Source organism: Hyperolius riggenbachi, chromosome 7 (assembly GCF_040937935.1).
Source record: "Hyperolius riggenbachi isolate aHypRig1 chromosome 7, aHypRig1.pri, whole genome shotgun sequence".
Lineage (NCBI taxonomy): Eukaryota > Metazoa > Chordata > Amphibia > Anura > Hyperoliidae > Hyperolius > Hyperolius riggenbachi.
In genome coordinates this window covers 298,398,195-298,685,279 of record NC_090652.1, presented here as the reverse complement: position 1 = coordinate 298,685,279, position 287,085 = coordinate 298,398,195, and the positions used below count along the sequence as shown (strand labels likewise).

The window sequence follows — 287,085 nt, the reverse complement described above, 5'->3', positions numbered from 1 at the left end:
AGGCGTGTTAACTTTGATAAGGTGTGATATCTTTGATAAGGTGTGATATTTGAATTATCACGGTTTAGTGAATCAAGCCCTATGTGTGTCTGTATGTGTGAAAACATGCACGTTTTATCACAGAAGCCAATGTAATTGATAGAGTTGTGTGCAGTGCTTCACTGCTGTCGGTGGCCAATAATAAACATTGGTTCTCAGTGTACCAGTGTACCTGTGCAGAAAGCGAGGGGGAGGGGGGCATATAAAGTTTTGCAGGGGGGCCCAGTGATCTAGTTACGTCCCTGGTCTGTAGAAGGCTTTAATTTCTTAGTCAACAAAGCTATGTGTACTTTTTATTCTCTTGCTGATCAACAGAAATCTTTAAAACCGGTTCAATAGCAGCTCCTGTATTGTAGAATAACTCGCAGAACTGAGAATTTGCAGGCATGAGGGTTATTGTGACTAAACACAACAGTGGGAGGTGGGTGACGCTCAGAGAATTCGGGGCATGCTGCCTCGCCAGCAGCAGACTGAACGCAGGTGTGGGATGAGCACCAGCAATGGATGATGAGGGAACCGGTTCTGATAAGAGATAAACGGCATTCTGTAAAAGAGGAGCTGGAAAAAAATATACTCAGAGGAACAACATGGCGGAGCTTAAAGGGAACCTGAACCGAGTAAAATTATTTAAAATAAACACATGATGTAGCCGCAAATGAATATTACATACAGTACTTACCTCGCCGTCAGTTCTTCTCTGAAGCTCACCATTTTCTTCTAACAAGGATTCCTTCCAGTTCTGACAAAATCTTGAAGTATATCAGATGCTGTCAGTTATATATCAGTTGCTCTCAGTTATAACTGAAAGGACAACTGATGAGCAAGGTAATGCCCATGTCTATCTACGGCTCAAGCGGGCGATATTACAGTTTAACAGAGTGCTGACCAGGAAGCTTTTACGAGGTCATCTCCATTTTTAAAAAGGAGGACTGAGGATTCCATTGATCACAGTCAGGGCCGGTCCTGGACTTTCTGCTGCCTGAGGCAAAGATCGTAAAGGCGCCCCCCCCCCAATATTTCTACATAACATTACATCCCCCACACAACCGACCGTGTCCGTGAAGGAAAGCCTGAGTGACGCAGCAAAGTGACTGACTGACTCACCAGGGATTGGGTCCCCCTCCGGGTCTGGCGGCGGCGAATGGCGGGCATCCGCATCCAGCATGCATCCTGCACTGGCAGGGGGCAGACGGCTGCGGTCTGCGGCGGGCATGCTCCATCTCGGATCTGAGGGATCTCGCGCTGGGCCAGTGAGCGGCGGCCGGCGGCAGCCAGCCAGCATCATCATCGTCACGTCGGCGGCGCTCGCTGTTCAGTGACTGACCATGACAATCAGCCGCAGCCAGGGCAGCAGAGCGGGCGGCAGCCGCCGCCATCAAATCAGCAGGCTTAGGCACTAGGCAGCGTCACCAGCGTGCAGCCTTGGAGGAGACAGGAGAGCCTGCAGAGCTCGGAGGCCGGCGGCAACAGTGCAGTTTCTAGGCTAAAATGCACCCATGGCGAGGGTGTAAAAATTGCGCCCCCCCGGTATAGGTAGCCAGCTATAGGTCCCCCCGAGTATAGGTGGCCAGGCATGGGTGAGCCAGTAAAGTTGCCCCCAGTATAGGTTAGCCAGGTAGTTGCCTCCAGTATAGGTAGCCAGTATAGTTGCCCCCAGTATATGTTAGATAGGCAGGCACCCCCCCCCATCCCGGTATAAGTTAGATAAGTAGGTGCCCCCAGTACAGGTTAGCTAGGTAGGTGCCTCCAATATAGGTAGCCAGTATAGTTGCCCCCAGCATAGGTTAGATAGGTAGGTACCCCCAGTATAGGTTAGTTAGGTAGGTGCCCCCAGTATAGGGAGCCAGTATAGTTGCCACCTGTATAGGCTAGCTAGGTAGGTAGGTGCCCCCAATACAGGTTAGATAAGTGCCCCCAGTATAGGTTAGATAGGTAGCTTCCCCCCAGTATAGGTTAGATTAGGTTGCTGCCCCCCAGTACAGGTTAGATTAGGTAGGTGCCCCCCAGTATAGGATAGATAGGTAGCTGCCCCCAGTACAGGTTAGATTAGGTAGGTGCCCCCCAGTATAGGATAGATAGGTAGCTGCCCCCCAGCATAGGTTAGATAGGTAGCTGCCCCCCAGTGTAGGTTAGATAGGTAGCTGCCCCCCAGTATAGGTTAGATAGGTAGCTGCCCCCCAGTATAGGTTAGATAGGTAGCTGCCCCCCAGTATAGGATAGATAGGTAGCTGGCCCCCAGTATAGGTTAGATTAGGTAGGTGCCCCCCAGTATAGGATAGATAGGTAGCTGCCCCCAGTACAGGTTAGATTAGGTAGGTGCCCCCCAGTATAGGATAGATAGGTAGCTGGCCCCCAGTATAGGTTAGATTAGGTAGGTGCCCCCCAGTATAGGATCGATAGGTAGCTGCCCCCAGTACAGGTTAGATTAGGTAGGTGCCCCCCAGTATAGGATAGATAGGTAGCTGGCCCCCAGTATAGGTTAGATTAGGTAGCTGCCCCCCAGTATAGGATAGATAGGTAGCTGGCCCCCAGTATAGATTAGATTAGGTAGGTGCCCCCCAGTATAGGATAGATAGGTAGGTGCCCCCAGTACAGGTTAGATTAGGTAGGTGCCCCCCAGTATAGGATAGATAGGTAGCTGGCCCCCAGTATAGGTTAGATTAGGTAGGTGCCCCCCAGTATAGGATAGATAGGTAGCTGGCCCCCAGTATAGGTTAGATTAGGTAGGTGCCCCCCAGTATAGGATAGATAGGTAGCTTCCCCCAGTATAGGTTAGATTAGGTAGGTGCCCCCCAGTATAGGATAGATAGGTAGCTTGCCCAGTATAGGTTAAGTAGGTAGGTGCCCCCTCATAATGGCGGAGGGGGGAGCCGGAGCCGCGGTGAGGGCAGCCCGACCTCTCCCTCCCTCTCCCCGGGCCGCCCTCCATGCTCCCCCCTCGGAGTGCAGGCAGCAGAGTTAGCGCGCAGGGAAGCGCTGCTGTACACAGCTGTTACTCACCTCCCTGGATCCGATCGCCGCTCCCGCCCTGCTGGTCTCCTCTCTGCAATGTAGCCGCTGCTGATACACACGCGGCTGCTTCCTGTTTACACAGGAAGCAGCCACGTGTGTATCAGCCGGCTAGGCAGAGAGGAGACCAGCAGGGCGGGAGCGGCGATCGGATCCAGGGAGGTGAGTAACAGCTGTGTACAGCAGCGCTTCCCTGCGCGCTAACTCTGCTGCCTGCACTCCGAGGGGGGAGCATGGAGGGCGGCCCGGGGAGAGGGAGGGAGAGGTCGGGCTGCTGCCCTCACCGCGGCTCTGGCTCCCTCGGTCCCTCCGCTATCACACTCACAGCCATGTCATCTGGTGCCGCCCCCCACTTCCTGCCGCCTGAGGAACCCGCCTCACCCCGCCTCATGGGCGGGCCGGCCCTGATCACAGTGGACAAACAGGATATGGGAGAGTAGAAAGAGATGGATGGTAAGACTACACGGGAGGTAAGTATGACTTGTGTATGTTTTTTTTTACTTTTAATTTTCAAGTTTGCTTTAGGCTTCTTGCACACAGGGACGTTACAGGCGCACGTTAGTGCAGCCTGTAACGCTCCCCCAACGCACAGCAATGTAACACAAGTGGGCTGTTCACACTGCCCACGTTGCATTACATTGTAACGCAGCAAAGTGCTGCATGCTGTGCGTTCTCCGCGGCTAAGCCGCGTTAGACTGTTTGCACATGCTCAGTCATGTTGGGGAGGAGGGGAGAGCGTCCGGGCACATGGCTAATTAATATGCACTGCACGTTGTGACGTGCAGTGTTTACTTCCTGGAGCGGCCGCTCTGTGCGGCGATTGGCCGGGCGGGTCCACGTGATGCCGCATGCGTCCAAGAGTACGCATCACGGCATCACGGACGCCAGAGTGAGCTGCACAACGCGGCTCACTCCGACGTCCACAACAGAGAGCACCAGGCGTTGCGTTATGGGCAAGTTATGTGCCCTATAACGTCCCCTAAACGCAACGTCCTGGTGTATAACTAGCCGTAATAGAGTCAGCCCAGTGTTGCCAACTCATCCCTGTAAATACTGACACACAGTGGCGTACCTACCATAGAGCTGCAGGGGCTCACAGCACCGGGTGTAGCCATTGCTAGGAGTGCTACTGTGGTGTTCAATCACTGTGTTCTTCTGCCTAGGACCTTTTTTCATAGTTTAGTCAACATTGGGGAAAATAGCAGCAGGCAGTGCATGGGGATGTATTACTACCGTCACTAGATGTAGCACCCCTCCCCCTTCCTGTCCCACGGGCAATGTGTCTCCTCGCCCTCTACACACAGCCTGTAGTGAGTGAATGTGCATAGCAGCAGGGTGAGTAGAGAGAATGATTGCTGTGCTGCAGCTGGGACATTAGCAGGGAGTGGTGGCAGGATGTGTTTAGTGCTTCAGAAGTTGCCTGTCATTAGTAGCCATGTGCACCGTCAAAATAATAATTTTATTAAGTATAAAAATTAAAACATGATAAAATAGCGTGGGTCAAAGATGACGCACAGGCGTTTCGGACTTAGTCCGAAACGCCTGTGCGTCATCTTTGACCCACGCTATTTTATCATGTTTTAATTTTTATACTTAATAAAATTATTATTTTGACGGTGCGGATCTTGAAGTTCCATTACGTGCTGCTTGTTGCTCCAGAGTGGATTCCTGCACGTCAACTTACCACATTGGCAGTGCTGGGCCGAAATTACGCATTAGCGTAATTACGCATCGTAATTCACTACAAATGCACCGTAAGCGTTACGTGTAAGGTTACGGTATTACGCGTAATTAATTACGCGTAGACCGTGGGTTACGTTTTACGCGTAACAAATTACGCGTAAGACAGTAAACTCCCATTGAAATTACACAGTCTGCCGTAATCGCGTAATATTACGCTCCCGTATAATATAAAAAAGCCGCCGAATTTAAGGGTTAATAGCAAAGCCCCCTTAAGTGCTAAGAGCCTCAAATTTGGAGAATATATTAAGGAGATCAGAAGGAATAAGAGGAAAAAATTTTTTTTCAAAAAGACTTTATAGTTTTTGAGAAAATCGATGTTAAAGTTTCAAAGGAAAAATAGATACATTTAAAAACCCGCCGACTTTAACGGTTAATAGCAAAGCCTGCTTAAAATTTAGAAACACCAAATTTACAGGGTATATTAAGGGGATCAGTGGGAATAAGAGGAAAAAATTTTTTTTCAAAAAGACCTTATAGTTTTTGAGAAAATCGATTTTTAAGTTTCAAGGGCAAAAATGTCTTTTAAATGCGGAAAATGTCAGTTTTTTTTTGCACAGGTAACAATAGTGTTTTATTTTCATAGATTCCCCCAAGTGGGAAGAGTTTTACTTCGTTCTGAGTGTGGGAAATATTTAAAAAAAAACGACGTGGGGTCCCCCCTCCCAGACCTCTTTAACCCCTTGTCCCCCATGCAGACTGGGATAACCAGAATGCGGAGCACCGGCCGCGTGGGGCTCCGCACCCTGACTATACCAGCCCGCATGGTCCATGGATTGGGGGGTCTCGGAAGGGGAGGGGCAGCCAAGCTTTCCCCTCCCCCTCCGAGCCCTTGTCCAATCCAAGGACAAGGGGCTCTTCTCCACCTCCGATGGGCGGTGGAGGTGGAGGCCGCGATTTCCTGGGGGGGAGGTTCATGGTGGCATCTGGGAGTCCCCTTTAAAAAGGGGTCCCCCAGATGCCCACCCCCCCTCCCAGGAGAAATGAGTATAGAGGTACTTGTACCCCTTACCCATTTCCTTTAAGAGTTAAAAGTAAATAAACACACAGACACTTTGAAAAAGTATTTTAATTGAACAAAAAACATAACCACGAAAAAAGTCCTTTAATATTCTTAATTAACCATTAATACTTACCTGTCCCTTTAAAAGCCAGTTCCCACGCAATATCCTCGGAAATATACTAATCAGTTACAATGTAACAAAGCTATTACAATGTAACAACTTTGTTACTTTGTAACACCACCGCACCCGACGTCACTCGCCGCCACCGCCGCGTCTGCGCTGACCCGACAGAGCTCTGAGCTATATAGCTCAGAGCTCCCTAAGCATCTTTGTATTTGGGCTCCAAGGAGCCCCATTGGTCCTTAGCAGACCAATGGGGTTCCTTTAAATCAGAAGGAACCCCATTGGTCTGCTAAGGACCAATGGGGCTCCTTGGAGCCCAAATACAAAGATGCTAAGAGAGCTCTGAGCTATATAGCTCAGAGCTCTGTCGGGTCAGTGCGGGACGCTAAGTCCCCGCCGCCTCCCGCTGTCAGCCCCGCCCACATCTGTCACCCACATGTCACCCACATGTGGGTGACATGTGGGTGACATGTGGAAGAGGCGGGGAGGACAGCGGGAGGCGGCGGGGACTTAGCGTCCCACACGGACCCGACAGAGCTCTGAGCTATATAGCTCAGAGCTCTCTTAGCATCTTTGTATTTGGGCTCCAAGGAGCCCCATTGGTCCTTAGCAGACCAATGGGGTTCCTTCTGATTTAAAGGAACCCCATTGGTCTGCTAAGGACCAATGGGGCTCCTTGGAGCCCAAATACAAAGATGCTTAGGGAGCTCTGAGCTATATAGCTCAGAGCTCTGTCGGGTCAGCGCAGACGCGGCGGTGGCGGCGAGTGACGTCGGGTGCGGTGGTGTTACAAAGTAACAAAGTTGTTACATTGTAATAGCTTTGTTACATTGTAACTGATTAGTATATTTCCGAGGATATTGCGTGGGAACTGGCTTTTAAAGGGACAGGTAAGTATTAATGGTTAATTAAGAATATTAAAGGACTTTTTTCGTGGTTATGTTTTTTGTTCAATTAAAATACTTTTTCAAAGTGTCTGTGTGTTTATTTACTTTTAACTCTTAAAGGAAATGGGTAAGGGGTACAAGTACCTCTATACTCATTTCTCCTGGGAGGGGGGGTGGGCATCTGGGGGACCCCTTTTTAAAGGGGACTCCCAGATGCCACCATGAACCTCCCCCCCAGGAAATCGCGGCCTCCACCTCCACCGCCCATCGGAGGTCTAGAAGAGCCCCTTGTCCTTGGATTGGACAAGGGCTCGGAGGGGGAGGGGAAAGCTTGGCTGCCCCTCCCCTTCCGAGACCCCCCAATCCATGGACCATGCGGGCTGGTATAGTCAGGGTGCGGAGCCCCACGCGGCCGGTGCTCCGCATTCTGGCTATCCCAGTCTGCATGGGGGACAAGGGGTTAAAGAGGTCTGGGAGGGGGGACCCCACGTCGTTTTTTTTTTAATATTTCCCACACTCAGAACGAAGTAAGTAAAACTCTTCCCACTTGGGGGAATCTATGAAAATAAAACACTATTGTTACCTGTGCAAAAAAAACTGACATTTTCCGCATTTAAAAGACATTTTTGCCCTTGAAACTTAAAAATCGATTTTCTCAAAAACTATAAGGTCTTTTTGAAAAAAAAATTTTTCCTCTTATTCCCACCGATCCCCTTAATATACCCTGTAAATTTGGTGTTTCTAAATTTTAAGCAGGCTTTGCTATTAACCGTTAAAGTCGGCGGGTTTTTAAATGTATCTATTTTTCCTTTGAAACTTTAACATCGATTTTCTCAAAAACTATAAGGTCTTTTTGAAAAAAGATTTTTCCCTCTTATTCCTTCTGATCTCCTTAATATATTCTCCAAATTTGAGGCTCTTAGCACTTAAGGGGGCTTTGCTATTAACCCTTAAAGTCGGCGGCTACCTAACATTGATCCATGCGTCAACTTTTCCGCTTGGCAGCATGACCTTACGCATTAATTGCTAGTAGGAATTTACGCGTAAGCCTATAACGTAACAACTTGAATTACGGTATTCTTACGCGTAATTGCGTAAGGGCAATGCGTAATTACAGACATGTACCGAAATTGAATGTCTATGCCGTAAGCGTAATTTCGTAATGCGTAATAGCGTAAAATTACGCGTAATGATCCGTAAGCGTAGCTTTTTCCATTACGATCAGCACTGCACATTGGTGCAAAAACAATTTTGACACTATATTAGTAGCCATGTGCACTGGCTTCTGTAATACCAGAGTGATCTGGACTATTGATTATTTATCCTGATCAAAGTAATGAATCAATAATGCAGGGCAGTCTACTGTTGCAGAAGCATACAGGTGCTGACAGCTGACTTCTGTAGTGAGCAGAGAAGCAAGTAGAGACAATTTAGATTAGCTTGATTGCAGGCAATCTTATCCCTTTTCCCAGCTCCCCCTCCCACCCTGTTGTCTTCCCCCATGACCCTTTCCTATTTTCAGACTTCACTGGCTTCTTTTAACAGCATGCCCCTGCCAAACAGCACTGGTGATGTCTGCAGTCCTGATGAGAGTCCTTCTTGCCATTTCTCCTCTCCCACCAGGCTCTCTGTCTTGTGCCTCTACCTCTTTACCCCATCCTCCTATGCATCCCCCTCTTTTGTATGTCCCCCCTTTCTGACTGTCCTCAGAGGAGCTCACAATCTAATTGTACCAAAGTCATAGTCTAATGTCCTATCATAATATTATTATTATGTATTTATATAGCACTGGCATCTTCTGCAGCACTGTATAGAGTACAGAGTTCCATAACGGTTAGCTCCGTCCACATCCTGACGACTCTCTTTCCCCAAATAAGTAAATAACACCAGGTACGCCATTCCCTAGGTACACCACTGCTGACACATATGAATTATACAGGTCTTGCGGCTAGTTGCAGTTTAGGCACTGATTATGTGCAAGTTGTCCCAGAAGCTGCATAACTTGTGTCAGTATTTAAAGGGATATTTGGCAACCTTGAGTCAGTCACATCTGATCTTTATCAAGGAGGAGCTGACAAATTTACTAAATTCTAGAGAAGCGTCTGGATGTGTCTTTTTTTTACTTGTACGCACTATTTTTTTTAATGTCATTGGGAACTAAAAAAACAAACAAACAAAAAAACAGCAAGATACTTACCTAAGGAGAGGGAAGGCCACATATAATACTGCACAAGAAAAATGAATGGAGACCACACAACACAGGCATGAAAAAAATCTGCAATATTTAGAACCACTGTTCAGACTGGAAGGGGAAGGTACAGCCCAAATCTCTCTGAGAAGACTGCAGCCTATAGCACATACTGTCTTTGGGGCAGGAAGTGATGAGGCGCATGGGAAATGGATTGCTCACCTGTAACTCATGCATGCGCAGCAGGTATCCCCTAAGGAACAGCCAGTAGAGGTTGGTCAGCTGGGATGGTCCAGGCAAATCATCAAACGTTTTCATCTTTTTCTCCCGCTCCACTACTCCGGCATCTGCTGCTCCTGTCGCTGCCCTGAGCGATGGCCCCCCAACCCTGCATGTCTGCAGCAGCGTCTGGGAGCCCCGAATCCAGGAGAATTGGCGATAGATGAACCTGACACCTAAGATCCTCATAGCTGCACCTGAGACTGATTCCTGCAGCAATTGTTGTTTTATGCGTTCCTGGAAAGTATGCGAGACCCACCTCTGTAACCGCTTCAGTGCCAGAGAGAAATCTGATCGCACGGAACAAGAAAATGCGAGTGCAATACTCAAAACATTTGTTTGGTTTTGGTATTTGCCTGCAGGGGAAGTGCTGTATAGTTCACTCATAGATTTTAAAGTGTACCTGAGATGGGGGGGATATAAAAAATTATACATACCTGAGGCTTCCTCCAGTGGCTGAGTGATAACGGGGACTTCCGTTTGGAGGGGTTGCTGGCCACAAAATACTCATCGAGCCTCCAGCAGAAATGCAGACAGCAAACCAACAAACCGGTGATACCTTTAATGACTAAATGTAAATGGATTATTGCAAGCTTTCGAAACGTTACGTTCCTTCTTCAGGCATTATCCAGAACTGGGTCAGAACCGTTCATAAGAAGGTTTGAATCTCGTACAGACTTGTATATGATTATGTAGGCTCAATCTGACATGAGGTCACAGAGCCTTAAAGAGGAACTCCAGTGAAAATAAAGTGTTAAAAAAAAGTGCTTAATTTTTACAATAATTATGTATAAATGATTTAGTCAGTATTTGCCCATTGTAACGTCTTTCCTCTCCCTGATTTACATTCTGACATTTATCACATGGTAACATTTTTACTGCTGGCAGGTGATGTCAGTGGAAGGAGATGCCGCTTGCTTTTTTGGCAGTTGTAAGCAGCTGTTATTTCCCACAATGCAACAAGGCTCCAACAGTGTGATGTCAGTACCTCAGTGCTGTGAGGCGCTGACATCACACTGTGGGAGGGGTTTCACCACAATATCAGCCATACAGACCCCCCTGATGATCCGTTTGTGAAAAGGAAAAGATTTCTCATGGGAAAGGGGGTATCAGCTACTGATTGGGATGAAGTTCAGTTCTTGGTTACGGTTTCTCATTAACAGTCTCAGACAGCAGCTGAGGTGCAGCTGTTCGTATATATGGAAAACAGGAGCGGGGATAGAATGCATCCTTGCGAGTCACCTGTGTTGGTGGTTCTGTACAGGGAGCAGCAGTTGCCAAGTTTGACTGGCTGCTACCTATTGGAGAAGAAGTCTTTGATCCAGGCGCAAAAGGTGGGGCTGAGGCTGAGTAGACCAAGTTTTTAACTTTTTTTTACTACACATACAATTCATTATCTCATAAGTCTATTTTCGCTACAGATTTGCTTTAAAGTGAACCTTAACCCTCCTGGCGGTCTAATGAATTCCGCCAGGAGGCAGCGCAGCACTATTTTTTTTTTGTTTTTTTTGTTTTTAAATCATGTAGCGAGCCCAGGGCTCGCTACATGATAGCCACTTCGGTCGCCTTCGGCGATCTCCGATCAGGAAATCCCGTTCAAAGAACGCGATTTCCTGGAGGGCTTCCCCCGTCGCCATGGCGACGGGGCGGGATGACGTCACCGACGTCATGGACGTCGTGACGTCATTGGGAGTCCCTATCCACCCCTCAGCGCTGCCTGGCACGGCTTGGCCAGGCAGCGCACGGGGTCTGGGGAGGGGGAGGGCGCACGGCGCGACGGATAGCGGCGATCGAGCGCGGGGCGGCGGTAATCAGGGTGCTGACGCAGCTAGCAAAGTGCTAGCTGCGTGCAGCAAAAAAAAAGTTAAGCAAATCAGCCCAGCAGGGCCTGAGAAAACCTCCTGCGTGGCTCTGGGTTACCGCCAGGAAGGTTAAGTCACCTAAAAAAAATGAGTTTTACTCCCCTGGGGCTTCCCTCAGCCCCCTGCAGCTGATCAGTGCCCTCGCCGTGTCTTTCTGATCCTCCCGTCCCCACTGGCGACCACTTCCGGTTTCGCCGTCAGGACCCGACAGGCATGGGAACGCGAGTGATTCTTCGCGTTCCCAGCCAAAATATCCCCCCCCCCCTTATGCTGCCATTGCGGCCAGGAGGCCGCAATAGCAGCATAGGGGGCGATATTTTCTGACCCATATTACCACTTCCATGTAAACAGATAATGAATACAATGAGCCGATTGTGAAGGTAAACCCTAATCTACATGGAAGTGATAAAATTGGTCAGTGATTGGCCAATCAATTAAAGTGTGTACCAAGGTCTGTTTAGCATTAAGGCTGCATACACACATCCAATTTGGTTTGGCCAATAATTGCCCAATTTTACCATGTAGTATGAGAGATTACTTGAATAATAGTATCCAAAGTCTGTTGACTCTCATACTACGTGGAGGTGGTAAAATTGGCCAGTTATTGGCCAATCAAAATTGGATGTATGTACGCACCCTCAGTTTTAAGATTGTGCGCAGACATTTTAACTGAGGTTGTTCTCCTTGGCCATTTAAAGAGACACTGAAGCGAAAATAAAATGATGATATAATGATTTGTATGTGTAGTACAGCTAAGAAATAAAACATTAAAATCAGATACATCAATCTAATTGTTTCCAGTACATGAAGAGTTAAAAAACTCCAGTTGTTATCTCTATGCAAAAAAGCCATTAAGCTCTACAACTTTCAAAGTCGTGGAAATGGCTGTTTTCTGACTTTTATTATCTCAACTGTTAGTGAACAAGTTTCTTTTTCTCTGCCAGAGGAGAGGTCATTACTTCACAGACTGCTGTGAAAGAATCATTTTGAATGCTGAGTGTTGTGTAATCTGCACATATTATAGAGTGATGCAATGTTAGAAAAAACACTATATAGCTGAAAATAAAAACATGAGAATATTTTCTTTGCTGCTAATCTTCTAGTAATTATTCATAGTACACAACCAATTCATTATATCATATATATTTTTTTTCGCTTTAGTGTCTCTTTAACAGTTTAAGGACGACGCTAGTTGAAATCTACGCCCTGTTTTGATGCTGCTCTGGCTGCCAGGGCTTAGATTTCAGGTCACCGACGCCACACGTTCTAGCAGCTCTCATCGCTGTCTCCCCGCCGATCTCTCCGCTGTCTCCCCACCGCAGCTCACTCGCCCTGTGAGGCGTACATTTGAATACGGCGCTGGTAGACTTGGGCGCAGGATCCAGCTGTTAAATGGCTGGTCCTGCTTCTGCACAAGTCCGGGGCGTTTTAATTACTATTCCCCCTCCAGGCCGACATGGATAGTGGGGGAATGAAATAATTCGGCTTCCAGCGATTGCTGGAGGCCGAATTATTGTGTTTTTTAAACAACTTCGGCTCCGTCTTCTGACGGAGCCGACCTTCCTCACTGAGCGCCGCTATAGACTGATTCCTATTACAGTCTATGGCGGCGCTGGCTGCGCCCAAAGCTAGCAGCGCTGAAAAGCACTGCTCCGCCCTGTGAGCCCTGTGAGCGGGTCAGGAGCCAATTTCATTGGCCCCTGGCCCTGTCTATCAATGTAAGCAACTCCCATTGGCTTACATTGAATACACGTTTAGGTTCCAATGAAAGCGGCTCCTGACCGACTCACAGGAACTCTGCCGTCATAGAGACGGCAGAGTGGGTGGCCTGAGGTTCTCAGTGTGTGGCGTGGATGCCGGTTGCGGCGGGTTTGTGCGGCGATTCGTCTGTATTCTTGTACCAGTGGTCTCTGGTCCTTAAAGGGAAGGTTCAGGGAGGGGATTAAAAAAATAAAAATAAATTTCCACTTACCTGGGGCTTCCTCCAGCCCGTGGCAGGCAGGAGGTGCCCTCGCCGCCGCTCCGCAGGCTCCCGGTGGTCTCCGGTGCCCGACCCGACCTGGCCAGGCCGGCTGCCAGGTCGGGCTCTTCTGTGCTCCATTTCCTGGGACTTCTGCGTCCCACGCCGGCGCGCTGACGTCATGCGCAGTACAGCCCGGCGGACGTCCGATGACGTCAGCGCGCCGGCGTGGGACGCAGAAGTCCCAGGAAATGGAGCGCAGAAGAGTCCGACCTGGCAGCCGGCCTGGCCGGGTCGGGCACCGGAGACCACCGGGAGCCTGCGGAGCGGCGGCGAGGGCACCTCCTGCCTGCCACGGGCTGGAGGAAGCCCCAGGTAAGTGGAAATTTATTTTTATTTTTTTAATCCCCTCCCTGAACCTTCCCTTTAAGGGGGCAAGACTGCTGGTACTTAAGTGGTTGAATTCCATTCCCCTAATGCAGGGCCCATTCACGTCACCTCCGCCCATACTGCGTCAAGCAGGCAACCATATTGTTCAGTTTGCGGATGCTCTTATACACTAGAACATCAGAAAGACAGCTAGAACCTTAATATATGGGCACCATAATAGTTTAATGCAAAATTGCCTACCCTTGGAATTACACATCTATAAAGATTAAAATATTTTTTTTTTTTAAATTGTCATTAAAGTCCTGAAAAACAGAATTATAATGAATTATTTTTAATTAGTGAACACCAGCAAATAATAACAGGTTCACATTCAGGAATCTCTCCAAACACAGTACAATATCGCCATCTGGTGCTTATAAGAATTAGTGCACACAACTAAAAAGATACATTTTCTGTCATATGTAATACAAGTGCCCCATCTTGTGGTAGAAAATGACTATTGCACAAAGTCAGCTAATGATTACAAATTACGGTTCAGTATGTCTAAAAAGTTACCAAAAAACCTGATTCCGTTTCCTAATTAATATTTGTTCCTGAGAAACTGCGAAACTGATCGGGCAAGAGTGGGGGAGAGCCATGATTATTACAAGCTATCACATTATAAGGATCCATTATACTCGGTGCAAAAATAATAAGAATGAGAATTGGCTCTTGGGTGCATGAAAAGGACAAAAAAATTTTTTAATTCATATATTACAAATAACAAACAACATCAACAATACACATATCCCAAAAATATTAAATAACCCCATAAAATAACTCCTCACAAACCCTCCAACAACCTAGGGGCTGCAGTCCCCTATGAAAAAATGGAAACCTGCATCATGCAAAACTCTGTAATGGTACCACTGAAATGAAGAGGTCAAAAGGGGGGTCAAGCCCAGCAAATAATGAACAGTTGAGAGCCAGCAGATGCAAGCAAGCTCATAAATAATGTTCCTGAAGCGTATAGTGTGCACAAGGAAGCAGATTGAATAGCAGCATCCAGGAAGGCTCACAACGGCACCTTAAAGCTTGAAGCAAATAGATAGCGTTTAGGCAAACTGGTAACATGCAGCGTAATAGCCAGTGATGCAAAATGATGACAAACAAATGGCAAATGTCAACAAGCAGTCCCCCAGTCGCATTGTGTGCATAGGTGAAGCAAAGTAGTAGAACTTTCCAGATGTAGGCACATGTACCAGATGCAATATACAGTCCCCCACTCGCAGGGCAAATGCAGCCAATCAAACATGTATGTGCTTAGAGCAGGCATGGGCAAACTTGGCCCTCCAGCTGTGAAGGAACTACAAGTCCCACAATGCATTGCAGGAGTCTGACAGCCACAGTCATGACTCATAAAGGCAAATGCATTGTGGGACCTGTAGTTCCGTAACAGCTGGAGGGCCAAGTTTGCCCATGCCTGGCTTAGAGTGAAGGTGTAACGATCTTAAACGTTACCTCTGTGGTGGAAAGCAGCGCAGCTGCTTTCACACCTGATGTCACCTTTCTGGCCAAGCCATCCCGGGTGTCGCTTCCCGACTCAGCTGGGACAGGGATCTCTGTTGCAGCAGCTTGGGTCCACACGCCTGCACATGGAGCAAAAGGACCTTTACATAGAGTTATAGGACCTTTATGGGCACAGGAGACAGATCAGCTGACTTGGTGGTCAGCTGACTTCCACCTGTCAATCTTCCTTGCAGGTTGGTTCAGCCCCTCGGGCGGGGCTGCTTGAATCTGCTGTCAGTATTTAAACCTGGACTTGTCACTCTGTCTTTGTCTGTCGTTGTGTTCACTTGTGTCAGTACCCAGACCATAGTTAGATCCCAAAGTGTGCTAGAACCGGCCGGAGCCGGGGATCCACACTTAGCCAGATTCTGTTGATAGTTTAAAGTACTTATTGCTTTGTATCTGCGAGCACCCAGATCCGTTAGTCAGATCCGTTAGTGTGCCGGGACCAGCTGGAGCTGTAATCCTACACTAAGCTAGATTCCGTTGATAGCTTAAAGTACTAGTTTGATTGTGATTATCTGTTATGACTTCTTGCCTGCCTTGACTACTCTTCTGAACTTTGATCTTGTACCTCGTTATTTCTGATACTCCGTTGCCGAATCCCGGCTCGCTCCTAGACTCTGTTTCTGCCTCCTGAATCTGTACCCCGATATATCTGATACCCCGTTGCCGTACCCTGCCTGTACTTTGACTCTGCCTTTTGTCTGCTGATCTTGTACCTTATCTGTCTGTGTGTTTACGACTTGGCTTGCCCGACCTCGAGAACCGACCTCACGATTGGAGGCGGTTCCTTGTCCCGTTAGTGACACTTGCGCCTGAGTGTCACTTTCGGACTTTCCTTCCCACTGTCAGTCTGACTCCTCCCGTTTTGGAGAGCTCAGACCTGTGGAAGGAATCTGTGCAGTACTCCTTGCTGCCCTGTACCTGCTCTTGAGGTGCAGCCCTCAAAACCTTACAGTTGCACCAGACACTCGTTACTCAGGTGACCAGAGGTTAGCTTATATATCTGATTATCGGTGAGACTGCAGATCACCAATAATCGGGTATATTCTGCATTCTCGGTGATACTGCAGTTCACCGGTAATCAGACTCTCTCTGGTGTCACTCACGTTCTGTCCTTCCCTCTCCCTGTCTGACTCCTCCCGGTGGAGAGTCCAGACTACGGAAGGAACTTGTTGCTAAGACTGCAGTAAGGTCTGAATCACCTGCTCCACAGGTGACCATTAGAGCCGTATTATTTGTATCTCTGAGACTGCAGTAAGGTCTGAATCACCTGCTCCACAGATGACCATTAGAGCCGTGTCATTTGTATCTCTGAGACTGCAGTAAGGGCTGAATCACCTGCTCCACAGATGACCATTAGAGCTGTGTCTTTTGTATCTCTGAGACTGCAGTAAGGTCTGAATCACCTGCTCCTCAGGTGACCGTTAGAACCGTATTTATCTGTCTGTGTCTTCCAGCCCCACTGGGGGCCCTGTGTCTGGTCTGTTCTGTTGGTGTCCTGAGTGTTCCTTGCCAACTCCTGTGGTAAGGTCCTGTAAAACTATTATTCCGCAGATCACCAACGCTCAGTCATCTGAGTAGTGGCATTAATCGTCACAGAAGGCCTCTCATAGTTACCAAGTTCCAAAGATATAGTCCATAGGGCAGTATCGATGCATGTGAGGCTTCCCTAATGCTGGCAAAAGGCTGACCCAGGTGGCCTCAGTGCCGAATGTCAGTAGGACCAAGAAGACTATATATCTTTGGAACTTGGTAACTATGAGAGGCCTTCACTTTAAGCACATACATGTTTGATTGGCTGCATTTGCCCTGCGAGTGGGGGACTGTATATTGCATCTGGTACATGTGCCTACATCTGGAAAGTTCTACTACTTTCTCCCATCGTCCTCCAGGACGGCTGCTGCTGAGACATTGTATGTCTCCGGCGACACTGGAAACACCTGAAATAAATTTAAAATGTAAATGAAGTGTGAGCCCATAAAGGAACTCCTCCCTCCCCATGCCTTCAGTTTTTTGTTGTTTCCCATGCATGCTGGTCACCTGAATAGACAGGGAGTTTGTTATTTTGTCCTAATACAGGATTTGGCCTGGGGCACCTGTATTTTAGATAGGTAGGTACCTCATGGCGGTTAGGGTCGTTGACGGGATGTTTCGACCCTGTCAGGAGATGGTGTGGTAGGTTTACCTTGTTTCCTGTGGCTCTGAGGTAAGAGAAGCCGCCATGGCCGCCTACTCTAGCGTCCGGGGAGCGTGCAGCCGGGAGTGGATCTGGCTGGGTCAAGTCTCGCGCATTGAGACTGGGAGCATAGCGTCATTTCCACTTCCGGGACTGGTGGAGGGCAGGGGGCGGCGCCTAATACCAGGAAGTGCGGCTTTACAAGCCGTACTTCGGCGCACGATGGACGCCGTCTCAGCTGCAAGATGGAGCGGGTGCAGTCCTCCAACAGTGCAGAAGAGAATACCCCGGCGGCCATTCCAAGGGAAAAAAGCGCTAGTCCGCGGGTATGTAAGGAAGATTATCTTCCTATTTCTCCCCAATTCTTCCAGTAGCTTCAGTTTTCTAAAGCGCTGTTTTGTTTTTTCCTCCACAGAAAGCGGCTGCAAAACAAAAAATTAGATGCAGAGTTTGTAATGCCAGACTGCAAGAGGGAGCTACTAAGAATATATGTAGAGATTGTTATTTAGAAGCAAAGCAACCTCCGGGCCCTGGGGGGGGAGGGATCCCAGGCAACTAAAGCTTTATTAGACTTAATGAATACAGTTAACCAGCTGAGCGGTCTGGACGAGCTCAGCTCGTCCAACACCGCCAGCGGCTGCCGCTCAGGCCCTGCTGGGCCGATTTTAATGAAATAAAAAGCAGCACACGCAGCCGGCACTTTGCCAGCCGCGTGTGCTGCCTGATCGCCGCCGCTCTGCGGCGATTCGCCGCGAGCAGCGGCGAAAGAGGGTCCCCCCAGCCGCCTGAGCCCAGCGTAGCCGGAACAAAAAGTTCCGGCCAGCGCTAAGGGCTGGATCGGAGGCGGCTGACGTCAGGACGTCGATGACGTCACTCCGCTCGTCGCTATGGCGACGATATAAGCAAAACAAGGAAGGCCGCTCATTGCGGCCTTCCTTGTTTATTCTGGGCGCCGGAGGCGATCGGAAGATCGCCTCCGGAGCGCCCTCTAGTGGGCTTTCATGCAGCCAACTTTCAGTTGGCTGCATGAAATAGTTTTTTTTTTATTTAAAAAAAACCCTCCCGCAGCCACCCTGGCGATTTAATCAGAACGCCAGGGTGGTTAAGGAGGAAATTTCAAGCACATTTACTGCTTTCAGGTCTGCCCTCTCTGTTAATCAGGATCAGAGCCAGACTCTGGTGCAGGATTCTAGGTCCTCAGCAGCCACCTCAGAAATAGTGCAGGACGTAGGGCTAGCTGGTCAGTCTTCAGTAATTCAGGAATCTGGTCGGCAGCCTCTCATTCAGGTGTCTGATGACTCGGGGGAGGAAGGGGCAGTGCATTCAGATACTTCAGATAAGTCGAAATCTTTAACATCGTCCCGTTATCTATTTTCAGCAGAGGACACAAATGAATTATTAAAAGCGGTTTATGACTCTGAGCAATTAAAGTCAGATTTGCCGACCACATCTGTTAGAGATGACATTTACAAAGGGTTAATTGTACAAACAATGAAGGTCTTTCCCATACACGATTCAATCAAAGAACTCATAAGATCCCAGTGGAGGGATCCGGAGAAACGGTTTTTTATTCCGAGATCTTTTAAAAGGAGATTCCCCTTTAAGGAGGAAGAGGAATCTCCTTGGACTAAGTGTCCAAAATTGGATGCTGCTTGGCGCAGTATTCTAAAAACTCTGACTTGTCTTTTGAAGATGCTGGATCCCTAAAAGATCCCATGGATAGAAAAGCAGAGGCATTGTTAAAACGCGCGTGGGACGCAGTATCTTTTTCCTTCAAGCCAGCAATTGCTTCAATCTGCTTGGCAAGAAATTTGGTAAGATGGATAGAGGGGTTGCAGAATCATCTGATTGCGGGAACGCCGCATGAGAAGATTCTCGAATCCTTGCCAGTTATCTCCAAGTCGGTTGCGTTCCTGGCTGACGCAGCCTCAGAAAACGTAAGGGCTTCAGCAAAGGCTGCAGCACTGGTCAACTCCTCCAGACGAGCGGTTTGGTTAAACGCTTGGGAGGGAGATTCAGCTTCGAAACATAACTTGTGTTCCATGGAGTTCCAGGGCGATTTGTTGTTTGGAAAAGACCTTGATTCAGTTTTAGAGAGATCCTCGGATAAAAATAAAAAATTTCCGGATAGAAGAAAAAAGATTCCTAAAAAGCCCTTTGTCAATAAAAGATCTCCGTCGCAGGCGGAATCCACAACAAGGGGAGGTTTTCAGTCCAAAAGATGGACATATAATGCAGGTAGGGGAAGGGGTTCATTTCTGTTTAACAGACCCCAGAACCCTCCCAATAAACAATCAAAGTGACTATCAGGCGGTGGGGGGAAGGCTGAGTTTCTTTCTTCCAGTTTGGAAGGAGATAACCAAAAGTCCGTTCATTTTGGATTTGATTCAGTCAGGCTACAGAATCGAATTCAGTTCAGTCCCTCCTCGCAGCAAATTAGTAACAGGAGTCCCAAGGGACCCTCGGAGAGCGCAAGCTGTGAGAGATTCAGTAATCTCATTGTTGGAGAAAAAAGTAATCGAAAGAGTGCCTCCCCAGGAACATTTTCAGGGATTTTATTCAAAAGTGTTCCTGGTTCTCAAACCCTCGGGAAAGTTCAGGATGATTTTGAACCTAAAACTCTTGAACCCTTACATTGTGGAGAAGAAATTCCGCATGGAAAGCATTGCCTCTGTCAAAAATGCGATGATTCCATATGCGTTTCTAGCGACGTTGGATTTAGAAGATGCTTATCTTCATATTCCAATACACCCGTCGTGCCTCAAATACCTCAGGTTTGCAGTGCAGATCGGAGAGTCAATTTGCCACTATCAGTATCGTGCTCTGCCGTTCGGGATTACATCTGCCCCGAGAATCTTCACAAAAGTGATTGCAGAGGTAAGTGCTTTCCTACATCTCCACGATGTAAGGGTTCTCCCCTACTTGGACGATTTCCTGTTTCTTGCAGAAACAGAGGAAATTTTAAAGAAGCAGCTAGATTTTTCAATACTATGGTTAAAAAAACTAGGCTGGATCATAAGCAAAGAAAAGTCCAATTTGATTCCAACCCAAACACTTGTATTTCTGGGATTATTATGGGACACAGAGACTCAGAAGGTACTCCTGCCCGAAGACAAAATCTCCAAGTTAATACAGAGGGTGCAGATGTTCACGGGGGGAGAGAGTATGTCATTACGAGCCGTAATGTCGTTACTAGGACAGATGTCTTCAACCTTCCCGGCAGTAGAGTGGGCCCAGGCTCATTCGAGAGTCACTCAGGCATGGTTTCTGTCGGTTTGGGACAGGAATCAGGAGTCTTTAGACGACTTGGTACAGCTGCCAGACCAAGTGCGAACGTCTCTCCAGTGGTGGACTCGCCGAGAGCATCTGTCTCGGGGGAGACGTTGGTTTCAGACGGCCCCAATCAAGGTGTATACGGATGCCAGTTTAACAGGTTGGGGAGCTCATTGCTCAAGCTTTCAGGTCCAGGGTTATTGGGGTCAGGAAATAATGGACAGTTCTTCCAATTTCAAGGAGCTGATGGCAGTGAAACTGGGTCTATTACGACTCCGGGACCAAGTAGTGGGAAAGGAAGTCCTGGTTTACTCAGACAACATAGTGACGGTATCTTACCTGAGGAAACGGGGGTACCAGAGTGGAAAATTTACGGGAACTCACGTTACAGATAATGTCCTGGGCAGAATCGAACCTGATATCTCTGGCAGCAGTCCACATTCAAGGGACCAAAAACAGGTGGGCAGATTCACTAAGCAGAGGCATGACTATGGAGGTAGAGTGGCAACTCAATCAAGAAATCTTTTTACAGATAGTACAGGAATGGGGGTGGCCGATAATAGATTTATTTGCGACCCCTCAAAATGCGAAGGTAAAGGACTTTTGTTCCCTTCACCCCACAGTTCCGGAAAATCGATTAGACGCCCTGATGGTAGATTGGCCTACGGGCCTCCTCTATGCATTTCCCCCATTTTATCTAATTCCCAGGGTACTGAGGAAGATAGAAATATCAGATTGCAGCGTGATATTCATAGGTCCATGGTGGCCCAGGAGGACCTGGTTCCCACGTATTCAGCAGCTAGCTATCAAGGGTCCTTGGCATTTAGGCAGCAGAGGAGACCTGTTAATCCAGGGGAGCCAACTACATCCCAATCCTCAAATGCTGAACCTCACGGCTTGGATTCTGAAGAAAGCATCCTAGAGGGGTGGGGGTTTTCGAAGAAGGTAGTTTCCACGTTGGTTAGATGTAGGAAACTTACAACTAGAAAGAAATACGAGAAAATTTGGAAAGCCTTTTTACTTTGGAAAGAAAAAAATGAGGTCAGAACGAATGACTTGAAGTTTATTTTGGAGTTTTTGCAGAGTGGAGTGGATCTGGGGTTAGCGGTTAGTTCCCTAAGAGTCCAGGTGTCTGCGTTATCAGTTTTTCTTAATAGACAGTTGTCAAAGAACAATTTTGTTAAAAATTTTCTTTCCTCAGTAGCTAGGACTCAGCCTCTTCCGGAGAAATTAGTCCCACCTTGGGATCTGTCACTGGTTCTTGATTTCCTGACTTCGGAAAGATTTGAGCCTTTGACAGAGGTACCATTAAAATCTTTATCAATTAAAGTGGCTTTTTTGGTGGCAATCACGACAGCAAGGAGGGTAGGTGATATACAAGCCTTATCTATCAAAGATCCATACATGGTAGTACATCCAGACAGGATAGTTTTTAGGCCAGATCCAGCATACTTACCAAAGGTGGCTTCGGCTTTCCATAGATCGCAGGAAATAGTGCTGCCTTCCTTTTCCGCAAATCCTACCAATGAGCGGGAAAGAAAGTGGAGTACTCTGGACGTTAGGAGAGCGATCTTAATATACCTCCAACGAACAGCGGAGTGGAGGAGGTCAAGTCATTTGCTAGTCTCTTATGCAGGAACAAATAAGGGCTTACAGGCATCAAAGGGCACCATTTCTAGATGGGTGAAGGAAGTTATTGCATTGGCTTACAAATCTTCGGATATTACAGCTCCTTTAAGAATAACAGCTCACTCTACAAGGTCCTTGGCAGCTTCATGGGCAGAAAGGTCAGGGGCAAGTCTAGAACAGATCTGCAGGGCTGCAACCTGGTCTTCACATACCACGTTCATCAAACACTATCGCGTGGAGCTGCTGTCAAGCCAGGACCAAAGTTTTGGACGCAAGGTCTTGCAGGCCATCATCCCTCCCTAAGGTAAACATTTCTCGCTGGTCTCAGCAGCAGCCGTCCTGGAGGACGATGGGAGAAAGTCCCAGCTGCTTACCGGTAGCCGTGTTTCGGCGAGTCCTCCAGGACGGCTGCCTGAGTTCCCAACCCTATATGACGTATCTATGTGTATGTATATATTATATTTGTATGCATGGGTACTCGGTTTTGAACTGAAGGCATGGGGAGGGAGGAGTTCCTTTATGGGCTCACACTTCATTTACATTTTAAATTTATTTCAGGTGTTTCCAGTGTCGCCGGAGACATACAATGTCTCAGCAGCAGCCGTCCTGGAGGACTCGCCGAAACACGGCTACCGGTAAGCAGCTGGGACTTTGCTTCACCTATGCACACAATGCGACTGGGGGACTGCTTTTTGACATTTGCCATTTGTTTGTCATCATTTTGCATCACTGGCTATTACGCTGCATGTTACCAGTTTGCCTAAACGCTATCTATTTGCTTCAAGCTTTAAGGTGCCGTTGTGAGCCTTCCTGGATGCTGCTATTCAATCTGCTTCCTTGTGCACACTATACGCTTCAGGAACATTATTTATGAGCTTGCTTGCATCTGCTGGCTCTCAACTGTTCATTATTTGCTGGGCTTGACCCCCCCTTTTGACCTCTTCATTTCAGTGGTACCATTACAGAGTTTTGCATGATGCAGGTTTCCATTTTTTCATAGGGGACTGCAGCCCCTAGGTTGTTGGAGGGTTTGTGAGGAGTTATTTTATGGGGTTATTTAATATTTTTGGGATATGTGTATTGTTGATGTTGTTTGTTATTTGTAATATATGAATTAACCACTTCACCACTGAGGGGTTTTACCCCCTGACCACCAGAGCAATTTTCACCTTTCAGCGCTCCTTCCATTCATTCGTCTATAACTTTATTATTACTTATCCCAATGAAATGAACTATATCTTGTTTTTTTCGCCACCAATTAGGCTTTCTTTAGGTAGGACATTATGCCAAGAATTATTTTATTCTAAATGTGTTTTAATGGGGAAATAGGAAAAAATGTGGGAAAAAATTATTATTTTTCAGTTTTCGGCCATTATAGTTTTTAAATAATGCATGCTACTGTAATTAAAACCCATGAAATTTATTAACCTATTTGTCCCGGTTATAAAACCATTTAAATTATGTCCCTATCACAATGTTTGGCGACAATACTTTATTTGGAAATAAAGGTGCATTTTTTTCAGTTTTGCATCCATCCCTAATTACAAGCCCACAGTTTATAAAGTAACAGTGTTATACCCTCTTGACATAAATATTTAAAAAGTTCAGTCCCTAAGCTAACTATTTATGTTTTTTTTATTGTATGTTTTTTTTTTTTTAATTACAAAAAAAAAATAAAAATTGGGGAGTGTGGGAGGTAATGAGTTAATTTATTGTGTAAATGTAATGTTTGAATATGTAAAATGCTTTTAGGGTGTAGTTTACTATTTGGCCACAAGATGGCCACAGAGTGTTTGTTTACATGCGACCTGTAAGCGTCCGGAAGGACGCTTACAGGAAGCAGTAGGAGGCTGGGAGACTCACAATGATCTCGCTGTTTCTGAAAGAAGCAGCAGATCATTGCGGGGGCTAGATCAACGAACGGGAATGGATTTTCCCGTTCATTGATCTCCGGGCGAGCGGGCGGCGGCGTGCACGAGTGGCGGGTGCGCGCGCACGAGCGGCGGGAGCGCGGACAGCGGCGGTAGCGCGGAAGGTACGGATTTCTCCGTCCCTGGTTTTTTAGGGGGGGAAAAAGGGGCAGAGAAATTCGTACCGCTGGGGGTAAAGTGGTTAATATATATATATAATATATGAATTAATTATAATATATGAATTAAACATTTTTTTTGTCCTTTTCATGCACCCAAGAGCCAATTCTCATTCTTATTATTTTTGCACCATATTAATTACGTTGGCATGTGCATGATTAGGATATATATTGAACGTTTTATAATTATGTCATCATCATTGAACCCTTAAATTCATCATATCCCCATTTGACGCGGCCCTTTAATATTGAGGCATTTGTTACAGATCCATTATACTCATGTACATGTGAGTGATTAGAATTATTTACAATAGCTTGTTTATAGTAATTATTATAGTCAGCTATGTTATATAACATTCAAATAAACCATTTACTTACCATCCAACCCCTACTACAGTTACTGACTAATGTCCCACCATATCATTATTATTTTTTCATATAGCACTGAAATATTCTGCAGCACTTTACAGAGTACATAGTCATGTCACTGACTGTCCTCAGAGCAGCTCACTATCTAACCCTACCATAGTCATAGTCTAATGCCCTACCATATTATTATTATGTATCTATATAGCACTGAAATATTCTGCAGCACTTTACAGAATATATAGTCATGTCACTGACTGTCCTCAGAGGAGCTCACAATCTAATCCTACCATAGTCAGTCTAATGTCCTACCATATTATTATTATGTATCTATATAATAGTACTGACATCTTCTGCAGCACTTTACAGAGTACATAGTCATGTCACTGACTGTCCTCAGTCAGAGGAGCTCACAATCTAATACCTACGATTGTCATAGTCTAATGTCCTACCATATTATTATGTATTTATATAGCACTGACATCTTCTGCAGCACATTACAGAGTACATAGTCATGTCACTGACTGTTCTTAGAGGAGCTCACAATCTAATCCTACCATAGTCTAATGTCATCGTAGTCTAGGGCCAATGTAGGAGAAGGCCAATTCACTTATCTGTATGTTTTAGGGAGGAAACCGGAGTTACTGGAGGAAACCCACACAGAGACCCACAGGACGAACATACTTATCCCACTATTTCTTAGACACTCACCTTTGTGACCACCCTTGCAGTGTCATATGAGAATAAACACTCATCGTCTGATTATGCTGGATCTAAGCCTCTGTCATTGCTTAGTGCTGGTTCACACTAGAGGCGTTTTTGGCCAAATTTAAGCACAGACGTTTTTTCTTAAACGCCCTAAAAGCAGCTATGCCATGCTTCTATATGGTGTAGTTTAGATTGGAGATTTCCGTCCGCGATCCGCTCAGCAAAGTGCTGCATGGGCCATTTTTGGGGCGATTTTGCCTCAATGGAAGGTATAGGAAAAATGCAGACGCTCACAAAATCGCTTTGTGCGGCGATTGCGTTCGCGTTTTTAAGAATAAATACATTGTGGTTGATTCACAAAAGAGGGTTAACTGATAACACGGCCGTGCTATGCACTTAACACGCGAGGTGACGCACACGCAAAGGCTTACGCCCGTGTGCTAACTAACATTTGCGTGCGATAACGCAGACATTTGCGTGCAAACGCGCTATCACGCGCAACCCTTTATTTAGCACGCGGGCGTAAACCTTTGCGTCACTTCACGTGTTAACTGCATAGCACGGCCGTGTTATCAGTTAACCCTCTTTTGTGAATCAACCCCAATGTAATTATTATTTTCTGGATTAAAGAGTTCACTTCCTGACGTCAGACGTATTATTGGACGCATTCCGTACTGCAATTAGTGCTGTTGCAGACCGCAACACGTACAAAGATACGCGATGCCACATATCTACGAGTGCGGAATGCAGCAACGCATATTTTTGCACACGTTGCGGTCCGCAACAGCGCTAATTGCAGTAGGGAATGCGTCCAATAATACGCATGGCGGCCAGCCGACTGGTAAGTCGTCAAAAACTAAGTGACAGCGGGGGACTGGAGGATTCCAGAGCGGCTCCGAGGGCACAGGACTGCTGCAGGGGGCTGGTAATAGCCCCAGGTAAGTGAAACTCTTTACCCCCGTTCAGTTAAGGTTCCCTTTAAGTTGCATTGAATGTTATTTATTAATTGAGGCAATGGATGGTATGTCATCTGTTTTACAATATTTGCATAATAAATTACGTGCAGCCCACAAAACAAGTGTAGTGATAAACTTATTGCGTAGTGATAAATGTAGTGATAAACTTATCGTGTAACCCAAAACCGCTCAGATTAATATTTAGTAAGGCCAATTGCGATGTTAATACTATTTGTTGTGACAAGGCCTTTTGTCAAATTAAAGACACACATTGCCAGTATAAAATGGAATTACTTTGCATGGAAAAGCTATGTGTAAAAGTTTAGCTATTTAGCAACAACAATGTTACATTGCGAATGCTATATGCAATGTTCTACTTTGTTGTTTATTTGTATTTTATAACGGAATGTTTGATGTAAAGGAAATTCTACTGGTACAGTATAACTCATATGTTGTAATTGTCTTCTAAACAAGTACCAATAAAAGGTTACATTTTAAATTGTTTACTAATCTCTCCAAACATAGTACAATATCGCCACCTGGTGCTTATAAAAATTATTGCATGCAACTAATAATATACATTCTTTATTTGTCATTTATTATACAAGAGCGCCATCTCCTGGAAGAAAATGATTATTGTACACAATCACCTAAAAATGACAAATTATATCTAACAAATCGCTAGGCAGGAGTGGGGGAGAGACCTGATGCAGCCAGTTTTTACAGGCTAATGCTTTTATCAGAATACATTGTTCTTCCTATGTGTGAGACATTGGTTTTATACAATATATAAAAAAAAAATTATTATTTATTGTTATTAAATGTAATTATCCTACTATAGTTAGTAGTGTATTTTGTCACACAGTAACTTTTTTTTGTCCTGGAATGTATGATACACATTCATTTGTTTTATTTTATTTGTTTTTGTAACATTCTTAGAAAACACCATACAAGAAATAATGATACAATGAATATAGTTGAAGCAATTTTAAAAGATACATTGTATATGAATGACTTCATAAAGCAAAAGTACACAAGTGAATATTAACTTGAATATCTGTGTACACATTAAACTGAACCCAAATGCAAATGAGGCAAAATAACACTTAATATGTAAAATATTACATTAAAAGTATGGAAAAGAAGAAAAAAAACCATATCGGAAATTTTTAATCCCAAACAATCCCAATCACTTACTTCACCAATACTTTTTGACTCTCAAGGTTGGCCCGGGGGGGGGGGGGGGGGGGGGGGGGGGGGAATATGAGGGCAAAGCAGAGTAGGAGTGCTCGTAAAAACTGGGTGTGGCCATGACAAGATATGGGCGGAGCTAACTAACATAACAGCGTAATGCAAAGACAGCGGGCCTGAGTTTTCTCTCAAAACACAGGTAAAGTGACCCTAAAGGTAATTAGACAACACTCCCCCCACCGACAAACAACAAATGGCTGCAGCCAGACTTTTTTGGCACCAAACAACAATGAATGGCCCAGCAGGCAGACACCCCCCCCCCCCCCCCCCCCCCTCCTGAGAATGTAATGTGGCAGTGTTTCACCAGAAACTACACATAATGGTGCAGAAATTCACCATAAAGTATATGTAAAAAATGCAGCAGTGTTTCCCCAGAAAATGCAGATAATGCGGCAGCATTTCACCAGAAATTACAGGTAATGGTGCAGCGATTTATCAGAAAATGAATGTAATGCGGCAGTGTTTCACCAGAAAATACAAGTAATGTAGCAGGGTGTCACCAAAATACAATATAACTTCTTCCCCTTGAAAAAAACATTGGACAGGGTTCCTCCTTTATTCCCCCCCCCCCCATTAGTGTCCCCTAACTGCCCTGGTGCTTGTGGTGCATCTGTAAAGGAAAACATTTACTCACCTGGCAGTAGACTCCTCTCTCAGCCTCCGTCGTTGCTCCCCAATCGATCTTTCTGCGCAAGTCCGGCTGCAACACTCCCGCGCTGAGAGGAAGAGCAGGGCTACAGGAGAATAGCACTCAAAGCCCTGCACTGTAGACACAAATAGTCTCCAGTGCAGGACTTCGGATGCCATTTTCCTGTAGCCCTGCCCTGCCTGCCGAAACCCACAGATTCCTGCAGGCTGGAGGTGAGCTGTGGGCCGCAGCTGGTGAACTAGCGCCGCATCCATTGGATGCCTGCAAGCCAGTTCACCTCCTGGGGACACACACCATCCGGCCCTGCATCAGCGTCCGGAATTAAATGGCCAAGCGGGCCGAATGCGGCCTGCGGGCCGTAGTTTGCCCATTCCTGAGCTAGACCTATTCCTAGTGGGAATTTCCTTCCAAATATTATTGAATTAAATGGCTGATATTGTGATGAAACCCCTCCATCAGGGTCATGCTATGACCTTGGTCCTGACAGTTTGCTGTCTGTGAACCTCGTTGCATTGTGGGATATATTGTCTTTTTCCAACTGCAAGCACGCAGTATCTCCCTCTGTGCATAGAACTCTCAGTAACGAACATTCCGTACAGATCACCTGGCAGAACTAAAGATGTCACCACCAGAGATACATTTCAGAGTGTAAATCAGGGAGCAGTGGCGTCGCTAGGGGCTTTGATAAGGGGGACCGCCCCCGAACCTGTTGCCATGGTGCCCCAGATCAGACTGAGCGGCAGGAGGGGGCACTGGGCATAGCGGCGGGGGAGCAGGCATAGTGTAGTTAAACATCCACCTTCCGATCCTTGCAGGCACAGCCTCCATCTCCTTCCTACTTCCTCCCCAGCGTCCGTCGCCTTGGTTACATCGCCCCCTGTGATGTCGTGACCGATGTAATCACAGGGGATGCTGTTACCAATGCGAGGGACACCAGGAGAGTGTAGACAAGTAGAAAGGAGATGGAGGCTGTGCCTGCGGGGATCGGAAGGTGAGTTTTTAACTAAACTATGCCCGCTCCCCCGCCACTCCGCCCCGTGGCCCCTCCTGCCGCTCAGTCTGGCACTGACTCAGGGCATCTTGCTATCTAACCTGTACTGGAGTCACCTACCTATCTAACCTATACTGGGAGAACCTACCTATCTAACCTACACTGGAGTCACCTACCTATCTAACCTACACTGGAGGCACCTACCTATCTAACCTACACTGGAGGCACCTACCTATCTAACCTACACTGGAGGCACCTACCTATCTAACCTACACTGGAGGCACCTACCTATCTAACCTACACTGGAGGCACCTACCTATCTAACCTACACTGGAGTCACCTACCTATCTAACCTACACTGGAGGCACCTACCTATCTAACCTACACTGGAGGCACCTACCTATCTAACCTACACTGGAGGCACCTACCTATCTAACCTACACTGGAGGCACCTACCTATCTAACCTACACTGGAGGCACCTACCTATCTAACCTATACTGGGGAAACTTACCTATCTAACCTATACTGAAGGCACCTACATATCTACAGCCAAGCAAAGCCCCAGGGCCCCAGCCCAGCAAAGCCCAGCCCCCAGCAAAGCAAACCCACAGCCTAGCAAAGCTTTCTGGTCCCAGCCCAGCAAAGCGTACAGCCAAGCAAAGTCCCCAGCAAATTGCCCAGCCCAGCAAAGCCCCCAGCAAGGCACCTAGCAAAGCCAGGCCAGCTCAACATCACCGCCAGCCAGGCCAGCTCAGCATCACCACCAGCCTGGTGTGCGGCAGGTGAGCGGGCGGCCGGTTGTGCGGCAAGTCAGCATGCAGCCAGATGAGCAGCGCGGTGCGCACGCGACCGGGTGTGTGGCCGGTGCGTGCGCGGCGACGGGTGAGCGGGCTGCCGGATGTGCGGCGGGTCAGCGGGCGGCCGGGTGTGCGGGCTTAGGTCTACTAGTTGAATATATTTAAGTTACACCACTGCTATGTTTGTGTACATTTGGCCCCACTCATGACCACGCCCACTTTCTGCGGCATGACCACGCCCATATTTTGCTGCGTTGGTGCCCAGGATCTCCCAGGAACTTAGAAATGCCCCTGTCAGGGAGAGGAAAGATTTTGCAATGGGTAAACACTGACTAAATAATCTATAAGTGAATATTGCAAAAAAATAAGTAATTTATCCATTATGATATTTTCAGTTCAGTTCCTCCTTAGGTCTGATATGCACCTTGGGTATATACAATATACAGTTTGTTTAAAGGCCCATATACACGCCTGGCCAATAACGACCGCCTGAACCGGTAATCAGATGTGTACAGTGGCCGCCTTTCCACAACCTGCAAGTGATCCCCCAGTTGATAATCTCCCCCCACCCCCGACGACCGATCGCATTGTCTGCACCATTTCCCGCCCTCTGCGTTATGGATCTGAACAGCCAGTCCCACCACTGTGTACAAGAGTAAGTACATTCACCTAACAAAATAAGTCAGAAATACTCTGAGGATGGGACAGGTGGCACTGACTGGAGCTGCTGCTGTGCGGACAGAGCCCGGGTCCAGCAGAACCTAGTAGCAGATCTCTCATCAGTATAGCTAGCCTGCTGGTGGAAATGTGTAATGTTACAGTTGCTACTGGTTCTTTTGTTCCCAAGAAGAAGAAAAAGAAGAAGGGTATTTGAGACTCTCAGCCACCTGGCAGCTTCTCATAGGCTGAGGGTGAGATCACCGTCTATGTTGTGCATCCAGTGGTAACTGCGTACCAACTGTCGCCAAGCGACCACACAAAGCAGGTCCGTTAACCGTTCACCGCAGGGTCTGCTGTCAGGCTGACTACTGTTTACCTACAAACTACAAGCTCTGCTAGAAGCCTGAGAGTGGGACAGAGCTATACCAGCGTCTCCTTAAAGGGGAAATGTAACGAAAATAACTATGCATAAAATTGCTTTTTTCTTTCTTTTTTTTTTACCTTTTGCTCATTATGAAATTTCTTTCCTTTCCCTGATTTACATTCTGACATTTATCACTGGTGACAGCATCTTTAGTCCTGTCAGCTGCAGCTCTGCAGAATGTTTGTTTCGGGAATATTCTGCATCCAGTACAAAACATACCTGGGTCCAGATTCAAGTAACTTTTTTCTCCTTAGTTTTCTCCTAGATGATATTTTGACACCTTGCCAATAAAATGACTTTTTAGCCACCAGCAAGCAAGAAAAAACTCAGGATAAATGTGATAGTACTTTTTTTTACCTACTTGTTGGTACTCTTTCAATTTCAAAGTGATGAAACGTTGTTTTAGGCTGCTTTCACAGTGGGACGTTACAGGCGCACGTTAGTGCAGCCTGTAACGCAGCCCAACTCACAGCAATAAAAAATCAATGGGCTGTTCACAGTGCCCACGTTGCGTTACATTGTAACGCTGCACATCAAATGAAAGTGCTGCATGCTGTACGTGATACGCGGCTAAGCCGCGTTAGACTGTTTGCACATGCTCAGTAATGTTGGAGGAGGAGGTCTCCCCTCCTCCTCCGCGGCCGGGCACATGGCTAATTAATATTCACTGCACTGTGTGACGTGCAGTGTTTACTTCCTGGAGCGGCCGCTCTGTGCAGCGATTGGCTGGCGGGACCACGTGATGTGGATCACGTGGTCTCCGCATCGCATAGCACAAAAAAGGCGCACCAAGAGCTGCATAACGCAGCTGTAGGTAGCGTCCTCCTCCAACACCACCAGCAGGGCCGGATTTCTGGCAAGGCCACATAGGCCATGGCCTAGGGCACCAGAAATGTAGGGGCGGCTCAGTGAGGGACAGTAAAGCTGTTCCATGCAGCCATTCCTATCTACAAGGACAGCTTTAACCTTTGAACTCTCTGTCCTGTGTACTTGTGTCGTCCCTGCAAGACCTGTAAGCTCTATCCTGCAGGTATACTTCGGCCTAACTCACATGGTGGCACAATGGGTCCATCATTAAGGAGATGGCAAACGTAACGTAAAAGTTCTTAAGGAAAATATAACTTATAATCTATACAAGTATTACTGAAATAGTTATTGTCTGTGACATCCAATAATGTAAGTAGAATTCTCATTGGGGCACACGGAGATAACCATACAGACGGTATAATTGGCCTTGGGCGGTAAAAAGTACAAATCCGGCCCTGACCACCAGGCATTGCGTTAGGGGCACGTTATGCGACCTATAACGTCCCCTAAAACGCAACGTCCTGGTGGGAAAGAGGCCTAAAAGGGAAGATGAAAAATTATCTCCTAACAGAAAACTCAGGAGGAAGAGTTCATTGCATATGGACCCTGGTCTCCCAAAATGCTCTGGGGAGGAGAATTCCTCATAGCTAAACAGCCTATGCTAAGGGTGGAGCTACATACTATTATATAGCAATATGTAGATATAGGAAGGATTTCTGATGTTGGAACCAGGAAAATTACCGTAAAAGTGGATATCCTGAATAATTTACTGAATTCTACTATATGTCACTACAGGGCCTCTTTAATGCTAATATACTGTATAAATCACTATAAGAATACTCCAGGGGACTTCCGCAGTAGTAATTTGCATACATTTATAATCTTTGACACCTGCATTAACTCTAGCTAATGAACTAAACCATGAGGATTAAAGTGTATGTAATACTGTATAGTGCTGCCCATAATTATTCATACCCCTGGCAAATTTTGACTTATAGTTACTTTTATTCAACTAGCAAGTAATTTTTGAATGGGAAATGACATAGGTGTCTTCCAAAAGATACAAGCAGAAAAAACGAGAGCCCAATATAGTGTAGTATGTATTGGAAAATTGGAGGAAATATGAATCGTACGTAAATATACTTACAAACCAGGGTTACCACCACGGCAACCACTGAAAGGGCAGGTAGGGAGTATAAGCCTGTCCCCACTCAGGACTAAGACGTTGCTCTCTGTGGATAGAGGAAGAAGAGGGTGTACACCCTTCCACCAAGGGTGGATATAAGATTGGAGATGTACAGAGGCGCCAGTAGGATAAAATTGGGTAAAACGTTAAAAGGACGTCCGAGGCCAAAATCTGTCCCCAAAACGTAAAAAAAGTGAACTACCTGCATGACTTTGTAAGGCACGGAGGACGCCGTCCGCGCCCTCCGCGCCGTTCCGCCTGGTCCCCTCTGCTCAATAGCCCCCCGAAAGGCTGCGACCCCACGGTCCGGGTCGGTATCTGCAGCCTGCATAAAGATGGCCGCCGGAGCTGGCCACGGCTGCGCAGTCCGCATAGCCGCTACTGCGGCTGCGCAGCTCTAGGGCCAACTCCCCGATCCACGTAACAGGCAGCGTGGATCGGAGGGTTGGCCCTAGAGCTGCGCAGCCGCAGTAGCGGCTATGCGGACTGCGCAGCCGTGGCCAGCTGCGGCGGCCATCTTTATGCAGGCTGCAGATACCGACCCGGACCATGGGGTCGCAGCCTTTCGGGGGGCTATTGAGCAGAGGGGACCAGGCGGAACGGCACGGAGGGCGCGGACGTCGTCCTCCGTGCCTTACAAAGTCATGCAGGTAGTTCACTTTTTTACGTTTTGGGGGCAGATTTTGGCCTCGGAAGTCCTTTAAAAAGTTCGGGAGGCGGTGGTGGACTGACCAAATTTAGATTGGACCCTGAGCTGTGTGATACTCCTGTTGTCAACTGCCTGAGGAAGAGGGGTTGTGCCTGTGAAACGCGTTGCCATTTGTACTAGGAGTATGTGAATAAATTGTCTTGACCTCAATCTACAGCATTGAATCTGTTTTCGGTTGGTCGGTCCACCACCGCCTCTGGGACGTTTTAAACGTTTTACCCAAAAGATAAAAAGACAATCTACAAGAGGCATTATTGTGGAAAAAACATTTCTCAGCTTTTATTTACATTTACATTAGGCCAAAAATTGTCCACCGGGACTAGTGTTGGGCGAACACCTGGATGTTCGGGTTCGCGAACGTTCGCCGAACATGGCCGCAATGTTCGGGTGTTCGCGCCGAACTCCGAACATAATGGAAGTCAATGGGGACCCGAACTTTCGTGCTTTCTAAAGCTTCCTTACATGCTACATACCCCAAATTTGCAGGGTATGTGCACCTTGGGAGTGGGTACAAGAGGAAAAAAAGATTTAGCAAAAAGAGCTTATAGTTTTTGAGAAAATTGATTGTAAAGTTTCAAAGGAAAAACTGTCTTTTAAATGCGGAAAATGTCATGTTTCTTTGCACAGGTAACATGCTTTTTGCCGCCATGCAGTCATAAATGTAATACAGATGAGAGGTTCAATAAACAGGGACCGGCAACGCTAACCCAGCAGCAGCAGCAGCACACGTGATGGAACAGGAGGAGGCGCAGGAGAAGGCCACGCTTTGAGACACAACAACCCAGGCCTTGCATGAGGACAAGAAGCGTGCGGATAGCATGCTTTTTACCGCCATGCAGTCATAAATGTAATATAGATGAGAGGTTCAATAAACAGGGACCGGCAACGCTGTCGCTAACCCAGCAGCAGCAGCAGCACATGTGATGGAACAGGAGGAGGCGCAGGAGGAGAAGGCCACGCTTTTTGAGACACAACAACCCAGGCCTTGCATGAGGACAAAAAGCGTACGGATATAGCAATGCTTTTTGCCGCCATGCAGTCATAAATGTAATACAGATGAGAGGTTCAATAAACAGGGACCGGAAACGCTAACCCAGCAGCAGCACACGTGATGGAACAGGAGGAGGCGCAGGAGGAGAAGGCCACGCTTTTTGAGACACAACAACCCAGGCCTTGCATGAGGACAAAAAGCGTGCGGATATAGCAATGCTTTTTGCCGCCATGCAGTCATAAATGTAATAAAGATGAGAGGTTCCATAAACAGGGACCGGCAACGCTAACCCAGCAGCAGCAGCAGCACACGTGATGGAACAGGAGGAGGCGCAGGTGGAGAAGGCCATGCTTTTTGAGACACAACAACCCAGGCCTTGCATGAGGACAAAAAGCGTGCGGATATAGCAATGCTTTTTGCCACCATGCAGTCATAAATGTAATAAAGATGAGAGGTTCCATAAACAGGGACCGGCAACGCTAACCCAGCAGCAGCAGCAGCACACGTGATGGAACAGGAGGAGGCGCAGGAGGAGAAGGCCACGCTTTGAGACACAACAACCCAGGCCTTGCATGAGGACAAGAAGCGTGCGGATAGCATGCTTTTTACCGCCATGCAGTCATAAATGTAATATAGATGAGAGGTTCAATAAACAGGGACCGGCAACGCTGTCGCTAACCCAGCAGCAGCAGCAGCACACGTGGATGGAACAGGAGGAGGCGCAGGAGGAGAAGGCCACGCTTTTTGAGACACAACAACCCAGGCCTTGCATGAGGACAAAAAGCGTGCGGATATAGCAATGCTTTTTGCCGCCATGCAGTCATAAATGTAATAAAGATGAGAGGTTCCATAAACAGGGACCGGCAACGCTAACCCAGCAGCAGCAGCAGCACACGTGATGGAACAGGAGGAGGCGCAGGAGGAGAAGGCCACGCTTTTTGAGACACAACAACCCAGGCCTTGCATGAGGACAAAAAGCGTGCGGATATAGCAATGCTTTTTGCCGCCATGCAGTCATAAATGTAATAAAGATAAGAGGTTCCATAAACAGGGACCGGCAACGCTAACCCATCACAGATGGTCATTGTTCATGTTACTTGGTTGGGGTCCGGGAGTGTTGCATAGTCGTTTCCAATCCAGGATTGATTCATTTTAATTTGAGTCAGACGGTCTGCATTTTCTGTGGAGAGGCGGATACGCCGATCTGTGACGATGCCTCCGGCAGCACTGAAACAGCGTTCCGACATAACGCTGGCTGCCGGGCAAGCCAGCACCTCTATTGCGTACATTGCCAGTTCGTGCCAGGTGTCTAGCTTCGATACCCAATAGTTGAAGGGTGCAGATGGATTGTTCGACACAGCTATGCCATCTGACATGTAGTCCTTGACCATCTTCTCCAGGCGATCGGTGTTGGAGGTGGATCTGCACGCTTGCTGTTCTGTGGGCTGCTGCTGCATGGGTGTCAGAAAATTTTCCCACTCCAAGGACACTGCCGATACCATTCCCTTTTGGGCACTAGCTGCGGCTTGTGTTGTTTGCTGCCCTCCTGGTCGTCCTGGGTTTGCGGAAGTCAGTCTGTCGGCGTACAACTGGCTAGAGGAGGGGGAGGATGTCAATCTCCTCTCTAAAGTCTCCACAAGGGCCTGCTGGTATTCTTCCATTTTGACCTGTCTGACTCTTTCTTCAAGCAGTTTTGAAACATTGTGTTTGTACCGTGGATCCAGAAGGGTATAAACCCAGTAATTGGTGTTGTCCAGAATGCGCACAATGCGTGGGTCGCGTTCAATGCAGTCTAGCATGAATTGAGCCATGTGTGCCAGAGTCCTGCCAGAATCCTCATCATCCTCTTGTGAGTGTTGTGATAGTTGTTGTGATGCATCATAGTCGTCACCTTCTTCCTGGTCTGCTTCTGCTGACCATTCGCGCTGAATTGTGGAAGTCCAACGTGCACCGCTCTGGCCCTCGTCAGTGGTGGCAGGAAATTCCTGCTCCAACTCCAGCTGTTCCTCCTCCTCTTCTTCGTCATAGCTGCTGGGGCCAGCGTTTCCTGAGGCGGATGGCCTGATGTTGGTACCATCACGCTGATCGTTTTCTCCTTCAGATTCCCCCAGTTGCATCATGACAGCTGTTTCCTTGATTTTCAACATTGACCTCTTCAGTAAACACAGCAGTGGTATGGTAATGCTGACTGAAGAGTTGTCACTGCTCACAAGCAACGTGGATTGCTCAAAATTTTGGAGGACTTGGCAGAGGTCCAACATGTTGGCCCAATCGGATCCACAGAAGCTTGGCAGCTGTCCGGATGCGCCTTGGTACTGCGCCATCATGTACTGGACCACTGCACTCTTCTGCTCGCAAAAGCGGGCTAGCATGTGCAGCGTAGAATTCCAACGCGTAGGGACATCACACAGCAAGCGATGGTGGGGGAGATTGAAGCGCTCCTGCATCTTGGCGAGTGCCCCCGAAGCAGTACTGGAAGTTCTACAATGTTTGGCCACTCGTCGCACCTTCAACAGAAGATCGGCCACGCCTGGGTATGTCCTCAGGAACCGCTGAACTACTAGGTTCATCACGTGCGCCAGGCAAGGGATGTGTGTCAGCTTAGCCAACCTTAAAGCGTGAATGAGATTACTCCCATTATCACACACAACCATGCCCGGTTTCAGGTCCAGCGGTGCCAGCCACAAATCCGTCTGTTCCTTTATTCCCCTCCAAATTTCCTACCCTGTGTGCTGCTTATCCCCAAGGCAGATCAGCTTCAGCAACGCTTGCTGACGCATGCCAACAGCTGTGCTGCACTGCTTCCACGATCCTACTGCTGCTGGGTTAGCGTTTCCGGATGAGGTACAGCTTTGAGATGCGTTGGAGGAGAAGGAGTCAGAGAGGTAGGTGCTGCTGTTGTTATCCAGTGGGAGGGACGGCGGTGCAGCTGTTTGCGGCGTGGGCAACACCCGCGCCGTAGCAGGTGAGGAATCGCTGCCAGGCTCCACAAGGTTCACCCAGTGCGCGGTAAGGGAGATGTATCGACCCTGGCCGAACGCACTCGTCCAGGTGTCAGTGGTGAGGTGAACCTTGCAGGCAACGGCATTCTTCAAGCTTCGGGTTATTTTGCTGACCACGTGCTCATGCAACTCAGGCACTGCAGAGCGCGCAAAGTGGTAGCGGCTGGGAACCACGTAACGTGGGATGGCCACTGACATCATGCCCTTAAAGCTGTTTGTCTCCACCACTCGATATGGCAGCATTTCGCAGGCCAGAAGCTTGGCTATGCTGGCTGTTACTGCCACGGCCCGGGGGTCATTTGCTGGCAATTTCCTCTTGCGCTCAAACATCTCCGAGACAGACAACTGAACCGTAGGGCTGCACACTGAAGGGCTGTTAGTTGTTGTGTTTGATGAACACTGGGAGACCTCAAGAGCACTAGTCCGGAAAGTGACAGTGTCAGCGTCGTCTGATGTTTGTGAATGTTGTGAACCACGCAATGGCTGGGCTACTGCTGCTGCTGCTGCGGCGGGTCTGGTGGTGAGTCTGGTGAACCCAAGGGAGGCAGTGTTGCTGGTACCCTGTCCTGCCGCGTTTGCCCACAGAGTGGGATGTTTGGATAGCATGTGGCGGCTCATGCTGGTGGTGGAGAGGTTGTTAATACGTTTCCCCCTGCTCAGGCGGGTCTTGCACACCTTGCAAATCGCCATGGTACCATCCTCAGTGCAGTCTTCAAAGAAAGCCCAGACTTTGGAGCACCTGCCTTGCTGGCGATTTCTGTTTGCGCCTCTTCTGCGTGTCAAAGGAACTTCAATGCTTGTGGTGCCTGAAATTTCGCGCCGCCTACCTTGTGGCACAAGGCGAACTCGTGCAGCAGTGGGTTCTTCAACAGACTCATCTGTGCTGCTACGACGTCGATGTTCTCCTTCACATACAAAATCTGGGTCTCTGTCAACATTGTCCATACCCTCCTCCTCTTCCATCTCCTCAAACTCGTCATATGTGATTGTGGGCCGCTGCCGTGGAGTAGAGCTCCCCACAACAACCTCTGCGCAGCACACTCCAACGTCGTCTTCAAGACCTTCTCGGCCGACCTCCTGCAATTGAAACCCCTCCTGCCCAACTTGCTCTGGGATTTGGGTTTCAAAGTCCTCCTCGGACTCGCCCTGCATTTCAGTGCGCGGTGCATTTCCCACAGTCAATGGTTGTGAATCCGGGCACAAAATTTCTGGCTGTTCCATTGACCTTTGAAAGGTGGAAGTTTGTTGGGCTGGGAATAGCTCCTGCGAATACCCCATTGTGTCCTGAGGAAATTCTTTGGACTGGTTATCTGGCAGTTGTGTGCGTGGTGTCGCTGCCGGTTGTGTCAGCTTTGTGCCCACTGGCTCCTTGTAACTGGCTGAGGACTCGGACCTCGTGTGTGATGTGCTGGTGCTGCTTAACCCACTGCTGGACGCTTGAGAGGTCATCCAAGTAATTATCTGGTCCTGTTCTTTTTGATTTGTGAGGGTTGTTGTCCTGCACAACATGGGCGGTATTGAGTGGGTTTTCTTCGGTGCTCCCCTGTGGCCTGTACGTGAACCGTGAACCCTTGCCCCTTCCTCTTTCACCGGATTTCTTCCTCATTTCACTTATCCTTAAAGTACACGCTGACTGGCAGCAGTACAGTGGCAGTACAGAAATGCTATACAGTGGTGGGTGAGCGGTGTACCACTATTCCCAGCAGCGACACAGAGCACAATGCTATACAGTGGTGGGTGAGCGGTGTACCACTATTCCCAACAGCGACACAGAGCACAATGGTATACAGTGGTGGTTGAGCGGTGTACTACTGTTCCCAGCAGACACACAGAGTGGCAGTAAACACAATGCTATATAGTGCTGGGTGAGCGGTGTACTACTATTCCCAGCAGCAACACAGAGCACAATGCTATACAGGGTGAGCGGTGTACTACTGTTCCCAGCAGACACACAGAGTGGCAGTAAACACAATGCTATATAGTGTGGGTGAGCGGTGTACTACTGTTCCCAGCAGCGAGTCAGAGCACAATGCTATACAGTGGTGGGTGAGCGGTGTACCACTATTCCCAGCAGCGACACAGAGCACAATGCTATACAGTGGTGGGTGAGCGGTGTACTACTGTTCCCAGCAGACAGAGAGTTGCAGTAAACACAATGCTATATAGTGCTGGGTGAGCGGTGTACACAGAGTGGCAGTAAACACAATGCTAAATAGTGCTGGGTGAGCGGTGTACTACTGTTCCCAGCAGCGACACAGAGCACAATGCTATACAGTGGTGGGTGAGCGATGTACCACTATTCCCAGCAGCGACACAGAGCACAATGGTATACAGTGGTGGTTGAGCGGTGTACTACTGTTCCCAGCAGACACACAGAGTGGCAGTAAACACAATGCTATATAGTGCTGGGTGAGCGGTGTACTACTGTTCCCAGCAGCGACACAGAGCACAATGCTATACAGTGGTGGGTGAGCGGTGTACCACTATTCCCAGCAGCGACACAGAGCACAATGGTATACAGTGGTGGTTGAGCGGTGTACTACTGTTCCCAGCAGACACACAGAGTGGCAGTAAACACAATGCTATATAGTGCTGGGTGAGCGGTGTACTACTGTTCCCAGCAGCGACACAGAGCACAATGCTATACAGGGTGAGCGGTGTACTACTGTTCCCAGCAGACACACAGAGTGGCAGAAAACACAATGCTATATAGTGTGGGTGAGCGGTGTACTACTATTCCCAGCAGCGACACAGAGCACAGTGCTATACAGGGTGAGCGGTGTACTACTGTTCCCAGCAGACACACAGAGTGGCAGTAAACACAATGTTATGTAGTGTGGGTGAGCGGTGTGCTACTATTCCCAGCAGCGGCACAGAGGCAGCACAATGCTATACAGGGTGAGCGGTGTACTACTGTTCCCAGCAGACACACAGAGTGGCAGTAAACACAATGCTATATAGTGTGGGTGAGCGGTGTACTACTATTCCCAGCAGCAACACAGAGCACAATGCTATACAGGGTGAGCGGTGTACTACTGTTCCCAGCAGACACACAGAGTGGCAGTAAACACAATGCTATATAGTGTGGTTGAGCGGTGTACTACTACTGTTCCCAGCAGCGACACAATGACCGGGGGACCCTGGCTAGCCTGGCTGGAGAGAGAACTACCCTGCCTGCCTACCCAAAGCTAAACCCACAGACAAATGGCGGAGAAATGACGTGGATCGGGTATTTATTGACCCGAACCACGTGACCCGTTCGGCCAATCAGAGCGTGTTCGGGTCCGAACCACGTGACCCGTTCGGCCAATCACAGCGCTAGCCGAACGTTCGGGGAACGTTCGGCCATGCGCTCTTAGTTCGGCCATATGGCCGAACAGTTTCGCCGAACACCATCAGGTGTTCGGCCGAACTCGAACATCACCCGAACAGGGTGATGTTCTGCAGAACCCGAACAGTGGCGAACACTGTTCGCCCAACACTAACCGGGACCTAGTCGCAGGCCAACCTCAATGTCTACTAGCCATCTTCCTCCCTTATAAAGTTCCCTGGTGTCTAATGGCCCTCCCTCCAACTCCTATACAGTTCTCTGGTGTCTGGTGGTCCTTCCTCCTCTACACAGTTTCCCGGTGTCTAGTGGTTCCCACACTCCTATATAGTTCCCTGGTGTCTAGTGGTCCTCCCTTCCCTAAACAGTACCCTGGTGTCTAGAGGCCAACGCCCTCCTCTATACAGTTCCCTAGTGGTTAGTGCTTTCCCCCTACTTCCCCCATATGGCTTCCCTGGTGTTCAAAGGCTATACCTCCACTGTAGCTTCCCTGGTGGTCTAGAGTGGGCCAAACATAATGCAAAGTGGGGAAAACACTTGGGGGCCAAATGTAATGGCTCTGAGGGGCAGATTTGGCCCCGCAGGCCAGAGTTTGAAATGTATGCTTTAGGCTGTGCTTGCTGAACCATTTGGCTACTAATAGCTGATCAGCTAACTAGCATTGGGTGCCCAACTCATCGCCTTGGTGCTCAGTTAGCAAAAAACAAGCATTACCATCTATTAGATGCCTCCCGAAGTTGGCGCTCAAATTACCTTATTTAAAGAACACCTGAAGTGAGAGGGATACGGAGGCTGCCATATTTATTTCCTGTTAAAGTTAAACAATACCAGTTGCCTGGCAGCTCTGCTGATCTGTGTGGCTGCAGTAGTGTCTGAATAACACCAGAAACAAGCATGCCGCTAATCTAGTCAGATCTGACAATAATGTTAGAAACACCTGATCTTGCTGCATGCTTGTTCAGGGGCTGTGGCTAAAAATATTAGAGGCAGAGGGTTAGCAGCATAGCCAGGCAACTGGTGTTGCTTAAAAGGAAATAAATATGATAGCCTCCATATCACTCTCACAACTTAGCATCCGTGTCACGCCAACGGGCGTGACCATGGCAGCAGCCCCAAAACCGCCTAACGCCAATTGGCATCAAGTTCTGGGGCTGGAATTTGCAGGAGATTGCGCGCGCCAATGCATGCGCATCTCCATTTGGATGACGGAGCTCCGCCTTCAGTCTCCCAGCGGCAATTGCCACTAGGAGACTGTTAGACGTCAAAACCGCCGTCTAATAACACTGTACAGTGATGCGATCTAAGGCAGCGCTGTACTGGGGAAGCCTATGACAGCCGATCGCTGTCATAGGCTGGCTAGGGGAGGGAGGAGGAAATAATAAAATAATAAAAAAATTAAGAAATGTATTATGGTTTTAAAAAAAATAAATATTTGTAAAAAAATAAATAAAATAAACATTGGTGGAGCAATCACAGCCCACCAACAGAAATCTCTGTTGTTGAGCATAAAAGGGAAGGGGGGGGAATAACTTGTGTGTTGACTTGTAAGGCCATGCATCGAGGCCTTAAAGCTGCAGTGTTCTATTTTGTAAAAAATGGCCTGGTTACTAGGGGGGTTTAAGCCCAGGGTCCTCAAGTGGTTAAACAGTGGGTACTGTCCAAAAGTTTTCAGCTGCTCCCTCATACATGGGTTTCACCCACTGTCATACAGGGAACCTTGTATTTGCAGCTGGTATAATTCTGCCTTCTCTCCGCTTTTTACCTTTCATAACAACGCTTTGTTGTCAAACATTCTATGCACACAACAATGTCGCCATGGGAGCTTATCGCATTAACAAATGGTGCTTTTGGAGGTGGTGAAATCCAACACCCATAGCCCAGCCCTCTGCCATACAACAGGCAGCCCTGTGCAATGGGATCTCCAGTTTCATCATCACAGTCTTTATGTGTGGCCAGAAAAAAGTTATACAACATATGTGCTTTTGTGTTTTGTATACAGGTGGTATAATAGGTTAACAATATAACCAATATAACCAAAACAAAAATATTGGAATTTACATCAATCATATCAAGAGGGTCTGCAAGTATCAAATGCTATCTGTGTATTTTTCGCCTTTACTAGAGCACAATTATTTGTACACCTTTTACATTGAAACCCAAAAAGATTGTTTATCCCAATGGAGTTTTTTTTCCTTAAAATATTAATTCCATTGAGCTACTGTCTGCAACCCAATATCTAAATTCCTCATGTATCCTCACGCATTGGCCCTTAAAGGAATACTGTAGGGGGTCGGGGAAAAAATAGTTAAACTTACCTGGCAGGGGCGTAACTAGAAATCACTGGGCCCCCCTGCGAAAATTTGGATGGGCCCCCCCCCATAGGTACCAAATAATTGTAATGAGGCAGCGTTTCACTATAAAATAATTGTAATGGGGCAGCATTTCACCATAAAATAATCGTAATGCACCAGAAATTCATCGTAAAGTGGGCAGCATTTCACCAGAAATTAATCGTAAAGTAGGCAGGATTTCATCATAAAATAATTGTAAAGTGGGCAGCATTTCACCAGAAATTAATCGTTAAGTGGGTAAAGTGGGCAGCATTTAACCATAAAATGATCATAAAGTGGGCAGCAGTCATCAGAAAATCGCAATGTGGGCAGCATTCACTAGAACATCGTACAGTGGGCAGCATTCACTAGAACATCGTACAGTGGGCAGCAGTCACCAGAAAATCGCAATGTGGGCAGTGCTCACCAGAAAATCGTACAGTGGGCAGCGTTCACCAGAAAAATCGTACAGTGGGCAGCAGGCACCAGAAAAATCGCAATGTGGGCAGCAGTCACCAGAAAATCGTACAGTGGGCAGCAGTCACCAGAAAAATCGCAATGTGGACAGCAGGCACCAGAAAATTGCAATGTGGGCAGCAGGCACCAGAAAATCGCAATGTGGGCAGCAGGCACCAGAAAATCGCAATGTGGGCAGCAGTGACCAGAAAATCGTAATGTGGGCAGCAGACACCAGAAAATCGTAATGTGGGCAGCAGACACCAGAAAATCGTAATGTGGGCAGCAGACACTAGAAAAATCGCAATGTGGGCAGCAGTTACCAGAAAATAGCAATGTGGGCAGCAGTGACCAGAAAATCCTAATGTGGGCAGCAGACACCTGAAAATCACAATGTGGGCAGCAGACACCAGAAAATCGTAATGTGGGCAGCAGACACCAGAAAATCGTAATGTGGGCAGCAGTCACCAGAAAATCACAATGTGGGCAGCAGACACCAGAAAATTGTAATGTGGGCAGCAGACACCAGAAAATCACAATGTGGGCAGCAGACACCAGAAAATCACAATGTGGGCAGCAGACACCAGAAAATCGTAATGTGGGCAGCAGTGACCAGAAAATCGCAATGTGGGCAGCAGACACCAGAAAATCGTAATGTGGGCAGCAGACACCAGAAAATCGTAATGTGGGCAGCAGTGACCAGAAAATCGCAATGTGGGCAGCAGACACCAGAAAATCATAATGTGGGCAGCAGACACCAGAAAATCATAATGTGGGCAGCAGACACCAGAAAATCGTAATGTGGGCAGCAGACACCAGAAAATCGTAATGTGGGCAGCAGTCACCAGAAAATTGTAATGTGGGCAGCAGACACCTGAAAATAATACAGTGGGCAGCACCTGTAAAAAAAAACCAAAAAACAATTCACTCACCTGCCTGGCAGTCTCCTCTCCTGGCCTCAGATCCCCCGATGATCCTCCTGCACATCTCCCGCGCTGACAGGCAGAGTGCAGGGCTACGGCAAGATGGCTGCCGAAGCCCTGTACTGGAGACACAAAATAGTCTCCAGAGCAGGGCTTCGGCAGCCATCTTGCCTTAGCCCTGCTCTGCCTCCCGGGAGACTGCAGCTGCGGGGAATGAACTGGACAGGTGTTCCGACGTGATAACCTACACGTCGAATTTGCCTACATCCACTATCAAACGGTGTTCCGACGTGATAACCTACACGTCGAATTTGCCTACATCCACTATCAAACGTATAGCAGGAGGATTAGGCTTAGGGTTGGGGGAGGGGAAGGGATAGTAAAAGTCTATGGGATGTAGGTTAGTTCGACGTGTAGGATAAAGTGTTGGAGCACCGGCGTCTATTAGACGCTGCGGCCAGTTCAACACCTGGCTGGGGGGATCCTGGAATCGGGAGAGCGCTCCCCCCGCACATGGCTGGCGGGCACCGGAGCTGCCCCGGGCCCCCCTGCGGCTGAGGGGGTCGCATCCCCGGTGGTTACGCCGGTGTTACCTGGGGCTTCTAATGGTCCCCCGCAGACATCCTGTGCCCGCGCAGCCACTCAACGATGCTCCAGTCCCCGCCTCCAGTTCACTTTTGGAACTTCCGACTTTAAAGTTGGAAAACCACTGTGCCGGCGTAGCCTGCACCCTCGCTTCTGCTGACGTCACCAGGAGTGTATTGCAAAGGCTCAGTACCGTCTGCGTCTGCGCAGTACGCTCCTGGTGACGTCAGCGGGAGCGAGGATACGGCTGTGCGGCAAGGACCGGAGCATCGGTGAGTGGCTGCACGGGCACAGGATGTCTGCGGGGGGCGGAGCATCGGTGAGTGGCTGCACAGGCACAGGATGTCTGCGGGGGGTGGAGCATCGGTGAGTGGCTGCACAGGCACAGGATGTCTGCGGGGGGCGGAGCATCGGTGAGTGGCTGCACAGGCACAGGATGTCTGCGGGGGGCGGAGCATCGGTGAGTGGCTGCACAGGCACAGGATGTCTGCGGGGGGCGGAGCATCGGTGAGTGGCTGCACACGCACAGGATGTCTGCGGAGGACCGTTAGAAGCCCCGGGTAAGTTCAACTCTTTTTCCCCCTACCCCCCTACAGTATTCCTTTAAGCATAGGGGTACCTATTAAAAAAAAGCCAGTGACATGCCTATGTATTTTGTAAATTGCTGTAGAAGATGCCCGTGCTATATAATTACATAATGATACTGTAGGGCATTATGCTGGGTACACACGATACGTTGTTCCGCTCCATAGATGGATCCGATAGATAATATGCGGCATGTCCGATATTCCTTCCGATTGATTCTGCACTCGATTTCTCATAGAAGTGAATGGAAATAGATAAGAAAAACAAGCGAAGATAAGAGAATCCAGTGCAGAATCGTGCAGAAACAAAACGATCGGGTCGGAGAATTGAGTGGAAAAACGTAACGTGTGCACCCAGCATTAGACTATGACTAGGATTAGATTGTGAGCTCCTCTGAAGACAGTGACATGACTATGTACTCTATAAAGTGCTGCAGGAGAGGTCAGTGCTATATAAATACATAATAATAATATGGTAGGACATTACACTATGACTATGGTAGGACTAGGCTGTGAGCTCCTCTGAGGACAGTCAGTGACATGACTATGTACTCTGTAATGTGCTGCAGAAGATGTCAGTGCTATATAATTACATAATAATATGGTAGGACATTACACTATGACTATGGTAGGATTAGATTGTGAGCTCCTCTGAGGACAGTCAGTGACATGACTATGTACTCTGTAATGTGCTGCAGAAGATGTCAGTGCTATATAATTACATAATGATAATCAGGTAGGACATTAGACTATGACTATGGTAGGATTAGATTGTAAAGTCCTCTGAGGACAGTCAGTGACATGACTATGTATTCTGTAAAGTGCTGCAGAAGATGTCAGTGCTATATAATTACATAATAATAATATGGTAGGACATTAGACTATGACTATGGTAGGATTAGATTGTGAGGTCCTCTGAGGACAGTCAGTGACATGACTATGTACTCTGTAACGTGCTGCAGAAGATGTCAGTGCTATATAAATACATAATAATAATATGGTAAGACATTAGACTATGATTATGGTAGGATTAGATTGTGAGCTCCTCTGAGGACAGTCAATGACATGACTATGTACTCTGTAATGTGCTGCAGAAGTCATTGCAGTATATACATTTATAAGTAATATTCAGCTAAGCCTTCCCATCATTTTGGAAGTAACTCATTTATCAGCAGGTTTATGTCTCTCTGAGTTTCCCTCCCTTTCAGCCAGTTTCCCTCCTCACTTTTCCCTCCCCATCTCCCTCCATGTCTGCAGCGCCCCCTGGCTTTGTGCCGCCCCGGGGGAGGGGGGGGGGGGTCCTGCAGTGTTTGTCCAGTGATAATTACACCTGGCTGGTAACTGCATGCAGCCCCTCCCAGGCAGCACACAATGCAGGTGGAGGAATGTGCTGTCACCAGGGCTCCTCCCTCCTGTTACTAAGGACGCTGCTGTCACCAACTCCTATATATATAGGAAGGGAGAGGAGAGGAGAGAATATCACTGCTCCAAGTCCGACCACCTAACTCATCGGAAGCCGGAGATCTTCTACACCCAGCAACATGGTGAGAGCCTGACCCTATATGCTATATCTATATGACTATACTACTACTGTATATACACCTCTGTCTGTATAATATCTGCATAGTATAGTATTACCTATGCATAGTCTTTGTGTGACTGCACTGTCCATACATATATCTATATTACTATCTATGCTACTACTGTATACCTCTGTCCATATAGTATCTGTATGGTATTATCTATGCATGTTCTGTGTGCGGCTGCACCGTCTCTAAACCTATATACTAATATTATACACCTCTGTCCATATATCTGTATATTGTTACCTATGCATAGTCTATGTATGACTGCACCGTCCCTATATCTACTGTATATGCTAATACTATACACCTCTGTCCATATAATATCTGTATAGTATTACCTATGTATAGTCTATGTGTGACTGCACTGTCCCTATATCTATATACTATTTTACACCTCTGTCCTTATAATATCTGTATAGTATTACCTATGCATAGTCTATGTGTGACTGCACCTTCCCTACCTATATCTATATACTACTATTATACACCACTGTCCTTATAATATCTGTATAGTATTACCTATGCATAGTCTATGTGTGACTGCACCTTCCCTACCTATATCTATATAGTAATATTACACACCTCTGTCCTTATAATATCTGTATAGTATTACCTATGCATAGTCTATGTGTGACTGCACTGTCACTATATCTATATACTAATATTATTACACCTCTGTCCTTATATTGGAGTTGATTCACTAAACTGTGCTAATTCATAGCGCGGCCACGCTAGCGCTTTGCGCGCGTTATAACGCACATAACGTTTTTGCATGCAAAAAATTGTGTTTGTTCGCAAAAATCGGTACACGCGTTATAAGGAGTGCAAAACGCTAGTGCTATGAGTTAGCACAGTTTAGTAAATCAACTCCAATATGTGTAAAGCATTACCTATGCATAGTCTATGTGTGACTGCACCGTCCCTATATCTATATGACTATACTACTGCTGTATATACACCTCTGTCCATATATAATATATGTATACTATTACCTATGCATAGTCTATGGCTGACTGCACCGCCCCTACCGATATCTATATATGACCACTATAGTACTAATGTATATACTCCTCTGTCCATATAACATCCGTATAGTATTATCTATGTACAGTATATTGTATGTGTGACTGCACCGTCCTTACCTATATCTATATGACTATACTAATTCTGTATACTGTACACACCTCTGTCCATATAATATCTGTATAGTGCTATCTATGCATAGTCAATGTGTGACTGCACTGTACCTATATCTATATACTAATATTATATACCTCTGCACATATAATATCTGTATAGTATTACCTATGTATATTCTATGTGTGACTGCACCGTCCCTACATCTATATTATTATTTCTATCTATACTACTATTATATCCCTCTGTCCATATGATATATGTATAGTATGTATATTCTATTTGTGACTGTACTGTCCCCATTTATAGTACCATCTATATTAATATTATATACCTCTGTTCATACTGAAATGTATATTATTATCTATGCATATCCTATGTGTGACTGCAATGTCCCTATCTATACTACAATTATCAGAGGCGTATCTAGAGGGGTGCAGGCATGGTTTGTGCCATAGGTGCCACAGCATTATGGGCACTATGCATGCCCCTGAGCTGCACCGCCATGCCTGCCTTTGCCTCCCCGTCAAACACAGGCAACCATAACACATGTACGCAAGAAACGATGCTGTTTTAGATCGGAAGGGGGCTCTGACGGGAGGAGGGGTGGGTGCGTGCGGGGGCCCAACACTGAAGTTTGCCCCAGGGCCCTGCATAACATACCACTACAAACCCACATACAAATACCAATATCAATGTGTTTTGTGTGAGGGCAATGTTGTCATTAGCAGGCAGCTGTTTTGCCTATTCAGTATAACTGACACAGCACACTGCCTATCCTGACCCTAACGGTATCTACCATTTACTCCATACAGAGGGAGTGCATCTCAGTCCACGTTGGCCAAGCCGGAGTGCAGATTGGCAATGCATGCTGGGAGCTGTACTGTCTGGAACATGGCATCCAGCCAGACGGACAGATGCCCAGTGACAAGACCATCGGTGGTGGAGATGATTCCTTCAACACCTTCTTCAGCGAGACCGGGGCTGGCAAGCATGTTCCCCGAGCTGTGTTTGTGGACCTGGAGCCCACTGTGATTGGTGAGTAGACCGGCTATCATAGTCTATGAAGAGATCATGAAAACTTGGAGGTGTACCTAAGAATGTAGCCATTCAGATATTAACCGTTATTATTGTATCTCCACAGATGAGGTGAGGACCGGAACTTACAGGCAACTCTTCCACCCTGAACAACTCATCACCGGTAAGGAGGATGCCGCCAACAACTATGCCCGCGGCCACTACACCATCGGCAAGGAGATCATCGACCTGGTGCTGGACAGGATCCGCAAGCTGGTGAGTTAGCTGAATGATTGTCCTGCAAGTCCTTCTCCATTATACATTTTTCGAATTGGTCTAGATACTAGAAGGCTTGCGAATTCCGTAAAGTCCTTTGGGACTTTGCAGAAAGGACTGCCCTACCATTCATTATCCCCCACTTCTGCCCTATGATTGCTGGAGCCATTGTTAAGGCGCTCAAAACTTGGCTAAAACAGACATTGTTTCTGGCCAGTAAGTAAGATTTCAGGCTTACGAAATACATTCCCAGCCTTAAAGAGAACCAGAGATGAAGCACCCTCTTGTATTTTACCTTATAAATCAGTGGGAACATGACAGTAAACACCTAATCTGCTCTTTGTTTCATTGTTCTCTGTTTAATCTGACTGTTATCACCTCTGACAAGAATCCCCGACTGAGCACTCAGTCTAGCTTTGCTACGGAAAGATTATAGCTGAGTCTGTCTTCTCTGGTGTCTTTTCAAGCCCAAGCCTGCCCCCTTGTGACTCTGCTATAATGACTCAGCTATAATTATTCCCGGCAAAGCCAGACTGAATGCTCAGTCCGGGATTCTTATCACAGCTGATAACAGACACTTTTTGCAGTGAGGATGAAACAGAGAGCATGGTAAGTGTTTTCTCTAATGTTCTTACTGATATATATGGTAAAATACAGAAGGGTGCTTCCTCTCTGGTTCCCTTTAAATGTATTTAAGTTTTTCAGCCAACTCCCATTTTCAGGTTTTATAGATTTTTGAATATTTTATTCCCATTTTGGCGCCTCTCTCCCCATTGCAAGCCATTGTTAAAGCTGACCTGAACTTCCTCTCTGCTCTAAAAGATAAGCAGCAGCATAGTAGGCCTTTAAAGAACATTTCTTTGTTACAGCTGATAGAAATCCTGCAATAAATCTGCAATGCGTCTACTTCCTGCTTTCATGGAAGCACATGGGGTTAACATCCGGTGTTTACAAAATACCTGCTCTGCCAAGATTCCTGAGCTGACACAGCTGAGAGATCAAATTACAACTTGTGATTAGTCACAGATGAGATATAAGACAGGCTGGATTTCTTATGTTTTCCTTCTGTCCTGTGCAAGAGTTCCGGTCCACTTTAACCACTTGCCGACCGCGCACTCATAACGCGCGTCGGCAAAGTGGCAGCTGCAGGACCAGCGACGCAGTATTGCGTCGCCAGCTGCAGGCTGATTAATCAGGAAGCAGCCGCTCGTGCGAGCGGCTGCTTCCTGTCAAATCACGGCGGGGGGCTCCGTGAATAGCCTGCGGGCCGCCGATGGCGGCTCGCAGGCTAAATGTAAACACAAGCGGAAATAATCCGCTTTGTTTACATTTGTACGCGCCGTAAGGCAGATCGGCGATCCCCGGCCAATCAGCGGCCGGGGATCGCCGCCATGTGACAGGGGACGTCCCGTCACTGGCTGCACAGGACGGATAGCGTCCTGTGCAGCCCGGATCTCCAGGGGGGGCCAGGTAGGAGAGGGAGGGGGAGGATTTCGCCGCGGAGGGGGGCTTTGAGGTGCCCCCCCCCGCAACACCCGGCAGGCTGGAGCGATCAGACCCCCCCAGCACATCATCCCCCTAGTGGGGAAAAAAGGGGGGCGATCTGGTCGCTCTGCCTGCACGCTGATCTGTGCTGGGGGCTGCAGAGCCCACCCAGCACAGATCAGCTACAACAGCGCTGGTCCTTAAGGGGGGGTAAAGGGTGGGTCCTCAAGTGGTTAAAGAGAGTCTGAAGCGAGAATAAATCTCACTTCAGACCTCATAGATAGCAGGGGCACGTGTGCCCCTGCTAAACCGCCGCTATCCCGCGGCTTAACGGGGGTCCCTGACCCCCCAAATCCGCTCCGTACAGCGGGGGAGCGCTTCCTGGTTGGGGCAGGGCTAACTGCCGCAGCCCTGCCCCATGCACGTCTGTCAGCGCGTATCTCCGCCTCTCCCCCGCCCCTCTCAGTCTTCCTTCACTGAGAGGGGCGGGGGAGAGGCGGCGATGCGCCGCTGACAGACGCGACTGGAGGCAGGGCGGCAGCCGTTAGCCCTGCCTCCAGAAAGCCATAAATCACGACCAAATCTGCGACCAAGTGTTGCAGTGGTCGCTTTGGGGGATCAGGGACCCCGTTAAGCCGCGGGATAGCGGCGGTTTAGCAGGGGCACACATGCCCCTGCTAACTATGAGCTCTGAAGCGAGATTTATTCTCGCTTCAGAGTCTCTTTAAGCTGGTCACATACCCGGCGGTGTTAATTACTATTCCCCCTCCAGGTCGACGTGGATGGTGGGGAATGAAGTAATTATTGCGTTTTAAAAGTAACTTGAGCTCCATCTTCTGACGGCGCCGAAGTTACTCACTGTGCGCCGCTATAGATGTAATTCCTATTACGGTATACGGTGGCGTCAGCTGCGCCCAAATCTCCTGCGCTGTATTCCTCGTGTGTGGCCACTACAACATAGTCTTGGGGGATAGGCCAGTTTTACACTCTCTAAGGCTCAACACACACCATACAATCTTGGTTGTTCAATCTTACCACTTTCATGTAGTATAAGAGCTTCTCCAATCAATCATTCGAGGTATTTTCAATCTGTAGGCCCTTAAGCCCAATCTACACGATACGATTCTTTGTGCGATTCGATTACAATTCTATTTACGATCCGATTAAATCCGACATGTCCGATCGGGATTCGATTCAATTCGATTTGCCATTGTTTCGCAATGGCAAATCGGATTGAATCGAATCGAATCCCAATTGGACATGTCGGATTTAATCGGATCGTAAATAGAATCGTAATCGAAACGCACAAAGAATCGTATCGTGTAGATTGGGATTTATACTACATCGATTTGGTAAATCTGTACAACTAAGATTGTATGATGTGTGCTGAGCTTAAGGCAGATTCTCTTGTTATTAATATATACCGTTTACCCTAAAATAAGACCTACCTCGAAAATAACCACTAACATGATTTGTGAGGGTGCTCAAAATAAACACCCTACTCCAAAAATAAGCCCTGGTTACAATTCATAACAAGTAAATAGAGTCCAGGCAGCTACGGTATACATGTAAAAAGTAAATTCAATTGGCAGTAGAATGCAGCAGGACAAATAAATCCAATAACAATAAGGGATAGAAAGTGCCAGACTCTTGGTAAGTGTAGATAGTTGGACATGGAAAAAGTAAATGGAGTCCAGGGGCGTAACTACAGGGGAGTAGCCCCTGCAACCGCACGGGGGCCCAGACCTGTGAGGGGCCCCAACTACTACTTCACTCTCTCCGATAAAGGGGTCCATCCTTCAGATCAGGTGTTTTTGTGGCTGCACTTGTTATGGGTGTGAATATTATGATGTCCACACTCGTTTTATGACTGTTGCAACCTTGGGCCTCAAGGCTGTGAGAGTCACCAGGGGAAGGGTAGGGAAAGGGTGTAAATGTTAAAAGGCCCCATCAAAGTTTTGTGGCGGAGGGGGGAGAGCATGATTTGTATTTATGCCTCTGATGGAGTCACAAGAAATTTATGATGGAATTCAGGGTTTGTTCCTGGATGTTTTTCGTTTGTTAGAGAATAAGACGTCCCTTGAAAGTAAGCCCTAACACATCTTTTGTAACAAAAATGAATACATATTTCTGGGAAACACAGTATAATGTATATAATGAGAAGTCAGTATATCCTAATTTAGCTTCAGAATGGTGTCAGCAGAGAGGCAGGGTACCCTGCTCAGGAAATCTTGCCTCTGGAGGCCTTGAGAGATATTAATTGCCTTCAAATTATAGATGAGTATCAATATTTAACTGACTTCATTGTGCTTCTTCTCCCTCAGGCTGACCAATGCACAGGTCTCCAGGGCTTCCTCATCTTCCACAGCTTTGGTGGTGGCACTGGCTCTGGTTTCACCTCTCTCCTGATGGAACGTCTGTCTGTTGACTATGGCAAGAAGTCCAAGTTGGAATTCTCCATCTACCCAGCTCCTCAGATCTCCACAGCTGTGGTGGAGCCCTACAACTCCATCCTCACCACCCACACCACCCTGGAGCACTCAGACTGTGCCTTCATGGTGGACAATGAGGCTATTTATGACATCTGCCGCAGGAACCTGGACATTGAGCGCCCGACCTACACTAACCTGAACAGGTTGATTGGCCAGATTGTGTCCTCCATCACAGCGTCCCTCAGGTTTGATGGAGCTCTGAATGTGGACTTAACAGAGTTCCAAACCAACTTGGTGCCCTACCCCCGTATCCACTTCCCTCTGGCCACCTACGCCCCTGTGATCTCTGCAGAGAAAGCCTACCATGAGCAGCTCTCTGTGTCTGAGATCACCAATGCTTGCTTTGAGCCAGCCAACCAGATGGTGAAATGTGACCCCAGACACGGTAAATACATGGCTTGCTGCCTGCTGTACCGTGGTGATGTGGTGCCCAAGGATGTCAATGCTGCTATTGCCACCATCAAGACCAAGCGCACCATCCAGTTTGTGGACTGGTGCCCCACAGGGTTCAAGGTTGGTATCAACTACCAACCACCAACAGTGGTTCCTGGTGGTGACCTGGCCAAGGTACAGCGTGCTGTGTGCATGTTGAGCAACACCACCGCCATTGCCGAGGCCTGGGCCCGTCTGGACCACAAGTTTGATCTGATGTATGCCAAGCGTGCCTTTGTGCACTGGTATGTGGGTGAGGGTATGGAGGAGGGCGAGTTCTCTGAGGCCCGTGAGGACATGGCTGCCCTGGAGAAGGATTATGAAGAGGTTGGCACTGATAGCGTGGAAGGAGAGGGTGAAGGAGAGGAGGGTGAGGAATATTAAACTATTGAACAAAACCTCTGAAATAAAGTCTATTTTTCTGAATAAAATATTGTGCGATATTTATTTCAGTATGTCAACTTATTATTTTATGCAATTTCCCCCTCCCAAAAAATGACAGCTTACATATAGTTTATATAATTTCGCTTCCCATGATGCATTGCCTCTGAACAAGTATGGGTTTCTATGAAGGCTGATATGCAGGGCCGCCTATGAAGCATAACAGGGCAGAGAAGTGTATGGGGCCCAAGGGATTCTGGGGTCCAGCCAGGGGGGTCCTACCATGAAGCACATGAAGGCACTTATCAGACACTTGATCAGAGCTGCAAGTTCTGTGGGGGGTGTTTGCTGGTATAATATATAGATTCTGAGTGTCAATCAATAGTAGCATCAGCTGGCTGCAGGGGCGTTGCTAGGATCCTAGGAGATCAGAGGGCACCTATGGGCACCAGGAAGTGGCTGCTACCTGCAGCGGCATAGCCCGCTGCCACAAAAATGGGCGTGGCAATGCAGGGAGTGGGTGTGGCCAAATGTACATGAATTTAGCAGCGATGTAAGGTAAAGATAATGGGCCTGCCCATCAAAATGTTGGATGGAGCCCCCGTCCTTTAACCACTTGAGGACTGCAGTGTTAAATCCCCCTAAAGACCAGGACATTTTACCTAATTGACCAGTGCAGCTTTAAGGCATAGCTGCAGGGTCACACAACACAGCACACAAGTGATTCCCCGCCCCCCCCTTTTCCCCTCACCAACAGAGCTCTCTGTTGGTGGGGTTTGATTGCCCCCCCTGTGTTTATTTATTTTTTAATAAATATTTATTGTTTTATTTTATTAATAAAAACGTGTTGTTGTTTTTTTTCCCCCTTTTCCCTCCCTTCCTCTCTAATCAGTGTGATCAGCTGTCATAGGCTACAGCCGATCACTCACCAGCCTATGGAGGGGACAGCCGTGTCACACGGCTGTCCCCAGTACAGCGCTGCTGCCGATCGCAGCGCTGTACAAGTAAATAGACGGCGATCATGCCGTCTAACAGACTGAAGAGGGGGCGGGACTCCGCCCCCCGAGCATGAGATGCACGTGCAGCGTGCGCGCGATCTCATGCAAATTAGAGCCCCAGGACTTGACGCCAATTGGCGTTAGTTGGTCCTGGGGCTGCCGCTGCAACCACGCCCATTGGCATGGGGCGGTCGTTAACAAGTTAATTAGATGGTTTACAATCAGTATAGGCATAGAGTAAAGGCATAGAGTAAAGATACATACACACATTTGATTTTGATTGGTCAATCACTAACCAATTTTACCACCCCCATGTAGTTTGAGGGCTAATAGACTTTGAATACTATGAACAGAGCTAAGCTTAGAAGTAGTAAAATTGGCTAATCAAAATTGTATGTGTGTACCAGGCTTTACAGCTAATACTGTACATACTGAAAGTAGCAGGGATCAGCACACAATACAGCTGGTTTACAATCAGTAAAGGCACAGAGTAACACCTTATACTGTACACACTGGAGGTATCAGAGATCAGCAAACACTGCAGCTAGTTTACTATCAGTACATGCATAGAATAATAGCTTATACTGTACATAGTGGGGGTAGCAGAGATCAGCACACACTGCAACTAGCTTACTATCAGTACAGGCATAGAGTAACAGCTTATAATGTACATACTGGAAACAGCAGTGATCAGTACAAGTTGCAGCTAGCTTACTATCAGTACAGGTGCAGAGCAACAGTTTATACTATACATACCAAGGGTACCAGAGATCAGCACACACTGTAGCTAGCTTACTATCAATACAGGCACAGAGTGACAGCTTATACTGAATGTACTGGGGTAGCAGAGAACAGCACACACTGCAGCTGGTTTATTATCAGTATAGGTACAGAGTAACATCTTATACTGTACATACGGGAGGGGGAAGATCAGCACACACTGCAGCTAGTTTACTATCAGTATAGGCACAGAGTAACAGCTTATACTGTACATACTGGAGGCTGCAGTGATCAGTACATGCTGCAGTTAGTTTACTATCAGTATAGGTAAGGCTGGCTGTGGCTGGCTGCACTCATCTCCCTGGCCTGCTGCTCCACTACTTTTCTGTCACTGTCTCTCTCCCACTAACTCCCCACCCCTCGCAGTTGCTTACTTGCTGGCTGCCGGCATGTGCTTGCTTCTGGAGGGGAAGAGGCACTAGCCGGGTTGGCACCTGCGGTGTGGTGGTCTGGCTGCATCTGTCTGGCTGTGTGTGGGTCCTGGGGGACCAATTTGGTGGGCGTCAGGGAGTCAGACTGAGGAGGACACCAGGTTGAGGAGTTGGCACTGCCTGGCACCTGGTCCTGAGGTGAGAGCGAGGAAGTGCGGGGATCTGCGAAAATCACATCTCTCGGCATCTCCTCCAAGTGCAGGGTGGGCGGAGCTACTGATGCTCTCTCTAGCACCCTGCCTTTTTAATTCAAAACCATGGGTAGAAGGCAGATGGATGAACTCTCTAACTGCAGGCTGGCCACTGATGATTACGAGTGGCAAGCACCACCCACAACACGGTGGCCGCCGTCTTGCAGTCTCGGACGAGCTGAGCAGGCAATGTATTTAGGGCACCCCCGTTGGGGCACCCCAGAACTGAAATTAGGGGCACCCCAAAGCCATATATACGGGGCACGGGCCCCGAATATATGATGCTAGCGACCCCACTGGCTAACTGTCTCTCACACAGACCTCCTGTCCCCCACTGAGTGCAACTTCTCATCATTATTCACTTCAGTCTCCGCCCCTCCCCACATGCAGTTCTGAGACTGTTGGCAGCAGGTACATTTCTCCACTTGTAACTTCTGCGTGCTTTTTATTCACATGTGAACATACTGGACTGGACACTTTTTGCTCAAATGTAAATAGAAGCTGAGAAATGTTTTTTTTGTTTTTTTTTTTACACAATAATGCCTCTTGTACATCATATCTTTTGGGCAACACCAATGTCATTTCCTGACAAAAAATTACTTGCTGGTTGAATAAAAGTAACTTAAAGTCAAACTTTGCCAGGGGTATAAATAATTATGGGCAGGACTGTATACTGTGTATATATATATATATATATATATATATATATATATATATATATATATATATATATGCAGCCATTTTTGTATTAAAGTGGAAAAAAAGTGAAGTTTTGGATCAGGATGCCATTTATTGGCTGATTTAAAAATATAAGAGTAAGCTTTGGGCTATTGTGCCTTCATCAGACTTGAATCCTATACGCATGATATAAGTCTGATGAAGGCACAATAGCCCAAAGCTTACTCTTATATTGTGAAAATAAACCAGGGACGGATTCCTGCTGCCCCATAAGCACATCTGAGTCCCTCGCTGTCCTCCCACACGCACACGCGCACAAGACCCAGACTGGACCCGACTGAGCCAGTTACCGGGGTTGATTGCGGCTGATTGGCAGACCGCGTGAGGATGGTGTTGGACTCAGATGCGCTTATAGGGTGGGAGGAAGCCCCAGGTAAGTATCAGATCTGTAGATAGCGATGTCTCTGGTACACTTTAAGTTAGACAATAAACAGGGGTGTAGAAATAGGGGTTGCAGAGGTTGTGATTGGATCGGGGCCCCGAAGGGCCCTCCCTCAACTGCAGTATTAGCTCTCTATTGGTCCTGTGCTCATAATAATCATTTCTATAGATACTTTGAATAGTAGTAATCCTTAACAAACTGCTCGCCATCCCCTTCTTGCACCTCTGACACTGTAGTTGCCGTTGGCAGGTTTTGGTGCACCATATCAATTGTTATGTATAGAGTGCTTGGGGGGCCCCATTGTAAAACTTGCATTGGTGCCCACAGCTCATTAGCTACGCCACTGACAATAAATTGTATCATCCTGACTCAAAGCTTCTTGCTTTTACTGATGGGTAACACTGTGCAATCTGTGCAATACTCTACTGCTACTTCTGTAAAGCAGCTGACCATCATCATCCAAAATATCAATGCAGTAAGGAAGCTCCCTAAGCATGTCAGGGACCTGCCATCAGCACAGCCCTCCACAGCATGCAGATATAAGGTCCCCAACCTGCCCAAGTGCCCATGAGAACTGCAATGTCTGGTTCATGAGTAATTGGTTCATTTGAGCTGGTTCTTTCCTGTGAGTTGAGGCACGTTTCCCTAACACTACTACTGCCTATAGAGCGCGCCCTAGTGGCTGCAGCTCTGGCGGTTTGAGTCCGCCAGGACTCATCATGACTCATCACAAACCGTATCAGTTTAGTGGATGAGACAGGAACTGCAGCTGCACAGGGTCCCTTTCCACTGCAAAACGCAAAGGTTGCAAACAAGCGTTTGCGTTGTTAATCAATTTCGATGTGCATTTTTTTTTGCGTTTGCGTTTTTCTGATTGACAAGTGTCGTCTTGATGTTTGAAAATAGATACAATACAAAACGAAAACGCATTTCTATGCGTTTTTCATATGTTCCTAATGAAACGCAAAACGCATCATAATTGCACAGACATGCATTTAGCATGCGTTGTTGGCAAAAACACAGCTACCTGTAGTGGAAAATAGTGTTGTCCGGATCATGAACGATTCGGATCTTTGATCCGAATCTATTTTATGAGTCGATCATCCGAATCATCAAAATGAACGATTCGGATAGCAAAAGGGGCGGGGCCAGAAGCGACACGCCCCATCTCAGCGGGCAGCGGGGTCCTGGAAGCAGAGCTGAGATGGATCGCTCTGTTGGAAGGGAGGCAGCCTTGCAGGGACAGCAGGTAGATGAGAGAGAGGGGACATCGTGCCACTGCCAGATATGTGTAGAGCACACATACTGGCTATAATGTGCTGCCCATTACAGGCTGGCTGTTCCGTAGTTGTGCCCAGTGATCACATTGGAAACTTTTGGCTCAGCACAGCTCAGTAACTTTGCAGGCACTGTGATTGCAGAGCAAAATGATCCTCCTCCACTCGGCACTAAAGAGCTGCACTTATCTTCTGGGAATGCTTTCTATCACTGTGCGACGTTTGCATGGAAAGTACACAGATGAGCATATAGGTGAAATACATGTAAAGCATATGATTGCTGCATGTGGGTATTGTTTGCAAGCAAACATTTCTGCTCTCTGCTCGTCCCTCCTCCCTTCTCTGTCCACTCCATGCCCTCTGTCCATCTTCTCCCCTTCTCTGTGTGTCCACCCCCCTCCCCTTCTTCTGTCCTGCTAGTCATTTCACCCCCTGAATGCTTCGGTAGTAAAATGATCCGAGATTCGGATCAAAGATCCGGATCTTTTCAATGATCCGATTCGAATCATCCGGATCATTGAAAAGATCCGAACTTCCCATCTCTAGTGGAAAAGGGCCCACACACAGCTGAAAGAGAAGGAGCCAGGAGGAGAAACAATAGATGTCTGGGCCAATTAGCAGGGGAGGGGAGTGACTAGCAACAGTTACTGCTAGTCACACCCTCCCCAGTGAAATGAATCAAATGATTCGGTTCATGATCCAGTTCTTTTTAATGAATTGAATGGGATGAATCGAATCATTGAAATGAGCCGGACTTCCCATCACTATATAGTGCCCAGATATAAAGCCCCAGTCCCGCCTATCTCCCGCCCAGTCCCATCAGCACAGCCCTCCACAGTGTGCAGATCTACAGTCCCCGCCCTCTTCATTAGCATAGCCCTCCACAGTGTGCAGATCTAGTCCCCGCCCTGCTCATTAGCATAGCCCTCCACTGTGCGCAGATCAACAGTCCCCGCCCTGCTCATTAGCATAGCCCTCCACAGAGTGCAGATCTACAGTCCCCGCCCTGTTCATTAGCATAGCCGTCCACACTGTGTGCCTTGTCTATAGTCCCCACCCATCTCCCGGCCCGTCCTATCAGCGCGCTTAGTAGGCGGGGCTGCGTCTGGTATGCAGAGCGGATTGGCTGCGGAGGGCCGAGGCTCGCCTGGTATTTTCTGGACCTTTCTGCTCAGCTGGCGGTGACGTCACCAGGGCAGCAATAATAGAAGCCGCAGCAGCAGTGACTGTAGTGACAGACGGGAGAGACGGTGACAGCGACAGCGGGAGGAGGTGAGAGAACGCGGGCTGCTCTGCATGCTGCTGGGGGGGAGGACGTGTGAGAGGTGACATCATAGGCTGAGGGTGTGACGTCATCATAGGCCAGGCTGCCAGGAAGCGGGGGCATCAGGAATCATATCGGGGGGGGGGGGGGGGAGGGGGTTGGCTTGTACTGCTGGGACAATACTGGGGGGATTATTTAGGTAGGCCAGACTTATAGGTTGTATTTATGTGGGGGCTGCTATGATATGCTGGACAGATATGGGATTACTATATATGGTGTCGGTATAACATTACTATACATGCTGGCAGATATGGGGTCACTATATATGGGGTCGCTATAACATTACTATACATGCTGGGCAGATATGGGGTCGCTATAACATTACTATACATACTGGGCAGATATGGGATCCCTATATATGGGAACACTATAGCATTACTACACATGCTGGCAGATATGGGATCACTATATATGGGGTCGCTATAACATTACTATACATGTTGGGCAGATATGGGGTCACTATATATGGGGTCGCTATAACATTACTATACATGCTGGCAGATATGGGGTCACTATATATGGGGTCGCTATAACATTACTATACATGCTGGCAGATATGGGGTCACTATATATGGGGTCGCTATAACATTACTATACATGCTGGCAGATATGGGGTCACTATATATGGGGACACTATAACATTACTATACATGCTGGCAGATATGGGGGTCACTATAACATTACTATACATGTTGGCAGATATGGGATCACTATATATGGGGGTCACTATAACATTACTATACATGCTGGCAGATATGGGGTCACTATATATGGGGACACTATAACATTACTATACACGCTGGGCAGATATGGGATCACTATATATGGGGGTCACTATATGGGCAGCACGGTGGCGTAGTGGTTAGCTCTCTCGCCTTGCAGCGCTGGGTCCCTGGTTCGAATCCCAGCCAGGGCACTATCTGCAAAGAGTTTGTATGTTCTCTCCGTGTCTGCGTGGGTTTCCTCCGGGCACTCCGGTTTCCTCCCAGATTCCAAAAACATACAGATAAGTTAATTGGCTCCCCGTAAAAATTGGCCCTAGATTACAGTACTTACACTACACAATATAGACATATGGCAATGGTAGGGATTAGATTGTGAGCTCCTTTGAGGGACAGTGACAAGATATATATACTGTACAGCGCTGCGTAATATGTCGGCGCTATATAAATACTAAATAATAATAATAATAATTACTATACATGCTGGCAGATATGGGGTCACTATATATGGGGTCGCTATAACATTACTATACATGCTGGGCAGATATGGGATCCCTATATATGGGGACACTATAGCATTACTACACATGCTGGCAGATATGGGATCACTATATATGGGGTCGCTATAACATTACTATACATGTTGGGCAGATATGGGATCACTATATATGGGGTCGCTATAACATTACTATACATGCTGGGCAGATATGGGGATCACTATATATGGGGTCACTATAACATTACTATACATGCTGGGCAGATAATGGGGGTCAGTTTAACATGACCTCCCCATACATCAGGGGTCTCAAACTCAATTTACCTGGGGGCTGCAGGAGGCAAAGTCAGGATGAGGCTGGGCTGCATAAGGAATTTCACAATCACGGCGCATCGCCGCCTCTGCCCGCCCCTCTCACTCCTCCTTCACAGAGAGGAGCGGGGAGAGGCGGCGATCCGTGCGGCGATTGACGTCAGGAGGGGCAGAGCTGAAGCTGAAAGCTCTGCCCCTTCCAGGAAATGCCGGCGGATTGCCCCCCGGGCGATTTGGGGGCTCTGCAGCCCTCGTTTAGCGGTGGGGATGCGGCGGATTACTTGGGAGCACTGAAGCGAACTATAAGGAAGCTTTTGCCAGCGAGGGCCACAAAATATTGTATCGAGGGCCGCAAATGGCCCTCGGGCCGCGAGTTTGAGACCCCTGCTATACATGCTGGTCATGAGGTCACTGCACTATGACATGCTGGACAATTATAGGATCACTATGACATGCTGGACAGATAATGAGGATCACTATACATACTGGACAGATAATGAGGATCACTATCAGGTGAACACAGACTGGGGACATCTGGGGTAGCAGTTCTGGTTTTGATAGGAGTCTCGTTTTTGTTTACAACCTAATGCCCTTACTGTACTGCAGATGGCGTCTTGGTAGGACTAAAACCTGGGACTCTTATGCTGGATCTACACCATACAATTTTTGTTGCTGATCGATTATTTCCAGCATGTCCGATCTGAAGATCGATCAATTTTTATTTTTTTTTGAGCGATTTTTCTGACCGATTCCCATTCGTTTCTATGGGAAACAGTCAGAAAATTGCTCAAAGAATCAATCGATCTTCAGATCGGACATGCTGAAAATAATCGATCGGCCAGGTCATGTCCCGCGCCGTCCTACGAGTCTCCGTACCCTGCCGCCAGCACCGGTCTAATCATTTGTCTAACTACTAATACTGAGCGCTCCCACTCTCGTCTCTGGGAGCTTACGGTGCATTACGAGAAAACCTCGTACTACGCCTGTGCAGTAAGCTCCAGACTCGCGCGGCCATCGCCACGCAGCTGCAGTTGTATTAGAGGAATTAAACTTAGACCGGGACCAGCGGCGGGGAACGAGTGATCGGAGGAGGGCGGCACAGGACATGACAGGGGGCCGATAGAAGCCCCAGGTAAGTGTCAGTTTTTTGTTTTTTAAACCCTCCACATAACCCCTTTAAGGTGCCTATACATCTAGCAGCTTGGCGGGCTGATCGACCATGCAATCTGATAATTTTATCCAATCGAGTGGTTCCAGCATGCTCCATCGATAATGCCCGATCGATAATAAATGACTGATATCTGGGTGAATTGTTAAAGTGAATTTGAAGTGAAAATAAACTTATGATATAGTGATTTGTATGTGTAGTACTGATACACAAGTCGGATTTCCGCGAAAGACGTGACCCGCAAGCGCAGAGCTGACCCATTCACTGTCAATGGATGGGATTAGCAGTGCAGATGGCGTGCGATCGTACGTGTTGCGTTCTGATCACACAACAATCTGCACTAGTAGATGTGAGCGAGGCCTAAGGCACCTTCCCCACGCTGCGTGCAATCTCGACAACTGTAACGATGCACGGCACTTGCGTAGCAATGGGATTTTCCCTTATTGTTGTTTATTTGGCATTCCTGTCCAACCGATGAACGCACTATTGCCCGAAAGGTTGGCCAGAAATCTGCTTGTGCGTACACATTAGACTGTTCATAACCTTTATTATTAAACAACCACTATCACAAACATTTGTAAAATTTAAAATGCATACCGTACATACAAAGTAGATTTCTCCCAGGGTAAAATGCACGAGAAATTATTATATTTATTTATTTTAAATGTTTCTGTCACAGTAAGTAATGAAAATGTGACAGATTTTGGACTAGTCCATCTCCTCCTGGGAGGGTTATCCGTATTTTTCCCACAATCCTTCAGTGCAAGGTGAGACGTCGTCCCTCCTAGACACAGGAAAAGACAGCACTTCTACTATAAAAAAAAATCAAAAAAAAAATCACATGGTCACATCTTTAAACAGATTCTTGCAGGTTTTCCTACTCACTATTTTGGCACTTGAACTCAGCAGCTGCGAACGGCTTTTGTACATAATACCTGAAATACCCCATGAGGAAATGGCCTAGTCCAAAACACATTTTCCTTACCTACTGTAAGTGACAGCGACATAGGAGAAAAGTAGTTTCTACTGCATTTTAGTCTGGGATAAATACTTTTTCGTATGTATTTTAATTTGTACAACTTTTCAGAATGGTTGTCCCATAAAAGGCACAGGGATGTCCTCTGGTGTATAGAGAGGCCTCCTTATCTATGAGTTACACTGGTGTCAGGCAGTGGGGCAGCCGGCTGTGCTGGGCAGGATTATCAGGATGCCACATGGGATTATCTCTATTTGAGATTAGCCTTTCCTGTTGGCAGAATGCCAGAGTGAGAACTGTCAGTAAGCACATTTATTCCAGCACTACCAGTGCATCGAATACCTCCTCTTTATTAAAGTGGACCTGAACTCTTGCACAGGACAGAAGGAAAACAAAGAATTGCACCCTGTATGTATTTAGAGAGTTTAGCCTGTCTAGTTCTGTCTAATTCATCCTCATTTGTATCTAATTACAAGTTGTAATTTGATCTCTCCCCTGTGTCACACGACTGCCAATGGCTTATAAGCTCATTTAAAAACACAGGATGTTACCAATCTGTCTGCTTCCATGAAAGCAGGAAGTAGACACACTGCAGATTTATTTTAGGATTTGTATCAGCTGTAACAAAGAAATGTTTTTTTTTGATTGAAGGTTATTATTTTTTTTTAGAGCAGAAAGGAAGTTTTGAGTTAAGGTCCACTTTAAAGAAAACCTGTAACAACAAAAGGTTCCCCTGGGGGTTACTCACCTCGGTATGGGGAAGCCTCCGGATCCTATCCAGACTTCCCCCGTCCTCCTGTGTCCCACGGCGGTCTTGCTGTGCCCCTTCGAGCGAATATTTACCTTCCCGGCACCAGCGCAGAGCAGTATCTGCTCTCCACCTCGGATATAGGCGGAAATAGCCGATCTGTGTCGGGCCGCTCTACTGCGCAGGCGCAAGTCTCTTGCGCCTGTGTAGTAGGGCAAACCCGACAGAGATCGGCTATTTTCGCCTATCTCCATGCTGAGAGCCGCAACAGCGCCCCCGCTGGAGCCAGGAAGGTAAATATGGCAACCCTTGTCAGGCTTGTCAAGTGTGGATTGGAGGAGACTTCAGGGGAGCCAGTGCTGCATTGCCTGCAGCTACAGGGGAGGGGGAAGTCTCATTGGGACCCTGAGGCTTCCCCCTACCAAGGTGAGTACCCCCCAGGGGAACTTTTGTCATTACAGGTTTTCTTTAAAGTGGACCTAAACTCAAAACTTCCTTTCTGCTGTAAAAAAAACCGAGTCTCTTTAACTTCCAGCAACAACCTGGAGCTGTGATAAGTGAGGCATCATTGGGCAGTGAGAACTGTCAGTGAGCACATTTATTCCAGCACTACTTCTGTGCATCTAACGCATCTGTTTATTACCTTCCAGCAACAACCCGGAGCTGCGATAAGTGTGACCTCTATCGGCAGAGCAGCGTGCGATGGCGTGATCTTCTGTCAGTGACCTGTACATCTCTTGTCCAATCGGAGTTCGTTCTACTTGCGTTCCAAAACTTGCCTACAAAAGAGTCGTCAAAAATAATTTTCCTGCCTTTTATCTTTGGAAACTTGTGGGTAAGTGTGTGTCCTGCGTTGTATTTCTTTTGACTTTCAGCCGAAGTGTGATGTTGATCTATAAAGATGTGCAGGATGTGTCAACAGTTATTCAGTTATTATCCACAGGACAAAAAAAAGTTTTCGGAATCCGTTGAAGGGGTTCTGTTGACGTTTTAAAAAACAAAAACTGCCACTTACCTGGAGCTTCTATCAGGCCTCAGCAGCTGGAATGTCCCGCGCCGTCCTCTTCCGATGCGATGTTCCCCACCGCCGGTCCCGGTGTAATTATTCGTCTAACTAGACTAATAGAAGTGTGGCCATGTGCCTGCATAGTAAGCTCCCGCTGACGTGCACGGGAGCGAGCACGTGCGCGCCCATAGCCGCACTTCGATTCATCTAGTTAGCCGAATAATTACACCAGTGCCGTCGGCGGGGAACAGCGCATCGAAAGAGGACGGCGCAGGACATTCCAGCTGCTGGGGGCCAATAGAAGCCCCCAGGTAAGTGGCAGTTTTTTTTTTTTTTTTAAACGTCAACAGAACCCCTTTAAAGGAAACCTGAACTGAGAGGGATATGGAGACAGGCCGTTCTTCTATGAAGCAACTTGAATCACATGCTTCAGGGTGGCAACAATTAGAGGGTGGCAAGAGGCTGTTCCCTCCCCAAATGCCCCTCCCTCACTCCCTGTTTTACCCTCCCTAGATGTATGGCGCCGCTTCACTCGCCTGCTCTCAGCGTCCCAGTGATAAGATCTCTATCCTTCTGTCCAGCGTCCTATATCCATAGCTACAGCGGGGCGTCATGTGACCCGTTACCTGCTGCCGGGTCACATGAGGCGCCGCTGTAGTCGGAGAGGAAGCAGACTTCACGTGTGGCTGGTGTTACCATTGCTAATCTGCAATGGTAGCGGGTGAGAGCGGGTGAGTGATGAGGCACCGGAGCAGCACATACCGGCATCCTGAGGATCAGATGCTGCAGGCCAGCAGGGAGGCGATGCTATGGGAGGAGGTGCAGCACATACCCGGCATCCTGGGGATCAGGTGCTGGGGGCCAGCAAGGAGGGGATGCTATAGGAGGAGGTGCAGCACATACCCGACATCCTGGGGATCAGATGCTGCAGGCCAGCAGGGAGGAGATGCTATGGGAGGAGGTGCAGCACATACCCGGCATCCTGGGGATCAGATGCTGCGGGCCAGCAGGGAGGAGATGCTATGGGAGGAGGTGCAGCACATACCCGGCATCCTGGGGATCAGATGCTGCGGGCCAGCAGGGAGGAGATGCTATGGAAGGAGGTGCAGCACATACCCGGCATCCAGGGGATCAGATGCTGAGGGCCAGCAGGGAGGAGATGCTATGGGAGGAAGTGCAGCTCATACCCGGCATCCTGGGGATCAGATGCTGAGGGCCAGCAGGGAGGAGATGCTATGGAAGGAAGTGCAGCACATACCCGGCATCCTGGGGATCAGATGCTGCGGGCCAGCAGGGAGGAGATGCTATGGAAGGAGGTGCAGCACATACCCGGCATCCAGGGGATCAGATGCTGAGGGCCAGCAGGGAGGAGATGCTATGGGAGGAAGTGCAGCTCATACCCGGCATCCTGGGGATCAGATGCTGAGGGCCAGCAGGGAGGAGATGCTATGGGAGGAGGTGCAGCACATACCCGGCATCCTGGGGTTCAGGTGCTGCGGGCCAGCAGGGAGGAGATGCTATGGGAGGAGGTGCAGCACATACCCGGCATCCTGGGGATCAGATGCTGCAGGCCAGCAGGGAGGAGATGCTATGGGAGGAGGTGCAGCACATACCCGGCATCCTGGGGATCAGATGCTGCGGGCCAGCAGGGAGGAGATGCTATGGGAGGAGGTGCAGCACATACCTGGCATCCTGGAGATCAGATGCTGCGGGCCAGCAGGGAGAAGATGCTATGGGAGGAGGTGCAGCACATACCCGGCATCCTGGGGATCAGATGCTGCAGGGAGGAGAGGAGATGCTATGGGAGGAGGTGCAGCACATACCCGGCATCCTGGTGATCAGAGGCTGCGGGCCAGCAGGGAGGAGATGCTATGGGAGGAGGTGCAGCACATACCCGGCATCCTGGGGATCAGATGCTGCGGGCCAGCAGGGAGAAGATGCTATGGGAGGAGGTGCAGCACATACCCGGCATCCTGGGGATCAGATGCTGCAGGGAGGAGAGGAGATGCTATGGGAGGAGGTGCAGCACATACCCGGCATCCTGGTGATCAGAGGCTGCGGGCCAGCAGGGAGGAGATGCTATGGGAGGAGGTGCAGCACATACCCGGCATCCTGGGGATCAGATGCTGCGGGCCTGCAGGGAGGAGATGCTATGGGAGGAGATGCAGCACATACTCGGCATCCTGGGGATCAGATGCTGCAGGCCAGCAGGGAGGAGATGCTATGGGAGGAGGTGCAGCACATACCCGGCACCCTGGGGAGCAGATGCTGGGGGCCAGCAGGGAGGAGATGCTATGGGAGGAGGTGCAGCACATACCCGGCATCCTGGGGATCAGATGCTGGAGGCCAGCAGGAAGGAGATGCTATGGAAGGAGGTGCAGCACAGACCCGGCATCCTGGGGATCAGATGCTGTGGGCCAGCAGGGAGGAGATTCTGTCTTGGAGGAAGCAGAGGGAGGTAACGTATTGCCAGTGCCTGCAATGCACACCCTGATGTCTCTCTTTTCTGGTCCGGTTTTGCACACGGGATTGGGGGGGTTGCCCTCACAATATATTGCTTCAGACAGGCCAGTATTTGCCCTTACTTCTGTTTGTTTTTTTGTTTTTTTAAACCCATGCCACACCCCCTTCTGCCTGCCTGTGCCATGCCTTCCCATGCTTGCCATGTTCCCTGGTGTTGGCCATGAAATGCTAAATTCAGAGCTGGCGCACATTTTATGCAATTTACGCGGCTTGGACCAATCAAGAGGCAGGATCAAGTTGGCCCTTATGGATTCTCTCAGTTTTTCTTCTTTTGGGCTTTCTTCGTATACACTTTGCAGTAAATAATTTTTCCTTGAAGCACAAATGACCCCATTTTATCCACCTTCACCAGGTGGCCGGGGCAATGATCAGAGCAGGATCTTCCACCAGGCAATCTAGGCAAGTGACTGGGGCCAAGTGGTTGTCAAGGGGCCCACCTGACACCTTCTTTGACCTGTCTTCACTTCAGCTTACCAAAAGGACCACAAGGGGGCCCCAAATATACTATATTGCCTAGGGCCTGGTTACATCTTAACTCCTAACTCCCCCCCCCCCCCCCCCCCCCCCCCCCCCCCCGGTGGTAATACTGAGCTGAGCGTGGGTGCAGATTCACTTACTCAGAGCGGTAAGCCCGAGCTCAGCTCGGACTGGCCCAAAACCGCAGCGTGCTGCATGTTTATGGGTCCCGCGTGAGATCAGCGCTGCCAGTGGGACCCGGGCTTCTCCCCCTGGCCGCCAGGATTCCCTTACCTACATTCTTTCCTGGATCCCCAGTGGTCAATCAGGACAGCCGAGCGCCGGTGTGCGGCGTGATCTCATGGGGGGGTAGGCAGAAAAGTTAAAGTGGACCCAGACTTTTGCACAGGAAAGAAGAACTGCACATGTCTGTCTATCTATCTATCTATCTATATCTATCTAATAGAGAGAACATTTAGCCTGTCTAATTCCTCCTCATTTGTCTCTAATTACAAGTTGTAATTTGATCTCTCCCCGTGTCACCTGACTGCCATGGCAGATAAGATCATTTGGAAAGCTCAAGATGTTAACAATATAGCCATTTGGTTCCTAACTGCTTCTGAGCTAAGTGCTTCTGCCTTAAAGGGAAGGTTCAGGGAGGGTGGGTAAAAAATAAATCAATTTCCACTTACCTGGGGCTTCCTCCAGCCCGTGGCAGGCAGGAGGTGCCCTCGCCGCCGCTCCGCAGGCTCCCGGTGGCCGACCTGGCCAGGCCGGCTGCCAGGTCGGGCTCTTCTGCGCTCCAAGGCCCGGAACTTCTGCGTCCCACGCCGGCGCACTGACGTCATCGGGCGTCCTCCGGGCTCTACTGCGCGGAGGACGTCCGATGACGCCGGCGTGGGACGCAGAAGTTCCGGGCCTTGGAGTGCAGAAGAGCCCGACCTGGCAGCCGGCCTGGCCAGGTCGGGTCAGCCACCGGAGACCACCGGGAGCCTGCGGAGCGGCGGCGAGGGCACCTCCTGCCTGCCACGGGCTGGAGGAAGCCCCAGGTAAGTGGAAATTGATTTTTATTTTTTTTACCCACCCTCCCTGAACCTTCCCTTTAAGGTAGCCATACACTGGTCGTTTTGCCATTAGATCGACCAACTGAAAGATCCCTATCTGATCAGAGAGGGATCGTATGGCTGCCTTTACTGCAAACAGATTGTGAATCTATTTCAGCCTGAAACCGATCACAATCTGTTGAGCTGCTCCTGCCGCCTGTCCCCCCCCCCCACCGTATACATTACCTGAAGCTGGCTCCGGGTCCTCTTCTCCGCGCTGCACCGCACCCCAGCATCCCGCACCACATCCCAGCGTAGACTGTGTCACTCCGTGACCAGGAAGTTCAAATAGAGCACCCTCTATTTGAACTTCCTGGTCACTGGAGTGACACAAGAAGTTAATGTGCAGCGCAGAGAAGATGCCCGGGAGCCAGCGTCAGGTAATGTATACCTGTATCGGATCGGCCGCCGCTAGCGACGCGCTCCCTACCCGCGGGCGATCGACGGTAATTTCCCGCACCGCGCGATCGACGGACCGATCCGACTTCGGGAGGAAATCGGATCAGCGGGTGCGTTTAGCGCAAACGATTGGCAGCAGATTCGATCCCAGTAATCGAATCTGCTGTCGAACGGCGGCAAATCGGGCCAGTGTATGGCCAGCTTTACTGTTAATGATTTTTGCCTGGATTCTGACTACTTTGCCTGCCGCCTGCACCGACCTCTGCCTGGATTTTGACTACTCTCTGCCTGTCGCCTGCACCGACGTCTGCCTGGATTTTGACTACTCTCTGCCTGCCGCCTGCACCGACGTCTGCCTGGATTTTCACTACTCTGCCTGTCGTCTGCACCGACGTCTGCCTGGATTTTCACTACTCTCTGCCTGCCGCCTGCACCGACCTCTGCCTGGATTTTCACTACTCTCGGCCTGCCACCTGCACCGACGCCTGCCTGGATTTTCACTACTCTGCCTGTCGTCTGCACCGACGTCTGCTTGGATTTTCACTACTCTCTGCCTGACGTATTTGTACAGTTTGTACAATTTATTTATTTTTTAGGTGTATTCATGAATTTAATTTAACAATTTTGTGTTTCAGTCTTTTATTTCTATGCAGAATGTCTACCAGGCTTTTATTCTGATATATTTTGGTGAGTTTTGACTTGAATTGAACTCTTTAAAAATGTACCGCTTTTGACTCCTAATTCCAGACAGAAATGCACCACCAGGGAGGTTAATCCATCTCTGCTTCTGATACACCATGTGCTCTGAATCCCGCCTAGCTACATCCATCAGCACTTTCTAGTCTGGCAAGCCTGAACAAAGCTGCTGCAGTACTGGAGCGTCTGCTGAAATATTCCAAAGTAATCAAATATTTGGCTATTTCCAGCTCCAAACAGTCTGTATTAATAGCAGTGTTTATCATGATCAGCTGACCAGTTCTCCCCCGGGGGGGGGGGATGATGGGAGGCCGGAGCTCCAGCAAGTTCTGGAAGATCCTGTCTACAGCTGTCATTATCATCATCATTATTATGCAGTTTATGTAGTGCTGAACTTTACTGCAATGCAAGAAGTTATAAATCAGGATGATAACTTCTTGCTTTTACTAGGGTTGCCAGGTCGGCTGATGGAGAAAACCGGACAGGGGGTGGAGTTAGGGGCGGAGTCAGAAGCGCACTTTTATGTAGAGTGGGGCTAAGCAATGGGCTTTTTAAAAAATGTTTTTTACAGTATTTATATCGCACTGACCTCTTCTGCAGCACATTACAGAGTACATAGCCATGTCACTAACTGTCCTCACCAGTACATGCACATAAGAGACCACTTTTCACCAGTAAATGCACATAATAAGAGACCGCTTTTCACCAGTAAATGCACATAATAAGAGACAGAACAGAAAACTATTACAAAACTGGAAAACTATGCAAATAATGCAATGCATTTATGGCGTTTTTGCACAGTGAAGTGGTCGATTTCTTGCGGGAAGTTTTTAAAAAAAATTTTTTTTTTATTGAGAACAATAAAGTGGACATACATAGGCATAAAGTTAAAATATAAATCTGCGCATACATGTATGTACACATTTTGAGCAAATATAACAAATATAACAGTATAACAGTATAAATTGCGTTGTACAATAGTATGAATTCAAGTGTAAAGTATAGTAAGCAGCGGGCTCAGGCGAGATTGAATGAGATTGAAAGTCACGCCTGGACTATACGGAGGGGAGATAGAGCGGAGCCAATGCACACAAAGAGCGGAAATGCAACCAGAGAATTATGGGTCACTCACTCACCATATCTCCAGACTCCTGACCTTACCTTGCTTCCTTCGCAGATGCAGAATCGCATTGCAAATGACGTGAGTGACGCACGTCATGCGTGCGTTGGCAACGCAGCGTTGGCGTTGCTATAGCAACGTCGGGAAGCTCGGGGGCGGTACTTAAGCTGGCGTAACTTACGCCGTGTAAGCTGGCTGGCTGTGCCTTTGACTGACAGCCAGGCAGCGAATCAGCGGTCGCGCAGCGCTGGCGGACGGGTGGCGGCAAGTGGCAAAAGGCATAAAACCGGACATCTTAATTGTCCGGTTTAACATGCCTTTTTGGACAGGACACAGCGGCCAAAAACCGGACTGTCCGGCCTAAAACCGGACACCTGGCAACCCTAGCTTTTACTGATGGCTAACACGGTACAATACCCTACTGCCACTTACTGCAATGCTTCAGAGAACATAGAACACTTCATTATAACCCTCAGTGGGGCGCCTCAATCCAATGGCCTTGTCCAGGGCCACTTGGGGGGGGGGGGGGGGGGGGGGGTGGAGCTAAACATGCTATGCAAAAATGAGGACATGCAGACTCCATATAGTGGCCATCATAGGGACTTACAGCGGACCTGAACTCAGAACTTCCTCTCTGCTCTAAAGGATAAGCAATGGCATAACAACCTTTACAGAAAAACATTTCTTTGTTACAGCTGATACAAATCCTGCAATATATCTGCAGTGTGTCTACTTCCTGCTTTCATGGAAGCAGCTATAGGATTAACGTCCCGTGTTTACAAATTAGCAGCTACAGTGGTCTCAGGATAATGCTGAGAATACACTTGATAATCACGTCAGTCATTTAGAGGTTGCATGTGGTAGCTAAATAATAGGCTTATTTTCACAGCTCTGAAAGTGCATAATCGAGAAGTAAGGAGGGGGTTTGACTGGAACCACTCTACATGTTACACAGGGACAGATTGGTGTATTGCAGGGCACTTTCTCCCCTGGTTTGGTACTGCTTCCTGTCGTGTCTGAGATCCGTATAGACAGAGTTTCCTGTTTGTGTCCATGTCTCTGGGTGGGGTGACGTTCCAGGAATAGGGTCTGGCCTGCAGTGTCCTGTAGTCTGCCTGGCATCTATGGGGGGGGGGGGGGGGTGGCTGATGTCAGCTCAGAGCAGCTCAGCTGAACTTTCTGCTGTGTCATTTCTGTTTTCTCTATAGTGGAATGCGGGTAACAAAAGCAGCCCGAGATATTTCATGAAACGATTCTTCCTGGTAGCTCTTAGAACGCTTGGGTTTTATACAAAAATAAAAAGACCAGGAGCCCTGTGGTGCGGTATCTCAGGGTAATTGGACAAATGTGATTACAACAGGGGATAGTGAATGATCCCACCTACCCTGGTAGTCACTACTTCAGCTGTCTCCTGTCAGGCTGCCTCTACAGAACCATCCCCACTAAAACCACCCAGCACAGGAACTCATGTTTCTCCTTCTCCCTCATCTCTGTAAAATCTGCCCCTTTGTTGCAGACCCTGTCCCTCCTGGGCCCTGCCTGCATGTCTGGAACTCTAGCCCTGAACTCTGTATGCCTTAAAGAGACACTGAAGCGAAAAAAAATATGATATAATGAATTGGTTGTGTACTATGAATAATTACTAGAAGATTAGCAGCAAAGAAAATATTCTCATATTTTTATTTTCAGGTATATAGTGTTTTTTCTAACATTGCATCATTCTATAATATGTGCAGATTACACAACACTCAGCATTCAAAATGAGTCTTTCAGAGCAGTCTGTGAAGTAATGACCTCTCCTCTAGCAGAGGAAAAGTAAATAGTTCAATTACAGTTGAGATAATAAAAGTCAGATAACAGCCCTCTCCAGGACTAAAGGGGCCCATACACTCAGCCGATTTTCTGGCTGACCGATCGATCCCGATCGATTGATAGTTTGCAAATCGGTTGGCCAATCGACCGATCGATGGCCGATTTCGATGGATTTTCATCGAGCTGGCAGGATGGAAAATTTAGGTCGATCTGATGAGATTGCTTATCAGTTTGCATTGGCCTTAAAGGAAATCTGATGGCAAAAAAATGCCATCAGATAGAATTTCAATAGATTTCAAACTGAAATCTATTGGAATTCTATCCTGGTAAAAAATGTTCTAAAAACGCATCAGATAGATCATCAGATGCATTTCTTATCTATCTGCTGCCAATCTGACGAGTGTATGGGCATCTTAACTTAGTCGGAGAGCTTAATGGCTTGTTTGCATAGAGATAACAACTGGAGTTTCTCACCTCCTGATGTATCTGATCTTAATGTTTTTTTCCTTAGCTGTACTACACATACAAATCATAATATCATTTTTTTTTTCGCTTCAGTGTCTCTTTAAACCGGGCGTCCCCAAACTTTTTTTTTAGTCAAGGGCCAGGTCAACATGCTTCAGACTGCTGGGGGGCCGGAACATACATAAAATGATGTTGAAAAACATTACATTGAGTCTAGGGATTGATTCCCCCCAATCATGCCCGGAGGAGAACTCCCAGTAGCAGCCATTCAGTCATGCGGCACCCAAAGAACGTCTTTGTGCACCAGTGAAGCATACCCAGGTGACAACCTGTCGTCCAGTTGGACAGCAGTGTCACCTGATACAGAACTGGATTGGATGCCAGGGAATTACTGCCCGCCGGCTTCTGCAGTATGTGGGTGGGTGGGGCCAGCACTGCTAGTCTATATGTGGGCTGCCGATATTTAAAGGTGCAGTGGGCCACATCTATAAGTTATGTATTTTATGTTTGGGGGGAGGGGGGGCGAGTGGGCCTCGGGGGGCCGCATTTGGCCCGCGGGCCGTAGTTTGAGGACCATTGTCTTAAATGCATGTATGACTCATATCCTAGATCAGTGATGGCTAACCTTGGCACTCCAGCTGTGGTGGAACTACAAGTCCCATGATGCATTGCAATACTCTGACAGCTCTAAGCATAACTCGGGGAGGCAAAGGCATGATGGGATTTGTAGTTTTGTCACAGCTGGAGTGCCAAGGTTAGCCATCACTGTCCTAGATGCTTGAACTACTGTCTGTTACTTTCTCTATTGTTTGTGCCGCGTGTACCACAGACCATTCCGGGTGCAACTTCTGTCGTCCTCGGCGAATAAAGTTGCTTCTGATTGATTCTGAAAGCTTTAATACTCACAAAGCTGGGTTGCAACCAAACCTTGAAACCACAACAGAGCCTGCGGGGAGAAAACCACCTCTGCTCAGTTTGTCCCTATCCGCTGCACAGGAGCTGGGGGGTTACACTCATTTGGGCTTCTTTAGGGTAAATAAAAAAAAAAACTATAACCTCCCAACTGAGGTGTGATAATAACTTAGCAAAGCACAATTTAGAAGGCACCCTAGATTAATAAAATAAACCTGAAGCGCAAAATCCTGTTGGATCTCTCAGCGGCTTTTGATACAGTTGACCATGAAATCCTGCTTAACAGACTGCAGGAGTACTGTGGCATCAGTGGATCAGTCCTCCAGTGGTTCAGATCATTCCTGACTGACAGAACACAGAGAGTATCCCTAGGACCTATAATGTCCAAACCTGCACCTCTACAATTCGGAGTGCCACAAGGATCAATCCTATCCCCTCTGCTGTTTGCAATCTACATGTTGCCACTCGGTATACTTATCCTACGTCATGGCCTGATGTACCACTGCTACGCCGATGACACACAGCTATACCTGTCCTTCAAACCTGGTGGAACAGACCCTACTCCAAAAATAAACTCTTGCTTAGCTGAGCTACAGGCATGGATGAATGATAACTGGTTGAAACTGAATGCTGACAAGACTGAGGTCCTTGTTGTCCAAAGCCAGTGCTCGCCATCAAAACAGCTCTATCCTAAAGCAACACCAATCAGGATTGGGAATTCAGACATAAACCGCTCCAACCTTGTGCGCAGCCTTGGCGTACTAATCGATGGGGAATTGAGTTTCAGAAACCAAATTTCATCTGTAGTTAAATCTTCCTTCTTTCATCTGAAGAACATTGCAAAGATTAAACATCTGATTCCCCAGAGGATCTTCAAACCCTAGTCCACGCCTTCATCACATCACGGCTAGACTACTGCAATGCCCTTTATGCTGGCCTCCCCAAAAAGGACCTGCGCCGCCTGCAATTAGTGCAGAATGCTGCTGCCAGATTGCTAACAAACCAGCCTCGCCACTGTCACATTAAACCGATCCTTCGCTCACTGCACTGGCTACCAGTAGAATGGAGAATACTCTTCAAGATTGGACTGCTGACATTCAAATCCCTGCACAATCTGGGCCCTGGATACATGAAGGACTTGCTGAAGCTGCACCACACCTCTCACAACCTCAGATCAGCAAGTTCTATAAACTTGGTCACTCCCAGAGTGCACCTCAAAAAATCTGGAGACAGAGCCTTCTGTCATGCTGCCCCTACTCTTTGGAACTCCCTACCACAACCAGTAAAGACAGCACCATCCCTGGAGCTATTCAAATCCAGACTGAAAAGCCACCTGTTTAGCCTGGCATTTCCAGATTTATAAAATTCTTCCCCTGTACCACGATGGTCGGAGCCATGCTTATGCGCTTTGAGTCCTACGGGAGAAAAGCGCCTTACAAATGTTATTTGTTGTTGTTGTTATATAATGAACTGTATGCGTAGTGTGGTAGTGTGGATAATGATAGAACATTCGTAGCAAAGAAAAGAGTCTCTCATAATTATTTTCATTTTCAGTTATAAAGCGCTTTTTTTTTTTTTTTTTTTTTCTAACATTGCATCACTCTGTCATATATGCAGTTTACAACCCACATTATTTTAAACTATAAAACAAAGCAGAAATAATGACCCATTGAATTCCCTGCAGTAAAACCTTATCTCAAGCTGTCTCTCACTGTGTCTTGGCTGGTTAAGTATTACAGAAAACAGGACTGTATTTGGGAGGAATAGCTCAGAGAAGCTCTTTTGCATAGATAACTGAAGTTTTTTTTAACTCTTCCTGTACTGGAAAGGAAAACATCAGACGCTCTTTTCTTTGCCACTAATGTTCTAGTTATTATCCGTACCACACATGCAATTCATTATGTCTTGAGTTTAATTTTGATTCAGACTTGCTTTAAAAGCAGTTTAAAAAGGAAAGGCGGTGTTGGGCTGACCTCTCCTGCACAAACAAACCAGGGTTGACTGGAAAAAGTTGTATTCAAGGACTTAAAGAGAAACTCCGACCAAGAATTGAACTTGATCCCAATCCGTAGCTGATGCCCCCTTATACATGAGAAATGTATTCCTTTTCACACACAGACCATCAGGGGGCGCTGTATGGCTGATATTGTGGTGAAACCCCTCCCACAAGTAACTCTGAGGACCATGGTCCTGGCAGTTTCCTGTCTGTGAACCCTGTTGCATTGTAGGAAATAGCTGTTTACAGCTGTTCCAACTGCCAAAACAGCATGCAGCAGCTACATCACCTGCCAACACTAAAAATATCACCATGTGATAAATGTCAGAATGTAATTCAGGGATTTAAAAGATTTTACAATGAGCAAACGCTGACTAAATCATTTATACATAATCATTGTAAAAATGAAGCACTTTTTATTAAATTATTTTTACTGGAGTTGCTCTATAAAATTGGACCACGCATTTTACAGGAGTTTACCTGCTTCTTCGGGTGAATCAGACAACAGTGTCTTACAACTTTGGTAACGAGTTGAGACTGACCTGAAGAAGCGGGTAAATACCAGTGAAACACGTTGTCCAATTGTGCCAACATTCTGCAGCGCTGTGCAATAAATGGAGAAACATTACAGCATTATACAATAGTATACATAGTATGACAGGACAGGGACAATATACAAGTAAGGTAGCCTATGTACAATGTATGAAGGGAGAGTCGCTGAGTCCGCTGTGTAGCAGAATAGCATGGTGCCAAGTGTGGGCAGTAAACATGCGGTATGCCGGCACTACCAAACAGGAGGGGAATGGCGCACTAGGCCGAAGGTGGTGGCGTGTTTATTCAGAAGAGGGCTGTAGAGGATGAACAAGAGGTGGATCCTTAGGGCGTGCTTGAACATGTTGAGGGTATTGGCATTGGTATAGCCTGATAAAGGTGGAGGTGGGTGGGGGGGGGGGGGGGTTGGAAGGGAGCTCCACAGAGCAGGGGCTGCTCATGAGAAGTCCTGGAGCCTTCCATCTGAGCACATAATGCGTGGAAGAGTTTTGTTGGAGTGATTAGGGGAATCTTTCTGTGTGAGGTTCTGCCCATGGTTCTAGTTTAGAGATTACATCTATTTACCTGTCATCCAGCGAGCACAGATACCTTTCAGATGCCTCTTTGTTCCTATGAAGATGTTTGTGTACAGAGCAGCCATCCATCAAGTCAGCTAAAGCCGCTGTGAAGGGTGAATTTGGCTGCCAGATGGCTGACTCCATACAATGGGTATTACAAAGCTGTTTGCTTATGTAAATGGTGTTCTGCAGAACTTATGTCAGGTGTGTATAGGGCATCGGAGGGCGTGTCTGGCACATATCATGGGATTAGTGGTAGAGCATTTGGCATTTACCCCGGCATTGGGGGCTGCTCATACAGTACACCTTCTGGACCACATCCAGCATGTGTCTCTTGCAGTATGAAGTGGCACATGCGCAGCCCGTGTCCCCGCAGCGTGCGCAGCCCGTGTCCCCGCAGCGTGCGCAGCCCATGTCCTCGCAGCCCGTGTCCCCCGCAGCGCGCACAGCCCATGTCCCTGTCCCCACAGCCCAGGTCCCCGCAGCGCGCGCAGCCCCTGTCCCCGCAGCGCGCACAGCCCCTGTCCCCGCAGCGCGCACAGCCCATGTCCCTGTCCCCGCAGCCCAGGTCCCCGCAGCAGGCGCAGCCCCTGTCCCTGTCCCCGCAGCATGCTGCCTCTGTGGCTAATTTCTGTGAGCTGCGCTATTCACTGTATCTAATGTTGCTCAAAATGCAGACTACCTTGTACAGCATGAACCGTGGCCATGCATTATTAAAGCTACAATTTGGGAGGAAGGAGGACAAGTTGGAGCACAAAACATTCAGTGGGGTCGCTAAGATCCATCCCTACTCGCCGTGTAATTCGTTCATGTTGTTTTGATCCACTGTGTGCCTGCAGGTCAGCATCTTTACTGCTGGCAGACATGAGGATGGGGGGAAGGGGGGAAACAGCACCAATATACAGTATAAGGGCATATCCATAAGCGCACCCACTGACAATGTGATAGGCATAGAGAAGAGAGTTAGTAACTTGCTTGGCAGTTGGAAACAACCGGTATTTCCCACAATGCAACGAGGTTCACAGACAGGAAACTGTCAGGACCATGGTCCTGATATCACACTGTGGGAGGGGTTTCACCACAATATCAGCCATACAGCGCCCCCTGATGATCAGTTTGTGAAAAGGAAAAGATTTCTCATGGGAAAGGTGGTATCAGCTGCTGATGGGGATGAAGTTTATTTCTGGATTATGGTTCCTCTTTTTAAACCGCTGTTTTGTCAGAGTTCCCTCTGGCTCCTGTATGAGGCTTCAGCCTGTTGGAAAGGTGTAATGACCGGCAGCTTATCTCTCATTGGCTTCTATGTGGTATTAATAGACCGGAGCTCTCCGCGTGGCTGTGATCCTGTTTGCATTTTCCCTTTTTCACCTGCAGCTTTCAGTTTCCCTTATAAATAACTGATGATGAAAGTGAGAAGGGACAGATTAGGGTGTTGCACAGCCATGCGTCTCACAGCAGAGCTTGCTAACACAGGAACCAAGCAGCTGGGGTGACCCAGAGAAGGGACAGAGGAGGGTGTCACACAGCCATGCGTCTCATGGCAGAGCCTGCTAACACATGAACCAAGCAGCTGGGGTGACCCAGAACCACAAGGAATGTCTAGGGGACTAGAAGAGACTGAAAAGCTCTCTTAGGCCTGGGGCACACCAGAGGAGTTTTTCTGAGCGTTTTGAGTTTTCAAATCTGCTGCTAATGTTATCCTATGTGTCTGTGCACACTGGAGCAATGAGGTTTTGTAAAAATCCCCATAGCATTACATTGGGAAGAGCTTTTGAAACCTCTAAAAGCTCTTCCCAATGTAATGCTATGGGGTTTTTTACAAAACCTCATTGCTCCAGTGAGCACAGACACATAGGATAACATTAGCAGCAGATTTAAAAACTCAAAACGCTCAGAAAAACTCCTCTGGTGTGCACCAGGCCTTACTAAAAACAATGCTCAGTGTAATTTGCCTTCTTAAAGGGAACCTGAGCTGAGTAAAATGATTTAAATAAACACATGACGTAGCTGCAAATGTATATTACATACTAACCTCCATGTCTGCTCCTTTTAGAAGCTCACCATTTTCTTCTTACAGTGATCCCTTCCAGTTCTGACAATATTTTGTCAGAACTGAAATATACCAGTTGCTGTCAGTTCTATATCAGCAGCTGTCAGTTACAACTGAATGTGCAAGGTAATGTCCATGTTTCCCTATGGCTCAAGTGGGCGATATTACAGTTTAACAGTGTGCTGACCAGGAAGTAGAGATGGCCCAGCTTTGGAGAACTCATGGAGAAGCACATGATCAGTTTGATCAGCTGACAGATTTGTAAGCCTCTGATTTGCTGAGGTGACTTCCTGGTTTAACACATGATCATGACCAGCAAATCAGAGGCTTATAAATCTATCAGCTGATCAAACTGATCATGTGCTTCTCCATGAGTTCTCCAAGGCTGGGCCATCTCTACCAGGAAGCTGCTATGGGGTAATGGCCATTTTCAAAATGGAGCACAGATAATTCCATTGATCACAGTGGGCAAACAGGACGCAGGAGAGGAGAAAGAGATTAAGGAGTAGACTTCACAGGAGGTAAGTATGACTTGTGTATGTTTATTTTGACCTTTTTATGTTCAGTTCAGGTTCTCTTTAAAACGGAAAGTATTTGTGATAATTCAGCTTTGCCCTTTATGCCCCTAAAGCCAGGCTTACATCCAGAGCCGCTGGTGTACAGTAGGGATGATCACAGTTATGCATATTCTACAGAGTTGATGCTAATTTTTATTCAAATGTATGCAGCTTGAAAATGGCTCAATTCATTTTGAACCTGGGCTTAAATTGATTGGTCCATTTTCAAACTGCATGCATTTGCATAAAAATGTGCATAATTTCTGAAGAATTTGCATCTCATTCATTATCCCTAGTGTACAGCACGCCTATAACTTTACATTTGACAGAGCCACATCACCCCACACGTGCCTGGCATTGGTTACAGCACTTGGGGAAGAATTGAGAAACAGAGGGAGAGCAATCATAAAGCTAAGGTATATGAGAGCGCATACTAGAATTCTTATCCCAGATGCCTGCCTGGATCCGATGATATCTTTTCACAGTGGGTGTGGGCTGGGAGCAGGACATGGGAGTCATGACATCAGTCTCCCAGCATCCTTTGCGCCCATGGCTGGGAAAGAAAAATGTTTTGCTCAGGCCTAATTTTAGTCAGGGGGCGGGGATTTCAAACCCATATGTGGAATACAGACACTGGGGGTGAGAAAACTTTGTGTGGTTTAATATCTTGGCAACTTATTAGGTTTAAAGCAAACTCTCATTTATAATTTAGGTGCTCCTTTTTAAATTCATCAGCACTCTATTGATTCAGTTCCAAGCTGCAATAATGTGCGTACAATTAACCACCCTGGCGTTCTATTAAGATCGCCAGGGCGGCTGCGGGAGGGTTTTTTTTTTTAAATAAAAAAAAAACTATTTCATGCAGCCAACTGAAAGTTGGCTGCATGAAAGCCCACTAGATGGCGCTCCGGAGGCGTTCTTCTGATCGTCTCCGGCGGCCAAAAGTAACACGGAAGGCCGCAATGAGCGGCCTTCCGTGTTTTGCTTACTTCGTCGCCATGGCGACGAGCGGAGTGACGTCATGGACGTCAGCCGCCTCCGATCCAGCCCTTAGCGCTGGCCGGAACTATTTGTTCCGGCTGCGCAGGGCTCAGGCGGCTGGGGGGACCCTCTTTCGCCGCTGCTCGCGGCGGATCGCCGCAGAGCGGCGGCGATCAGGCAGCACACGCGGCTGGCAAAGTGCCGGCTGCGTGTGCTGCACTTTATTTGAACAAAATCGGCCCAGCAGGGCCTGAGCGGCACCCTCTGGCGGTACTGGATGAGCTGAGCTCGTCCATACCGCTAAGGTTTAACATAAGATTAGCATCAACTCAAAATGCGTAGCCTCTCCTTGGCCATCTAGTAAAGAGGAAACCTCATTATGCAGGAGTGCTGCCTAACTCACCTCTATATTTTAGCAGAGTGTGAAAAAGTAAAAAGCGTTTTCTGTTTGGGGTTAAAATGAACCAGAGACACTGGTGTATTTTACCATATATATCAGTGGGAACATTAGAGAAAACACCTACCCTGCTCTCTGTTTCATCCTTCACTGCTCAGCCTGCTTGTTATCAGCCCTGATAAAATCCCAGACTGAGCATTCAGCCTGGCTTTGCTCAGGAATCATTATAGCCGAGTCATTATAGCAGATCCAGAAAGGGGCAGGCTTGGGCTTGAAAAGACATCAGAGAAGACAGGCTGCACTATAAGGATTCCTGAGCAAAGCCAGACTGAATGCTCAGTCTGGGATTTTATCAGGGCTGGTAGAAGCAGGCAGAGCAGTGAAGGATGAAGCAGAGAGCAGGGTAGGTGTTTTCTCTAATGTTCCCACTGATGTATATGGTAAAATACAGGAGGCTGCTTCGTCTCTGGTTCACTTTAATAGTGGAGTTGTGTTGTAGATCAAGTCACAGGTTTGTATGACTATCCATTTCTCCCAGCATGATTACACACCAAGGAATGCATGAATCTCGCCATACAGTGTGACCTAATGCATTTATAAATACATGAATACTAGATAGATCACATGCATCGGACACCTCACTCATTACAGCACACCTGACTCTATGTAAAGCACAGAGGTATGTTCATCCTGGATCCACATACCACTGTGTGGTGTCTGATCCTCTCTGGTAGCCTTGAGTGTATCAAAGGTTCAATGTTCTAAGTAACTTACCTGGGGCTTCTTCCAGTCCCTCTCTGTAAAACTTGCAACTGCACATGCACAGAACACTCCAGCCACGGGAGTGACATCAGGGCTGCGCATGCACAGAACACTCCAGCCACGGGAGTGACATCAGGGCTGCGCATGCACAGAACACTCCAGCCACGGGAGTGACATCAGGGCTGCGCATGCACAGAACACTCCAGCCACGGGAGTGACATCAGGGCTGCGCATGCACAGAACACTCCAGCCACGGGAGTGACATCAGGGCTGCGCATGCACAGAACACTCCAGCCACGGGAGTGACATCAGGGCTGCGCATGCACAGAACACTCCAGCCACGGGAGTGACATAAGGGCTGCGCATGCACAGTAGCCTACAACAGGGCACAGTCGGGCAGCTTTCAGAGGCGCACCGCAGCAGACCGGGGGGACTGAGAGGGACCTGTTGGACTTAAAGAGGAACTGTAACCCAGGATTGTACTTCATCCCAGTCAGTAGCTGATACCCCCTTTCCCATGATAAATCTTTACCTTTTCCCAAACTGATCATCAGGGGGTGAGGTCTGTGAGACTGATATTGTGTTGAAACCCCTCCCACAGTGTGACATCATGACCATGGTCCTGTGGGAAATAACTTTTTTTTTTTTTTTTCCACCCGCCAGGCAAGCAGTTTCTCCCTCTGTGCATAGACCTCTCAGTAATGAACATTCTGTACAGATCACCTGGCAGAACTAAAGATGTCATCACTAGTGATACATTTCAGGGAAAGATCGATTTCATCGGGAAAGATTTTACCATGGGGAAACAATGACTAAATCATTTATAAATGTATATTGTATAAAATAAGACATTTTATTCATTGTTATTTTCCCTACAGTTCCTCTTTAACCCCCTCCCAACCGCCTAACGCCGATTGGCGTCAGGTCCTGTAGGCGGAGATTAGCGAGGAAAGCGTGTGGATGCCCGCGCATGTCTAGCTGCAGGGCCGTACAACTTGGCACACAAGTGATTTCCCCTACCACCCAAATCCAACCCCCCCTCTTCTTTTCTCCCCACCAACAGACCTCTGTTGGTGGGGTCTGATCGCTCCCCAGATGTGTTTTTTTTTTTTTTTTTTTTTTAAATACATTTTCCTATTTATTTTTTTTAATACCCCCTCCCTCTCTCCCCCCGCCAGCCAATCAGCGTGATCGGCTGTCATAGGCTTAAGCCTATGACAGCGGATCACTTCCCTGGAGGATCACTTCCCTGCCTACAGAGCGGACAGCCGTGTCACATGACTGTACCCAGTACAGAGCTGCCTTAGATCTCAGCGCTGTACAGTCTGATTAGATGTCTGTTTCACCGTCTAACAGTCTCCGAGTGGTGATTGGGAGACTTAAGGTGGAGCGGAGCTCCGTCATTCATGTGGAGATGCGCGTGCATTAACGCGCGCGATCTCCTGCAATCCCCATTCCTGCCAATCAGCGTGGAGTGGTCCTGGGGCTGCCGCGCTGCTCATGCCAATCAGCGTCGAGCAGTCGTTAGGCAGTTAAACAATACCAGTTGCCTGGCAGCCCTGCTAATCTATTTGGCTGCAGTAGTGTCTGAAGAGTGTATAACACTGTTACTTTATAAACTATGGGCTTGTAATTAGGGATGGATGCAAAACTGAAAAAAATGCACCTTTTTTTCCAAATAAAATATTGGCGCCAAACATTGTGATAGGGACATAATTTAAACGGTGTAATAACCGGGACAAATGGGCAAATACAATACGTCGGTTTTATTTATGGAGGCATGTATTATTTTAAAACTATAATGGCCGAAAACCGAGAAATAATGACTTTCTCCCTTTTTTTTTTTTTTTTTTTTCTTTTCTTCTTCCTGTTAAAATGCATTTACAGTAAAGTAGCTCTTAACAAAATATACCACCCAAAAAAAGCCTAATTGGTGGCGGAAAAAACAAGATATAGTTTATTTCATTGCGATAAGTAATGATAAAGTTATAGACGAATGAATGGAAGGAGTGCTGAAAGGTGAAAATTGGTCTGGTGCTCAAGTGGTTAAGTGATAAAATATACAACTGATTTTCTAAGGCCGGAAATGTCAGTTTTGTCTCTTGTTTTTAAATTGTCACCAAATCCCAGGTGTCACAAAATCCTCTGTAGCTTAACTGGGTACCCCATTGTCACTCTTGCAGTGCTTTTGAATCACTGATGGTGTCATGGCCCATATTTGAACCTGGGACTTTAGTGCTGCAAGGCGAGAGTTCTATCCACTATGCCGCCGTACCACCCACACCTGTGTTGTGTCTGGTGACTACTCTGGAGCTCAGCATGTGTGCGCTGCAGTAGCTGCCCTTGTATTGCCGACAGTTGTTATTGAGATAGGAGTGATTGCTCCAGCCAATGTGTAAACACGGCAATATATGGAGATACAATTTTCTTACAAAGATGTAATAAGTGGTGACACCTGTCCAGCAGGTACACCATTCCTGCACAACAGTCAGTAAGGGCACCACTTTAATATAAGTTGCTGCTGCTTCAGCCTATGATGTGCCACGTCCTCTCGCCTATTGATGTGTTACACATCCCCTGCATCATCAGTTGCTTAGAATTCTGAGTTGCAAATTGTAAATGTTTAACACAGTTTTGAAATGGACCAATCCAATTCAGCAGCTGCATTGACTGGCCAATTCTCGAGCTGCATACATTTACCTCATTTCTTCATAGGATCTTCCGACGCTAGTTCACGCCTTCATCACATCACGGCTGGACTATTGCAATGCCCTCTATGCAAGCCCTCCAAATACAGACCTACACCGCCTGCAGATAGTACAGAATACTGCCACATGACTGCTAACAAGCCAGCCCTGCCATGGCCACATCACACCAACCCTTCACTCACTACACTGGCCACCCATAAAATGGAGAATCCTTTTCAAAACTGGCATGCTAACATTTAACTCTTTACTTTACCTAGACCCTGGATACCTCAAGGAGTTGTTGCAACTACGTCACACCTCCCACAACCTCAGATTAAAAGGATCCAATAAAATGACCACCCCCAGAGTCCAACTAAAAACCTTTCTGTCATGCTGCCCCTACCCTGTGGAATGCCTTACCAAACCTCATCAAGACAGCTCCAACCCTGGACACATTTAAATCAAAACAGTAAAGCCACGTAGTTAGTCTGGCATTTATTATAACATTTTCCAGTGTCTACATCACTAGGTACTAATCTGGGACAAGCTTATACACTTTCGTTGTTGTTGTACGTCGACCCTGAATTGTCAGCTTCTCAGTGACTGTTCCCACTGCTTACATTATTGTGAATGGGAGAGGAGGGTTCAATGGTGGAAAGCATTAGGATACTGTACATACACATGTACAGTACATTCTTGTATTTTGTGTGAGGTTACATGGGGGAGAGTTTTCCTTCTGACTAATGCTGCTGACTTGAAAGGGGATTTTTGATGTGCTGAATCCCAAAATACTCCCGAGAAAGGTGGTTGAAGGAAGCTCTGAGCATTAGGGGAATTCAGCAGACTCTGGCAGCTGCTGTCACTTGCTATTCCTGTAGGGGAGTCACCTCTGGAAGGGCTGTGTGTGTCAGTCGGGTGTATCGCCGCTCATAGTATATACCATGCTGAGAGCCGTTTCTGTCCTCTCTCTACAGAGATCCACCGCTCGGAATCATGGGGGATTACTATGAGATCCTCGGAGTGCCCAGGAACGCCACTCAGGAGGACATCAAGAGAGCGTAAGTGCAAATGTGTGTTTTTACCTTAGCAGGAAATAGTTTTACTTACTAACACACTGTTTCCATAATTGTTGTTATACATATAGTACTGACCTATTCCACAGCACTTTCAGAGAGCTCACAATCTAATCCTACCATAGTCATATGTCCTACCATATTATTATTATTGTTATGTATTTATATAGCACTGACATCTTCTGCAGCACTTTACAGAGTACATAGTCATGTCACTTACTGTCCTCAGAGGAGCTCACACTCAAATCCTACCATAGTCATAGTCTAATGTCCTACCATATTATTATTATGTATTTATATAGTACTGACATCTTCTGCAGCACTTTAGAGTACATAGTCATGTCACTTACTGTCCTCAGAGGAGCTCACAATGTAGTCCGTGCCATAGTCCTAGTCTAATGTCCTACCTTATTATTATTTATTTGTAAAATGCTGAATAAGATGTCAGTGCCAAAAACAGTAAATGCATAATAACAATATGATATGACATTAGACTTTGGCTATGGTAGGATTAGATTGTGAGCTCCTTTGAGCACAGTCAGTGACATGACTATGCACTCTGTAAAATGCTGCAGAAAATGACAGTGCTATATAGAGTACATAGTCGTCACTGACTGTCCTCAGAGGAGCTCACAGTCTAATCCCTACCATATTCATAGTTTAATGTCCTACCATATTATTATTATTATTATTATTATTATGTATATAGCTCTGACATCTTCTGCAGCTTTTTACAGAGTACATAGTTATGTCACTGGCAGTCCTCAGAGGAGCTCACAATCTAATCCTACCAATAGTCATATGTCCTACCATATTAGTATTTTTTATATAGCAGTGACATCTTCTGTGGCACTTTACAGTTGAAAATCCCCCTCATCTTAGTGATCAGTATATTCTGTTGGCTCCAGTAGATTGCGCCCTCCCTCCCCCCCATCAGTGGGCGGCTCTGTTACTTAACCTGTTTATAGAGCGGGGGAGGGGAGGTAGAGGCGGTCAGTTGCCGTAGTGGCGCTGTATTCATTATAGTCCTCATCCCGGCAGGTATCGGAAGCTGGCGCTGAAGTGGCACCCCGACAAGAATCCCGACAATAAGGAGGTGGCAGAGAAGAAGTTCAAAGACATAGCAGAAGCCTATGAAGTGTTGTCAGATGGTGAGTCCCGCGCACTGTCTTCTGTAAGATGGTAGACCTTGTATCCTCTGCAGTCCCTTACCATTCCTTCTGCCTTCTCTTCCACCAGCGGAGAAGCGGGAGGCGTACAACCGCTATGGCAAAGCAGGAATTTCAGGGCCTGGTAAGCATTCCCTTGTTTCCATTACCTGATCATATCGGTCTTCAGTCTTCCAGAAAATGGCGGTACATTGATGAACATGATAATATTTGAGGCTAGGAAATGGGGGGGGGGGGGATTGTGGGAGCTCCGCCTCCCTCTAAAACACATTTCCCTCCATCTTTTGCTAACAAGCCGAGCCGTGCAGCCCTATAGCTGTTGTCCAGGGCAATATTTCTTAGATTATTTGCCATATACAAAGTACCTTCTAGTGGGAGTCCCATTGTCCTATGTGGTGACCCAGACGAGACCGGTAAAAAAGGCTCCACTCAGCTGAGGACATTTGGGTGCCTCCACAGGCCGTAGTGTGAATTACAGATGTAGCAGTGCTAAGCAAGTAACTTCCCTCGCCACAGCCCCGGTCCTCCGCATTGTGCCGCTTGCCGCCTGTAATGATCGCGACATAGCCGGTGGGTTGGGTCTTCTGCACGGGCATTCGTGCCTACGCGTCCATATCATCTGACGAGCACTGCGGCTGCGCAAAACTACTGTGCAGGCGCAATACAGGGCACTTCACGTGGATACGCGAGCACGAATGCAGGTGCAGAAGACCCAAACCACCGGCGGGGTCACCACGTCTGCGGCGAGGGACTCGGATGGCTGCAAGGGACTGGAAGAAGTCCCAGGTTAGTAAAAAATAGATTAGGTTTTTGACATTGGAAGTCATTTGAGTGCATTTTTTCCCATTGGAAGCACAAGATTAAAATAATATCTTCTCCATGCAAAAGCGAACCCACTAAGGCATTCCAACAGTGCCTGAAGCACATGTAAAAACAAATGCAAACGTATTGCATTTTTTTATGCCGTAAAAAAAAAACTTAGAGACTCTGAAGTTTCTTTTTTTACCTTATCCTAGACAATAAAACCCCTGTGTCCCTGCGTCGTCCTCCAGTGTGTCCCTGTGCCCGTGCTTTTGCGTACCGCGCAGCACGCAGGCGGCAGTTAGAGCAGGAGGACGGTGCCAGGGCGTCGAGCTTCTGTAGGCATCGTGCGTGGCCGTGCGCCCGCTGACATGCTGTGGTGGTAGTGACAGGCGGGAGGGGATGGGGATTGTGAGGCAGACCCATTATATTAACGGGCTTAGGTCCACTAGTTTTGTTATAAAGTCCTCTTCAGCATTAACTTCCAAGTGGAATTGCTGCATTCCCGCTGCAGATTGAGTCATTTATTACAGAGAAATAGCCCTGCAAAGTTCCAGGACTCGCAGGGCTTTTCTTCCTGGAAGAGGCAGAGCTGTATGCAGTAGCTCTGCCTCCTCCACAGTCAATCTCCGCCTCTCCCCGCCCCCTCAGTCTTCTTTCACTGAAAGGGACGGAGATTGATTACGAAGAGGCAGAGCTACAGATCAAAGCTCTGCCTCTCCAGGGCAGCACAATCTGCGACCTGCAAAGTCATGGAACATTGCAGGTCTATTTCTCAGTAATAAATCACTCATCTGCTGCGGGAATGCGTCAATTCCACTTGGAATTTAATGCTGAAGAGGACTTTATAACAAAATAAGTTTAAAAAAAGAGACTTCGGTGTCTCTTTAAAGTGGGAACAGCGCAGTTCACGTTTGTTATAGACTTTATAAACACGCTTTATTGACACTTATCGCGCTAACAGGCTCCATGCTGTAGGTGTTCCACCATTAGATGTAATAATTAAATATGGCCTTACCAGCTAAAGGTGTTTCTGCTTCAGAAAACCCCTCTTCAGAGTTCATGTCGGTTGTGATGTGCTGATCTCAGGTCTCTTCATATTGCTTCCTGTTTGTCTTCCACACAGAGCCCAGATCCGGATCCCGGTACCACGGATTCGCTTACACATTCCGCAGTCCAGAGGAGGTGTTCCGGGAATTCTTCGGAGGCCGGGATCCTTTTTCTGAATTCTTTAGTAAGTGTTTTTGCCAGTGTCGGATAAGCCGGTTCTGCTTCAAACTCCTGTTCATGTTTAGAAATGCCTCTTTCTCAGAGGGGCGATGTCAGACCTTGTATGATGGAGAATCGCTTTCTCTGCCTCTGTTCAGTCATCCAGAGTCCAACTCTTCATCATGTCCTGGATTTTAACCTAGGGTGCCCTATTTTCGCTGGGCATCCTCTCCATTGAAGCTTATTTTTTGTATCATTCTAATGCCCTATAGTCAACCCCCTGCAGCTGTCCTGTGCCTGTGCTGTCTTGGAACGATCCTCTGGTTCCCCGCCTACGCCGCAGTTTTGGTATCGCCGACTTGAAAGTCGACACCCACTGCACCTGCAAGGCCTTGACCCCGCACGTCCTCGTTTACGCTCCCAGTGCTTGGAGGTCTGCGCGGGACGCCCCTGGCGACATGAGCGGGAATGAGGATGTGTCCGGCCAGGGCCGCGCAGTGGCTCGCCGACTGAGAAAATGAAACTGCAGCGGGGGGCCGGGAGGATGGTTGAGGACTGGTGCAGGCACAGGGCGGCTGCAGGTGGCTGCCAAAAGCTCCAGGTAAGTGAAATTACTAAGCCCAAGTCTGACTTGTCCAAAACCTCTGATTTTTTTTTTTTTTTTTTTTTTGTGTGTGCTGGAGATAAGATTTGATTTTATAGCAGGGAGCTTTCGTGCGCAAACTACACTGATTGTAACGCTAGGTACACACTATGCGTTTTTTTTCGGTCGATTTTTCCATTCGATCAATTTTCGATTCGTTTTTCTGCTTGATTCTCTTATCTTTTCTTATCAATTTCCATTCACTTCTATAAGAAATCAAGCGGTAAAACGATCGAAAGTAAGATCGGACATGTCGGAAATTACCTATCGAACGCAAAAACTTATCGTGTGTACCTAGCATAAGTCGCATGCTGCAATTTTCCTGATTGCAATGCATTGTGATTGGATAGGACATCACTATTATTAAGCTAGCTAATTCCAGTACTTACTGATTCTGACTATGGGGGGAATTGTTTGTTTCCTCCACGGATACGTTTCTGCAAAAGTCAATAGAGAGTTTGGGTATTTTTTTTGTATTTTTTTTTTTTTTGTATTGAACCTCCTGCCAGACTGTAATTCAGTGTTAAACGTATATTTCATTTCACTGTTACTCTAGTCACTAAAGTAATTGGAAGTACAAAGACATGAAATGTTGCTTAATGCGTGTTTTCCAGGTGATGACTTCATGTTTCCAGAGATGCGGCACACTCGCTCTTCACCTTTTTTCTCAGATTCCTTTCCTGGTACCGGAGGTAAGTCTTCCTCATCCACAGTCAGAGGCCATATCTGGCCTCACTCTCATGATGGTCACTCCCTGGTGTCTTGTCCTAGCCAATCAGTTGCTCAAGGACCTCAGCTTGTTTAAAGTGTTATTTGCTGAGGGCTCTGGCTTAAATATAAAATGAAGTACTTTTTGTAAGATTAGTCAATAACGATCAGTTGTATAGTCAGACGGTTCCAGTGATGGGATCCTGCCCTGACTTCTCTTTCTGCAGTTGTCTGGGATGAGTCAGATGGTTCCAGTGATGGAATCCTGCCTTGGCTCCTCCTCTTCCTGCAGTTATCAGGGATGAGAGTCAGATGGTTGCAGCAGTGGGATCCTGCCCTGGCTCCTCCTCTTCCTGCATTTGTCAGGGATGAGTGTCAGCTGGTTCCAGTGATGGAAGCCTGGCTCCTCCTCTTCCTGCGGTTGTCAGGGATGAGAGTCAGATGGTTGCAGCAGTGGGATCCTGCCCTGGCTCCTCCTCTTCCTGTACTTCTCTTCGAAGAAGACTGAACAGAAGGGCCAGAGATGAAAGTGTATTATGATATATTGTAGGATGAAGCGGAGTCCCATCTGTCCTCTTGTATTTACAATCTCTCGCTGTCCTCTCCACAGTGTTTTCATCTTTCTCTTTTGGAAGCGATGGTTTCGGTATGGCGGGGAACGTCTGTTCTATCTCCACCTCAACCAAATTTGTCAATGGCAAACGAATAACAACCAAACGGTGAGTGTCACATGAGTGTGTCATTATTGTAGAGAAATTTGAACTTTTCTGTCCACATGCAAATCACTTTTTTTTTAATTTAAAACACCTCAGCTGTTCTTTAAGTGTACCTGAGGCGAACCTTGGATCAAAAAACAAATATTGCCTAAGAAGTAGGATGCCTCTGGATCCTGCAGAGGCTTCCAGTGCCATCCATTTGGACCTTTATTGCCGCTCACGGACCTCTGAAAGAATTCTCAACAAGAGCTTGTCTGATTTCTGTGCGTGACCGCGCTCCTCCATGCACGAGCGTCTCTGTGCTGCTGCAGGCGTGGCCGCACTCCTCCAAGCACGAGCGGCTCTGTGCTGCTGCAGGCGTGGCCGCGCTCCTCCTTGCACGAGCAGCTGTGTGCTGCTGCAGGCGTGGCCACGCTCGTGCATGACAAGGGGCGCTGCTGTAATCTTTAGGAGGGTTCCGGCAAGCGGCGGCAGAGGCAAGGACACAGGAAGCTTTTGGAGGATACCGTTTCATAGCAAAATATTTGACTTTTGATCCGAGGTTTCCCCCGCGTTTACATTAAAGCAAACCTGAAACCTTTTTAACATAAAAAAACAGATACTTACACATACGGAAGGCTCTGGGGTCCAGTTGATCATTCCCGTTCCTCTCAGCCCCCTTGTTCCAATGCTGTCTCTCAAGCTGCACATACGCGAGTGTGCGAGAGAGAGAGAGAGAGAGAGAGAGAGCGCTCTTGCGCACTGAAGAACCACCTGTCTTCGTATGCTCATGAAGACTTCCAAAGACTCCAGCGGCGGAAGAGAGACTACTAACTGGGAGCCAGCGCTGGAATGAGGGAACCAGGAGAGGAGTGGGAAGGCTCTATAGGACCCAGAGCTCTCCCTCTCCTTATGTAAGTATCTGTTTTTATTTAAAAAAAAGTTTCAGGCTCACTTTAACCATTTCAGCCATGCGGACGTGAGCTTCACGTCCGCAGCGGCAAGTGCTAGAGCCGCAGGGACGCGCTAGTCACGTCCCTGCAGTTTGGGTGGTCTGCAGGCGATCGTGCAGGCAGAGGCCCGCGATCGCGCTGCTGCTGCTAGCAGGGGGTATTGGCTGCAGGGGACAAATGTCCCCTGTGCCAATCCGAGCATGTCCGCCGTGAATAAACACTGTTTTTGTTCAAAAACAGTGTTTATTCTGTAAATGGAGCCGCCGCGCTATCTCCCGCCGCGATTCCCGCCGGTTTCCGCTGCCCGATCGTTACATTTATGAATGGAAACAATGTTTCCATTCATAACCTCCCCGCCGCCGTTGTGATCGGAGGCTTCCGATGGAAGCCTACGTCACTTCCCTGGTTACAATGTAGTGATACATTGTATCCCAATTAGCGTACATTGTACGCTAATGGGATTTTTGCTCAGTAGGGACATCTTGTGGCCAAATAGTAAAACACACCTACTGATTTAGGGGAATAAAAATCAAAGGTTATTTATGACAAGAGGACATAAAATTTATACATATTGGGCTAAAAATTTGTGATGCATGTGAAACTGAAAAAGTGCACCTTTATTTCCAAATAAAATATTGTCACCATACATTACACTAGGGGTATAATTTTAACGTTTAAATAATGAAGACAAATGGCCAAATAAAATGTGTGGATTTTAGTTATGGTAGCATTAATTATTTTAAAACTGTAATGGCTGAAAACTGAAAAATAATGAATTTTTTTAAAAAAAATTCTTATTATTCCCATTATAATACATTTAGATTAAAATAATTCTTAGCATAATTTACCACCCCAAGAAAGCCTAATTGCTGGCGGAAAAAACAAGGTATAGATCATTTCGCTGTGATAAGTACGGATAAAGCTATTGGGGAATGAAAGGGAGAAGCACTGACAGGTGAAAATTCCTCTCGTCCATAAGGTGAAAAATCCCTGCGGGCTGAAATGGTTAAAAAAGAACTGTAGGAAATTACAAAGCATCCATTAAATTCCATTGCAATGAATTATTGTATACATAATAGTGTCTGGCAAACCCTTCTGCCTGAAATGCCATCAGAATGTCATCAAACCGCAATCTGGAAAGGGCAATGTACATTTTGACCTTTCCCCGTTCTGCAAGTCTAGACAAGTCTCAGGGGCAGCCCACGCAGGCACAGATATTTGGCACTGTCAGCTGACCCGACTACAGTGTGTGGATCCTGCTGGGTGGGGCTGCAGTATCGGTGTCTGCCCTCAGCACTGGGCCGCGGGGTCATGCGATTGGAGGGTTCATATGTTGGCTAGGCAGAAATGATCATTTTCTAGTCCTTTTTAAAGTGTACCTGTGAGTTTAAAAACTAAAAAAAGATAAATGCCTGAGTACAGGTAATCCGGAGGCTTTCCTTCCTGGTAAGCCGAGATCTATTGATATAATACAAAAGAACAGGCACACCAGACACTAGATGCTTTTTAAATGCAATGCTTATTATTGAAGTTAAAAATTATGTACATGAACCCCGATAAACGGGCAGGATACAAACAAATACATAGTAGCACAATTTTACCTGAACAATGATCAGTGACACAATGTTACAATATCCTGACAAACACAGAGATGGAGGAAAGTCTGAGTTACCCAACAGCAGCGCTGTTTCGAGACAATTTGAGCCTCTTGATCACGGGCAATGAAAGTCCAAATAGGCAAACAGCAAAGAAGCAACAGATGCGATCATGCAGGACGGCGTCCTGCATGATCGCATCTGTTGCTTCTTTGCTGTTTGCCTATTTGGACTTTCATTGCCCGTGATCAAGAGGCTCAAATTGTCTCGAAACAGCGCTGCTGTTGGGTAACTCAGACTTTCCTCCATCTCTGTGTTTGTCAGGATATTGTAACATTGTGTCACTGATCATTGTTCAGGTAAAATTGTGCTACTATGTATTTGTTTGTATCCTGCCCGTTTATCGGGGTTCATGTACATAATTTTTAACTTCAATAATAAGCATTGCATTTAAAAAGCATCTAGTGTCTGGTGTGCCTGTTCTTTTGTATTATATGAATGTATCTGTATAAACATTGCACCCTGAGTTGATATACATTGGTCTTTTAGCTTGATGGTCTATTTATATGGGTGTGCAGACCCTAATGTACATTTAAAGCCGACATCTATTACCAGAGCTCCGGTCCTCTTTACTTCTTATGCCTTCAAAAAATAATAAATAATACTGTAGTAGTAACAGCCCCCCTCTACAGAGAGGTCTACCAAAGCACCACAGATGAGGATTTGCAATGCTTACAGTATTGAGGAATATAACATAACCTTTAAAGGAAAACTGTAGCAAGAGGGCTATAGATGCTGCCATATTTATTTTTTCTTTTTTTAAGCAATACCAGTTGCCTGGCTGTCCTGCTGATCCTCTGTCTCTAATACTTTTAGCCATAGACCCTGAACAAGCATGCAGCAGATAAGGTGTTTCTGACATTATTGTCAGATCTGACCGATTAGCTGCATGCTTGTTTCTGGTGTTATTCAGACACTACTGCAGCCAAATAGAGCAGCAGGGCTGCCGGGCAACTGGTATTGTTTAACAAATCTGTTCCTCATTTATTTTTTATCAACAATACTACATTTATTACAGTGAAGAAATACATTCTATCTAATGTGTCACTTTGAACAATTCTTTCACACAATCATTTTAATCAAATTGGGGTAAAATTGAATAGAAAAATTGTAACGTGTGACCACCATTAGGCTGTGTGCTTAATTATATTAACGTGATGCATTGTGCAATTCTACTCACCTTTCCTTTTGGATTCCATACTTGATGTACTAACAGCTGAGGACTCCAGAGGTACTACCTCTGCCTGTGTAGCATGAGTTCATGAGTTTGACTCCCTGGAAAAAAAAAATATATATTTGATGTACTAAAGGTAAAAATGTTTTATTACTCAATACTGAAGGCATTAATAAAGCATTATCGCATGAGGAAATGCAGAAAACAGCTCACCTCACTGAGCACTTAGGAAAATGTCAATTTATAAAGGCTGTTACTGCATGGAAAGCTTAAATTACTGAGCAGTGAGGTAAATACCTCAACACTTGTCAGTACATTCAATGTACGATGTCAATTCATAAAGACTAGAACATGCGGTAAAGCCCAGAAATATTACCGGCAGCTCTGGTGTGTCAGAAACAGGACGGTGACCATATGGAACCGTGACTCACAGAGGGGTATACCCTATGACTGACAGGAGCAGAGAGCCAATAGAAACAGCCCATCTCCTGCAATTCTTGCTGATCAGATGCTGATAGGATGTGATGCCTTTTTGAGAGGGCTAAGCTTTTCTAACACCCCCCCCCCCCCCCCCTCCTCCCCAGGCAGTGGATGAGAGCGTACGGAACAAAAGAGGTTTCCCCTGCGGCCCTTCAGATGTTTAACCCTTTAGGTTCCTGTTTGAAGATGCGGAGGAGCAAGTGGGGAAATCACCTAAGCATGGCATGTGTAATGTGTTTTGGAGTTCATGTAAGCTGTGGCAATAAAATGAATTGTTAAGAAAGACTAATAGACAGATTCACAGCGTGCAGAGGGAGTATAACAAACGTACATTCTAAAGGTATGTCGGGATGCCTCTTACTTTGGGATGATCAATGAGATGCAAATTTTCCACAATTATGCAAATTTGTATGCAGATGTATGCAGTTTGACAATGGCCAATCAATTTAAACCCAGGTTTAAATTTATTGGTCCATTTTCAAGCTGCATATTTGAATAATATTGCATACATTTGCATCATCTCGGAAGAATTTGCATATCTTTGATCATCCTTACTCTTACTATTGTAATCCCTTTACTGCACTGAACAGCATGTAACACAGAGACCGCTCCACACTGCTCTGCTGTTACGAACAGGTTTCTGTCAATTGAAGCCCATTTTTTTTGGGACAAATTACTGATTTTATACCGCACCTTTGAACATTTTTATGAATTGGCAAACAAAAGTCTAAAATACTGAATGTGGTATTTAAAGACCCGATTTTTTTTTTTTTTTCCCCCGCACAGCCCTTTATGAATCGAGGCCATTGTGAACCCGCATTAGTGGTGCTTTGGTAGTTATCCCTTCAATTCTTGCAGCTGCCAGCTGTTTTACTGCATCCTCTGTACGGCTCCCGATGTGTCACGTGACCTGATTGGGGGTCAGGTGACGCACATCAGGAGCAGGACAAGATTGAAGCAGCCAGCTGTAGAAGTGAAGAGGACCGAAGCTCTGGTAAGTGGTTTTCACTGTGCGCCACACTGCCTAATGGGAGAGAGGCGCCCCCATAGCGCCCCGTTTACTACCGGTTAATTGAGACTGCCGGTTGGTAGAGTTCCGGTTACCCGGGACACCACCATAATCCTGTTCAGCTTTTGAATGCTAGCTCAGCCAGTGCGCTGGTTGGGGAAGGGAAGATTTCCAGCCATTCTTGTAATGTGTGTCTGTTCCTCTGTACAGGATAGTGGAGAATGGGGCGGAGCGAGTGGAGGTGGAAGAGGACGGACAGCTGAAGTCTATCCGGGTCAATGGTAAGCAGATGCTGGACTCCCCAGGCACGGAATACACGGGCAAAGCTTTCTCTAACAAAACTGGTCTAAGTTCTGATTTGGGGCCACAAAATGGACCACAATTGCATGATTTGAACGAAGCATGAAAATCCTCTGTGTGGGAGCGTACTCTCCTCTTTTATTTTTCCTGGTTTAAACTCAAATGATGTATGAAATGCTTGGCATAGAGGAAGGAAAGGGAAGTTAGTTAGACCAATAGTGTTATCATCATACTCACAGATGACTCTATCCCTCTGACTTACCTTTTCCAGAGCAAAGGCTGAAGTGTGTGTGTGTGTGGGGGGGGGGGGAGGGGGGTAGGGTGGAGGAGATGAACCCTCTCTTACAGCAGTGTGAGGATTTGAATTTCAGTAGATGAGAACAAATACCGTGTTTTTGGGAATATAAGAGACTCCGGACTATGAGACGCACCTAGGTTTAGAGCGCAAACAAAAATGGGGAAGAGAAATGTACCTGGTGCGTCCATGGTCCAGGAGCATCTTGTAAATGTGCTTCCCCCTAATTATTGTGTCCTCCTGTGTCCCCTTCTGTCCCCATGTGTCTCCTCTGTCTCCCTTTGTTTTCCTCCGCTCCCTGAATTGATGAAAGCAGAGGCAGCATGGCTCACCTAATCCATCAGAGCCCGAGGCGATCAGAGACCTCTCCTCTCCCTCAATGTTAATCTAAGGGGGCTGTGAGGGCGAGGAGAGGTCTCTGATCACTGCAGACTCCAGTTGATTCAGGGAAAGCAAAGGAGGACACAAGGACAACACAGGGAGTCCCTGACATCGCGGTGTGTAGGCGGTTCGTATCGGCAGGCATTTGTAAGACGAAGACTCCCTGTATTTGGAATATGACGCAGTGAATTTTTCTGGGGGGAGAAAAAGTGCGTCTTTATACTCCGAAAAATACGGTACTAATAGGCTGCGTGATTTTTAGCCTGGTGACATGGAAAAAGAAAACGTATTGGTAAAAAAAAAGAAAATGGCCGACACTACGATCTTGAGCATCTTATCTGTGTTTGAGAAATATACAGGAACAAGACTCCCTTCCCACGTTCATCTAAAAAGATAAGCGTGCTCTAGGTGAGACCAGACAAATTCATAGAATTAAGCAAAAATCACCCGGCACTGCCGTTTGCATTAGCAAGTAGTAAACTTTAATTCCAATTTTTGTCCATAAGGATTCCTTCAGGCATTTGCATACACACTTGAAGGTAGACCTATCAGGTAGATGTAGCAGGTGATTAGCGGGTGTGGGGCACACCCTGACAGCTGTTCTTCTTAAAGTGAACCAGAGATGAAGCACCCTCATGTATTTTACCATATATATCAGTGGGAACATTAGAGAAAACACCTACCCTGCTCTCTGTTTCATTCGTCACTGCTCAGCCTGCTTGTTACCAGCCCTGATAAAATCCCAGACTGAGCATTCAGTCTGGCTTTGCTCAGGAATCATTATAGCTGAGTCATTATAGCAGAGCCACAAGGGGGCAGGATTGGGCTTGAAAAGACATCAGAGAAGACAGACTCCGCTATAATGATTCCTGAGCAAAGCCAGACTAAATGCTCAGTCGGGGATTTTATCAGGGCTGGTAACAAGCAGGCTGAGCAGTGAAGGATGAAAAAGAGAGCAAGGTAGGTGTTTTCTCTAATGTTCCCACTGATATATATGGTAAAATACATGAGGGTGCTTCGTCTCTGGTTCTTTTTAAGGCCATTGTGCGACTGTTTAATCGTGTGTTTTTCAGCAGTATACCAGCACACCAAATCTTTCAAGGAACATGCTGTTTATTGAGCCATCAGTATCCACGAAAAGTAAGCCGACAATTGTTTCAGGGGCCACGCAGGGTCCCCCTTTATCCAGGTGTGTGGTAACCACTTAAGGACCAGGCGATTTTCCTGATATTGGTGCTGCGTGGGCTCTCCAGCCCACAGCATAGATCAGGATAGAGCCAGGGCGATCAGACTTACCCCCTTTTTTCCCCACTAGGGGGGGTCTGATCGCCGCCGGCTATCTGCGCTTTGCGGGGGGGGCTCTTCAAAGCCCCCCTCCGCAGCGATTTCTGCCCTCTCTGCCCATACCTGCTTCTCCCGCAGGCTATGGGCTGCGCAGGACCTGTGCTGTCCTGTGCCGGATAGGATAGGCTTTAGCCTATCAGATGCTTGCGATTCCCGGCCAATCAGAAGCCGGGGATCGCCGATCTCTTACGGCGCTGCTGCGCAGCTGGATTTCTTCCCCGCGTGTTTACATTATGCGTGCGAGCCGCTATCGGCGGCTCGCACACTGTTCAGGGAGACACCCTCCGTGAACTGGCATGGAAAAGCCGCTCAAACGAGCAGCCTTTTCCATGCTATACCACTAACGACCTGCCGACGCCTATCGGCGTTAGGCGGTCCTTACGTGTGGACACGGCAATCGACAAACTCTGTCGGCAGACTGTCTGCAGACACAGCCATCTTTGAGCGATTCAACTGGTGAATCTCTTGCGACTTTTGTCTCACGAACCGTTGCTTAAGCCCCATACACACGCTCAACAGCAATCTTTTATGCAACACAATTATCAAACAACTTTTGTTGTGAAACAACCAGAAAAAGTTGCTGCTATTGTTCACACAACTGATAAGACTGATAAAGAAGTCCATGTCTGTTGGTGTCCTGTCATGTGTACAAAAGGCTTAAGGCGGCCACACACGATGCAATAAAATGATCCGATTTTACAGTAATTCGATAAAAACGATCGGATCTCTCTAAAAAAAAATCGAAAGTTTTTTTCATTTGACTGAAAAATCCGATCAGATTTCCCATTTTCTTCGATATTTATCGATCCGGAATGCCAGATATTTTTCTTCAACCTTTCTAAAGATTGTATGGTGTGTGTTGGATTGTCAATTTATTAATATACACACTATAGCAATTTTGTCGAGTTTCCAATCATTTTTATCATAATTGGGAAAAAATTGAACATAGGTGTGTGGTACATTGGTCAGATTTTTGAAATGTTACAATCAGTCAGAAAAATTGATTGCAATTCTTAAATTGAACAGATATTTAAAAAAATTGTATGGTGTGTGGCCACCTTTATACAGACAGTCGCTACCATAGTACTACTACTATACGTAGTCTGTGGCAGACAGCTTCCGTCATGTCTTCACGCTTTCTGTTGTCACGTGAGTACAACGGCCACAAACTCGAATTGTCGCTGCCATAAATATGCTGTTGTCTCTTGTCTGTTTGTCGCTGCCTGCCAGCTACAGACAAAGGTATGCCGTGTGTATGGGCCTCTAGGCTGTGACTTGTAGAACTGGCTTCACCGCAGGCCTAGTCACCCCACTGCCATGTCACACTGTCTGCGCTCAGCTGAGGATTGAAGGTGTAAAGCCTTGATCTGTCTCTCGGTTTGCTGGGTGCTTTTGCTGCTAGTTTGCTAGAGTCACATGATCGTATGGGGGAGGGGCAGATGAAATGTGGGAGGAGGACTCCGAGGAACATCCAAGATTTAGTAAAGTTTACTGTAACTTTCTGGCAGACTCCATACCTCCCAACATTTTGAGATAAGAAAGAGGGACACCTAAGCCACACCCCTAATCACGCCCCTAGTCACGCAAACCATGAAAATTTCGTTGGGAAAATATGTTTTATAATTCAAACTACACTGGTCCTTTCTATCCTGGTTTATTTTCCTTCATATTAACATTTGAAAATAAGAAAGATATCAATTTAAAGGATGGGAATACAGGTTACAGTAAATTGAACACCTTTTCCAGTACAAAAATATATATTTACATAGATTTATATGTCAGTCCTGAAAGAGGGACAAATGAAGAAGAAAGAGGGACTGGGTTCTCAAAGAGGGGCTGTCCCTCCAAAAGAGAGACATTTGAGAGCAATGAGACTCCAATAATATACTCGGGACACCTTGTTTATGATTTCAAGTAAACCCAGGGTGAGCGGTGTATGGAGGCTGCCATATTTATTTCCTTTTATACAATACCAGTTTCCTGGCAGCCCTGCTGATGTATTTGGCTGCAGAAGTGTCTGAATCACACCAGAAACAAGCATGCAGCTAATCCAGTCAGATCTGACAATGTCAGAAACACCTGATCTGCTGCATGCTTGTTCAGGGGCTATGGCTAAAAGTATTAGAGGTAGAGAATCAGCAGGACTGCCAGGAAACTGGTATTGCTTAAAAGGAAATTTATATGCACAAAGCCACTATGGGAAATGTAGAGCAGGACCATCAACTTGCTTCAGACATGACTTTGGAGAGGGGAATTAAATAGGCAGGAGCTGTAATGTGAGCAGAATCCTATCGGCCTACTGGCAGAGCATCAGCCATGAATGATTTACCGTGTAGACTTTGTGCCAGCTGAAGAACAAGAGGAACCTGAACCCAGAAATGGTCGTTAGGGGGAGAGAGGCACCATATAGTGTATAGAAAGTCGGGCAACTCCTACTCTGCTGTAGATGCTGCAATTATACTGTAACTTGCACAACTCTAAGCAACCCTCACTATGATGTAATATCACCCAGGAGAAGGTGGCACACCCTTGTATTATCCTTTTATTAGACAATAGTCAAAAAATCTGATTTAGGTTTGTTGAATTGCTCATGCTACCTACTAGAGATGACCAGCCGTCTTCTAGAAGCACAATTGGTTTTTTTTCCAGCACATACAGCAGCTAGTTTACTATCACTCTGGACTCTAGGTACATAATAACAGGTTATAATGTACATATTGGGGTTGGCAGAGAACAGAACGCACTGCAGCTAGTGTACTAACAGCATAGGTACAGAATAGCAGCTTATATTGTACATACTGGGGGTAGCAGAGATCAGCACACACTGCTGCTAGTTTACTATCAGTATAGACCCAAAGTAACAGCTTATGCTGTACATACTGGGGTAGCAGAGATTAGCACACACTGCAGCTAGTTTACTATCAGTATGGGTGCAGAGTAAGGCTAGGTCCACACTTGTCCGCTTGCAGAGCGGATCCGTTTCAAAAGGATCAGTTTAAAAAAAAAAAAAAAAATATCCCCCCATTTTTCCTAAATATGCTTTTTTGCAGCATACGTTTCCAGCCCGGCCTGTGGGGGAGGGGGGGAGAGGAGTGGGATGCCATGCTGGAAGGGGCAGCAGTCAGGACGGGGGTGACAGCGGGGAAGGGCCCCCCCCCCCCCTCACCTGGGTCCCCCGTCACTGCTTCCCCTCCAGCTACTTGCGCAAAAGTTGTTATAATGTACTGTATGTAGGTAGCGAGTGGGGAAGCTTACCTTCTCACCTTGCGTTCCAAGGAAAACATTGGGAGACAGACGCTGCTTCAAATTCAAAAATAGACTTTTTTCAAAAATGTAGACAACACTGTATAGACACTAGGTGCCACTTTAAAACCATAAAATCACTCACTGCAGATGTTAATAGCGCAGCCGGCTGGGCTCACACTTACAGCAGACTTCTCTCACCAAGCACACCTGGGATCCCACCACATATCTGCTTAGCAATAGGCACTGATAGCTAGAAAAAGCGATGCAAGCGCAAATAAAGTCCCAATGCTAGCTCTCCGCGACAGCATATAAAAGTCACAGCAGAACAGAAGCTTCAACAGAGGTCCGCAGTGTTTAGTGCATAAGCATCTGCAGTTAGTATAAACAAGCTGCCTCACTGAGGCTCTCACCACTCAGTAGACCGATTCAAATGCTGTCGTTTGTCCAGCTGCCGTAGGAAAGGATATTGTATAGATGGATGGCATCCCTTACTGCAATCAGTTCATATGCACAGGAAAGTGGTCAGAATCCCTCTGGTGTCCGTGGGGAAACGTGTACGCACGTGTTCAGCCAGCCCTAGGTGTAATCAGCCACATGGCCCTTCTTGTATGTTGCCTCCCGGGTAGGTCAGCCGGCGCCAGGCTCCTCCGTAGGCTTCAGGCAGGGTTGGTGGCCGGGCAGCGCTTGGTAGGCAGTGAGGACGGTGTGGTGAAGGCCCGGGAGGCAACATACAAGAAGGGCCATGTGGCTGATTACACCTAGGGCTGGCTGAACACGTGCGTACACGTTTCCCCACGGACACCAGAGGGATTCTGACCACTTTCCTGTGCATATGAACTGATTGCAGTAAGGGATGCCATCCATCTATACAATATCCTTTCCTACGGCAGCTGGACAAACGACAGCATTTGAATCGGTCTACTGAGTGGTGAGAGCCTCAGTGAGGCAGCTTGTTTATACTAACTGCATATGCTTATGCACTAAACACTGCGGACCTCTGTTGAAGCTTCTGTTCTGCTGTGACTTTTATATACTGTCGCGGAGAGCTAGCATTGGGACTTTATTTGCGCTTGCATCGCTTTTTCTAGCTATCAGTGCCTATTGCTAAGCAGATATGTGGTGGGATCCCAGGTGTGCTTGGCGAGAGAAGTCTGCTGTAAGTGTGAGCCCAGCCGGCTGCGCTATTAACATCTGCAGTGAGTGATTTTATGGTTTTAAAGTGGCACCTAGTGTCTATACAGTGTTGTCTACATTTTTGAATAAAGTCTATTTTTGAATTTGAAGCAGCGTCTGTCTCCCAATGTTTTCCTAGTATTTACTTTTCACAGTCCCATGCTCCCACTTTGTGGTTTTTCATAATGACTACACCTGTTGAGTACCAGGAACTACTCTTTTTTTTTTTTTTTTTTTTTCTATATGTTCCTTGCGTTCCAAGACTCGCCGCTTGATTTCCTGCAATACCGCCCTCTATACTTCGGAGGGCGGCATTGCAGGAAGTGACCCGGCAAACGGAGTAATTAAGGAAGGTAGACTTCCCCGCTCGCTGCCTACATACATTATAACAACTTTAGCGCTAGGAGCTGGAGGGGTACGGGGGACCCAGGTGAAAAGGGGGGGGGGGGGGGAACCCAACGACCACTGCTACCTCCTCCAGCATGGCGGCCTCCTCCCCACCCACAGGCTGTGTCCAAAGCTGCCTGTGTAGAGGGGGATCCATTTTGGCATTGATTTTCACTACCCCTCTGTGTATTCGGCTCCATGTGCAGTCCGTGAAAATCCTGCAAATCCGGACCATCCGTTCAGGTTTTCAATACTGATTTCCCCTGAACGCAGACTGATCGTTTTTAAATTGAGTGAAGAAGACTTCTATTGACATTTGGTATCCGTGGCCAAAAAACAGAACCACAGATACATTTTTAAAACAATTGTGAACTTACTCTAACAGCTTATACTGTACATACTGGCGGTAGCAGACATTAGTACACACTGTTGCTAGTTTACTATCAGTATAGATGCAGAGTTACAGATTATACTGTACATACTGGAGGTAGTAGAGATCAGCACACCCTGCAGCTAGTTTACTATTAGTACAGGCACAGAATAGCAGTTTATACTGTACATCCTGGAGATAGCAGAGATTGGTACACACTGCATCACTGTGCAAGCTCCTGGCCAGACAAGTTTACCAAGATAAAATGTATTGTGAAATGGATGCATTTCTGCAGATTCCTGATGTTATGTGCTTGTCTTGCAGGGGTGGAGGATGAGCTGGCCCTGGCACTGGAGATGAGTAAACGAGACCATCAAGCCAATGTGTCAACCCACAGCGACCACACCAGGGTGTCCCCACACAACCCGCGCAACATGCAGCATTCTCAGACCGCCGCCCCCACTTACGTGGTGCTGGACAGCGACGACGAAGACGAGGATCTGCAGCTGGCCATGGCTTACAGCCTCTCCGAGATGGAGGCCGCGGGGCAGCACCAAGCAGGTGTGAGATTTAAACAGAGAACACGGGCACAGGAGGCAGTGAGGCAGCTGAGGGATATGCAGGGGGCGGTACAGCAGCTAGACGTCCTTCTGGGGCCACATAATCGCCAGCAGGTGGCAGCAGATCACCTGAGGCACCAGCAGATGGCAGCAAGCCAACTGAGGCCCCAGCAGGTGGCAGCAGATCACCTGAGGCACCAGCATATGGCAGCAAGCCAACTGAGGCCCCAGCATATGGCAGCTAGTCAAATGAGCGCACAACAGCTAAGGTCCCACCAGGGGGCAGCAGAACTGCTTAATCAGCCATCACAGAGGCTGAAGGACTTCCAGGGCCCAATTGGGGATGCAGTAAATCAACAGCCATTACCCAATCAGGGCGCTCGAGGAGGGAAAGTTACTGGGCTACAAAACGGCCCCATCACTGCTGAGAAAGAGGAGACAAAGGAGAAGAGCAGATGCTATATCTGCTAGGGGTGCCACCTTAAAGTGTGACTCCAGCTAAAACAATTGGTCAGTAAAAATCTGGCAGAGGTTCACGTTTTAAATGATGAACTTCATGAAGTGTGGTTAGAATGAGGACCTGATTAGTAATGCAAGGCACCCGATTTATTTTGGGAGGGTTATACTCCTGAAAGGTGCAGAGATCTGTTTATTATTTTTAATTATTTTTCAGTTTTCTAATCTAGTGAGAACTTCCCTTGCCTTTTTAGTTAAAGCGTATCGGAACTCGGTAAAAAAAAAAAAAAAAAATACTTACCTCAGTAGAATCTTCTGGACACTCCCAAGGCTTCCCCTACCACCTTGAACCCCTTCTGTCTAGTGCTGGGACCTGCTAGAGATCAGCTGAGATGGTCCAGAGGTACTTCCCCTGACTGTGACTCATGAGGTCATGAGTTTGACCTTGGAAGGGGGGGGGGGAACATTTGACAATATTATAGTCAAATATAATAATGACCGTGAACGAGTGCGACCCTACTGTGCCTGTGTGAGTATGGGCCTCGCCTGTGCAATAGCATGAAGCCGCACATGCATGGCTTTTTACTCCAAGTACGAGCGGCTTCATACTTGAACATGCACAGTACGGTGGTACATGGAGACGAGTACAGCCCTGAAGAACAAGAGGGTCCCTGCCTGCATTGGAGGGGTGCAAGAGCATCAGGGAAGTTTTGCGAGCATCCCTTCTATTGAGGTAAGTATCAAGTCTTTTTCTGCTTTTCAGATTTGCTTTAAAATATCTGTGCTGAATAATGGGTAAGATGCTGCCATCTTGTGGTGGTTCTGCATTATATATCTTATTTATTTATTTAGCCCTGCCTTACGATACAAGGCTGTCACTCCTGTTCTTTACAGTATTTTAGTTATGAAGCATGTGCCACTCTATAACACAGTGCTGTGCAATCTATAGGAGGAGCAGAAGACAAACCTGCATACATTACGTAGGAAATAGAGAGGACCTGCTCAAACCAGCTTGCAAACTTATGGGAAAATGGGACTGTGAATAGTTAATGCGTTGAAGACCAGTAGTAGTGCCTATTAACATGTTTTAACTAGCTGTTAAAACCCACCTGCTCAAACATAGGAGTAAGCCTAATGTGATAAGTGAGGGATCCCAGAGTTTGGGAACAGCCCCAGAGAATTATTGGAGCTGTGTGTGTGTGTGAAAAATGTTGTTAGTGAGAAAATCATTTCAGGCCATTGGAGAAGCAGAGAGGGTAGTTGTGGGTGTGTTTATATTTGCAGTAAGGAGCAGCTGATGAGTGGTGGGAGGAGCCAGTGTAGAGATTTTCTGAGAAAAGTAGGTGAGTGGAGGTGGGAGGAGCCAGTGTAGAGTTTCATATGAGTGGTGGGTGGAGCCAGTGTAGAGATTTCATGAGAAGAGGTAGGAGGAGTCGCTGTAGCCTTGCAGCTTAGGAGTGATGGGAGGTGCTGGTGTAGAGATTTGCTGAGAAGAGCAGCAGATAAAGTGATAGGAGGTGCCAATGTAGAGCTTTCCGTAGAGTAGTTGCAGATGCGGCGTGATCGGAGGAGCCAGTGTAGAGATTTACAGAGAGGAGCCAGTGTAGAGATTTGCAGAGAGGAGCAGCAGATGACTGGTGGGAGGAGCCAGTGTAGAGATTTGCAGAGAGGAGCAGCAGATGTGGAATGATGGGCAGGGCCCGTGTACAGATTTCCTGAGAGATGAGAAGAGGTAGGAGGAGCCAGTATAGACTTGCAGATGAGGACTGATGGGAGAAGCCAGTGTAGAGATTTTCTGAGTATGTGTTTGAAGATGTATAAGTCAAGTGGTGGCTAGCACAAACTGCAGCTAATTTACTGTCAGCTTAAAAAGAGAACCTCCAGACTAAAAATCTACTCAGCAGCCCTGAAAAGGCTTGGTATTCATTTAACAGTTTCACAGCATCAGAATTTAAATTTTCTTACCCAAGCCTCATTTTTAGCTGCACAAAAAAAAACTGCCCGGGCATTTTCCCCTATTGCTGTGGAAAGCATGATGGGATTTCTGATGTTGTACTAGTTCTGCTGTTTTGGTGCAATTTGAATTTCGAGATTTGAAGCCTAGCGCGCAACTGGGAGGGGTGATCAGGACACAGGACAGTTGGAACTGTGTCTCATGTTCCGTCACCTCCTTTCAACCAAAAAGATGGCTGCCCCCATGAAATCACAAACATGTGCCTGTTCCTTTGAAACAGGGTGGGTAAGAGATTATATTGCCTATCTATTTTAATTCACATAACTAATGTAACTTAATGACAGTATGTTTGTTTAGGCTGAAGTTCCCCTTTAAAGAGACACTGAAGCGAAAAAAAAATTATGATATTATGATTTGTATGTGTAGTACAGCTAAGAAATAAAACATAGTCGGAGAGCTTAATGGCTTGTTTGCATAGAGATAACAACTGGAGTTTCTCAACTCTTCCTGTACTGGAAACAATTAGACTGATGTATCTGATCTTAGTCTTATGCTGGGAATACACGATGCGTTTTTGCGTTCGTTTTTGCCGTCGTTTTCGCTTTCGATCGATTCTACTCTCGATTCACTGCTCGATTCCCCTCCTTATCTTTTCTTATCAATTACATTCACTTGAATGAGGAGAATCGAAACGAAAGTAGAATCGACCAGATCCAACAGGTTGGAATTTATCTATCGAACCCATCTATCTAAAGTAAAAACTTAACGTGTATTCCCAGCATTAAGGTAGCCATACACTGGTCGATGTGCCATTAGATCGACCAGCTGACAGATCCCTATCTGATCGAATCTGATCAGAGAGGGATCGTATGGCTGCCTTTACTGCAAACAGATTGTGAATCGATTTCAGCCTGAAACCGATTCACCATCTGCTGAGCTGCTCCTGCCGCCTGTCCCCACCCGTATACATTACCTGACGCTGGCTCCCGGGTATCTTCTCCGCATTGCACGGCTCTGTTCCGGATCCATTACGGCGCTTCCTGTGTTACTCCGTGACCAGGAAGTTCAAATAGAGCTCCCTCTATTAGAACTTCCTGGTCACTGCAGTGACACAGGAAGCGCCGGGATGGATGGAGCCGGAACAGAGCCGTGCAGCACGGAGAAGACGCCCGGGAGCCAGCCTCAGGTAATGTATACCTGATCGGATCGGCCGCCGCTAGCGACGCGCACTTTACCCGCGGGCGATCGAGGGTAATTTCCCGCACGGCGCGATCGACGGACCGATCCGATTCCGGGAGGGAATCGGATCGGCGGCTGCGTTTACCGCGAACGATTGGCAGCAGATTCGATCCCAGGATCGAATCTGCTGTCGAAACGGCCGGGAATCGAGCCAGTGTATGGCTACCTTTAAGGTAGCCATACACTGGTCGATTTGCCTTTTAAGGTGGCCATACACTGGCCCGATTTGCGCCCGTTTCGACAGCAGATTCGATCACTGGGATCGAATCTGCTGCCAATCGTTCACGCTACACGCCGAATATTGATCCATTCCGTCCGATCGCGCCGTGCGGAAAATAACCGTCGATCGCCCGCGGGTAAAGAGCGCATCGCTAGCGGCGTTCGAGTGCCCGACGACCGACGCAATAGAGCCGCATACATTACCTGCTCCGCCGGCGCGACTCCCGAGTCTCCGCTCTTCTCCGTATCGGCTCTGGTCTGGTCTCCTCCGGCATGCTTCCCTTCTTCCTGTCCCGGCAGGAAGTTTAAACAGTAGAGGGCGCTCTACTGTTTAAACTTCCCCCAGACAGGAAGAAGGGAAGCATGCCGGAGGAGACCAGAGCAGACCAGAGCGGAGACGGAGAAGAAGAAGAAGAGCGGTGACCGGGGGCAGTCGCACCAGCGGAGCAGGTAATGTATGCGGGCGGGGGGAGCGGCGGCAGCACCACCACAACAGATTGTGATCGGTTTCAGGCTGAAATCGGTTCACAATCTGTTTGCAGTAAAGGTAGCCATACGATCCCTCTCTGATCAGATTCGATCAGATAGGGATCTGTCTGTTGGTCGAATCTGATGGCAAATCGACCAGTGTATGGCTACCTTTAGTCATGGAGAGGGCTGTTATCTGACTTATTATCTCAACTGTAAGTGAACTGTTTACTTTTTCTCTGCCAGAGGAGATGTCATTACTTCAAAGACTGCTCTGAAAGACTCATTTTGAATGCTGAGTGTTGTGTAATCTGCACATATTATAGAGTGATGCAATGTTGGAAAAAACACTATATACCTGAAAATAAAAATATGAGAATATTTTCTTTGCTGTTAATCTTCTAGTAATTATTCATAGTACACAACCAATTCATTATATCATATTTTTTTTCTCGCTTCATTGTCTCTTTAAGCACTGTGTAATGGCTTACAGTGTACATCCTAGGGGTGACATGCTTGTATCTTTAAAAGGAGGGTAAATAATGTAAGTGTATTGTATTATTAATCAACGTCCCATATGAAGTGTTAGTGTACTTAATGTCTTAAAGGAGTATTACAGCAAAAATGTGACTACTGGAATAACCCTATAACCCTAGTAGCATGTTTGTAATAGATAAACACATATTAGTGTATCTGGTTACATATGCCGGATGGATAGGATAATTTATAGCACCTCTTACAGATCGTGGCCGTCATTTAGAGAGAAGTGATGTTCAGCTCAGCTATAACAGCTGTTTCTATACTCTCCTGTGTGTGTGAGAGCCTGGACTGTAGGCTGGCTCATTGTAGGCAAGGTCAGGTAACTTAGGTAAATAAACAAGCAGCTTCCTGTTCATTTACCTAAGATATCCATACTACTTGCTGCTGAGGAGCTGGTGTTGTGTCTGATCGTGCTGCCCGGAAACTGCCTTCCTCACCGAGTATCACGCATGCTCAGTGGGGACACAAATATAATTCCCCCGAAATATCTTCACTTCCACACGTCCTACGTTCCCCAAAATGTCAGGGTAAGCAGGGGGATTCCCTGAGCTACCTCTGTGCCCAATTGCAGCCCCGGAGTCCCGCTGGTTGCAGAGATAGATTACATAAAACTAACTTGGGAACCAGCGGGAATCTGGGGTTTCAATTTGGCACAGAGGTAGTTTGGGGGATCCCCCTGAAAATTTGGGGAGTGTAGGTGGTGTGGAAGTGGAGATATTTGGGGCAGCACAATCCAGAAGGAAATGTGGCCGCACAGGCTCCTACTGCGCATGCGGGACAGCGCAAATTTGCAGGCAGCATGATCAGACACAACACCGGCCTACAGTGCAGGCTTTTATCTCTTACGCAGGAAGAAAAAGCTTAGAGCTGAACAGAGGAGGAGGTCGCTTTCTAGCAACGTCAGGATCTGTAAGAGGTGCTATAAATTATCCTATCCAGCCGGCATCTGTAACTAGATACACTGCCTAATATGTGTTTTTCTCACTATTACAAACATCCTACTAGGGTTGTCCCAGTACATAACATTTCACTGCAGTGCCCCTTTAAGTACAGTTTAGCATTTGTACAAATAAGTGAAGTTGGGATGCTGATCCTTACTGTGATCATGTGCCTGATAACCCTGTCGTGCTGTTCCCTCTTGCAGCACTTGCCGCAGGCCAGGACGCACCATGCATAATGGTGTTTATGTAAAGCTCAGAGTCGTGCCTTGTGTCCTGGCCGCGGCTTCTGTAATATAGCTGACACTGCCTCCTCTGTCCAGATCTCTGCTGAACGCTGACCGGGGCTAAGTTGCTGGAAATCTGTCTGACTTTCTGCACTTTCCTGCCAATACTCCTTCCTGCCTGCCTTCCTTCTTTCCCCCATCTGTCAAACGTGGACTTGCGCTAACTTCTCAAGTGAGGAAAAAATGTCTACATTCCCTGAAGATGTACTTTACACTGAGATGATCATCCTCTGATGTGTTGTGATGCTGTGGCCTTGATTTTAGTTTTGTGCCAAATTTTCCTGCTTTAGTGTGATAGGCGGATTCTTGTGGCCAAATGTTGTGTTGCACATTTCTTCATCCACCAGAATCTCCAAACGTGTGGCTGAAGATTGTCTGCTGAAAAGGGGGGACAGTTTCAGCAGACATTAACCTCTACAAGGGGGTAAAGTTTTAATCATCACCTGGAAGTTATCGTATTTTGATGAAATTTTGTCAATGTCATCAATGGTCCTTAAAGTGAACCAGAGATGAAGCACCCTCATTCTGCACTGCACAGCTTGTTTCTTATCAGACCTGTTAAAATCCCCGACTGAGCATTCAGTCTGTCTTTGCTATAATGACTCGGCTATAATGATTCCTGAGCAGAGCCAGCAGGGGGCAGGCTTGGACTTGAGAAGACAGACTCCGCTATAAATATTCCTTAACAAAGCCAGACTGAATGCTCAGTCGGGGATTTCATCAGGGCTGATAACAAGCAAGCTGTGCAGTGCAGAATAAAACAGAAAGCAAGGTAGGTGTTTTCTCTAATGTTCCCACTGATATATATGGTAAAATACATGAGGGTGCTTCGTCTCTGGTTCACTTTAAGTGCATGATGTAGAGAAAATCCGCTCATTGTATCCTTTAGTTATTTTACAAATTGTGTCAGAAGTGACTAAAGTGTGAGATCTGGAGGCGCACAGCGTGATTAAATTCCTGCGTTTGAGGGCAAATTCATGAGATGATGGCAATTTAGGGAAACAATTGCCCCTTTTACGACACTATTGTGAGGTGGAAAAGGAATTTCCAATGTGATCACATGTCCCTCACAGACGAGCCAAGACCTGGAAGACCATCATTGATGGACGATGCGGCCACAGTGAAGAAACTGGAGTGTTTAATCCCGGAAGACCGACGGACAACCATCCAAATGATCATGAATGAAACTGGCCTGTTTTGGTAGTGAGTGTGGTAAATGATTCATGATGAAATGCACATGTCTAATGTGTCTGCCTATTGGGTGCCGCGTTTGCTAACCCCTTTCCAGAAACAAACGTGGTGTGAGCTTTCTAGACAGACATTGATGCAGTTGGAACAGGATGAAGAGGATTTTTTTTTTTGGTCGGGAACTGTAACCCTCCAAATGCAGGAACTTTATCCCACTGTGAGCCAGGAGTGTAATTAGAGGGGCACAGCCCCTGCAACTGTAGGGTGGCCCCCAACTACTAACTCCTCTGATACAGGGGTCCATCCTTCAGATCAGGTGTTTTGTGGGTACATTTGCTATTGGTGTGAAGAATATGATGTCCACACTTGTTTTATGACCCTTGTGAGATGGGCCCCCAGGCTGTGAGGGTCACCAGGGGTAGGGAAGGGGTGTGAGCATTAGGGGACCCCATCAATGGTTTTCTGGGGGGCCTCATGATTTGTTGAGTTAAGCCCCTGCTGTGAGCCACAATCTGCAAATAAAGGATACAATGAGCTGATTTTCTCAACATCCTGCACTTGAAGAGAACCAGAGATGAAGCACCCTCATGTATTTTACCATATATATCAGTGGGAACAGTAGAGAAACCACATACTGTACCTTGATTTCTGTTTCATTCTGCACTGCGCAGCTTGCTTCTAATCCGCTCTGATAAAATCCCAGACTGAGCATTCAGTCTGGCTTTCCTCAGGAATATTTATAGCTCAGTCTGTCTTCTCTGATGTCTTTTCAAGACCAAGCCTGCCCCCTTGTGGCTCTGCTCAGGAATCATTATAGCTGAGTCATTATAGTAAAGCCAGATTGAATGCTCAGTCGGGGATTTTATCAGGGCTGATTAGAAGCAAGCTGTGCAGTGCAGAATGAAACAGAGAGCAGGGTAGGTGTTTTCTCTAATGTTCCCACTGATATATATGGTACAATACATGAGGGTGCTTCATCTCTGGTTCACTTTAAAGGGAATCTGAAGTGAAAATAAACTTATAATATAATGATTTGTATGGGTAGTACATCTAAGAAATAAAACATTAGCAGCAGAGATAGGAGTCTAATATTGTTTCCTGTACAGGAAGAGTTAATAAACTCCAGTTGTTATCTATGCAAAAGAGCTTATCTGAGCTCCACCACTTTTCATGTGCCAGAGAGCTCTGTCTTCTGAAGCTTATTATCTCAAGTTTCTGTCACTGTATTTTGTTTTTATCTGCATAGGAAAGTTGAAAGGTTCACTAGCCTGCTCTGTGAAATCATTTAGAATGCTGAGTGTAGTGTGAAAATTGAAATTATTAGAGAATGATGCAATGTTATATAAAAAAAACAACTATATAACTGAAAATGAAACTATTTTTCTTTGCTCCTAATGTTCTATTAATTTTCCGTACTACACATACAATTCATTATATCATTTTTTTTTTCGCTTCAGTGTCACTTTAAAGAGAGTCTGAAGCGAGAATAAATCTCGCTTCAGACCTCATAGTTTGCAGGGGCATGTGTGCCCCTGCTAAAACGCCGCTATCCTGCGGCTTAACGGGGGTCCCTGATTCCCCAAATCCCCTCTGTGCAGCAAGGGAGCGCTTCCTGGTTGGGGCAGGGCTAACCGCCGCAGCCCTGCCCCATGCGCGTCTGTTAGACGTGTATCTCCGCCTCTCCCCGCCCCTCTGTCTTCCTTCACTGAGAGGGGCGGGGAGAGGCGGCGATGCGCGTCTGATAGACGCGACTGGAGGCAGGGCTGCAGCCGTTATCCCTGCCTCCAGGAAGAAGATAATTTACGACCAACTTGCGACCAAGTCTTGCGGGGGTGGGTTTGGGGGTGAAGGGACCCCCGTTTAGCTGCGGGATAGCGGCGTTTTAGCAGGGGCACACGTGCCCCTGCTAACTATGAGCTCTGAAGCGAGATTTATTCTCGCTTCAGAGTCTCTTTAAGGACCACCGATGACATAATTTCATCAATATACCATAATAACTTCTGTGTGATAATCAAAACTTTACGATACTTCCTTATGCTGTTTTTAGGGGCTGCTCTGTGGATTGCAGCCTGGATATTCGTGTTTGCCAATTTGCCATTCTAGTATTGAGTGTTTGGGTAGCATAACTCAAAGGGGATGGTAACAAAGATGAGATGTGATTAACTAACTCACAGAGGCGCCTAGCATTGTTGGGACCTATTGCTGTTGTATGCTCCCCCACTCTCAATTGCCTGAGGAAGCAGGAGAATACCTGCGAAACGCGTTGCAACCTTTTGTGGAGTATGCCAATAAATTATTTTGTTTCATTAATTGACAGTTTCTAGTGTCTGCTTATAGGAGGTAAGTCCACCACTGCCTCCCAAGCAATTTTAAAGTGTGTTTTTCCTCCTCTGGCGCCTCTGTTCTTGTTCCATGTGATGTACTAAGGCCGCAGTGATGGGGAACAACTCTTTCTTGTGCTGTGGTGCTCGCGTATCACTGCCGTTTCACATCGCACATACTGCACGCTTGGCTTTATACTGTCGCAACCTCACAGCTTTCTATAAGGCTACACTTTTTGTTCTAAATGAATGCTGATTGTTGTTCTGTTTTTACCTGTGGCCCCTTGAATCACTTGCCTACTGAATGTCTTGCTTCTCTCACTAGGTGTGTTCTGAGAATGGAGTCACTTACACATCTGTTACCACCGCTGGCTGGGGGGGCGCCAGGGGAACATGGGGCCAGCTTTCCCCCAACACAGCGCACCTACCCTACACACACAGGTCTGGCATGTGGGCCGTACCCAACCTGAAAAGATTCAGGGGAGACAGCGGTCACTAAACTGGAATAAGACTTCTTTTCTTTCGGTGGGGGGGGGGGGGGGGGGTGTTGTCGTAGCCGTTGCTGGATTGTAAAGGGGCTGGACCCAAAGGACATTATGTATATATCTATACGGGACCGTGTGGCTGTGCGTGTTCTACTATTTATAGAAGAGAGCTTGTGGAATGTTAATTGCCTGGTTATTTATGCTTTAAGAGGAGCCATGGAGAAGGACTTTTACCAGGATGACAATGACTGAATGGACTCAAGGTGACATCACTGCATCCTAAATACTAAAAAAAAACTCATGTATACGATGAACTGTCTTTACTACATTAAACTGCTCCTCCTTTGAGTAAACCTGTCTGGTTGTGGTGCCTTGTATAAGGGGGCCTGTTAACAATACAATATTTTCCTCAGATGCAATCTTTTGATTACAATCGCATTGTACAGACAACCACACAGTATGTGGAGAAAATCGATGTAAAATGATTCTATGTCGATAGGATTGTTGCTTTTTGTGATCGTAACTGTAGAGAAAAAGTCTGGTTTGTGCGAACAATCGATTATTACCTCCCAATTACTTTTGATCCTGCAGATCTAATTGAGTGATCACATCTGATGAAAATATTGTATCATTAATGGGCACTTTAAAGTGGGGTAAAACTGACATAATATTCAATAAAAATGTGTTTTCCTACTTTTCATTACCCATACAGTTATATTTGCTTTTGTGCACACGTTAATACTGTTTACAAATTACAAGTTCCCAAAAGACAGTTTATCTGCTCTGAAAGCTGCCATTGCATTTTATTGCATAGCTGCTGTATTTATATATTAAAATGTATCTAGTGATCACTTCTCACCTCTCTGTTTCTACTGCAAAAATAGCTTATGTTCAGCACACCTAAGAATGTATACTAAATGTAGAAGACAAAGAAATGTAAACAAAATATGTCATCACCTCTTCTGATGCAGCAGCAAGATTACCATTGAAGAACAAAATGCTGTGTTTAACTGTTTGAATGCTGTTCTTCTACAATCTTTTTGTGGTAGTAAATAGTATGTTGTAAATAATCTTTTAGAACAAAAAAAAAAAAAAAGTCATATCACTTTTAAGAGTGTGACAAATATCTGATTTGCCAACCGCAGTAATTCTGGATGAGGTCTTTCCAATATAAATAAATGTTTGGAAAGGTAGATTAGGCTAATGAGGTACTAACCATGGTAGTGAAAACATAATGAACAGAAACTTTTCTTTTACTTAACAATATTCATTTATAGATGGTTTAGTCAGTGTTTGTCCATTGTAAAATCTTTCCTCTCCCTGATTTATGACATTTATCACTGTTGGTGACATCTTCTGCCTGGTGATCTGTACAGAATGTTCATTACTGAGTTTCAAAGCTGGTGAAAAGAATCTGGGCTTGTTTCCACTAGTGCGGCGTGCGTCTCGTAGATGTACACCGGCACTGAGCGGGATCGCAGGCGAATCCCATGAGCCGTGCCATGCACAGCTATGGGAATTGCAGCCTCTGCCGCGAATTCTGTAGGGGGTTCCGGCCGAATCGCTACTGTACTTCATCCATTAAGTCTGTCATCCTAGAAGTCCTAGGGTCCCACGATGCAGTTCTGCTCTGAGCCAGGCCTCTGCTGTACCCTCTGTAAGATCGCGACCTGAGGCCAAGTCAGGATCTGCGTGGGCACGCCTCTCATGATCATGCTCAAGTAGCCAGGAGTGGTCTGCACTTGCTCAGATCGCAATCTTACAGTGGGGGGAGAGTGGAGGCCTGGCTCAGAGTGGAACCATGCTGTGGGACCTAACAGAAGCCATAGGTGAGTGAAACTTTTTTTTTTTTTTTTTGCTGGATATATCTTTTTAAAGGGACCTTAAGCAGGTGATAAAAACAAAATGCACACTTACCTGGGGCTTCCTCCAGCCCACCGTAGGCCGCAAGGTGCCCCCGGCATCCTCCTGGCTCCTTCCCTGGTCCCAGGACGACATCACCCTGAAGTCGTCAGGTCTGCTTCCCACTTCCGTGTATAGCGCCATTACACCGGCCGACATGAGAGTCCTGCTCATGTCTTAGAAAACCGCGCATGCGAAGGACTGACACCGGCTGACGTAATGGCGCTATACACGGAAGCAGACCGGACGACTTCAGGCTGATGTCATCCTGTGACCGGAGCCAGCAACAGGGAAGAGCCAGGAGGACGCCGGGGGACCTCACGGCCTACGGTGGGCTGGAGGAAGCCCCGGGTACATGTAAATAGGGATTTTATCACTTACTTAGAGTCCCTTTAAGTGCATTTTGTGGCCAAAATCTAAGCTAACCTGGGGAGAAGCGGTTACCCTCCTCCTTTGGTTTGTTCCTCTGGTCACTGGTCTGTGATATAGAGTAAAGTCTCTTGTCATCCAGTGATCCAGAAGGTGTGCCACAAGTGTCTTCCTCTAAGCCCTGTCCATTATAGCTGCCCAGTACCGGAATGGGTAAGACCAGCGGCCATCTTGCCATTTGTATCCCTCTGACAGCGACGCTGGGGGGGGGGGGGGGAAATCAAGAGCAGTGGAGACTGGAGGGACACTCCTGGGTAGTGACTTATCTCCTTTTCTCTTCACAAGTGTATCAATGCATCGATATTTAGAGTTCTAGTTTAATTAGCTGGAACATTCACAAATGATCACTTCAGGTACACCATAAGCCTAGTACATACATCCAATTTTGATTGGCCAATTTTAACACTTCCATATAGCATGAGAACTTACCTGTGTAATTTGTACATAGTATTCAAAATTTGGCCCTCATATAGTAGAAACCTGTTGTAGTAAACGCTGGTACGGGAAATCTCTGGCTATAGTAAACTCAGTCCACAGGTCCTGACCATCTGCCTGTAATGCCTGTAAGTATACAATATTGTATGACCAATCCTGACTATAGTAAACTGCTGATTTTCCTGAACTACATGAACGTAGGTGAAATTGGGCAGGTAAAATTGAATGTGTGTACTAGGCTTAAAGGACACCCGAGACAAAAAATAAACGAATGAAATAAACGATTGTAACCATCTTCCTTCTCCTAAAAATGAATTTTTAAGATATTCTACAGTTTTATTTTCTGTTTGAATCTACTGTTTAAGTTTTAACTGTTTTATTTTTTTTTGCTCAATGACACGTTCATTAGTCTAATACTTACCTAGCAGAGCTAAAATCTATGAACTATTAACCATTTCTATCTCTTTCCTGCTCTTAGAAGCCATTTTCTGCTAGGAAAGTGTTATAGTTGCAATTTCTTATTAGTGAGGATCCCACTGTAGTCACATCCTGTCTGTCAGGACTGAGTCAGCCACTTACATACCTGATGTTTAACTCTTTCGGGCAGAGAAAGAAAAAAAAGGAACACAGCATGGTTATTTGTGTGCTAGGCACTGTACATCCCTATGTCTATCTCATCATGTTACATCACTTTGGGTATCCTTTAAGGGCGTGTACACACACACACTTATTTTTGATTGACCAGTTTTATCACCTCAGTGTAGTATGAGGCTCAACAGAGTTTGAACACTATGAAAAGATTGTGTAGGTCAGCTAAAATTGATAAATCTTTAGTCATTCAAAATTGGAAGTGTGTAAGTACCCTTAGGAGCAGGACTGAGGAGATGGAGTAATTTTGGGTACCTGGAGTTGGAGGTTTCATAAACTGAGGAGTCGGATGATTTTTGTACAAACTCCACAGCCCTGGTAAGTATTAGACTAAGGAGTTGGAGCAATTTTGGGTACCTGAAGTCAGATAATTTTTGAACAGACTCCACAGCCCTGCTTAGGAGAAAGACAAGCGACCCACCTAAGACAAGACAAATAACATTTCTATCGTGCTTTTCTCCTGGCGGACTCAAAGCGCCAGAGCTGCAGCCACTAGGGCACGCTCTATAGGCAGTAGCAGTGTTAGGGAGACTTGCCCAAGGTCTCCTACTGAATAGGTGCTGGCTTACTGAACAGGCAGAGCTGAGATTCGAACCCTGGTCTTCTGTGTCAGAGGCAGAGCCCTTACCCATTACACCATCCAGCCACCACCTAAGACAACGAAGGAAGTCACATCCCCCGAGCTAGCCTGCCAGGAGGAAGTTACTTTCTGGGTGGTGGAAGACCTTTCAAGAGAGTGAGGAGGAGGCCACACCCCTCAGCTGGCCCATCACCACCCTGAGAGAGTGAGGAGGAAGCCACTCCGACAGAATGAGGAGGAAGTTGTACCACCCTGACTGAGGAGGAAGCCACTATTGATCCAGTTTCCCACCATCCCAAGGAAAAAAAGCCACACAACATTTTTGCAGTTGCACAAACCCAACACGAGTACTTTATTCACATCAAGATACAAAATTAAAGTCTATTATATTTCTCTAGAAATGATTTTTTTTTGTTTTGGCGATGGTGAGAATGTCTATACAAGGCGGTATGAAAATGGGGGAAAAAGGTGTAAGGCTGGGCTGTAAGGCTACCTTGTCTCTTGCATGCCTCCCCCTTGTCAATCCCCAGCAGAGAATGCAGCATATAAGAAACACAGAAGACACAACAGGACGAAATGACAGAGAAATACGAGGGCTGGTGCCAGGAGGCATTGGGTGTCACTTCTGCGTGACAGGTCCTCTTAACCCACAACAGCTCTCTCTTGGCTACGTTTCATCTCTCCCATTCTGGTTTGAAAACGAATGCAAGTACACATTTAAAAGATGGCCACCAGTCAAAATAAAAGCAGGGCCGGTTTAAGCCACAATGGGGCCAAACTGCAAAAGTACCCTGAGGGGCCTTCCTGAACCCAACCGCCCCCTTCCTGCATAAAATTCACCCCTCACGGCCCCCAAACTGGACTGTATGCTCCCTGTGATATGCAAGTCAAAGAATAGTCTGCTGTCCTAATCTGTGTTTTGTTCTGCCCTATGATGATTTTTGTGTCTGTTTCTAGTAAAAAATAAAAAAACACTGCAGAAAAACTCTAGAAACTGAGCAAAGTTGCATATTCAAATTGAAAACACTTTTTTTGTTTTTACTATGACAACACATAATGAATAAACTTACAGCTGAAAAGTAGGAGACCTTTCCCAGATGACCTTTGTCGATCCAATCTTACCCAGAGTACACAGCTAGCCGTTCACTCCGCTCCTCCAATGAACTTTGCCTGATTGCCCCCCCACATCACCCAGTCTCATGCATGCCCCCAATACTTCTCAGGAGCTGCTCCACACACTACGGAACTCCCCACTTGATCTCATTCCTTCAACATCTTCAAGAAGGCCCTCAAAACCTTTTTTACTCAGGACTACCCCCCCCCCCCCCCTCACTAGTGCTCTAAATCCTCAGCTGAACTCTAGTCCCCTACCTTTCCTTCCTAGATTGTAAGCCTTTGGGCAGGGTCCTCATGTCTCCTACCTGCTCATGCACCTCCATTACCGTGCACCCATCCTATGGATCTGAGTAAACTCGACTTGCCTAATCTCCATGCTCCCATCCAGTGACTAAGCATCACCTTGTACTCATACTGTGCTGCGTGATCTGGTTTGCATGTATTCCTGTAATGTCGTATTGCTGTATGTCACCACTAAATATTGTCTGTAACCTTAATTAATGTACAGCGCTGCGTAACATGTTGCCGCTTTATAAATACAATGAATAAATAAATTACCTTGCCTGCCCCCCTCCCCCATAACATATGCAGTTGCGCATCCTGTTACTACTCCTCTTCCTCCCTTCCCCACACCAGCTGCTTATTTCCAGGATGGCTGAGCTGTGATTGGATGAGTGAAGCAGGAGTAGATGACTCGAGTCTGAAAGCGTCTGAAAGACTCGAGTCTGGAAGCGCTCTACTGAGGGCGGGACTATGGGACTAACAAGTGTCTAATCAACATATGGAAAACATCAGCCTCTTGTGAGGGAATAAAAGAGTGGAGTGACAAAACCAACAAGAGTTGTTTATATAAAAATCATTTTTTTTCCTAAATAAATATTAATACAATGCTTGTGACTAGGCTGATAAGCTAGTTTTTTTCCTTTCATTTCTCTGTTATATATACATATATATAAACAGATAGAGTTTCACAGATTGGGATAAAATGTTGAGTTTGGCTGCTATGGAGTTAGGAATGAGACCGCTTTAAATGTGTACATTACATAGATCTTCTCGTTATCCATTATGCAATGCGGTGGAAGACGTCTTTTCACCCAATGAAAGTAGCCATCATCTGCTGATAGTGCAGTGCCCGTTACAATGCTCCACAGGCCTAATGCCCCACTTCACTGAACTAATATCTCTTCGTATGTGTATTAAAATCTAATATCTCATGCTGAAAAGTCAGCAGTAAAATTAAGAATTTATAATTATAAAAATAAATCTCAGGGAAGTGCATTGTGCTGTATAAAGTAGTTGCTACTGTTGTGGGGAGAGTGAAGGCTGTTATAATTGTGGGATTTCACCCCTGGGTGCTTAGGAGACTTGGAACTTGATTTCACCCCTGGGTGCTTAGGAGACTTGGAACTTGATTTCACCCCTGGATGCTTAGGAGACTTGGAACTTGATTTCACCCCTGGATGCTTAGGAGACTTGGAACTTGTTTGCTGCTGGAGGAACATGGACAGACATGAACGGATGACTATGAGGTACTAGCAGCTTAGGGGTGAAGCATGCGGGGAAGACGAGGTAGCCAATCTGGGGATGAAGAAAATCAGGCGGTACTAGGAGAAAAACTTGCAAAGGCAGATTGGCGACGGGTCACAGGAAGGGCAGCCATGAATCCCTGGCATGAAGAGCAGAGTACACCGAATGAAGATCTGAGAACAGGTGGAGCTGCCGTCTTCATAAGGCAGACGAAATATCATAACACCGAGTGGGGCAGCGCAATCTCACTGTGGCAGGGCCTTCAGGATTGCATTTACTTCTTCTGCCACGGCAGTCAGGGCGAACTCAAACTGATCCTGCAGGAAAGGTGAAGAACAACAGAAACGTCACAAGAGAGCTATACACAAGATTTGTGGATCATTTGACAACATTTTTTAAATATCTGAGAATATAACAGCCTTTTCATCTCTTCCTTTGAACAACCACTATGGGGAAAATCCTCTGTTCACTGTACTGCTGCGCAGCGCTCCTACTGTTCATGAGATGCTTTTGAAAACAAAGAAAACCCTGATAATCCCCCATGAGGAGATGGACTAGTCCAAAACCTGTCGGTTCTGTCAGATTTTAACTGCTTACTGTTTTCACTATAGTGGTCTTTTAAGGAACACTTGGCAACAGTCATAAGACATACAGTATGTACGAATCAGAATCCATCCTCCAACCATCAATTTTGGAATGGAAAAATGAAAACAGAAGACTGAGATCAAAAGGCACAAAAACTAACAAATTCAAAATATCAGTATTAACATTATAAACAATGTATGTCCAACTACAGATATGAAACGCGTAGGACTGGCCCGTACCTTCGTCCGTACCATCCCAGGGCGCTGATCCCGGACGTGCTCCAGGGAGGCTGCAATGTCAATCTCCTTCACACCTGCACACAGGAGGAGAAAAACACATCACAACAAACCCTCCAATATCCATCAATAAATATCACAGCAGTCACAGCAGCTGCACACAGCACAACAGGAGCAACAGCACCATCACACTGCACAACAGGAGCAACAGCACTGTCACACTGCACAACAGGAGCAACAGCACCGTCACACTGCACAACAGAAGCAACAGCACTGTCACACTGCACGACAGGAGCAACAGCACTGTCACACTGCACGACAGGAGCAACAGCACTGTCACACTGCACAACAGGAGCAACAGCACCATCACACTGCACGACAGGAGCAACAGCACTGTCACACTGCACGACAGGAGCAACAGCACTGTCACACTGCACGACAGGAGCAACAGCACCATCACACCGCACAGCAGGAGCAACAGCACCGTCACACTGCACAACAGGAGCAACAGCACTGTCACACTGCACAACAGGAGCAACAGCACCATCACACTGCACGACAGGAGCAACAGCACCATCACACCGCACAGCAGGAGCAACAGCACCGTCACACTGCACAACAGGAGCAACAGCACTGTCACACTGCACAACAGGAGCAACAGCACTGTCACACTGCACAACAGGAGCAACAGCACCATCACACTGCACAACAGGAGCAACAGCACAGTCACACAGCACAACAGGAGCAACAGCACTGTCACACAGCACAACAGGAGCAACAGCACCATCACACTGCACGACAGGAGCAACAGCACTGTCACACAGCACAACAGGAGCAACAGCACCGTCACACTGCACAACAGGAGCAACAGCACCGTCACACAGCACAACAGAAGCAACAGCACCATCACACTGCACAACAGGAGCAACAGCACCGTCACACTGCACAACAGAAGCAACAGCACCGTCACACTGCACAACAGGAGCAACAGCACCGTCACACTGCACAACAGGAGCAACAGCACGTCACACAGCACAACAGAAGCAGCAGCACCGTCACACAGCACAACAGGAGCAACAGCACCGTCACACTGCACAACAGGAGCAACAGCACCATCACACTGCACAACAGGAGCAACAGCACCGTCACACTGCACAACAGGAGCAACAGCACTGTCACACTGCACAACAGGAGCAACAGCACCATCACACTGCACAACAGGAGCAACAGCACCGTCACACTGCACAACAGGAGCAACAGCACCATCACACTGCACAACAGGAGCAACAGCACCGTCGCACAGCACAACAGGAGCAACAGCACCGTCACACAGCACAACAGGAGCAACAGCACCGTCACACAGCACAACAGGAGCAACAGCACCGTCACACCGCACAACAGGAGCAACAGCACCGTCACACAGCACAACAGGAGCAGCAGCACCGTCACACCGCACAACAGGAGCAACAGCACCGTCACACTGCACAACAGGAGCAACAGCACCGTCACACTGCACAACAGGAGCAACAGCACCGTCACACCGCACAACAGGAGCAACAGCACGTCACACCGCACAACAGGAGCAACAGCACCGTCACACCGCACAACAGGAGCAACAGCACCGTCACACCGCACAACAGGAGCAACAGCACCGTCACACTGCACAACAGGAGCAGCAGCACCGTCACACAGCACAACAGGAGCAACAGCACCGTCACACTGCACAACAGGAGCAACAGCACCGTCACACAGCACAACAGGAGCAACAGCACGTCACACTGCACAACAGGAGCAACAGCACCGTCACACCGCACAACAGGAGCAGCAGCACCGTCACACAGCACAACAGGAGCAACAGCACCGTCACACAGCACAACAGGAGCAACAGCACGTCACACTGCACAACAGGAGCAACAGCACCGTCACACACCACAACAGGAGCAGCAGCACCGTCACACAGCACAACAGAAGCAACAGCACCGTCACACTGCACAACAGAAGCAACAGCACCGTCACACTGCACAACAGGAGCAACAGCACCATCACACAGCACAACAGAAGCAACAGCACGTCACACTGCACAACAGAAGCAACAGCACGTCACACTGCACAACAGAAGCAACAGCACCGTCACACAGCACAACAGAAGCAACAGCACGTCACACAGCACAACAGGAGCAACAGCACCGTCACACCGCACAACAGGAGCAACAGCACCGTCACACTGCACAACAGGAGCAACAGCACGTCACACAGCACAACAGAAGCAGCAGCACTGTCACACAGCACAACAGAAGCAACAGCACTGTCACACAGCACAACAGAAGCAGCAGCGCTGTCACACTGCACAACAGGAGCAACAGCACTGTCACACTGCACAACAGGAGCAACAGCACCGTCACACTGCACAACAGGAGCAACAGCACCGTCACACTGCACAACAGGAGCAACAGCACCGTCACACAGCACAACAGGAGCAACAGCACGTCACACTACACAACAGGAGCAACAGCACAACAGGAGCAACAGCACCGTCACACTGCACAACAGGAGCAACAGCACTGTCACACTGCACAACAGAAGCAACAGCACCGTCACACAGCACAACAGGAGCAACAGCACCGTCACACAGCACAACAGGAGCAACAGCACCGTCACACAGCACAACAGGAGCAACAGCACCGTCACACTGCACAACAGAAGCAACAGCACCGTCACACAGCACAACAGGAGCAACAGCACGTCACACAGGAGCAACAGCACGTCACACTGCACAACAGAAGCAACAGCACGTCACACTGCACAACAGAAGCAACAGCACCGTCACACAGCACAACAGGAGCAACAGCATCGTCACACAGCACAACGGGAGCAACAGCATCGTCACACAGCACAACGGGAGCAACAGCATCGTCACACAGCACAACGGGAGCAACAGCACCGTCGCACAGCACAACAGGAGCAACAGCACCGTCACACAGCACAACAGGAGCAACAGCACGTCACACAGCACAACAGAAGCAGCAGCACCGTCACACAGCACAACAGGAGCAACAGCACCGTCACACAGCACAACAGGAGCAACGGCACCGTCACACTGCACAACAGGAGCAACGGCACCGTCACACTGCACAACAGGAGCAACGGCACCGTCACACAGCACAACAGGAGCAACGGCACAGTCACACCGCACAACAGGAGCAACAGCACCGTCACACCGCACAACAGGAGCAACAGCACCGTCACACAGCACAACAGGAGCAACAGCACCGTCACACCGCACAACAGGAGCAACATCACCGTCACACAGCACAACAGGAGCAACAGCACAGTCACACAGCACAACAGGAGCAACAGCACCGTCACACAGCACAACAGAAGCAGCAGCACCGTCACACCGCACAACAGGAGCAACAGCACCGTCACACTGCACAACAGGAGCAACAGCACCGTCACACAGCACAACAGAAGCAGCAGCACCGTCACACTGCACAACAGGAGCAACAGCACCGTCACACAGCACAACAGAAGCAGCAGCACCGTCACACAGCACAACAGGAGCAACAGCACCGTCACACAGCACAACAGAAGCAGCAGCACCGTCACACAGCACAACAGGAGCAACAGCACGTCACACAGCACAACAGAAGCAGCAGAACCGTCACACTGCACAACAGGAGCAACAGCACCGTCACACTGCACAACAGGAGCAACAGCACTGTCACACTGCACAACAGGAGCAACAGCACTGTCACACTGCACAACAGGAGCAACAGCACCGTCACACTGCACAACAGGAGCAACAGCACCGTCACACTGCACAACAGGAGCAACAGCACCGTCACACTGCACAACAGGAGCAACAGCACCGTCACACAGCACAACAGGAGCAACAGCACCGTCACACAGCACAACAGAAGCAGCAGCACCGTCACACAGCACAACAGGAGCAGCAGCACCGTCACACAGCACAACAGGAGCAACAGCACCGTCACACTGCACAACAGGAGCAACAGCACCGTCACACTGCACAACAGGAGCAACAGCACCGTCACACTGCACAACAGGAGCAACAGCACCGTCACACTGCACAACAGGAGCAACAGCACCGTCACACTGCACAACAGGAGCAACAGCACCGTCACACTGCACAACAGGAGCAACAGCACCGTCACACTGCACAACAGGAGCAACAGCACGTCACACAGCACAACAGAAGCAGCAGCACCGTCACACTGCACAACAGGAGCAACAGCACCGTCACAGAGCACAACAGAAGCAGCAGCACCGTCACACTGCACAACAGGAGCAACAGCACCGTCACACTGCACAACAGGAGCAACAGCACCGTCACACTGCACAACAGAAGCAACAGCACCGTCACACAGCACAACAGGAGCGACAGCACCGTCACACTGCACAACAGGAGCGACAGCACCGTCACACTGCACAACAGGAGCAACAGCACCGTCACACTGCACAACAGGAGCAACAGCACCGTCGCACAGCACAACAGGAGCAACAGCACCGTCACACTGCACAACAGGAGCAACAGCACCGTCACACAGCACAACAGAAGCAGCAGCACCGTCACACAGCACAACAGGAGCAACAGCACGTCACACTGCACAACAGGAGCAACAGCACCGTCGCACAGCACAACAGGAGCAACAGCACCGTCACACAGCACAACAGGAGCAACAGCACCGTCACACTGCACAACAGGAGCAACAGCACCGTCACACTGCACAACAGGAGCAACAGCACCGTCACACTGCACAACAGGAGCAACAGCACCGTCGCACAGCACAACAGGAGCAACAGCACCGTCACACTGCACAACAGGAGCAACAGCACCGTCACACTGCACAACAGAAGCAGCTGCACCGTCACACAGCACAACAGAAGCAGCAGCACCGTCACACAGCAGAACAGGAGCAACAGCACGTCACACTGCACAACAGGAGCAACAGCACCGTTGCACAGCACAACAGGAGCAACAGCACCGTCACACAGCACAACAGGAGCAACAGCACCGTCACACTGCACAACAGAAGCAGCAGCACCGTCACACAGCACAACAGGAGCAACAGCACGTCACACTGCACAACAGGAGCAACAGCACCGTTGCACAGCACAACAGGAGCAACAGCACCGTCACACAGCACAACAGGAGCAACAGCACCGTCACACAGCACAACAGAAGCAGCAGCACCGTCACACAGCACAACAGGAGCAACAGCACGTCACACTGCACAACAGGAGCAACAGCACCGTTGCACAGCACAACAGGAGCAACAGCACCGTCACACAGCACAACAGGAGCAACAGCACCGTCACACTGCACAACAGGAGGAGCAACAGCGCCATCACACTGCACAACAGGAGCAACAGCACCGTCACACTGCACAACAGGAGCAACAGCACCGTCACACAGCACAACAGGAGCAACAGCGCCGTCACACTGCACAACAGGAGCAACAGCGCCGTCACACTGCACAACAGAAGCAACAGCACATCACACTGCACAACAGAAGCAACAGCACCGTCACACAGCACAACAGGAGCAACAGCGCCGTCACACTGCACAACAGGAGCAACAGCACTGTCACACTGCACAACAGAAGCAACAGCACGTCACACTGCACAACAGAAGCAACAGCACCGTCACACAGCACAACAGGAGCAACAGCACGTCACACTGCACAACAGGAGCAACAGCACGTCACACAGCACAACAGGAGCAACAGCGCCGTCACACTGCACAACAGGAGCAACAGCACTGTCACACTGCACAACAGAAGCAACAGCACGTCACACTGCACAACAGGAGCAACAGCACCGTCACACTGCACAACAGGAGGAACAGCACCGTCACACTGCACAACAGAAGCAACAGCACGTCACACTGCACAACAGAAGCAACAGCACTGTCACACTGCACAACAGAAGCAACAGCACGTCACACCGCACAACAGGAGCAACAGCACTGTCACACTGCACAACAGGAGGAACAGCACCGTCACACTGCACAACAGAAGCAACAGCACGTCACACTGCACAACAGAAGCAACAGCACGTCACACTGCACAACAGGAGCAGCAGCCATAACATAATTAGAATAACATTTGGGTAACACTGAAGAGCCTACCAGTCGCAATAGTTTTTAGTGAAAATGACATAATAAATAAAATTGATTATTTTTTACAATATCAATTTATTATTTAGTCAGCGTTTGCCCATTGTGAAATCTTTCCTCTCCCATTCAGAATTGTATCACAGGTGGTGACATCTTTAGTACTGTCAGGTGATCTGTGCTGAATGTTTTTGTTGGGGGTAGTATTCCGCATAGCTAATCAGCCTAGGGGGCGGGTCTACATTCAATACACAGCAATATATAGAGAGATAGGAGTGCTTCTGATGCTGAAACACTTCCAAATTCTGTATATATCATAAAATCCATGGGTATCCGGAGACTGGAGATGTACTCAAGGATTCTCACCTGTACTATCTTGATCCCTATCAAACGCTGTGCAGCCCCACCCACCTCGGCAAGTTTTCAGCCAAGCTCGCAGGTGGTTGTGGGAGGAGTGACGTTATCTCCCCCCACCTCCTGCAATTTAAAGAGGAACTCCAGTAAAAATCTATATATATATAAAATCGGATGTATGTGTGTGTGTATGTGCCGCGATCACTCGAAAACGGCTTGACCGATTTGAACGAAACTTGGTATGCAGATCCCTTACTACCTGGGATGATATGTTCTGGGGGTCTCGCGGCCCCCCTGCACACGTGGGCGGAGCTACAAACACCAAATCAGATTTCATCCATTCAAGTTAATGGAAAAAATGGAAAAGGCTGCCATTCTCGCAGTATTCAAGCCAGAGTCCCCACACTTGGCACAGTTGGTCACTTGGTGACCGGGGTTACAAATCTAGGAAAAGTGGGCGGAGCATAAAACAGCCAATCAAATTTCAGCCATTCATTTTAAATATGAAAATGTAAACTCCAGCCATTCTTAGACTGTTCATCGCAGGGTTCTCAAACTTGCTACAGTTGGTCACTGGGTGAACGCGATTAAGATTCAAGAAAGTGGGTGGAGCCTACAACAGCCAATCAAAATTCACCTATTGATTTTCAAGGGGAATATTTAAACTGCTGCCATTCTTACACTTTTAATGGCAGAGGCTTCAAACTTGCTACAGTCGGTCATTGGGTGACTGGGGTTCAAATTCACTAAAGGGGCGGGGCCACAAACAGCCAATCAGATTTCCTTGCTGGATAAACTGCTTCCATTCACACATTTTTGATGCCAGGAACCTGAAAGCTCACAAACTTGGTCATTGAGTGACTGTGTGTCAAGGTTACAAAAAGTGGGCGGAGCTAAAAACAACATTTACTGGGAAAATATAAACTGCAGTCATTCTTACACCGTTAATGGCAGGGAACTCAAACTTTGCACAGTTGGTCACTGGGTGAATGAGATTACGATTTTGGAAGGTGGGTGGAGCCTACAACAATAAAAATTCACCTTTTGATTTTCAAAGGGAATATTTAAGCTGCTACCATTCTCTTATACTGTTAATAGCATATGCCTCAAACCTGGTACAGTTGGTCACTGGGTGACTAGGGTTCAAATTCAGAAGGGGGCGGAGCCACAAACAGCCAGATTTGTTTATTTTTCAATGGGAATATACAAAGTATTGATACCAAGGACCCCAAAGCTGATAAACTTGATAATTGAGTGACTGTATGTCAAGGTTAGAAAAAGTGGGCGGTGCCAATAACTAAATTTTTAACATGGCAGGGTTCCCAAACTTGACACAATTGGCCACTGGGTGACTGGGATGAATATTCAGAAATGTACGTGGAGCCTACAACAGCCACTCAAAATGTACCTATTGATTTTCAAGGGGAATATTCACATTGCTACCATTCTTACACTGTTAATGGCAGAGGCCTCAAACCTGATACAGTCAGTCATTGGGTGACTGGGGACCAAATTCACTAAAGGGGTGGAGCCACAAACAGCCAATCAGATTTGTTAGATTGATTTCAGCCTTTCTCTTATTGACAGGGTTCTCAAACTGGGTGGATGGGTGGGTGACACAGTTGGTCACTGGATGACTGGGACTAATATTCAGGAAAGTGGGTGGAGCCGACAGTAGCCAATCAAAATTCACCTTTTGATTTTCAAGGGGAATATCTACATTGCTGCCATTCTTACACTCTTAATGGCAGACGCCTAAAATCTGCTACAGTCAGTCACTGGGAGACTGGGGTTTAAATTCTGAAGGGAGCTGGCCAAAAACAGCCAATCAGATTTGTTTAATTTCAATGGTAAAATGCAACTTATTGATGCCAAGGACCTCAAAGCTCATAAAATTGGTCATTGAGTGGCTGTATGTCAAGATTACAAATAGTGGGCGGAGCCAAAAACAACTAACTTTTTTCATGGGAAAATGTAAACTGCAGCTTTTCTTACACTGTTAATGGCAGGGTTCTCAAACTTTGCACAGTTGGTTACTGGGTGACTACGATTAATATTTGGAAAAGTAGGTGGATCCTACAAGAACCAATCAAAATTTACCTATTGATTTTCAAGGGGAATATTGAAACTGCAGTCATCCTTACACTGTTAATGGCGGAGGCCTCAAACTTTCTACAGTGGGTCATTATGTGACTGGGGTTCAAATTCAGTAAAGGGGTGGAGCCACAAACAGCCAGATTTCTTTGCTCGATAAACTGCTTCCAGTCACACAATTTTGATGCCAGTAACCCGAAAGCTCACAAACTTGGTCATTGATGACTGTGTGTCAAGGTTACAAAAAGTAAGTGGTATTAAAAACAGATTTTTCAGGAAAATTGTAAACTGCAGCCTTTCTTCACTGTTAATGGCAGGGTTCTCAAACTTTGCCCAGCTGGTTACTGGGTGACTGCCTGGGATTAATATTCAGAAAAGTGGGTGGAGCCTAACAATGTCAATCAAAAATCACATGTCGCTTTTCAAGGAGAATATTAAAATTGCTGCCATTCTTGCACTGTTAATGGCACAAGCCTCAAACCTGGTACAGTTGTTAATTGGGTCACTGGGGTTCAAATTCAGAAAAGGGGACAGAGCCACAGACAGTGATTCAGATTTGTTTCATTTCATGGGAAAATACAAATTATTGATGCCAAGGACCCGAAAGCTCACAAACTTGGTCACTGAATGACTGTGTGTCCAGGTTACAAACAGTGGGCAGAGCCAAAAACAAATTTTACTGGGAAAATGTCAACTGCAGCCATTCTTACACTGTTTATGGCAGGGTTCCCAAACTTTGCCCAGATTAATATTCAGGGAAATGGGTGGAGCCTATAATAGCCAATCAAAATTCACCTGTTGATTTTCAAGTGGAATATTTAAATTGCTGCCATTTTCCACTGTTAATAGCAGATGCCTCAAACCTGCTACAGTTGGTCATTGGGTGACTGGAGTTCAAATGCTGGAGAGGGGGTGAAGCCACAAACAGCCAATCTGATTTGTTTAATTTCTATGGGAATATACAAATTATTGATGCCAAGGACCCCAAAGCTCACAAACTTGGTCATTGAGTGTTTGTGCGTTAGGGTTAGAAAGTGGGCGGAGCTAACACCAGTCAAATACATTCCCGGGCAACACCGGGTCATCAGTGGGTGGAGACAAATACAAATTTCACTGGGAAAATGTAAACTGCAGCCATTCTTACACTGTTAATGGCAGGGTTTTTAAGCTTTGCACAGTTGGTCACTGGGTGACTGGGATTAATATTCAGAAAAGTGGGTGGAGCCTACAAAAGTGAATCAAACTTAACCTATTGCTTTTCAAGGGGAATATTTAATTGCTGCCATTCTCGCACTGTTAATGGCACAGGCCTCAAACCTGGTACAGTTGGTTATTGGGTGACTGGGTTTCAAATTCAGAAAAAGGTGTGGAGCCACAAACAGCCAAACAGATTTTTTCATTTCAATGCAAATTATTGATACCAAAGACCGCAAAGCTCACAAACTTGGTCAGTGAGTAATTGTGTGTTAGGGTTAGAAAAAGTATGCAGAGCCAACACCAGCCAAATACATACCCGGGCAATCAGCTAGTAATGTAATAAAAAAAAGTGCTTCGTTTTTACAATAATTATGTAAAAACAGGTTTGACCATTGTAAAATCTTTTAAATCCCTGATTTACATTCTGACATTTATCGCATGGTGCCATTTTTACTGCTGGCAGGTGATGTAGCTGCTGCTTGCTTTTTTGGCAGTTGGAAACAGCTGCAAACAGCTATTTCCCACAATGCAGCAAGGTTCACAGACAGGAAACTGCCAGGAGTACCACGGTCCTCAGAGTTTCTTGTGGGAGGGGTATCACCACAATATCAGCCATACAGCGCCCCCTGATGATCCGTTTGAGAAAAGGAAAAGATTTCTCATGGGAAAGGGGGTATCAGCTACTGATTGGGATAAAGTTCAATTCTTGGTTACGGTTTCTCTTTAAGGTCCCCATACATCAGGCGATGATGGGCAGATTCGTCTAAGAGACAAATCTCTCTCTTATCAAAGCTGATGGGAGAGAGATCTGTCAGCTGCCCATACACCACAAGCCGATTCACGATTGATTTCAGGCTGAAATCGATCAGGAATCAGCCTTGTGATGCCGCATCAGCCGGCCCGACGCTGTCCACCCTAATGTTTAATGTGCCTCCCTAGTGCCCAGTGACATCACACACATGCCCATGTTACCCCGGCAACCACATGGGGTGCGTGTATGGACGGAGGAAGGAGCCCAGAGCCAGCAGTGGACGCGGACAGGTTATGTATGGTGCACTGGGCACTAGGGGGGCACATTGAACATTAGGGGGGGGACAGCGTTGGGGGTTTCATCACTTGTCCCGATATCGTTCCCCGTTACCGCTGCGCACCTAATCGACCATGGCGGCCCGACATCTTGCAGCACATCCAATCCACATGCTCGCCCTGAAATTGGTCGCATCGTCAATCGGGCATGCACTTGCCGCCACAGATTTTCATCAGATTTGATGATTATCGATTCAGATGGTCGATCGGTTGCCCAGTTGATAGGTGTATTGGCACCTTTACTTGCACCAATCAGATTTCATGGCCATGATAGGGGGTTTTATCATGCTGTACCTCAGGCCATTTGTAGACGCCCACATGCCATGCACAGGAAGGCGGGGCTGTGGGGACCATCCAAATGATGAGAATAACTGAATCATGAGAATGCAGCATGACTACTCAGGTTTATTTTACGCTGCTATTAAAAGTTAAATTGATAATTACTGCTTAGAGATATGTTCAATCGGTTTGAGGATCAGGGGCAGAACAGTCCCTGTGACCACGGGGCCCAACTACTGCTCTACTCCCTCCGAAAAAGGGGCCCATCCTTCAGGTCAGGTGTATTTGTGGCCACACTTGTTATGGGTGTGACAATTACAATGTCCCCATGATTTCTAGTTACGCCCGTTTGAGGTTCTCTTTAAAGTAAACCCAAGATGACCCTAAGGTGAAAAACCTTTATACTTACCTTACCTCTGTTTCCACGAGCGCTCCAGCTCACTGCACAGGGGTGGCTGTACTCCCAGTATGGCCAGGCTCAGGCAATGGTGGGACCAGGAGGACTTGGGAAGCCTCTGAAGAATCCAGAGGCTCCCCTCGTCTTAGGTAAGTATTTTTTTTTTTCTTCCATTATTTTCACCTCGGGTACACTTTAACTCCTCAAATATTTACCTTAAAGAGAAACTCCGACCAAGGATTGAACTTTATCCCAATCAGTAGCTGATACCCCCTTTTACATGAGAAATCTATTCCTTTTCACAAACAGACCATCAGGGGGCGCTGTATGGCTGATATTTTGGTGAAACCCCTCCCACAAGAAACTCTGAGGACCGTGGTACTCCTGGCAGTTTCCTGTCTGTGAACCCTGTTGCATTGTGGGAAATGGCTGTTTACAGCTGTTTCCAACTGCCAAAAAAAGCAAGCAGCAGCTACATCACCTGCCAGCAGTAAAAATGTCACCATGTAATAAATGTCAGAATGTAAATCAGGGATTTAAAAGATTTTACAATAGGCAAACACTGACTAAATCATGTATACATAATGATTGTAATATTGAAGCACTTTTTTTTATTACATTATTTTCACTGGAGTTCCTCTATAAACTTTGACTGGTGCTCTTCTATTAGCATTTTAATTCTACTCTCTCCACATTTAACTGTAGCTACAATTTGTTGCCCACCTTTAGCCATGCGATTCAGGACCATGTCTACGAGGATATACGTTCCCGTCCTGCCAGCTCCATCACTGGAACAAAACACGATACAATCACATGGCAGCAGCATACAACAGGCACAATACTAAACTATAGAGAGCTACAAGTATCAGGTCATCCTCCGTTCTAGGAAACATAAGTGTGCTCCAGCTCAACCAATCACTTACTTCCAGGAGTACAGATTGCCCAGCAAGTGAACCAGAACTCCTAGGAGTGTGTAAGGGGCTAAAAAAAGACTCTTAAGGCTTATTCACACTATGGGCTTGAGTTACTAAACCATGATAACTCAAATATGTGTGCTATCGTTGATAAGGTGTGATATCTTTGATAAGGTGTGATATCTTTGATAGGGTGTGATATCTTTGATAAGGTGCAATATCTTTGATAAGGTGCAATGGGCTCGATTCACAAAGCGGTGCTAACCCAGTTAGAGACTTTAGGCGTGATAACCATTGCACCACGCTGGTAAAAAGCCAGTTTAGGCGTGATAAGTTTAGGCATGATAAGTTTAGGTGTGATAAGTTTAGGCATGATAAGTTTAGATAAGTTTAGATCGCACGCAAAGTCCCGCACGCAAAGCAGCGCCATTAAACTCTATGCGAAGTGCACCAGACTTTGCTAGCGCAAAACTTTTGATCGGCTGTGCACTGCGGTGCTAACCCAGACGGTGCTTAAACTTAACATGCCTAAACTTATCACACCTAAACTTATCATGCCTAAACTGAGTTTAGGTGTGATAAAGGGCTTTTCACCAGCGTGCTAACTGTTAGCACCGCTTTGTGAATCAGGCCCAATATCTTTGATAAGGTGCGATATCTTTGATAGGGTGTGATATCTTTGATAAGGTGAGATATCTTTGATGAGGTGTGATATATTTGATGAGGTGTGATATCTGTGATAAGGTGTGATATCTTTGATAAGGTGAGATATCTTTGATGAGGTGTGATATATTTGAAAAGGTGTAATATTTGAGTTATCACCGTTTAGTGAATCAAGCCCTATGAGCATTCGCTGATTTTTTTAAGTGTTGGCGATTTTGCAAAACGCTCTAAAAATGCTTGTGTAATGATTTCCTATGCCAGTGTTACATTTGATCGTTTAGATTTTTTAAAAATCGCAAACACGCTACCTGTACCATTTCTTAAACGTTTTGGCTCAATGGAAGGTATAGGGAAATTGGAAAGCGCTTGAAAAAGCGATTTATTTTGCAATTTCCCGGGCGCTTTCATGAATAAATACATTGTATTTATTCAGTTCCGGGTTAATGAGTTCACTTCTTGACTGATGTCAGGAAGTGAAAAATCAATCACTCCACAAAAGCGCTTAGAAAAACGCTTTTCTAAGCTGAAATCGCTCTGAAAGTGCTTTCAAAAATCACCCCATAAATCGCCAGCGATTACGATAGCGCCGGCGATTTATAATGTGAACAAGGCCTTACTGAAAAACTATGAAAAACAGAATTTTACCTTCTTAAAGCAAATGGTATTTGCAATTATGCAGATTGGAGTTACCATATGATGACTCCCATAATGCATCACTGCTGAATATTAATCCATGCCATGTACTGATGAAGATCAACCAGTCTGAAACAGTCTGTGTGCATGTTGCATTATTGTGGCTCTGTAATATTAACAAGCTGACACATCATTGCATTCCAGCGGTTCTGGAGGTGTGTTTAGCTTTCAGGGACAACAAAGGGATGATTTGCATATTCAGCAGTGATGCATTGTGGGCCACCTCATTTGCTCACTCCAACAAAATAGCAAAATTTCCAGGAGTACATTAATACTTCCTCCTTCAAAGAAAAAAGAAAGTAATATATGCTTTTGTGAGGATGTTATTTGCTTCAGATTCAGGCTGAGAAAAAAAAAAAAAAAAGCCTGTGAATTCTCCCTGATCTATGCATAGTTCTAACATCGTCGGCAAGATGACAGCCCCCATGCAGGTGACAAAGGTAGCCTTCATCAGGGAAAAAAGTTAGAGTGGAAATATACAGTGCAAGATCCAGCATGCAAGATCCAGAAAATGTCACATTTACATGAAGTAACGGTCCACTCTAAGAAACTGCAAATCTGATTAGTTGCTATATAGGGCATCAAGTCATAAGATTTTTTGCTTCATCTTACCATGAAAACCAAAAAAGTACTTATTTTTCCTGACAAATGCATATATGTCTAGCACACATATTGTATACCCTGAGGCCCGTTACACTTGCGTTGCGTAGCTTCCACCTAACGCACCTCATCACAATGACCTTTAAAGGACAACTGAAGTGAGAAGAATATGGAGGCTGCCATATTTATTTCCTGTTAAACGATACCAGTTGCCTGGCTGTCCATCTGATCTCTTTGGCTGCAGTAGTGTCTGAATCACACTGGAAACAAGCATTCAATTCATGCAGCTAATCTTGTCAACTCTGACAAAAATGTCAGAAACACCGGGGGCTCGATTTACTAAAGGGTGCTAAGTGTTAGCACGGCAGTGAAAAGCCGCTTTGCACGTGCAAACTACTTAGCACTAGAGATGTAGCAAACGGTTCCCGAACCGTTCGCTGGCGAACATCTCTGAAAGCATGGGGCTTTTACTACTTCCGGGTCGCTCTGACCCGGAGTAGTACGCCTGCGCTGCCCGGCAAAGCGCGTCCTAGATCGCGCTCCTGTTGCCGGGCACTCTCTGCGCATGTGCGTGACGTCATGAACGACGTCACGCACATGCGCAGAGAGTGCCCGGCAACAGGAGCGCGATCTAGGACGCGCTTTGCCGGGCAGCGCAGGCGTACTACTCCGGGTCAGAGCGACCCGGAAGTAGTAAAAGCCCCAGAGATGATCTCTACTTAGCACCCAAGTTTGTACGCGCAAAGCCTTAACACCCAAGTTTGCATGTGCAAAGCCTTAACACTCGAGTTAGCACATGCAAAGCCGTTACACTCGAGTTTGCACGTGCAAAGCCATAACACTCGAGTTTGCATGTGCAAAGCCTTAACACCCAAGTTTGCATGTGTAAAGCCTTAACACTCGCGTTAGCACATGCAAAGCCTTTACACTCGAGTTAGCACATGCAAAGCCTTAACACTCGAGTTAGCACATGCAAAGCCTTAACACTCGAGTTAGCGCATGCAAAGCCTTAACACTCGAGTTAGCACGTGCAAAGCCTTGAAATCAATGGGCTCGATTCACTAAAGCGTGATAAGTTATCACACTTTAGTGAATCGAACCCATTGATTTCAAGGCTTTGCACGTGTAAACTAGGGTGCTAACTAGTTTGCACGTGCTAACTAGGGTGGTAAGTAGTTTGCACGTGCTAACTAGGGTGCTAAGTAGTTTGCACGTGCTAACTAGGGTGCTAAGTAGTTTGCACGTGCTAACTAGGGTGCTAAGTAGTTTGCACGTGCTAACTAGGGTGCTGAGTAGTTTGCACGTGCTAACTAGGGTGCTGAGTAGTTAGCACATGCAAACTACTTAGCACCCTAGTTAGCACGTGCAAACTACTTAGCCCCCTAGTTTGCACGTGCAAAGCTTTGCACTTGTGAATCAAGCCCCTGATCTGCTGCATGCTTGTTTCAGGACTATGATTCAGCCACAACCGAAGCATGAAACATCAGCAGGACAGCCAGGCAACTGGTATTGAGTAAAAAAGAAATAAATATGGCAGCCTCCACATTCTTCTCACGGCAGTTATATTTACAGGTGGAGAGGGTGGTGGGCACAGTACCTGCAGTGCACGATAATAGGGCATGAGCGTCCTCGAAAAGACTTGTTCACCTTCCTGTAAAACAAGACAAGAAATCTCAATGTTACCCCCAAACCTGTAAACATCACGAGCATAACAGAATTATCATTTATTTTGAATGAACCTGTTGTGTGCTATTGCTGTTCTGTCATAGCTCTGCACCTAGTGATAACCTTAAGGGCTTAGTTCCACTATACCCGAGTCCAGGCCTAATCTGCCCCCCAGTTAGGCAAAGTGGCCCCCAAATGTAAGACAAATATTCTCCAATAATGCAGTGACCCCCCACATACACACACTTGTTAGGCAGTGCACCCCGCAAGCATTGGGGCTCCATAGTGTCTACAAAAGCCAACATACTCACCACTAGGAGCAGGACCCTCGCATCACCAGGGTCACGCCTCCCATGAGTCTCACTGGACTACATGAAACCCAGGGTGATGCAGTGACGCATATCAATACGCCAAGCCACATCACTCCACCTGAGGAGTCTCAACACAGCCACAACCTGCAAGCCACATTTAATTATACTGCAAAAGAGCTTTGAGAGCCAGTAACAAAAGCTTCAGTGGGCCATAGTTTGAGGACATGTGCTATAGAGCATTAATACCAATAAATCCAGTTATATCCCAAAACAGAAGTGTTTAATAACATGACAAATGCTGTTTCTGGATACATTCTACTCCTCTTTTATAAAGTAACAGCTAAACTGTAGCTCAACTCAGCTTGCGCTCAAGTGATCCCTGCTAACTCCTCCCCTTCTGATGACTCATCCTGAATTCTCTAGCAGAGTGGGTGAGGCATTGACAGAAGTCAGGCTAGGCTACGCTACATCACACTATTTTTATTTATTTTTTGAAGAGGAAAGAAGAGAGGATCAGATTAAATCGGAACTGAACTCCTCTATGCTCATAGATAAGCAACAACATAGTAACCTTAAAGTGAACCTCCGGACTAAAAATCTACTCAGCAGAACTGAAAAGGCTTGGTGTTTCTTTAACAGTGTCACAGCATCAGAACTAGTTGGAACTGCGTCTCATGCTCCCTGTCACCTCCTTTCAACCAAAAAGATGGCTGCCCTCATGAAATCACAAACATTTGCCTGTTCTTTTAAAACAGGGTGGGTAAGATATTATATTACCTATCTATTTTAATTAACATAACTAATGTAACATAATGACAGTGTTTGTTTAGGCTGGAGTTCCTCTTTAAAGTGACCCAGAGACGAAGCACCCTCATGTATTTTACCATATATATCAGTAAGAACATTAGAGAAAACACCTACCCTGCTCTCTGTTTTATCCTCACTGCTAAAAGTGTCTTATCAGCTGTGATAAGAATCCCGGACTGAGCATTCAGGCCTAGTGCACACCAGAGCGGTTCGGCTGCGTTTTGCGATCCGCTTGGGGCTGCGGATACGCTTGGGTAATGTATTTCAATGGGCTGGTGCACACCAGAGCGGGAGGCGTTTTGCAGAAACGCATACTCTCGGGGTGAGGCATTTTTTGGATTGTGGATGCGTTTCTGCCTCAATGTTATGTATAGGAAAAACGCAAACTGCTCTGAAAAACGGCAGATCAGAGCGGTTTTGCAGGCGTTCTTGTTACAGAAGCTGTTCAGTAACAGCTTTACTGTAACAATATCTGAAATCTACTACACCAAAAACGCTTCACAAAAACGCAAAATGCTAGCTAAAACGCTACAGAAAAATAACAAAAAGCGTTTCAAAATCTGCTAGCATTTTGCGGATCTGCTAGCAGGTTTTGGTGTGCACCGGGCCTCAGTCTGACTTTGCAGGGAATAATTATAGCTGAGTCATTATAGCAGAGCCACAAGGGGGCAGGCTTGGGCTTGAAAAGACACCAGAGAAGACAGACTCAGCTATAATCTTTCCGTAGCAAAGCCAGACTGAGTGCTCAGTCGGGGATTCTTATCAGAGGTGATAACAGTCAGATTAAACAGAGAACAATGAAACAAAGAGCAGATTAGGTGTTTACTGTCATGTTCCCACTGATTTATAAGGTAAAATAAAAGAGGGTGCTTCATCTCTGGTTCTTTTTAAGGCCTATTTTCTGAACACTTTGCGATTTGAAAGCTCTTGCCAATGTAATGCTGTGGGTATGATCTTGAGGTGTGATTTTATAAATATCCCTCATAGCATTGCATTAGCAAGAGCTTTTCACTAGCGATTAGAAATTGCTCCTAGTGGGTTTCTGGCCGTACAGAAAAACATTTCTTTGTTATAGCTGAAACAAATCCTGCAATAATTATAATCTGCAGTGTGTCTACTTCCTGCTTTCATGGAAGCAGACATAGGGTTAACATCCTGAGTTTACAAATTAGCTGCTCTGCCATGGACTACCAAGATTCCTGTATTGACACAGCTGAGACATCAAATTACATTTGTGATAAGTCACAGATGAGGGGGGATTAGACGGGCTAAACTCTCTAAATACATACAGGGTGGATTAATCTGTGTATTCCTTCTGTCCTGTGCAAGAGTTCAAGTCCACTTTAAGAACCATGCCTGGGCCCTTATTAAACGCTTCAGTTTCAGGATATAACTATGAATACTTACATGGACATGCTACAGGGCCTATTTCAAGCCGATGTTAGAAAAAAAATCATGCGCTAGGCTCACACAAATCTGTAGTTTCAGTGTGACAATGAAAATACAATGGAAAGATCAATTTAAAAATACCGGTAGTCCCCGACTAACGAACGCCCGACTTACGAAGGGCCCGCCGACAGGGCCGGATTTGTACTTTTTACCGCCCAAGGCCAACTATATCATCTGTATAGTTGTTAGCTGTGTGCCCCAACGAGAATTCTCCTTACTTTCCATCATTGGTGTCACAGACAATAGCTATTTTAGTAATATGCGCAGGGGCGTAACAATAGGCCCTGCAGCCCATGCGCCCGCGAGGGGGCCCGCCCCCCCCCCCCCCCCCCCTGGGGCCCGCTCGGGGCCGTTTTGTGGGTGCTGGAGGGGTGGCAGCATGAGGGGAAAGCCTTGCCCACAGTCAGCGGGGAGAGGGGTAGTTCCCCCCTCTCCCTCACTTCGGGGCTCTCCCCTCTGCGCTCCCCTCCAGCTCGTTAGTGTGTGGGGCTGCAGGCAGCGGCGGGCAGATACATACCTTCTTCCGTGCGTTCCATCGGAGACTTCTCGCTCTAGCGGCTGACGTCACTTCCGGAAGTGACGTCAGCCGCTAGAGTGAGAAGTCTGCGATGGAACGCACGGAAGCAGGTATGTATCTGCCCGCCGCTCGCTGCCCACAGCCCCACACACTAACGAGCTGGAGGGTAGCGCAGAGGGGAGAGCCCCGAGGTGAGGGAGAGGGTGGAACTACCCCTCTCCCCGCCGACTGTGGGCAAGGCTTTCCCCTCATGCTGCCACCCCTCCAGCACCCACAAGACGGCCCCGAGCGGGCCCCAGGGGAGGGGGGGGGCCCGCTCTGGAAATCTGCAGGGGGCCCGGTAGGGCCTAGTTACGCCCCTGAATATGCGTATAGATTATATGTTATGTTTTGAACTTTTATGGTATGCTTGCCATCTCCTTAATGATGGACCCAATGTGTCACCATGAGAGTTAGGCTGATGTGTACCTGCAGGATAGAGCTTACATATCTTGCAGAGACATCACAAGTACAGGACAGTGAGTTGAAAGGTTAAAGCTGTCCTTGTAGACAAAGAACAGCTCTACTGCCACTCACTGAGCCGCCCCTAAACTTCTGGTGCCCTAGGCCATGGCCTATGTGGCCTTGCCAGAAATCCGGCCCTGCCCGCCGATACGAACGGCATGGATTCAGTGTTTCCATGGGAACAAGCCAAAAAAAATGTTCAAATTGGACTTGTAGTTTTTGAGAAAATCAATTTTAAAAATGTCAAAGAAAAAATGGCTTTTAGGCTCCTTGCACACAGGGACGTTACAGGCGCACGTTAGTGCAGCCTGTAACGCTCCCCCAACGCACAGCAATGTAACACAAGTGGGCTGTTCACACGGCCCACGTTGCGTTACATTGTAACGCAGCAAAGTGCTGCATGCTGTGTGTTCTCCGCGGCTAAGCCGCGTTAGACTGCTTGCACATGCTCAGTCATGTTGGGGAGGAGGGGAGAGCGGCCAGCCACATGGCTAATTAAGATTTACTGCACTCAGTGATGTGCAAGGTTTACTTCCTGGAGCGGCCGCTCTGTGCGGCGATTGGCCGGGCGGGACCACGTGATGCCGCATGCGTCCAAGAGTACGCATCACGGCATCACGGACGCCAGAGTGAGCTGCACAACGCGGCTCACTCCGACGTCCACAACAGAGAGCACCAGGCGTTGCGTTAGGGGCATGTTATGTGCCCTATAACGTCCCCTAAACGCAACGTCCTGGTGTGTAACTAGCCTTAAACTTGTATAGGCGTGTACAGAAGGCAGAGGTGACACAGAGGGGGACACTGGAGGCACAGAGGAGGTACAGGGGACAGAGATGGCACATTGTTCCAACTTAACAGATTCAGGTTAAGAACGAACCTACAGTCCCTATCGCGTTCGTTAATAACCGGGGACTACATGTGAGGCCCAGTGCACACCACAACCGCTAGCAGATCCTCAAAACGCTAGCGGTTTTTGGAGCAGATTTCAGAGCGATTCTAGGCATGTTTAGAGACGTTTTCTAAACATTGCCTAGCATTTTTGGGAGCGTTTTTGTGCAGCAGATTATAAATACTGCTACAGTAAAGCTGTTACTGAACAGCTACTGTAACACAAACGCCTGGAAAACCGATCTGATCTAGCTTTTTTTACAGAGCGGTTTGCGTTTTTCCTATACTTTACATTGAGGCAGAAACGCTTCTGCAAACCGCACAAGTGCAGCAGGAGGCACGTTTGCAGTTTGCTAAAAACCTCAAACCGCTGGTGTGTGCACCATCCCATTGAAATACATTAGCCAAGCGTTATCACAGGCGGATGCGGTTTGCTGATCGCTACAAAAAACGCTCGGTGTGCACCAGGCCTAACTGTCAATATGTGGTCACTAGGGATGGTCAATGATATGTTAGTCATTCTAAGTTGATGCAAATGTTATGCTTAATTTATGCTAATGCACGTAGCTCTGAAGTAGAACAAGCAAATGCCGCAGTGGGTGTACTTGATTGCTCCATTTCTAAGCTACAGAAATTTGCATAAAGTTCACATCAACTCTGAATTATTTATTAGTATCACAGTGACGATCTCTGTAATACAGCTTCTGCACACTTTTATGGACAGTGAATGATTTGAAACAATGAACAGAATCTACAAAGCTCTGCACGATGTGTCGGTGCAATACACACACTGGAAATAAAATAGAAAAAAAATACTTGCCTGGTAAAGCTATAAAAGTAACAGGAAACTGAAAATGCAGAAAAAAGGTAAAAGTTTCAACTCCTTATATCCCTCATCTACCTCTGTTAGGCTGGCTGGCGCCACCTGCTGGCAGCGACAGTAGTGGACGAACAGTGGGAGGAGACTGCGAAGGAGGCGTGTCCCACCTGCTCATGATCACTTTTGTGACTATGCAACTGAGACCAAAATTACAAGCTGCAAATCACAAAAATGACATGGGCAGCCACGTAATCAGACAGGAGGAAGAAGGACAGCGGAGAGGTCAGAGATTGCTATTATAGGCCACACCCACAATAAACATACCGTGGGTGGGGCATCGGCAGAGCAAAACTCATTCAAACTCACTGGGGAAAGAAAAAAGTCAGCAGGCATACATGCAAAACTATGGCACAGAGAGGACAGCAATGCAGTACAATTTTCTTCAAATCTTGTTAAAAGTAATACTTTAGTTAAAAGGGTAATATAACCTGGTCTCAATGTAAGTAATTCACCCAAAAATATATTTGTAATTTGCATCTCTTAAAAAACAGCAGCCTTTACAAGAATGCCCGCCCATAGATCTCCCATGACTTCCTATGCAGCTGCAGGCATTGCACCCAAACTGAAAGGCTGACTGGTGCTGAGTTTGAAGAGGGTGTGTCCATGGGAGGAGCTCACCTTATGTAAAAACAGCTATGAAAGTGAGTAGAAGCTGCTACAGGACCACAGGTCACATGATATACAGCCTCCTCCTTGTGAGTTCAGCTCACAGTGTAAATCAGCAGCAGTTTAGTTAAAATCACAACAATTTTGGGCAAGCACCATCCACTCTACCATAAATATGGGTAAATCTCAGAGTGTGCAGAAAGGAACTATAATTGTATATACATGTCAAAAAAGGAGAAAAAGTAGTTCCCTAACAAACCGCACCACTCAACCATATATTCAAATATAATTAACCTTTATTGAGTACAAAAGATATTAAAAACACTAAAAACTATAGACAATGGGGCACATAGTACTATACATCATTATATATATCCACAATATAGCACAATTCCACAAAGCCTGTATAACTCCTCCTCTATGTAGTCAAATAGTACCATATAACAATCATATGTATGAATAGAGTCAAAAGACCCCCAGCAGTTAACAGCCACATGCGTGTAAGGCAGTAACAAGTGTAAAAAACTGGTTTTATAAAGTGCAAAGTGCCATCAAAAAGTAATGTGGTATAGATACCATCCAATAAGTCAAAGTATGAAGCCACCGTGCGGAAATAAGAAAATAGTAATCAGTGCAAAGTGCTATAAGAAAAAGATAAGAGGCTGCAGCTTACCGAGGATAAGGAGGGATAGGCAGGGAAGGATGGTGTGCCCCTCAACGCCGTCGCGATTCGCTGCCTACAATGCGCAGCTTCGAAGACGAAGAGAGTTATACAGGCTTTGTGGAATTATGCTATATTGTGGATATATATAATGATGTATAGTACTATGTGCTCCATTGTCTATTGTTTTTAGTGTTTTTAATATCTTTTGTACTCAATAAAGGTTAATTATATTTGAATATATGGTTGAGTGGTGCGGTTTGTTAGGGAACTACTTTTTCTCCTTTTTTGACAGCAGTTTAGTTAACACATTATAAAGGCTGCTGCATCTCCACAGGCTGCAGTGAGAGATGCTGAATAGGGATGGTTAATGAGATGCAAAAAGTTCTGAGTTGATGCAAGATTATGCAAACTTCATCCAAATCAGAACAGCATAATTATCTCAGAGCTCGGAAAATGTCTGTGTGGGAGTGTACTATTTCCTCTCTCAATAACAGTTGTTTTTTTTTCTATTCACTAAGCTCAAAGGGCTTATCATGAGCACAGAAGATAAGAGGTAAAAGAAAGACATGACTGTGACTTGATTATCTAGAGCATACATGTCAAACTCTGGCCCGCAGAGCCATTAAATTTGGCCCCCAAGTGGTTTCCCCACTTTGCATTATGTGTGGCCCACTCTAGACCACCAGGGAAGCTATATTGGAGGTGAAGCCATCCAGAACTACTGGGAAGCCATATGGGGAGGGTGGGGAAAGCACTAAACACTAGGGAACTGTATTGGGCAGGGAGAGGGGCCACCTGGGAACTTTATAAAGGAGGAAGGTGGACAGTAAACATTGAGAATAGCCCGCGACTAGGTCCCAGTGTACTATTTCGGCCCACTTTGTATTTGAGTTTGACACCCTTGATCTAGAGACATCAAAGACAGAATTGGTGTCAAGCTGGAGGATTTCAATTTTAAGATAAAACAATTTCTGATAAGAGCTCACAATCTAATCCTACCATAGTCATACTAATGTCCTACCATATTATTATTATTATTTATATAGCACTGACATCTTCTCAGCACTGTACAGAGTACATAGTCATGTCACTGGCTGTTCTCAGAGGAGCTCACAATCTAATCCTACTATAGTCATACTAATGTCCTACCATATTATTATTATGTATATATATAGCACTGACATCTCCTGCAGCACATTACAGAGTACATAGTCATGTCACTGACTGTCCTCAGAGGAGCTCACACTCTAATCCTACCATAGTCATAGTCTAATGTCCTACCATATTATTATTATGTATATATATAGCACTGACATCTCCTGCAGCACTGTACAGAGTACATAGTCATGTCACTGACTTCTCTCAGAGACGCTCACAAACTAAACTCGACTATAGTCATACTTCCATTGTAGTCTAGGGCCAATTTTGGGGAAAGCCAATAAACTTATCTGTATGTTTTTTGGGATGTGAGAGGGAACTAGAGTGCCCAGAGGAAACCCACGCAGACACGGGGAGAACATACAAACTCTGTTCAGATAGTGCCCTGGCTCTACTGTCATACTATTTCAGTGAGCCTGATTTATAAAGGCATGTGCCCTATTAGAGTAGGAGTGCAGCAGAGCAACCAATCAGGTTTCATTTTTGATTGGTTACTCTGGGCAACTTTTGGTCACATTTTTTCACTGAAATGAATCAGCCTCAATGCTTGTGTCAGTATTTCTGTATTGTCATTTATAGGGGTATCCCAGCTAAATCTATTCCTGAACACAGTGAGGCAGGGTTAGAACCACAGAGCTGCCAGGGTGCGGCTCACCTGCGGAAGTCAAGCAGGGGGCGCGTGCTGCTGGGAATGCCCTCTGCTGGCCAGCTCAAGAAGTGGAACTGTGTCAGGGTCCTTGTCTCCTGGGTCTGAACATTCTTCAGGTAAAAGCTGCGCACCAGGAAATCTTCACACCAGATGTGTTCAGAGACGAGATTCACCTGTAGGGAGGAGATAAAATGACAGTGTCCTGAAAGTGAACTTCCTCTTCCCAACACAAGGGGCATCAGCGATCCACGCCCTGATGGCCACTCTGTACTCCCTGTGCCTCATTTGCTGGATAACCAACCTCATAGATGTGATAGAGAGAGGAACCTTCATCAGGCCAGTAGCGGTCGCACTGCTTTACTCCGTCCTCCACCAATGGCGTCAGCATGACTATGACGGTGCAGCCATTTTCCCAAACCATCTACGAGCAAAGCGAAGGCATTAGCATTCAGTCTATTTATCGCAGCCAAGACTTGCAAATGTTTACACAATGAAACCCCCGACTCTGTTTTCCCTAATGTGAATGTGCCCCTCGCCCAAGCATTTAATACTTGACCTGTCCGCTGGTCCCCATGGATCATACGCATTGTCACCAGGCTTCCGTTAGACACGTGGCACGTGTGTGACATCACATACGCGCCAAATGCTTAACGTCACAAGCCCGCCCACAATGCAGAAGATGAATGGGGACTACAGCGCAGGACAAGTAAGGTAAAAAATGGACGGGCGGGGGTCTCATTTACATTAGGAGGGCAACGACGGAGGCCGCAGATGTGGCTACATAAGGCCGATTCCCGACAGATTTCATGCATAAATCTCGGGAATCGGTCTTATTTTCATTATTTTATTTTTTTTTATTTAAAAAAAAAATACAAAAACATTTATAAAAAAAATCTATATTTAGCACACAGCCTATGAAATGACCAAAAATGAATAGAAAAGATTATATATCCCCTCTAAAAACCAGTAACACGCATTGAACATTACACAGAACTTGCAATGAAACACTCTGCGGTAGTCAGTCGTTATTTCAATTAAAGCGGGATTGTCACCATAAAAATAAAATTTAAACAGCAACTGGTCTGAGTGTATTAAGTGATAAAGATGCTAATCCTGCATTCAAAACTTGCAAAACTTTTTCTGCTGTTATGGTTTGGAGTTATCACATACTTTAGGAGCGCTGACCATAGTGCCAAACAGTGCCAAAGAGTTGAATGCTGGGAGTTCTTTTTATCTATAATATATTCCTCCTCTTCCATTTATTTCCCTTCCTAGCTGCTTATCAGAAACACCCTCTGATTACTTGTGTTTACAAGCAAGGCTGAGTTGACTTATTGGATGTGTTAATTAAAAAAAAGACAGTGCAGTTGTTAGTATACACCTCAGTGGGAGTGTCTGAAGACTCTGGGAGGAGGGCAGCTAATGAATACACAATGAGCAAGAGAAGGGAGGGGGGAAAACAAGAGTAAGGGCCCTTTTCCACTAGCGGCGATTCCGATGCTGAATCGCAAAATCGCAAACCGCTAGTGATTTTGAAATCGCTACGGATTGCTTTTTAACATAGGAATCGCGGTAGGTAATTTCCACTACCGCGATTCGTTTTTGACTCAAACGCGATCGCACCGCGGAGCGATCTTTGCCGCGATTTTGCTATGCAGTGCATTGCATAGCAAAATCGTGAACGCAATCGCCGGGAAGTTTCCTGCACTTGCGTTTCAGCAATCGCTAGCGTTTAGCACGAACGCTAGCGATTGCTAGTGGAAAAGGGCCCTAAGGATATGATGTCAGCATTAGCTTGGCAAGATGGCCACTGCCTAGAATAGGATTTTCTGCTTTTCCTTTATAAAATTCACAGGAATCATTACGTGGATAGCAAAATACATATGTTATATAAGTAGAAGTAGTATTTATCTACTTATATATGTGTTTTTTATTTCTATGTTAGCATGGGTGTCGCTTGTTCTTTAAGCAAGATAACCAAGATAAAATGCAAACAGTTCAGTTCCACCCCAAGATTGTGCACAATATGCAAAAGTCTAAGCAAGACTGTCCCCCAGCATGGAGTCAGCGTAGAGTGCTTTTACACTCTGCGGTTACAGATTTCGGTTTGGGTATCCATTCCATGACCTGTACTTGATGCTTATGTATGTTGTGTGACTCTGAAGAAGCGGCTTGTTGGCCCTGAAACACGTGTCAGGCAATCTTTTTGTTGAATTGGACTTCTGATCATGTCTACATCCTGTATCCGCAACTTGCAAGACTTGTGATTGAAGAATAAAGAGTGAAATTATTCCTTTAAAACCCCTTTTTGTCTTGCTTAGACTTTTGCATATTGTGCGTTATTTTAATTAACTCACCTGCCAGAAATCGGCGATGGTGTGTGACAACGGTCCCTGCGTGGCGATGTACGCTGGCATACGCGGATCGTGATCAATCTGAAAGAAACATGTTATTGCAACTTGACGAGGAGGATTCATGGTGTAACGGCACAAAAAGGATATGTTCACTAAATGATATGTTCACACAGGATTAAGATTAAATTGGGGCCTAGGCAAGATAGCAGTTTTTGCCCACAGCTGATGGTCACCTAGCTGTTTAAGTAAGATTTGGTGGGGGTTCGGAAACCTAGACTAAATACAGTACTGGAACAGAGATGCCCAGAGTGTAATATCCTAGCCACAGTAACTTTAATATAAAAGAATAATAAGGAGAGGCAATTCCTTACCTCTCTAGTAGACTTCATACCAGTCAAGGACATTTTTTTTTAATTGAGTGCACAAGTTTCGACAATGCATTTCATGGGTACATGCCCGCTTCCTCAGGTGAGTTCAAACCAAAAGTTTTTATATGACTTATTGTCCACTGCGTCTAAGGCCCGGTTCACATTAGAGCGGAAGGTGAGTGGAATGTATACTGTACAAACAGTCCGGTATGCGAACGGATCCAATGTTAAACCAATGGATCCGTTCACATCCATCCACTTGTACGGTTCCTTTGTCCGTTCTGCTTACCGGACAAAAAAAATGCTGCAGGACCCAATTTTCTGGACCGTTTCGCGCAGCGTAACGGAAACAGAAGGTTTTGCAGCTACATAGGAATAAATAGAAAACTGACAGTTTACAGCACACTGGCTGAGAAACCGTCAGTTTTTACCTGATCATGATGTCCGGATCCGTACGGTCGGCTTCGTAAAAAAACGCAGATGTGCACCGGGCCTAAGAGACTAAGGACTTTGAGGTGTTCACGCTCATAGCAGTAGACAATAAGGCACATTTTGATTTTTTGCTTTAGGTGACCTGAGGAAGCAGGCAAGTTCTCGCGAAACGCGTTGTCTAAACTTGTGCATTGGGTAAAAACTTTTTTCCAGTTGACTGATGTGAAATCTACTAGAGAAGTAAGGGAGTACCATTCCTTACTATACTTTAATATTAAAGTTACTGTAGCCAGGATATTACACTCCGGGCGTCTCCATCCAAGTACTGCAATACTGATCAGGTCACCTGTCCGCAGTTCATTAGAATGAGGACCAATAGGATTCGGTCAGAAAAATCCATTGGTATATACCAATAGGGGTGCTTATTTCAATGCCCCCACTAAATTCATATTTATTCATATTGTCCACATGATTTTCCAATAGGAAGCCCAAATTTGTGACATGAATGATGCAACGAGAACAGATGCAAGCTAGGCGATAGAAGAATAGGAGAAAAAACTTAAAATAGGGGAAAAAAAACAAAATAATAGCAGCTAGGTTGCCACCCCCCTCCAAGCGCCACCCATGGCACCAGCCCAACTGTGCCTTCATTGAAATATAAGTCTGACCGGGGGTGGTGCTTAATGGTGAGGTCTGCTCTCCCCGCCTCTTCCCGGTCGCTGCCTGGGCATCCCTTTCATTAGAGTAACATCCATGGTACAATGTGGTCCCCTATAGAAAACATGTTCAGGTGCACGTTTAAGTTGTGGAGATGATCTGCACTATTAGCCTGTGCTAAATTAGTCTGCGCCATGCCGTGGGCAGCAGTAGTGCCTCTGTGTGCACTGCTGCCTGTGTGAACAACATGGTGGATAGAGACTGATGTTACAGGAGGCAGTGATTTACTTACGATGGGGCTGGCATTGATGTAATCACTCCGGGAGGTGTTGTTGTCACTTCTTAGCTTTATACGTGCGTGGTCATCTGCCCAGGAGAAAAATAATAATGCTCAGAGAGTTACAGGATTTAACATATTACTGCTCAGGAGATAAATAATGCTCAGAGATACAGGACTCCTGCATATTACTGCCCAGGAGATAAATAATGATCAGAGAGATACAGGACTCTTGCACATTACTGCCTAGGAGATAAATAATGCTCAGAGAGATGCAGGACTCCTGCATATTACTGCCCAGGAGATAAATAATGCTCAGAGAGATACAGAACTCCTGCATATTACTGCCCAGGAGATAAATAATGCTCAGAGATACAGGACTCCTGCATATTACTTCCCAGGAGATAAATAATGCTCAGAGAGATACAGGGCTCCTGCACATTACTGCCCAGGAGATAAATAATGCTCAGAGAGATGCAGGACTCCTGCTTATTACTGCCCAGGAGATAAATAATGCTCAGAGATACAGGACTCCTGCATATTACTGCCCAGGAGATAATGCTCAGAGATACAGGACTCCTGCATATTTCTGCCCAGGAGATAATGCTCAGAGATACATGACCCCTGCATATTACTGCCCAGGAGATAAATAATGCTCAGAGATACAGGACTCCTGCATATTACTGCCCGGGAGATAAATAATGCTCAGAGATACAGAACTCCTGCATATTACTGCCCAGAAGATAAATAATGCTCAGAGAGATAAAGGACTCCTGCATATTACTGCCCGGGAGTTAAATAATGCTTAGAGAGATACAGGACTCCTGCATATTACTGCCCGGGAGTTAAATAATGCTCAGAGATACAGGACTTCTGCATATTACTGCCCAGAAGATAAATAATGCTCAGAGATACAGGACTCCTGCATATTACTGCCCAGGAATTAAATAATGCTCAGAGAGATACAGAACTCCTGCATATTACTGCCCAGGAATTAAATAATGCTCAGAGAGATACAGGACTCCTGCATATTACTGCCCAGGAGATAAATAATGCTCAGAGAGATACAGGACTCCTGCATATTACTGCCCGGGAGATAAATAATGCTCAGAGATACAGAACTCCTGCATATTACTGCCCAGGAGATAAATAATGCTCAGAGAGATACAGGACTGCTGCATATTACTGCCCGGGAGATAAATAATACTCAGAGAGATACAGAATTCCTGCATATTACTGCCCAGGAGATAAATAATGCTCAGAGAGATACAGGACTCATGCATATTACTGCCCAGGAGATAAATAATGCTCAGAGAGATACAGAACTCCTGCATATTACTGCCCAGGAGATAAATAATGCTCAGAGAGATACAGAACTCCTGCATATTACTGCCCAGGAGATAAATAATGCTTAGAGAGATACAGAACTCCTGCATATTACTGCCCAGGAGATAAATAATGCTTAGAAAGATACAGGACTCCTGCATAATACTGCCCAGGAGATAAATAATGCTCAGAGAGATACAGAACTCCTGCATATTACTGCCCAGGAGATAAATAATGCTCAGAGAGATACAGGACTCCTGCATATTACTGCCCAGGAGATAAATAATGCTCAGAGAGATACAGAACTCCTGCATATTACTGCCCAGGAGATAAATAATGCTCAGAGAGATAAAGGACTCCTGCATATTACTGCCCGGGAGTTAAATAATGCTTAGAGAGATACAGGACTCCTGCATATTACTGCCCGGGAGTTAAATAATGCTCAGAGATACAGGACTCCTGCATATTACTGCCCAGAAGATAAATAATGCTCAGAGATACAGGACTCCTGCATATTACTGCCCAGGAATTAAATAATGCTCAGAGAGATACAGAACTCCTGCATATTACTGCCCAGGAATTAAATAATGCTCAGAGAGATACAGGACTCCTGCATATTACTGCCCAGGAGATAAATAATGCTCAGAGAGATACAGGACTCCTGCATATTACTGTCCATGAGATAAATAATGCTTTGAGAGATACAGGACTCCAGCATATTACTGTCCAGGAGATAAATAATGCTCAGAGAGATACATAACTCCTGCATATTACTGCCCAGGAGATAAATAATGCTCAGAGATACAGGACTCCTGCACATTACTGTCCAGGAGATAAATAATGCTCAGAGAGATACAGGACTCCTGCATATTACTGCCCGGAGTTAAATAATGCTCAGAGAGATACAGGACTCCAGCATATTACTGCCCAGGAGACAAATAACAATGCTCAGAGATACAGGACTCCTGCATATTACTGCCCAGGAGATAAATAATGCTCAGAGAGATACAGGACTCCAGCATATTACTGCCCAGGAGATAAATAATGCTCAGAGAGATACAGGACTCCTGCATATTACTGCCCAGGAGACAAATAATGCTCAGAGAGATACAGGACTCCTGCACATTACTGCCCAGGAGACAAATAACAATGCTGTGTCTAACAGGACCCCTGCATGTTTCTGCCTGGGCAACTAGCTGGTAGTAAAGTTGGCATCCACTCAATTCTTTCCACTGGTGTCCTGTAGTTAAAGGAAGCAGCAGCCAAAGTTAGGTCCCCTGGAACATCACCCCCCCCTCTAAATCACACACTTACAGGGAACAAACTGTGCGTTCCGGTTTTTCTTCAGGTTGGAGTCACTCTTGGCGATGGAGCAGGCGTTTGGCTCAGCCTGATACGCACACAGCGCCTGCCACTCCTTAGCGAGGCGGTCTCTGTTCCTCAGGTGGTCTTCCATGTATGCCTGGGGGGACATATAGCATTGGTGAGAGGTGATCTAATATTATACCACATGCAGGCTGTGCTCTTCTAATGACTTCCTCTCCTTGTCCACCCTGCCATCTCCTTCCCCTGCCACATTCAAGATTTCTCCTGTGCTTCTCCGCTCTTCTGGAACTCCCTCTAAAAATCTGTTACTCACTCCCCATCCTCTGATATCTTGAAAGGCAGCCTAAAAATCAGGCTCCCTATGCTGACCATATCTTTGTAGTTTGGCACTGTTATTTGGCCTGAGGAAGCGGGCTCAGACCCGTGAAACGCGTTGCCTGTGCTACCAATAAAATCTTTTGTTTCATCAAAGATTTTTGTTTCTTTGAGGTAAGCCACCTCAAAATATTTTGTCGATTCTAAACTGTTTTTAAGTGCTTTTATAAACCACCAGGACGCCTCTTTCAATCAATTTGTGTAAAAACTTAGTTGTTCACCCAAGTATATAATCTCTCTGACCTAGGCCATGATAAGCTAGTTATAAGCTAGTTAGTGACCACTATTTCATCCTCCTAATGGATCAGGCGACTTGGTATCCGATTGACTATTATAACTGAATCAGAGGAGTGGCTGGATAGTGTAATGGGTAAGGGCTCTGCCTCTGACACAGGAGACCTGGGTTCGAATCTCGGCTCTGCCTGTTCAGTAAGCCGGCACCTATTCAGTAGGAGACCTTGGGCAATACTTCCTAACACTGCTACTGCCTATAAAACGCGTAGAGCGCTTTGAGTCCGCCAGGAGAAAAGTGTAATATAAAGGTTCTGTGTTTGTTTATTTGTGTGTGACATGAAAACTGTGCCGCCAAGTACATGCCCGTTCGCCGATGGAAACAATTGGGCCTAAAATTGGTCGCATTAATCGGTCAGACATGCTGTAAGACGTCGGACCGTCGTTGTCAGTCCCGCGGCGCTAACGAGCGATATTGGGATAATCAACAAACGTAGTGAAACCCCCACCGCTGTCCTCCCTAACGGAAGACAGCGGCAGACGCGGAGAGGTAATGTATGGTGTACTGGGCACCGTAGGGCAAACATGGAACATGTTGATCTATTGGAGAGAAGGTAAAGATTTCTCGTGGGAAAGTTGGTATCGGCTACTGATTGGGATGAAGTTCAATTCTTGATTTAAGTTCCTCTTTAAGTATAGTTTAGCAATTGCACCACCTATACCCACCAATCCTTCACCAGAACTGACCATAGAGGCCTGGTCCTCTTCAGTAAAATCAGTGTTTGGGGCTGAAGAAAAGGAAAAGCAGAACACCCGCTCCCAGCACTCGATCAGAGTTTGACTTGTCATTCTGTCTGAGCAGAGTTGATTGGATGTCGCGGTTTATAAAACTTTTACAGCGTATATTGTGCGCCCTGTGCTCTTACCAGGATCATGTGACCGGTGGAGATGTCCATGTTGGACTGCACAGGTTCCTCGCACCAGGAGGGGGTGCTGCTGTGTGAGCTGGGACTGGGTTGTGGGATGTCACTGAACTGCGAAGATACACTGCTGACCCGCGAGTTCTCTGCTGCGGCCCCGCTCCCTCCCTCTGTGCGGCCAAACAGAGACTTCCCAGCCATGTGCTGCCTGCAGAGGTCCTGGAGGGGTGAGAAGGAGAGAGTGATGGAGAGAAGGGGGGTGAGGGGGGGCAGATGGGAGAGGGGGAGAGAGAAACGGGGGGGGGCAAATGGAGGGAGTGAAGTGGTGGAGGGAGGCAGAGACAAAGAGGGAATGTGAGAAAGGGAGGGAGAAATGGTGAAAAGAGTGAGGGAGAGGGGAAAAGAAATTGGGTGAAGAGGCATAGGGCGGAGAGAGAGAGGGAGAGACATTGGGGGGAGAGGCATAGGGCGGAGAGAGAGAGGGAGAGACATTGGGGGGAGAGGCATAGGGCGGAGAGAGAGAGGGAGAGAGATTGGGGGGAGAGGCATAGGGCGGAGAGAGGGAGAGACATTGGGGGGAGAGGCATAGGGCGGAGAGAGAGAGGGAGAGAGATTGGGGGGAGAGGCATAGGGCGGAGAGAGAGAGGGAGAGACATTGGGGGGAGAGGCATAGGGCGGAAAGAGAGAGGGAGAGAAATTGGGGGGAGAGAGAGAGGGAGAGAGATTGGGGGGAGAGGCATGGGGTGGAGAGAGAGAGGGAGAGAGATTGGGGGGAGAGGCATAGGGTGGAGAGAGAGAGGGGGAGAGATTGGGGGGAGAGGCATGGGGTGGAGAGAGAGAGGGAGAGAGAATGGGGGGAGAGGCATAGGGTGGAGAGAGAGAGGGAGAGAGATTGGGGGGAGAGGCATAGGGTGGAGAGAGAGAGGGAGAGAGATTGGGGGGAGAGGCATAGGGTGGAGAGAGAGAGAGGGAGAGAGATTGGGGGGAGAGGCATAGGGCGGAGAGAGAGAGGGAGAGAAATTGGGGGGAGAGGCATAGGGCGGAGAGGGAGAGAGATTGGGGAGAGGCATAGGGCGGAGAGAGAGAGGGAGAGAAATTGGGGGGAGAGGCATAGGGCGGAGAGAGAGAGGGAGAGAGATTGGGGAGAGGCATAGGGCGGAGAGAGAGAGGGAGAGAAATTGGGGAGAGGCATAGGGCAGAGAGAGAGAGAGAGGAATTGGGGGGAGAGGCATAGGGCGGAGAGAGAGAGAGAGGAATTGGGGGGAGAGGCATAGGGCAGAGAGAGAGAGAGAGGAATTGGGAGGAGAGGCATAGGGCGGAGAGAGAGAGGGAGAGAAATTGGGGGGAGAGGCATAGGGCAGAGAGAGATTGGGGAGAGGCATAGGGCAGAGAGAGAGAGAGAGAGGAATTGGGGGGAGAGGCATAGGGCGGAGAGAGAGAGAGAGGAATTGGGGGGAGAGGCATAGGGCGGAGAGAGAGAGAGAGGAATTGGGGGGAGAGGCATAGGGCGGAGAGAGAGAGAGAGGGAGAGAAATTGGGGGGAGGCATAGGGTTGAGAGAGAGGGAGGGAGGTTGGGGGGAGAGGCATAGGGCGGAGAGAGAGAGGGAGAGAGATTGGGGGGAGAGGCATAGGGCGGAGAGAGAGAGGGAGAGAGATTGGGGGGAGAGGCATAGGGCGGAGAGAGAGAGGGAGAGAGATTGGGGGGAGAGGCATAGGGCGGAGAGAGAGAGGGAGAGAAATTGGGGGGAGAGGCATAGGGTGGAGAGAGAGAGAGAGAGAGAGAGAGAGAGAGAGAGAAAAGTTGAGAAACAAAGGAAGGAAGTGAGAAGGAGGAGGGGGGTGAGAGAGGAGGAAGAGGGAGAAAGTTATTAATATTACACTTTCTTTGAAGCTCAAAGAACAGCAAACAGAATCGTTTTTGTGTCTTGAGTTACATTTTAAAGTACACCTGAACTGAAAGGGATTTAAAGGCTGCCATATTTATTTCCTTTTAAACTATGCATATTGCCTGGCAGTCCTGCTGATCTCTTTGGCTTCAGTAGTGTCTGAATCACACACCTGAAACAAGCATGCAGCTAATCCAGTCACACTTCAGTCATCTGATCTGCATGCTTGTTCAGGGTCTGTGGCTAAAAGTACTAGAGGCTAGACTAGACTAGATCAGCAGGACAGCCAGGCAATGTGCATTACTTAAAAGGAAATACATTTGTCAGCCTCCATATAAGTTCAGATGTGCTTAAAGTGGAAAAAAAATGGTTTTCTTTTTTTTTTTTCCAATGTTTGACTTGCACAAGGAAATGTAAGATTTGTACATTGGAATAGTCTTGGAGCACTCCTGAATCTGGACTCTCATAGTGCTCAGACTGATAGGTAGCTCTCCACAACAGGAGGATCATCGGCTGTAAATCTAGTTTAACCACTTAACAACCTCTGCCACGCTTATCTACGCCCCTTTAAAATTCACCTGAGTCACAGGGGCGTAAATAGGCAACTCCTGTTTATTTTCCTGCTGTGCGCGATCGCGTTCGCGTGCGCGATCGCGTCCGCGTTCGCGTGCACGCGGACGGGCATACGCGTCGGGCACCCGCTGGTCTGTGATTGGCTGATGTGAACATGTGTTCACAAAGCCAATGACAGTGCTTATTCATGCAGAATGTGTGTAAACATTGCATCAGTCTCTATGCTGTTACAGTTACTGAGATCTCTCCTGAGAGGATCTCAGATAACGAACACAGCATTAGTGACTGATCAGCATCAGTGAGGTTTTTTTTTAAATAAATTATACCCCCATTAAGCCCATTAACCCTTGCCTCCCTTAAATGTGAAAATTGCTGTGGTTTTTAGGTAAAAAACCCCGTGGTAGAGAAGTGGTTAATGTTAAAATCTGTGGCAAAGCATCCTGGGAACAGACAGCTGGCGGTCTACCTGGTACTCAAATGTAGAGTCTCCTCCCCCTTCGGGCCCAAGTCCGGCCAGCCGCTCCTTCTCCCTCTGCTTGGCATGTTGGCGGAGACAGAAGATGACAGCCGAGGCGATGACAATGCCAGCTATACAGGCCAAGGCAATAAAGATGAGCAGGACAAAGCGGAACGTATCCCCAAAGTGAGCGGCGTGAGGGTAGGTGGTACCATTACTGCGCTGTGGGGTGAAAAGAGTTCTGATATTAATGGAGAAGAAATAAACACGCATTTGTAATACAGTAACCTAAAGATGCTCTAACAGAGAAGATTTACCCCTCCCACAAACAGGTTTATGTAAAAGGCTGTGCCTATTGATGCTCCTGTTTCACCCTTTGCTGGTAACCAGGGCCGGATTTCTGGGAAGGCCGGCCACAAAGGCCGTGGCCTAGGGCGATAAAATCTGATAAACTCAGAAGGGCGGCAGGACTTGGAGAGAGGAGGTCATATGTCAAAGTAAATCATCTCTTCTGGTCCCGCAGCGCAGCCATCCAGCGTCCTGCTCTGCACTAATAGATGAATTCCAGAGTTCCCCAATCCCTGCATCTCTCTCTGTTGAGTTTTAATGCAGGCATTTTAATGCAGGCATTCCCAAACATCAGTGAGCTCTGTTAGTTTCTTCACCTTCTCCTTTACAGCTGTCAGACTGACCCCAGCAGCTGTAAATTACACTTTCTTATCTCTACCTAAAGGGCACTGGAAAGTACAAATCCGGCCCTGCTGGTAACGGTCACATAACAAAACCTCTACTCTTCTTCTACATCTTCCTAACAAGCTAGAGCCAAATTATTTTAGTTTTTGAGTCATTTTAGAACCCCTGAACTTGCATTTCAGTGTATCTGTTTAGTGAAGGTCTAAAGGTGGCCCACACACGATCTAATTTTTTTAATTTTCCTTTTTTCCTTTGAGAATTACGCGTAATTTTTCTGGTGGATTGTAACTTTTGAAACATCTGTTCGATCTTACGCCCATGATGAAAAAAAAATGTTTGAAAACTCTGAAAACTATTCAATTATTTTTGAAAAATTGATCAGAATCTTCTACCACAGCGGACTGAAAACTTTTAAAAAAGGGGATCCCCCCCCTCCCCCCCCCCCAAAAAAAAAGTAAAACATTTGTTTTTTCTACACAAGCAAAGAATTGAAAAACAGGATAAAATGAATGTTGTTCTGTGTGGCTAGGCTATAACCGGTACTGAACTCAGAACTTCCTCTCTGCTCTAAAAGATAAGCAACAGCATAACAGAACAAAAGAAACACATTTCTTTGTTACAGCTGATACAAATTCTGCAATACATCTGCAGTGTGTCTTCTTCCTGCTTTCATGGAAGCAGACATAGGGTTAACATCCTGTGTTTACAAATTAGCTGCTTGGGCGAGGCAGCCAGCTGACACAGCTGAGATATCCAATTACAACTAGTGATTAGTGATGGGCCGAACAGTTCGCCTGGCGAACCTCTCTGGGCCTCTTACTACTTCCGGGTCGCAATGACCCGGAGTAGTACGCCTGCGCTGCCCGGCGGAGCGCGTCCTAGATCGTACTCCTGTTGCCGGGCACTCTCTGCGCATGTGCTCATTTCATCTCATCTCACTCATGACGTCATGCACATGCGCAGAGAGTGCCCGGCAACAGGAGTACGATCTAGGACGCGCTCCGCCGGGCAGCGCAGGCGTACTACTCCAAGTCATTGCGACCCGGAAGTAGTAAGAGGCCCATGGATTTAGAGATGTTCGCCGGCGAACGGTTCGGGAACCGTTCGCCACATCTCTACTAGTGATTAGTCACAGATGAGGGTGAATTAGACAGGCTAACCTCTCTAAATACATACAGGGTGCATTCTCTATGTTTTCCTTCTGTCCTGTGCGAGAGTTCAGGTCCACTTTAAGATGATACAGGCACAAAAATAAGGACTTTTTCACATGGATGGCTAATCAGGGTATTTACCTTGCCCTTCAGCCGTCCAACTGACGAATGCTGGCTCCTTTTAACTGCTCTATAATGCAACCAAATGGGAGTGTACCCACACATGTCAGTGGCTGACACCTTGTGTAGCAGTTAATCTATTAAAAAACAATCAAACCATAGCATTGCACTGCTCAATGCAGGCAATGGGCGGTTGATCGACTGCCGCCCCTTCCTTGCCAGGCCTAGATTCTTGATTCTCCGGTCCGATTGATGGTTTTAAAAGATGCATGTTCGGTTACAATCAATTACAATATTGATGATCAGACATGTTGTTGCTAGTGTGGTTCCAGATTGTTGTGTTCAGAACCTGAATCTTTGCACAAGTGTATGGCGTCCGGGGCTGTTAGCTCACCCTTGCCACTTCTGCCCGCTGCGTTCCTTGTCACAATCCATCTTTCAGACACTTTCCAGCTGTGAGAGAGGAAGTATCAGAGAGCTGGATTGCTACGCGGAACACAGTGGTCAGATGCGGCGACAAGGGGGAGTGAACACCCTCTGCTGCACTGCACATGTGTAAAGATTTAGGCTCTGATCGCAGGGTCAGATTTGTACTTTTTGCCGCTCAAGCTATCCCCAGCAGCCCCCTGAAAAGCAGCAAGCCCCCTACCACACACACACTTTTATTGATCGAACGATGCAGTTTAACTGAACGATAAACGATGGTTTGGACAGTGTTGATGGTGCCAATCGACTACAAATGACCAATTAGTCGTTTTATCAACCTGTTTTATGGATCGATTATATCTGAAATGATCAGAATGGCTATAATTTTTATTCCATTTATGGGCCAAATCGATGCTTTCCCCTCTGATAGGATGGAGCTCAGTAGAGGGTGGAGTCAGCAGGCAATGGTGATGATGAGTGACAGCTCAGGTCACAGACAATAAGCTGGCACGTTTGCTGCCCCCCCATTCCCCGAGTCCCAGGCACTTGCACAACTGCTACAGTTCACGTTTGGCAGCTTGACTGCATGAGCGTGCCAGCCCGCAGTCCGCCCCTTGCTTCCTGGTGCACCCTAGGCCTTGGCCTTTGTGACCTCGCCAGAAATCCGGCCATATTTGATTGGAAGAATTGGGAACAAAGTTCTGAAGTCGAACTTGTCAAACAACTCAAAACTTGTTGTTGCACAGATTTATTGCAGATTCCATCAGGGTGATCGAATCTACTACTCTATTGATGGATTAGACCATTATTCCGTTCAATTAGCATATCCAATGGAAGAAAAAATGTATTTAAAATCCATTTCAGTCAAAATATTGACGAAAATGAAAGTCAGGAAAATTACTGAGCATCTACCGTGTATGGATAGCTTGAGTAGTGTAAATACCTGTTCGGGCAATCTATTCCATTCATATTCACTTGTTTGGCCCTCACATTGCACACTTCCTGGCCAAGCCTCCCTCTTTTATAAAGAGACCCACCCACTTCCATGTGCAGCCCCTTCCATACAGAGATAAAGGAGGGGGGCTGCTGCACATGGAAGGAGGGGGGGGGGGGTCTATGGAAGGTGGTGGGGGGATCTCTATATAAAAGGGGGCTAAACATGGAAGGGGGTCTCTATGTGGAAAAGGGACTACACTTGGAAAGGGGGGCTCATTATGGAAAAGGGGTACACGTGGAAAGGAGGGGGACCCCCATCCTTCCGTATGCAGCAGCCCCTTCCTTTGTCATGTGTCCCCTCCCCCTCTACGGGTAACATCCATGTGCAGCAGGGCCCTCTGCTTTATGTCCGACTTCTGTAGGCAGCCTCTCCCCTCTTCTATGTGTTGCATCCAGAGCCGGATCATTCACAAGGCGAAGCTAGGCAGTTGCCTAGGGCCTGGAGAGAGTCTAGGGGCCTGATGGATGCTAGCTCTCACAAAATCTTACTAAAAAAGCCAGGTGACCATCAGCGGTGGGCAAAAACTGCCATCTTGCTCAGAGCCCCATTTCATCTTAATTTTTCTCTGGTTTTCGCAGCTTCCTCTTCCATATGCAGAATCCTGCTATATTTATTTCCTTTTAAACAATACCAGTTGCCTGGCAGCCCTGCTAATCTGTTTGGCTGCAGTAGTGGCTGAATCACACCAGAAACAAGCGTGCAGCTAGTCTTGTCAGATCTGAGAATAATGTCAGAAACACCTGATCTGCTGCATGCTTGTTCAGGGGCTATGGCTAAAAGTATTAGAGGTAGAGGATCAGCAGGACAGCCAGGCAACTGGTATTGTTTAAAAGGAAATAAATATGGCATCCTCCATATACCTCTCGTTACAGTTGTCCTTTAGCAGCATCCGCACTAGGCCACAGCCTACATGGCCATTGCAAAAATCCTGCCCTGTTCTTGGCCTGAGTGCATAGAGACAGTACAATCAGGCTGTCCGGTGTGGGCCCAGCTTTACCTATACTAAACAGCAAGCTCCCGACAAGCGATCCCAGATTTTCCCACAATTCCTGTGACGCTGTACATCTCCTAGTACTCCACACACTGCTGGATGTCACCTTCATCCACTTCCCTGCTCTGATGATTAATAACTTCCCCAGCGTGATCAGAGACACAGTTATTCCATTCACCTGCGCCAATCTGACCTCTCCAAGCACACACACGGTCAGACTGTTAACGGAAATGAAACTTTCACGCCAGGAGATAGTTTTCTCTACATACTTTCGACCAATCGTGTTATCTAACGTTCTCCCTCTTTTATGGGACTACAATTACCAGTACGCCCTGAATGAGAACCCCTAGATCTGCTCTCTAGTAGTTTCTTGGATATTGTTGATGTCTACTAAAATTTTTGGCTCTTCAAATATCAGCAGGTGCCTCCAAAAAAATCACTCCAACTGTTATAAAACCCTCGCACCACACACATGCAGCAATGCGATTGAACAATCTCTACGCAATCTTACCGTCGCAAAGCGATCGAACAATCTCTGAGCGATCTCACCGTCGACTGTGAGAATAGTCCCGACTATATAAAATCTAAAGAGACGGTCTAGCTAGGCCTTCGCACCGCATAGAGATTGATCACAGAGCCCTAAGATTCCTCGGTCAGATTGCCTCGAATGCATCCCACCCTAAGACCAGAGTTTGCAACCCAAACGGGGACCTGAATGGAGGTTAATGCCTTGTTTCTCAAGGTCAAAAGGAGGCAAGATCGCCCCCATGTCACCTCCGAAAGGATCAGATTTTGACATTATGCATTTTCCGTCTTCCAAAGCGAGAGAGAAAGAAAAAAGCACGTACAAACCCGACAACGACGATGATGATGTAATTGGCCGTACAGAGATCAATAGTAACACGATGCTTTTTAGAATTTATAACCCCCACCTTCTCACAGAGCGCGAAGGGAGTGGAGGCCTCCGACTAAAAAGAGAGAAGTGTTCTCACACAAAACTTACCTAATGGGCGCGGAGGGTCTTGCTGGTTGGCCTGGGCCATCTCTGTACAGAGTCCTCCAAGGGGAGGAGGGGTGATGGTGGATGTTAGGGGGGGCAAGAGGGGACAATACTCACACGCTGGGCCCCACGCCTCATTCATGTCACAAACACACACACAATGCCCAGGGACAGGCTACGGTGACACAAGAGGGAATGGGAGAGGCACAGCTCGAAGATAAAACATAAAGGGGGGGGACATGAAGAGAGCGGAGAAGGGAAACGGACAGATGAGAAAAGTGAAAAGAAGAGGCAGCAGCAGGATGAAGCTTTTCAGGCTGGCAGAAAAGCCAATTTACGGAATGAATGAACAGAGAGGAGCCTCTGGACAGGCGAGAGGGGAGACGGCACACAAAAGATGGGCTACGAGGGGAACTCAGCGAATGATGGAGAGTGGCAATGGAGGACAGGGATGGGAGCGGCAGGCTGGTGAGGGGTGGGGGGAGTCTGGTACCCTCTCCCTGCCACCGTAAGCTCCCCAGAATATCGCCTTCTCCGTCACAATCACAGCACTTGTCACATCAAAAGAGGTTGCCATGACAACAGTTCCATGTTACAGAAGAAGGGGGGGCGTGACTGTGCGGACGGGCGTCCTCCCTCCCTGCCCCCACCCAAAGATGGGCCGACACCTTCCATGTTCTTCTCATCATTCCAGCCCCCCTCCTTCCCTACAGCTGGATGACGGCCCCCCAGCCTCCCCACTGAGAGCCCATCCCCCACATTAACCTGTAATCAATATGATAAGACAGGGAGCGTGTGTGAGCAGCAGAGATTACCACACCGCAGACACAGAGCACACGGCTGAGCATCCGGAAGTGCCAAATCAGGAATCATACACATATCCTGAGCTGTCACATACAGAGTCACACACAGCATCCTGAGCTGTCACATCCAGAGTCACACACAGCATCCTGAGCTGTCACATCCAGAGTCACAGCATCCTGAGCTGTCACATCCAGAGTCACACACAGCATCCTGAGCTGTCACATCCAGAGTCACACACAGCATCCTGAGCTGTCACATCCAGAGCTACAGCACCCAGAGCGGTCACATCCAGTGTCACGCACAGCATCCTGAGCTGTCACATCCAGAGTCACACACAGCATCCTGAGCTGTCACACACAAAGTCACACACAGCATCCTGAGCTGTCACATCCAGAGCTGCAGCACCCAGAGCTGTCACATCCAGTGTCACACACAGCATCCTGAGCTGTCACATCCAGAGTCACACACAGCAGCCAGAGCTGTCACATCCAGAGTCACACACAGCATCCAGAGCTGTCACACACAGCATCCTGAGCTGTCACATCCAGAGTCACACACAGCATCCTGAGCTGTCACATCCAGAGCCACAGCACCCAGAGCTGTCACATCCAGTGTCACACACAGCATCCTGAGCTGTCACATCCAGAGTCACACACAGCAGCCAGAGCTGTCACATCCAGAGTCACACACAGCATCCAGAGCTGTCACACACAAAGTCACACACAGCATCCTGAGCTGTCACATCCAGAGTCACACAGCATCCTGAGCTGTCACATCCAGAGTCACACACAGCATCCTGAGCTGTCACATCCAGAGTCACACACAGCATCCTGAGCTGTCACATCCAGAGTCGCACACAGAATCCTGAGCTGTCACATCCAGAGTCACACACAGCATCCTGAGCTGTCACATCCAGAGTCACACACAGCATCCTGAGCTGTCACATCCAAAGTCACACACAGCATCCTGAGCTGTCACATCCAGAGTCACACACAGCATCCTGAGCTGTCACATCCAGAGTCACACACAGCATCCTGAGCTGTCACATCCAGAGTCACACACAGCATCCTGAGCTGTCACATCCAGAGTCACATACAGCATCCTGAGCTGTCACATCCAGAGTCACACAGCATCCTGAGCTGTGACATCCAAAGTCACACACAGCATCCTGAGCTGTCACATCCAGAGCCACAGTAGCCACATCCAGAGTCACACAAAGCATCCTGAGCTGTCACATACAGAGTCACACACAGCATCCTGAGCTGTCACATACAGAGTCACACACAGCATCCTGAGCTGTCACATCCAGACCCACAGCAGCCAGAGCTGTCACATCCAGAGTCACACACAACGTCCTGAGCTGTCACATCCAGAGTCACATACAGCATCCTGAGCTGTCATATCCAGAGTCACACACAGCATTCTGGGCTGTCACATCCAGAGTCACACACAGCATCCTGAGCTGTCACATCCAGAGTCACACACGGCATCCTGAGCTGTCACATCCAGAGTCACACACAGCATTCTGGGCTGTCACATCCAGAGTCACACACAGCATCCTGAGCTGTCACATCCAGAGTCACACACAGCATTCTGGGCTGTCACATCCAGAGTCACACACAGCATCCTGAGCTGTCACATCCAGAGTCACACACAGCATCCTGAGCTGTCACATCCAAAATCACACACAGCATCCTGAGCTGTCACATCCAGAGTCACACACAGCATCCTGAGCTGTCACATCCAGAGTCACACACAGCATCCTGAGCTGTCACATCCAGAGTCACACACAGCATCCTGAGCTGTCACATCCAGAGTCACATACAGCATCCTGAGCTGTCACATCCAGAGTCACACAGCATCCTGAGCTGTGACATCCAAAGTCACACACAGCATCCTGAGCTGTCACATCCAGAGCCACAGTAGCCACATCCAGAGTCACACAAAGCATCCTGAGCTGTCACATACAGAGTCACACACAGCATCCTGAGCTGTCACATACAGAGTCACACACAGCATCCTGAGCTGTCACATCCAGACCCACAGCAGCCAGAGCTGTCACATCCAGAGTCACACACAACGTCCTGAGCTGTCACATCCAGAGTCACATACAGCATCCTGAGCTGTCATATCCAGAGTCACACACAGCATTCTGGGCTGTCACATCCAGAGTCACACACAGCATCCTGAGCTGTCACATCCAGAGTCACACACGGCATCCTGAGCTGTCACATCCAGAGTCACACACAGCATTCTGGGCTGTCACATCCAGAGTCACACACAGCATCCTGAGCTGTCACATCCAGAGTCACACACAGCATTCTGGGCTGTCACATCCAGAGTCACACACAGCATCCTGAGCTGTCACATCCAGAGTCACACACAGCATTCTGGGCTGTCACATCCAGAGTCACACACAGCATCCTGAGCTGTCACATCCAGAGTCACACACAGCATCCTGAGCTGTCACATCCAAAATCACACACAGCATTCTAGGCTGTCACATCCAGAGTCACACACAGCATCCTGAGCTGTCACATCCAGAGTCATACACAGCATCCTGAGCTGTCACATCCAGAGTGACACACAGCATCCTGAGCTGTCACATCCAGAGTGACACACAGCACCCTGAGCTGTCACATACAGAGTCACACACAGCATCCTGAGCTGTCACATCCAGACCCACAGCAGCCAGAGCTGTCACATCCAGAGTCACACACAACGTCCTGAGCTGTCACATCCAGAGTCACATACAGCATCCTGAGCTGTCATATCCAGAGTCACACACAGCATTCTGGGCTGTCACATCCAGAGTCACACACAGCATCCTGAGCTGTCACATCCAGAGTCACACACGGCATCCTGAGCTGTCACATCCAGAGTCACACACAGCATTCTGGGCTGTCACATCCAGAGTCACACACAGCATCCTGAGCTGTCACATCCAGAGTCACACACAGCATTCTGGGCTGTCACATCCAGAGTCACACACAGCATCCTGAGCTGTCACATCCAGAGTCACACACAGCATTCTGGGCTGTCACATCCAGAGTCACACACAGCATCCTGAGCTGTCACATCCAGAGTCACACACAGCATCCTGAGCTGTCACATCCAAAATCACACACAGCATTCTGGGCTGTCACATCCAGAGTCACACACAGCATCCTGAGCTGTCACATCCAGAGTCATACACAGCATCCTGAGCTGTCACATCCAGAGTGACACACAGCATCCTGAGCTGTCACATACAGAGCCACAGCACCCTGAGCTGTCACATCCAGAGTCACACACACGCACACACAGCATCCTGAGCTGTCACATCCAGAGTCACACACAGCATTCTGGGCTGTCACATCCAGAGTCACACACAGCATCCTGAGCTGTCACATCCAGAGTGACACACAGCATCCTGAGCTGTCACATCCAGAGTGACACACAGCATCCTGAGCTGTCACATCCAGAGTCACACACGGCATCCTGAGCTGTCACATACAGAGTCACGCACAGCATCCTGAGCTGTCACATCCAGAGCCACAGCAGCCAGAGCTGTCACATCCAGAGTCACACACAGCATCCTGAGCTGTCACATCCAGAGTCACATACAGCATCCTGAGCTGTCACATACAGAGCCACAGCACCCTGAGCTGTCACATCCAGAGTCACACACACGCACACACAGCATCCTGAGCTGTCACATACAGAGCCACAGCATCCTAAGCTGTCACATCCAGAGTCACACACAGCATCCTGAGCGGTCACATCCAGAGTCACAGCATCCTGAGCTGTCACATCCAGAGTCACACACAGCATCCTGAGCTGTCACATCCAGAGTCACACACACACTGCATCCTGAGCTGTCACATCCAGAGTCACACACACACATTATTTAAGAGTGCCTACATCTGAGGGCCCCATGAACGTTTTGCTATGGGGCCCCATGATCTCTAGCTATGCCACTGGCCCTGATATGGAAATACGCCCTGTGGACCACTTACTGTATATACTCAAGTACACACCAGGACTGTTTCCCTCAACAACCCAAAAACATAATCCTGGGTGTAAACTCCACTCACAGCAATTGCCAAAGATACACAGGAAGGAAACTGGCCAGTGGTTGTGGCAGCACTGAGAATTCCATTACTTCCTGTCACATGACTCTGTATAGGTGCCGCCCTCGGGACTCGTGATCGAGGATGGAGGACATAATGGAGGTGGTAGTTAGGGGGACATGATGGTGGCAGTAGTTAGGACAGCACAATGGAGGACACAAGGGTGACGGTAGTGAAGGGGGCCATAATGGGGCATACCGCCCAACATTTTGAGATAGCAAAGAGGGACACCTTTAAGACACACCCCTGCCACACCTCTAACCACACCCCCACCACACCCCTTGTCAAGCCCCCACTACATTTTTAGTCAAGCATACGATAAAGAATTCATAAGAAAAATATGTAAATTTATAACTCAAACCACACCGGTCCTTTTTATCATCATTACTTTTCCTTCATATTAACATTTGAAAATAATATTTAAATTTAAAAGAAAAGAAAGTTTAGAGTAAATTAAATACATTTTCCAGTATATATTTTTTACATCAGTCTTGAAGGAGGGACAAACGAGGAGGAAAGAGGGACTGGGTTCCAAAGGAGGGACAGTTGGGAGCTCCAATGGTGGAACTATTTAGGACAGCACAATGGTGGGGGTAGTTAGGCATCCATAATGGTGGTGATAGTTAGGTGTAACATCTGCGGCTGCAGGCATGCAGGGCGTCTCCGCAGCCGCCTTGGTTCCCTGCTTGGAGGTTGTTTCCGTCCTGCCGGCGTCTAGCACGCCGAGGACGGAATGGTCATAGGCACATAGGCTTCTGGTATCACACGGCCGCGCGCGTAGACAGGACCTTTATGCTGGGAGGAGGCGCGTCAGCTGACCTGCTGGTCGGCTGACGTCAGAGGGGACTCAAGCTGCTCATGATTGGCTGATTCCTGGGGGTGCGGCTGTGAGGTATCCTCTGCTTCTTAAGCCTTCCGTGTTCACTCGCAACCTGTCTGCGGTTGCGAATACATACGTGTTAGCGCTCAGACCTTAGACTAGTATCCGGTGTGCTTTGATCTGGGAGGAAACCAGGGATTTCACACAAGACTAGGATTATTGTATTACTGTATATTGGATATTCTGTGTATGACTCTGGCTAACCTCTGACTCTGCTCTTGCTTACTGATTCTGTGCCTTTGCCCATCTGATCTAGTTGCTGAACCTCTGCCTGAATACTTACTACTCTCTTGCCTTCTGATTCTGAACTGTATCTGTCTCTCAGGTGCCTAACTAAGCCTGTCTGATCTCTCTACTCATCTGTGGGCCCTTGCCACTGGTGAGGTGTTCTTCTAATAGTACCCACCAGCTCCTCTGGTGAGGTTCTGTCAAATTATCCTATCTGTGTATGATAGTGCCCATCAGCTCCTCTGGTGAGGCCTAGTTATACTATTCTATTACTGTTGCACCAAGCACTATACACTATCCTGTTAGCTATACTTGTATTATTGGTGATTCTGCAGATCACCACATAATCAGGTATAGCGTCTGTATTATTGGTGATTCTGCAGATCACACATAATCAGTCATCTGTGTTGCTACACCAATCGTTACATTAGGACAGCACAAGGGTGGGGGTAGTTAGGAGGACATAATGGTGGTGATATTTAGGAGAGCACATGTAACGATCGGTGTAACACAGAGAGGATCTGATTATCGGTGATCTGCAGTATCACTGAGAATACAGATATATACCCGATTATTGATGATCTGCAGTATCACCGATAATCAGATATATCTCTAACCTCTGGACACCTGAGTAATAAGAGTGTTTGGTGCAACAGTAATACTTTGAGGAGAGCACCCGTATTGAGGGTGCAAGGCAGTAAGGGTACTGCCCAAAGAACAGGCTCCTTCCAAAAGCCTGAAGCTCCCCAAGGGGAGGAGTCAGGCTGAAAATGGGAAGGACCAGAGTGTGAGTGACACCAATGGTGGAGTGTCACTGACAGATCTGTGAACTATCTCTAAACAGAGGAGATAGTTCTCGAGGTCGGACAAGCCAGGTCGGCAACAGACAGACAGATCAGATACAGAGGGAAAGACTGATACGGAATCCTAAGACAAGCAAGGTTTGGCAACGGAATATCAGATATAGCGAAGTACCAAATCAGAATCAGAAGAGAGGTCAGGAAAGCAGAAGGTCATAACAAATAATCAACAATGTCTAGTCTATAGGTGTGAGCTCCTTGATCATCAACACCCTGGAACTAGTCTGAAGTATAACAGGATGGTAAAGCTAATTCCTAGTCTTGGGTGTGAGCTCCGTAGTCATCAACACCCTGGAACTAGTCTGAATGATAACACAGATAATACACTGTATTTCTAGTCTTGGGTGTGAGCTCCGTAGTCATCAACACCCTGGAACTAGTCTAGAGAATAACACAGATACTGACAAACAGGTCTGAGTGCTACCACGTAGTGATCGCAACGGCAGACAACCAGAGAATGACCAGCACCCAGTATATATAGCAAAGCGCTCTCCAGCGCCTCCCCTAAGTGCTGGACCAATGGGAAGTGGTACTGCCGTCAGCTGACCGGCTTGGTCAGCTGACTCCCTTCTGGCTGTCATATAAGTTCTGCCTCTCAGCGCGCGCGAGCGTCCTTCTGAATCTGTGAGGACTATCAGTCCCAGCCACACCAGACATGTGATGTAAAGCACCCGCCGCGCTGGATGCGGAAACCGCCGCACCGCTATTAAGGCATGCGGCAGTTTCTCCGCGTATGGCCATACTACTAGATGTAGGCCTACGCGTGCCAACCGCCGCGTTGGAAGTGGAATCAGCCGCCTTGTTCTGAGTACACGCGGCGGCTTTTCCGCGTTTTCTCACAGCACAATGGTGGTGGTAGTTAGGGATCCATAATGGTAGTGATAGTTAGGACAGAACAATGGTGGTGGTAGTTAGGGACCCATAATGGTGGAACTAGTTAGGACAGCACAATAGTGGGGGTAGTTAGGGACCCATAATGGTGGAACTAGTTAGGACAGCACAATAGTGGGGGTAGTTAGGGACCCATAATGGTGGAACTAGTTAGGACAGCACAATGGTGGGGGTAGTTAGGAGGACATAATGGTGGAACTAGCTACAACAATGAAGGGCACAATGGTGGCAGCAGTTAGGGGGGTATAATGGGGACACATTGGTGGAACTATTTGGCTATTATGGTCACACAAGAGGCAGGTGGGTGGGGGATCTGGATGATTTTATCATCGTTTTGCATCTACTGACGCATCTATTGCAATAAAATCAAGAAAGTTATATGTAATGCCAGAACCCTGCCTAAACTGAGAGTTCACTTCTGAGTGGAAAGAAACCATTGAATGGACAATCAGGCTCTTGGTAAAATGTGACCCTGGGCAGAAATCTATCACAACATAATCTATATACATAAAATGTGTATGTGTGTATGTATGTGCCGCGATTACTCGAAAACGGCTTGACCGATTTCAACGAAGCTTGGTACACAGATCCCTTACTACCTGGGATGATATGTTCTGGGGGTCTCGCACCCCCCCTGCACACGTGGGCGGAACTACAAACAGCAAATCAGATTTCACCCATTCATGTCAATGGAAAAAATGTAAAAGGCTGCCATTCTCACAGTAATCAAGCCAGAGTACCCACACTTGGCACAGTTGGTCACTTGGTGACCGAGGTTACGAATCCAGGAAAAGTGGGCGGAGCATAAAACAGCCAAATTTCAGCCATTCATTTTAAATGGGAAAATGTAAACTGCAGCCATTCTTAGACTGTTAATCGCAGGGTTCTCAAACTTGCCACAGTTGGTCACTGGGTGAAGGCGATTACTATTCAAGAATGTGGGTGGAGCCTACAACAGCCAATCAAAATTCACCTATTGATTTTCAAGCGAAATGTTTAAACTGCTGCTATTCTTACACTTTTAATGGCAGAGGCTTCAAACTTGCTACAGTCAGTCATTGGGTGACTGGGGTTCGAATTCACTAAGGGGGTGGGGCCACAAACAGCCAATCAGATTTCCTTGGTGGATAAACTGCTTCCATTCACACATTTTTGATGCCAGGAACCTTAACGCTCACAAACTTGGTCATTGAGTGACTGTGTGTCAAGGTTACAAAAAGTGGGCGGAGCCAAAAACAACTTTTACTGGGAAAAAATAAACTGCAGCCATTCTTACACCGTGAATGGCAGGGTTCTCAAACTTTGCACAGCTGGTCACTGGGTGAATGAGATTAAGATTTTGGAAGGTGAGTGGAGCCTACAACAGCCAATAAAAATCCACCTTTTGATCTTCAAAGAGAATATTTAAGATGCTACCATTCTCTTATACTGTTAATAGCAGATGCCTCAAGCCTGGTACAATTGGTCACTGGGTGACTGGGGTTCAAATTCAGAAAGGGGGCGGAGCCACAAACAGCCAGATTTGTTTATTTTTCAATGGGAATATACCAAGTATTGATACCAAGGACCCCAAAGCTGATAAACTTGATAATTGAGTGACTGTATGTCAAGGTTAGAAAAAGTGGGCGGTGCCAACAACTACATTTTTAACATGGCAGGGTTCCCAAACTTTACACAACTGGCCACTGGGTGACTGGGATAAATATTCAGAAATGTGGGTGGAGCCTACAACAGCCAATCAAAATTTACCTATTGATTTTCAAGGGGAATATTCACATTGCTACCATTCTTACACTCTTAATGGCAGAGGCCTAAAATTTGCTACAGTCAGTCACTGGAATACTGGGGTTTAAATTCTGAAGGGAGCGGGCCAAAAACAGCCAATCACATTTGTTTAATTTAAATGATAAAATGCAACTTATTGATGCCAAGGACCTCAAAGCTCATAAAATTGGTCATTGAGTGACTGTATTTCAAGATTACAAATAGTGGGCGGAGCCAAAAACAATTAACTTTTCAAACCTGGTACAGTTGGTAATTGAGTCACTGGGGTTCCAATTCAGAAAAGGGGACAGAGCCACAAACCGTGAATCAGATTTGTTTCGTTTCATGGGAAAATACAAATAATTGATGCCAAGGACCCGAAAGCTCACAAACTTGGTCATTGAGTGACTGTATGTCAAGATTTCAAACAGTGGGTGGAGCCAAAAAAATTCACAGGGAAAATGTAAACTGCAGCCATTCTTACACTGTTTATGGCAGGGTTCCCAAACTTTTCCCAGATTAATATTCAGGGAAGTGGGTGGAGCCTATAATAGCCAATCAACATTCACCTGTTGATTTTCAAGTGGAATATTTAAATTGCTGCCATTTTTACACTGTTAATAGCAGATGCCTCAAACCTGCTACAGTTGGTCATTGGGTGACTGGGGTTCAAATGCTGGAGAGGGGTGGAGCCACAAACAGCCTATCTGATTTGATTAATTTCTATTGGAAAATACAAATGATTGATGCCAAGGACCCCAAAGCTCACAAACTTGGTCATTGAGTGTTTGTGCATTAGGGTTAGAAAGTGGGCGGAGCCAACACCATTCAAATACACACCCGGGCAACACCGGGTCATCAGTGGGTGGAGACAAATACAAATTTCACTGGGAAAATGTAAACTGCAGCCATTCTTACACTGTTAATGGCAGGGTTCTTAAACTTTGCACAGTTGGTCACTGGGTGACTGGGATTAATATTCTGAAAAGTGGGTGGAGCCTACAAAAGTGAATCAAACTTCACCTATTGCTTTTCAAGGGGAATATTTAATTGCTGCCATTCCTGCACTGGTAATAGCACGAGCCTCAAACCTGCTACAGTTGGTCATTGGGTGACTGGGGTTAAAATTCAGAAAAGGGGGTGGAGCCACAAACAGCCTATCAGATTTTTTTCATTTCAATGCAAATTATTGATACCAAAGACCGCAAAGCTCACAAACTTGGTCATTGAGTAATTGTGTGTTATGGTTAGAAAAAGTGGGCGGAGCCAACACCAGCCAAATACATACCCGGGCAACGCCGGGCAATCAGCTAGTGTATAATAAAACAACTGTAGCTGCGTCCTTCAGTGTCCCTGCCAGGTTCTTGGTGCGCATGCGCGGCGATTGGGCAGCGGTTGTGGACGGGCGCACATGGACAGGCGCGCATGCAGGGGGTCACAGGTGTGTGCACGGGTTGCCATGTGGGGTCACAGTCATGTGCGCGGGGATGGCGGCTATTCTTGCACAGGGTTCCCTAACGCCCATTATTAATAGGACGTGCTTGGGACTAATAAAAGTGATCCGTGACAGTATGCTTACTTATGCATGGCTGTGTTTAAATGACTCCCTCAGTACTGCCCCCTAATGTCTACTCCAGCCACACAACAATGCCCTGCTGATTTCAGATACTAGGTATCCAAATAGAGGAGGTATCATCACTAGTAAGGATGTCACTGCTTCCTGTTACATCTGATGAGGGTTTTGTTTAATGGGTCTTACCAGTTAGTTTACCAGTTCAGCCAGTTAAAAGAACACTATCGATTAACATGTTTTTTTTCAATTGAGATAGAAAATGTTTGGGAAGTGCCGCTAAGTACTGGTGTATACATTTGAATTCTTATCTCTGTTTACTTTTATCTAATTTCTGACAGCAGAGTGAATCATAAGGGGAGGGGGAATTCCCTCACACTTCATCTGTTAGCCCTGTGTGTGTGAGAGAAAGCTTTGCCTGTCTCTGACTGTGCTCTCTGCAGAGAGCAGAGGAAATGTATCTTATGTGCAACATAAACATTTGTAATTGTGTGTGTCAAACCTGACAGGCTTTTCATACAACTCTGCTTCAATATTACACTGTTCTTAGCATGTCAGACTGCTGAGATTCATACCTTTGCAAATGAGACATTCCAAATGTAGCTGAAATCTACACACAATGAATTAAAGCTTTTGCCTCTGATATTTAACATGAAAAGTAGGAACATGTTTACTCAGCTACTTAGACATTATGGCCCATATGCAATTAACTTTTTCTCCTGAGTTTTCTCCTAGGTGTTATTTTCAAACTTATCAATAAAATGCCTTTTAAGCCACCAGAAAGCAAGAACATACACAAAATAATTCTGATAGTCCTTTTACTCCAACTTTTTGGTACTTTTTTAGTTGAAAAGTGCTGGAAAGTTATTTTAAATTGAAGTTCAAAAATTATCTCCTAGGAGAAAACTCAGGTGAAAATGTGAATTGCATATGGGCCTATGTGTACATTGTCATTTTAGAACACTTGGTTCCATTAAGATCTGAGGCAGTTTGCTGTTACCATACTCAGAACTGGGTCTCTTCACTTTGTATTCAATCAAAAAAGCATCTCATATTTTCCTGTTTGGGAAGCAGTGCTGTGATTATTAGCCAATCAAATAAAAGTGCACAGCATCACTTGTTTCCGGGTAGATGCCCCACAACAGACCTCTGGCTGTGATGAGCACCTGTGGCTGGCTATGATTTCCTGCTTTTAGTACACCCTTACAGGTGGACTCACAGCAGGCCGAGGGGAAACGGACAACAAAGTAAGACTCAAAGCCTTTTAACTTAAAGTACAGTTCTTCCTGACTGTCCTGAATATCTGTAAATCGTTTTTTTATTTAATATCATCTGCAAAAAGTAAAAAGTTTGGAAATGCCACTTTTTTAACCAGTTCACTAGTAAGGGCTTTTACCCCATATGGACCAGAGCAGTTTTTAAATTTCAGTGCTCCTCCCTTTCATTCGCCAATAGCTTTATCACTACTTATAACAATGAAATGATCTATATCTTGTCTTTTTCGCCACCAATTAGGCTTTCTTTGTGTGGGACATTTTGCTAAAAATTATTTTATTCTAAATACATTCTAACGGGAATAATAAGAAAAAAACAAACAATTCATTATTTCTCAGATTTCGGCCATTATAGTTTTAAAGTAAAACGTGATACTGTGAATAAAATCCATATTGTATTTGCCCATTTGTCCCGGTTATTACAACGTTTAAATTATGTCCCCATTCGGTTTTGTGTCCGTCAATAATTGCAAGCCCGTATTTATACCCGTAATATACCCTCATGACCTACATAGTTATTTTTATTTATTTCTTGTATTTATAAAGCGCCAACATATTACGCAGTGATGGACATTAGTTTAGGTTGCAGACAAGATTTAGGGGTGACATACAGCAATATGACAATAAAGGAATACAAGAAAGACCAGATCATGCAGCACAGTATGAGTACCAGGTAATGCTTAGTCAGTCACTGGATGGGTGCACGGAGATTAGGCAAGTTAGGTTCACTCAGATCCATAGGATGGGTTCACAGTAAGGGAGGTGCATGATCAGGTAGGACACAAAAGGAGGAGGACCCTGCTCAAAGGCTTACAATCTAGAGGGAGAGGTAGGACATGAAAGTTAGGGGACCAGAGTTCAGATGTGGGTTTAGAGCACTTGTGAGGGGAACTTCAGCCTACACAAACATACTGCCATTAAATTACATTCGTTATGTTAATTAAAATAGATAGGTAATATAATCTCTTACTGTCATGATCGCTGCTGCAGCAGGTATTGCTGGAAGTAGTAGTGCTGCAGCTCAGGCAGTTCTGATCTCTTTCCATGCAAGCTGCATAGCTTTGTCTGCCTTTCCCTGCTGTCAGCTTGTGACTGATTATCATTCACCTGTGTGGGAATCTGCATGTCTGCTCCCATTGGATGACCTCAGTATAAAGATCTGCTTCCTGTAGGACTCCTCGGGTTTTCATAGCTTCAGTTTAAGCCTGTCTTGCTGTCGCTTCAGCCCCAGATCGTGTTTCTTGTTCTAAAGATACTTTGCTGGTCTTTGCGTCATATATTGGTTCATTGCCAATATATATGCATACCAGCACGTTTATTATTTTCCTTGTATTCGTGTTACGTTGATACATCAGTGTCGCTGATGTATACGTACACGAACTGTTTATATCCTGTGTGCAGTTAGTCAGCTTTCCAGCATGTTTTGGTAGGTTGCGCGTATCGTGATCACCCGTGCTGAGTTAGTTACCCTGCTCCTGGTTCTGTTTGTGGATTGCGTTCATCTCTGCGAAGAGATAACGAATCCTTCTGAATCCTGTTCTGTTACCGTTTGTGGATTGCGTTCATCTCTGCAAAGGGATAACGAATCCTTCTGAATCCTGTTCTGTTACTGTTTGTGGATTGCGTTCATCTCTGCGAAGAGATAGCGAATCCTTCTGAGTCCTGTTCCCTGTATTACTCCTGTCCTAGTCAGAGTTCCTGCTTATGTCATATATCGGTTCATTGCCGATATATACATATGTTAGTCAGACGTTACAAATAGTTTCATTGATAGCTGTAATTGTAATACACTAGGAAAACATGCTTATTGTATTTTTGTCTGTGTTACGTTCATTTATCTCGATCCTGCTATTTCCTGACTATCCTGTCCTGTCTTTGTGAGGCACGCCATCGCTGCAACGCATTGGCTGCCTCATTCCAGTCTGTCTTGTTGTGGACGCTTGCTGTCACTAAGTAGCGGCTAGCTAGCAAGCGTTCATTCTGTCTACCTGTCCTGATCTCCTCAGTTCTGGTTTATGCGCTCAGCGCTACCTTGCGCTGAGACGTTATCGCAAAAGTATTGTTTGTGGCTGTCGGATCTGCACCGGCTCTGTGCGCCACAATCTCGTATTGGAGTCAGTCCTCCCCTCCACTATACTAGGGATAGCCTGTTTCCTTGTGCTAGTGTGTGTACCTCCTTCATGTCAGCTCATGCGTTGCATGCTGACTGTGGAGAATACACCACCAAGCCTTACATTATGAAAACCCCATTACCAATCCCCATTGTGGGGGGGATTCCCAGAAAGTATGACACTGTTAATTATGGTTCCTGTTCCTTTAAGAAATTTGAAGGACTTAGCTCTGAAACAGAAAATGAGTTTTTCTCTGAATGTGCCAGGTTCCTGGCCAATCCCGATCTCCAAGCGACTCCTGTTTCAACCTGGGCACTCCAGCTAGTTTATATTTTGTTTAAAGGGCAATTGTTTCAGTGGGCATTTGATGTTCTCAATCATTCCGATTTGAAAGAGAGACCGCTGGAATTTCTAGCGTTTGTGATCCATAACTGGTTGCGCATAGATCCATTGCCTTTTCCTCTAAATGAACTCCTGGCAGCAGGCCAATCAGCTTCCCCTTCAATTGTTTGCAAAAATGATCAGCAAGCAGAGAGTGTTCCTGATAATTTTCCTGCAGCTTTGAATAAATCACCAAAGGCAGCAGGGTCTAAGGCAAAACGCAAACGTTCTAAGAAACGTGTCCGATCTGCAGAGTCGTTATCCTTAGCGACTGAGACCTATAATGAGATTCTGCCATTAACAGATAATGAAATGCAATTGTCTTTCAGGGGAGTTAAATGGACTTATGAAACTACTAATGAACTTTCCTCCCTGGCTAGGGAAAATAAAGATTTTTGTTTAAAAGAATTATCTGAGTATGATTATGAGGAGATATTACAGAGTATTGAACAAATCAACTTATTTGTGAACCAAGGGAAGTTTGCATACACTACAGTTCAACACTTGCTACAGGTATTGGAGATTCTTAAGAATAAGGAATCTGCCAATCACCTGCTAATTAACCCTATACATGTGCCTGCCACAATCATATCTGCAAACTGTGATCAGCCTAAATGTTTCGCTGTTAAGTATGCATAGGATCCTCCATTCGAGAGGGGAGAGATGGAAGCCCTGGTCTGTGAATGGAAGAATGATTCAAGTTCATTTTGTCAATTTTACAGTGCAAAAAGTGAAATGGTATTGAATGCATGCATTAAGTCAGCCTATAACCTAATAGAGACTGGTGTGTGTAGGTATGACTGTGTGGCTCCTTTGATTGATGTGTGGGAACTGATTTTGGATGATTTTTATGTGACTCCGAATTCGCAAATTTGGCGTTCTGACCCGCCTGCTTCAGCACCTTTCGCTGATTCAGCAGGTGATTCGGAGCTCTTTTTGCGTGAAATTGAAGTTCCTGCAATTCCACCCTGTACCATAGATAACTCAGTGTTACTTCCCAGTAAAACAGAAGCCACTGATACTTTCTTAACCTTGCCCTGCACAAATTTCTCAGCAGAGAATCCAGAGGTCCTGCTGACTTCCGAGTCCAGTCTAGCCAGTACTCATGAGTCTTTGTTCAGTGAAACAGACACCAGAAAAATCTTGCCTGCCTCTGCAAACACTTCTGCAGAAATTACCTGTGTTAATAAAGTTCAACTCCTGTCTGATCCAGCAGATGCCAATAGATGCACTACATTAGTTTCTGAGTCCCAGTCTAGAAACCTCAGAACCCCAGCATCTGAATTTCCCAATTTTACAAATGAATGGTGATTCAGATGCGCAAACATTGTGTCTTGATCTTCCTGTTTCTACACCTCGCTCTAGTATCGTGAATAGCTCAGAGCATCTGCTATGTGAACCTGAAATCGCAGAATTACTACCTTGTTCAGAAAATGTTCCAGTAAATTTGCCCTGTATCGTGAATAGCTCAGAGCATCTGCTATGTGAACCTGAAATCGCAGAATTAGTACCTTGTTCAGAAAATGTTCCAGTAAATTTGCCCTGTACCATGAATTGTGCAGTAGATCTCTCCTATGAAGCTCAGGTCACAGAATCCTTATGCTGTCCAGCAGGTGCTTCCATGGTTTTGCCCTGCAATATGGACTGTTCAGTGATCCTGTCCAGTGAAGCTGGGGTCGGAGAGTCTTATGCTTCACCCAGTACTTTGGATACTTCAAACCCTCTAGCAGAAGACTCTGAGGCACTGCTTACCTCAGTGGGTGTTGCAGCAATATTCACTTGTTTAGCAGCTGTCTTTGAATTAAAGTCCACTCTAAATAAACTTGATGAATCTTTGTCTAAGGAAGCAGAAGTCATTGAAATATTGTCCTTGTCAGCAAGTGTCTTAGATACCTTGCCCTGTACACAGTCTGTTTTAACCAATGTTGTTGAGTCCCTCTCCAGTGTTGTAACAGCCGAGGAACTCCAGCCCTGTCCTCTGAATGTTTCAGAAGTCTTGCCCTGTAACATGGATAATTCTGATTCTCTGGTCAAAATAACAGAAGTCTCAGAATTTCAGTCTGATTTAGTAAGTGTTCCTGAAAACCTGCCTGGTATCTTGGAAAATTCTGATTCTCTGGCCGGTGTGGCAGAGATTCCGGAGTTCCCTTCCTGTCCAGGGAATTCCTCAGATTTGCCCAGTTCAGTGGGGGATGCTGTAATATTGACTTGTTTTGCAGCTACTTTGGAGCCCCAATCCCAGGTACTTGACGAGTCTCTGTCCAGTCCAGAGGAAGTTGTGAAATCCCTATCTAGCTCAGTTCATACATCAGAAGACTTGTCCTGTCTTGTTTATGCCCATGAACCTGATTTGTTAATAACCTTGCTAGAATCTGCGACATCCAAGTCTGTTCCTGCATTCTTTAGTGAGAGTCCAGTGCTTGTGAAGTGTCTAGTCATGATGAATTTTTGTCCAGTCCTGGTTTCGGTCCTATCTTGGCTGGCCCTGAGGTTCACAGTTCCTTGACATGCCCAGAGGTTTCTCTTGTGCCAGTGTGCCCAGATGTGCTTTGTGTGCCAGAATGCCCAAGTGTGTCTAAGGAGTTAGCATACTCGGATGCTTCCTTAGGGGAGACATGTTCTGATGTTGCCAGTCTGCCTGCATGCCCAGAGATGGTTCTGGTCCCTGAAAGCCCTGATCTTGATGTTTGTCCTTGTAACCCTAACCCGGGAATTGCCATAGGTTCCATGGGGATTCTTGATAGTTCTCCATGTGAGCCTAAAGGGCGTTCTGACCTGTTGGGATCTCTTTGGAGCTTTAAAGTGTTCTGGGAGATCTCTGAGGAAGCTTGTCCTGGTACCTTGGACTGGTTCAACAGTGGGTTTTGTGTTGGTAAAGACAGTTCCGGTGGGCATTGCAAAGGCTTTGGCATTTTTGGACGGTCCCTGGAAGGCAGTGGGTATCGCTAAGAGAGCTTCGGGGGGCTTTCTTCTGGAAATCATGGTTCTGATGGGTGTCACACTGAGACTTGTAGTACTGATGGGCATGGTTCTGTAGGTTCTGGTTCTGATGGGTCCAGTCTTGTGATGACTGATTCTGGAATTTGGTCTTGCCGGGCTGTCCCGGTCATCATGAATTATCAGTTAGGTTGTCTCCGTGGGAAGGTCAGTTTTGAGAGGCATCTGGTATCCGCCTTTAAGGGCGGGGGTACTGTCATGATCGCTGCTGCAGCAGCCGGTATTGCTGGAAGTAGTAGTGCTGCAGCTCAGGCAGTTCTGATCTCTTTCCATGCAAGCTGCATAGCTTTGTCTGCCTTTCCCTGCTGTCAGCTTGTGACTGATTATCATTCACCTGTGTGGGAATCTGCATGTCTGCTCCCATTGGATGACCTTAGTATAAAGATCTGCTTCCTGCAGGACTCCTCGGGTTTTCATAGCTTCAGTTTAAGCCTGTCTTGCTGTCGCTTCAGCCCCAGATCGTGTTTCTTGTTCTAAAGATACTTTGCTGGTCTTTGCATCATATATTGGTTCATTGCCAATATATATGCATACCAGCACGTTTATTATTTTCCTTGTATTCGTGTTACGTTGATACATCAGTGTCGCTGATGTATACGTACACGAACTGTTTATATCCTGTGTGCAGTTAGTCAGCTTTCCAGCACGTTTTGGTAGGTTGCACGTATCGTGATCACCCGTGCTGAGTTAGTTACCCTGCTCCTGGTTCTGTTTGTGGATTGCGTTCATCTCTGCGAAGAGATAACGAATCCTTCTGAATCCTGTTCTGTTACCGTTTGTGGATTGCGTTCATCTCTGCAAAGGGATAACGAATCCTTCTGAATCCTGTTCTGTTACTGTTTGTGGATTGCGTTCATCTCTGCGAAGAGATAGCGAATCCTTCTGAGTCCTGTTCCCTGTATTACTCCTGTCCTAGTCAGAGTTCCTGCTTATGTCATATATCGGTTCATTGCCGATATATACATATGTTAGTCAGACGTTACAAATAGTTTCATTGATAGCTGTAATTGTAATACGCTAGGAAAACATACTTATTGTATTTTTGTCTGTGTTACGTTCATCTATCTCGATCCTGCTATTTCCTGACTATCCTGTCCTGTCTTTGTGAGGCACGCCATCGCTGCAACGCATTGGCTGCCTCATTCCAGTCTGTCTTGTTTTGGACGCTTGCTGTCACTAAGTAGCGGCTAGCTAGCAAGCGTTCATTCTGTCTACCTGTCCTGATCTCCTCAGTTCTGGTTTATGCGCTCAGCGCTACCTTGCGCTGAGACGTTATCGCAAAAGTATTGTTTGTGGCTGTCGGATCTGCACCGGCTCTGTGTGCCACAATCTCGTATTGGAGTCAGTCCTCCCCTCCACTATACTAGGGATAGCCTGTTTCCTTGTGCTAGTGTGTGTACCTCCTTCATGTCAGCTCATGCGTTGCATGCTGACTGTGGAGAATACACCACCAAGCCTTACACTTACCCACCCTGTTTTAACCACTTCACCCCAAGGGTGTTTTTACCCTAACGGACAAGAGCGATTTTCACCTTTCAGTGCTCATCCCTTTCATTTACCAATAACTTAATCACTACTAATCACAATGAAATGATCTATATCTTCTTTTTTTCACCAATTAGGCTTTTTGGGGTTGATATTTGTTTTCAGTAATTACTTTATTTTCTATGCAGTTTAAAGGGAAAAACAAGGAAAAAATGAAAAAATACACTATTTCTCCAATTTCATTCCTTATAGTTTTAATATAAACACTGCTACTGTGCATAAAACCCACACATTGTATCTGCCTATTTGTCCTGGTTGTCACAAGAGTTTCATTATGTCCCTAGTGCAAAGTATGGTGACAATATAGTATTTGGAAATAAAGGTATATTTTTTCTTTGGTGTTTTTTTTTTTACTATTTTCACGTGCACATGCACAGGAATGCACATGCACGCGTGGGAGCGTGCACGTGCACGTGCACAGCGGCAGCAGCACTGTCTGACTTATAAAAACGTCCTGGAACCATGAAGAGGCTCTAGCAGGACGTTTTTATAAGTCAGCTTGTCATTAAGTGACATTAAAAGAACAGGCAAAATGGTTGTGATTTCATGAGGGCAGCCATCTTTTTGGTTGAAAGGAGGTGACAGGGAGCCTGAGACACAGTTCCAACTGTTCTGTGTCTTGATCACCCCCTCCCAGTTGCTAGGCAACGAGAACAACATCATCATAAATCCCATCATGCTTTGCACAGTATCAGGGGGAAAATGCCTGGGCAGTTTTCTTTGGTGGGGCGGAGCTTGGCTTCTGTGCAGCCAAAAACGAGTCTTGGATAAGAAAAATAAAGCTCTGATGCTATTAAACTGTTAAAGAAAAATCAAGCCTTTTTAGTGCTGCTGAGTAGATTTTTAGTCTGGAGGTTCACTTTAACTTCCACTTGACAAAACTTTTAACAACCATGAATTCATTGCAGTAACTGACAGGCAAGCAACCCAGAGTGGAAGCGGGAAAAAAGGGCGCATGCCGCTAGTGGACAAAAAGGGCGCCGCCATTCACTCTCATAATAAATAGCGTTTAATGGGCGCCGAGCAGGAAAAAAGGGAGCAGGACATAAATAACGTTTACAACTGGCGCCAGGAGATTTTTAATGATTTATAAGTGTGCTTGTGGTGATTTACGTTTATAAAATGCACCCGTGCCGAATAACGTTTATAAAAATACTAAACATATTTATCTTATTTAACTAATTAAAACATTATTTAAAGTTTTATCCCATACTGTTTGTAAAACATTATTATTCACAAAATAAAGCGATCAGTACGTAACGTAAATTGCAAAATATTTTTTGCATCCACAATTAGTAAAACATTATTATCCACATAATAAAGGGGGGTCTTAGGTTTAGGCACCACCAGGGGGGTCTTAGGTTTAGGAACCAACAGGGGGGTCTAGGGGTTAGGGGTAGGTACAGGGAGGGTTACTTAGGCACCAACGGGGGGGTCTTAGGTTTAGGCACCAACAGGGGGGTCTTAGGTTTAGGCACCAACAGGGGGGTCTTAGGTTTAGGCACCAACAGGGGGGTCTTAGGTTTAGGCACCAACAGGGGGGTCTTAGGTTTAGGCACCAACAGGGGGGTCTTAGGTTTAGGCACCAACAGGGGGGTCTTAGGTTTAGGCACCAACAGGGGGGTCTTAGGTTTAGGCACCAACAGGGGGGTCTTAGGTTTAGGCACCAACAGGGGGTCTTAGGTTTAGGCACCAACAGGGGGGTCTTAGGTTTAGGCACCAACAGGGGGGTCTAGGGGTTAGGGATAGGTACAGGGAGGGTTCTGTGTAAGAGTAGGCTTAGGTAAAGTTTTCATAAAATTTTAGTAATAATTACTAATGTTTTACAACACTTATTACGAACGTAGTTATATTTATATCATCGTTATAAAGAATATTTTCAGATTTTATTATAAGAACAAACCGTAAATGAAGGTTATTCACAATAATATAGAATTATAACAATTAAACATATATTATTGTTTTTTTCATTAACGTAATTATAAGTTTACCTTTAGAAACAGGGAAGAATAACGTTTTCACAATTTCTGACTTCATAAACATTATTTAATGATTTATAATTTTGTTAAACCTTATTTGTAAACGAAATATAGCACACTATTTTTAAAAACCCTATTAATGATTAATTATTATTTAGAGTTTACACCCCGCGCCCTTTTTGTCCGGGCGCCCTTTTTGTACGTACGCACCCAGAGTAGATAAGTAAGTAATAAGTTACAGTTGACATTGCAATATGGGCGGGGAGGAAGTGGCAGTTCTTCCTCCCCTCTACACGTCCATACTTCAGCCCCCTCCACTCGCAGCTTTAGTTCCCCTTATGATTTACTGCACACAGCAGTCGGCGGAGCTGCGCTGTGTGCAGGCTTGTGATAACTGAGGTCGGATATCCTTCTGACCTCAATCACCACAAACCCGCACACAGCACAGCTGCCCTGAGCACTGAGCACTGTGTGCAGTGCAACATAAGGGGAACTATAGCGGCGAGTGGAGGGGGCGGGACTAAGGATGGGTAGAGGGAAGTGAAAAGATTCCACAGAGGTCCGATACACACAGGAAGTATAGAATAATATCTCCAATGTGAACACTGAACAGCAGTAACAAAGCCAAATTTATTTCTAACCTCTTTCCAAACTATTTAAAGAAGACCTGTAATGAGAAAAACCTTCCCTGGGGGGTACTCACCTCGGGTGGGGGAAGCCTCTGGATCCTATTGAGGCTTCCCCCGTCCTCCTCAATCCTCCCGGAACGGCGGGGATGTAAATATTTACCTCCCGGGCTCCAGCGCAGGCGCAGTATCGGCTCTCCGCCTCGGAGATAGGTGAAAATAGCCAATCGCTTTAGGGCCGCTCTACTGCACAGGCGCACGTCTCCCATGCCTGCGCAGTAGAGCGGACCCGACGGAGATCAGGTATTTTCGCCTATCTCCGTGTGGAGAGCCGCAACAGCGCCCCCGCTGGAGCCAGGAAAGGTAAATAAATCAGCGCTTATCAGCGCTTGTCAGCCTTGTCGAGAGAGGATTCCGGGACACTTCGGGGGAGCCAGCGCTGAACTTCCTGTAGCTACAGGGGTGGGGGAAGCTTCATTGGGACCCTGAGGCTTCTCCCTCCAGAGGTGAGTACCCCCCAGGAGACATTTTTTTTTTTATTACAGGTTCTCTTTAAAACTAAAAAAAAAAATTTATTTCTTGGACTAACATTTAACATAAATTAAGGAACGTTCCACACGGAGGACACACATTCACAGCGCAACATCCGATTCCTTACCTGCCCAGTTCCTGTTTGTACAACTTTCACTCCTGTCTCCGACTGCAGATCTGACTTCAGAGCAACTGCAAGACATTAAGGGTAACCACACCAGTCAGCTTTATGTCATTTATTGATTTTTTCAACTTTTTATTTCAGCCAGCTGAAAAGGTCATCGAAATCCAACCACAACATATTGGGATCTGCAGCTGTGCCCGGCCTCTCTGCTAACTGCCTCCTCTCACCCACTTCTGAGGAGTCATGCTGTCTGCTCTACTGTATATGATGATTTGCTCTTTGCTCTTCTCATGCTTGCTCAAGAGATGGTATTGAACACACAGAGCAGCTATCTTGTCTCTGCACACAGGGAAAAGACAACAGTAACCTGCCTGCCTAACGTGACCCCCTTCCTGACAATTAACCCACACCCCCCTGCCTAATATAAACCACTTCCTGACACCTTTCCCTATCCTCCCTGCCTAATATAAACCCCTTCCTGATGCCTAACCCTATCCTCTATGCCTAATATAAACCACTTCCTGATGCCTAACCTTATCCTCTATGCCTAATATAAAACATTTCCTGATGCCTAACCCTAACCTCCCTGCCTAATATAAATTACTTCCTGATGCCTAACCTTATCCTCCCTGCCTAATAAAAAACACTTCTTGATCCCTAACCCTAACCTCCCTGCCTAATGTAAACAACTTTTTGTCACTTAACCTCCCTGCCTAATATAAACCACTTTTTGACACCTAACCCTAACCTCTCTGCCTAATATAAACTACTTCCTGATGCCCAACCCTGTCCCTAACCTCCATGCCTAATATAAACCACTTCCTGACGCCCAACCCTGTCCCTAACCTCCATGCCTAATATAAACCACTTCCTGACGCCCAACCCTGTCCCTAACCTCCATGCCTAATATAAACCACTTCCTGATGCCCAACCCTGTCCCTAACCTCCCTGCCTAATAAAAAGCACTTCCTGAAGCCTAACGCTATCCTCCCTGTCTAATATAAACCACTTCCTGATACCTAACCCTAACCTCCCTGCCTCATATAAACCACTTCCTGATCCCTAACCCTAAGCTCCCTGCTCAATATAAACCACTTCCTGATGCTTAACCTTATCCTCTATGCCTAGTTTGGCATACCTCAAAATCTAATGGTGCAGTTCTACACTGCAATTATCAAATCCACCATAATATCATCTATGACTGTATGGTTCAGCTCCTGCTCAGCATTAGAAAAGGGGAGGCTGCAGCGCATCATCCGAACAGCAGAAAGGATAATTAGCTGTAGCTTACCTTCCCTGCAGGATCTTTACGCTAGCAGGTGCAGAAAGAGAGCAACCAAAATTGCCTCTGACCCCTCTCACCCAGCTCACTCCATCTTCCAGCGCATGCCTTCAGGAGTAAGATTCCGGTCAATGGCTACCAAAACCTCCAGACACAGGAACCGCTTTTTTCCTCAAGCGGTAGCCATACTTAATGCTGAACCACGTTAGTGCTGCTAGGACTTGATAGTAATCAGCACAGAACTGTAGATGAACAATTCTCACATTGCTTACTGACACTATACTTGCATAAATGTCCTTGACTTGTAATATACACACTGTCTGTCCTTGTATTGTTTTTGTTTGCGTTTGTTAAGCAACTGCCAAGACAAATTCCTTGTAGGTGCAAATTTACTTGCCGAAATAAAATTGATTCTGATTCTAATATAAACCACTTCCTCATGCCTCACCTTATCCTCTATGCCTAATATAAACCACTTCCTGATGCCTAACCCTATCCTCCCTGCCCAATATAAACCACTTCCTGATGCCTAACCCAACCCTCCATGCCTAATATAAACCACTTCCTGATGCCTAACCCTAACCTCCATGCCTAATATAAACCACTTCCCGATGCCTAACCCTAACCTCCCTGCTCAATATAAACCACTTCCCGATGCCTAACCCTAACCTCCCTGCTCAGTATAAACCACTTCCTGATGCCTAACCTTATCCTCTATGCCTAATATAAACCATTTCCTGATGCCTAACCCTAACCTCCATGCCTAATATAAACCACTTCCTGATGCCTAACCCTATCCTCCCTGCCTAATATAAACCACTTCCTGATGCCTAACCCCTACCCTCCATGCCTAATATAAACCACTTCCTGATGCCTAACCCTATCCTCTTGTAATGATCGCTGCTGCAGCAGCTATTGCTGGAAGTAGTAGTGCTGCAGCTCAGGCAGTTCTGATCTATTTCCATGCAAGCTGCATAGCTTTGTCTGTCTTTCCCTGCTGTCAGCTTGTGACTGATTATCATTCACCTGTGTGGGAATCTGCATGTCTGCTCCCATTGGATGACCTCAGTATAAAGATCTGCTTCCTGCAGGGTTTCCTTGGGTTTTCATAGCTTCAGTGTAAGCCAGTCTTGCTGTCGCTTTAGCCCCCGATCGTGTTTCTTGTTATAAAGATACTTTGCTGGTCTTTGCATCATATATTGGTTCATTGCCAATATATATGCACACCAGCACGTTTATTATTTTCCTTGTATTTGTGTTACGTTGATACATCAGTGTCGCTGATGTATACGTACACGAACTGTTTATATCCTGTGTGCAGTTAGTCAGCTTTCCAGCACGTTTTGGTAGGTTGCACGTACCGTGACCACCCGTGCTGAGGTAGTTACCCTGCTCCTGGTTCTGTTTGTGGATTGCGTTCATCTCTGCGAAGAGATAACGAATCCTTCTGAATCCTGTTCTGTTACTGTTTGTGGATTGCGTTCATCTCTGCGAAGAGATAACGAATCCTTCTGAATCCTGTTCTGTTACCGTTTGTGGATTGTGTTCATCTCTGCGAAGAGATAGCGAATCCTTCTGAATCCTGTTCTGTTACTGTTTGTGGATTGCGTTCATCTCTGCGAAGAGATAACGAATCCTTCTGAATCCTGTTCTGTTACCGTTTGTGGATTGCGTTCATCTCTGCGAAGAGATAGCGAATCCTTCTGAGTCCTGTTCCCTGTATTACTCCATTCCTAGTCAGCGTTCCTGCTTATGTCATATATCGGTTCATTGCCGATATATACATATGTTAGTCAGACGTTACAAATAGTTTCATTGATAGCTGTAATTGTAATACGCTAGGAAAACATACTTATTGTATATTTATCTGTGTTACGTTCATCTATCTTAATCCTGCTGTTTCCTGACTGTCCTGTCCTGTCTTTGTGAGGCACGCCATCGCCGCAGCGCATTGGCTGCCTCATTCCAGTCTGTCTGGTTTTGGACGCTTGCTGTTGCTAAGTAGCCGCTAGCTAGCAAGCGTTCATTCTGTCTACCTGTCCTGATCTCCTCAGTTCTGGTTTGTGCGCTCAGCGCTACTTTGCGCTGAGACGTTATAACGAAAGCATTGTTTGTGGCTGTCAGATCTGCACCGGCTCTGTGCGCCACAATCTCCTATTGGAGTCAGTCCTCCCCTCCACTATACTAGGGATAGCCTGTTTCCTGGTGCTAGTGTGTGTACCTCCTCCACGCCAGCTCATGCGTTGCATGCTGACTGTGGAGAATACACCACCAAGCCTTACATTATGAAAACCCCATTACCAATCCCCATTGTGGGGGGGATTCCCAGAAAGTATGACACTGTTAATTATGGTTCCTGTTCCTTTAAGAAATTTGAAGAACTTAGCTCTGAAACAGAAAATGAGTTTTTCTCTGAATGTGCCAGGTTCCTGGCCAATCCTAATCTCCAAGCGACTCCTGTTTCAACCTGGGCACTCCAACTAAGTTATATTTTGTTTAACCATCTTAGCGGTATGGACGAGCTCAGCTCGTCCATCACCGCCGATGGCTGCCGCTCAGGCCCTGCTGGGCCGATTTTGTTCAAATAAAGAGCAGCACACGCAGCCGGCACTTTGCCAGCCGCGTGTGCTGCCCGATCGCAGCCGCTCTGCGGCGATTCGCCGCGAGCAGCGGCGAAAGAGGGTCCCCCCAGCCGCCTGAGCCCAGCGTAGCCGGAACAAAAAGTTCCGGCCAGCGCTAAGGGCTGGATCGGAGGCGGCTGACGTCAGGACGTCGGCTGACGTCCATGACGTCACTCCGCTCGTCGCTATGGCGACGATCTAAACAAAACAAGGAAGGCCGCTCATTGCGGCCTTCCTTGTTTATTCTGGGCGCCGGAGGCGATCGGAAGAACGCCTCCGGAGCGCCCTCTAGTGGGCTTTCATGCAGCCAACTTTCAGTTGGCTGCATGAAATAGTTTTTTTTTTAATTTAAAAAAAACCCTCCCGCAGCCGCCCTGGCGATCTTAATAGAACGCCAGGGTGGTTAAAGGGGAATTATTCCAGTGGGCATTTGATGTTCTCAATCATTCCGATTTGAAAGAAAGACCGCTGGAATTTCTAGCGTTTGTGATCCATAACTGGTTGCGCATAGATCCATTGCCTTTTCCTCTTAATGAACTCCTGGCAGCAGGTCAATCAGCTACTCCTTCAATTGCTTGCAAAAATGTTCAGCAAGCAGAAGGTGTTACTGATAATTTTCCTGCAGCCTTGAATAAATCACCAAGAACAGCAGGGAAAACAGCAGGGTCTAAGGCCAAACGCAAACGTTCTAAGAAACGTGTCCGATCTGCAGAGTCGTTATCCTTAGCGACTGAGACCTATAATGAGATTCTGCCATTAACAGATAATGAAATGCAATTGTCTTTCAGGGGAGTTAAATGGACTTATGAAACTACTAATGAACTTTCCTCCCTGGCTAGGGAAAATAAAGATTTTTGTTTAAAAGAATTATCTGAGTATGATTATGAGGAGATATTACAGAGTATTGAACAAATCAACTTATTTGTGAAGCAAGGGAAGTTTGCATACACTACAGTTCAGCACTTGCTACAGGTATTAGAGATTCTTAGGAATAAGGAATCTGCCAATCACCTGCTAATTAACCCAATATATGTCCCTGCTACAATCATATCTGCAAACCATGATCTGCCTGTTAAGTATGCTTGGAATCCTCCATTTGAGAAAGGAGAGATGGAAGCTCTGGTCAATGAATGGAAGAATGATTCAAGTTCATTTTGTCAATTTTACAGTGCAAAAAGTGAATTGGTATTGAATGCATGCATTAAGTCTGCCTATAACCTAATAAAAACTGGTGTGTGTGGGTATGACTTTGTGGCTCCATTGATTGATGTGTGGGAACTGATTTTGGATGATTTTTATGTGACTCCGAATTCGCAAATTTGGCGTTCTGACCCGCCTGCTTCAGCACCTTTGGCTGATTCAGCAGGTGATTCGGAGCTCTTTTTGTGTGAAATTGAAGTTCCTGCAATTCCACCCTGTACCATGGATAACTCAGTGTTACTTACCAGTAAAACAGAAGCCACTGATACATTCTTAACCTTGCCCTGTGCAAATTTCTCAGCAGAGAATCCAGAGGTCCTGCTGACTTCCGAGTCCAGCCTAGCCAGTACTCATGACTCTTTGTTCAGTGAAACAGACACCAGAAAAATCTTGCCTGTCTCTGCAAACACTCCTGCAGAAATTACCTGTGTTAATAAAGTTCAACTCCTGTCTGATCCAGCAGATGCCAATAGATGCACTACATCAGTTTCCGAGTCCAAGCAATCCTGTCTAGAAACCTCAGAACCCCAGCATCTGAATTTTCCAATTTTACAAATGAATGGTGATTCAGATGCGCAAACATTGTGTCTTGATCTTCCTGTTTCTACACCTCGCTCTAGTTTCGTGAATAGCTCAGAGCATCTGCTCTGTGAACCTGAAATCGCAGAATTATTACCTTGTTCAGAAAATGTTCCAATAAATTTGCCCTGTACCATGAATTGTGCAGTAGATCTCTCCAATGAAACTCAGGTCACAGAATCATTATGCTGTCCAGCAGGTGCTTCCATGGTTTTGCCCTGCAATATGGACTGTTCAGTGATCCTGTCCGGTGAAGCTGTGGTCGCAGAGTCTTATGCTTCACCCAGTACTTTGGATATTTCAAACCCTCTAGCAGAAGGGTCTGAGGCACTGCTTACCTCAGTTGGTGTTGCAGTAATATTCACTTGTCTAGCAGCTGTTTTGGAATTACAGTCTGCTCTAATAAAACTTGGTGAATTTCTGCCCAGCAAAGCAGAAGCCATTGAAATATTGTCCTCGTCAGCAATTGTGTTAGATACCTTGCCCTGTACACAGTCTGATTTAACCAATGTTGAGTCCCTCTCCAGTGTTGTAACAGCCGAGGAACTCCAGCCCTGTCCTCTGAATGTTTCAGAAGTCTTGCCCTGTAACATGGATAATTCTGATTCTCTGGTCAAAATAATAGAAATCTCAGAATTTCAGTCCGGTCTGATGAGTGTTCCTGAAACCCAGCCCTGTGTCCTGAAAGATTCTGGTTCTCTGGCCGCTGTGGCAGAGGTTCCAGAGTCCCCTTCCTGTCCAGGGAATTCCTCAGTTTTGCCTAGTCCAGTGGGGGCTGCTGCAATACTGACTTGTTCTGCAGCGCCTCATGAGCTCCAATCCAGTGTATTAAATGAGTCTCTGTCCAGTCCAGAGGTAGTTGTGGAGTCCCTATCTGGTTCAGTGCATACATCAGAAGATTTGTCCTGTCTTGTTAGTGCCCCTGAATCTGATTTGTTACTGACTTTGCTGGAATCAGCGACATCTAAGTCTGATCCAGCATTCTCGTGTAAAAGTCCAGTAGTTGCGAAGTTTAGTCATGATGATTTTTTTTTGGCCAGTCCTGGTTTTGGTCCTGTCTTGGCTGACCCTGAGGCTCACAGTTCCTTGACATGCCCAGAGGTTTCTCTTGTGCCGGTGTGCCCAGATGTTCTTTGTGTGCCAGAATGCCCAAGTGTGTCTAAGGTGTTAGCGTGCTCTGATGCTTCCTTAATGGGAACACGTTCTGATGTTGCCAGTCTGCCTGCATGCCCAGAGATGGTTCTGGTCCCTGAAAGCCCTGATATTGATGTTTGTCCTTGTGGCCCTGACTCGGGAATTGCCCTAGGTTCCATAGGGGTTCTTGATAGTTCTCCATGTGAGCCTAAGGGGCATTCTGACCTATGGGGATCTCTTTGGAGCTTCAAGGTGTTCTGGGAGGTCTCTGAGAAAACTTGTCCTGGTGCCTTGGACTGGTTCAACAGTGGGTTTTGTGTTGGTAAAGACAGTACCGGTGGGCATTGCAAAGGCTTTGGCGTTTCTGAACGGTTCCTGGAAGGCGGTGGGTATCGCTCAGGGAATTTCGGAGGGCTTTCTTCTGGAAATCATGGTTCTGATGGGTGTCACACTGGGGCTTGTAGTACTGATGGGCAATGTTCTGTAGGTTCTGGTTCTGATGGGTCCAGTCTTGTGGGGACTGATTCTGGAATTCGGTCTTGCCGGGCTGTCCCGGTCATCATGAATTATCAGTCAGACTGTTTTGTTGGGAATTTCAGTTTTGAAAAGCGTCTGGAATCCGCTTTTAAGGGCGGGGGTACTGTAATGATCGCTGCTGCAGCAGCTATTGCTGGAAGTAGTAGTGCTGCAGCTCAGGCAGTTCTGATCTATTTCCATGCAAGCTGCATAGCTTTGTCTGTCTTTCCCTGCTGTCAGCTTGTGAATGATTATCATTCACCTGTGTGGGAATCTGCATGTCTGCTCCCATTGGATGACCTCAGTATAAAGATCTGCTTCCTGCAGGGTTTCCTTGGGTTTTCATAGCTTCAGTGTAAGCCAGTCTTGCTGTCGCTTTAGCCCCCGATCGTGTTTCTTGTTATAAAGATACTTTGCTGGTCTTTGCATCATATATTGGTTCATTGCCAATATATATGCATACCAGCACGTTTATTATTTTCCTTGTATTTGTGTTACGTTGATACATCAGTGTCGCTGATGTATACGTACACGAACTGTTTATATCCTGTGTGCAGTTAGTCAGCTTTCCAGCACGTTTTGGTAGGTTGCGCGTACCGTGACCACCCGTGCTGAGGTAGTTACCCTGCTCCTGGTTCTGTTTGTGGATTGCGTTCATCTCTGCGAAGAGATAACGAATCCTTCTGAATCCTGTTCTGTTACTGTTTGTGGATTGCGTTCATCTCTGCGAAGAGATAACGAATCCTTCTGTATCCTGTTCTGTTACCGTTTGTGGATTGCGTTCATCTCTGCGAAGAGATAGCGAATCCTTCTGAATGCTGTTCTGTTACTGTTTGTGGATTGCGTTCATCTCTGCGAAGAGATAACGAATCCTTCTGAATCCTGTTCTGTTACCGTTTGTGGATTGCGTTCATCTCTGCGAAGAGATAGCGAATCCTTCTGAGTCCTGTTCCCTGTATTACTCCATTCCTAGTCAGCGTTCCTGCTTATGTCATATATCGGTTCATTGCCGATATATACATATGTTAGTCAGACGTTACAAATAGTTTCATTGATAGCTGTAATTGTAATACGCTAGGAAAACATACTTGTTGTATATTTATCTGTGTTACGTTCATCTATCTTAATCCTGCTGTTTCCTGACTGTCCTGTCCTGTCTTTGTGAGGCACGCCATCGCCGCAGCGCATTGGCTGCCTCATTCCAGTCTGTCTGGTTTTGGACGCTTGCTGTCGCTAAGTAGCCGCTAGCTAGCAAGCGTTCATTCTGTCTACCTGTCCTGATCTCCTCAGTTCTGGTTTATGCGCTCAGCGCTACTTTGCGCTGAGACGTTATAACGAAAGCATTGTTTGTGGCTGTCAGATCTGCACCGGCTCTGTGCGCCACAATCTCCTATTGGAGTCAGTCCTCCCCTCCACTATACTAGGGATAGCCTGTTTCCTGGTGCTAGTGTGTGTACCTCCTCCACGCCAGCTCATGCGTTGCATGCTGACTGTGGAGAATACACCACCAAGCCTTACACCTCTATGCCTAATATAAAGAACTTTCTGATGCCTAACCTTATCCTCTATGCCTAATATAAACCACTTCCCGATGCCTAACCCTATCCTCCCTGCTCAATATAAACCACTTCCTGATGCCTAACCTTATCCTCTATGCCTAATATAAACCACTTCCTGATGCCTAACCCTATCTAGAGTTGGGCCGAACGGTTCGCCGGCGAACCTGGTTCGCGCGAACCTAGGTGGTTCGCGTGCGGGTACCGCACGCGAACTTTATTGCGGAAAAGTTCGCCCCATTGCGGTTCGCCCCATAATGCACTGAGGGTCAACTTTGACCCTCTACATCACAGTCAGCAGGCCCAGTGTAGCCAATTAGGCTACACTAGCCCCTGGAGCCCCACCCCCCCTTATATAGGCAGGCAGCGGCGGCCGTGGCCACTCGTGTGCCTGCATTAGTTAGAGTAGGGCGAGCTACTGCAGTCTCTCATAGGGAAAGATTAGTTAGCCTTAGCTTGTCCCTGGCTGCATACCTGTTCATTGATCCTGCCACTGCATACCTGTTCATTGATCCTGCCACTGCATACCTGTTCATTGATCCTGCCACTGCATACCTGTTCATTGATCCTGCCACTGCATACCTGTTCATTGATCCTGCCACTGCATACCTGTTCATTGATCCTGCCACTGCATACCTGTTCATTGATCCTGCCACTGCATACCTGTTCAGTGATCCTGCCACTGCATACCTGTTCATTGATCCTGCCACTGCATACCTGTTCTGTGAACCCACCACTGCATACCTGTTCTGTTCAGTGGACCCGCCACTGTATACCTGTTTAGTGAACCCGCCACTGCATACCTGTTCTGTTCAGTGGACCCGCCACTGTATACCTGTTCAGTGGACCCGCCACTGCATACCTGTTCTGTTCAGTGAACCCGCCACTGCATACCTGTTCTGTTCAGTGGAGTTTGGTGTGTCAGTGTGAAGCAGTACCTTAATTACACTCCCTGATTGATGTATACACATGCAAGATGTTTTAAAGCACTTTAGGCCTGTCATTTAGCATTCAATGTGATTTCTGCCCTTAAAACGCTGCTTTGCGTCAAATCCAGATTTTTCCCGGTGACTTTTGGCGTGTATCCCACTCCGCCATGCCCCCCTCCAGGTGTTAGACCCCTTGAAACATCTTTTCCATCACTTTTGTGGCCAGCATAATTTTTTTTTTTTTCAAAGTTCGCATCCCCATTGAAGTCTATTGCGGTTCGCGAACTTTAACGCGAACCGAACCTTCCGCGAAAGTTCGCGAACCCGGTTCGCGAACCTAAAATCGGAGGTTCGGCCCAACTCTAACCCTATCCTCCCTGCCTAATATAAACCACTTCCTGATGCCTAACTCTATCCTCCCTGCCTAATATAAACCACTTCCTGATGCCTAACCCTATCCTCCCTGCCTAATATAAACCACTTCCTGATGCTTAACCCTAACCTCCCTGCCCAATATAAACCACTTCCTGATGCCTAACCCTATCCTCCTTGCTTAATATAAACCACTTCCTGATGCCTAACCTTATCCTCTATGCCTAATATAAACCATTTCCTGATGCCTAACCCTAACCTCCATGCCTAATGTAAACCACTTCCTGATGCCTAAACCTATCCTCCCTGCCTAATATAAACCACTTCCTGATGCCTAACCCTATCCTCCCTGCCTAATATAAACCACTTCCTGGTGCCTAACCCTATCCTTTATGCCTAATATAAACCACTTACTGATGCCTAACCTTATCCTCTATTCCTAATATAAACCACTTCCTGATGCCTTACCCTATCCTCCCTGCCCAATATAAACCACTTCCTGATGCCTAACCCAACCCTCCATGCCTAATATAAACCACTTTCTGGTGCCTAACCTTATCCTCTATGCCTAATATAAACCACTTCCCGATGCCTAACCCTATCCTCCCTGCTCAATATAAACCACTTCCTGATGCCTAACCCTATCCTCCCTGCCCAATATAAACCACTTCCTGATGCCTAACCCAACCCTCCATGCCTAATATAAACCACTTCCTGATGCCTAACCTTATCCTCTATGCCTAATATAAACCACTTCCCGATGCCTAACCCTATCCTCCCTGCTCAATATAACCCACTTCCTGATGCCTAACCTTATCTTCTATGCCGAATATAAACCATTTCCTGATGCCTAACCCTAACCTCCATGCCTAATATAAACCACTTCCTGATGCCTAACCCTATCCTCCCTGCCTAATATAAACCACTTCCTGAAGCTTAACCCTAACCTCCCTGCCCAATATAAACCACTTCCTGATGCCTAACCCTAACCTCCATGCCTAATATAAACCACTTCCTGATGCCTAACCCTAACCTCCATGCCTAATATAAACCACTTCCTGATGCCTAACCCTATCCTCCCTGCCTAATGTAAACCACTTACTGATGCTTAACCCTAACCTCCCTGCCTAATATAAAACACTTCCTGATGCTTAACCCTATCCTCTATGCCTAATATAAACCACTTCCTGATACCTAACCCTAACCTCCCTGCCTAATATAAACCACTTCCTGGTGCCTAACCCTATCCTCCCTGCCTAATATAAACCACTTCCTGATGCCTAACCCTATCCTCTATGCCTAATATAAACCATTTCCTGATGCCTAACCCTAACCTCCCTGCCTAATATAAACCACTTCCTGATGCCTAACCTTATCCTCCCTGCCTAATATAAACCACTTCCTGATGCCTAACACTATCCTCTTTGCCTAATATAAACCACTTCCTGATACCTAACCCTAACCTCCCTGCTCAATATAAACCACTTCCTGATGCCTAACGCTATCCTCCCTGCCTAATATAAACCACTTCCTGATGCCTAACCCTATCCTCTATGCCTAATATAAACCACTTCCTGATGCCTAACCCTATCCTCTATGCCTAATATAAACCACTTCCTAATGCCTAACCTTATCCTCTATGCCGAATATAAACCACTTCCTGATGCCTAACCCTATCCTCCCTACTCAATATAAACCACTTCCTGATGCCCAACCCTGTCCCTAACCTCCATGCCTAATATAAACCACTTCCTTATGCCTAACCCTAACCTCCCTGCCTAATATAAACCACTCCCTGACGCCCAACCCTGTCCCTAACCTCCATGCCTAATATAAACCACTTCCTGATGCCTAACCCTATCCTCCCTGCCTAATATAAACCACTTCCTGATACCTAACCCTAACCTCCCTGCCTCATATAAACCACTTCCTGATCCCCAAACTCCCTGCCCAATATTAACCACTTCCTGATAACTAACCCTAACCTCCCTGCCTTATATAAACCACTTTTTGACGCCTAACCCTAACCTCCATGCCTAATATAAACCACTTCCTGACACCTAACCCTGTCCCTAACCTCCATGCCTCATATAAACCACTTCCTTACACCTAACCCTAACATCCATGCCTCATATAAACCACTTCTTGATTCCTAACCTCCTTGCCCAATAAAACCACTTCCTGGCGCCTAACACTAACCTCCCTGTCTCATATAAACCACTTCCTGACGCCTAATTCCCCTGTCTAATATAAACCATTTCCTGATGCCTACCCTTAACCTCCCTGCATTACTTCACACCATGACTGTGGCCCTTTAAATGCCAGAGAGTTTACATATTAATGCTGTTTACCAATTCATAACTACAGAGTTCCTCCATTAAACATGTATGATGCCATGTATTATAAATAATTGATGAATGCGTCTTAAACAGATTACAGCCTCTAAATCTAGGCCCATGGCCAAAGTGATCAGACTTTATCTAAGATCCATATTACATCGTTATTTAATAGCATTAACTAGACAGTTTATAGAAACAGAGCTCCCAGTGTTTACACATTAAGTCGTCATGCAAAAGGAGCTACAGCAACGCCGTCTAGTGTCAAGTAAGCGGTACTACATCATGTAAGAAATGAAAACACAGTACTGTACACAGAACATTTATATCACGCTTATCCCCTGGCCGATTTAACCTCCCTGGCGTTCTGAGTCCGTGCTGCGCATGGCCGCGGGAGTTTTTTTTTTACCTAATTTTATTTTCCCATGTAGCTAGCCTATCGCTAGCTACATGCTTCCCCCCTCCCTGCTCCATCCCTCCCACCCTTCCGATCGCCGCCGGCGTGAAGACCCGTCCGGAAATCCCGTTCTGAACGGGATTTCCTTTAGGGCTTCCCCTGTCGCCATGGCGACGATTGTCCTGACGTCATCGACGGAGTCCCGATCCACCCCCAGTGCTGCCTGGCACTGATTGGCCAGGCTGCGCACGGGGTCTGCGGGGGGGCTCTTTTGCGTCGGGTAGCGGCGGATCGGCGGCGATTGGAGAAACACGCAGCTACCAAAGTGCTAGCTTCGTGTTTAAAAAAAAAATAATTATTCAACTTGACCCACCAGGGCCTGAGCGGTGACCTCCGGCGTCTCTGGACGAGCTCAGCTCGTACAGAATGCTAGGGAGGTTAAACCACTAAAAAAGTATGCAGTTAAAATCTGACAAAATGGACAGATTTTGGACTAGTCCATCCCCTCATACCGGTCTCTCATGGTTTTCAACAGCATTTCCTGAACAGCAGTTTAACTGCAAAAATAGTAAGCTACCAGCCAGCCTCCCTAATCACTTGCACACTATTTTGTCTGTTAGACTTTGCAACTGCTGTACAGGAAATGCTGTTGAAAACAAAGAAAACCCTGAGAATCGCCCATGAGGAGATGGACTGGCGCAAAACCTGTCGGTTCTGTCAGATTTTAACTGCCTAATTTTTACGCGATAGTGGTCCTTTAACGTGCCAGAGCTGCAGCCACGAAAGACCAGGATCATTTGGGAGCCTTGCCCAAGGTCTCTTTACTGTTTTATGTACTAACAAAACTAGGGAAAACAACATTCATACTTGCCTAGAAAAATTAGTTTTCCTTTATAGCACCGGATACCTCTGACTTAATGTACAATTGAAGTGAGAAGAATATGGAGGCTGACATATTTATTTCCTTTTAAACAATACCAGTTGCCTGGCAGCCTTGCTTGTCAATTTGGCTGCAGTAGTGTCTGAATCACACCAGAAACAAGCATGCAGCTAATCTTATCAGATCTAGCAATAATGTCAAAAACACCTGATCTGCTGCATGCTTGTTCAGGGTCTATGGCTGAAAGCATTAGAGGCAGGGGATCAGCAGGATAGCCAGGCAACCGGTATTGCTTAAAAGGAAATAAATATGGCAGCCTCCATTTCCCTCTAGTTTCAGATGTCCTTTAAGGTGTCCACACACGATACAATTTTTACATTGCAGTTTCATTCAAGAATTTGGGCCAGTTCCCACATGTAAAGAAAATGCACCAGTTACTCCAGGACTCCCATTGGTCTGTTTCATGTCTAAACGGGAAACCCAGCCAGTGTTCTCCACAGAATTTTTTTCCCATCCGGGTGGCATGAAAAAGTAGCCGGGTGGGGCGAGATGAGAGAATGCAGGGCCGGGGCTTCTGTGAGCAACTCTGCTTATAGCATAGGAGGAGGTGAGCCAATAACAGCCGGGTGCTCACCAAAACTAGCCGGGTGGAGCTCCAGGCTAAAAGAGCCTGGGGAGAATACAGTCAGCAGTATTAGGCTTTTGCCGGGGCTCCCGCTCATATTGCGGTGCTTGTGGGCACGTTAGAGCAAGGGGACGCAAAAGCAATGAAAGTCTATGGAGACTGACACCTTTTGCGGTGCTGTGGAAGCATCTGATCCGATGCAAGGGCAACAGCGCATTACAGCAAGCACTCCACTTAAAGAGACACTGAAGCGAAAAAAAAATGATGATATTATGATTTGTATGTGTAGTACAGCTAAGAAATAAAACATTAAGATCAGATACATCAGTCTAATTGTTTCCAGTACAGGAAGAGTTAAGAAACTCCAGTTGTTATCTCTATGCAAACAAGCCATTAAGCTCTACGACTTTCAAAGTCGTGGAGAGGGCTGTTATCTGACTTTTATTATCTCAACTGTTATTGTACTATTTACTTTTCCTCTGCCAGAGGAGAGGTCATTAGTTCACAGACTGCTCTGAAAGAATCATTTTGAATGCTGAGTGTTGTGTAATCTGCACATATTATAGAATGATGCAATGTTAGAAAAAACACTATATACCTGAAAATAAAAATATGAGAATATTTTCTCTGTTGCTAATCTTCTAGTAATTATTCATAGTACACAACCAATTCACTATATCATTTTTTTTTTTTGCTTCAGTGTCTCTTTAATGCACAGTGGGTTAATGGAATTTATGGGGGACGTAGTAAGTGTAAACACCAGAGACAGGGAGCGTCGGGCTTGCATGCGTGGACCGACTGGAATCCCAGTGATGTACTTTCTGCCCAGCAGGGAGTATGTCACTGAACGGGAGGCGGGGCTATGCATATGAACCTATCGCTGCACTCTACCGCAGGGTCATAAGATTACCGTTTTTTTGCATCGCAGTGGGATGCGGCAGGAGCATTGCAATGCAGCGTAAAACTGTCCTGGGACTTTAGTCAGAAACACCTGATGAGCTGCATGCTTGTTTCGGGTCTACGGGTGAAAGTATTAGAGGTAGATCATGAGCAGGGTTGCCAGGTAACTGGTATTGTTTAAAAGGAAATAATAATGGCAGCCTCCATATACCCCTTTTATTAGGTGTCCTTGAAGTTACTTCATATTTGTTTTCAGTTTCCTGTGACCTGATTAAATGGAACTAAAGAGAAGTGGTCGCTGTGGGCATCTCAATAAGGCCCCCTTACCTGCGCGATCTGCCACATCCGCCAGAGTCAGATTCTGGCGATTTTTTCGGATCCTGAAAGTGACGGCTGATCCCGACACGCTGCAAAGAAAAAAACGGGAGATTTCAAGAACCGAGTGATATCATAAACAGCAACATCAATCTTATTATGCTTATAAATATTTTAAACAAGTAGAGAAAACACCTTAGTGAAAATGTGACGATAACAGCATTAAAGTGGAACTCTACCCAAAAGGCTTCTTATATCTTTGGATAAAGTGGGAAAAGGCTCGAGCCTCTGTGAGTTTTCTGTTTCTGAACAGTTTTTTATAGCTTTCTTTTTAGCGGTCTGTCACAGTTGGTAATTCTCTAGCTTTCTGCTCAAGTCACAAGTGTAGAAATAAATAGCTTTCCAAATCCTAACGCAGATGATAGCGGGGGCTTAACTTCAGGGGCCCCTGCTACTGCAGGGGGCGGGGCAGAGCTATAGGGAAGCCCCCAACTACGACTTCACTCCCTCTGATAAAGGGGTCCATCCTTCAGATCAGGTGTTTTGATGATTTGTAGTTACGCCGCTGGATGTCAGTAATGTTTTGCCTGGAGTAGGGAACAGGTTAAAGCGGACCCAAACCAAACTGTTTTAATATTTAGTTGCACCACACTGACACATACAAAGATAAATAAACACTCCATCAAGCCTATGAGCATTTCAGTGCATGCTTTTCACCCTTCTCTTTTCATAACTAGGGTTATACAGGTGGCAGCCATTACTTCATAGCTTAGTAGGAGCTTTAGATCATGGGTGTGTTTGTCATCAGCTACCCTCCCTCACAAGGGCGTCTTCTATGTGAAATCTCACACAAGCTGAGATCACCTCCCCTGTGACATCATCAGTAGCAGCCTGTGTTTTCTTTTTTATCTCCTCCACCAGTCTGCTGGATTCTGTCCCAGCAATATGAAAGGAAGGGAGGGGTTCCTCCAATAAATGTAAAATATTTTATATTCGTCATCATGCAGCTGAAAAAAGGCTGCTATTTATTATTATAATTTAGAATATAGATTTTGTTTCTGAAATCTTGTATTTTTAATTTGGGTCCACTTTAAAGTTTATTGAATTAAGAGCAGGCATTGTATTTGAAATATTCAGCTCTGCACTAGGCCTAAGACAAGAGAAAAGGTGCACAAAAGGTCAGTCATTTTACCGGTGCTAACTCCAGGAGAGCACTGTCCGTTACTCTGTTAGCGCCATGCTTGTTACCAGAATAACATGTGTTGCTATGGTAGCATTCAGTACCATGGCAATTCATACTTTACCCCAGTAATGCGTGTGGTACTAATACAGTAATAGACATTGCTCCTCCGCCTGCACGTGGCAAAATGACCAGCCTTTCCGGCATCAAACCCAAGGAGGTTTCTCGAGTCCAACACTTCCTAGTAAAAAGAGGCAAGAGAAAGGCGTAAACTGAACAAACAGCTCTACCCAACAGGTAAAACTCAAAGTGGACTTCTAGTGGAGATGTTCATTTTTAATTCTGAACAGAGTAGGGATGTGTTGATTCCAGCTGCCCTCACTTGTTGGTTCCACTGGCAGGTTTACGGAGTCTAATTTATTCAGTGGATACACATTAACCTCCTTAGCGGTAACCCCGTGTGTGACACGGGGTAAGCCGCCGGAGGGTGCCGCTCAGGCCCTGCTGGGCCGATTTACATAATTTTTTTTTTGCTGGACGCAGCTAGCACTTTGCTAGCTGCGCCAGCACCCCGATCGCCGCCGCCCCGCGCCCGATCGCCGCTATCCGGTGCGGCGTGCGGCCCCCCCAGACCCCGTGCGCTGCCTGGCCAATCAGTGCCAGGCAGCGCCGAGGGGTGGATCGGGACTCCCAATGACGTCCCGACGTCGCTGACGTCATCCCACCCCGTCGCCATGGCGACGGGGGAAGCCCTCCAGGAAATCCCGTTCTTTGAACGGGATTTCCTGATCGGAGATCGCCCTGGGCTCGCTACATGATTTAAACAAAAAAAAAAATTTAAAAAAAACTGCTGCGCTTCCCCCTGGCGGAATTTTTCATACTGCCAAGGGGGTTAAAAGAGCACTGACATGAGAGTGATATGGAGGCTGCCATATTTATTTCCTTTTAAACATTACCAGTCCTTATTATAGGCTGTCCTGCTGATGTTTATGGCTGCAGTAGTGTCTGAATCCCACACCTGAAACATGCATGGGGCACATGCAGTCAATCGTAAGTCAAACAACTTATCTGCATGCTTGTTTAGGTTCTATGAGTAAAAGTATTAGCAGAAGAGGATATGCAGAACAGCCAGGCAACTGGTATTGTTTAAAAGGAAACAAATATGGCCACCTCCATATCCCTCTCAGGTCCATTGTCCTTTAAGGGGTCAAAAGAGAATTTCAGTAGTGTGGGATTGTATTAGAACTTGTATTAGTTCTTTATCTGAGAAGTTTCTCCTTACTTGCTGCCGAACTTATGGAGTCACCAACCCACCAATGACCTTCCAGCTCCCTGTAGCTGTCTCATGATCTCTGATGTCACTTCCACAGAGGACACCTGGGAGTCCAATGCCGGGGCCATTCAAACTGCTCCTCTGTGTAGTTCTGCACACAAAGCTCCCATTCTGCCATCAATAAGAGTTGATTTTTGAATTTGAGGTTGGCGAGGGACAAATAATTCAGGAAGTCAAAGAGGACCTCTCCATATGGGGACATGAGCAGCAGCATTTGTTCTCCACATTATCCAAAAACAAAAATCAAAAAGATTTGGTTGGAGCTCCACTTATGGTCATAAAAGACAGGTTCTCGTTAAGGTGTGCTAGATCTTCTCACATACTTTCCTATCTGCCTTTGACTAGTCTCGTGATCTTTTGTGGTTTGAGTTGTTGCTGTGACCATTGGATGGTTCATGCCCTATGTACAGCCACCTTGGTGGTGTAGCCACTCCTCACCTGATGTTGATGAAGCTGGAGGTGGACAGATGGACCCGCTTGGCCAGGATTTCCAACAGGCGAACCCCATTAAACAGGCTCAGAGGCCTACGGAGAAAGGCAAAGGGGTGCAGGTCAGCCCGGGGCTGTGGCCCTTCCCAGGACAATGTGAGCCACCCTCCCACCACTGCTCCGGGACCCCTGTCCACTAGTATTATTTCACACAGGTCTATGCAAATAACATCAGTTGGGTTTCAGAGAGTCAGCAGAACTGCCACCGTATTGGTCACAAAAGGCCCTCTGAGCATAGCAAAAAGCCCCTTGTGGACCTACAGGGTGAGCACAGTGTAAAGACAATTACGGTCCCCCTGGCTTGACATTTTGCTAGTCACGGTTGTCAGTTAGAAGCCTCATTAGGGATATTCTCCAGTATATTCAACTGTCACTAGGGGATCAACTACAGCCAAGCAGTCCCTACAACTGCAGGGGAGCCCAGACCTGTAAGGGTCAGCCAGGTTGGCAGACCCTGTAAATACTGCTGAAGTATGCCTTTGTCATGTTATCGCCTCCCCCCCCCCCCCCAAAAAAAATAAATAAACTAAAATAAATACATGTGTTAAAGTGGGATAAAACTCTGACATAACATTCAATAAAAATGTGTTTTCCTACATTTTATTACGCTTACAATTACCATATTTGCTTTTGTACACAAGTAATATTGTCTGTTTACAAATTACAATTCCCAAAGTACAGTTTATCTGCTCTGAAAGCTGCCATTGCAATTTATGTCATAGCTGCTGTATTTGTATATTAAAATCCATCTAGTGATTACTCCTCAGCTGCACACATACTAGAAGCAGAGGGAGCTCAGTTTCTGCCCTTTACTAGTGTTTACTTAATGTATCTGACAAAGGAATGTAAACAAAAGATAATGTTATCCCCTCCTCCTGGCCAGAAGCTGCCCACTGAAGCAAGGAGCTTTCCACTGAAGAAGAAATTGCTGTGTTTAACTGTTTGAATGCTGTTCTGCTACAATTTTTGTGGTAATAGATCTTAGGCTGTAAATAATCTTTTAGAGCAAAGAGGAAATGCTGAATTTCATACCACTTTAATGAAACATTAGAATAAAATATTGTAATATCCAGTTGTCATTGGCTGTTTGTCTTTCTTGCTCTGCTATGAGTTATAATTACGCTGATTTATGGACCATTTAGGCCTCTGTTGCAGTGCGCTGCATCGTGTCCTGTGCCCGCAGCAAAACATTCATCTGCAATGCTCCGGAATAATCACATAAAATTGCCATAATTACGCCGACTTCGTCATGTGCTGTGCGCCTGCTGCGCCTGGCAATTCTCAGTCCTCAGCCCAATGTATAAAACAGAAAGAGGGCTGGGATCAGCCTGCACACTATTATCCCAACCCCCATCAGGTACTTCTTTTCTCATTCTTAAAGGAAACATCACGCAAAATGTGCTGCCCCATGATATATTTACCCGGGGCTTCCTCCAGCCCCTTGCAGCTGACATATCCTTCACAACATCTCCGCTCACAGCCCCCCGACACATGGTGCCTGCCAGTGCAGAGGCCGACCTCGAGGCTGTCCTCTACTGTGCCTGCGCGAGCGCCGCTGTCAATCATGTCCACGTTGTCCTCCGTGTACTGCGCAGGCGCAAAACTACTGCATCTGCGCAGTACACTGCGGACAACATGGACTTGATTGACAGCGGCGCTCGCGCAGGCGCAGTACAGGAGGTCGGCCTCTGCCCTGGCGAGGACCCCGGGCCCACGGCTGCGAGCAGAAATGCTGCAAGGGACATGTCGGCTGCAAGGGGCTGAAGGAAGCCCCAGGTAAGCATATCATGGGGCAGCAGATTATACCTGATGATTCCTTTAAAGTGGACATGAACTCTTGCACAGGACAGAAGGAAAACGCAGAGAAATGCACCCTGTGTGTATTTAGAGATTGTATTTAGTGAGTTTAGCCTGTCTAATTCCCCCTCATCTCTGACTAATCACCAATGAAATTTGATCTCTCAGCTGTGCCAGCTCATCAATCTCCTCTGCCATGGCAGAGCAGCTAATTTGTAAACAGAGGATGTTAACAACATGTCTGCTTCCATTAAAGCGGGAAGTAGACACACAGCAGATTTATTACAGTATTTGTATCAGCTGTAACAAAGAAATATTTTTCTCTAAAGGTTATAATGCTGTCGTGCATCTTTTATAGCAGAGAGGAAGTTCTGAGTTTAGGTCCGCTTTAAAAAACAGGGATATGGAGCCTGGCGGTTCTGTAAAAGATACACAACTGCATAGCAACATTTAAAGAAACATCTGACACAGCGGAGGGATCAAATTACAACTTGTGCTTAGTCACAGATGAATAGGAATTAGACAGGCTTAACTCTCTAAATACATACAGCGTGCATTTCTCGGTTTTCCTTCTGTCCTGTGCAAGTGTTCAGGTCCACTTTATTAAAGTCTGACAAGATTAGCTGCATGCTTGTTTCAGGTGTGTGGTTCAGACACATCTGATGCATGAAAGATCAGCAGGACAGCCAGGCAACTGGTATTGTTCAAAAGGAAATAAATATGGCCGTCTCCATATCACTCTCACTCCAGTTGTCCTTGAACTGTAACTTGAAATCTCTTAAAATAAGGCTCTGATTGATTATCAAATAAACTTGCCTTATTAATTGAATCCTGATAAGGAAGCAGTGAGGAGGGAGAGCGTGTAGAATCCCATTTTACAAAAAGAAACCAACACAGGCGCTACAGCTAGTTCACTTTTAGTGCACAGTAGCAGCATATTCTGTGGCATACATCTGAAAATGGCGCCTGCGAATATTGGCACACGGTGTTGCTGCTAATCCATTTGTCGCCTATTGCTATTTAACAATAAAGCCTTATTTAGCTCTCTTTATTTTATTGAAAATTAGCATTAACACACAGAACTCTCTCTGTACCTATCCCTAACCCCTAGACCCTTCCTGGTGGTGCCTAACCCTAACCACTTCCCTGGTGGTGCCTAACCCTAACCACTTCCCTGGTGGTGCCTAACCCTAACTACTTCCCTGGTGGTACCTACCCACCCCCTGGTGGTGCCTAACCCTAACCACCCCCCCCATGGTGGTTCCTAACCCTAAGACCTCCCTGGTGGTGCCTAACCCTAAATCTCCCCGGATGGTGCCTAACCCTAACCACCCCCCTGGTGGTTCCTAACCCTAAGACCTCCCTGGTGGTGCCTAACCCTAAATCTCCCCGGATGGTGCCTAACCCTAACCACCCCCCTGGTGGTGCCTAACCCTAACCACCCCCCTGGTGGTGCCTAACCCTAACCACCCCCCTGGTGGTGCCTAACCCTAACCACCCCCATGGTGGTGCCTAACCCTAAGACCTCCCTGGTGGTGCCTAACCCTAACCACCCCCCTGGTGGTGCCTAACCCTAACCACCCCCATGGTGGTGCCTAACCCTAAGACCTCCCTGGTGGTGCCTAACCCTATCCACCCCCCTGGTGGTGCCTAACCCCAACCTTGACAGTGTTACATTAAATCCATTCACCGTTTTGCAGTTAAATAAGGTCTGCAGTTTGGCTTATGTAGGGCGCTATTGATAAATAACATTACTGTGTGCCTTTTGTCTTCTTTTTTCCCTGTGCGCCATTATTATGCAGTACTAACGATAAATAGCGATAAGCGTATCTTTTCAATGCGGCGCCATTTTTATGCATAGGTGCTGTGCGCCATTATTCACTGATCTGATTCTGTGAGGGTGCACTCACTGTTTGCAGAGATCTGCACACGCTGCAGCTAGTCTACTATCAGTACAGGCACAGAGTAACAGCTTATACTGTATATACTGGAAGTAGCAAATTGCTCCCTGATCAATAATGCAGTTAGAATGAACGACTGATTTATCTATCCTGAAGTGCCATGAAGACCCACTGACTTCCTCCAACAAACCATTTTCTCCAACAGCCTACATATTCTGTACACCAACCCTAATACCTCTGCACTCTGCCATCTTCCTCCTCTCCTTCCTATTCCTAACAAACCCTCAACTGATGTCCATCGACCGGTATGTGAAAAAGTTTTATTCACATCACATATCTGTGATCCACAGTCCTGTCTGATCATTGCTGTCTTCACATCACTTCCTGTTCCTGCCCAGGAAGAGGAGGGATAATTAAAGGAAGAGGAAGGGTAATAGAGAAACATGATCAGACCTAATGTATAAGTCATGCTACTGCCTTACAATGATGCAGACACATTAGCGGTGTTATACAGTGTCCACTCCACAGCATATAGACTACTGTGTGATTTCATATATTTATCTCACTAATATTATAAATGTGAAAATTTGGATGTTTGTTACTCGATGACGCAACAATGGCTGAAAGGATTTGAATGAAATTTGGCACAATCATAGTACATTACCTGGAATAACATATAGGATACTTTTTATGCCCATAACCATAAAGTGGGCGGAGACAAATACAAATTTCACTGGAAAATGTAAACTGCAGCCATTCTTACACTGTTACTGGCAGGTAGGCCTGAAAGATAAATCGAATTTAAACCGAAATCGCGATCACCAAGATCACAATTTCGGATTCGTCAAAGTGGCGATTATCGCAATCACGTCATTTCCACATGGGAAAGTTTGAAGAAGCAGCTTAAGAACTTTCCCAAAGTCCTGGAATGTTCGGCCCGCAGCGTTGGACATGCCTTCTGCAAGAGTCCAATGCTGTCCGTCCTCTGTCGCCGTCTGCCGACTCTTGTGCTTGGCAAAACTCTGGGTTCCTGTATGTCACATGACATACAGGAAGTATTCCGTGCATTAGAGCCTGCAGGAGGCGAAGTGGATAGACGGGCATTGCTGGACTCTTGGTGGAAGTTATGTCCACAACTGATACAGCTTGGGGGACAGAGGAAGCACAGAGAGACAGAGCGGGCACAGAGAGAGACACAGGAGACACAGAGGGGGTACAAAGAGAGAAACAGCAGGCACAGACACAAAGGAGGCAAGAGAGAGACCCAGAGGAGGCAAAGGGGGCACAAAGAGAGGCGGGGAATAAAGCTTGATTTGAAGGAAATCGTGAATCAAATCGAAATCGCAATTTCAGACAGAAATTGCTCAATTCAATTTTTTCCTAAAATCGTTCAGGCCTACTGGCAGGGTTCTCAAACTTTGCACAGTTGGTCACTGGGTGACTGGGATTAATATTCAGAAAAGTGGGTGGAACCTACAAAAGCCAATTAAAATGTACCTATTGATTTTCAAGAGGAATATTTAATTGCTGCCATTATTGCACTGTTAATGGCACAAGCCTCAAACCTGGTACATTTGGTCAATGCACCCCAGACTGGGGTTCAAATTCAGAAAAGGGGGTGGAGCCACAAACAGCCAATCAGATTTGTTTCAATTCAAATTATTGATGCCACCGCAAATCTCACAAACTAGGTCATTGAGTAATTGTGTGTTAGGGTTAGAAAAAGTGGGCAGAGCCAACACCAGCCAAATACATAACCGGGCAACGCCGGGCCATCAGCTATCAGCTAGTATTATATATGCATTTAAGGGACATTTGGTTACCGGGAGGGGGGGGGGGGGTTTAGAAGAGCTCTTGTATGGGCAACTGTTTAATTGATAGTACATGCTCTTATAATATCTTGTTTTGACTATTGTAATATACCATTTTGCGGACTACCAACTAAAAGTGGCACCTCTCTAATCTGTAATGAACTTGGCTGCTCGTCTCATTCATCTTTCTTCCCGCTCTTCTTCTGCTGCTTCTCGCTGTCAAGTTCTTCACTGGATGCCAATTAACCAAAGGATCCAGTTCAAACTCTTAACCCTAAACTACAAAGCTCTCCACAATCTCTCTCCCCTGTATATCTCCTCACTAATTTCTAGATACCAACCCAACCGCAATCTCAGATCTGCACATGACCTTCTTTTTTTGTCTCTGGAATTAGCTCCTTGCATTTACATATACAAGATTTCTCACATGTCTCACACCTCCTCGGGAATGCCCTTCCACAACACATCCATCACTAGTCAACGGTTTAAATCTTTAAAGGGAACCAGAGAGGAAGGATAGGGAAAAATAGGAAAAGGTTTTATACATACCTGGGGCTTCCTCCAGCCCCATAAGCACGGATCGCTCCCACGCCGCAATCCTCCGCTTCCTGTATCGCCGGTACCAGGCCCCGTCACTTCCGGTGGACGCGACCAATTGTCCGCATGCACAGGGGCTCCCTCCATACCCTTACGCATGCGGCTGGTATATGGAGAGAGCCCCTGTGCATGCGGACAATTGCCCACGTCCGCCGGCCGACTGGCCAACTGGCGAAAATGACGGGACCTGGTACTGGCGGATCCAGGCAGCGGAGGACGGCGGCGTGGGAGCGATCCAGGCTCATGTGGCTGGAGGAAGCCCCAGGTATGTATAAAACCTTTCCCCCAACGTCTCTGGTTCCCTTTAAGCACTCCCTCAAAACTCACTTTTTCCAAGCATACACTCTAACTAAGTTGTACTCCTAACTAGACAACCTAAAAACGCACTGCCTCTAGGTATGAATATTGTGCACCACCCCACCTCTGGTTTCCTCCCTATTCCTTTAGAATGTAAGTTCGCAAGGGCAGGGCTCTCTCTCTTACCCCTTTGTGTCTTAGACTTTGTTATACATTTTATGTCTTGCAGTTTGTTCTATATTTTATTTATCATGTTACATTTCTCACTGTAGTTACTGTGTCTACCAGTTCTGTATTTTCAACCAGTGTCCATATTTTGTGAATACCATGGTCAGTATTATTATGTACCCCATGTTTGTTTCTTACTCTGTACAGCGCCACGGAATATGTTGGTGCTTTATAAATCAATAATAATAATAGTGAAATGTAATCTTATCTCAGGTCTTAGATTCTCATTAATCTCTAAAACAAAAAGTGGCTCTTGGTTCCCAATGTTTTTGACATATCCCTGCACCCCCTTCCCTCACCCCGGCCCTGCTGGGAGTTCAGGTCACAATCAAGCAGCTCACTTTTGGTCGGTCAGGATATATCCGTAATCCTCCGTCACTTTATGCGGGATGCGTCCAAGCTCGATGCCCAACTCTGGATCATCTTCTGGACCGAAGCTTTTCTTCTCCGGGTTCCTCACTTCTTCCTCCTCTGTGATGGTTGCCACCAAGCTCCCAGATTGCTCCACCATCGTCTGGGCATCTGGTACCAAGTGGGTGGTGATGGTGGCAGTGGTGGCACTCCTGAGTTCATCTGAACCCCGCTGGTCAACATTCAGGGCTTGGGGGCCTGGAGAGGCATCTCGCGGGGAAAGTTCTGGAGCTGAGAACTGTGGTTCAACTTGGGCGGTGTGCTGCATCTCCCCCTCATAAACCTGTGACAAAAAATTATTGTCAAATTGCAACAGGATCTGGATAGGATGGCTATATGGGCACATGCATGGCAGATGAAATTCAATGTTGAAAAAAGTAAAGTCATGCATTTTGGTCGTACCAATGGTCTAGCACCATACAAAATAAATGGGATACAGTTGGGGACATCAAACTTGGAGAAGGACTTAGGAGTACTCATCGACAACAAGTTAAATAATCGTACTCAATGCCAAGCTGCTGCAGCTAAAGCTAACAAAATTTTGGGATGCGTTAAAAGGGATATAAAAACTCGAAATGCTAGCATAATATTGCCCCTGTTTAACTCTCTAGTAAGGCCACATCTGGAATATGGAATTCAGTTTTGGGCACATTACAAAAAAGATATTGCAGTTTTAGAGCAGGTGCAGAGACAAGCAACAAAATTGATACGTGGGATGGAAGACCACTTACCAAGAAAGGTTAGATAAACTGGGTTTATTTAGTCTAGAGAAAAGACGCCTTAGAGGGGATCTAATTAACATGTATAAATACATCAGAGGGCAATATAAAAGCTTAGCGGATGAGTTTTTTGTCCCTAGGCTTTCTCAGAGGACTAGATGACATGATCTGCGCATGGAGGAAAAACGTTTTAGCCATTTATTTAGGAAAGGGTTCTTTACAGTAAGAGTGATTAAGATGTGGAATGCATTGCCACAGGAAGTCGTTATGGCAAACTCTATACCTGCATTTAAAGGGGGCTTAGATGCGTTCCTTGCGTTGAAAGACACCCATGGCTACAATTACTAGGTAATGCCCAGTGATGTTGATCCAAGGATGTTATCTGATTGCCATCTGGAGTCGGGAAGGAATTTTTTTCCCTTTTGGGGCTAATTGGACCATGCCTTGTGGGGGTTTTTCGCCTTCCTCTGGATCAACAGGGATGTGTGAGGGAGCAGGCTGGTGATGTACTTTGTTCTCTGGTTGAACTCGATGGACGTATGTCTTTTTTCAACCAAAATAACTATGTAACTATGATTATTTCATGGACATTCAAATTGCTTTATAACCCTTATTTGTACTTACAAAGTCTGTCCTGTAGCTGTGCTGCACTCTTCATTCTTTATACGAATTTTCGGGGCAAGAATACACTATTTAAAATGTACCCAAGGTGACATGTGACATGATGAGATAAACGTGTATGTCCAGTACAAAAGATATTAATAACCAGGCTGTTGTACTTGTTTTATTTTGCTGCCTGAAAGAGCCAATTTCTAGGCATGGAAGTGACAGCTTCTGTGTTGTTGGTACCTTGTAGGCAATATAGTAGACATCAATTGATAATTACAGCCATAAAAGTTTTCCTGGCAGAATACAACTTTTGAGGGCAGGGAGAGATAAAATACATGAACTATTGACCTTTTTCTAACTCTGACACACGTAATAGGCTGCCGCTGATTAGAGACAGTAAAACATTCAACCTACTTTGTAAATCTTTAAATATGAAAGAAAACCCTGGGATACTTAAAAAGGTCATTTTAGGAGTAGGATGATAAATATAATTGTTTATCTCATCAGTTTATTTTTACCTCAGGTTCACTTTAACCACTTTATCCACCACTACAGTATATCTACGTCCTCTGTGACTTCATCTAAGCCACGAGTCAGTAGATATACATCATGTAGCAGAAGCAGTGCTGTGCAGGATTGGGCTTGCTCCTGTGCACATTTCTGGCACTAGCTGATGCAGCACTAATTGGTGAAAGGGAATATATGTTCCCTGAGCTAATAGGTTTGATTTTTACCATTAAAAATACTTTATTTTCTCAGTTCATAGTGAAAAATACACATTTTAGCATTATTTCAAAATCAAATATCTTCACCATAAATTGTGACAGGAACATAAGTTTTGTGATAAGCAGTAGAAATTGCCAAACAAAATTTGTGTTTTTTTATCTACAGTAGCACTTTTTATTTTTAAACTGGTATTGGTAAAACTGAGAAATAATGTGTTTTTCCCCCTTGTTTTCCTATTACAATTCATAGAAAACAAAAATTGTTCGAGGGAAAAAATGGCATACAATGAAAGCCTATTTTGTCTTGAAAAAACGACATATATTTCATTTCTGTGTCAAAAGTAGGGATAAAGTGATTTCTGATTAAATAAGGACATAGCTGAACTGTCAAAACTGCTATGGTCCATAAGTGGGAAACAAGGTCTGGATGCGAATTGGTTAAGTAGAGACACCCTTCTGATGACATCACACTAAAGGCCAGAGTGTTCTTAACCAAGGTGGTCAGTCAGAGCCCTTTCTTCTAACTATTTAGCGCGTGTAAAGGTGTCCTTATCGAGAGAGATCGTCGTCGAGAGATCCAGAGTGCCAAATCCTCTCGCCCAACTGCTTTGTTCCCCTTCTTGCCTCTCCTGCTGAAAATCTTTTAACCGTGAGCCACTCCCATCACCCAACCTCCCCCCTTCATAGCAACAGAACACATCTGTAGAGTATTTGGCCCTGATCTGTCATCCAAACGATCAAGTGACTGACAATTTCTGTGCATATGTAAGCCCCTTTGGTGTCTAGGTGTGCTGTATCATATACAAAGCCCTTAAAGTGTACCTGAGAGGAGAAGTGTCTCAGGTTTTATACTTACCTGGGTCTTCCTTAAGCCCCCTTAAGGCAGCTTGTCCCTCGCAGTCTACCCAGGTGGCTCCTGTCCCCCACAATTCAGCCCGAAGGCCTGGCCAAGTCGCTCTCTGCCACGCATGTGCAGCCCGCCACACAGCTGGTAGCACTCTGGGCTTGCTCAATACTGCTGTGCAGGCGCAGAATGCTCCCAGGGATTGTAGCGCGCCGGGCTGAGCCGTGCATGCACGATGGAGCGTGGCTCAGCCAGGCTTTCAGGCTGAATTGTGGAGGACCGGAGCCACCGGGAAGACGGCTGGGGACTTCTCGTCTCAGGTTCCCTTTCATTAATCTGTCCTTTAATCTGCACTAAGGGGCAAAAATATTATTGCCCATAATGGCTTGTTTACAACATTTTCCAAAGTATTATTTGGTTCACTCACTAGCCGAACTTTATACAGTGCTCAGTGCCAAACAGTCAATTTGGGCTTCCACCAGCACCAGAAGTTTGGGCGCCACCATAGGCACCTATTAAAATATCGGTATTGAGGGGCAATTTGGGCGCCTGTGGCGGTCGATAAATAGCTATTTATTGGGTACTGCAGGTGTCCAAAGTATGCCTCAATGCCAATATTTCAATAGGCGCTTCTGGTGGCGCCTGAGAAATAGTTTTTTTCTTCCTTGGAGGCGATTGGTGGTGAGGTTCAGGCATCAGGTGGGAAGTTTGTGTGTGTGGGGGGGGGGGGGGGGGGGATTGGGGTTAGGCGTCCTGCTATGTGAAATCAAGACATGCGATCAGTTACTACCAGATGAACAAGAATATTTTTCTGAAGTTGAGTCAATGCTTAAAATCTGGGGATCTCCTTGTAAATAAACTATGAACCATTATATTTTTACCTACAAAAATACATAAGGATCACACAAAGGTATAAAACACACACAAAGAACACAGTATATATTACTCACTCTCTTCGGTGGGCTTTTATCCCCATTTCTGGCCCCTGTGACAACAAAAAAAGTCAGTGTGAAATCAATGAACTTATTATTACATGTAATTGTTTTTATTCAAGAGAACCGGAGGTGAGAATGATATGGAAGCTGATATGTTCCCATCGGATGCAGGGCCGGTTCTCTCATGAAGCAAGGTGAAACATTTGCATCAGGCGCAGAGATTGCAGAAGTGCGTCCCTCCATCCCTCCTACCCCAGCCGTCACACACTGATTGCTATTAGACTAAGAGGCTTCCCAGCCTCCCCCCCCCCCAACACCTTAATCTCTAGTTATCTGGCTTGCAGTCACTGCCATGTATCCCCTTTTCTTATTTCTCTATGCTTCAAACACAATAGGGGAATGATAGCTGAGCGAGTTGTGCGCCCCCTCCTACACTGCGCCCTGAGGCTGGAGCCTCTCTCGCCTCTTGCCCTGGCCCGGCCCTGTTTGTACTGTGTGTTTACAGTAACAGCATGCAGTCAGAGAAGGAGGAGAAGTGAGAGGAGAGCAAGCGAGGAGAAGAGGTGATAATTGGGGAAAGCAGCTTGTTGTGCTGTGTGAGGAGTCTGACAGTGAGTGAGGAAGGGGGAGGCAGGAGAGCAGCAGTGTTTCATTTGACTTGCACAGCAGAAGGGAGGAGGTGGCACTGCTGTCCTGACTGAGGAGGAATGGAGTGGCTGAGGGTGAGCAGTTTGTTTGTCACAGACTCACAGCCAGCCAGTGTGCTACTGTGTTGAGCTGCAGCATATCATGTGAGGACATTAAAGGAGAGTAAATTGTCGGGTGCTGTGCGATCATTCCCAATGGGGGGGGGGGGCATCCTCACAAGTTTGCCTCAGGCAGCAAAAAGTCTAGAACCGCATCTGATTGGATGGGGCGATTGATCATTTCTGGCATGTCTGTTCTACTTCTGATCGAGAAAAGGATCCATTTTCAGACAAGTACTGCACAAAATTGATCCCTTTCTTGATTGGGAGCAGATTGGTCATGCTGGAAATTATTGATAAAGGATATTTGCGTTATTACCAGGGCAGATTCACCTCACTGGCTCAAACTCACTGAACGCACGTAACAAATCCTATAAATGCAAGTTATGAATCAGAATTGCAGTTTATTGGCTAACTTAGAAGAAAAGCAGTAAGCTTTCGGCAATGAAGCCTTCGTCAGACTGATTTCTGCATACTAACAAAAGTCAGAACACAGCTTATGTACACTGGACATTAAAAAGGAGATACATTGTGCTGCAATAAATGTCATTGGATGCCTTAATTACAACACCAAGAGGTTCTCGCAGGGATGCCAGCTAATTTATGACAAAAAGATAAGACCACTATCACATACCACAGACTCAGTGTGAAGAGTAGACATTGTAACTATTTCAACTGTCACTTGGTCAGGCTACATACAATGTTTGTTATAGGCTGAAGCAAATTGTAGAATGTAAAACCCTCCTTACCAGCACAAGAATTAAAAAGGAATTATGGCTAAGTAATACAAAAATTAAAAGGATAGTGGGATTTAAAATCCATCATATCTGCACAAGAAATTGTAATCCTTATTTAAATCTTCATCTCCAGTTTTGAACGAATGTATAAACTGTGTCTCTCTTATTCTCAGTCTTTCCTTGTGCTTCCTATAAATAAATAAGAGAGGTGTGTAACCACTTTCTAAGTAAAAAAAAATCATACTGTTTATGTATAGCCTGGGTCTTTACAGGTTGGAATATTGTCCTGGAAATCCAGAAAAGTTGCAACAATTAATACAGACCAAATCTAATCTTAAATAGCTCAGGAACAGCATATGCCATTGCAGCAGTAGTATCTGAATAACACCAGAAACAAGCATGCAGCTAGTCTTGTCAGATCTGACTTTAAAGTCTGAAACACCTGATCTGCTGCATGCTTGTTCAGGGGCTACGGCTAATAGTATTAGAGGCAGAGGATCAGCAGGGCTGCCAGGCAACTGGTATTGCTTAAAAGGAAATAAATATGGCCGCCTCCATATACCTCTCTCTTCAGTTCCCCTTTAATGGAACTAGCAGTTGTACATAAGAATGCCATAATGCATAGTCTGCTAAGAATAACTGCCCCATCAAGCAGCTTTCAACTCATGCACCTAAAATGGGACAAAACTCCATATTAACTAAAAAAAAAAAAATTAAAAAAATAAAGAAATTACTTATTTAGCTTACCTATCCTGTTGCTTTTTAGTGTTCACTGTCAGATTTAAGAGAAATGTGATATGAAAAAAATGAAATATTTCTACTGGTTCCCATCTTTACTGCTTCTCTGTGATGCCAAAAGTGATCACTTCTGCTTTTTTTTTCTCAACCACCCAGCTCAGGGTTAATTTTCCCACCCTGTTGCCACAGCGTACTGTCCCTCCCACAGCAACCATCACCTAGACAACAGGCTTACATCATTGTGTAAACTCTTTGGGGTGGGAGGGGGGGGGGGGGTGTGTATTAATTTCTAGTCATAGTGTCCCCATCTTATCTGATATAGGAAGCTTTCTGTTAGCTGCTTGCTGAAATAAGCTTGTTACTGTAGCTACAAAAAAAAAAAAAAAAAAAAAAAAACTTCCCACAATGCCACTGGTACTTCACAGTTCCTGCCAGTTAGGCAAAGGCAACCTGACCAGGTAAAAAGAAAAAACATATTCTGGGACATTTAGGGACCTATTTTATAAATAAATATATTTTTGGGGCATTATATATTTTTCGTAATTTTTTTATTTTTGGAAGTTACGCCCCCCCCCCCCCCCCCCCGCAATAGCAGTATAGAGGGCGCTATTGTGGCCAGGACCGCAAAGAATCACTCGCGTTCCCTGGCCTGTCGCCGAAAACGGAAGAGGCTGCCGGCGGGGGACAGGAGCATCTGATAGAGACTGCGTGGGCACCGGACAGCTGCAGGGGGCTGGTAGAAGCCCCAGGTGAGTAAAACTTTTTTTTTTTTTCGAGCCTCAAGTGTCCCTGTAAAGAGAGAAACTTACAAATAAAGAAATTACAAAACTGAGGGCTCATTGTATGGGGAGCCTATAATGTATCAAGACATTTTATACTCTCTTAAAGTAGGGAATCCCATAAGTAAAAATATCTGCACATTTATGATGATCACATATAATTTTTGTCGTCATTCTGGACATGTGACTTCCTTACCTTGGCTCTGGAGAGCATCTGATTGGACGAGCTGGAGGTAGGCAGATAGCTGCTCCAGCTGTGAGTCGCTGAGTTGACTCAAGTCTATTCCATATCTCTCTAATGCTTTATATACGCTCTGAACATCTCCCAAGCCTTGTAGGTCTGGAACGGACCGAGTATCCTCCATGTTCTGCTTCTCCGCAGGCCCTGGAACAAAAGAAGATGGACCGGATTTTAACTATCTACAAAAGAGGGTGACCAAAGAATGCAAGAGTCTACATGTTCTGAGGCTGGTTTCACAGTGGGACGTTAAAGTCCCACGTTACAGCAGCCAGTAACGCAGCCTAACTCGCAGCACTGTAAAATCAATTGTGCTGTTCACAGTGCACACGTTGCGTCAGATAGTAACGCAGCACGTTTAAACAAAGTGCTGCATGCTGTACGTTATACTGGGCTAAGCCACGTTAGACTATTTGCACATGCTCAGTAATGTTGGAGGAGGAGGTCTCCCCTCCTCCTCTGTGGCCAGCCACATGGCTAATTAATATTCACTGCACTGAGGAAACTCTTGGATGGACTGCAGTGTTGTCCGGATAATGAACGAATCGTTCATTTGATCCGGATCTTTTTTGTGAGTCGAATCATCCGGATCACCACAATGAAAGAGTCGGTTCACAGTGGATGTCTGTCTGGAAGAAACAGGAACATACAGAATGTACGGTGCAGGGGAAGTCATGTAGTGCTAGTCATGTCACCCAGTCTGCTTCCCTAGTAAAATGATTCAAATGATTCGGTTCAAAGATCCGGATCGTTTCAATGACCTGATTCAAATGATCCGGACTTCCTATCACTAACTTGGAGCGGCTGCTTTGAGAGCTGCATAACGCAGCTCAATCTGACGTCCAACTTCAACACCACCATGCGTTGCGTTAGGGGCAAGTTATGCGACCATAACGTCCCCTACAACGCAACGTCTTCGTGGGAAAGTAGCCTGAGTGTCTGCATGAACGAAAGGTCTTTTTATATTTTGACCTTTCCTAGATTTCATTCAAGGACTCAATTCGGTGTTTGAAGATAGCTGCCACAGCCTGTGATCTCGGTATTTTAGTCCATCTCTTTGGGAAGCCATAACTTTCTTCAACAAAGCTAGGTTCTTCACTGAAGATGTTAGCCTACCTCCCAACTTTTTGTGATGAGAAAGAGGGACACGGTAAAGACATGGCCTTGCCAGATCTGAACATCAGTCCTGTAAGTGGAACAAACAAGCAAGAAAAATGGACTGAGGGATTTGCTTGCTTCCCTCCGTAAAAGGGACAGTTGGTCAGAGATGATCGTACTCAGTTAATTACGTTTACGTAAAATTTTATGTCAATTTTCACAATTACGTCTATACGTAATTACAAATTGTTAAATCAATTGATTTTGTATAATCATTCATGATTTTGCATGAGTTTTCACGTAATTTAACGTCGACTTTGGTGGTAAATAGAAAAAGCCCCATCCATGCTATGTCACCAAAATCACTACATATGTTGAGAAGAATAGTGAGCACAAGTGACTTGGTAGTTTTTGAGAAAATTGATTGTAAAAATGCAAAGAAAAATGTTTTTTAAATTCCGAAAAAGATTAACTACTTTATGACCGCTCCACCTCAATTGGCGTGGACGCGGTGGCAGCCCCAGGACCGCCTAACGCTGATTGGCGTAAGGTCCTTGGGGTGGAGCTTGCAGGGGATCACGCGCGTTCCCGCCCTGATGGCGGAGCTCCGCCTTCAGTCTCCCAGCGGCAATCACCGCTAGGAGACTGTTAGACGTTTCGCCGTCTATTTACTCGGTACATCGCTGCGATCTAAGGCAGTGCTGTACAGGAGACAGCTGTGTCACCCGGCTGTCCCCTCTGGTGGAACATAAGTGATCCACTGTGATAGGCTGAAGCCTATCACAGCCAATCACTCTGATTGGCTGGCGGGGGGAGGGAGGGCTGGGGAAATAAAAAATAGGGAAATTAAGAAAGAAAAAAAAATAAATATTTATAAAAAATAAACAAACAATGCTGGGGGTGATCAGACCCCACCAACAGAAAGGGAAGGGGGGGGGGGGGGGAATCACTTATGTGCTGAGTTGGACGGCCCTGCAGCGAGGCCTTAAAGCTGCAGTGCCCCATTAGTTGAAAAATGGCCTGGTCGTTAGGGGGGTTTAACACTGCGGTCCTCAAGTGGTTAAAAAGCATTTGTCCTTTGCATATTTAAAATTGATTTTCTCAAAAACTACAAGGTCTTTTTGAAAAATTATTTTTTTGACTTGTACCCACTATCCTCCTTAACCCTCCTGGCGGTTTGCTAAAAAAAAAAAATCGCCAGGGGGCAGCAAATCTTTTTTTTTTAATTTTTTTTTTTTGTTTTTTCATGTAGCGAGACAAAGTCTCGCTACATGATAGCCGCTGCTCAGCGGCATCCCCCCAGCCCCTCCGATCGCCTCCGGCGATCGGCGATCAGGAGATCCCGTTCAAAGAACGGGATCTCCTGGAGGGCTTCCCCCGTCGCCATGGCGACGGGGCGGGATGACGTCACCGACGTCAACAACGTCGTGACGTCAAAGGGGATTCTGATCCACCCCATAGAGCTGCCTGGCACTGATTGGCCAGGCAGCGCACGGGGTCTGGGGGGGGGGGCGGCTGCGGCGCGACGGATAGCGGCGGATCGGCGGAGATCGGGCACTGCACGCAGCTAGCAAAGTGCTAGCTGCGTGCAGCAAAAAAAAAAAATTATGCAAATCGGCCCAGCGGGGCCTGAGCGGTGCCTTCCGGCGGCATAGCCCGAGCTCAGCTCGGGCTTACCGCCAGGAAGGTTAATATATGTAGAAATGTTGGTGGCAATAGGTGGCTTTACTATTAACCACTAAAGTCTGCACACATTTACGATGTGTAATTGCGAATTACGATGCGTAATTACGCACAGGCAAAATTTCTGCGCATCACTACAGTTGGGAGGTACTGTCCCTGACACATAGCATTGTAGAAGCCAGCCAAAACTTCAGCCACCATCACCTTTCATCCCTTAGTCAATGAGTTGGGGCAAGCACTGTACTTATTGAGAACTTGTTGATGTTGGGACTTCAAGCAAACACACTAAACATCTTTTAGGGCCCGTTTCCACTATCACGAATTCGCATGCGGTGCCCGCATGCAAATTCGCATAGCCAGTGCACGTGGATGGGACTGTTTCCACTTGTGCGTTTTCCTGCACGTTTTTCTGTGCAGAAAAAAATCTGCAGGGTAGGGCCCTCAGAATTCGCCTGCGTGTGGAATGCAGGCGAATCGCACGCAATGTATTTAATAGGGACATCGCATGCGTTTTCCCCATGCGTTTTTTGCCGCGATTTCGCATGCGATTTTGTATAGGTACCCATGTTAATTCACACAGGCAGTGACATGGTTAAAATCGCATCACCCTTACCCATGCGAAATCGCGGCAAAAAACGCACCCGCATGCGATTTTCCTGCGGTGATTCGCTGGCGATTCCGCAACGCTATAGTGGAAACGGGCCCTTAATCATAATCAATCTTCACAAGCCTTGCTCCTCTTCCAGAATTCCCTTTTAAAACCCATCCATCACTCCCCAACCTTTGAAAATTTCAAACACTCATTCAAAACTCACTTTTTCAGAAAAGCATAAGTTCCAACTTAGGCTATTCCCCTCCAACGCTCTGGCCAAGTTGTGGTCCTTATTAAATATAACCTACAGTAAATTCACACTGTCTCTAGGTATACATATTGTATACTAGGCATTGCATACCCCACCTCTTGTTTGCTTCGCGTTCCTTTAGATTGTAAGCTCACAAGAAGGGTTCTCGTACCCTATTGCATCTAGGAAGTGGCTATACATTATGTTTATCATGTCACATTTGTCACTGCATTACTATAGTCTGTATTACTGTATATACCAATGGCCACAATTCTCTAAGATCATGCTGGTGATAAGGCAAGTGAAAACGTACCACCATATATTGATCTGTATTTTAAGTGTTAATTCACTAACGTGCAGTGAAGATCTTTCTCAGTGAGAGTGTTGTCTTATCAATCCAGTTCTTAAAGAGACTCTGAAGCGAGAATAAATCTCGCTTCAGAGCTCATAGTTAGCAGGGGCATGTGTGCCCCTGCTAAACCGCCGCTATCGCGCCGCTAAACGGGGGTCCCTTCACCCCCAAACCCCCCCCCCCCTGCAACACTTGGTCGCAGACTTGGTCGCTCATGGAGGCTCATTATCAGCGGCGCATCACCGCCTCTCCCCCGCCCCTCTCAGTGAAGGAAGACTGAGAGGGGCGGGGGAGAGGCGGAGATACGCGCTGACAGACGCGCGTGGGGCAGGGCTGCGGCGGTTAGCCCTGCCCCAACCAGGAAGCGCTCCCCCGCTGCACCAAGGGGATTTGGGGGTGAAGGGACCCCCGTTTAGCGGAGCGATATCGGCGGTTTAGCAGGGGCACATATGCCCCTGCTATCTATGAGGTCTGAAGCGAGATTTATTCTCGCTTCAGACTCTCTTTAAGTTATCACCTCTGTAGTTATTCTCTCATGCAGTAGGTAGGGAGGGGAGGAGCACATGCAGGCAGGATGTAGCTCCACCCCCCTGCTGCCAGGACGATTACAGCTAGCCTGTGTAGGACAGCAAGGGAAGGAGAGAGAGAGAGAGAGAGAGAGAGAGAGAGGCTGTGGCTGTGTGTGTGTGTCTGTATGTTTCTGTGTCTATCTCCCTCCCTCTCTCCCTGGCAGGAAAGCAAACTTTTGTTTTTCTTAACATCTTAGTAAGGGGGCTTTTAGGACCATTGTAGTCCCTTACACACCCCAATGAGTTCTGGGTCACCATGAGCTTGCTGGTTAGTCTGTGCCTCTCGGATTTACAAGCCCTACTCCATAGAGCCAAATTAATCCATGCCATGCACTGATGAGGATCAAACAATCCGAAACAGTCTGTATGCATGTTGGATTATTATGGCTCTGTACATATTAACAAGCTGACACATCATTGCATTCCAGCGGTTCTGGAGGTGTGTTTAGCTTCTAAGGGTACAATGGTTAATTTGCATATATTCAGCAGTGGTGCCTGGGAGACATCTCGAGCTCACTCCAACCTGAATTATCACAAATTCTTTCTGTTTTAGGAAAGCAAACTTTTGTTTTTCCCTCCCTCTCTGTGTGCCTGCTGTGTATATTTCTCTCTATACAGAGTCCCCTTCTGCATAAGCTAGTAAAAAATAAAGCAGACAGCTCAGAATGCTTCACTTTACATTGCAGTCTGTAGTAACACTCCACTTAACCGCAGCTCAGGCCAGGTGATAACTTTTCACACACGTTACACTTACTTCCCTCTCTGTGAATTGACAGCCTGTCTTTAACTTTAGACTTCTGTAGTTATTTTAAAGGGAAGGTTCAGGGAGGGGATTAAAAAAATAAAAATACATTTCCACTTACCTGGGGCTTCCTCCAGCCCATGGCAGGCAGGAGGTGCCCTCGCCGCCGCTCCGCAGGGTCCCGGTGGTCTCAGGTGCCCGACCCGACCTGGCCAGGCCGGCTGCCAGGTCGGGCTCTTCTGCGCTCCATTTCCTGGCACTTCTGCGTCCCACGCCGGCGCGCTGACGTCATCGGACGTCCGCCGGGCTGTACTGCGCATGCGCAGAACTACTGCGCCTGCGCAGTACAGCCCGGCGGACGTCCGATGACGTCAGCGCGCCGGCGTGGGACGCAGAAGTGCCAGGAAATGGAGCGCAGAAGAGCCCGACCTGGCAGCCGGCCTGGCCAGGTCCTGCCTGCCACGGGCTGGAGGAAGCCCCAGGTAAGTGGAAATGTATTTTTATTTTTTTAATCCCCTCCCTGAACCTTCCCTTTAAGGATTGAAACTCCTTAACTTAAAGACAGAATCATTATTTTAAGATTTGCCTGAGGTAAATTGCTTAGTGAATACTTCATGCTTTATCAGCATAGTGATAACAGCAAAAACAGCACAGAATCGGTATTAAAGACAAGGGATGAGCTTAGTGAATTATGGCCATGTCTACTGTATATTTCATGTATACCATAGCCCATATTATAAGGTACCTTATGTTTGTATCTTACTCTGTACAACACTACGAAATATGTTGTCGCTATATAAATCAATAATAATAATCTTCAATCTATTCAAGAAGATGGAGTATAGAGACCTTTCAGCAGCATTCCTTCTTCTGTCTGGGTGTCTGATTGATGATCCCGTTCATCTGTCAACTGACTCATCCTTTCAATCCTCTCAGAACTCTCTAAAACATCATCTAGTAGGCTGCTGTCCATACTGTCGCGTGGAAGTTTCCTTCTCAGTTCTGCCCAGGCGTGGTGTGTGTCACTGGGCCACTGAACAGGCAAAGGCTTTTCAGCTCCATTGTGGAACTTCCCGTAGACAAGTCTTCTTGTTCCATCAGGTAAGGAGTGAGAGGCAGCAAAGAAGTGTTGGGAGGTCCTCTGATGACTGGGCTCCTGAAAGTCCATCTAAACAGAAAGAACGTTTCAGACAATCATCCTTAAGATTAGGTATGAAACTATAGTTGTCAAGAAGAAATCGTCCACCTCTCACATTGACCTTTGAACGTAGAAAGACAGTCAATACAAGCCACATCTACATATGATCTTTGGAGTTGATCAATTTACCCTACAAAAATGAACGTATTTTTCACATTCTAAGATGAACCGGACCATAGGACACATATAGGTTTAGTGAATTATAACCAAGGGTAAACAAATATTCTAAAACTGGTGTGTCCATGGTTCAGGGTCTTCTTGTGGAGTGGAGCGCTAAGCTGATTACCCTGTGCAGCACCACATAGACCAAGAGCATTATTCTAACAAGAACATCGAGCCATACTGTGAGCATTCTATAGAATCTAAACAGGACATCAAAGTGGTTCTATATGAATAATACTTGTGCCACTTGTATGTAATATCAAGTTTCTCTAATTTACCCTTAACCAATTCAGCTTTGTCAACCAAAACACCTGGTGTGTCCCCCACATAGCAATTTCTGAGACAAAATGGTCAAATGGAGACATTATCGCCTATCACTACCAGGCCATTGAGAGACTTAAAAATGTGTCACCTGATCAAAATGATCAGACAATTCTCCATAAATCCTGCTCCATAAGATGCAATTTTTATCCCCCAAGAACTGTCGGGAAAAGTCTATGCATCTTATCGTCTGAATGTCCCCCACACAATCCCAATGGCAAGGGTCCAAGAGAACAGCAGAAGGCCTTACCTCTCCAGTCGGTGTGCTCTGAGTTCTCCTTTTTGTGTGCCTTCCTAGTTGCATCATTGCTGGTGCTCTCTCACCTGGCAAATTTGCGCTGTCAAGTCCATGCATCACCACGGCACGTGTGCTGCCAGGTCACACAGTGTGAGGGTTCCAGCTACAAGCAGGAAAGGACACAACACGGAGGACTCGGAGTGTACCGGAGAGGCAGGGTCTTCCGTTGCTCTCTGTACTTGCTGCGGGGATTGTTGGGGGGAGCAACTTGCCGCATATTCAGACCATAAGACACACTGACTTTCCGCCCCAGTTTTGGGGAAGAAAAAGTGCATCCTATGGTCCGACAAATAGGTTATTCTAGAGAAGGGGTGTGATCATTTTCATCAGATGACAACATTTTTATGTCCCTGAATGGATGGTTAAGATAGGTGATAATATAGAAGATCTAACTAGACAATACTTAAAGAGAATCTGTACTCTAAACTTCTTACAATAAAAAGCATACCATTCTATTCATTATGTTCTCCTGGGCCCCTCTTTGCTGTTTCTGCCACTCCCTGCTGCAATCCTGGCTTGTAAATGCCAGTTTTAGACAGTGTTTATAAACAAAAACATGGCTGCTAACCAGCACGTGATAGGCTGAGAGAAGCTCAGTCTGTGACTCATACAGAGCCTGGAGGGGGCTTGGAGAGGGTGTGTATAACTTCTACCTATCACAGCAGAGCATCACATTCCTGCCTGAGCCGAAAAAGGAAAGAAGATTAGATCATATAACAGAGATAATACAGCCACTGTGCAACTAAGGAAAGGCTGCAGTAAGACTGAGCACATTAGAACAGGTATAGGAATGTATAGGATAGAAGAAATAAGGCTGAACATTTTGTTACAGAGTCTCTTTAAAGAAATAAGGCCAGAGTGTTCATTAGAAGGGTTGATACTATTATTGAAACTCAAATAGAAATACTAGAGGAGTAGAAATCTTTGTTTCCTATTTCCTCGTTCATGACGTACCTGTGAAGCTGGTGACTGAGAGGAAAGCAGGAAGTACGCTAGGTATCGATCCAACAGAGGAGATATGCTCTGCTTGAGGCTCACAGGGTGTCTCTGTGGTATTAGTGAGGAATCAGATGAGGACAATCGTGATCTAAAATATGGGAGTGAATCAGATTGGCTGCTCCACCTCTGCGATGAAAATGGACTTGCCCCAGTAAGACGCTGAATCGTCCGCCCTGGCGAATGAAGCAAAGAGGATCTACAAAAAAAATAAGATTTTTAAGAAACAGTGACAAAGTCACAACAGCCACATAGTCCATATTGTGGCAGAGTTTAAACCACGGGTGTTGAACTCCAGTCCTTGAGGGCCATATCCATTCCAGTATTTAGGATGGACCGAGAAATGGAGAAATAGGTTTTACTTGATGAATCACACCTCTGAGTCAGTCCCATCAGTGAATTTGAGCTGTACCACAAATCATGATGAGCTCTGCACTTGAGGACTGGAGTTCAATATCCCTGGTTTCAACAAATTTTGCTTCATATCTAGTAGTACTGAGAGGAACACTGAAGAAGAAGAACCACCTGGTTTCTTCTCAAATCAAGCCAATCCATACCAAATGGGAACTGCAGCATAGTGCATAGTCCTCTGGCCTCATGAGTAATTCACTTTCTCTAAACTGGCATTAGAGTGTTAAAGATATCTCAATTTCTTCACTAAATGCCCAGTCAGATCCAAAACTTTAGTCCATATTGGACCAGCACTTTTCTTGACTTTGGAATGTTGGAATGCCTGAGGAAGGAGTAGAATACTCCAAAACATTGCCATTTATTGCCAGCACATCCCTTTAGAGCTATAATTCCACTCAAGAGACTTGTGAATTGTGGACTTTAACTACTTCTCAACCACAGGTTTTTTCCCCCCACCAGAGCACTTTTCACATCACGCACCTACCATGCATTCGCCAATAACTTTATTGTTACTTATCACATCAAAATGATCTACATCTTGTTTTATTTGCCACAAATTAGGCTTTCTTTGGGTACTTTTTGCTAAGAATGATTTTATTTTATATGTATTTTATAGGGAATAATAAGAAAAAAAGGAAAAAAATTATTAATTCTCAGCTTTCAGACAGTTTTAAAATAAAATGTGCTTCTATACATAACACCCACACATTTTATTTGCCAAATTGTCCCGGTTATTTCAATGTTTAAATTGTGTCCCTAGTACAATGTATGGGGGATAATATTTTATCTGGAAATAAAGGTGTTTTTTTTTCATTTAGTGATTTTCAATATGGTACTATGTCACTAATTACAAGCCATTATTTGCAAAATTAACAGTAATATACCCTCATGGCATACATATTAAGCCCATAAGGTAACTATTTATGTTTTTATTTAAGTGGTGTCTTTTTTTCTTTTTACAAGTGTTTTATTTTGGTAACTATAGGGTAGGGGTGTAAGGGATTAAAATGTAATAAAAATGTAAATATAATGTATGTATGTAATGGTGTATTAGGATGCATTTTACTATTTGGCCACAAGATGGCGCTACACTTAACTTTCGTGTTCTATTAGAACACGGAAGTAGTGTTTACGTTTGGGTTTGGTGAATAAGCGGCTGCGTCTCGTGTATTTACTCCCCCGGTTGTAAAGCGTTGTGCGCGGGGGTTGGGCGTAAATACACGTAGTCGTGGTTGGGAAGAAGTAAAAAAAAGATCCTTTAGGATTATTTGCAATAAAGATTTTCTTTGATATAAAGAAAGTGCTGGTCCAATACAGACTGTAGTATCGTGATACCCCCCTAGTATGAAGGACATACACAGCTCTATAACACCAGACCAGGAGTACTGACCAGGGATGGTCAGTGAGATTCTAATAATTCCATATGGATTAATGTCTGTCATTAACATCACATGACATTAACATTTTTGCACCCTTTCAGACCCTAAAACCTTGAAAAAATCCTGCTGCCAGGGAGATCTGCACAGCCCCAGTAATCACTCACCTCTCTGGCTCCAGCGCTGCAGTTAAGCCTCCATCCTCCGGGTGGCGCTACAACTCTATAGTGAGATTGCCGGCTGTCGTCATGACAACAGCCGGCGATCTCACCAGGAGGAAGCAGAGCCCCGGAGGACGGAAGAAGAATGGCGTCCGATGTCGGGATCCCCGGGAGGTATGTAGAAATGCTCCCGCTGCACGCATTGCTCTGCATAGAGCCTCCGGCGGCTACCCCGAGCAGAGGTCGGGATTACCGCTCTGAGCTGCGGTTTTCCGCCCCGACCCTAGCTCGGAGTTACCGCCAAGAGGGTTAAGGAGAGGGAAGGCCCTGGGTTCCATAAAGCCTTCTCGTTTTTTTCTTGGCCCCTGCGTTCCACTGCTGGAGGCAGTCGGAGATTGCTCTCTGCTGCTTCGGAAGTCTATAGAAGCCAGAGTGCTCCCAAAGACAGCCCGCTCCGTACTGCGCCTGCATGAGGGCTCTCTCTCCTTGTGCACGCACAGTACTGAGCTACCTGTCTTCGTGAGCACTAGGGATGCTTACCGCATTCCGCGGAATTCTGTTTTCCGCGATTCCGGTCGGAAATCGGTGATTCCATTCCATCGCATCGGAACGGAACTGCCGTGAAACCACCTCTAGGTCCCATGGCCTACAACTTCTCCTGCTGCTCCAAAAAAAATCATAATGACTGCCGTGAAACCACCTCTAAGTCCCATGGCCTACAACATCTTCTGCTCTAAAAAAAAAATATAATGACTGCTGTGAAACCAACTCTAGGTCTCGTGGCCTACAACTTCTGCTGCTGCTCCAAAAAAAATAATGACCACCGTGAAACCACCTCTAGGTCCCATGGCCTACAACTTCTCCTGCTGCTCCCAAAAAATTATACAGACTGCTGTGAAACCACCTCTAGGTCCCATGGTCTACGACAACTCCTGCTGCTCCCAAAAAAAAAAAAAAGACCAGTGGAACGGCCACTAGGTCCCATGGCCTACGATGTTTCAAAAACGAGGTTTCAAATGAGATTACTGAAATTTTACCGTCGGAACGTGGAATTCCGCAGAATTCCACCGGAATGTAACGGTTACGGAATTTCGTTCTGACGGAATTCCGAGTTTCCACGGAATCGGAAATCGGCCTTTCCGATCATCCCTAGTGAGCACTCGGGCTCCAGAAGACTTCCGAAGCCTCCCGAGGTGGGAGATTTGAATGGAGGAGCCTGCGGTGGAACGAGGGAACCAGGAGGGGAGCAGGAAGGCTCTACAGGACCCAGAGCCTTCCCTCTCCTTAGGTCAGTATCTGTTCTTTGTTTTTTACGAATCACTTCAGATTCACTTTAAAGAGGAATTTTACTGAAAGATAGTAGTACGGAAAAAAAATAAATCAAGACATTGCAAAGTTAGACGTTAGAAATAGAAGCTAGAGCAAGAAATGATTGACACACGCTGTGTAATTCAGTCATGATGTTTGATCCTTCGTGAGCACAGAGAGAAATACTGCTTGCTTGCTGGTTGGAAACAGTCATTATTTCCCACAATGCAACAAGGTTCACAGACTACAAACTGTCTTTCAGGACCATGGTCATGACATCACACTGTGGGAGGGGTTTCACCACACTATCAGCCATACAGACCCCCCTGATGCACTAAATCCTACTGTGTGGTTTTCTGTCCAATTTGATCGTAAAAATCTGATCAAAAGATTTCATCTGAGGAAAATATTGTTTCCTTAAAAAGAGGCACTATGGCGAAAAATGGTAAAATGTAAAATATGTGCAAACATGTATAAATAAGAAGTACACTTTTTCCAGAGTAAAATGAGCCATAATTTACCTTTCTCCTATGTTGCTGTCACTTACAGTAGGTAGTAGAAATCTGACAGAAGCGACAGGTTTTGGACTAGTCCATCTCTTCATAGGGGATTTTCAGGGATTTACGCTATTTATTCTCAAAAGCACTTAGTGAATGTCAGTTGCTCTGCCTAACTACCAAAAACTGCGCAGGGAGCAGGGAAGCTGGCCAGCATCATTGTTTAAATCCTTTTTAGGGAATATCTTTATAAAGAATAAAAGCCTTGCTGAGAATCCCCTATGAAGAGATGGACTAGTCCAAAACCTGTCGCTTCTGTCAGATTTCTACTACCTACTGTAAGTGACAGCAACATAGGAGAAAAGTAAAGTAATTTATGGTTTATTTTACTCTGGAAAAATAACATACTTCTTGTTTGTTTGCACATATTTTAAATTTTACAGTTTTTTTCCGCTATAGTGCCCCTTAAGGAGCACCTTTAGGGCAATGAACCAGAGGAAATGTGTTTACAGACACCATGCCCTCTATAAGCATTTCAAGTTTTCTAGTTCCCATTTTGAACGCAGTGCGCCATTAATAACATCGTGTACCTGTCCTCATCCAAACGTTCGAAGGCCTCCAGAGCTTTGTGCTGTGGGATTCGTCCCATTTCGTGAGCCATCACTCGCTGGGTCACGTCGTCCTTCCATGACAACCCTGTTACCGTGGACACACACAAAAAATAGCAGTTAGTTCTCAGACCCATCTCAGTCTTTCACCCTACTTTCTTGTACGCTCTTCGCAATGTAAGTTATCTACAGAACTAAACTCCAAGTTAATTGGTCAGCAGAGCCGGACCATTCTGGGCAACAAAAGAATGAAAGACAGACTCAAGTCCTTCTGCGCGGAAATGTAAATGAGGCAGAGCTCTGATTCCAGCGCAATCAATCACACCATAACTGGTAAGATGCGAGACACCGCCGCTGTCATCTTCCTGTAATTCCGACAGAATAATGAAGTAGGTTATTCGCGACTGTCTGCTGCGGTTAGCGGGTACCTTTTGCCGTTAGCCGTCGGAGAACGCCTTGCAGCTGTTGCAGGGTCCCCGGTGTCACCTGGAATTGACCCACATCCCTCTCTGATCGATCCCGGCACTGGCCAAACAATCCATCTGAAAGGCGATAATTAAAGTGTTGGTTTACTCAAAGGGAATCTTAAATTAAAATAAACTTATGAGATAATGAATCGTATGTGTAGTACAGCTAAGAAATAGAACATTAGTAGCAAATATATTGTTTTCCAGTACAGGAAGAGTTAAAAAAAACTTCAGTTCTCTATGCAAAAGAGCTTCTCTAAGCTCTTCGACCCAACTTGGGTCAAAGACAGTCCTGTTTTCTGAAGCACTCAAAGAGTAACCATTGCAAAAATCTTAAAATTTAAAACACATACAAATAAGAAGTACATTTCTCCCAGGGTTAAATGAGCCATAAATTACCTGATCGATTACCGACAGATTTTGGGCTAGTCCATCTCTCTATAGGGGATTCTCAGCATGACCTTTATTCTTTATAAAGGCATTCCATGAAAAAGATTTATACAAAGATGCTGGCCAGCCTCCCTGCTCGCTGCACAGTATTTTGGCAGTTGGACAGAGCAACTGCCATTCTCTAAGTGCTTTTGAAAATAAAAAAAACCCTGAGACCCCCCCATGAGAAGATAGGACATCTCAAAATCTGTCAGTAATGTCAGATTTCTACTACCTACTGTAAGTGACAGCAACATAAGAGAAAAGTAATTTATGGCTCATTTTACTCTGGGAGAAATGTACTTCTTATGTGTATGTGTTTTAAAGAGCGTCTGAAGCGAAAAAATTTTGCTAAATTTACCTTTTCATTCGCTTCAGTACTCTCATCAGCACTAAACCGCAGCATCCCCGCCAAAAAACGAGGGCTGCAGACCCCCCAAATCCCCGGGAAGGGGGGGGGGGGGTGACTAAGGCCGGCGCTTCCTGGAAGGGGCAGAGCTCTGCTTCTTCTGATGTCAATCGCGGCGTATCGCCGCCTCTCCCCGCCCCTCTCTCTTCCTTCACAGAGAGGGGCAGGGAGAGGCGGCGATCCGCGTGGCGTTTGAACGGCAGGAGAGGCGGAGCTACAGCTCAATAGCTCTGCCTCTCAGGGCAGCACAATCCACGACCAAGTGGATGTTTGCCCGGGGATTTGGGGGGTTTGCAGCCCTTGTTTTTCGGCGGGGATGCGGCGGTTTGCCACTGATGAGACTTCTGAAGCGAATTTAAATTATAAGATTTTCACGTCCATTCCTCTTTAAACAACAAAGAAAGAGTGAGGGACAGGTTGAGATAAGGTTTCACTGCAGGAAAGTTCAAAGGGTCATTAGCTCTGATCTGTTTTATAGTTTAAAATGCAGAGTGTAGTTTGTAAACTGCAAATATGAGAGAATGATGCAATGTTGGTGTCCCTTCAGGCTGCAGCCGCCCAAGGCCTGGGCCTTTGCGGCCTTATCAGAAATCCAGGTTGACATTGGCCTTTACCAGCATAGGAGCAGTGTGCATAGTGCAAGAAAGGAAAAATGGCTGTTGCTAGGGGCCGCTGTTGCTTGATAAAATCTGGCACTGCGTCTGCCTCAGACTTTGATCTCTGCATCACCTGCTGCTGCACCACATCATTTCAATATTAAGTGGGTGCATTTGGTCTCGTTACTAGGGCAGCAGTTGCTGGTTCTAGTCCGGCATGTCGCCCCCCCCCCCCCTCTAGCACCATGCTACACCACATAATTATGCTAGCCTGCGTCTGACAGGGCGGAGCTACAGGATGAGAGGGCACCGGCCCCGCCCACTCCCCCTGATGCTAGGTCACCTATTCTGGATCTCCGCTACTGAAGCACTCGCTGGATCACCCACAAATCCCCCGCACAGCGGTAAAAAAAATAAGTGCAGAGGTAGGGGCGGGGACATGGGTGACCCAAAAATTGTAATGGAAAGGGTAAAGATGCAGCATTGCCATTTAGTAGACCCTGCATTATTTGGGTGCAAACCCAACTGAACTCCAACACTACCTGAAATGTTGGGTTGCAATGGTTCTTATGTCCACGTATTGTTGATTGTTACCAGCGCTAGTCAGCAAGATTGTATGCAGATTGGAATTGGACCAATCAAATTCTTTTCCTGACATTTTTGGCTCACTTCCAAGCTGCATGGAACTGGCATTAAAGTGGAACTGTAAACTGCTAAAAATAAGAGTTTCACTTACCTGGGGCTTCTGCCAGCCCCCTGCAGCCGACCTGTCCCCACACAGCCACTCACCGATGCTCTAGTCCCAGACGCCGCGGGTCACTTTCACTTCGCGCAGTTCACATTCCCGTAGCTGGACGTGTACTGCGCAGGCGCAATAGAGATTTTCTCGTACTGCTCCTGCGCAGAGCGCTCCTGGCTACAGGAACACGTACTCGGATACGTGTGGCCAGGGTGTAATGGAGGTCAATTTACAAGTCGACCTCCATTACGGGAAGAAAAGTGAGCCGCGGTAGAGGAACTGAGGAACGGCCCAGGACCAGGAGATGGTCGGCTGCAGGGGGCTGGCAGAGGCCCCAGGTAAGTGAAAATCTTATTTTTTTTTAGCAGTTTACAGTTACACTTTAAATTTGCATGAAGTCAGAATTGTTAGCATGTCATTGACCTTTTTTACCCACTTCATTCTATCTGGACGAATAGTGATCCATATAGAAGCTGTTAAAGTCTTAAATGGATGTGTATTCGCATCCATTGTTACTGCGGTGGGTGCATGCACCCACCACTCATTCCCGGTGGCACTTATGCAGCGACTATTGTTGAAGGGGAACAAGTGTTCCCCGAGGCAATTGCACTGCCTGGAATTAATGGACATGACCCCGTTCATTCATAATAATGACAGTAGAAAAAAAGTGAAACATTTTTTTGAACGCTTCCTGGTAACCCAGGATAGTGTTTATAGCGCTATTTAGTGGCAAAAAAAAAGTCCAGTCACAATACATTTTTAATTAAAAAAATTTATAAAATTGATCCCTTCCAAAGTCCCCTCCCCCAGTTACAAAGCAAACACTTGTAAAAATAAAATATTAATAAAAATAACAGCTTTAAAAAAATGCATAAACAGTTGCCTTAGGGACTCCGCTTCTTTTTTTATATGTATGTCATCAGAGAATATTACCGTTATTTTAATAAATTAGGGATTGTAATTATTGGCCAGATTAAAAAAAAAAAAACACACAAAAAAAATAGACCTTTATTTCCAAATAACATATTGTTGCCATACATTGTACTAGCAACATCAATTAAAGAGAGTCTGAAGCCTTGAAAAAAAACTGTGTTTACTTCATATCCCTCTTAAGAATTAATGCCATACCTGAAACGCTGCATCCCCGCTGCTGAATGCTCACTAAATACCCCCGAAATCCACAGGGGAAGATTTGGGGCTCCTTCCGTGTAGAGGCAGAGCTTTGGGCAGTAGCTCTGCCTCTACTCGCGTCAATCTGTGCTGATTGCCACCTCTCCCCGCCCCTCTCAGTCTTCTTGCACTGAGAGGGGCGGGGAGAGGTGGCGATCAGCACAGATTGACGCGAATGGAGCCAGAGCTACAGCACAAAGCTCTGCCTCCCCCGGGCAGCAAAATCCATGACTTTGAAAGCCGTTGAATTTTGCCCCGGGATTTTGGGGGTATTAAGTGAACGTTCAGCCGTGGGGATGCAGCGTTTCAGGTATGGCTTTCATTCTTAAGAGGACTATGAAGTAAAAATAGGTTGTTTTTTTTTTGAGGTTTCAGACTCTCTTTAAATGTTGTGATAATTGGGACAAATGGGCAAATAAAATGTCTGGGTTTTAGTTATTGTAGCATTGCTTATTTTAAAACTATAGGAGATGGAATTGGAGAAATAGTGTATTTTTCTTTTTCTTCTTTTCCTTATAAAATGCATAGAAAATAAAGTGATTACTGAAAACAAGTACCACAAACAGCCTAATTTGTGGCAAAAAACAAGCAAACAAGATATAGATCATTTAGATGAGTAGTGATAAAGATTTGGCCAAATAAATGGGGGCCAAATGTGGTTAATAATAAGTTAAAATATTTTGCTAAAAAGTAAAATGAGGATGTAGGCAAATAGTTTATTATCAAAGTTTGTGTTTTTTTTAAATAAGAGAACAAAAGTGCAGAAGAAAAGTTAACGTCATCTTTATGTGATGTCATTTTTATTTATGCGGTCATCTTTGTGTGATGTCATCTTTATGTAATGCCTTTACTCTCTGTTTTCTGATGGAGTGACCACTCACCTTGCACACACACCTCCTCCTTTGTGCATAGTCTCAGGTCAAACAGGCAACCTGCGAAAAAAAACAGGAAAAATCAGAACAATTTAAACCACATTACAGAATAGCAACACAGTTATAGCAACCTCCTCCAAAACAAGGAAGGAAAGCTTGCCTTCACAACAATAGCCGTAAATCACCCGAGTGCCCACGGTTATCACATATGATTAGTTAGTAATTAGCTGTACGCAGGTCTGATACAGGGAGACAGCTGAATTTGCCAATCAGGGCTTTGGCATGTTAAAACAATAACTGACAGGCGAGAGGAGGGGGCTTATGAGACTCTGCGCCTGGAACCCCTCAGAGAACGCAAGGCTGTGATATTGGAGCCTCCTCATATGTCAGATTATTCCCATCTTCGCTTGACGTCGCTGATGATTGTGTTCACTGACGTTGGTTGGGGCTCTCAGACGAGCGCGAGAGGAAGTGAAGGGGCGGGAGTGATGGAGGAAGATGCTTAGACATGATTTTCTCAGACTCTAAATGTCACACCGTTCTCCCAACATGTTTCCTAAATACCGCTGAACAAGGCCCCATGATGGATGCTACAGTGGCAATGTGACAATCCCTACAATAACACAACAAATAGCTTCAAGGCCCATACCCACTATGCCAATTTTTACAAACACCAGCAATTTTTTGAGTGATGAAGAGGGCCGGTTGCAGACTTTTTGCTGCCTGAGGCAAACTTGTGAGGATGTGCCCCCCCCTCCCCCAATTGGAATGGTCTTACAGCACCCAAACAATTTGCATATAGGTAGGTAGCCAGTTATAGGTGCCCCCAGTATTGGTAGCTAGGTACAGTTGCCCCCAGAATAGGTTGGCCAGGTACAGTTGCCCCCAGTATAGGTTGGCCAGGCACTCGCTTCACTTCCTGTTTCTGCCTGGTGCTGCCCCCAGACTTCTGACACCTCACTTGGCATCATGGGCAGACCGGGCCTGGCACAATCCCTTGATGTTGGTACAGGCGTGCAATTACATGAACATTTTTTGGTGACTATAACGACCAACGCGGCGAATTGGATCTTTACGATTCCCAAAGACTTTCACGCAAAATGCCACGATCGTTTGAACTCTGGTTTGCGCCCGTCGTGTGCCATCTCGTGTAACCGCTGCCAGGAGGATGTATCGGGGAACGCTTGTCATCGGGGACGTCGCTGCAATCCATCTTCCAGCATTGTTAGGGAAGAATTCAGCTTTACAGAAGAAAAGGGTATTCAATTACGGTACCCTTTTTTTAAATAAGAGTACAAAAATGCAGAAGAAAAGTTAACTTCATCTTTATGTGATGTCATTTTTATTTATGCGATGTCATCTTTGTGTGATGTCATCTTGCGGTGTCAACCTCAATCACAAAAGGGGCCGAAATATAAGTAGGATGAATTCAGAAGTGTTTCGGACAATATTATCTGCTCATATTCAGCCAAATGCTGCAGAACTCATTGGAAGGCGCTTCACAATGCAGATGGACAATGACCCGAAGCACACTGCAAAAGCAACCAAAGAGTTTTTGAAGGGAAAGAAGTGGAATGTTATGCAATGGCCAAGTCAATCACCTGACCTGAATCTGATTGAGCATTTCACTTGCTGAAGACAAAACTGAAGGGAAAATGCCCCGAGGACTGCAGACAGTGGCAGTAGAGGCCTGGCAGAGCATCACCAGGGATGAAACCCAGCGTCTGGTGATGTCTATGCATTCCAGACTTCAGGCTGTAATTGACTGCAAAGGATTTGCAACCAAGTATTAAAGTGAACCTAAAGTCAAATAAAAAAAAATAGATTTACTCACCTGGGGCTTCCCTCAGCCCCCTGCAGCCGATCGGTGCCCTTGCAGCTCCGCTCTGATGGTGCAGGACCCGCCGGCGAACACTTCCGGTTTGGCCGTCACGCGAGGGATTCGTCGCATTCCCAGCCTGTATATCGCCCCCTATGCTGCTATTGTGGCCTTCTGGCCTCCTGGCCGCAATAGCAGCATAGGGGGCGATATACAGGCTGGGAACGCGAACAATCACTCACGTTTCCATGCCTGTCGGCCGGTGACGGCCAAACCGGAAGTGTTCGCCGGCGGGACCTGCACCATCGGAGCGGAGCTGCGAGGGCACCGATCGGCTGCAGGGGGCTGAGGGAAGCCCCAGGTGAGTAAATCTCATTTTTTTCATTTGACTTTAGGTTCACTTTAAAAAGTGAAAGTTTGATTTATGATTATTATTCTGTCCCATTACTTTTGTTCCCTTAACAAGTGGGGGGCACATAGGCAAACTGTTGTAATTCCTACACCGTTCACCTGATTTGGATGTAAATACCCTCATATTAAAGCTGACAGTCTGCAGTTAAAGCACATCGTGTTCGTTTCATTTTAAATCCATTGTGGTTGTGTTTAGAGCCAAGAATGTTAGATTTGTGTCGATGTCCCAATATTTATGGACCTGACTGTGTATACCTCACCAGCCCAACGTCACATTAACAAATCATACCATTGTTATGAGTGTGTAGCCACTTTAAAGTGGACCTGAACTCATAACTTCCTCTCTGCCCTAAAAGATACACAACGGCAATAATAACCTTTAGGCTGGTTTCACAGTGGGAGGTTAAAGTCCTACGTTACAGCAGCCAGTAACGCAGCCTAACTCACAGCACTGTAAAATCAATGTGCTGCTCACAGTGCACACGTTGCGTTACATAGTGCAAAGTGCTGCATGCTGTACGTTATACTGGGCTCAGCCACGTTAGACTGTTTGCACATGCTCAGTAATGTTGGAGGAGGAGGTCTCCCCTCCTCCTCCATGGCCAGCCACATGGCTAATTAATATTCACTGCACTGTGTGTGGTGGGACTGTAGTGTTGTCCGGATCATGAATGAATCGTTCATTTGATCCGGATCTTTTTTGTGAGTCGAATCATCCGGATCATCACAATGAACGATTCGGTTCACAGTGGATGTCTGTCTGGAAGAAACAGGAACATACAGAATGTACAGTGCAGGGAAAGTCCTGTCCTGCTAGTCATTTCACCCAGTCTGCTTCCCTAGTAAAATGATTCAAATGATTCGGTTCAAAGATCCGGATCTTTTCAATGATCCGATTCAAATGATCCGAATCCTTAAAAAGATCCGGACTTCCTATCACTAACCTGGAGCGGCTGCTTTGAGATAGATATATATATATATATATATATATACTGTATTTACAAATTACAAATTAGCTGCTCTGCCATGGGAGATTCCAGAGCTGACACAGCTAACAGGTCAAATTACAGTTGTGATTAGTCACAAATGAGGGGGAACTAGACAGGCTAAACTCTCTAAATACATACAGGGTGCATTTCTCTAGGTTTTCCTTCTGTCTTGTGCAAGGGTCCACTTAAAAAAACAACAAAAACATTACACTGTTTACGTACAGCCTGGGTACTTTACAGGTCAGAATATTGTCCTCGAAATCCAGAAGAAATGCAACAGTCAATACAGATAAAATGCTGCTTTTGTTGAGAAAAGTTCAGCTCTTTCAGTGTTTTCAGTTTGTCTCTACGTATTTTAAACATTAATGACAATCGTTCTTTCAGCTTGAACTATAAAATGAATTAATCATTAATTCATAATAATCCGGTACAGATTTAAGGCAACAGTACTCCAAAAATAGCACACAGACTGCTGTCGCCTTGGTTGCAAATTAGAGATTGCTGTCAGTTTTGGAAATTCTTTGCTGGCTGCAATCGAAAAAGACACATACACACATTAGGCGGGGCTTAACCACTTCAGCCTACAGTGTTGTTTCACCTTATGCATCCAAGCAACTTTCACCTCCCATTCATTCGCCAATAACTTTATCACTACTTATCACACTGAAATGATCTAGATCTTGCTTTATCCACCACCATTTAGACTTTCTTTGGGTGGTACATTTTTCAAAGAATTTTTTTTTCTAACTCCATTTTAACAGGAATATTAAAAAAGAAATGGAAAAAAATCATTATTTCTCAGGTTTTGGCCATTATAGTTTGAAATGAATACATGATACCGTAATTAAAACCCATGTATTTTATTTGCCCATTTGTCCCGGTTATTACAATGTTTAAATTATGTCCCTATCGCAATGTATGGCGCCGATATTTTATTTGGAAATAAAGGTGCATTCTTTCAGTTTTGCGTCCATCACTATTTACAAGCTCATAATTTAAAAAATAGTAATATACCTTACTACATACATATTAGAAAAGTTTAGTCCCTAAGGTAACTATTTATGTATTTTTTTTTTCATTTTTGTGTAGCTATTGGGGAGTGTGGGAGGTAAGGGACTAATTTTAACAGTAAAAAAGTCATTATCTGAAATTTTTTATTTACAGATGTAATTTTACTATTTGGCCACAAGATGCCCACTTCTGCATGCGTAGTATTAGATCTGTCTCACAGACGGTGTTGGACTTTCATACGGGGACTTAGATCAATAAATGGGAACTATGTCACGGATTATAGTCATGGATTTCACTATGCCTAATGAGGGGGGCGTGTCCTCAACTACAAGGCTGCAGGCACTTGCCTGGGGGTCTGAGTCCCAAAAGGGGGAACACTGCTGTCACTAGATTTTTCATTTTTTTTAAAAAATCAAGTTTTTAGAACTTTTTTTAATGTATTATTATTCTTTTTTATTTATATTGCACCAACATCTTCCGTAGCGCTGTACATTGTACAAAACAAATATTGGGGACCATAGATACATGAGAAGTTTAAAACTCTGTACAATCAGGACATCCAGCAACTCCAATACATTCATAGATGATGTGTTTTTTTTTGCAGAGATGGATTAAGAAGTAATGGGGCCCATGGCAAGGCAGTAGTTTTGGGCCCCCCCTGTGGTCCTTTTGGTAAGCTGAAGTGGAGAGAGGTCAAAGAAGGTGCCTTGGCAACCTACTAGGCCCCAAGTACCTGCCTAGGTTGCCTGGTGGATGATCCTGCTCTGGGTTTGTGACATCACCATTGGTACACGTTCATATGATAAATTACAGAAAAATAGGATTTAGAATATATTTTATTCACCAAGTACAGACAATAGGAAGAGGTTCCTCCTGCCCTTGAGAGCTTACAATCATATAGTGGGGTGGAGACATCAGGAAAGGAGACACAGGGGGTTAGTGGATGAGGCCATGAGCCTCCAATGCTACCTATAGCAAATGATAGGCTTGTCTAAACAGTTCCATTTTGAGAGTACATTTGAAAGTTTCCAGGTTCGGAGCATGATGGACAGTGTGGGAGAGATTTCCAGAGGAGAGGGGCCACTCATGAGAAGTCCTGGATGCGGAAGTAAGAGGAGATGACCAAGCTAGAGAACAAGAGGGCCTCCTGGGAGGAGTGAAGTTTCTGGGTGGAATGAGGAAATGTATGGAGGTGAGAACTTACATAGAGCTTTGTATGATAGCATGAGGAGTTTGAACTGGATCATTTGGGTTTGACACCCAATTGAGAGATTGTCAGATAGGGGCAGGAGGAGACGTGAATGAGACGGGCAGCAGAGATCAGTACTGGGACTGGTGAGGTGCCAGTCTGCCTTTTGCTAGACCACAGAGTAGGGTGTTACAGTAGTCAAGACGGGAGATGATTAAAGCATGTACAAGCTTTTTACTAGCCCCCTGTGAAAGGAAGGGACAAAGTCAGGAAATCTTTTTGAGATGGAAGTAACAGGAGGTAGTTAATGTGTTAACAAGTGGTCTAAATGAGAGCTCAGAGTCCAGAGTTACCCTCAGACAACAAGCTTTAGGAGTGGAGGTTATTGGGATGTAGTGTACTATCACTGTATCACTGGCATAACTACAACTCATGGGAACCCCAGAGAAACTTTATAGGGGCACCCCCAGTGTTTACACCCCTTCCCTTGCTTCCCCTTGGTGCACTTCACTGTCTTGAGGCCCATCTCACAAGGGTCATAAAGCAGTTTGGCCATCATGATCTTCAGACCCCTAACAAGGGCAGCCACAAAAACACCTGATGTGAAGTATTGCAGGTTTGTGTGGAAAACAAAAAGGCACAGGGAGACCGGGAGCCCAATCTGGTGTATTATCCAAGGGACACCAGAATATACATGCGAAGAAAAAGTTATACTCACAAAACTGGGTCGCTTAAGAAGCAATCCCTCTGCTGAGGTGTGAGCAAGTACTGTTCTCACTCGGCCTTGCTTCAGGCTATGGGGTAGGTCGCAGCTCCAGAAAAATGGAGGTCTTCCACATGTGTCCTCCCCTAGGAAGGGGTGGAATTCACTGAAAAAGTGGTAGACATACAGTACACCTGTGTTTCTTATGGTATAGAACAGTATTCAGTAACAAATGAAGATACTAAAAAGTTCCCACCTTAAAGGAGTCAAGCTCACACCTAAGGTAGTGATAAAAACTTCTTAAATTTTTATTGTTGGCACAATTGACAACACGTTTCATGGCTACAGCAGCTTCCTCAGGTCAATAAGTGTGCCTGGGTGGTAATGTCATTATCTGAGCGCCAGAACGACTGGTTCTAGCGCTCAGTTAATGACATTGCCATGATCACAGGAGTTGCTCCTCTCTAGTTACGCCCTGGGTACCATTGCTGGATTTATCACGATTAGGAGGAAAAGGGGGACGAGGACGCGTACGTTAAAAAAGGGCGCCGGGAAAAAAGGGCGCAGGGTTTAAAAAGATAATCATGAATAACGTTTAAAAAAAATTTGTGTTATATTTCGTTTAAAAATAATGTTTTATAAAGTTATAAATCATTAAATAATGTGTATAAAATCGGCAATTTTAAAAATGTTGATCTTCCCTGTTTAAAAATTGAAATTTATAATAACGTTTTATAAAACATTAATAAGAATTTTACTAAACCTATACCTAACCCTACTCTCACACAGAACCCTCCCTGTACCTATCCCTAACCCCTAGACCCCCCTGTTGGTGCCTAACCCTAAGACCCCCCTGGTGGTGCCTAACCCTAAGACCCCCCTGTTGGTGCCTAAACCTAAGACCCCCCTGGTGGTGCCTAACCCTAAGACCCCCCTGTTGGTGCCTAAACCTAAGACCCCCCTGTTGGTGCCTAAACCTAAGACCCCCCTGTTGGTGCCTAAACCTAAGACCCCCCTGTTGGTGCCTAACCCTAAGACCCCCCTGTTGGTGCCTAAACCTAAGACCCCCCTGTTGGTGCCTAAACCTAAGACCCCCCCCCGTTGGTGCCTAAACCTAAGACCCCCCTGGTGGTGCCTAAACCCACCTGTTGGTGCCTAAACCTAAGACCCCCCTATTGGTGCCTAAACCTAAGACCCCCCTGTTGGTGCCTAAACCTAAGACCCCCCTGTTGGTGCCTAAACCTAAGACCCCCCTGTTGGTGCCTAAGCCTAAGACCCCCCTGTTGGTGCCTAAACCTAAGACCCCCCTGGTGGTGCCTAATCCTAAGACCCCCCTGTTGGTGCCTAAACCTAAGACCCCCCTGTTGGTGCCTAAACCTAAGACCCCCCTGTTGGTGCCTAAACCTAAGACCCCCCTGTTGGTGCCTAAACCTAAGACCCCCCTGGTGGTGCCTAAACCTAAGACCCCCCTGTAATAAGCATTAATAATGTTTTAAAAAAATATGGTGCGGTTTTTCGTTTAAAAATGTAAAAAAAAAATTGTACTGTTTTTCGTTTAAAAATAATGTTTAAAAAATTATAAATCATTAAATAATGTGTAATCATGAGAAACAGTTATAAAACATTAAAAGTCTCCGGGCGCTGCTTTTAAAACGTTATTTTTCTCCGGCGCTGTTTTTTCCTGTTGGGCGCAGATTAAACGATATTTATTATGGGAGTGAATGTCCACCTGCCTCATGCGCCCAAATTTCCTGCTTCCGACGAGGACTCCCTGTTAAAAAGTTTAATAATCTGGAGAATAATATTAGGTTGGATGTCAGTCGTACAGGAAGTGGACGTCACCATTCCTCCCTTGAGGAAAGAGGTTGCTCTTTATTTAAATCCAGCTGACACGGATTGGTTACGACTTGGTAGAGCGTCGCCTTCCTGCGGGTTACTGAGGAGGAGAGAGATCACCAGAGTATAGGATGAGGATAATTGCAGCGAGGCTTCTGATCTCCCACGCAGAAGCAGCGCGGGAGAGAGTATAAGCCAGCATAAAGGGCAGCGCTATTATTTGACGTGGGATGAGTCACAGGAAGGAGAGGCGGTGGAGGAGAGCAGCAGCGAGGGACGTCACTACTTGAATCAGCACACCATTCACACACAGAAACCGCCGCCACAAGCGCATCCCTGGAGTGTGAGGAGCGCAGGGGGAGGGGGAGTTCTGTACAAAATAATAAACTTTACAGACGGCACTACGGGGAGATGGAAATAGACCAACATCTATTCCCGAATCCCGATATCTGGTGCATCATTAACACCTAGCAGGAAGGAGCGGGGGCCTGCAGACGCGTACGTTTCAAACTAATTGGGGTTTGAGGCAGGATTGACACCTGTCTGCGTGGAGAAAGCGGATCCAGTCATGTGGGTGTGGGGATTTGCAGGCCTCTAATGGATTATTGGTAATCGGGCACCCGAGCAGGGGCATAACAATAGACCTTGCAAGGGATGCAACCGAAGGGGGGGCTAGATGCCGCAAGGGGCCCAGTCCTGAGAGACTGACAACTAAGGGAAAGGAGAGAAAAAAAACGGAAAAAAAAACGTTCTACTCTATTGTTATTATTGACTTCATCTGCTCAGCCACTGATAAGGAATCCTATAAAGTTTTGCAGACAGATTTGTAGACAGTCCCTATTCAGTGTGCAGCAGGCTCTTGTGTACAGTGCTCAGTCCCCAACCTCTCTACCCTTCCCCAAGTGCTGTGCATGTCGTGATCCGGGAGAAGGCTGCAGAGCCAGTTCTGCTCCTTCAGAGATGAACAGAGTGAGTGTAATAAGCGGAGGCTGAAAGCACACTTTTCTGTATGTGTTTTCTGCACACCATGGGCTTGATTCACTAAACCGTGATAACTAATATTATGGTCGCACTAGTGTTTTGCACGTAACGTTTTTTGCACGCAATCACACATTTTTGTACAAAAATTGCGCACGAAAACATTATGTGCGTTATAACATGTGCAAAACGCTAACGCGACATCAGTTAACACAGTTTAGTGAATCAAGCCCCATGTGTGTCTGTCTGTGTGAAAACATGCGTGTTTTATCACAGAAGCTAATGTAATTGATAGGGAAAATGCCTGCAGTGCTTCACTGCTGTGTCTTTACCTACATGGGGAAAACACATTCATGTGTGCACTGGCCAATGGAATAACATTGGTTCTCAGTTTAGCAGTGCAGAAAGTGTGTGTGTGTGTGTGTGTGTGTGGGGGGGGGGGGGGGGGGGGATTGGGGGTGTTGGCGGGAGGAGCCCCATCTGAAGTTTCAGAGGGGGGCCCAATGATTTCTAGTTACACCCCTGCTACCAAGTGGAGAATTGGGCACCCGATATGGCTAAAAGCCAATTGTTTATTACATAGGAATTAAAGTGAACCTGAGATGAAAGCCATCTCAGGTACCATACTTACCTGGGGCTTCCTTAAGCCCACTTGAGGCCGTTCAGTCCCTTGCTGTCTCCCCGCGGGGCTCCTGGCCCCTGCAGTACGGCCCGGTAGCCTGGCCAAGTTGCGCTTCGTTGTGCATGCTCAGCTCGGCCAGGCGTGCTCCCTTGTCGCGCTCCCGCTCTAGGAAGCCCCAAGTAAGTATGGTTGTAGTTGATTGTAAATAATGGTATTGGTTGTAGTGGATTGTAGATAATGGGCTACATCTTGCAGTCATTTGGGGCACCGGGTAGGAGGGATCAACTTAGGCATTTATGGGAGGTGGGTTAGGTATTAGGTGGAGGGGTCATTTTAGACACTTAGAGGGGGGTTTGGGTAAGGCATTAGGTGGGGGGTTCTTTTTAGGCACTTACCGGGAGGAGACGGGTAACTTTAGAGCATTAGGTGGGAATATTAATTTTAGGCACTTAGGGGGGGGGGGGGGGGGGGGGGGCGCTCATAATTTTTTTCTGATCTATTTTGAATAGAAGTGATCAGAAAATCAATTGGAAAATTTATGGAAAATTAGATTGGACCTGCCAGAAATAATCGTTTCGACCCGTCTATCTAACAGGAAATTGCATGGTGTGTACCAGGCATTATTATACTGGGCACTAGATAGATGTAGATATAGCCCCAGCCCCAGGTATGGGAAGACAGTTAAGGAATAGTTAAAGAGGAACTCCAGCCTAAACAAACATACTTTCATTAAGTTACATTAGTTATGTTAATTAAAATAGATAGGTAATATAATCTCTTACCCACCCTGCTTTAAAAGAACAGGCAAATGTTTGATTTCATGAGGGCAGCCATCTTTTTGGTTGAAAAGAGGTGACAGGGAGCATGAGACACAGTTCCAACTGTCCTGTGTGCTGATCACCCCTCCCAGTTGCTAGGCAACGTGAACAACAACATAGGAAAGCCCATCATGCTTTTCACACCATCAGGGAAAAAAAGCCCAGGCAGTTTTCTTTGATGGGTGGAGCTTAGCTAAAAATGTAGCTAAAAATGATGCTTTGGTAAGAAAAACAAAGTTCCGATGCTGTGAAACTGTTAAAGAAACACCAAGCCTTTTCAGTTCTGCTGAGTAGAATTTTAGTCCGGAGGTTCACTGTAAGCTTTAGTATGGAAGAGGGAGTAAGGAAGCTTCCGTAAGGCAGAGTAAGATTGTCAGCATGGCTTGGCCCTGCTCTGGAAATGGGCTGTTTGTTTAATTTCGGGATGGTCGAATAGCCAATAGAAACAATAAAGCTCTGTGTAAGAACGTTTCAAAGGCTTATCTGATAATCATAGAAAAGACTAACGCTCTTTGCAAGGTTAAATGCCACGCTTCTTCAGAGGATCAGAGGCAGTTAACCACGCGAAACGTTCTTTGTATATTTGTAAAATCGAAAACTATTGGGTGCCATGAAAGTTTGGGCGGCACCAAAGATATTTTGGCTTAGGATGGAATTTGGGGGCCCATTAAAATAGCCAAAATTACTATGGGTGCCCATGGCAGCGCCAGACTTCCACGGCACTGACGGCACCCAAATTTCGTGCTTCAGCACTCGTTTCTTACCCTTCGCTCCTTTCTGTAAGTACACAAAGGCTTTCCAAGAACAACACACTGGTCCCTAGAGACTAAGCTCTGAAATTTTTTTACAAGACCAGAAAAGAGGCGACTTGCTGAGGTTTCTACCTCCAGCAACTAAGAATTTTTCTCGACATTCTAGTGGGCTTCTCTGTGACTTCTAAAGACGCTGATCAAATTGGATGTAAGGGTAAAAAAAATACAGTAATGACAGCGATTTCAGCTGAGAGCAAAAGCAGGAAATCTCGGGGGAAGAAGGAGCATCTGGGAGATAGAGACATCCAGCAAATTTCTCACCAAATTTCTGTCATCATAGCTTGAATTTTGGGTCAGGCCCACAGAGCTCAAGCAAGGGGAGGAGGGAGGCTGTGTACTTGTTTATGAGCAGCAAATGAGGTTGCCTAATAACTCTGGCTCTTATAAGTGTTCTACAAAGAATACGAATGTTAGTTTATTAATGACCAACACCGCAAAGGGTGAATAAAACATAATCATCCAGTCCTTCCTCCCTCCCCCCCCAGCTCATGACTCGATTGTAAAGTAAAAATATCAAAGTGAATTGGCATCCAATATGAGTGATGATCACATACAGTCAGGTCCATAAATATTGGGACATAGACACAATTCTAATATTGTTATCTGCTCATATTCAGACACATGCTTTAGAACTCATTGTACGCGCTTCACAGTCCAAATGGGCAATGACCCAAAGCAAACTGCAACTAAAGAGTTTTTGAAGGTAAATCAGTGGAATGTTATGCAATGGCCAAGTCAATCCCCTGATCTGAATCCGATTGAGCATTTCACTTGCTGAAGACAAAACTGAAGGGAAAATGCCCCGAGAACAAGCAGGAACTGAAGACAGTTGCAGTAGAGACCTGGCAGAGCATCACCAGGAATAAAAGTCAGCATCTGGTGAGGTCTAAAATTGCTCAGAGCTTGCGATAGCACTGGAAATTTATAATGTGAAGAAGGCCTTAGTGTTACTGACATGAGGTATTACAAACACAGTGCTTCTCTCCCTCCTGCCTCTCCCCCTTCCCTTGCTTGTAGAGTTGTGAGACACAGGCTGGGGGCTGGAATGATTTGTCTGTGATCTGTTCACACAGGAGCAGCTCGCTAGCAAGTAAGGATTAAAGTATACCAGCCAACTAGCCAAGTACATCTGTAGGCAACTTTTCTTCAATAATAGCACCATCTGCTCAAAAGCCTCTGAGTTCTGTTTGTGATGTTTACATTTGGTTCCTATCATTGATTAACTTAGTTCGCCTCTATTTTAGCCTCACCTGAGTTAGGCAAAAATATCTAAAGCTCACCATACATACATTGATTTTGATCACCTAAATAGGCCCCACCAGCCAGCCATCGTGTCCCCTTGGTGCCCCCCAAAGAATTTGAAGCTGGAGGAACCACTGTGAACATGGTAGGCTGGGTATCAATATCAAGATAACAGGTCTCAGTATAGTGGAGCATATGCCAATATTCTCAATAAGGCCGCGGCTACATCCACATATAAGACAATAGACCAGGGGTCCCCAAACTTTTTTGGTCGAGGGCCGGGTCAACATGCTTGAGAATGATGGGGGGCCAGAGTATACATGAAATGATGTAGAAAACATTACATTGAACCTAGGTAATGTAAACTATTACTTATTAACACATGCAGCCCTTATGTCTCCCATTTAGCCAAATCAGATATTATGCCCTCCAACACCGCAAGTGCAGGTAGTACGCCCCTCAACCCAGCATGTGCAGGTAGTACGCCCCTCAACACAGCATGTGCAGGTAGTACGCCCTTCAACACAGCATGTGCAGGTAGTACGCCCCTCAACACAGCATGTGAAGGTAGTACGCCCCTCAACACAGCATGTGCAGGTAGTACGCCCTTCAACACAGCATGTGCAGGTAGTACGCCCCTCAACACAGCATGTGCAGGTAGTACGCCCTTCAACACAGCATGTGCAGGTAGTACGCCCCTCAACCCAGCATGTACAGGTAGTACGCCCCTCAACACAGCATGTGCAGGTAGTACGCCCCTCAACACAGCATGTGCAGGTAGTACGCCCCTCAACACAGCATGTGCAGGTAGTACGCCCTTCAACACAGCATGTGCAGGTAGTACGCCCCTCAACACAGCATGTGCAGGTAGTACGCCCCTCAACACAGCATGTGCAGGTAGTACGCCCCTCAACACAGCATGTGCAGGTAGTACGCCCTTCAACACAGCATGTGCAGGTAGTACGCCCCTCAACACAGCATGTGCAGGTAGTACGCCCCTCATTACAGCATGTGCGGGTAGTACGCCCTCAACACAGCATGTGCTGCTATTGTGACTCACACAGCAAGTCATATGTAAGCCTTAATATCACCCAATGGCCTGCAAAATCTCACCCATACACGCACACGATCACTATGGCAACATATACAGCACAACCCTTCAAATCATAGCATTCCTCCACAGCACTGACCAAAATGCATGTGGTTATACTTGTTACAAGTCATCCCCTCCACCTGGTAACCACTTTCCCAGCAGCCTGAAACACACTCCCCCGCGCAAAGCCTTGAGTGTTCATAATACATATTTTCAAAAGTCCCTCTTTACCCAATAATCATATGAACTGCTAATTAGCAAGACACACGCCACACACACACACACACCTTTTACATTACCTCTAACCCCTTCGACCATACCTGGAGGAGAACTCCCTGCAACATTTTGAGAGTGGGGGGCCAGTGAAAAAGCCTCAGGGGGCCGCATTCGACCCGCGGGCCTTAGTTTGAGGACGACTGCAATAGACCATGCCATGAGAAATAAAAACCCAGCCCTCACCCTGGGATTGGAGCCCTGCATGTGCCTGTCCACCACCCACTGCGCTTCTCAGGCGTTCCGCAACTCCTGGATGCTTCCTCGGAGATCATCTCTGAGGAAGCATCTAGGTGGTGCGGAACGCCTCATCCTCTGCCTCTGGTCCTTTTAGCCATAGCCCCTGAACAAGCATGCAGCAGATCAGGCGTTTCTGACATCATTGTCAGATCTGACAGGATTAGCTGCACGTTTGTTTATGGTGTGATTCAGACACTACTGCAGCCAAATAGCTCAGCAGGGTTGCCAGGCTACCATAGGCGTATCTAGAGGGGTGCAGACATGGCTTGTGCCATGGGCGCCACAGCACCATGGGCTCCATGACTGCTCTCCTCCCTCGTGCTCCACCACCTTACTGAGGGATGCCTCTCAGGCGTTTGTACCCGCTATCACTGGAGGACATCTCTCGCTACCGATACTTTGGGGGGGGGGGGAAATTGTACTGGGGTGACACCTCTTATTACCTATACTGGGTGGGCTGCTTACACTGGAAGACATCTTTCACCACCTATACTGGGGGGAAATTATACTGGGAGGACAGCTGTCACTAACTATACTGGGGGGCTACTTATACTAGGGGACCCCTATCATTACCCATACTGAGGGGATACCGGCAGGGGGGGGGGGGGGTACTTATACTGGGGGACACCTGCCACCATCTATACTGGAGGGAGGGGTTACTTATACTGTGGGACAACTTTCATTACCTATACTGGGGGGCTGCTTATACTGGGGGGGGGGGCACACCTCTCAATACTTATGGCATAATTTCAGTGCCTGCCATAGGCGCTATATTGCCCAGATACGCCCCTGCAGGTAACTGGTATTGTGTACAAGGAAATAAATATGGCAGCCTCCATATTCTTCTCACTTCAGTTGTCCTTTAACGTAGTCTGGATGAAGTCCACAAACAGCTTCTAGGGCCCCAGATAGGACCTTTTCACAGGAAGGGGTTACGATTATATATAATATTACTGTTATATTACTCATATAATATAGATGGCAGAACCTAGACAAGGTACTGCTCACTGATGTGACGAGGAAATGCTGAACATCTGTTCATAAAGCCTCTTTGTGCACACAATGCAGTTGTTCACAGCAACCAATCAGAGGAAGGCGTGAAAACAGCAGATGGTACTCTTTAGCTTGACAAATAACCTTTTAAACTATGCAAAACAGGAATTTCAGGATCTCCATAAAACGATATGTTATGCTCTCCTGCAGACTGATACAAATGTTAGCTTCTCAGAAAACAGGACACCTTCTACACGAGGAAGGAAGGGACCACCCTGACTGATGTGTAATGCTCAAAGTCAGAGCCACTCCAAGGTAAAGTAAAGCAGTGGCCAGCAATAGCCCCGGGTCCCCAGAGCCAGTAGGGGGCCTCAAAGTGTCTTCCCCCAACTTAAAGAGGAACTCCAGTGAAAATAATGTAATAATAAAAAAAAAAGAGTGCTTCATTTTTTACAATAATGATGTATAAATGATTTAGTGTCTGCCCATTGTAAAAGCTTTCCTCTCCCTGATTTACATTCTGACATTTATCACATGGTGACATTTTTACTTCTGGCAGGTGATGTCAGTGGATGGAGATGGCGCTTGCTTTTTTGGCAGTTGGAAACAGCTGTAAAGAGCTATTTCCCACAATGCAACAAAGGTTCACAGGAAACTGCCAGGCCCATAGTCCTGACAGTTTCCTGTGGTAGGGATTTCACCACAATATCAGCCATACAGAGCCCCTGATGATCCGTTTGAGAAAAGGTAAATATTTATCATGGGAAAGGGGGCATCAGCTACTGATTGGGATGAAGATCAATTCTGGGTTAATTTTGCCCAGGGGCAGCATTATTACTAGAACTGGCCCTGTCCATCACACAAAAAAAGACGAGTTCGATGGCTTTCAAGACTTATTGTCAAGGCGACACAAGGCAAGGACATGGAAAGTGCCAACAGGGCCATTTCTAGAGTTTTGTCACCCCCCCCCCCCCCAAAAAAAAAAAAAAATACACACAAGCACACACTAGACAATAAAAACCATGTGCCATATAAGGAGGCACAGGGGGTCCTTGAGATATTAACAACCCACCGATCCTGACATATTTCGGGGCACTCCCCCTTCCTACTCTCCCCAACCGAGTGTGGAAATGCAGAGAATAGTGCAGCAGAAGCTGTGCTCTCACCTCTCCGCCTGAGTCCCTGGAGCTTATGGTTGAGTGGGAGAGGATTCCAGTGGCAACCTGTGACTCTCAAATGACCTCCATGCCCAAGAGAGTTAAGACAATGCTGGAAAATAATGGATTGATGAGAAAAACTATGTGATCAGGGCTGCTCTGGCATCAGGGGCCATTAAGGATCCAACATATGGGACGTTCACAAACTAGATAAGAGAATGATTGTCAGACGATTTTTATCTAGTGTATGTAGTAAGTCCCGACTTAAAGGGGAACTGTAGTGAGAGGTATATGGAGGGTGCCATACTGATTTCCTTTTAAGCAATACCAGTTGCCTGGCGGTTCTGATGATCCTTTGCCTCTAATACTTTTAGCCATAGACCTTGAACAAGCATGCAGCAGATCAGGTGTTTCTAACATTGTCAGATCTGACAAGATTAGCTGCATGCTTGTTTCTGGCGTTATGCAGACTCAAATGCATCCAAAATGACCAGTAGGGCTGCCAGGCAACTGGTATTGCTTAAAAGGCAGCCTCCATAACCCTCTCACTACAGTTGTCCTTTTATAGGAACACGATTGTGAAAACCATAACCTGCAACCATGGCCAGCAACCCTAGGCTAATTACATGCCACAACTATGCATTTAAAGGGACTCCGAGCTCACCCAAAAAAAGAAAGTTGTACTCACCAGGGGCTTTCTCCAGCCCAGTGCTGGTCGGGAGGTCCCACGCCGGCGTCCTGGCTCCTCTCCTTCTCCCCGCTCCGGAATGGCTGACAGGCCGCAGCCCGGCGTGAAAGTACTGCGCATGCGCGCTTAAATCGCGCATGCACAGTACTTTCACGCCGGCCGCCGTGATGACGCGAGGCGGCCGGCGTGTGACGTCAGCCGCGTCATACGCGGAAGGAGCAGCCCGACACTCTACCGAGTGTTGCCCGGGCTGCGGCCTGTCAGCCATTCCGGAGCGGGGAGAAGGAGAGGAGCCAGGACGCCGGCGTGGGACCTCCCGACCAGCACTGGGCTGGAGAAAGCCCCTGGTGAGTACAACTTTCTTTTTTTGGGTGAGCTCGGAGTCCCTTTAACTGTCCAATCTGCATAAATTTGTCATCATAATAATCTGAACATTTGTATAGCGCTTTTCTCCTGTTGGACTCAAAGCGCTCAAGAGCTGCAGCCGCTGGGAGGCCGCCCTGCAGTGTTAGGGAGTCTTGCCTTGAACCCCTTACTGAATAGGTGCTGACTCTAGCCAGGATTTTTTTTCCGTTATACAAAGTTTTTTATTGTAAATTGTAACAGGTAAGATAGGCAGTTCACTACAAATTATTGGGATACACAGCTCATTGTACAAATGCGGAACAATGAAAGAGAGGTAACATCATTATACTTAATAGGACAAGTCATTAATCAGGAGGAGAGCCCCTTATCTGACATATACACAACCCTTAGGGTAGTCATCAAGGGGGGGTGAGCCCAATTACTAAAACCGGCGGGACCAGATGGCCATAAGGCCACCCGCCAGTGTAGGTATATCGTCTGGTTTGACTTGTAGTTGGTTTCCAAGAAGAGAAATGGCTATATATAATAACCTTTAACCTTAACATATAGAACATAAGGAACAGAGATAAACCAAGGTCTAAGCATTATTAGCTAACTACAGACTCTGATGTCATGATTGACTATAGAGAACATTGCATATACATACACATAAGCCAGGGGTTTATAACCAAGATTTAGGGATAATGTAGTGTTCAGATTTAGCTCGACCCTAGCCAGGATTTTAACCCTGATCTCCCATGTCAAAGGCGGTGCCCTTAACCAGTAGACTATCCAGCCACTGGACATTTATGACAATGTCATAAACATTGCATCAATTTGTAAGAATCATCATCTCACTGAGCATCCTTAGTTCGATAATAAAAGGATCCATTGGACTGGTTGCTGGACCAGGCATCCAAATTATACCTTCATTTCATTATAAAAGGGACGCTGTGATGAAAACTATAAGATTGAAAATACATACATATTCATACATAGAAGACATACATTTGTTACAGAGTAGGATGCACTGTAAGTGACTTTATTTCTATGTAGCTGTCATTTACAGTGCTTTTAATCTGTATATTGTACCTCCCAGTGATGTTTAGTTCAGATCCTTAATGTGTGGATACAGATATCAGGGACTGGGATCAGATCCTTAATATGTGGATACAGATATCAGGGACTAGGATCAGATCCTTAATATGTGGACACAGATATCAGGGCCTGGGATCAGATCCTTAATATGTGGATACAGATATCAGGGACTGGGATCAGATCCTTAATATGTGGATACAGATATCAGGGACTGGGATCAGATCCTTAATATGTGGATACAGATATCAGGGACTGGGATCAGATCCTTAATATGTGGATACAGATATCAGGGACTAGGATCAGATCCTTAATGTGTGGATACAGATACCAGGGCCTGGAATCAGATCCTTAATGTGTGGACACAGATATCAGGGCCTGGGTTCAGATCTTTAATCTGTGGTACAGATATCAGGGCCTGGGATCAGACCCTTAATGTGTGGACACAGATATCAGGGCCTGGGATCAGACCCCTAATGTGTGGACACAGATATCAGGGCCTTGGGTCAGATCCTTAATGTGTGGATACAGATATCAGGGCCTGGAATCAGATCTTTAATCTGTGGTACAGATATCAGGGCCTGGGATCAGATCCTTAATGTGTGGACACAGATATCAGGGCCTGGGTTCAGATCTTTAATCTGTGGTACAGATATCAGGGCCTGGGATCAGACCCTTAATGTGTGGACACAGATATCAGGGCCTGGGATCAGACCCCTAATGTGTGGACACAGATATCAGGGCCTTGGGTCAGATCCTTAATGTGTGGATACAGATATCAGGGCCTGGAATCAGATCTTTAATCTGTGGTACAGATATCAGGGCCTGGGATCAGATCCTTAATGTGTGGACACAGATATCAGGGCCTGGGATCAGATCCTTAATGTGTGGACACAGATATCAGGGCCTGGGTTCAGATCTTTAATCTGTGGTACAGATATCAGGGCCTGGGATCAGATCTTTAATGTGTGGACACAGATATCAGGGCCTGGGATCAGATCTTTAATGTGTGGACACAGATATCAGGGCCTGGGATCAGATCCTTAATGTGTGGACACAGATATCAGGGCCTGGGATCAGATCCTTAATATGTGGATACAGATATCAGGGACTAGGATCAGATCCTTAATGCGTGGACACAGATATCAGGGCCTGGAATCAGATCCTTAATGTGTGGACACAGATATCAGGGCCTGGGATCAGATCCTTAATGTGTGGATACAGATATCAGGGCATGGGGTCAGATCCTTAATGTGTGGACACAGATATCAGGGCCTGGGATCAGATCCTTAATGTGTGGACACAGATATCAGGGCCTGGGATCAGATCCTTAATGTGTGGACACAGTGTAATGAATAGCGGAGATGCCCTCGCGTGGTCTAGTGACGGGGCGGCTATCTCCGCATTCAGACCGGCGGTTTCCGCGCAGCGACACGCGTCTGGCTTGGCTGGACCTTCTAGTGCACACAGATGGATAGCTACGCGTGCGCGCACCAGGCGACAGGACATTTATACCAGCAGAAGGGGAATCAGCTGATCAGGCCGATCAGCTGATCCCAGCTGGACTCTGGATTGGCTGAGTGGCTCGGGCGGGGCTGCACAGCACTGCAAGTATATATAGATCTTGCTTGTCAGTTGCTGGTGGTCTGCCGTTGCGAATGCTTATGTGTTAACACTCAGACCTTAGTCAGATCCCTCAGTGTGTTAGAACCAGGTGGACCTGGGAATTCACACTTAGCCAGATTACTGTGTTATTACTGTGTTATACTTTAGACCAGTTCCAGGGTGTAGAGACCACGGACCTCACACCCAAGATTAGGGATACTGTGTAATTGCTGTGCTATTCTTTAGACCAGTTCCAGGGTGTAGAGACCACGGACCTCACACCCAAGATTAGGGATACTGTGTCATTGCTGTGTTATTCTTTAGACCAGTTCCAGGGTGTAGAGACCACGGACCTCACACCCAAGATTAGGGATACTGTGTCATTGCTGTGTTATTCTTTAGACCAGTTCCAGGGTGTAGAGACCACGGACCTCACACCCAAGATTAGGGATACTGTGTCATTGCTGTGTTATTCTTTAGATCAGTCCCTGAGTGTTGAGACCACGGACCTCACACTCTAGACTAGGCCTCTGCTTGATATCTGTTATGACCTATTGCTCTCTTGACCCTTCTCCTGCTCTCTGATTCGGGAACCTTCGCATATCTGATTACCTGTTGCCAACCCTGCCTGTCCCTGGTTACCGAATCAGCCTTCTGTCTCTGTACCTTATCTGCTCGTGTGTTGCTGACCCGGCCTGGCCGACCCTTCTACCTGTGACACCCCCCCGGTGGGGTGCCCAGTAGTTGCAGGGACTTCCTGTCCCTCAGAGGGACCTCTCTGCAATCCAGTTAGGGACTCTATCCCATAGGCGTCCTTTTGACTGCAGTAGAGTCTGACTCCCAGCAGTTCAGGGAATCACTGGCTCTCTGGTTATCTCCAACCCCAACTAGGAGATACTCGTTATACGGGCTAGGGTCACCTGCTCCTCAGGTGATCCAGGCTCATATACTGTTGCACCAAACACTTACACTTCATCAGGTGTCCAGAGGTTAGTCATACTTGTATTATTGGTGATTCTGCAGATCATCAATAATTGGGAATATATCTGTATTGTTGGTGATACTGCAGATCACCAATAATCACATTCTCTCTGTGTGCTGACACCGATTGTTACACACAGATATCAGGGCCTTGGGTCAGATCCTTAATGTGTGGATACAGATATAAGGGCCTGGGATAAGATCCTTAATGTGTGGATACAGATATCAGAGCCTGGGATCAGATCTTTAATGTGTGGACACAAATATCAGGGCCTGGGATCAGATCATATATCAGGGCCTGGGATCAGATCCTATATCAGAGCCTGGGATCAGATCCTATATCAGAGCCTGGGATCAGATCCTATATCAGAGCCTGGGATCAGATCCGTAATGTGTAGACACAAATATCAGGGCATGGGATCAGATCCGTTATGTATGGACACAGAGATTAGGGCCTGGGATCAGATCCGTTATGTATGGACACAGAGATTAGGGCCTGGGATCAGATCCTTAATGTGTGGACACGGATATATCAGGGCCTGGGATCAGATCCTATATCAGGGCCTGGGATCAGATCCTTAATGCGTGGACACAGATATCAGGGCCTGGGATCAGATCCTTAATGCGTGGACACAGATATCAGGGCATGGGATCGGTGGGATCAGATCCTTAATGCGTGGACACAGATATCAGGGCCTGGGATCAGATCCTTAATGCGTGGACACAGATATCAGGGCATGGGATTGGATCCTTAATATGTGGACATAGATATCAGGGCGTGGGATCAGATCCTTAATGTGTGGTCACAGATCTCAGGGCGTGGGGTCAGATCCTTAATGTGTGGTCACAGATATCAGGGCATGGGGTCAGATCCTTAATGTGTGGACACAGATCCTTAATGCGTGGACAAAGATTTCAGGGCCTGTCCATTTCCTGCACAAATATTGCCTGATGTTCATCCGATAACACTTCATCTCTGCAGAGTTCAGCACAAGCGCTCAGCTGCTTCCCATTACACATATCAGCTAGAGATAAAGGTCATCCTAGATAGACATTACAAGCGCATCATCTGCACAGATCAGCACTGATGGGACTAAATTAGGCCACAATTTCCGACTGGAAGGAAAAAGAAGATTTTTCTTTTTCATTTATTTCTCACTCGAGCTCCTATGTATGAGAACAGCATGTGAAACTTACAGCGCCCTGCTGATACAAGTCAGGTGTGTTCCAATGTTCATCTGGATACACAGGTCATGTAAAAATCTTTGCAAACTGAGGGATTAATCTGCCGCATAGGTTTGCCAGCAGTGGCGTAACTAAAGTCTGGTACACACCTTCAGAGCCGGGACAAGGTCCTCCAGCACCCAAGGCTGAGACACCAAAGTGCGCCCCTCCATCCCTCCCACCCCAGTCGTCACACACTGATTGCTATTAGACCAAGAGGTGCCCCAGGGCCCAACTCCCCCCCCCCCCCCAACACTTTAAAGGGAACCTGAAGCGAGTAAACTTTTAAATAAACACACGGAGGTAGCTCCAAATGAATATTACATACGAACGTCACCGTCAATTCCTTTCAGAAGCTCACCATTTTCTTCTTACAGGGATCCCTTCCAGTTCTGACAATATTTGGCAGAACTGAAATGTACCAGTTGCTGTCAGTTATATATCAGCAGCTGACAATTACAACTGAATGTGTAAGGTAATGTCCATGTTTCCCTATGGCTCAAGTGGGCGATATTATAGTTTAACAGTGTGCTGACCAGGAAGCTGTTGTGGGGTAGTGATCATTTGATCATTTTTAAAACGGAGGACGGAGAATTCCATTGACGTCAATGGACAAATGGGACGCAGGAGAGGAGACAGAGATTGAATAGTAGACTACACAGGAGGTAAGTATGACCTGTGTATGGTTATTTTGACTTTTTATTTTCAGCTCACGTTCTCTTTAATCTCCAGTTATCTGGCTTGGAGTCACTGCCATGTATCCCCTTTTTTATTATTTCTCTCTGCTTCAAACACAATAGGGGAATGGTAGCTGAGTGAGTGTGCCCCTCCTACACTGCGCCCTGGGGCTGGAGCCTCTCTCGCCTCTACCTCGGCCCAGCCCTGCACACCTGTTATGATTGGCCAAGTAACTAACCAATTTTACCGCCTCCATGTAGTGTGCAAGCCTGGAAAGAGGAGGATGGCAGCACATGACACTGATAGGTGCAGGCTGGGGAGGAGGAGACATGGCAGCACAGGACACTGATAAGTGCAGGCTCGAAGGAGGAGGCATGGAAGCACAGGGCACTGATAGGTGCAGGCTGGGAGGAGGAGACATGGCAGCACAGGGCACTGATAGGTGCAGGCTGGGAGGAGAAGGAGACATGGCAGCACAGGACACTGATAAGTGCAGGCTGGAAGGAGGAGGCATGGCAGCAAAGGACACTGATAGGTGCAGGCTGAAAGGAGGAGGCATGGCAGCACAGGACACTTATTAGTGCAGGCTGGGAGGAGGAGACATGGCAGCACAGGACACTGATAGGTGCAGGCTGAAAGGAGGAGGCATGGCAGCACAGGACACTTATTAGTGCAGGCTGGGAGGAGGAGACATGGCAGCACAGGACACTGATAGGTGCAGGCTGAAAGGAGGAGGCATGGCAGCACAGGACACTGATAGGTGGAGGGTGGGAGGAGGAGACATGGCAGCATAGGACACTGATAGGCGCAGGCTGGAAGAAGGAGGCATGGCAGCACAGGACACTGATAGGTGCAGGCTGGAGGGAGGAGGCACGGCGGCACAGGACATTGATAGGTGCAGGCTGGGAGGAGGAGGCGTGGCAGTACAGGACACTGATAGGTGCAGGCAGGAAGGAGGAGGCATGGAGGAACAGGGCACTGATAGGTGCAGACTGGAAGGAGGAGGCATGGCAGCACAGGTAGGGTTGCCAGGTGTCCGGTTTTACACCGGACAGTCCGGTTTTTGGCCCCTGTGTCCGGTGTAAAAAAACATGCTAAACCGGACAATTAAGTTGTCCGGTTTTAGCGACCCCCGCAGCGCAGGAGGAGAACAGCGCAGCAGAGAGAGAGCTGGGAGCAGCGGTGGAGAAGGGGGGCAATCTCCCCCCCCTTCCCTCACCTTAGGGTGCTCTCTCTCCCCCGCTGTCTCCTCCAATATGAAGTACAAGCTGGCGGGTGGCTGCGGGCGGAACTTACCTCTGTGTCGCTCCAGCGCCGGAAGTTCGGGTCCCGCAGCCGCTGAGAGAGATTTGACTCAAAAAAGATCCGGATCAAAGATCCGAATCATTCATGAGCCGGACAACAGTATCAGTCTGAATAGTGTTGTCCGGCTCATGAATGATTCGGATCTTTGATCCGGATCTTTTTTTGAGTCAAATCTCTCTCATCGGCTGCGGGACCCGAACTTCCGGTGCCTGCGACAGAGGTAAGTTCCGCCAGCCACCAGCCAGCCTGCTGCACATGATGGAGGAGACAGCAGGGGAGAGAGACAGCACCCTAAGGTGAGGGAAGGCAAGGGGGGGATTGCCCCCCTTCTCCACCGCTGCTCCCAGCTCTTTCTCTGCACTGTTCTCCTCCTGCGGGCAGGGGGGGGGGGCACCTGGCTACCTATTCTGGGCACATATAGCCCCTGGCTACCTATTCTGGGCACATATAGCCCCTGGCTACCTATTCTCTGGGCACATATAGCCCCTGGCTACCTATTCTGGGCACATATAGCCCCTGGCTACCTATTCTGGGCACATATAGCCCCTGGCTACCTATTCCGGGCACATATACCCCCTGGCTACCTATTCTGGGCACATATACCCCCTGGCTACCTATTCTGGGCACATATACCCCCTGGCTACCTATTCTGGGCACATATACCCCCTGGCTACCTATTCTGGGCACATATACCCCCTGGCTACCTATTCCGGGCACATATACCCCCTGGCTACCTATTCCGGGCACATATAGCCCCTGGCTACCTATTCCGGGCACATATAGCCCCTGGCTACCTATTCCGGGCACATATAGCCCCTGGCTACCTATTCTGGGCACACATAGCCCCTGGCTACCTATTCTGGGCACATATAGCTCCTGGCTACCTATTCTGGGCACATATAGCTCCTGGCTACCTATTCTGGGCACATATACCCCCTGGCTACCTATTCTGGGCACATATACCCCCTGGCTACATATACTGGGACATTTACACCCCTGCCTACATATACTGGGACATATATACCCCCTGGCTACATATACTGGGCACATATATCCCTGGCTACATATACTGGGAACACTGGCTGTTTGTCATTATGTGCATTTAGTGGTGAAAAGCTGTCTCTTTTGTGCATTTACTGGTGAAAAGCTGTCTCTTATTATGTGCATTTACTGGCGAAAAGGTGTCTCTTATAATGTGCATTTACTGGTGAAAAGCTGTCTCTTATGTGCAGTTACTGGTGAAAAACTGTCTCTTATGTGCACTGGACCAGTACTACTGGTGAGGACAGTTAGTGACATGGCTATGTACTCTGTAATGTGCTGCAGAAGATGTCAGTGCGATATAAATACTATACATTTTTTTTTAAAAAAGCCCATTGCTTAGCCCCACTCTACATAAAAGTGCGCTTCTGACTCCGCCCCTAACTCCACCCCTAACTCCACCCCCTGTCCGGTTTTCTCCATCAGCCGACCTGGCAACCCTAAGCACAGGACACTGATAGGTGCAGACTGGAAGGAGGAGGCATGGCAGCACAGGATACGGATAGGTGCAGGCTGGAAGGAGGAGACATGGCAGCACAGGACACTGATAGGTGCAGGGTGGAGGGAGGAGGCATAGAAGCACAGGACACTGATAGGTGCAGGCTGGAAGGAGGAGAAGGAGACATGGCAGCACAGGACACTGATAGGTGCAGGGTGGAGGGAGGAGGCATGGCAGCACAGGACACTGATAGGTGCAGGGTGGAGGGAGGAGGCATAGAAGCACAGGACACTGATAGGTGCAGGCTGGGAGGAGGAGACATGGCAGCACAGGACACTGATAGGCGCAGGCTGGAAGGAGGAGACATGGCAGCACAGGACACTGATAGGTGCAGGCTGGAAGGAAGAGGCATGGCAGCACAGGGTAGAGATGGGAAGTTCGGATCTTTTCAATGATCCGGATGATTCGAATCGGATCATTGAAAAGATCCGGATCTTTGATCCGAATCTCGGATCATTTTACTACCGAAGCATTCGGGGGTGAAATGACTAGCAGGACAGGAGAAGGGGAGGGTGGTGGACACACAGAGAAGGGGAGAAGATGCACAGAGGGCAGGGAGTGGACAGAGAAGGGAGGAGGGACTAGCAGAGAGCAGAAATGTTTGCTTGCACACAATACCCACATGCTGCAATCATATGCTTTACATGTATGTCACCTACATGTTCATCTGTATACCTTGAATGGAAACGTCCCACAGTGAAAGAAAGCATTCCCCAAAGATAAGTGCAGCTGTTTAGTGCCGAGTGCAGGAGGATCATATTACGCTGCAATCACAGTGCCTGCAAAGTTACTGAGCTGTGCTGAGCTGAGCCAAAAGCTTCCAATGTGTTCACTGCGCACAACTACGGAACAGACAGCCTATAATGGGCAGCACATTGCAGCCAGTATGTGTGCTCTACATATATCTGGCAGTGGCACCCATGTCCTCTCTACCTAACCCTGCAAGGCTGGCTCCCCTAAGTCCCCTCCAACAGAGCGATCCATCTCTGCTCTGCTTCCAGGACCCCGCTGTCCGCTGAGAGGGGGCGTGTCGCTCCTGGCCCCGCCCCTTTTGTGATCCGAATCACTCATTTTGATGATTCGGATGATTCGACTCACAAAATAGATTCGGATCAAAGATCCGAATCGTTCATGATCCGGACAACACTAGCACAGGGAAATTGATAGATAGGTGCAGGCTGGAAGGAAGAGGCATGGCAGCACAGGGACACCGATAGGTGCAGGCTGGAAGGAGGAGGCATGGCATTTCAGGACACTGATAGGTGCAGGCTGGAAGGAGGAGGCATGGCAGCACAGGACACTGATAGGCGCAGGCTGGGAGGAGGAGGCATGGCAGTACAGGATACTGATAGGTGCAGGCAGGAAGGAGGAGGCATGGAGGAACAGGAAACTGATAGGTGCAGGCTGGGAGGAAGAGGCATGGCAGGATACTGATAGGTGCAGGCTGGAAGTAGGAGGCATGGCAGCACAGGACACTGATAGGTGCAGGATGGAAGTCTGTAGACTGGAAGGGACATAAAGACAATGGTTTTAAGGTTTATGAAAAAAAATATTTTTGTTATTTCACACTTAGTACAAAAATATCTGTTTGCAGTGCTACCTTGTTGGGAAACTTTGATTCTGTAAATAGCAATACAAAGGCTTTATTTTTTCATGTTTTATGTGAAGCAAATATGACATTTATAGAGAACAGTTTTCACTATGGGCATTACTATGGAGGACTGTGTCCAGCATATCCAGCATACAGAAACAATCCTCACTGGCTCTAATTCTGTGAGTAAAATGTGCTCAGAATGATAGAAAGCAGAAATATAGCTTCAAATCGATGTTTAAATAACTCATCTCTCTCTGCCTCGCAGGGTAAAGTAAACCATTTACAGACAGAAAAAGCTCATTCTGAATGGAGAAGGGGGAAGCATCCAAGAACAGGAATAAAGAACAGGTCCTTCTCTTCAGATCCTTCCTCTGTAGCTGACAAATCCCTCAGCTGTTCTCATAAGATCTGTGAAAAGGCAGTGTGTGTGAGCAGGGCAGAAGCAAACAGAAAATCATTCCTCTGAATAGTGACCGAGAAGTGGAACATATCTACATGGTACAGCTCTAGCCCCGACACTGACACAAGCTGATACAAAAGCTGATAAACAAAGCATTTTTTTAACTCAGGCTGTGATCAGAGACTTCTAAAAAGCATTCTATTGTTGTTGGCTAAAAGCTCAGATAGTTGTTCTTTAAGAAATCATGAAGAAGATCCTGTATGTGCGTCAGCATGTCTACAGCGGCAGCAAGTAATATCTGCAACACATCTGCTGGCAACACTAAATCAATTATCCTTTATTAGCTGAACAGATGTGTGCGCTCACCTAAGATGAAGTCGGTGTCAGCGGAACATCTGAGGAGCTTCTCGCTGCATATGCCAGTTATTCGAGCGAGAAGCTTTTTAGATTAAAAACCTGAAATGATGAAAGAATGTAGCATACGGACGCTGTGATAGGTGTGTGAGTGTCAGAGAGACGCTGGGAACGCGCTCACATTGCTGGAATTACATAAGACACACGAGCAGCGCAGTGCTACACGGTGTCAGCCATTTTTAACCAATTCCCTCCCTGAAACAAAACCAGACTGTGAGATTTGCTGGCTTCTCTCCGAAGTCTGAAAGAGGGTTTAAGATAGGAGTACATATAGTGGCGCCATTGCATGAGTTGTGCACCTTGCGGGGCAACGAGTTAAAAATTTAGGTAATTTACATTACCCATTCTGTTCCTAGGCCTCAGCTTTGTGGCAATTCTTGAGGTACATCGCTTGCAGGCCTAGAAGCTATCACAGGCCTCAGCTTTGTGACAGTGCCTGAGGTACATCACCTGCCGGTCTAGAACTATCACAGGCCTCAGCTTTGTGACAGTGCCTGAGGTACATCACCTGCCGGTCTAGAACTATCAGAGGCCTCAGCTTTGTGACAGTGCCTGAGGTACATCGCCTGCCAGTCTAGAACTATCAGAGGCCTCAGCTTTGTGACAGTGCCTGAGGTACATCGCCTGCCAGTCTAGAACGATCAGAGGTCTCAGCTTTGTGACAGTGCCTGAGGTACATCGCCTGCCAGTCTAGAACTATCAGAGGCCTCAGCTTTGTGACAGTGCCTGAGGTACATCGCCTGCCAGTCTAGAACTATCAGAGGCCTCAGCTTTGTGACAGTGCCTGAGGTACATCGCCTGCCAGTCTAGAACTATCAGAGGCCTCAGCTTTGTGACAGTGCCTGAGGTACATCACCTGCCGGTCTAGAACTATCAGAGGCCTCAGCTTTGTGGCAAAGACTGAGGTACATCACTTGCAGGCCCAGAAACTATCAGAGCCCTCAGCTATGTGGCAATGCCTGATGTACATTGCTTGCAGACCTAAAGCTCCGCTAACCCCCAGTTTGCTGAAGAGGCCTAGGAATATTATAAACAGGGTACTCACTCACCAATTACCGCTGACAATATGTACACATCTAGAGATGGCTCGAACCTCCGATTTTCGGTTCGCAAGGCTTGAACGCGAACTTCCGCAAAAGTTCGGTCCGCGCGAACTTTTGCGAACCGCAATAGACTTCAATGGGGATGCGAACTTTAGAAACTAGAAACATTTATGCTGGCCAGAAAAGTGATGGAAAAGATGTATCAAGGGGTCTAACATCTGAGTTTTTGCATGGATGAGTGGGATACACGCCAAAAGTCCCGGGGAAAAATCTGGATTTGACGCAAAGCAGCGTTTTAAGGGCAGAAATCAGATTGCATGCTAAATTGGAGGCCTAAAGTGCTTTAAAACATCTTGCATGTGTATACATCAATCAGGGAGTGTAATTAGAGTACTGCTTCACACTGACATACCAAACTCACTGTGTAATGCACCGCAAACAGCTGTTTGTGTAGTGACGGCCGTGCTGGACTGGTGCGCACCATGGCCAGAGTGCAGGCCTTAGCGGTTTTCAAGCCCATATGGTCGCCGGGCTGAGGTAGCTCAATGACAGTGATCGAAATTTGGTCTGTCCACAGTGAAGCAATGACCTTATTATTATTTTGGGTGTGTCACCCCCCCCCCCCCCCCCCCGGACACTCATATAGCCGTTGGTCATTGCTTCATTGTGTTATGCAAGCCCCTTCACCGCGGCAAGGTAACGATCACGAAAGGGGAATTGACACATGTACATGCCTTTTGTTTTGTTGTTGCAGCTGCAGCCAGAAAAATTAGGCAGGCATGTACACGCACCAGAAAAATTATTATAGCGCCGCTGCTAGCAGCGGCCTTAAAAATTCAGGAAATCCGCCTGGAGTCCTGGACCCTATTGGTGGTAACGGAGAAGGCAGTCAAGTGGCCTGCAGGCAGAGATGCTGTGTGGGGGCCGACTGAAGGTGCATACACACATCAGACTATAGTCTTTGGAAAATGAAAGATCACAGACCAATCTTACCACCCTTCATGTAGTATGAGAGCCATACCTACACAGTCTATTCTAATGAGCTGAACACCCCATCAGAAAAAAAAATCTTTTTAAGATGGTGCACACAAACATGCTACACACACTCAAAAGATCTGTAGCTGCAAAAGATCTGTTCCTGCCAAAAATCCATTCCTGCAAATTGCAATGATAGTCTATGAGATCTGCAGATCATCATACACACATGATTTAACTGACATTCATCTGCAGATCAGATCCACCAGGATGGATTTTCAGATCTGCAGATGATTGCTTGGTCTGCAGATGAAGGTCAGTTAAATCATGTGTGTAGGATGATCTGCAGATCTCATAGACTATCATTGCAATTTGCAGGAATGGATTTTTGGCAGGAACAGATCTTTTGCAGATACTGATCTTTTGTGTCTGTATAGCATCTGTGTGTGCAGCATCTTGCAAAGATTTTTTTCTGATGTGGAGTTCAGCTCCATAGAAAATACTGTGTAGAGTACGGCTCTCATACTACATGAAGGGTGGTAAGATTGGTCTGTGATCTTTCATTTTCCAAAGACTATAGTCTGATGTGTGTATGAGCCTTTAGTCTTGGGGCAGGCAGTCACACGGCGTGCAGGCAGAGATGCTGTGTGTGGGGACTGACTTACTCTTCGGGCAGGCATGACCATGCTTTGCAGACCAGGCATCCGTGGTCAGATGGACCCTTGACCAAACACTGTGTGCTAGAGATGTCACCACTTGCCTTTCAACATCATGGTACAGTTTAGGTATCGCCTTTTTTTTAAGAAATAATTGTGGCATGGTATCTTACACTGTCGTGTGTAGCTTTGCTTTTGTGTGCTGCTTTTCCATCCTCAAGTGGTCATCCCATTGCAGTTTGTGCTTTGCAATCATGTGCCTTCATAAGGTAGTTGTCCCTACGTAGGTCTTGGTCTTCCCACGGCTCAATTTTCAGTGGCAGAGAGTACAGATGGCATTGCTCTCATCTGAGGCAGACACACAAAAAAAAATTTCCACACTGCTGAGCCCTGTGATGATGGCACTTTGGTGATGGCTGCCGACGCAGTGTTAAGTGGGGTGCCAGAATCAGAGCAGGAGGAGGAAGATATGTCACGCTTCCATGCGGAAGCTGAGGAAGATGAGGTGTTTTGTGTTAAATAGTCAACTACGTCCTGACAATATTGGGAGTTGATGGCACGTGCCTTCTTCTGAACACTGTACTTTGGTCGAGGGCCGCATGAAATCACGACAGCGCGACCTTAAACACACCTGCCAGGTGGCCTGCCTCTGGCTCTGCCTCTTGTTTTGGCCATATTGGGAGGGGGGGGGGGGATGAAGTGAAAGGTATGCACTGACTTCACTAATACAATGTACGGTTACACAGGTGCAGTGAACAGGTTGCAGTGACTGCTGGTACAACAATGTGCCGTTACACAGGTGCAGTGAACAGGTTGCAGTTACTGCTGGTAAAACAATGTGCGGTTACACAGGTGCAGTTAACAGGTATGCACGGACTGGTATATAAAACAGCGTGCGGTCACACATGTGCAGTGAACAGGTATGCAGTGACTGGTATTACAAATGTGCAGCTGTCTCACACACACACAGGTACCATGAACAGGCGCAGTGACACTGCATGCGATCACATAGGTAGGTAGGTGCACTAAACAACAAGAGGTGGGTATGCAGTGATTGGTATTACAAATGTGCAGCTGCCTATCACACACACACACACAGTCACTGAATGTGCTGGGCCTGGCAGTGGCACAGTAGGAATTACCAAGGCTGTATATGCAACACAAGTGTCTGTGGGACACACACACACACACACACACACACACAAAAAAAATAGATCACAAGAACAACATTAGCTCTCAAAAGAGCTGTTGAGGATGAGGAGTGCTTTTTAGCAATAAGATCAAGAAGGAGCAACCTAGCCCACATGTCTCTGGAGGAGGGGGGCCGAGGACAGGGACAGAAGACAGCCTCTGGCCCCCCTCCCTGCGCACTAACGCGGCTGAAACAGAGCGTGAAGGGGAGAGCAGGCATCCAATCACAGCACAGAGAGGTGAGTGACAGAGGCTTCAGCTAATCAGGCTGATACAGCATAGCATGTCACTTCTCTTTTGCGTCTGTGTTAGTCTGCGTACCATCTTAGAACCTGGGATCATGGGGAGAGAAGGAGCACAGTAAGATTGATTTTAAAGCTTGGATTTGCCTGGTTAGCATCCTCTTGACTATTGTAACAGCCTGCACTAGAAAATTAATTTTGTATTTAATGCCTAACAGTAACTCTAAGTGTCAGGTCCCGGCTTGATGACGTCATCAAGCCGCGACCCGGAACTTAGTGGCGGTGCGAGTGGGCATGCCGGCCAGAGCGAAGGGGGCTAGAGCTGCTCATCGCTGGAGCATGGGAGGTGAGTAGAGGTTGCTGGCTACACTGAGGACACCATGTCCAGCTATCTATAGTGGGGATCTGGCTGCCTGACCCCAACAAATGCACCCCCCCCCCTTCCCCGCATGTAAAATGGCCTGGTCCTGAAGGGTGTTTAGGCAGCCGGTCCCCAAAGGTTAAATAGATGAAAAAGAGCATTAGGGAAATAGGTCAGTGTTACAACTCAGCATTCTTATGCATATCTTGAAAAAAACAGAGTAAGCCTTGTACAGACATATAACGCATGATGCCTGATGGGGATCGGGACCTGATCCCTCGTAAAACATTGTAGGGCAAAGGCTGTACAGACGCATTGCTAGTCTGAAGTCCTGCGCTGTGCTCTGTTGCTATGCAGTGGTTGGAGGGGTGACATCACATGGTGGGAGGTGTAAGTGAGGAGAACAATGCGTTTGGCTATTGCTTGGCCAATTGGGTCAGGGGCCGACGACCACATGCTAGATTCCTGGTAGAAGCAGTCCTTATCGGATGCCTTGGCCGAGTTTCATCTGGCGTGTGTACGGAGTTTTAGGCTGGATTTGCCCATCCAGCAATCCATTAGCGGAGTTTATATTCTCTCACACATACCATTAGCCACTCGCTCACGGAGAACATGTAAACATCATCTCATCATCAACATCAAATCTTCCTATGAAGTCTTTATTAGGCCTACGGGGGCCTCCCCGCGGCTCGATATCAAAGTCACCATCAAAGAGAATCATTAAACACTCTGGAGATGAATGACTTCGTATGTGGCAACTAACATCTCCGCCACACTCCGTAGTGCATTCTGGGGATTTCATCTCAAGACAAAGCGCAAGGAGCTACAGTGCAGAATGTCCTGCAGTGACTCATCGTACATCAGCTATCAGACATTTAGTGCAGGTAACACCGGGGAGGAAGTGTCTGCTAAATCTCCATCGAATTTACAGAAGGAAAGAAAACATATAGAAGAATGCAGAAACAAATACCAAAACTGTCTATCCGGTCACATAGATTTATCTGTAAGGCAAAGTGCAGGAACCTATAACAACTACAGTAATTAGATTTCATCATAAATTCAAAAATCAATTCTTTATTTTTATCTGGTAAACAAGTAATAAGGATGCTAATCAGGCAATCCAAAAGTTAAAATCACTATTTTAACTTTTCTTGTTGATAAATGATCATTCCCCAGTTTACCTGACTTATTTGGTACACACAAAATTTGGTACACAAAAAGGAAGTTGCAGGGCATGCTGGGTTGTCCTTTTTTGCTTCTCTACTTCCCCCTCAGACTTAACTAATGCAGCCTGATTGGCTAAAGCCTCTTTCCTCCCTGTTTTCCCCTTCCACACCTCTGTTCCTCTCTGATTGGCCCATATTTCTCATGCTGAGACAAAGCACTTTCTATAGTGGAGGGCCGGCAATGCATACACAATCAGACAGAGGAAATGACATCAGGATTGGCTTCAAAATAGAAATGCTAAAAAGGATTTTGTCTTTTTTTACTGTAGAAAAATCACTTAAAATCAAAACGTGGACAGTGCAATACATATGTTATGTAGATAGAGCCAGTATTTATCTACTTATATATATTTTTTTCTGAGATAGTATGGCTGACAGCTCCTCTTTAAAGGAAACCCAAGGTGAGAGTGATATAGAGGCTGCCATATGTATTTCCTTTTAAGGCTGACCTCAACTCAGAATGTTCTCTCTGCTCTAAAAGATAAGCAACAGCATAATAACCTTTACAGAAAAACATGTCTTTGTTACATCTGATACAAATCCTGCAATAAATCTGCAGTGTGTCTACTTCTTGCTTTCATGGAAGCAGGGAAAGGGTTAACATCCTGTGTTTACAAATTAGCTGCTCTGCCAAGGCAGCCAGCTGACACAGCTGAGAGATCACATTACAGTTGTGATTAGTCACAGATGAGGGGGAATTAGACAGGCTAAACTCTCTAAATACATACAGGGTGCTTTTTTCAATGTTTTCCCTTCTGTCCGGTGCAAGAGTTCAGGTCCTCTTTAAACAATTCAGATTGCCGGGCTGTCCCTCTGATCCGGTGTCTCTAATACTTTTAGAATCTATTTCCACTATGCTCGAAAGCCCGAGTTGAATCTGCAGCGTTTCTCCTCTTGCTAGTGACTTGCCAGATCGCACTGCGTTGCAAATCTGGAGGGCATGCTGCAGATTCCTGAGCTCCGGCTTAACAGCAGAACGGGAGCCATGGCCAAGTGGCCGAAATGGCTGCGGGTCCACATGTAAACCGACCCTTAGCCATGGACCCTGCATAAGCATACAAATCAGGGGCTCTGACTGAAGCCTGACTGGATTAGCACCATGCTAGTTTCAGGGATGTGACTCACACACTATTGATGCCAAGGGATAACCAGGATTGCCAGGCAATTTGCATTAATATGGCAGCCTCCATAATCACTCTCACTTCAGGTTCACTCTAGAGATCTTCTCTATACACAGAGTACCTCTCTGTGATAAGCTGGCTCAGTGGCACAGGTAAAAGCAGAGTACTTCCCTGTGATAGGCTGGCTCAGTGGCACAGGAAGAAGCAGAGTACATCTCTGTGATAGGCTGGCTCAGTGGCATAGGTAGAAGCAGAGTACCTCTCTGTGATAGGCTGGCTCAGTGGCACAGGTAGAAGCAGAGTACGTCCCTGTGATAGGCTGGCTCAGTGGCACAGGTAGAAGCAGAGTACTTCCCTGTGATAGGCTGGCTCAGTGGCATAGGTAGAAGCAGAGTACCTCTCTCTGATAAGCTGGCTTAGTGGCACAGATAGAAGCAGAGTACCTCTCTGTGATAAGCTGGCTCAGTGGCACAGGCAGAAGCAGAGCACCTCTCTGTGATAGGCTGGCTCAGTGGCACAGGTAGAAGCAGAGTACTTCCCTGTGATAGGCTGGCTCAGTGGCACAGGTAGAAGCAGAGTATCTCTCTGTGATAGGCTGGCTCAGTGGCACAGGTAGAAGCAGAGTACCTCTCTGTGATAGGCTGGCTCAGTGGCACAGGTAGAAGCAGAGTACCTCTCTGTGATAGGCTGGCTCAGTGGCACAGGTAGAAGCAGAGTACTTCCCTGTGATAGGCTGGCTCAGTAGCACAGGTAGAAGAAGAGTACCTCTCAGTGATAAGCTGGCTCAGTGGCACAGGTAGAAGCAGAGTACTTCCCTGTGATAGGCTGGCTCAGTGACACAGGTAGAAGCAGAGTATCTCTCTGTGATAGACTGGCTCAGTGGCACAGGTAGAAGCAGAGTACTTCCCTGTGATAGGCTGGCTCAGTGGCACAGGTAGAAGCAGAGTACTTCCCTGTGATAGGCTGGCTCAGTGGCACAGGTAGAAGCAGAGTACTTCCCTGTGATAGGCTGGCTCAGTGGCACAGGTAGAAGCAGAGTACTTCCCTGTGATAGGCTGGCTCAGTGGCACAGGTAGAAGCGGAGTACCTCTGTGATAGGCTGGTTTAGTGGCACAGGTAGAAGCAGAGTACCTCTCTGTGATAGGCTGGCTCAGTGACACAGGTAGAAGCAGAGTATCTCTCTGTGATAGGCTGGCTCAGTGGCACAGGTAGAAGCAGAGTACCTCTCTGTGATAGGCTGGCTCAGTGGCACAGGTAGTAGCAGAGTACCTCTCTGAGATAGGCTGGCTCAGTAGCACAGGTAGAAGCAGAGTACCTCTCTGTGATAGGCTGGCTCAGTGACACAGGTAGAAGCAGAGTACCTCTCTGTGATAGGCTGGCTCAGTGGCACAGGTAGAAGCAGAGTACCTCTCTGTGATAAGCTGGCTCAGTGGCACAGGTAGAAGCAGAGTACTTCCCTGTGATAAGCTGGCTCAGTGACACAGGTAGAAGCAGAGTACTTCCCTGTGATAGGCTGGCTCAGTGGCATAGGTAGAAGCAGAGTACTTCCCTGTGATAGGCTGGCTCAGTGGCACAGGTAGTAGCAGAGTACCTCTCTGTGATAGGCTGGCTCAGTGGTACAGGTAGAAGCAGAGTACTTCTCTGTGATAGGCTGGCTCAGTGGCACAGGTAGAAGCAGAGTACCTCTGTGATAGGCTGGCTCAGTGGCACAGGTAGAAGCAGAGTACCTCTCTGTAATAGGCTGGCTCAGTGGCAGGTAGAAGCAGAGTACCTCTCTGTGATAGGCTGGCTCAGTGGCACAGGTAGAAGCAGCGTACTTCTCTGTGATAGGCTGGCTCAGTGGCACAGGTAGAAGCAGAGTACCTCTGTGATAGGCTGGCTCAGTGGCACAGGTAGAAGCAGAGTACCTCTCTGTAATAGGCTGGCTCAGTGGCACAGGTAGAAGCAGAGGACTTCTCTGTGACAGGCTGGCTCAGTAGCACAGGTAGAAGCAGAGGACCTCTCTGTGATAGGCTGGCTCAGTAGCACAGGTAGAAGCAGAGAACCTCTCCGTTAGGCTAGGTTTCCAATTGTGCGCTGGCATGCGTCTTGCGAGGCATCTCACCGGCACAGCTGCTGCCTCTCGCAGCAGAATCCCTCTAGCCGCGCTATGCGCGTCTATGGGATCCGGACAGTCCCGCACAGAATTATGCTGCAGGGCCTCAGATTTTTCCTCGGCCACGAATTCGGATGGCTTACATACACTTCTATAGGCTGCTGAAATCCATCCGAATTCATGGGTGGGGAATCGGCCCAGATTTGCAGCAGTGGAAACCTAGCCTAAAAGGCTGGCTCAGAGGCACAGGTACGAGCAGAGTAACCCTCAGGCCACACTATGAGGCTCCTCCTACCCATAGATAACAAAATATCTTAGCAGTCTTTGTAAAGGCAGAACACTGCCATGGCAGTTTTCCAGAAAGGGGGCGTGGCTAACCAACAAAACCAGGATTTTATGGCACAGGGGGACAGTTTTTGGAATATATTTTTTCCTGCTACTCTGTTATAACTTCTGCTGCCTGTGCTGATATTGTTGGTTTTATTTTCAGATCGGATAATTTACATGAAATGGGTCTTTTTCAATAAATTAATGAACATGTCTAATTATATATAGCAACCTAAAATGATTCCAACTCTGAAGGTGAAAATTACTTCCAAACATAATTCCATAAGTCCAATAAGTGCCTTCATATATAAAGCATGTGAAATCAGAGACAGGATTTAACAGTCACAATATATAGTATATACAACTATAATAGGTGCTTGCATGTAAAGACCATCATAAAATAATTGGACTTTGAAAATAATGAAATATATGGCACCTCCTAGACAAATAATTACTCATAACAAAAGCTACATAAACACAGCAACAGACCAAGTGAAATGCATATATGATGTCCATGTATTCTGTGTACAGCTAGATTCCCATCGACAGCAAAAAGGACCACTCCAGCCAGTAAATGTGACAGCATTAGTCTATAAATGGTATGGACTTACCGGTATCTATATATCATATAGAGTACCAGTAGCAAGAAAAAGAGCACTAAATACATATTATAGAAGCATGAAGTTCAGGTCTATTACCAACACCAATACCTCATGAATAAATAAATGTGGCAACAGGGCTGTGGAGTCAGTACAACAATCCACCGACTCCGACTCCTTACTCAGTTTAGGATTCCACCGACTCCTCTAATTTGCATATTACAATCTTGTTGATTGAAAGTATGTAACATGAAATTCTTCTCTTAACTGCCGACGCTTAGGAATTTTAAAAGACAACTGAAGTGAGAAGGATATGGAGACTGACATATTTATTCCCTTTAGTCATAGACTAAAACTAGTCCTTGGTAAGAGTACTGTTAAAAAGGTACAGACCGGAACAAAGAACATCTATCAGGCCCTAGGCAATGTAAGTGTGGGTACATGTAAGAGTGATGTGCAGGTACTCTGCAGGGGAATGAGGAGATTCTTCCTCTATTACACATTCTTCATGCACAATCTGAACCAGGTTTATAGGCGATAGACAACACCTCTGTGTTCAATGTGCACAACATTCTCAGTGGATTCCCTGCAGCTCTGTGGGGAGTGCATATGTAGAGTACTACTGTAGAGTACTACTGTGTAACAAAGTAAACCTGAGACAGATGAAATTAAAGTTTTATACATACCTGGGGCTTCCTCCAGCCCTCTTCAGGCTAATCAGTCCCTCACTGTCCTCCTCCGCCACCTGGATCTTCTGCTATGAGTCCAGGTACTTGAGCCAGTCTGGCGTAGTGCGCATGCACACACTCTGCCGCCGGGAGTGTACTACACCAGCGCAGCACTATTGCGCAGGTGCAGAATGCTCCTGGCTGTGGAAGCGGCATGTGGCCGGACTGCGCTGACTGGCTGAATTACCAGGACTCATAGCAGAAGATCCAGATGGCGGAGGAGGACAGCGAGGGACTGATTGGCCTGAAGGGGGCTGGAGGAAGCCCCAGGTATGTATAAAACTTTTCTTTTCATCCGTCGCAGGTACCATTTAATACGTAGTCACCAAACCAAATTTTAACAACATATCAAATTATTTGATTTCATGAGCAAGGAGCAAATACATTTGCATAAACCAGCATCAATGCAGAATTATTTCCATCTCATTGACCATCTCTATTAGTGACACAGCTACACATCAGGCTTTATTCTTACAGCATAGATGTTGTTTAGTATATACAGTATAAGATTCCTGTGTACACATCATATATACAGTCACAATCAGATGTGTATATCTGACTTTCAAAATATGGGGACTGCTTTATTGAAGCAGCACAAGTAACTAATTTTGATTGGTTTATTTCATTTTTGTGGACTAAGCACAGCTATTACTGTATGAATAAATTATTTATGATGACTATTATCTGAGAAATAGAACATTTTATCATATTTTCTATTTTAATTACAGTTTAAATTCATTAGGAGTCGGAGTCGGTGCATTTTCCTCGACTCCAGGCACCCAAAATTGCCCCGACTCCGACTCCACAGCCCTGTGTGGCAATATATATAAAAACACACAAATAATAAAAAAATTGAAACCAGCAACAAGTTAAAGTAAGTGTATTAGTCATATACATATATTCACTGTCGTCAATCTTAATAGTATGTGAGACAGTATAAAAAAAGGGTTTGTATTAGCATCAACAGCAATAGCATGGAAGTAATAATAACAAGAAAAACAGGTAAAAAGTAAAAATAACGAGATCCTTGTAAACTAATAAATTGTATACTACTTTAGGAAAAAAAATATACAGTATATTAAAGTGAACCAGAGACGAAGCCCCTCATGTATTTTACCATATAGTTCACTGGGAACATTAGGCCCCATCTACACGATACGAATCCCGATCGGACACGTCAGATTTAATCGGATTGTAAATAGAATCGTAATCGAATTGCACAAAGAATCGTATCGTGTAGATTGGGCTTTAGAGAAAACAGCTACCATGCTTTCTGTTTCATTCTGCACTGCACAGCTTGTTTCTTATCAGCCCTGATAAAATCCCCGACTGAGCATTCAGTCTGGCTTTGCTATAATGACTCAGCAATAATGATTCCTGAGCAGAGCCAGCAGGGGGCAGGCTTGGACTTGAAAAAACATGAGAGAACACAGACTGAGCTATAAATATTCCTGAGCAAAGCCAGACTGAATGCTCAGTCGGGGATTTTATCAGGGCTGATAAGAAACAAGCTGTGCAGTGCAGAATGAAACAGAAAGCAAGGTAGGTGTTTTCTCTGATGTTCCCACTGATATATACGGTAAAATACATGAGGGTGCTTCATCTCTGGTTCCCTTTAAATAGGGCCATCCTTATATAAGCTTTGGACTGAAAACACAACTGGCAAGGAGAAGAATATTGTTTAAAATACACCTCTAGGAATAGTGAAGTCAAGCATTTAGATACCTCAGTAGAGGCTACACCCCTCCCCCCCCATTTCTCCATTCCAATGCTGGAACCCCCAAGGTGCACGGTACTCTTGAGTGAAAAAGCCAGGCTCGTTCAGCTCCATGCTGGTGCACAGGCGAGAGCTGTCTGCATCTGCACAGTGTGGCCAAGCTCTGCTTGCGGGGGACTCAGCACTGGAACCGCGATCAGGGGGGCGACGAGGGAAGGATCTAGAGACTTTCCTTTACCGAGGTAAGTACCCTAATGGGGCACTTTTTTCCCTTTCAGGTTCCCTTTAAAATGGACCTGAACCTTTGCACAGGACAGAAAGAAAACAGAGAAATGCAGCATGTATGTATTTAGAGAGTTTAGCCTGTCTAACCCCCCCTCATCTGTGTCTAATCACAACTGATCTCTCAAGCTGTGTCCGCTGGCTGCCACGGCACATCAGCTAATTAAACACAGGATGTTAACCCCATGTCTGCTTCCATGGAAGCAGGAAGTAGACACACTGCCAATTTATTGCAGAATTTCTATCAGTGGTAACAAAGAAACGTTTTTCTGCAAAATGCTTATTATGCTGTTGCTTGTCTTTTAGAGCAGAGAGGACATTCTGAGTTCAGGACCGCTTAAAAGTTTGAAAGCCCACCAGCTACAGTTTGACTCCCCCCTCCCCCCATCTACCTAACAAGAAGAGGATTGTTATGAGTAAGTATGATAGCACTACATATTATTACTATGCCTCGTACAACAAGGTATACGCCTGGTGCTACTACAAATACCAGTGCTACTATCAACACCTCCACTACTAGTAATGCTGCTACTATTACTACCAATACTACCCCTACTGCTACTATTACTACTACAACTACTACTACTAATAATAATAATAATAATAATACAAACACATTCAGCATCAGTATATCCCATTGTAAATAAAAATGTAGCACATTAGAGTTGGGCTGACAACATCTTGTTAACAAGGAGCCGTGGAGGGGGGTTGTGATATACCCTCTAATATGGGCTGCATGGTGGCGTAATGGATAGCACTCTTACAGTGCTGGGTCCACAGTTTGAATCCCAAAAGGGGAACTATCTAAGTCTGTGAAAGTATCCTTTGGACACTCCAGATTTCTTCTACATGTCAAAAACATACAGATAGGCTAATTGGCTTCCCCCTAAATTGGTCCTAGACTATGATGGACATATGACTATGGTAGGGATTAGATTGTGAGCTTCTCTGTGAACAGTAAGCAACATGACTGTGTACTCTGTAAAGTGCTGCAGAAGATGCCAGTGCAATATAAATACATAATAATAATAATAATATGGAAGGACATTAGGCTAGGACTATGGTAGGGTTAGATTGTGAGCTCCTCTGAGGACTGCCAGTGACATGACCATGTACTCTGTAATGTGCTGCAGAAGAGGTCAGTGCTATATAAATACATAATAATAATAATATGGTAGGACATTAGGCTAGGACTATGGTATGATTAGATTGTGAGCTCCTCTGAGGGCAGTCAGTGACATGACTATGTACTCTGTAAAGTGCTGCAGAAGATGCCAGTGCAATATAAATACATAATAATAATAATATGGTCGGACATTAGGCTAGGACTATGGTAGGGTTAGATTGTGAGCTCCTCTGAGGACAGTCAGCGACATGACCATGTACTCTGTAAAGTGCTGCAGAAGAGGTCAGTGCTATATAAATACATAATAATAATAATATGGTAGGACATTAGGCTAGGACTATGGTAGGGTTAGATTGTGTGCTCCTCTGAGGACAGTCAGCGACATGACCATGTACTCTGTAAAGTGCTGCAGAAGATGCCAGTGCAATATAAATACATAGGAATAATAATATGGTAGGGCATATATAAATACTACCACTTCTCTAAGATAACCCCCAAAACATATGTTAGGCTTGGGTTCACCACATGAGACTGACAAGGGCGATGTGGTTACTAGATATAAATACTGGACCCCAATATAACACTACTAGATATACTAGATAGTAGTATCAACGAAGCCCATTAGTTGGCTACATCTAACAAGGAGGAGAGGCTCGTTATATGTGAGTATTACCCCCATTGATTAGTAATCAGTCCCCCCATCCCTGAGCAGTAGACCACCTGGATGGTGATGAGGGTCGTCATGAATAGATGCCCCCAGCAGGGGCACACAGGTCAGCAAGCAGAGTACAGGAGGGCAGCCATACATGATACACATGCGGGGCCAGCGCTACCATAGAGGCAAAGGGGGCAATTGCCCTAGGGCCCCAGAGCCTGTAGGGGCCCCAAGGTGTCTCCCCCCAACTTAACTGTTGTGCCCCTCCAGTGTCTTTGGCTGAGCCAGGTGGTGTCGGCCCTGCCTCAGGGTCCTTGGGTGGAAATTTAGCTGGAACAAAGTGTCCCTACTGCTGATTTTTGATTGGGGGTGTCTATTGGGGGGGCCCCAGGCTTAATTTTGCCCGGGGCCCCATTGTTACTAGAACCGTACACATCCTATCCATACTGATATCCCCTCTTGTGACGCTGGAGCCCGGTGACATGGTGCCCCCCTCCCGGTATGACTCACCGTGGCTGCGGGCCGCTGGGCCCCTCTGGGGGAGGCAGGTAAGCAGCAGAAGGCAGAGGAGCCTCATCCTGGCGCTAAAGGCCTCAGACTGGACACATGCTGCTGGCACACGCTCACCCCCGGGGGAGACCCCCGCTCCTCCCCTCCCCGGCCGCGCCGATCAGCACCACGGACAGCGGCAGCAGCTGGACAGCTCCGGAGCTGAGCAGAGACTGCGCCCGATAGCCACACCCCTCGGATGCACAACACCGCCCCGCCTGAGATCTCAGCGCAGACTGCGCCTGCTAGCCGCGCCCCCTCCGCTACACGACCCCACCCCGCCTGAGATTTGAGCGCAGACTGCACCCGCTAACCTCGCCCCATCTGCTGCACGACTCCGCCCCGCCTGAGACATGAGCGAAGCTAACCGCGCCTACTCCTTCACATGGCCCCGCCTGCGGCGCTGGACAATCCATGAATGGGCTGCCGAGGAGAACACGCCCTTTAACCGTTTCGTGACCGTCTGTCTCTGCCCTCACCCACCCAGTAGTGTTTTCTCTACCGGCGAGGCGTCTGCGGCTTTAAGGAGCACTTGAAAGGAATCTCCTTCTATAACACGTAACAATTCACCAATAAACAGAGAAGCCCCGCCTCCCCCTTGTGTTCCCTGAAACTGCCCTAGGATCTCACTGATTCCCCTAGGCTCCAGCTATGACGTCACACGGGGCTCCTGGCTGGGGGGGGGGGAGGGGAGGAGGGAGGGAGGTTTAAAGATTCTATTCTACATCCACTATGCAATAGCTTACATACATGACACAATTGGGGATGTGTGGCCATAAGAGCTGCAGGGATTAACGTCTCGTTCACACCTAGGGCGTTTTTTGCGCTTTTTTTCAAACGGCGGCGATTTTCAAACTCGCCCTAAGAACGCTGGTGCAATGATTCTCTATGAATGAATTCACTTCTGAGCGGTTCATTTCCGATCAGTGTTGCCAACCGTCAGTAAATTTACTGACAGTCAGTAAAAAGTCAACAAATGTAGGCTGTCAGTAAAGTCCATGAAAAAAAATTGTGGTGTCAGTAAAAAAACCCTCTCTCTTTCTTAGAAGATCACAGCATAACAGCTTTACTGTAACAATACATGAAATCTACTACACCAAAACCGCTACACAAAACCGCAAAACGCTAGCTGAAACGCTGCAGAAAAATAAGAAAAAGCGTTTCAAAATCTGCTAGCATTTTGCGGATCTGCTAGCGGTTTTTGGTGTGCACCAGGCCTAACTGCTTATCAGTTCCCGTATCACTCTGGAATGTACACTGCTCTAGCTAAAGGTGGCGATACATCCGTAGACTTGGCGGCCGGTCAACCATCAGATAAGACCATTATTATTGATATTATAAAAATCGGTGCCATCAAGAGCATGCCTAGTTAACAATAAAACCAATGTCGGGCCGAAATCGGTTGCATATATCGATCGTAGGTATCAATCGCACATGCTGGAAAATCTAAGGTTGGCATGCTCTATAAGGTGTGCAGCGGTAAGGGCTGCGACTATCGAGAACAAATGTGAAGGAAACCCCCTGGTTGCATCCCCCAAATGTAAATGTATCAAAGTCCCCCCCCCCCCCCCCCCAATCCAGATGCCGTGCAGGGTCGGACTGGGACACTGGGGGCCCACACATCCCATGATTGCTGTGAAAAAAGGGCGTGACCATGCATCGGAAGGTGGGCGTGGTCATGATGTATTATGGACAGGGCCAAATGTACATGATCTTAGCAGCATTGTAATTCAGAGACACTGCTGCCTAGCAAAACTTTGCATAGAGTCCTCTCCTTCAATATAAAGTAATGTCCTACTTTGCAGAGGTTGCGACCGCAGAGGTTGCAATCGCATCGGGGCCCTTGGGCCAAAAGGGCCCCGAAGGGCCCTCCCTCAACTACAGTATTACCTCTCTATTGGTCCTGTGCTCATAATAACCATTTCTATAGATACTTTGAACAGTGGTAATCATTAACAAGCTGTTTCCCATCCCCTTCTTGCACCTCTGACACTGTAGTTATCATTGGCAGGTTTTGGTGGGTCGTATCAATTGTTATGTATAGAGTGCTTGGGGGTAATCAGTAACAAGCTGTTTCCCATCCCCTTCTTGCACCTCTGACACTGTAGTTGCCATTGGCAGGTTTTGGTGCGTCGTATCAATTGTTATGTATAGAGTGCTTGGGGGACCCCATTGTAAAATTTGCATCGAGGCCTACAGCTCCTTAGCTACGCCACTGCTCTCAGCATGAGTGATTACAGCACTGAGGAGAGAATTTTTGTGCTGCAGGCAGCAATTGGAGCTCTGTCAGACAAGGAGGGGGGGGGGCCACCAGAGACCTGGAGGCGGGGCCCACCGTGGGAAAAAACTGTACTACTGTGGCCCAGTCCGACACCTGTCCTGTGTCCGCCACTGCACTCTTCTTCCTCATTCGCGCCCCACGTGGTTGCTGGTGTATTGCACGTGGGGCACATGTGTGATATCTTTCATTGAATTTCAATAATATTAGATGTCAGTAAAAAAAAAGTGTTCTGTCAGTAATTTTTTTGTGCTTTGTCAGTAAAAATGTATTTCCGAGGTTGGCAACACTGTTTCCGATCCGCTCAGTGAAGCGCTGCTTGGGCCATTTTTTAGGCTCAATGGAAGGTATAGGAAAAACGCAAAATGCTCCTAAATTCGCTTTGGCAAGGGATGGCGTGAGCATTTAAAAAAAAAAAAAAAATACATTGTATTTATTGTTTCTCCTCTGGATCAAAAGACAGAAGCGCTCTGCAAAAGTGCTTACTAAAACACCCACAAAAATGAACGAACGCGTAGAAAATCGGCGGAAAACGTTTTAAGAAAATGCGGGGAAGACAAGCCTACCGCAGACGGACACGCGATTTGAACAAGGCCTCAGTCCCCTATACTCTCCTAGTGGTTTGGTTCACCCCAAGCTGCTTGGCTATTCTGTTGTACTGGTCCAAGACCTATGGCTTGAAGAGCAGAGTAAACAAGCTTGGCAGTTGCCTGAGCTTTTATTGCCACATCATGCAGTACTTAATCTGGCTGGTGCATGGTTGCCTGGTGCTGGCAGTGGGCACCGGGTGGCGCACAATCGTTTTGTTGTAATCAGACCTTCTTCTGAGTCAATGGTTTTCAACATTGTGGGATTCTCAAAACTCCCAAATCACTTAAAAAAGCGCTCTAGTGTTCCCCGTGCCTTAATGAGCCCTTTTATGCTTAGAATAGCCTGTCCCTTTAATTCATGCACAAGACTGTTGTCCTACATTCCACCCACTGACTTCAATATCCAGTAACCATAGTAATCTAATCTCGGCGTCCATTACACAATCTCCAATGCATGACCCTCATTAGTGAGTGAGAGAGATCCATCTCCTGGCCATGTAAATGCATGGCTGAACTGATTATCAGTCGCATCTCTCTGTCTTCTCCAGGCTCAGCTTCTCAGGCACAGTTCTGTGATTGATAGGATTTTTTTCTCCCATAGGCTTTCCCAGCTAATGAGAGTTCAATGCAAAGTGCAAAACCCAGTAACCTATAGCAACCAACTACAGCAGTAACCTATAGCATCTATCACAGCAGTAACCTATAGCAACCAATCACAGCAGTAACCTATAGCAATAGGTCACAACTCTATGGCTTCTTTTCCACGGACTGTTGATAGGCAGTGAAATGCCTCTCAAACTCTCACAGCTGCCTGGTAACTGCTTGCTCACTGCTGCCTGGTAACTGCTTGCTGAGCACACAGCTCAACAGTCCGTGAAAAAGAGGCCTATGGCCTCTTGCACACTGCATGCATTTCCGATTTTTAATCGGTTTTTACCTCCAATTCCGATTTGTAATCTTTATTGCATGCTGCGTTTTTTGATCCGTTTTTCTGTTGAATGTATTCAGGGAAAGTCGGAATTGAAAATCGGAAACAAAATCGGAATCAGAAAACAGATTTGCAGTGTGCAGGGTGCCTATGTCCCCAAAAAGTTGTGATACTGTGTGAAATGCTAACAAAGACCATGTCTGGAAAATGTAAACCATATACAGCAAGGAAATTAACCACTTTACCCCCGCGCGTACGGATTTCTCCGCCCCTTTTTCCATCCTTTCACCCCCAGGGACGGAGAAATCCGTACTCTGCGCCCTCCCGCCGCTGTCCGCGCTCCCGCTTGTAAACACGCCGCCCGCCGCTAGTAAACACGCCGCCGCCCGCTCGCCCAGAGATCAACGAACATAAAATCCATTCCCGTTCGTTGATCTCAGCCCCGCAATGATCTGCTGCCGCTCGGCTGAGCAGCGCGATCATTGTGAAAAATAACAAAGTCCCAGCCTCTTTCTACTTCCTGCAAGCGTCCGGAAGGACGCTTGCAGGTCGCCTGAAACAAATTTGTAATGTTGCCATCTTGTGGCCAAATAGTAAAACTACACCCTAACCATTTTTTACACACAAATAAACTTGTTTTACACAAAAAAATTAACTCCTTACCTCCCACACTCCCCAATTTTTTTTTTTATGTAATTAAAAAAAAAAAAAAAATTTACAATTTAAAAAAAATACATAAATAGTTACCTTAGGGACTGAACTTTTTAAATATTTATGTCAAGAGGGTATAACACTGTTACTTTATAAACTATGGGCTTGTAATTAGGGATGGACGCAAAACTGAAAAAAATGCACCTTTATTTCCAACTAAAATATTGGCGGCAAACATTGTGATAGGGACATAATTTAAACGGTTTTATAACCGGGATAAATAGGCATATACATTTAATGGGTTTTAATTACAGTAGCATGCATTATTTAAAAACTATAAAGGCCGAAAACTGAAAAATAATAAATTTTTTCCCACATTTTTTCCTATTTTCCCATTAAAACACATTTAGAATAAAATTATTCTTGGCATAATGTCCCACCTAAAGAAAGCCTAATTGGTGGCGAAAAAAAACAAGATATAGTTCATTTCATTGCGATAAGTAATGATAAAATTATAGACGAATGAATGGAAGGAGCGCTGAAAGGTGAAAATTGCTCTGGTGGTCAGGGGGTAAAACCCCTCAGTTGGGAAGTGGTTAAGCCATGGATCAAAAAAAAAAAAGAAAAAAAAAGGGTTCTTTTCCGTTAGCCGGGCGCATCCACTAGGTGGCGATAAAACTCCACCAGAGTTGTATCTTTCCCTACTATCCATGGCGGCCTGGAGGGGGAATAGTAATTAACGCCACCTGGTGGTTGCGCGCAGCTAACGGAATAGTACCTAAATCAGTTTTACTTGCCTGGGGCTTCTACCAGCCCCCTGCAGCTGTCCCGTGCCCTCGCAGTCACTCGCAGATCTTCCTGTCCCCCGCCGCCAGCTAGTTTAGTTTTCGATGACAGGCCTGGCCACACGTAGCCTTCTTCGCATTCCCATCTGTAATAGCGCATAGAAGGAGAAGCGTCAGTCAGTAAAAACAAAAGGGTACTTATCCGTTAGCCGAGCGCATCCGGCAGGTGGCGCTAATTACTATTCCCCCTCCAGGCCGACATGGATATTAGGGAAAGATGTAACTCTGGTGGAGTTTTGTCGCCACCTGCCGGATGCGCTCGGCTAATGGATAAGTACCAACAAAAGTAAAAAAACGTCAGTAAAAACCAAACCAACTGGCGGTGTGGGACAGGAGGATGCTGTAGTGACTGCGAGGGCATGGGACGGCTGCAGGGGGCTGGTAGAAGCCCTAGGTGAATAAAACTGTTTTTTTTTTATCTATGGCTTAAAGGGATACTTAAATGAAAATAAAAAAATGATTTTTACTCACCTGGGGCTTCCCTCAGCCCCCTGCAGCTGTCCGGTGCCCTCGCCATCTCCCTCCGATCCTTCTGTCCCCGCCGGCGGCTACTTCCGGGTTCGGCGACAGCCGCCGACAGGCTGGGAACGCGAGTGATTCTTCACATTCCCAGCCACAAAATATCGCCCCCTATGCTGCTATTGCCTTCTTGCCGCAATAGCAGCATAGGGGGCGATATATTGCGGCTGGGAACGCGTTCCCAGCCTGTAGGCGGCTGTCGCCGAACCCGGAAGTGGTCGCCGCCGGGGACAGAAGGATTGGAGCGAGGCTGCGAGGGCACCAGACAGCTGCAGGGGGCCGAGGGAAGCCCCAGGTGAGTAAAAATCATTTTTTTATTTTCACTTAAGTTGCCCTTTAAGCATCCCTTTAAAACTGCATGCATTTTTTTTCAATCACAAAGCCTTTTTAAAAATAATGAAAACCGTTATGAACTGTACACAGTGGCGCGATGTGATTTTAGAAAATCGCAATTGCATTGACTGCAGATCTTTTTGAGTGCTGCATTTGAAAAAAAGAAAAAAAAAAAAAAAAAAAAAAATCACATGCAAAAAATTGCATTGCGTTTTTTTTTTTTTTTTTTTTTTTTTTTTTTTTTAGGTGAAATCCCAGGAGACCTTGCAACTGCCTGTTTAAGAGCTTTTAGCCAATCACCAATCACAAGAAAAATGCAAATGCATTTTGCCCATTTTGCATTTTGCCCAGTTATGCAAAAAACGCAAGCAAAAATCCAAACATGCGATTTTAAAAAGTCGCACTGCGATTGCACTTGGCGATTTTCAGTGTGTACAGGTCCTTATTGCATCTGTGAGATACAGAATATCAAGAGAACACTCAAAATCTCAGTGTCTCACCTCCAAGGGAGAGCTTGATGTGCAATGTAATGATTGCAATAAGTATTTGATACCCTATCATCCAGCAACATTTCTGACTCCCAGGTGTCTTCACTGTATGCAGGTAACGAGCTGCAATTAGGCACACCCTCTGTGAGGCCTCTTTTCCATGGACTGTTGATAGGCAGTGAAATGCCTCTCAAACTCTCACAACTTCTCACTGCTGCCTGGTAACTGCTCA

General features: G+C 46.4%; 3 protein-coding genes across 4 annotated transcripts; 2 read left to right on the top strand and 1 right to left on the bottom strand.

Moving 5' to 3' along the window:
* Positions 1-47,327: 47,327 nt before the first annotated feature.
* On the top strand, positions 47,328-54,762 carry LOC137525162 (tubulin alpha-1A chain-like). The gene is made up of 4 exons (XM_068246037.1): positions 47,328-47,450; positions 49,445-49,667; positions 49,774-49,922; positions 53,732-54,762. The coding sequence occupies exons 1-4, from the start codon at positions 47,448-47,450 to the stop codon at positions 54,713-54,715; spliced, it is 1,359 nt and encodes a 452-aa protein (XP_068102138.1). The 5' UTR covers positions 47,328-47,447; the 3' UTR covers positions 54,716-54,762.
* Positions 54,763-60,668: 5,906 nt separating this feature from the next.
* Positions 60,669-116,359, top strand: DNAJB2 (DnaJ heat shock protein family (Hsp40) member B2). Its single transcript, XM_068246036.1, has 11 exons — positions 60,669-60,781; positions 65,906-66,090; positions 87,261-87,344; positions 88,401-88,510; positions 88,599-88,652; positions 90,456-90,563; positions 91,796-91,873; positions 92,500-92,608; positions 98,066-98,136; positions 105,676-105,912; positions 115,847-116,359. The coding sequence occupies exons 3-11, from the start codon at positions 87,280-87,282 to the stop codon at positions 115,855-115,857; spliced, it is 843 nt and encodes a 280-aa protein (XP_068102137.1). The 5' UTR covers positions 60,669-60,781; positions 65,906-66,090; positions 87,261-87,279; the 3' UTR covers positions 115,858-116,359.
* A 3,960-nt stretch (positions 116,360-120,319) lies between these two features.
* Positions 120,320-280,410, bottom strand: PTPRN (protein tyrosine phosphatase receptor type N). 2 transcript variants are annotated; one of them, XM_068246034.1, is made up of 23 exons: positions 280,183-280,410; positions 237,283-237,333; positions 233,020-233,133; positions 232,574-232,679; positions 228,189-228,429; positions 226,105-226,423; positions 219,928-220,116; positions 216,747-216,781; positions 212,830-213,182; positions 205,807-205,893; positions 202,868-202,947; positions 187,217-187,281; positions 159,168-159,380; positions 156,248-156,460; positions 154,704-154,851; positions 152,079-152,152; positions 150,333-150,410; positions 148,277-148,396; positions 147,982-148,148; positions 139,475-139,528; positions 135,731-135,795; positions 123,468-123,541; positions 120,320-122,960 (listed from the first exon to the last, which is right to left on the bottom strand). In XM_068246034.1, the coding sequence occupies exons 1-23, from the start codon at positions 280,247-280,249 to the stop codon at positions 122,889-122,891; spliced, it is 2,985 nt and encodes a 994-aa protein (XP_068102135.1). In that variant the 5' UTR covers positions 280,250-280,410; the 3' UTR covers positions 120,320-122,888. The 2 variants fall into 2 exon arrangements, with proteins under 2 accessions (XP_068102135.1, XP_068102136.1); XM_068246035.1 differs by lacking the exon at positions 205,807-205,893 and having other exon boundaries at positions 280,183-280,409.
* Between the last annotated feature and the right edge of the window lie 6,675 nt (positions 280,411-287,085).

Bases quoted from the DNA above. Each gene is read 5' to 3' on its own strand.
- LOC137525162 (XM_068246037.1), top strand. The intron at 49,668-49,773 runs GTGAGTAGACCG...GTATCTCCACAG, and splicing joins CCTGGAGCCCACTGTGATTG to ATGAGGTGAGGACCGGAACT. The intron at 49,923-53,731 runs GTGAGTTAGCTG...CTTCTCCCTCAG, and splicing joins TGGACAGGATCCGCAAGCTG to GCTGACCAATGCACAGGTCT.
- PTPRN (XM_068246034.1), bottom strand. From the start codon at position 280,249: ATGAGGCTCCTCTGCCTTCTGCTGCTTACCTGCCTCCCCCAGAGGGGC. The intron at 232,680-233,019 runs GTACCCGCTAAC...CCACGGTAACAG, and splicing joins CCGACGGCTAACGGCAAAAG to GGTTGTCATGGAAGGACGAC. The intron at 122,961-123,467 runs GTACGGGCCAGT...CCTTTCCTGCAG, and splicing joins CTGGGATGGTACGGACGAAG to GATCAGTTTGAGTTCGCCCT.
- DNAJB2 (XM_068246036.1), top strand. From the start codon at position 87,280: ATGGGGGATTACTATGAGATCCTCGGAGTGCCCAGGAACGCCACTCAG. The intron at 90,564-91,795 runs GTAAGTGTTTTT...CGTGTTTTCCAG, and splicing joins TCCTTTTTCTGAATTCTTTA to GTGATGACTTCATGTTTCCA. The intron at 91,874-92,499 runs GTAAGTCTTCCT...TCCTCTCCACAG, and splicing joins TTCCTTTCCTGGTACCGGAG to TGTTTTCATCTTTCTCTTTT.